At 46.6% G+C, this 274393-nt stretch overlaps 1 protein-coding gene across 4 annotated transcripts; it reads right to left on the bottom strand.

Moving 5' to 3' along the window:
* Positions 1-38972: 38972 nt before the first annotated feature.
* On the bottom strand, positions 38973-228931 carry znf512b (zinc finger protein 512B). 4 transcript variants are annotated; one of them, XM_072514869.1, is made up of 17 exons: positions 228379-228931; positions 197670-197795; positions 120571-120650; positions 118190-118318; positions 109287-109459; positions 106611-106825; positions 92383-92454; positions 91339-91467; positions 83884-84008; positions 70808-70900; positions 70539-70637; positions 69989-70156; positions 67766-67960; positions 60187-60288; positions 56619-56681; positions 47649-47747; positions 38973-46540 (listed from the first exon to the last, which is right to left on the bottom strand). In XM_072514869.1, exons 2-17 carry the CDS (start codon positions 197791-197793, stop codon positions 46271-46273), a joined length of 2136 nt encoding a protein of 711 aa, XP_072370970.1. In that variant the 5' UTR covers positions 197794-197795; positions 228379-228931; the 3' UTR covers positions 38973-46270. The 4 variants fall into 4 exon arrangements, with proteins under 4 accessions (XP_072370970.1, XP_072370969.1, XP_072370972.1 ...); XM_072514868.1 differs by lacking the exon at positions 228379-228931 and adding an exon at positions 228001-228142; XM_072514871.1 differs by lacking the exon at positions 228379-228931 and adding an exon at positions 228001-228142 and having other exon boundaries at positions 38973-40149.
* Positions 228932-274393: the final 45462 nt, after the last annotated feature.

Here is a 274393-nt window from a genome sequence, read left to right as displayed (position 1 = left end):
ATGGGGTGTTCCAGGTTTTTTACAGGAGATTCTATGAATCAGAGCCCCCAACTGGGGAGGAGGAGATGCGGCAGTTCCAAGATGGGTTAGAGTTTCCCAAAGTAGAGGAGGGGCTGCTTCAGGGACTGGGGGCCCCAATTGGGCTGAGGGAGGTGATGGATGGGGACGATGCAGGCAGGGAAGGCCCCGGGGCCGGATGGGTTCCCGGTTGAGTTTTATAAAGGTTTGGGGCGGACCTGGAGCCACTGCTGGTGAGGGCGCATAATGAAACAAGAGAGAGGGGGAACTCGCCCCTACATTGTCGCAGGCTTCCATCTCCCTGATATTAAAGAGGGACAAGGACCGGAGTAGTGTGGGTCGTACCGCCAGATATCACTATTGAATGTGGATGGCAAGTTATTGGCGAAAGTGTTGGCATTGCGAATTGAGGACTGTGTGCCGGGGTGATAGGTGAGGATCTGATGGGTCTGAAGGGGAGGCATTTGTCGGTGAATATGAGAAGGCTACTGTGGTAGTACCAGGTATTGCGGTACCTGAGAGGTGGATGACCATTGGTTAGACCCAGGAGTCTACCATTGGCTGATGTACATAGCTCCGCCCTGAGAGGTAGAGTATAAGAACAGGTGCCGTCCCAGCAGCCTTCACTTTCTGTATCGAAGCTGCTGGGGAAGAGTTCTAGCAGATTAAAGCCTTCAGTTATGAATCACTTTGTCGTGAGAGTAATTGATTGCGCATCAATTTAATCTGCCACAACTTCAGTTGAAAGGATGGATCTCTGTATCAAACCGGAGTGCCTTCAGCTCAGCCCCCACGCGGACAATTCTGCTGCTATTTTCAAACATTGGTTGGCGTGCTTTAAGGGCTACCTCGACACGGCCGCCGACACCCCCACGAAAGGACAAAAGATGCATCCCCTACGCTCTTGGGTCAGCCCTGGGATCTACCCTCTTATCGAGGAGGCGGCGAATTATGCTGCCACGATCGAGCTGCTAGAAGGACATTATATCCACGCTGTGAACCAGGTCTACGCTCGTCACCTGTTGGCGACTAGGAGGCGAAGTCCCGAGGAAACGTTGAACGACTTCTACCGGGCGCTGCTGGTGCTGGCCGAAACTGTGGCTGCCCGCCAGTTTCGGGGAACGAGCACACGGAACTTTTGATCAGGGATGCTTTCTTGGCAGGTATGGCCTCCCCCGATATCCGCCGAAGGCTCCTAGAATTGGACACTCTGGGACTTGCAGAGGCACGGGCCCTGGCAGGGTCCATGGACGTTGCCTATATAAACACGCTGTCCTTTGCTCTCGATCGCGCGGCGGCCCCCTGGGCTGCGAGGCACCCCATAACAGCAGCCCCTGAGATCTTCCCCCTGACCGCGCAAGCCTGCGTGGCGAGACGGCCCGCTAACGCCGCCAGACACCGCTATTTCTTCTGCGGGCAGGCGAATCATCCCCGCCCGCGCTGCCCGGCCCGCACCACCACCTGCAAAGGGTGCGGCAAGAAGGGCCATTATGTGGGGGTCTGCCAGGCCCTCGCCGTGGCCGCGATCTCTTGCGACTATCGGCAACACCCCTTTCAGGCCCCGACCGCACAGCGCTCACCACCACCCCCCTACCCTAAGACCACGTGCGACCCACGGGCGCAGCCATTTTGCCCCCCGGACACCACGCTGGACGGGTGGGTGCCGCCATTTTGTCCCTCGCCGCCATTTTCTTCATCCCCGGACACCATGTGTGACCCATAGGTGACGCCATCTTGGGTGGGGCCCCAGGCCCCCAGCACAGCCGACTACATGCTGCCCGACCAGAACTCTCCATTACTTCAGCTGGCCTCGGTGACTCTGGACCAGAGTCGGCCCCGGACGCTTGCGAAAGCTACAGCGACAATCTCCATCAACGGCCACGAGACGTCGTGCCTGATTGACTCTGGGAGCACGGAAAGCTTTGTTCACCCTGACACAGTAAGGCGCTGTTCTCTTGTCACCCATCCCGTAAATCAAAGGATCTCCCTGGCCTCCGGGTCACACTCGGTGGCGATAAAGGGGTTCTGCCCAACAAACCTCACTGTCCAAGGCAGGGAATTCCACAATTTCCGCTTGTACGTCCTGCTGCACCTCTGCGCAGCCACCCTTCTTGGCCTGGATTTCAAGTGCCATCTGCAAAGCCTGACTTTTAAATTTGGCTGCCCTATACCCCCCTATACTGTCTGCGGCCTTGCGACCCTTAAGGTCGACCTGCCTTCCCTGTTTGCGAACCTCACCTCGGATTGCAAACCCGTCGCCACCAGGAGCAGAAGGTACAGTGCCCAGGACCGGATCTTTATCAGGTCGGAGGTCCAGAGGCTGCTGAGGGAAGGGGTCATCGAAGCGAGCAACAGTCCCTGGAGAGCTCAGGTAGTGGTGGTAAAGACCGGGGAGAAACATAGGATGGTCATTGACTACAGTCAGACCATCAACAGGTTTACGCAGCTGGATGCGTACCCTCTCCCCCGTATAGCCGACCTGGTGAACAGGGTCGCGCAATACAAGGTTTTCTCCACGGTGGATCTCAAGTCTGCCTACCACCAGCCACCCCTCCGTAATGGTGACCGCCAGTACACTGCCTTCGAAGCAGACGGGCGGCTCTATCACTTTTTAAGGGTTCCCTTCGGTGTCACGAACGGGGACTCGGTCTTCCAACGAGAGATGGACCGAATGGTTGACCGGTACAGCTTACGCGCAACATTCCCGTATCTGGATAACATCACCATCTGCGGCCATGACCAGCAGGACCACGACACCAACCTCCGCAAATTTCTCCAGACTGCGAAAATCCTTAATCTGACTTACAATAAGGATAAATGCGTGTTTAGCACCGACCGCCTAGCCATTCTAGGCTACGTAGTGCGAAGTGGAGTCATAGGCCCCGACCCTGAGTGCATGCGCCCCCTCATGGAGTTCCCCCTCCCTCACTGCCCCAAGGCCCTAAAGCGCTGCCTCGGGTTCTTCAGCTATTATGCACAGTGGGTCACAATTACGCAGACAAAGTCCGACCCCTGATCCAGTCGACAACCTTCCCCCTGTCGACGGAGGCCCGCCAGGCCTTCAGCCGCATCAAAGCAGACATTGCAAAAGCCACGATGCGCGCCATCGACGAGTCCCTCCCCTTCCAGGTCGAGAGCGATGCGTCCGACGTAGCTCTGGCGGCCACCCTCAATCAAGCGGGCAGGCCTGTGGCTTTCTTCTCCCGTACCCTCCATGCTTCCGAAATTCGCCATTCCTTGGTGGAAAAGGAGGCCCAGGCCACAGTGGAAGCTGTGCGACACTGGAGGCATTACCTGGCCGGCAGGAGATTCACTCTCCTCATGGACCAACGGTCGATTGCCTTCATGTTCGATAATGCACAGCGGGGCAAGATTAAGAACGACAAGATCTTGCGGTGGAGGATAGTACTCTCCACCTACAATTACGAGATCTTGTACCGTCCGGGGAAGCTGAACAAGACTCCTGATGCCCTGTCCAGCGGCACTTGTGCCACCGCACAAGTGGACCACCTCCATCCCTCCACAAGGACCTCTGCCACCCGTATCGAAGCTGCTGGGGAAGAGTTCTAGCAGATTAAAGCCTTCAGTAATGAATCACTTTGTCTTGAGAGTAATTGATTGCGCATCAGCTACTCAATATAATCATGATGCTTTCGGATGGGCAGGCGATGGAGGTAGCGGTGGTGATGGACGTGGAGAAGGCGTTTGATCAGGTGGAGTGGGCGTATTTGTTGGAGTGCTGGGGCGGTTTGGGTTCGGGCAAATGTTTGTGGACTGGGTCTCGCTGCTATATAAGGCACCGGTTACGAGCGTGCAGATGAACCAAATGAGTCTGGGGTACTTTGGGCTGCATCATGGGATAAGGCAGGAGTGTCCGCTCTCCCCGTTGCTCTTCGCCTTGGTGATGGAGCCGCTGGCAATGGCGCTGTGGGCATCGAGGGGCTGGAGAGGGATTGAGCAGGATGGGGAGGGCCAGGTGTTAAGCACAGGGTCTCATTGTATGCGGATGACCTGTTATTATATATTTTGGACTCGATGCACAGCATCGGAGACATTATGGAGATCCTGGGGGAATTTGGCCAGTGTTTGGGAAACAAATTGAATTTGGGAAAGAACAAGGCATTCCCGATTGCGACCAGAGGGCAGGAAAGGAGGTTAGGGGAGTTGCCGTTTAGGGTGGTGAGGGCGAGTTTCAGGTACTTGGGTATCCAGGTGGCGCGGAGTCGGGCGCAGTTGCATAAACTGAACTTGGCTCGGCTGGTGGAGCAGAGGAAGGGGGACTTTAAGAGGTGGAATGTGCTGCCGTTGTCGCTGGCGGGGCGGGTGCAGACAGTGAAAATGATGGTGCTGCCGAGGTTTCTATTCGTGTTCCAGAACCTCTCAATCTTTGTTCCGAAGTCATTTTTTAGGAAGGTCAATGATCGCCGGGTTTATGATGGCGGGGCAGACCCCGGTGGTATGGCACGCTTTCTTGAAGCACAGGTGAGGGCGGGGGGTGGATCTGGCGTTGCCAAACATGATGAACTATTATTGGGTGACGAACATTGCTATGGTAAGAAAAGGAGCATTGGGGGAGGGGTCGGTGTGGGGTGGGTGGAGGTGGCATAGTGCAGGGGTATGTGTTTAAGGGCTTTGTTGTTGGCACCTTTACCGTTCTCGCCAGCCAGGTACTCTGAGAACCCAGTGGTGGTGTTGGCTCGAAGGGTGTGGGGGCTGTGGAGGCAGCATTTAGGGCTGGAGGGTGCTTCAGTGCGGGGCTGGTGGGGAATATTCAGCTTAAATGGGAGGGAGCTGAGAGGGGAAGTGCGGGCCGAGACACGGGTGGAAGCCTTGCGGAGGGTGAACGCATCCTCGTCACGTGCGAGGTTAAGCCTCATTCAGTTTAAAGTGGTACATAGAGCTCATATGATGGTGGCGAGGATAAATAGGTTCTTTGCCGGGGTTCAGGATAGGCGTGGGCGGTGCGCGGGGGGCCCAGTGAATCATGTCCACATGTTCTGGGCATGTCCGAGGTTGAGGGGCTTCTGGCAGGGGGTCTCGGACACGATGGCCGAGGCGCAGGGTGTGGAGATGGTTCCGAGTCCACAGGTGGTGATATTTGGGGTGTCCAGGGGGTGAGAGAGGCCGATGTTTGACTTTTGCCTTCCTGATAGCCCAGAGATGGATTTTGCTGTGATAGCGGGACTCAGAGCCGCTCAAAGCGGGAATGTGGATGAGCGACCTGGAGGAATTCCTAAGGCTGGAAAAGGTTAAATTCACTTTGCAAGGTTCAGAGGGGTTCACCCAGAGGTGGAAGCCGTTTATCGGTTTCTTGAAGGAGGAGCGAGGGGTCAGCAAGGTGGGGAGGGTTGGGAGGGGTAAGGGAGTAAAATGGGGAAGGCGGGATATGAGGTGGGGTATGGTTGTTCCTTGAGTTGTTCTGTCATTCTTCAGATTTTTTTGTGTGTAAATGTGAAAATGCCTTGAATAACATGTTTTCTAAAAAAAAGCTAAAGAATACGGGGGAGGAATTAAATAACATCACCGTCACTAGAGAAGTAGTATTAGGCAAACTAATGGGGCTAAGGCCAATATGTCCTATGGTCCTAATGGCTTGCAGCCTAGGATCCTAAAGAAAGTGGTTGTAATGTTCCAGACACGGGGAGAACGTGCAGACAGTGACCCAAGCCAGGAATCGAACCTGGGACCCTTGGGCTGCGAAATGGCAGAACTCTTAGGAACATTAACATACAGAGGGATCTGGGCGTACAGGTCCACAGTTCCCTAAAAGTGGTAACACAGGTGGCCAAGGTGATTAAGAAGGCATATGGCATGCTTGCATTCACCAACTGGGGCATTGATTACAAGAGTTGGGATATCATGTTGCAGCTATCGTTAGGCCACATTTGGAGTACTGTGTGCAGTTCTGGGGCGGGTTTCTCCAACCCCCCGCCGGGTCGGAGAATTGCCGGGGGGCGGCGTGAATCTCGCCCCTGCCGGCCGCCGAATTTTCCAGCACCGAAAATTCGGTGAGGACGGGAATCGTGCCGCGCTGGTCGGCAGGCCCCCCCCCCCCCCCCCCCCCGGCGATTCTCTGGCCCGCGATGGGCCGAAGTCCCGCTGCTGTCATGCCAGTCCCGCCGGCGTGAATCAAACCACCTACCTTCGGGGCAGGACTGGCAGCGCGGGCGGGCTCTGGGGTCCTGGTGGTCTGGCCCGCGATCGTGGCCTCCCACTCTTTTCCTTCCGCCTCGGCCACAGCCTCCGCGATGGCCGATGCAGAAGTGACACCCCCCACCCCCTGCGCATATGCGGGGATGACGTCAGCAGCCGCTGACGCTTCTGAGCATGCGCGGACTTCCACCACCTGGTGCAGTCCCTTCGGCCCCGGCTGGCGTGGTACCAAAGGCCTTTCCCATCGGCCGGCGGCACGCCAACCACTCCGGCGTGGGCCTAGCCCCTCAAGGTGAAGGGTTAGCCCCTAAAGGTGCACCTTTGGGGCAGCCCGACGCCAGAGTGGTTCCCGCCACTCCATCCCGCCGGGTAGGGGAGAATGACGGCCCTGGATAGAGGGATATGGACCGTGTAACGGCAGAAGGTTTTTTTTTAGTGAGGGCATCATGATCAGCCTAGGCTTGGAGGGCTGAAGGGCCTGTTCCTGTGCTGTACTTTTCTTTGTGCTTTGTGCTTTGAAAGGGAAATTTTTATTAGAGTTTTTCGAAGAAGTCTCAACCAGAGTGGATAGAGGGGAACCAGTAGATATGTTGAGCGGGTTTCTCCGTCCCGCCACACCAGATTTCTGGTGCGGCACGCCGTTGGGATTCTCCGTTTCATCAGCTGGTCGATGGGATTTGCCATTGTGGGGCAACCCCACGCCACCGGGAAACCCCCGGGCTGCCGGCAAAACGGAGAATCCCGACGGTGGAGAATTCAGACAGTTGTATTTGGACTTCCAGAAGGGGTTTGACAAGGTACCTCAATGTTAAGTCATAAGGTAAGAACCCATGGTGTTGGAGGTGTTATATTGACATTGGATAGAGAATTGGCTAATGGGCAGGAAACAGCGAGTGGGGATAAGGGGTTCTTTTTCAGAGTGGCAACTTGTAACCTGTGGGGTTCCACAGGGGTCAGTGCTGGGACCACAACTGTTTACAATATATATGAATGATTTGGAGGAAGGAAGCAAATGTACTGTAGCCAAATTTGCCGACGACACAAAAATAGGTGAAGGGCAAGTTGCGAGAAGGATACAAACAGTTTGCAAAGAGAAATGAATAGGTCAAGTAAGTAGGTAAAAAGTTGGCAAATGGAGTATAATATAGGAAGGGAGAACAAAGGAAGAGTGTTATTTAAATGAAGAAAACCTGCAAAAACTGCAACTGAAAGGGACTTGGGACTACGTCCACATGAAACACAAAGCTAGCACACAGGTGCAGCAAGTAATCAGGAAGGCTAATGGAATGTTAGCCCTTATTTCAAGGGGGTTGGAATGTAAGAGTAGGGAAGTCTTGCTGCAACTGTACAAGGTATTGGTCAGACCACATCTGGAGTTTGTGAGCAGTTCTGGTCCCCTTATTTAAGGAAATATATTATTTTGGTTCAGAGAAGGTTCCTAGGATGATCCCCAGTATAGAGGAATTGTCTTATGAGCAAAGATTAAACAAGTTGGGACTCTACTCATTGGAATTTAGAAGAATGAGAGGTGATCTCATTGAAACATATAGGATTCTTAAGGGGCTTGACAGGGTAAACACTGAGAGGATATTGTCCCTCATGGGAGAGTCTAGGACCAGAGGGAATAGCTTCAGAATAAAGGGGTGCCAATTTAAGATTGAAATAAGGAGGAATTTCTTCCCTCAGAGGGTTTTGGGTCTTTGGAACTCCTTGCCGCAGAGAGCTGTGGGGGCAGAGTCCCTTGTATATTTAAAGCTGAAGTAGGTAGTTTCTTGATCTGTAAGGGAATCAAGAGTTTTTTTTTTAAAAATATGTTTATTCAAGTTTTCCAACAAAATTTTAGACAACCCCCCCCCCCACAATAACAGAAGATAACAGAAACGCAAACACAACAATTAACATTGTACATTGTACAAAACATTTACATTGGGTTTCCCCATGTACAATAGCCCCCCCCATATGACATTTAGCGGTACTCGTAGGGGAAGCTCCCCTCTCCTCACCTATCTCCTCCCCAAGCTCCTCCTCCCACCTGCCCTTTAGCTCCTCTACCGCGGCCTCCTCCTCTTCTTTCAGCTCCTGGTAGATCGCCGAGACCCTGCCCTCTCCAACCCATACACCCAAAATCACCCTGTCCTGGGTCCCCTGTGCCGGGAGCAGCGGGAATTCCTTCACCTGCCGTCTCACAAAACCCCTCACTTGCATATACCTAAAAGCATTCCCCGGGGGTAACACAAACTTCTCCTCCAGCGCCCCTAAGTTCGCAAACATCCCATCTATGAACAGGGCCCCTATTCTCCTAATCCCTGCCCGATGCCAGCTCCGAAATGGGAATCAAGAGTTATGGGTAAAGGGCAGGAAAGTGGAGTTGATGAATGTCAGATCGGCCGTGGTCTTATAGAATGGTGAAGCAGGCTCGAGGGGCTGAACAGCCTACTCCTGTTCTTATGGTCTTAAGAGGAAACATGCTCTCCACGTCCACCTTGTCAAATCCCCTCAGGATCTTCAATGTTTCCATCAAGTCGTCTCTTGCTCTTATTCTTAGTATTATGTTCAATTCTCAGCAACACACTTTAGGGAAAATGTGAAGGCATTAAGAGAGGGAGCAGAAAGGATTCAGGAGGCTGATTCCTGGAAGAACGACATCATTACATGGATAGACTGAAGAAACTGGGGTTATTCTCCTTCAGGCAAAGTTGAGAGAGATTTGATAGGGGTGTTCAAAATCATGAAAGATCTGGACAGAGCAGAGCGAGAGAAAACTGTTCCCATTGGCAGAAATGTCAAGAAACTAGAGAACACCAACTTCAGGTGAAAGGCAAAATAAACAAAAGGTGATGTGTGGGAAAAAGAATTTGTACAACATTGCCTTCGCCCGACCAAAAGCCGCTCGCCAACTCCGCCGTGAGATCCTGGTATACATGAATACCATCTCCATCCCACATCACGGGCAAAATTCTCCCGAAACGGCGCGATGTCCGCCGACTGGCGCCCAAAACGGCGCCAATCAGACGGGCATCGCGCCACCCCAAACGTGCGGAATGCTCCGCATCTTTGGGGGCCGAGCCCCAACATTGAGGAGCTAGGCCAACGCCGGAGGAATTTCCGCCCCGCCAGCTGGCGGAAACGGCCTTTGTTGCCTCGCCAGCTGGCGCGGAAATGACATGTCGGGGCAGCGCATGCGCGGGAGCGTCAGCGGCCGCTGACAGTTTCCCACGCATGCGCAGTGGAGGGAGTCTCTTCCGCCTCCGCCATGGTGGAGACCGTGGCGGAGGCGGAAGGGAAAGAGTGCCCCAACGGCACAGGCCCGCCCGCGGATCGGTGGGCCCCGATCGCGGGCTAGGCCACCGTGGGGGCACCCCCGGGGCCAGATCACCCAGGGACCCCCCAGGACCCTGGAGCCCGCCCACGCCGCCTTGTCCCGCCGTTCAAAAGGTGGTTTAATCCACGCCGGCGGGACAGGCAATTTATCGGCGGGACTTTGGCCCAACCGGGCCGGAGATTACAGCAGGGGGGCCCGCCAACCGGCGCGGCCCGATTCCCGCCCCCGCCGAATATCCGGTACCGGAGACTTCGGCAACCGGCGGGGGCGGGATTCACGGCAGCCCCCGGCGATTCTCCAACCCGGCGGGGGGTCGGAGAATGACACCCCACCTCTCCATTCAGCTTCACCCATTTCAGCACCTTTTCCTTCACAGTTCTGGGTGGCTCATTCGCTTTTAGTTTTAGGCGGAGCGACCGGTGAGCCCTGTTCAGCTCGTAGAGAGAGGGGTCCACCTCCTCCCCCATCAACCTGCCGAACATCTCCACATGGGCACTGCCAGAATGCCAAGTTGACACTGCCAAGATGCCAAAGTGGCAATTTCTGCGTGGTGGTGATCAGGCCAGCGTCTTTTGCGCGGATGTTGGGGGTGGTACTGGGGGGTCCCGGGGATCCTCGCATTGTGTGTTGGGACTTGGGGGGGGGGGATTGGGGGTTGCTTCGGGGGCTCCAGAGATCGATCTCTCACTACACTGAGGAGTTCCGGCGTATTCCCCGCTGAGGCTCTAGATGCCGTTTTATAGCGTTGTGTTTCAGGGAAACACGTAGCTAAACGGGCTAACTATGGGACTTTATACCCATTTAGTTAAATCCTGTCCATGATGTTGATTCTTATTCTCTTCTCATTCGCACATTTTGTGATGCACATTATCCTAAAGGAAACAATTGCCTATATAACATTCTATTGGTACAGTTTCTTTGCCATCTCCATGATGCAGAATTTCCCATGATATATTTGAGAAGAAAAATGCCATGCTAACTGCCTCGATATGCGTTTCAGCAGCCAGGGTGCTTTTTAACTATTCTCGTTATTTCCCAGGGGAGAGGAGCTGATCTGGGGGGAGGTACCTTTCTGCTTGGCAGGGATTAGTTTTCGGTCATCCAGGTGGAACGGGATTGGGTGCGGCTACGTAAGGCTGACCTGCAAAGGTGGGCCAGCCTCCCATTGTCCTTGGTGGGCCAGGTTCAATCCATCAAGATGAACATCTTACCAAAGTTCTTGTTCCTATTTCAGTGTCTTCCATGTTTTCCCCAAGTCATTTTTGGGGGGGATTGAGCGACTTATGTCGGGTTTTATATGGGTGGGGAAAACCCCGAGGATTCGGAAGGGGGTCCTACAGAGGGGTAGCCAGTCAGGGGGTGGGGGCTCGCGCTGCTAAATTTAATATTTTACTACTGGACTGTCAACACGGAGAAGGTGTTGGGGTGGGGTGGAAACCTGGGGTCTACCTGGGTGCGGACAGAGCCTGGGTCGTGCAGAGGGTCCAGTTAGGGGGGCGCTGGTGATGGTGTCTCTGCCTTTTATTCTGGCAAAGTACTCTCCAAACCCAGTGGTTGTCTTCACTTTAAAAATATGGAGGCAACTCTGTCAGCATTTCAAACTGGGGTCAGTGTCAAGGTGGGCCCCAATTTGTCTGTGCCACTTGTTCGAACCGGCAAAGTTGGATGCCATGTTTCGAGGGTGGAAGGGGAAGGGGCTGGAGGGAGTGAGTGATTTATTTTTGCAGAGGTGGTTTGCCAGCCTGGAGGAGCTGAAAGGAAAAGTTGGGTTTGTGAGCTCGGATGTGTTTAGGTTCCTCCAGTTCTAAATTTTGTTTGGCGGACGTTCCTGACATTCCCGGTGGCGCCGCCATCAACCTTATTGGATCGGATTCTTTCCTGCTCAGGGTTGGAAGAGGGTAGTTCATCTGACATATGTGGACAGATTTTGAGGGAAGAGTTGGTCTCGGTGGAGGATGTGAAGGCCAAATGGGAGCTGGGACCCATGTTGGAGGAGGATGTGTAGAGTGAATCCTTCAGCAGGGTGAACGCCACGTCATCCTGTGCGAGGCTGTGTCTGATCCAGTTCAAGGTAGTGTTTGGGGCGCATCTCACCAAGGCCTGAAAGAGTCGATCCTTTGTGGGGGTTGAGGATAGATCTGAGCACTATTCAAGAGGGCCTGCAAACCACAAGCACGTGTTCTGGTCCTGTCCCAAGCTTGTGGGTTTCTCGGTCTCTTTTTTCAGCATTATATCGACAATCCTGAATATTGAGCTGGAGCCATGTCCTTTAGTGGCTGTATTCGGGGCATTGAACCTGCCGGAGCTGCAGATGGTTGCGGGAGCTGATGCCCTGGCATTCGCCTCACTGGATGCTTGGAGGCGAATCCTTCTGAATTGAAGACTGGTAACACCACCTAGCGCCTCAGCATGGCTAGGTGACCTAATGGAATTTTTGCACCTCAAGAAGGTCAAATATACCGTGATGGGGTCAATTGAAAGGTTCTACCGTAGATGGCAACCATTCATACTGTATTTTAAGGAATTGGTCACTGTTAGCTGTTGGGTGGGGCTTACTTGGTATTATTCTTATTATTAAGTTTACTGTTGTTGTTTGTAATTCTTGTACTTTCAGTATTTTGGGGGGATGAAATAATAAAAGTTCAATAAAAATATTTTTTAAAAACTATTCTTCTTATTTTCTTGGCTTCCTAAGCCAAGGGCCAACATGTCCCACTTTCTCCCATAAGAAATATTATAAAAACTGCTGCGCCTGAAAACCCATCGCAAAGTGTTGCCAATCGGAGTACTATCCCACCAGAGTCGACCAATAATGTTGCTCTTTATGATAATGAGGCTCTATTTATAATATAATATTATGTCCCAACAGCATCGCCAATACTGTGGGTATTTCTATTTATCTCGGTGAACCACAAGTCTTTCCCTTATATCGATCAAATGACGACACAACCAGTTAGTCAGTTCAAAAGATGGTCTATTTACTCACACAAGGATTACTTCGACATGCAACCACAATATCTACTACAAGTTAAACTACACCTATCAACTACCATAACCTATACTTAACTTCAGGGCGACAGGCGTTGTGTAGATTGATAAGGCCTTTATCTTGATCTCACGTGGCTGGTTTGAAGAAGTGGCTCTGTCTCTGCTGGGCTCATCTGTCAGGTAGCAACCGTTGGTCTTGAACTTGGCTGTCTGGTCGTTATGCTGCCATTGGGCTGGCACAGGCCGGATCCAAAAGAGGCTGGCACAGGCCGGGTCCAAAAGAGACGGAACACATGGCTGTGTCTCTTTTTATCCTTCTAGGGTTTTGCGCTCTTTGGGGCAGTCCTTAATCTTGGACCCAGTAATTCGACAGGCTTCGATCACTGCCTTCGATTTTGGGCAATAAAGGGGCAGGTGCTTGGTGGCTGGGTGGGTGCTTAGCGGTCATTGATCTTGGCAGTTGGGCTCTCTGAGTAAAGGGGGGGTGGCGCCGATCAGTCTGTGTCTGTGTCGGTTTCTTGAGTGCAGTCCCATTGTTCTGGGGAAATGAGCCATTAGAATGCAAACGAGTGGGGGTTTCGATTAAATCTAGCTACCTGCCTTTCAAATACACAGAAGCTCTGTATCTATCTGAGTCCTGGATTGGCTATAATTCCCATGGTCCTTAGCAGGTGGCCATCTCAGATGGCTACAAAAGATTTGCATGAGTCATGGTGCATCACTAAAATCAATTTTATATCCCGAGGGTCACCAAAGATGGAAATTTCAGCACAAATTTCTCCATCATCTACCATGGGCAGCACGGTAGTACAGTGGGTAGCACTGTTGCTTCACAGCTCCAGGGACCCAGGTTCGATTCCCGGCTTGGGTCACTGTCTGTGTGGAGTCTGCAAGTTCTCCCTGTGACTCCGTGGGTTTCCTCCGGGTGCTCTGGTTTCCTCCCACAAGGCCTGAAAGAAGATCATACCTGGGCCCCACCCTAGAAAGGTCCGAAAGACGTGCTGTTAGGCGAATTGGATATTCTGAATTTTCTCTCTGTGTATAGGTGCCGGAATGTAGCGACTAGGGGCTTTTCACAGTAACTTCATTGCAGTGTTAATGTAAACCTACTTGTGACAATAAAGATTATTATTAAATATTTTGTTTGCCCGTAAAATGTCTTAGATCTCTAGATGTTTCATTACTTGCATCCGGCCTTGCCTATGCGCTGAGCCAATTCAATTGTCCAATTAGACTTTGCAGCTGCTCCTTGTCAGCTTTGGGAGCATCTGAATCTTTTGTGAAGACCTGGCATGATTTGACTGCCTTAGGGTTAACACTTTCCATTGTTGCTGTAAAGTAAATATCAGACCCACACTGCCTTATTTTCAACCGTGGTAACTTGACCACAAAATGGTAGTTGAAATACGTTATAAATTAATCTTCTTTAATATATAAAAATAACAAAGTTTAAAATATAGTATGGATTCAAAACAAGGAGCAGCTAGTTAAACATCGAAATAAAAGTGACAGAATAGAATTAGAACTAACGGCAGTTAAATCCGAATGTACACAGGTAACAACTAATGACATCACAGTACGTACTGATGACATCAGCAATGGATCTAATTAAGAAGATGCATAATAATAACACTCTGTATCACTTCATCCCCTTAAATTGTAATCCCCTTTAAAAACAGAAATACAATGAAACAAATGCCTTAATTATATGTCAGTCTTTCAGAAGCTTCGTGACTATGCTGTAATCTTCGCAGTACCACTAGTTACTCCATCAACTCTGGTGACGTTTGACTCAGTTCAACTAAACTTGTGGGCGCAGGAGTAGGTTGGGTATCTGTTCATGAGTGTTCCCCTCCTGCAGTCAAGTCCACTGGAAGTCCTGGTACAACAGGAACGACTTCTTATTGAATTTCTACAGCCGCATTTCCTTCTCTTGTATTATCTGGAACTTTTGCTGTCTTCGAGTCATGTCATAGACTAATATGATCTTGGTGCCTGCGAACAACTCTTCCATTGTTCAATTTCACTACCAAAGGTACTGGGCCACTTCGGTTAAGAATGACTCCAGATAGCCAACACTGGTTATTGCCAAAATTCCTGATCTTAACACAATGATTTGGGTTAAAACCTCTGCATGATAATTATGTCTCTCCTGCTTTTCTTGTCTCCTTCCCACTGTTGCTTTGATATCTGGTGTAACAGATACAGGTGAGGCTTCGGTCTTCCACCCAATGTTTGCACTTTGGGAAATTTGTTGTTTAATGATATTTGGAATCACAATGATAACATCTGTTAATTATTCCCTATGCATTTCCAGGGTTCATCCTAGACCCATTTTTTTTGTCTTGATTCTCAAATTGGCTAAAAGTGTGACCCGCTTCAGACTGCCTATCAGCAATCCTATCTTTGTACTGGTGTGGGTGCCTTGTATTCAGGTAATCTCAAAATGCAACAATTATGGAGTCCCCCATTCTTTGAATCACTGGAGAGTTGCTGGCATTTGATCTTAAAGTAGCTGAAGATGAATACTTCCCAAATATCTTTAAGGCAGCAGCCATTTAGTCTAAGTGAGAGTCTTCTCCATGAAATTGGATGTCCATTAGTATTAGAAGTCTATCCATGTACAAAATCTGTACACAAACATGAATGCAAGCACAGACTGTAGGCAATAATTTATCAATCGGGCCATATTTCATCAAAAAATCAATAATCACGTTTGTGCATTCCCTAGTTCCTGTCTTCCATGTGGCTTTGCCTGCTCCGGTAATCCCATGTAGTGCTACTTCTGCGGCTGCAACATAAATGGTGGAGGTCTGTTGACTTTCAACGAAGAAGGTGGCACAGTGGCGTAGTGGGTAACACTGCTGCTTCACAACGCCAGGGACCAGAGTTCAATTCCGGTCTTGGGTGACTGTGTGGAGTTTGCACGTTCTCTCTGTGTCTGCGTGGGTGTCCTCCGGGTGCTTCGGTTTCCTCCCATAGAGATGCAGGTTAGGTGGATTGGCCATGCTAAAATTGCCCATCAGTGTCTAAAGATGTGTAAGTTAAGTAGGAGTGGGGATAGGGCGGGGCATAGGTAGGGTCCTATTTCAGAGGGTCGGTGCAGACTTGATGAGCTATTTGGCCATCTTCTTCACTGTAGGGGTTCTATGGACACAAAGGAGCGGGATTCTCCGACCCCCCACCAGGTCGGAGAATCACCAGGGGCTGGCGTGAATCCCGCCCCGCCGGTTGCCGAATTCTCCGGCCCGGATGGGCCCAAGTCCCGATGCTGGAATGCCTGTCCCGCTGGCGTGGATTAAACTACCTCTCTTACTGGCGGGACAAGGTGGCGCGGGCGGGCTCCGGGGTCCTGGGGGGGGCGCGGGGTGATCTGGCCCCGGGGGGTGCCCCCACGGTGGCCTGGCCCGCGATCGGGGCCCACCGATCCACGGGCGGGCCTGTGCAGTGGGGGCACTCTTTTCCTTCCACCTTCGCCATGGTCTCCACCATGGCGGAGGCGGAAGAGACCCCCTCAACTGCGCATGCACGGGGATGCTGTGAGCGGCCGCTGACGCTCCCGCGCATGCGCCGCCCGGCAAAGTCAGTTTCCCGCCAGCCGGCGGGGCGGAAATCAGTCCGGCGCGGGCCTAGCCCCTCAAGGTTAGGGCTCGGCCGCTCAAGATGTGGAGGATTCCGCACCTTTGGGGCGGCGCGATGCCGGACTGATTCGCCCCGTTTTTGGCGCCGGTCGGCGGACATCGCGCCGATTGCGGAGAATTCCACCCGAGATGACCTCGAACAACTCTGGCTCTAGAAGGTCGATGGATTGCACCATCTCAGCATAGACTATGACTAGATGGATAAGAGTGGAACCAGCTGAGCGCAGTCCCACTCAGTTGATTGACAATGGAAAGGAGTTGGAAGATGATGATGTAAAGGAAGAACAGTTTACTTTTATCACAATCGCATAGGATGTAATTTCTCTCTTTGATAAGAGCAGATTGGCACTGTGGCAGGGGCAGAGACTCGATTAGAAAAATTCAAACTTGGGGTTCAGGGAAAGGTAGGCACAGCTTTAATTAGGTCCCACCTGCTAGTATATACCCTTTATTCAGCTCGGCAAAAGGGACAGTCAAGTCTTGGAAAACCGGCGTTTGGAGCACAGCGAGCTGCTACTGTTTACACATTCTAATTTCTTTGCTGTACTTATAAGTAATTCATGTGAAATGCTGAAGCAGCTCATCAGACATGTGAAAATGATCAGCATTCATTTTATATAGAGATTGAATTGTTCCTGTCAGACAAAATTACTGCACTCGTGATGTTGAATTGTTACTAAAGAAAATCAAATCCATTTGACGAGAAAATGCCATTCTACAAATTTGTGGTAATTGTATAGATAAAAGCCAGTATATACAAACAAATGTAATTGCAGCCACTCTATATTGTCACCTCGGCCTTCTGTAGTAGCTGTATTGGGATGCATCTCCAGCATAGCAGGACTTACGGCTGTCTCAAAGATTCACCACCGACCTTGGCCCCCGTCCCAAGCTATTTCCATATTGTAGCTGGACCTATTGTTATCCGTTGGTACCTCTATTGGAATTGTTCTCCCCTTGCTGCCTCTCATACAATGGATCCCTCAGTGAGTGTTCACACAGCATTTGGCAGCAAATAAAACTGACCAAGCCTCCCTTCCCTCCATAACAATGTTGAACACGAGGAATTAACACGGGACCTTCGCAGTGACCATTGCAAAGATGCAAGTGAAGTTCCCTTTGGAAAATGGATTTCCATCATTTCCATCTAACATTACAACCACCTCAATGTGAGTCAGCGTATTGTAACATCGTCAGTCTTGGGTGCTGTTTGTGACAAATTTATCTGCTATATCATTTGAGGTATAATGTACCAAAGAGAGTGGGAGTGGCATACCTACTGATAAGATGGTATATGCTTTCAAAATTGGATACAGAGAACTATGATGCTTTTTGAAGGGTGTGTTTTTCTTCCTGCTAAGTTTAGAGGCAGCTGCTGCATTGCAGAAGTGACTTTTGCAGTGTCAACTGGCAATATAAAGTTCATCAACAAGATGGATTATAATGTAAAAGTTGTTTTTATTCTACGGCAACACAAAAGCAAACTACTGTAGATGTTGGAAATCTGAAAAAAACAGAAAACGCTAGAAATACAGAGGCTAGATTCTCCAGTCACTGACGCGGAAATCGTGTTCGGCGAATGGCCTGAGAATCCAAATTCCCGACTGTTCCTTTTGCCAAGCTGAATAAATTGCCTGAGGCCCGCTCCCCCGATGCTCCGCCCCTGACTGTCCGAGTTCCCGACGGCGTGGGACACGTGTGGTCTCACCCGTCGGGAACTCGGCGTGGCGGCTGCGGACTCAGTCCAGTGCCGCCACATTTGGGGGAGGGCCTATCCGCAGGCAGGGGGGGACATTATTCGGGGCTGGGCGCATTGTGGGGGAGCGGTCCGGGGCGCGCGAGCCGACCGAAGGGGCAGACTATTTTGCGAGCTGGGTCCGTGAGCGGCCTCCGCCATGAAGCACGACGCAGCCGCTGCAGGCCGCCGCCCTGCGCATTCGCTGCCACGGACCCGGCAATTCTCCGGGGCGTATCAGCAGCTAAAACCGAGTGCTCTATGCTGTCGTCCTGCTAGACCCTAGCAAAATGGGGAATCGGTGGTCGTTTTGCGCCAGCTTTCCTGGCGTATAGCGCCACCATTCCCACACTGGCATGGGGACATAGTCCCAGAATCGGAGAATCCAGCCCAGCATCTGTAGAGAAAGAAACAAGAGTTAAAATTACATGTCAATGACTTTTCATCAATCCTTTTCCCTAAATCCTTTACAAAATAAAGGACCTTTTTAAAATATTTTATTTCATTAAAGTAAAGACCACTTCAATATCGCTGTATTGCCAATGCACCGGTATCAGACCATCAGTAATTGTTACTTCAACCTGAGGGCTGAAGCTTGATTCTTTTACATTTATTGTGAATACACAAAACCAGCAAACTTTATGCTGTTGCATCATATGAATATCTCAGTAATCTGACTCTGCTATGGGAATTATATACCAAGTTATTATAACAGTTGTATTTTATGACTCACTGCAGTAATATTTTCCTAAATAACTACATTTAAAATATATCAGAAAACGGTGACTGCTTTTATATTCAGATAATCACAATGGCATTTGTGGATAATAATGAAATCCATGGCTGCTATAATTAGCTATCACTTCAAAATACAACATTAATGCTCTAATTAACGGTTACTATGTAATCATGATGATGCTCCCAAAGTAAATTAATATAAATCATAAGCATACAAGTTTCTGATGATTTTACTGCAGCCTTGTACTACAGGTGTGTGCTGTAATGTGTGTGCTTTTTGACATCTTTTACCCCCTCTGGTTCTGCTTTCAACATGATCCCCCCAAAATTGGGTTAAATCTGTGTAGACATATATTCCAGTCATACTGGTTCCATATAGCAGTATTTGAAAAAATTGTGATGATTGATATGTAATTTCTGTTTTTAGCCTTCCACCTGCCACTAAATAAAACATATTTACACTGAATTACATCAGGGAATATAGTGACTCAGAAGTGGTTTAGTAGTTATACTGCTGGATAGAGCATTAAACAAGAAATTATTGAAGCTTGCACCAAATGCATTGTAATAATTGGAGGGGACTTTAACCTTCATATAGACTGGATCAATCAAATTGGGAAGGGTTGTCTAGAAGATGAGCTTGTACAATGTTTTTGTGACAGTTTCCTGGAGCAATAGATTGTCGAACCAATTAGGGATAAAGCTATTTTAAATCTTGTACAGTGCAATAAAGGAGTGCTTATTAATAATCTCATAGTAAAGAATGTGTTGGGAACTGCTGAGCATAATACAGTTGAATTTCATGTTAAGTTTGAAAGTGGCATACTGCAATCGCAAACAAGAATATTAAACGTAATGGAAGGGTCTTTCCCGATGATTCCCTTATTTACCCTTTCTTTAATTTTGCTGGATGCCTAATGGACATGGATCTTTAAGCCAAACAGCAGAGAATGAGGAATTCACGAAGTTGCAAGAGTATATGGAGCTGGATTCTCCAAAAATGGGGTTATGTCCCCACGCCAGCGTACAAACGCTGGTGTTTCACGCCAGACTTTCCTTAAAAAATGAAGACCTATTCACCTACCTGCAGGGGGCTTGCAGGGCCCCGGAGTGCTTCTCGCAGCTTTCGCTGCACGGACGGCCCCTGCACTTCCGGTTCTGAGTCCGCGCTCAGGGGACCAGAGAATCGGGGGAGCAGTGCTGGACCCGATTTGGGCGTAAAAGTGGATTCTCCGCCCCTGCGTCAAATGCGATTTCGGCACGGGGCTGCGGAGAATCCAGCCCGTGCTGGTTTTTCGAACAGGACAACTCATACTTTGTGGCACCCGAGAGATGAGGTGGGACTCTATTTGATTGATTGGCGGGTGGGCAATCAATTGGCCAAAAGGCCACGGGCTGGATTCGCCGCTCCCCGACGCCGGAATCGTGTTTGGCAACAGGGAGGAGAATCCATTTTGGGGCCGAAAACGGGAGCGGCGCCAGTTTATAAATTCTCCGCCCCCCGAAAATCGGCATACTCCGCGCCGAGTATCCACCACCTCAGGCCATTGCCTGAGGCCCGCCCCGCAGTGCTCCGTTGTTGACCAGCTAAATTCCCAACAGCGTGGGACACTCATGGTCCCATCGTCCGGGATCCTCGCGTGGTGGCTGCGGACTCAGTCCAGGCCCGCCACAGTCAGGGTAGGGCCGATCGGCGGGCAAGGGGGGCTTCATTCGGGGCTGGCGGCAATGTGGGCGGGCGGTCCGGGGCGCGTGAGCGGCCGATGCAGGGCACTATTTCGCCGGTCCAAGTCCACGGGCTGAGTCCGCCATGGAGCACGGCACGGCCACTGCCGTGCGCATGTGCAGCTCCTGACCCGGAAGTGTGGAAGGCCATATCGACAGCTAGAGCTGCGAGCTCTACGGCGGATGCCTGCTAGCCCCCAGCAAAACGGGAATCTGTGACCTTTTGACACCAGTTTTCCTGGCATAGAAGACCACAGTTTTCCCGACCGCATGGGGACTTGGTGCCAGAAACGGAGAATCCAGCCCCACATTCTGCCTGGTAACAGGTGGTGATTGTGTCCTACTCAAGTGGAATGATTTTCAGATACCCAAGGAGCTCAGTTGAGTCCTGAACTGTGAGAGACAAGGGGCTGAATTCTCCATTTTTGGGACTATGTCCCCACGCCCTCGTGAAAACTGGCATCAAAAGGCCACAGAATCACCATCTTGCAGGGGGCAAGCAGGCAGCTGTCGTAGAGCTCGCAGCTCTAGCTGCTGTTATGGCCCCCGCACTTCCGGGTCAGAGGCCGCGCATGCTAACGGCCGTGGCCGCTGGCGGACTCAATCCGTGGACCTGGACCGCCGAAAGGGTGCCCCGCATCGACCGCTCGCCCGCCCCGGACTGAGTCCGCAGCCGCTTCGCGAGGTTTCCGAATGGCAGGACCACGTTAGAACCACGCCGTTGGGAATTCGGCTGGTCGGGGACGGAGAATCGTGGGGCAGGCCTCAGGCAATGGCCTGAGGTGGTGGGTGATGCGCAATCAATTACACTCAAGACAAAGTGATTCCATAACTGAAGGCTTTAATCTGCTAGAACTCTTCCCCAGCAGCTTCGATACAGAAAGTGAAGGCTACTGGGACGGCACCATCTCTTATACCCCGCCTTCAGGGCGGAGCTACGTAATACAGCCAATGGTAGACTCCTGGGTCTAACCAATGTTCATCAGCCTCTCAGGTACCGCAATACCTGGTACTAGTACATTCACCCCGTTAAAAACGAGCCCGGCGGGGGTGGTGGCCAGCGTTAATAGTCGCCTTTTGCATGGTATGACCGGGTATGGAGGTACCGTGATGTCGAGGATATGTACAAAGTGTTCATAGTGCAGCAATCAGTCGATCGGGCGGCCTAGTCGTCCTTCTGGAGCGTCTGGGCTTCGGCGGTGATTCTGACGAGGGTCCCGGCGGTTGCGACTCCAGGAGTGTGGTGTCGTCCTCCCTGGCAGCTTCGTCACCCCTAGGCGGCGCTGTAGGGTCAAAAGGTTGACAGGGAGGGGGGGCACCTGTAGGGGGCATCGGTGGCTGGTCAGGCCTAGGCAGGAACGGCGGGAGTACTGACCCTCCAGTGAGGTGCTGTGGGGGAGGTGGAGGTGGGGGCAATGGTTCGGGTGCGCGTGGGGTTCCGGCGGGCGCCAGGTCCCGAAGGGAGACTGTGTCTTGCCGGCCGTCAGGGAACGCCACATAGGCATACTGGGGGTTAGCGGACAGCAGGTGGACCCTCTCGACCAACGGGTCCAACTTGTGCGCCCGCACGTGCTTCCGAAGCAGGATGGGTCCGGGTGTCGCTAGCCAGGTTGGGAGCGAGGTCCCGGAGGAGGACTTCCTGGGGAAAACAAGGAGAAGTTCATGAGGTGTCTGACTGATAGTTGTACAGAGCAGCGACCGAATGGCGTGGAGAGCCATCGGGAGGACCTCTTGCCAGCGGGAGACTGGGAGATTCCTGGATCGTAGGGCCAGTAGAACCGTTCCATTCTCCCTCTCTACCTGCCCGTTTCCCCGGGGGTTGTAACGGGTCGTCCTGCTCGAGGTGATGCCCTTGCTGAGCAGGAATTGACGCAGTTCGTCGCTCATAAAGGAGGACCCCCTATCACTGTGTATGTATGCGGGGAAACCGAACAGTGTAAAGATACCCTGGAGGGCCTTGATGACGGTGGTTGCGGTCATGTCTGGACAGGGGATGGCGAATGAGAACCGGGAGTACTCATCAATCACGTTCAGGAAGTGCGTGTTGCGGTCGGTGGATGGGAGGGGGCCTTTGAAGTCCATGCTGAGGCGTTCAAAGGGACGGGAAGCCTTTAATCAGGTGCGCCCTCTCTAGCCGGTAGAAGTGAGGTTTGCACTCCGCGCAGATTTGGCAGTCCCTGGTGATTGTCCTGACCTCCTCGATTGAGTAGGGCAGGTTGCGAGTCTTGACGAAATGGAAAAAACGAGTGACCCCCGGATGGCGGAGGTCCTCGTGGAGGGCTCGGAGGCGGTCCACTTATGCAGTGGCACATGTGCCGCGGGACAGGGCATCAGGAGGCTCGTTTAGCTTCCCGGGACGGTACAAGATCTCGTAGTTGAAGGTGGAGAGTTCTCTCCTCCACCGCAAGATCTTGTTGTTTTTAATCTTGCCCCGCTGTGCATTATCGAACATGAAGGCAACCGACCGTTGGTCCGTGAGGAGAGTGAATCTCCTGCCGGCCAGGTAATGCCTCCAATGTCTCACAGCTTCAACTGTGGCTTGTGCTTCTTTTTCGACCGAGGAGTGGCGAATTTCGGAAGCATGGAGGGTACGGGAGAAGAAAGCCACAGGCCTGCCCGCTTGGTTGAGGGTGGTGGCCAGAGCTACGTCGGACGCATCGCTCTCGATAAGGGGGCTCTCGATCAGCGCTCGGGGGAAACGCGAGATGAATTCGTAGGAAAACTAACTGTCATGATATTCAGGTAAACATCATAGCACATACATACATACATACTGATGGACAGATCAACGGACCAATCAACACACACAACACGACAGCCAATCACAGGCAAGAGCATACACAGTACAAAACAGGGAACACAACACTTCCTGGGGACTTGAGCAGGAGACGGCTCAGGGCACAGAGCTCAGGACAAGCCACTCAGACATCCACCATGTGCTGAGTGCCACTACAAGATAGAATTAGGAATAGGTCCACAGAATCAAGGGTCATGATCAAACCTCAGTAAACAGTTTACCAGTGTAAATAGATGTTTGAAATAAAACTGCATTGCACCCTTCGCAACCGTGTTGGTTCGTCTGTGTAGCAGAGTACCCAACACTTCATAGTACCAGGAGTGACTTTGGTACCTACCTACAAATCCTCTGGAATCTGCCATCCTGCGCCATGGACACTGTCAACACACCGCAGCCGCTACAAGTCGCTGGAAACCTCGGCGTTAATTGGAAGCTGTTCAAACAGCGCTTCCAGCTCTTCCTGGAAGCCAACGAAAAGGAGAGCGCTTCGGACACCAGAACGATCGCCAGCCTCCTCACCACGGCAGGTCAACACGCCATCCATGTCTACAACTCCCTGGTGTTTGCGGAAGGCGAGGACAAGACCAAATACAAGACGGTCCTTCTCAAGCTCGACCAACACTTCAACGTCGAGGTCAACGAGAGCTTCGAGAGGTATCTCTTCCAGCAGCACCTGAAAGGTAAGGATGAGCCCTTTCAGTCATTCCTTACGCATCTCCGTATCCTCACGCAGTCCTGCGGTTACACTATGAGGGAACACTATCCCATACCCAAATGGGAAGAGATCACGAGTGAAATGGCCCGGGCTAAATCTTCACAAAACTGGATGCCTCAAAGGGTTTTTGGCAGTTCCAACTAGATCCGTCCAGCCGAAAGCTATGTACCTTCAACACCCCTTTCGGCAAGTTCTGCTACAACCGAATGCCATTTGGCATCATCCCGGCATCCGAGGTCTTTCATAGGATCATGGAGCAGATGATGGAAGGCATCGAAGGGGTGCGCGTCTACGTGGACGACGTCAACATCTGGTCCACCACACCACAGGAGCACATCTATGGGGGAAGGCCCTAGCGGCCAGGTCTCTGGCACTGAGTCTGGCTCTGGGGCTCAGAAGGGAAGGGGGGAGAATAATAAAGCAATAGTTGTAGGAGATTCAATGTTTAGGGGAATAGATAGGAGATTCTGTGGTCGCGGACGAGACTCCCGGAAGGTATGTTGCCTCCTGGGTGCCAGGGCCAGGGATGTCTCGGATCGTGTCTTCAGGATCCTTAAGGGGGAGGGGGAGCAGCCAGAAGTCGTGGTGCACATTGGTACCAATGATGTAGGTCGGAAAAGGGGTGTGGAGGTAATAAACGAGTTTAGGGAGTTAGGCTGGAAGTTAAAAGCCAGGACAGACAGAGTTGTCATCTCTGGTTTGTTGCCGGTGCCACGTGATAGCGAGTCTAGGAATAGGGAGAGAGTGCAGCTGAACACGTGGCTGCAGGAATGGTGTAGGAGGGAGGGCTTCAGGTATTTGGATAATTGGAGCGCATTCTGGGGAAGGTGTGGCCTGTACAAGCAGGACGGGTTGCATCTGAACCAGAGGGGCACCAATATCCTGGGAGGGAGGTTTTCTAGTACTCTTCGGGAGGGTTTAAGCTAATTCGGCAGGGGAATGGGAACCGGATTTGTAGTCCAGCAACTAAGGTAGCCGATATTCAGGACGCCAAAGCGTGTAATGAGGCAGTGGGGAAGGGAACACTGACAAAGGAGAGTACTTGCAGGCACGGAGATGGGTTGGAGTGTGTATACTTCAACGAAAGAAGCATCAGGAATAAGGTGGGTGAACTTAAGGCATGGATCGGTACTTGGGACTACGATGTGGTGGCCATCACGGAAGCTTGGATAGAGGAGGGGCAGAAATGGTTGTTGGAGGTCCCTGGTTATAGATGTTTCAATAAGATTAGGGAGGGTGGTAAAAGAGGTGGGGGGTGGCATTGTTAATTAGAGATAGTATAACAGCTGCAGAAAGGCAGTTCGAGGAGTATCAGCCTACTGAGGTAGTGTGTGTTGAAGTCAGAAATAGGAAAGGAGCAGTCACCTTGTTCGGAGTTTTCTATAGGCCCCCCAATAGTAGCAGAGATGTGGAGGAACAGATTGGGAAACAGATTTTGGAAAGGTGCAGAAGTCACAGGGTAGTAGTCATGGGTGACTTTAACTTCCCTAACATTGAGTGGAAACTCTTTAGATCAAATAGTTTGGATGGGGTGGTGTTTGTGCAGTGTGTCCAGGAAGCTTTTCTAACACAGTGTGCAGATTGTCCGACCAGAGGAGGGGCAATATTGGATTTAGTACTTGGTAATGAACCAGGGCAAGTGATAGATTTGTTAGTGGGGGAGCATTTTGGAGATAGTGACCACAATTCTGTGACTTTCACTTTAGTAATGGAGAGGGATAGGTGCGTGCAACAGGGCAAGGTTTACAATTGGGGGAAGGGTAAATACGATGTTGTCAGACAAGAATTGAAGTACATAAGTTGGGAACACAGGCTGTCAGGGAAGGACACAAATGAAATGTGCAACTTGTTCAAGGAACAGGTACTACGTGTCCTTGATATGTATGTCCCTGTCAGGCAGGGAAGAGATGGTCGAGTGAGGGAACCATGGTTGACAAGAGAGGTTGAATGTCTTGTTAAGAGGAAAAAGGCTGAGGAAACAAGGTTCAGATAGGGCGTTGGAGGGATACAAGATAGCCAGGAGGGAACTGAAGAAAGGGATTAGGAGAGCTAAGAGAGGGCATGAACAATCTTTGGCGGGTAGGATCAAGGAAAACCCCAAGGCCTTTTACACATACGTGAGAAATATGAGAATGACTAGAGCGAGAGTAGATCCGATCAAGGACAGTAGCGGGAGATTGTGTATTAAGTCTGAAGAGATAGGAGAGGTCTTGAACGAGTACTTTTCTTCTGTATTTACAAATGAGAGGGGCCACATTGTTGGAGAGGACAGTGTGAAACAGACTGGTAAGCTCGAGGAAAAACTTGTTAGGAAGGAAGATGTGTTGGGCATTTTGAAAAACTTGAGGATAGACAAGTCCCCCGGGCCTGACGGGATATATCCAAGGATTCTATGTGAAGCAAGAGATAAAATTGCAGAGCCGTTGGCAATTATCTTTTCGTCCTCACTGTCAACAGGGGTGGTACCAGGGGATTGGAGAGTGGCGAATGTCGTGCCCCTGTTCAAAAAAGGGACTAGGGTTAACCCTGGGAATTACAGGCCAGTTAGTCTTACTTCGGTGGTAGACAAAGTCATCTGGAAAGACACTGCTTGATTTGGAATAGTCAGCACGGATTTGTGAGGGGTAGGTCTTGCCTTACAAGTCTTATTGAATTCTTTGAGGAGGTGGCCAAGCATGTGGATGAAGGTAAAGCAGTGGATGTAGTGTACATGGATTTTAGTAAGGCATTTGATAAGGTTTCCCATGGTAGGCTTCTGCAGAAAGTAAGGAGGCATGGGATGGTGGGAAATTTGGCCAGTTGGATAACGAACTGGCTAACCGATAGACGTCAGAGAGTGGTGGTGGATGGCAAATATTCAGCCTGGATCCCAGTTACCAGTGGCATACCGCAGGGATCAGTTCTGGGTCCTCTGCTGTTTGTGATTTTCATTAATGACTTGGATGAGGGAGTTGAAGTGTGGGTCAGTAAATTTGCAGACAATACGAAGATTGGTGGAGTTGTGGACAGTGAGGAGGGCTGTTGCCGGCTGCAAAGAGACATAGATAGGATGCAGAGCTGGGCTGAGAAGTGGCAGATGGAGTTTAACCCTGAGAAGTGTGAGGTTGTCCATTTTGGAAGGACAAATATGAATGCGGAATACAGGGTTAACGGTAGAGTTCTTGGCAATGTGGAGGAGCAGAGAGATCTTGGGGTCTACGTTCATACATCTTTGAAAGTTGCCACTCAAGTGGATAGAGCTGTGAAGAAGGCCTATGGTGTGCTAGCGTTTATTAACAGAGGGATTGAATTTAAGAGCCGTGAGGTGATGATGCAGCTGTACAAAACTTTGGTAAGGCCACATTTGGAGTACTGTGTACAGTTCTGGTCACCTCAATTTAGGAAGGATGTGGAAGCTTTGGAAAAGGTGCAAAGGAGATTTACCAGGATGTTGCCTGGAATGGAGAGTAGGTCTTACGAGGAAAGGTTGAGGGTGCTCGGCCTTTTCTCATTAGAACGGAGAAGGATGAGGGGCGACTTGATAGAGGTTTATAAGATGATCAGGGGAATAGATAGAGTAGACAGTCAGAGACTTTCCCCCGGGTGGAACAAACCATTACAAGGGGACATAAATTTAAGGTGAATGGTGGAAGATATAGGGGGGATGTCAGAGGTAGGTTCTTTACCCAGAGAGTAGTGGGGGCATGGAATGCACTGCCTGTGGAAGTAGTTGAGTCGGAAACATTAGGGACCTTCAAGCAGCTATTGGATAGGTACATGGATTACGGTAAAATGATAGAGTGTAGATTTATTTGTTCTTAAGGGCAGCACGGTAGCATTGTGGATAGCACAATTGCTTCACAGCTCCAGGGTCCCAGGTTCGGTTCCGACTTGGGTCGCTGTCTGTGCGGGCTCTGCGCATCCTCCCCGTGTCTGCGTGGGTTTCCTCCGGGTGCTCCGGTTTCCTCCCACGGTCTGGGGATGTGCAGGTTAGGTGGATTGGCCATGATAAATTGCCCTTAGTGTCCAAAATTGCCCTTAGTGTTGGGTGGAGGTGTTGACTTTGGGTAGGGTGCGCTTTCCAAGGGCCGGTGCAGACTCGATGGGCCGAATGGCCTCCTTCTGCACTGTAAATTCAATGATAATCTATGATTAATCTAGGACAAAAGTTCGGCACAACATCGTGGGCCGAAGGGCCTGTTCTGTACTGTATTTTTCTATGTTCTATGTTCTATCGTCTCCAGCGCGTCTTTGCGCGCATACGCGAAAATGGCCTGCGCCTCAACCGAGCCAAGTGTTCTTTCGGCCAAACCGAGCTGAAGTTCCTGGGTGACCACATTTCCCAGTCAGGGGTCCGTCCGGATGCAGACAAGGCGAGCGCCATTACAGCCATGCCGCAGCCAGCAGACATGAAAGCAGTGCTACGCTTCCTAGGCGTGGTCAACTTCCTGGGGAAGCTCATTCCCAACCTTGCCTCCCACACGTCAGCTCTGCGCCACCTCGTCAAGAAGTCCACGGAGTTCCAGTGGCTACACACACACCAGCAGGAATGGGAGGACCTCAACTTAAGCTCACCACAGCACCAGTATTGACGTTTTTCGACACATCTCGTGACACCAAAATCTCGACTGATGCCAGCCAGTCCGGCATTGGGGCGGTGCTCCTACAGCGGGATGACACTGCGTCATGGGCCCCGGTCGCCTATGCCTCGCCGTCCATGACCCCCACAAAACAGCGCTACGCGCAGATCGAAAAGGAGTGCCTGGGCTTGCTAACCGGGATAGACAAGTTCCATGACTATGTGTATGGTCTCCCCCGGTTTACCGTTGAGACTGACCACCGCCCCCTGGTCAGCATCATAAATAAGGACCTGAACGAGATGACCCCTCGCCTCCAGCGCATCCTACTTAAACTTAGGAGGTATGACTTCCACCTGGTCTACACCCCAGGGAAGGACCTTATCATTGCGGATGCCCTATCTAGAGCAGTGAGCACACCGCCAGATTCGGAGGGGTTCGTCTGTCAGGTCGAGGCGCAGGTGGCTTTCACATCAGCAAATCTGCCAACTGACGACTCCAGTCTGGCCCGTATTCGCTGAGAGACTGCGGCTGACCCCCTTCTACAACGTGTGATGCGCCACATGACGGGAGGGTGGCTCAAAGGGCAGTGCCCACCGTTCTACAATGTCCGAGACGACTAGGCCGTCACTGATGGTGTCCTTCTAAAGCTGGACCGGATTGTGATTCCGCACAGCATGCACAAGCTGGTCCTCGAACAACTACACAAAGGCCACCTGGGGGTCGAGAAGTGCAGACAGAGGGCCCGAGAGGCGGTATACTGGCCGGGCATCAGTGATGACATTGCCAATATGGTGCTCAACTGCCCCACCTGCCAAAGGTTTCAACCGGCGCAACCTCCTGAGACACTTCTGCCCCATGAGCTGGTGACGTCCCCCTGGGCGAAGGTGGGTGTGGACCTCTTTCACGCGCTCGGCAGGGTCTATGTCATCGTCATTGACTACTTTTCCAACGATCCAGAGGTCATACGCCTGCATAATTTGACATCGTCCGCTGTCATAAGGGCCTGCAAAGACACCTTCGCTCGCCACGGCATTCCGATGACTGTCATGTCGGACAATGGGCCCTGTTTTGCCAGCCAGGAATGGTCATCTTTTGCTGCCTCATATCCTCTGATCATCTTGTATGCCTCAATTAAGTCACCTCTTAACCTTCTTCTCTCTAACGAAAACAGCCTCAGGTCCCTCAGCCTTTCCTCATAAGATCGTCCCTCCATACCGGGCAACATTCTGGTAAATCGCCTCTGCACCCTTTCCAATGCTTCCACATCCTTCCTCTCATGCGGCGACCAGAATTGCATGCAATACTCCAAATGCGGCCACACCAGAGTTTTGTACAGCTGCAACATTACCTCATGGCTCCAAAACTCAATCCCACTACCAATAAAAGCTAACACATCGTACGCCTTCTTAACAACCCTCTCATCCTGAGTGGCAACTTTCAGGGATCTATGTGCATGGACACCGAGATCTCTCTGCTCATCCACACTGCCAAGAATCTTACCATTAGCCCAGTAAAGCCCTGTCTTCCTGTTATTCCTTCCAAAATGAATCACCTCACACTTTTCTGCATTAAACTCCATGTGCCACCTCTCAGCCCAGCGCTGCAGCTTATCTATGTCCCTCTGTAACTTGTAACATCCTTCCGCACTGTCCACAACTCCACTGACTTTAGTGTCATCTGCAAATTTACTCACCCATCCTTCTACGCCCTCCTCCAGGTCATTTATAAAAATGACAAACAGCAGTGGCCCCAAACAGATCCCTGTGGCACACCACTAGTAACTGGACTCCAGTCTGAACACTTCCCATCAACCACCACCCTTTGTCTTCTTCCAGCTAGCCAATTTCTGATCCAAACTGCTAAATCTCCCTGAATCCCATGCTTCCGTATTTTCTGCAGTAGCCTACCGTGGGGAACCTGATCAAACGCTTTACTGAAATCCATATACACCACATCAACTGCTTTACCCTCATCCACCTGTTTGGTCACCTTCGCAAAGAGCTCAATAAGGCTTGTGAGGCACGACCTACCCTTCATAAAACCGTGTTGACTATGTCTAATCAAATTATTCCTTTCCAGATGATTATACACCCTATCTCTTATAAACCTTTCCAAGATTTTGCCCACAACAGAAGTAAGGCTCACTGGTCTATAGTTATCGGGGTTGTCTCTACTCCCCTTCTTGAACAAGGGGACAACATTTGCTATCCTCCAGTCTTCTGGCACTATTCCTGTAGACAAAGATGACTTAAAGATCAAAGCCAAAGGCTCAGCAATCTCCTCCCTAGCTTCCCAGAGAATCCTAGGATAATTCCCATCCGGCCTAGGGGACTTATCTGTTTTCACACTTTCCAGAATTGTTAACACCTCCTCCTTATGAACCTCAAGCCCTTCTAGTCTAGTAGCCTGAATCTCAGTATTCTCCTCGACAACATTGTCTTTTTCCTGTGTGAATACTGACAAAAAATATTCATTTAGCACCTCTCCTATCTCCTTGGACTCCAAGCGCCACTTCTCACTACTGTCCTTGACTGGCCCTACTCTTACCCTAGTCATTCTTTTATTTCTGACATATCTATAGAAAGCTTTAGGGTTATCCTTGATCCTACCAGCCAAAGACTTCTCATGTCCCCTCCTGGCTCTTCTTAGCTCTCTCTTTAGGTCCTTCCTAGCTAACTTGTAACTCTCGAGAGCACGTAACTGAACCTTGATGTCTCATCTTTGCATAAGCCTCCTTCTTCCTCTTGACAAGTGTTTTGACTGCCTTAGTAAACCACGGTTCCCTTCCACTTCCTCCCTGCCTGACAGGTATATACTGTTCTTTGAACAAGCTCCACATTTCCATTGTGCCCATCCCCTGCAGTTTTCCTCTTCATCCGATGCATCCTAAGTCTTGCCTCATCGCATCATAATTGCCTTTCCCCCAGATATAGCTCTTGACCTGCGGTATATACCTATCCCTTTCCATCACTAAAGTAAACGTAATCGAATTGTGGTCACTATCACCAAAGTGCTCACCTACCTCCAAATCTAACACCTGTCCTGGTTCATTACCCAGTACCAAATCCAATACGGCCTCGCCTCTCGTTGGCCTATCTACATACTGTGTCAGGAAACCCTCCTGCACACATTGGACAAAAATGGACCCATCTAAAGTACTCGAACTATCGCGTTTCCTGTCAATATTTGGAAAGTTAAAGTCCCCCATAACAACTACCCTGTTGCTTTCGCTCCTATCCAGAATCATCTTTGCAATCCTTTCCTCTACATCTCTGGAACTTTTCGGAGGCCTATAGAAAACCCCTAACAGGGTGACCTCTCCTTTCCTGTTTCTAACCTCACCCCATACTACCTCAGTAGACGAGTCCTCATCAAACGTCCTTTCTGCCACCGTAATACTGTCCTTGACTAACAATGCCACCCCTCCCCCTCTTTTACCACCTTCCCTGAGCTTACTGAAATATCTATACCCCGGCACCTGCAACAACCATCCCTGTCCCTGCTCTATCCATGTCTCCGAAATGGCCACAACATCGAAGTCCCAGGTACCAACCCATGCCGCAAGTTCACCCACCTTATTCTGGATGCTCCTGGCATTGAAGAAGACACACTTTAAACCACCTTCCTGCCGGTACACTCCTGCAACTTTGAAACCTTACTCATGACCTCACTATTCTCAACCTCCTGTATACTGGAGCTACAATTCAGGTTCCCAAGCCCCTGCTGAACTAGTTTAAACCCTCCTGAAGAGCATTAGCAAATTTCCCCCCCCCCAGGATAATGGTACCCCTCTGGTCCAGGTGTAGACCATCCCGTTTGTAGAGGTCTCACCGACCCCAGAATGAGCCCCAATTATCCAGAAATCTGAAACCCTCCCTCCTGCACCATCCCTGTAGCCATGTGTACAACTCCTCTCTTTCCCTATTCCTCATCTCGCTATCACGTGGCACGGGTAACAACCCAGAGATAATAACTCTGTTTGTCCTAGATCTAAGTTTCCACCCTAGCTCCCTGAATTCCTGCCTTACATCCCTATCCCTTTTCCTACCTATGTCGTTGGTACCTATGTGGACCACGACTTGGGGCTGCTCCCCCTCCCCCTTAAGGATCCCGAAAACACGATCCGAGACATGACGCACCCTGGCACCTGGGAGGCAACACACCAACCGCGAGTCTCTCTCGTTCCCACAGAATCTCCTATCTATCCCCCTAACTATGGAGTCTCCAATGACTAATGCTCTACTCCTCTCCCCCCTTCCCTTCTGAGCAACAGGGCCAGACTCTGTGCCAGAGACCTGCACCCCATGGCTTACCCCTGGTAAGTCCCCTCCACCCCCCCCAACAGTATCCAAAGTGGCATACTTGTTACTAAGTGGAACGACAACAGGGGATCCCTATACTGACTGCTTCCTCCCAGCCCCTCTCACCGTCACCCATCTATCTTTATTCTTCGGAGTAACTACATCCCTGAAGCTTCTATCTATGACCACCTCTGCCTCCCGAATGATCCGAAGTTCATCCAGCTCCAGTTCCAGTTCCCTAACGCGGTTTCTGAGGAGCTGGAGATGGGTGCACTTCCCACAGATGAAATCAGCAAGGACACTGACGGCGTCCCTCTCCTCAAACATTCTGCAGGAGGAACATTGCACTACCTTCCCTGCCATCCCCTCTGGATAAAAAAAAGAAAAAGAAAGAAAAAGCTTACCTGTTATTCACTCCCCTTCTCAGCAAGCACTCACTCAGCAACCTCTGCGCCCTGCACGATAACACCTGAGGGAAAATAAAGTGTCACTTGACAACAGCTCCTCCACAAACCACCTTCAAGTTCGGGTGTACCACAATGGAGGTATGCAAATTTCCCTTGCAACAGCCAATCAGCAGCTCCGCTCTACTGCCCTCTGCTGGATAGGGAAACATATGACGATGACTTACAAATGTAAAATGTAAAAGCGATTTGTTACGTGTGAGGTAACTGATGTGTGGTAGTGCATGGTGAAGCTGCACTGGAGAATGTGTACCTGACATGCTCAGTTGCCTGACAGCTTGACATGAATTAGTTAAATGGCTTTAAAGATCAAGAAGACATTTTTAAGTGATCAAGGCACGAACACATACTCCATTGAGAAACTGATTTTTAACACAATTAAGATGGTAATGGTCAGAAGGAGTACTATCAAAATAAAAGGAATTTTGGGATGGGACAATTGAAGGCTCAGGGGAAATAATATTTGATGTGAATGATCCACAAGATGGGTATAGGCAAATGGAGATCTGGAGAATCTTCCCAGTCCATGCTTGGTCCATCGTTTTAATTTTTTGTACTTATATTGCTAACAGCCTAGGAATTAACAGCACTCCTGAAAAAGAGTAATAAGTTAGGAAAATTAGCCTGTGCTTTAGAAATAACGAAGGAATGTCATTAGGTAAAGGTGATCTGCAGGAGGGGCGATCCAATCCAAGTTAATAGCGATCAGATAATTCTAGTAGCTTTAGCATGTTACCTATAATAGATATTATAAGATATTAGGGAAACAGACAGCCTGTATTTTAGAAATAATCATGTTGGTTAAAATTAGTTGTGAGAAGTCTTTAAGCATATTTCCTTCTCAAAGGGCTAAAAGGGAGAAAAGGAGCCTTAAGAAATTGCATTATTTAGAATTATATCGAACTCGAATGGAATTAACAGGAGCAACATTAATTCTCTAAACAATTCTGAGGAGTCTGGGACCAAGACAAAGTAGTCACAAAGGTCACAAAGACTGCACTCTTCGCATTTAAGTTACAAACATTCCTGAACTGACAGCAGGAAACTTTCTGGCGCACTGCATAGCCATTTATCTAACAAATTACCCTTAGCATGAGTTAGACAAAGTGACCAAGAGCTAAATAATGGACATGGGGGGAGGTGATCATCTTGATATCATTGGTACCGGTCCTTTATTCATTGGTTCGAAAGGTTCAACAAAGTGATTACCATGGGGTAAATGCCCAGCTTCTAGACATATATTAATGAGTTCTTGGCAGGTAGCCGCCTTCTTCAGATGGAAGATGGACCAGGAAAGAAGGACAAAGTCAGGGAAGAATTCCCAACCACTCTGGCTAGAGAGCAGAATGCTGCCATTGCAAACTACTGAGATCAAACACTTTGTGTCAACCATACCAGTGTCCTCTGGTATCAGTGATCCACTCGCAACTATCATGGCTTGTATACTATTTTTGTCTACCGGTGAATGCATCATTGCTCAGCTTTTGCTTCTTCATAAAATACCTTAAAATTACTTACACATATTTGATTGCCTAATTGGGTATCTGTGGCTCCTGAACCAAAAACCTTGCAGTGAAGTTATTCAGTTTTGTCAGGAGAATAGTAAAATAGAATATTTTTAAAATGGTGTGGAACTTGTAAATCTTAATGTTCAGAGAGGCTTGGGTGTGCTCATACAAGCAACACAGAAAGGTAGCACATAGGTACAGTAAGCATTTAGGAAGGCAAATGGCATGTTGGCCTTTATTGAAAGGGGATTGGTGTACAGGAATAACGAAACCTTGCTACAATTGTACAGGGCTTTGGTGAGGCTTAGGATTAGGAAACAACCATTTAGGACAGAGATGAGGGGAAATTTCTTACTCAAATGGTTGTGAACCTTTGGAATGTTCTATTCCAGAGGGCTGTGGATGTTCCATTGTTACGAAGGCTGGGAGTGAAATCCAGATATGTTACTAAGAGATTGCTTTAGAGAAAGACTTTACAAACTCTACTCCATCCCTCCATCCTAGGTTCACGCCAGATAGTCTGAAAATTCACACTGTCCAACACAATTTTGTGACAGTTTCTAGGGAAGGGGAAACCAGTTCTTGAGTTAAGGTCGTACTGAATTTATATACCAAGTACCATGCTTCTCAGAGGTCTTGTGGCGCAGTGGGTAGCATCCCTACCTCTGAGCCAGAAACTCTGGGCTCGTGTCCAACCCCAGGATTTGATGACCAAGGAAGGTGTGTTCATATACCGGCCAAACAGGTTGAATGTGTCAAACCTGCAAGTCTGGTGGTAAGAGCAGGAGAGACTCCTGGTCTATCATGCTTTATTTGAATAATGTCCCTCAGGCTATAAGCCCCTGATGACAGACTAGTGACCTGGGTTCCGGGAATAACTAGCTATGGAAACAGTCGAAAGTCTGCCTTAGTTCACTACTAGAGGCGGGAAGATAATAGGAATTATTTTTCTCTGAAAAATTCATAACAAAAATTCAACCTATATTTTTTCCGATCTACTGATAGATGTCCTGGGAATAGTACCTTTTGCACAAAGGAGCAGATGGCATTGATGGTATCTTGTGGGTTGGTGCCAGAAAAGTCAGAAAAATCATTGAATTGTTTTGTAAATGTAATGATTTCTTTGTAACCACTTTCCTAACACCAGTTGGTTGTTCTGTGATTAATTATCCTTCGCAAATCAGCATTGGGCCTCCAATTTCGCCATTGCTAGTTACTTTTAATAAAATCAGGTACATTGAAAGAAAGACAAAACCTCCATTTATACAGCACCTTTCATGATGTATCAAATCACTTTACAATCAACTTGAGTTATGGGGCACGATCTAATGGAAAAGTTTCTAAGTGTCATTTGTGGCAGGCTTTGCTGGGAGTTTCTTCCTTGCTCTGTCGGCGCGCTCCCCACCTTTATCTAACATTAGTCACTTTTCTGGGCCCTGGGGAGTATTTCCCCAATCAAGCCCACACTTCAAATTATAATCAACACTGGGAAGCTGAACTTGCTGGCCAGACCGACTCCTCTGAGATCGGGCCACCATTTTGAAAGGTTCTGATCTCTAAGTAGATTTGTGGGTCACCCACAGCTCCCACCCATGGACATTGTCACTCTCCACACACATGGGCATTACCCGACAACCGCCCCAAGTGGTGACACCCCACTATGGGGTCACTGAGGGTCGCCCTTTTCAGGCCTTCCTACGCACTCTTTTGCTCCCCCCCCTTAACCACCCCAACCTTCCAGAGGCCCCTTCATACCCACCCTGCACCCTTCTTTCATGGGCATGTGTCCCCTTAGGCCCTGACCCGTGGCAGTGTCACACTGGCACCTGGGCTCCCTGGCACTGCCATCCTGCCAGCTTTGCAGTGCCACCAGGCACTTTAACAGTGCCAGGGTGGCAGTGCCAAGGTGGTTGCATTCCACCCTGCCCAGTCCCTGACCACCCAGGAGCCTCCAATAGCCTTGGAGACTCCCCAGGGTGCCATTCCATCTGGTCTATGTTGCATGGACCAGTACTGAACGGCACTCAGCTGGGGTCTTCCTGGAAAGGCAGGTAAATGCTGGGAACTCAATAGATCTCGGTTCAGCATGCCTAAGCGGGTTTTAAACCTACTTAGGTGTGTGAGGCTTGGTCCTGCCCATTGTGGGTAGGATCCTGATCTGGGTAGATCCATTCCAAGAAGTAGTGTCATTTGTGGCAGGTTTTGCTGGGAGTTTCTTCCTTGCTCTGTCGGCACGCTCCCACCTTTATCTAACATTAGTCACTTTTCTGGGCCCTGGGGAGTATTTCCCCAATCAAGTCCTGGACTTTAACCTGGTGTTGTAAAACTTCTTACTGTGTTCACCCCAGTCCAACGCCGGCATCTCCACATCATGGGTAGATCTCATGAGGCGTCCTGGCTTTTGGGAGGCTTCTCATGGCATCTACCAGCCATGTCATACTCCTGTTCAGGCACAACACGGTCAGCAGATCACAGCCATAGCATAGATATAATGTAAGCAATGTTATCGAATGGCGGAGCAGGCTTGGGGAGCTGAATGGCCTACTCCTACTCCTAATACATATGTTGTATGTCATTTGGATGGAGAAGATAGACTAGATGGCTTTTGCCCTCTACAATATCTGGTGAACAGACGGTGAAATCATGGCTGGAGTTCTGTTTATTTTGTTGTGAATGAAAGTTTACTGAGCAGGCTTTGTGAGGTGAAAGTGCCAGGACAGGAGTGCGTAATGGACTTATAGTGACTCAATAGTTACCTGTTTAACACTGCACATGATTCTCAAGTCTTTTCCATTGACTTCAATCTGTCATTTTGTGTAAGTACCTATTATCCCACTCTATCTTGGTGCCTTTATGGGATTTTTTGGGATGTATTTAAATATTGTGATGAAGTTGCATTGCATAGTTGACATTAGAAAACATATTGGAGCGAGAAGCAGAAATCAGCAGTCTTCCAACTTGCTAATTAAGAAAAAATAGTTGTGAACCATTCAGTTTTTGTTCTCTGGTATCTTGAAAGCTGTGACATCTTAGGGCTCCAAAGATTCTCACTGCCAATAAAGACCTATGTTGTCCAATCATTCCACTTTGTTGCTCAGGAGTCACCTGATCTTTCTACCTTGTGAAATTATTTAAATATCCAATATACACCCATTGTGAAATAAGGATTTTGAATAATACCAGGCAGTAGAAAGTTCTCTACTTCTTGGAATGGAAAAGATCTCGGGCAGTTTAATTGGATTGTAAGTATTGAAATTTTCCCTCAAATATAAATTTGTTGTCCCTGTTTCCAAATGGTGCAATTTGCAGAGCATGTTAACGAGGGCTGAGGTCACTGAATTCAGTCTTATTGTCTGCATACTGCTACAAATCACCAATGGGATGTTTTCCTGTGAAATTAACAATATTGCACAATGCTGTTAAAGTAATATTTGTACTCTCCGGTTTTATTACTAGTCACGGTGGGATCTCCAATGCAGCACGCACAAACTAACTCTGCATTATATCACTGAAGTTCTTAATATTAATGACTCGTGTTGTATATATGTTGGAAAATGGGCAAAATTTCTCTGGTCCCTCAGCCATGTGTTCCTTGGTGGCACACCATTCGCTGGCAGCAGGATTCTATCTTATCGCCACTTGTGAATGGAATTTCCCATTGTAGCCACCCGCCGCTGCTGCAAAACCCGCTGGCAGGGATGGGCTGCCAGCGGGGAAAGTGAATCGCAATGACCAAAGAATTCAGGACAATATTTGTAATCAGATGCCAACAGTTGGTGTTATCATTTTATTAGGTCCTTTCTCTGACGGCTTGGGGAATTAATTGGTGAATCATGAAAGGGGAAACAATATCATGCATGACTGAGGGGGGACTGTTGAAGGGAGAGAGGTGGGTAATGATAGGCCAGGAAATAGGAGAAGCACCAGGGCCCCATGATTTCTCCCCCTAGTCCTGCTTCCCACTGTCAATGATCACTTTCCATATCAACCGTCTACCTCAGGCTCAGATTCGTTAGCCTTCCAACCTCACACAGATCATTCTTCCAACCTGTCCAGGGTTTCTCCCCTCTTCACGATTGATTTTCCATCTGTAGGAAACTAGGGTGGCTGTGGTGAATAGCTCACTACATGGCGCTTCTTTTGGTATTCAGTTCTCCATGAAATTTATTGCAAAGTCAAGGTAGAATCACCCAAAGAAAACGTTGTACAATACTGAATGCAGGAAAGGTTTATAATATTTTCAAAACATGTTCAACAGTTGTGATAACTGACCATTGAGTGCAATATAAAAGTGAAGAAACATTCACAGTACTTAACATCACTTTATTATGGAGATTGTGTTTCATAATGTAACAGAAAACTATATGATTTTGAAATTATGATTTAAATGTATTTAAAAGAAAATTAACAGTATATTGGTCACAATTTGTATGCCACCCTGTAACCTAGCACTATCACAATTATCTTTTAATTTTCTAGCTACGCTTTAGAAACATACATGACACAGTAACATCAGTATAAATTGTTATGAAGTAAAATCTTTTGTGTGCACTTGTTTTGTTGCATATAAATAAACATACATTTTTTTTAAACAGGGTACAAAATTGTGGTTAAAAAGCAATGCAGACTATCAAAGCAAACTATGGGAACACAGAGCTCACTCAAATGAAATACTGTCTAATAGCGCTAACATAGCACAGACACTGTTAATGATTTTAGCCAGTGCTGTCAATATCCTTTGACATTCTCTGACGCTAAAGATAAACACCCATTTCATTTAACAGAAAAGAATCTTTAAACTCAAATCACTTTTTCTTCAAACATAAAGATTTTGATCTGTGTCCTCTTGATGAAACTCTGACTTCCCTATATATTTGGGTATTCCAATAGCATGTTTTGTTGTATTGTACACTACGTTACTTGCTCTTTTCGATTTAGATGTAAAAAAAAAGGTTTCCCATGTCTTATGAAATTTCATTCAAAAACAAAGTTGTATAGCATTATATATCATTAAGCAGTACTATAAACTAAATTATATGTGGGAGTGGATCCAGTACTCTTCACAGTTGGAATTATGCAGTTAGAAAATATCTATAACTCAGAAACCAGAGTTAGGTCATTTAAAAAAAATCCAAATACAAGTTCACAATAAAATACATACATCTCAGTTTGGCAGTAACTGGGTAAACACAATGAGACAAATTCATGGACAGTAAAACATAAGTTGATGACAGGTAACAAAACCTGACGCTCTAAGAGGTTGACTTAAGTTTGATGTGCGTTATGGATATAATGTGGATTTTATACCTTAAATATGCAGTAACTACCCGAGGAATGTTTGATGGTGTCAACTGAATCACAATGTCGAGAAATTGTGCCCATCCTATGGCCTGCCACCAGAATTTTATCAGTCATGTCAATGTGGACAGGACCAACGAGCAATTGTGTATTTGAGTGAAGCGAATATCATTCGTGAATGACTCACCTGTGTAAAAACCATAATCAGAAACAATTGGTCTGCTATTGAGAAATAAGATAATCAATCAGACAGACAGCATTGTAGCTTCTCCCAGCAAGAGGGCACCAGGCTGGCAGACCTTTCTGCTCCCTGCAGCATTCCTCTGCTCTTCCATTTGCGCTAGGAATCTATATTACTATATATCGCAACTGAAGGCGTATTGCAACAATGCTTGGAGTAAAAAGTGCATATTACAATAATGTGCAATAAAGATGTCCAAGGATATCGTAGTTTATAAAATAATCTGCAGCCGAATTTTTTGCTGCTCTCTAATTTGTACAATATAGTGTTCCTTACGTTTTGTTTCAACTAATTCATTCCTACCCCTTTTCACAAAGATTGTTAACTGTGGGAAAACAGATTCTGATGGCAGAGTGTTATGTGGATGAGAGTGTGCAATGGGCACAGGCATTAAGTGCACAACAGTATAGTGGAGTATGGAAAAGACAGCAGGAACTGATTCATGACAAAAACTCAGACACACTGATCTTTGTTAGGTGGTCAGGTTGGTTCCTTAACATTGCACAGAAAAATAATGTTTGGTGAAGACGTGCTGAGAGTTTCCCAACCAAGTAGGATAGCTGAGGATTTGCTTTTAAAGAGGCTCTAATGGACTATGCTGCTAGGTATCTCAATGGGAGCCCCAACAATCACCTCTTTCCTCCATCTACTCCAGAGGAGAAGGAGTTTTAGTAATCCATTATACTGCAGGTCCAAAGTGGAGGCGTAGGGTTCACTTTGCAGAAAGCAGTTCCTGGGCTTTTGTGGCCCACTGAGCAGGCAATGCTGCCTGCCTTATTGCCTTGTGGGCCCTTATGAAGCTGAGTGCTGTTCATCTATAGTGCTCACTCTTATACCTCTGTGGCACTTTGCTGGAAGCAAGAAGGAAAGTTCCCTGGGAAAGCAGCAAACTGAGAAAAACAGCCTTGGAAAAGGCTCACCTTAAGGTAATGACTTTACATTGTGGGCCACTTGGCCCACCCAGTCGATGCCCGTGTTACTGCTTTACTTGAACCACCTCCCAACTTTCCTCAGTTGAACCTATTGTCATAATCATCCATTCCCTTTGCCAACACATGTTCATCTAACTCCCCAATAAGTGCAATTATAAAAATCTCTTCTAGTCTGTTTGCTTTATTTGTTCCCCCATTCCATCAATGAATCCTTTCTTGAGCATAATTGTACCCTTAGACATCATGCACCCTCAAAGAAAGCCATCCACTCTCCCAGACGAGCAGCAGAACATGGCAGTGATGCTAACATCCTTTCACATCAAACCTGGCAAAAGATAGCCTCTAGCTTGCCCACACAAGTTGTTGATGTCACTACCTCAGCAATGCTGCTTCGCCCTACTCATAGCTGCAGAAACAAATGGAAGACAGATAAAACGGAAAATTAAGCAAGTGAAAATAAGCAGGGCAGAGAAGATGTAAAATAGTGGGGAAAGAGACAGAAAGTGAGCGAGAAATGGAGGAGAGACTGAAAAGATGGTTTTATGGTGGAAGCAGCTGATGATCCTATGTAGGAGTTAAAAGTATTTAAACGTTCTTAGTTTAAGCTATTTTGTTGCTGAAAATTGCTTGGCAGAATCCAGATACATCCTATTGGGAGGGTTCAAGAATGAGAGAGATCCATCATTATGGGCCTTCTCATCCTCTTCCTGGTGATAAAGCCAGAGCAGCAGTGGATAGCCTGCCACAATCAATGCAGAATGAACATGGCCTGAGAAGATCAGAGTGCAGGCATAGCAAAATGAGACAACAGTGTATCCTCAAACTAAAAGGGTTCTGGATCCGCTCAGTTAGACCTTTGAATGTAACAGAAACTTACAAATGTCAAGAGGATCAATAAGGGATCTCAATAGCACACCCATTACCAATGACTGATGGTAGATTGAAAGAGCTGGTAAACATAATTTGAATGAAAAGACGGTTTAAATTTTCTTTTAAATTTTCTATTCCTATCATGAAAACCTTTTTTCTGCATTTTAGGTGCTTCTTTTAAAATATTTTCATGTGAATGAGATAGTGTGACGAGGCTGCAAAAAAATGCCTATTTTTTTTGTTTGAGTAATGAATTTACAGTCACTTAGCAATAGCTAGGTCTCTGGGTTCTGAATGCTGTGTTCAAAAAAACAAAACTGATACAAACAATATTGTCTCGAGTACTCATGGTGTTTTTTACATTTTCAGCTTTTATGTGTAGGTTCTCAAAAAGAAATAATTTAGCTGTTAAGCATTGCCTTACACTTCAGTGATGTAGAATTTGTAAACCCTGAAAAAAGGCAATTCTGCAAAGAAGTAAATTGGAGGTGTCTTTCCATATGTTAATTGGCAGGTTATTTTTCTCAGCAAAATCAGATTTCAGAACCTGCTTAATTGACTCCAGTGATCCTTGGCTATTCACTGTCCTCTCTCTGCAAGGAAAGGCCTGAATTTCACTCAATCCTATGCTATGCCCTTGACACTGAAGAGTCACAGGAGCGAATCCAACTATTAATCTTTGGAGATGAAGGCACGACACCAATGCCTCACCTTATTTCAATCTCATCTTCAGAATCAAACATGTATTATACCTTATTTAATAGAAAGTGCAATAATTGAAACTTAAAAGTGAGATTTCAATTTTAGTTTACGCTAAAGCCTCTTAGACTACAATTAGGTAGGATAATATATTTAACAAACAAAAGCTTTATTTAAATTCTTGGCAATTTACTTAGAATATTAGTAAGTTTACAATAGACACAGATGGAAACCTATTGATTTGGCAGCAGTGTGTACTTCTACCCAGCAATAAATCTAATCAGAAGAATGTAGATTAAAGTGCTTATGCTATGTACCCATTTGGACTGGGATGTGCATAACCCCAAACTTAATATATACATTCGTATTCCAGCTTCACACCATATATAAAACTACATTTATCATTCTAATTTTACGCTTTCACTGACTAGCCCCAACTGTGGTTCTCAACACAACATTGTTACAAGTGCTGTAAGGTTGTACTCAAAGGTGCTGCTGTCTATGATTTTACTTGTAAAATAGTTTTTCTAAAATGCTTAATCAATCGCATAATAGTATGTACAATTCAATTATTGAATGATGGAGCTTTGAGGACTTCACAAAACACAAAGACATCTGTCCAAAGAAATACATGCTAATATGAGTTAAGATGCTGCGTTGTTTTGAAACTTTATTCGAGTGAAGCGGTATGGGGTGTCAAGTGTATTGGAAACCAAAGTGTTTTCTCATGCTATTTAACTGCATTAAATCTATTTGTCTATAACTGTTACAATGTTGGATAATTTCTTAAATTAATTCTTGGAATTTATTTATTAAAGCAGTAATTTAATAATACATATGCAAACGCACTGAGCACCTGCCTTATTCCTATTTTCAGTGCTTGTAGATGTTCTTCCATACGTTCCAACTCACTGTATGTCTTCCTCAGCTGCTGGCTGGTTTCAACAGTAATGACCAATACAGTGTCGACATCCAGGGTGCCTATGCCTTTAGTCTTTGTGACTTGCTTAGATGACGGCCATGAAATATAGGGGGCCACATAAGGCCTCAAGTTTCCAACTTGGGCACAATCAGGAAGTTACACCCCAAAATTACACCCATTGCATCCATTTTGATGAGAAGTTACAAAACTTCCCAATCTCATGAGAATACACTCAGGCTTAAAATGGATGCAAATTAGCATAAATCAGCATAAACAATCAGATCTCAAAGAAACATCAAATCCACAGCAGTATATTTGTTCATTACATCTTAAGATTTAACTTTGAACTTATTGGCTATCATTCATGCACATTAGGTACATCATTTTTGATAAGTTTGCAATTTTTAATGTGGCTTATGCCATAAAAATGCATTAAGAGAACCAAAATAACAGAGCAGATCTGAGGGAGGGGGCTGATTTTTTTTTTAAAAATAAAAAGTTCTAAGTAGAAAGACCAGAAAAATGTCTTTGTTTCCTGTTACAGCTGGCACTCTGGTCAGAACATTGACAAATGTACACCACCCCTCGCAGCCATCCCCATCACTCGCAAACTATTGCAACTGGAGAAAACTCACATCTTAGGGGTTGGGAACATTTTGGGGGTGGAGATTCATCAAAATAGAGAGCTCGATGGATGACTTAAAAGCCCAGCGGGTCCAGGACATACTACATGGTAAACTTGCTTAGGCCCAAGATTCTGCAATATTTTAAGCCCTATAATTTTATTGTGCTCAGGTCATGCAAATCAGCAAATCCAGAGGAAACTCCAGGCCATAAAGGTATAATCCACGTTCTTGTTATTTTGCTCATATCTCAAATTACTAATACCATCAGATCTCGGCTCTATGATTTAGAATTAAACAGCAATGAGCATTAGAAACAGCTTTTTGCAAACCTCCATGCCAACAGAATTCAAAGATGACAAACCAGTGAATAAGGAATGTGATTGCAAATGCGACTGTGTTTCCAGGGCTTTAAGGACCAGTTTGCATGGGGTCCCCATGTGCCCTACTGACCTTGGCCTACAATGATTCACACATTTGTCTCTGACAAAGCTTACCATTCTGATTCATTACATTAATATATAATTTCATTGTGGAATTGCAGCAAATTACTGATTGTTATTTTCTTGATGGAGGAATCTAGTCACCCACAAGAGTTTTACAACAGATATCAAGATTACACACGTGCAACACCCATTTCTCATGTCTAATTTTTGTTCCAAATGGAACTAAATCAAGCAGCACTAATAAAATTCAGTTCAAAGCCAATTAAACTTGGGATCACGGCCTAGATTTTCTGATCTGCAACCATTGCAACCATCCAATTTCCTGTGCTCTGGTCTTGGTGGATGTTCCAGGTCGTGGTTCAATTAAATGTTGGTGGTGGACTCCCAGCAGTGTGTTTGATTGGGATGAAGATGGCAGGAGAAAACTTACTGCAGGCAGGTGATGAGTGGCTAATAAAAAGCTTCCCTCCCACTTTTGTTTAACTCTCTTGCACTGTGTTGTTAACTTGACTGCTCTGCAATACGCCAGGTTAATGAAAGAGAATGTTCTACGGTGCATTTCTGGCATTAACCTCGCATTTGGAAGTGTCTGTCCAAATGCTAAGATGTTAGTGGAGACTTGGGTCTCAGACTGTCTCTCTGTCACATTTCCTGTTCCTGCCTGGCCAGAATTCCCTAAAAATGGGCAATAAATTCTTTGGAAAAAAATTAAGCTTATGAGTCAAAACGTTCTGCAAGTATTTCAATGCACTGAAGAAAGGAATATGGAGAAACCTATAGTTACCACATAAAGAGGTCATATCACAAGTCCATCAAGGAAATTTGGATGTGTGCTACCCCCAATTATTGGTACAAACATCGTGTCTCAGATGTGTCGACCTATAAAATTATTCCTACAGTCTTAAGCACCAAATCATTTCCTTTTTATATATATATAGATATAATATATGGATTGCAATAGTTATTTTGGAAATATATACATAGCCCAGACTATTATATATAAACATTAGTTTATATTGATAAATAATTATAAATATAAACTAATAGGTATGGATTGCAGTTTTGTTTATTAAATAACAAAGGAATTTGAACCATATAAATAAATAACCAATTTGATTAACCAAGGTGCAATCCAATACAACAAACATACTACCAACATTTTTAATCTAGTTAAAAAGCATAATAAATCTTTTCATTTGACACCTTGCACCCCATGTTAGTCTACTTTATAAAAAAACATAAACAGTAAAGTCAAATAGAGCAGTATATAGTAACAAAGCGGTATTAAATAGCCGTATAATCCCTTGTGCTAAATGATTGTGTCTTGCTTGTGTTCAATTTTACCCCGTTACAAGGATTGGCTTTTATCTGCACATACACAGCTTTATTCCCTGGGCCAGTTTTTAGACCCATATATATTAGGTAATATAACAAATTTAAGAGCAACTGGTAGGTAGTGGTATCTTACTTTAATCCACCATTCACCACTTACGATACACGAAGGCTGATGTAATACTCCTCCAGATAATTGAAGCTTCACTTCCACCTTGGCTTTCACTTTGCAACTCAAGGCATCTAGCCAGAACCTCCTTTTTTGCTCGTTGATAATATGTTCTTCCTCTTTATTTTGCTATTTCTCTTCAAATCTGCAGGACATGGTGTGGTTATTTGATCAGAAGTCTTTGTTCCTGCCTGCTCCTTGTCTTTTATAGAAAGCTCTGTAGTTCTTTCCTTGGGTTTTCTTCCTCTCTTCTTCCCAGCTGTGCTTGTCTTCCTTTCTGAGTTTGTAACCTTCAGTTCTCTTTTGTTTCTTGCAGGCTTTTCTGCAGAGGCCCTAAACCAGTTCTGTCAAAGGACATTTTAACCTTTTAAGTGTTGATTGTGTTTTGAAGTTTGGGAAAACTGCATAGCTTAATTGTCACTCCAACTATTTTCAGGATAAAACACGAAGGATCAGCGCAGTGTGTAGCATTTCTATTACATGCTTTTGTTCTTTTTTTAAGGCACAATTGTGAAGGTCCAAATTCCTCTAATTTTTTGCCAATATTTCCAGTCTCCCTGTGACTCACACTAACTACAGCTAGGTGCAGGTGGGAAGACAATCGTTTCTCAAGCATTCACCAAACTCCTTTGATCTTGGCAAAAGAAAACATCTGATACTTGCCTGGGCACATTTTCCCCAGCTTCCTTCCCTTTTGATAGGAAATGCTTAGCTTATCATTCGGGACCTCTCCATCGCTGTGATCACACAGACTGGTACATCTACACACAATTTAGCTTGCACTACAGGGTCTCGTATAACAATGGGCCATTTTCCAGTAAGAGCTGTGCAAATAGTAAAAAAACAAACAGCTCAGAGACTATGCCAAATTGAACTTCAACAAATGGGAAAGACTGAAGTAATATTTGTTCCTCTCAAAATATTTAAAAAGGAAATTAAACTGAAAGATCATTTTGGTGAATCCCATCAGCCAGAGGGTAACATTTCAAGTCTACAGTTGTGACAAATTAACCAGTCCTGCATGTCTGAATTTTAACTGGATGATAAAATTATATAGCAGCACATCTGTGAGTTTTGACATTCACCTTCCTGATATCATCTGTATAGTCAACTTCAGGCCCACATTGTCAGAATATTTGAAGGAAGCTGAATTAGGCTGGTCTAATTAACCTACACTATGAGGCAACACTTTCCCCTTTTCGCCCATGTACGGTGGCTGCACTTATTAGTACACCAAGAAAATGTTGTGTGTTGTGGTTTAACAGCAAATGTGCCGTTGTTTTTATTAGCAGTCATAAATGTAGTCCTTCAACTCAATTCCTGTGATGGTGACTTTGATATGTTGAAAAGGATACAACAAAAGTAGGGACAATTGTTACATTAATAGTGAAAGTGGCAATTCCTTTTGATGATTTTCTTGTTTTAAGACTTTGCAAAATGACGTTAGCTTACCTCAGAGTGAGAGTTGTTGATGTGGTACTTAACTCCACTTTCCGAGCTAAACTCCTTCTGACAAATCAAACATCTGTATTTTCCAACTAGATGCTCTCCCTGTCATAAAACATCATGTCATGAAATCTCAAAGGGCGCATAGTGAAAAGAAAACGGCAAGACTTAATTTCTCAGGAGAGGCTGCATTTAAGAGGCAATTTCCAAACTTTGCACTGTTGGAAGGGATTGTGCATTCAGGTTTCCAATATATTCTTTCTGTTGGCAAGATTCACCACTCGCAGCGTGAAGTCAGAAAATTACCTCTTTTGTGCAATACAGATACAAAATCGCAGTCATTTACAGTGCATTTTTGAGCAGTTCAGCTACAAACTGTATTTATATAATCGTATTTACATAGGACATGTTCCAAAGTGTTTCACAGAGGTGCAAACAGATCCATAACAAGGAGCGGGAGAACGTTCAGCACTACACACAAATTCAGTCTCGTAGCCATAGTAGGTGCAGAATTTTGTTATCCGGGCACAATAGAAGCTAGGTGAGTTCATAACCAGGCCACCATTGTCACGTGCCTCCAAGTGGGCTGGTGGGGGGGGGGGGGACACTTCTTAAACATTTCTTTGCACAGGATAATTCGAATGTGGAATTATCTGCCATAAACTATGCATTCTTTTAAAAGAGAATTATATCATTGGTTGGAAAAGAGGAGTGTTCAGAAATATGGGGCATGAATAGAAAGGTAGGATTAGACGGAGTGTGGCTCAGTGGTCCTGATCGTCCACGAAGCAGCAATCTTCATTAGATTGCCGCTCTGCTTGAACTTTTCCGTGCCTAGGAGCTGATCTGCATTTCTTGCCGGGTCTTCCAATCCCGGCTTCTCTAGAAATACAATGTGCAGCGTCCATCAGAGAACTCCACCACAGCACTGTATTGTCGGGGAACACCAGCTGCCATGCGGTAAGTTTGAATGTCCAGTGCGAATATTCGTGAACCAGATGAACATCAGTGAAAGGGTGGGGCAGGTAGCTGTGTGAGGGAAAGGGATAATTAGGGAGGCGGGCAGGTGGATGAGGTGGATCAGGAAGGTTGATGAGTTGGGTTGGGAGGGGTAGTCAGTTCAGGGGATAGTCAGGTCTGGTTAGGGGTAGTTAGGTGCACTTGAAATGAGTCAATGGGGGTAGTTGGTGGCTTGGGAGGATAGTCAGGGAGTTGAGAGGGGAGTGAGGGGGGGTGAGGATAGTGTGAGTGATTGGGAATTCAGTTCTGTAATTAGTCTAGGATTTTTTTGTCTAACATTTCCAGAGTAAGTCCCATGGAACTGTCTGAAGTCTCTGGGCACGATTTAATGCCCAAAAAACAGTCCTGTTTTGGGCACGTATAGCGGGTTCTTACCCGCGCCGCGAATGACCCCGCTATCAAAGAGGATTCTTGTTTTTATTGTCCACCACGGGGTCCGCACAGCTGAGGCCACACTCACCTCATTCCTTGCATTGACGAGCTGACCTCCTCAGTGTAGGAAGAGATTGCAGTGCCATTTTTAAATGCCGCCCCATCTCTGAAATCCCCTCGGCTTCCCCACCACAGCCTCCAGACATCCTGGCAGTGCCACCCGGGCACCCTAGCAGTGCCAGAGTTGCAGTGCCAAGGTGTCCGGATGGCAATGGGAGTGCCATGGTACCACCCGACCCAGAGCCCAACCACCGCCTGGTCTACATTTGTGTGGGCCAGTGCTAAGTGGCACCACGGCGAGCTTTCCCAGGCATGGGCATTCATTCCCAGGCCCCGGGAGAATCAGACGCCAACATATTTAAATGAGTCTAATGGCTCACTTAAAAATGTAAATCTAGATCTCGCCCAGTGAGGGTGTGGTCCAGATTGTTATGTCTCGTGAGATCTCAGTGACCCCACCCTCCTCACTCCCCTCTCAACTCCCTGAGTGTCTGAGCATAGTAAATGCAAGAGGCCTCTCGCGAGAATTAACAGCCTTGTCATGCCGCCGAGCCGGGCGCAACGAGGCCATTTGATCGCAGCCTCCAACTCTCGCTCAGAGTCTGAGGCATTAGTGGAGGGTCCTGTGGGGCATGGGAATTGCTCATCAGAAGTTCAAGCTTCCTGGGCAATTAGTAATCTTTATGAATGTCACAAGTAGGCTTACATTAACACTGCAATGTGAATACTGTGCAAATCCCCAAGTCGCCACACTCTGGTGCTTGTTCGGGTACACTGAGCGAGAATTCAGAATGTCCAATTCACCTAACAAGCACGTGGAACAGGGTTGATCTGGAAATCAGAAGATCCGGGCCAAATAACAGAAAATTACTGGGACAGATTTCTTGGACTAAATAGCCTGTTTATGTAGGGCGATGTCTAACAATTCTGTGGGATGTATGATACCTTAGGGGCACCAGTCGACCTTATACCTAAAAGGCCAACAACTATATGAACAGTGTCAGTGTGTTTGCCAATTGTACATACACCCGTTATCACAGGAGTGTTCCTCCATTTATAAATGTTAGGAACTATTTTTCATTCTTTCATGGGATGTGGGAGTCACTGGCTAGGTCCACGGCTACTGCCCACCCTTAACTTCCCAAAGGTACTTGGTAAATGCATACATAAAGTGCTGTGCTTCATTTCTAAGAGAATCCAAAGTTTGCCATTTTAAGTGATCCATTCACATCAAATGCAAAATTGGGGATTTCCTCAGGGTGTTTTGTGCTCCCCAGCTGTGACTCTCGCAGAATTGCCATTTCTCCCACTGCAACCGTATAGCAGTGGGGCAGCAGAATTCCACAGCAAACCCCCAGCAGAAGCGTGTCCAATAGTGAACTTATACCACAGTTTGAACCAATAGCTGCAGAATAAATTCCAGATGATTTATACTGTCTATTCCAATTGTACTTTCCCAACAGGGATCGAGTTCTACATAAACATCCTCATAGACATTCGCAGAGCTACCCTGGCAGTGGTCAAGAATCACTAATTTCAGTTTAAATATATCTTAAGATATTTATATTAATCGCTCAACAGGAAGACATTGCAATGAAGAATCGAGCAGAGCCCAAACCTCGCTCTCATGGGGGGAATGCAAAGTTTGCCAGTTGACATACATGCAGCTAAACAGCATCTCACCCACAAACTGCCAGTGTTTCTTAATGATGAATCAATTAACTCAAAAAATGCAAAGCAAGCTGGTCAGTAAGGCTAAGAGCTGAATAGAACAGAACGCTCACATTGAAGTTGAAGGCTCCACAAGGGTTGCACGTCAGTGCCACCTACTGGTTGTCTGCAGTACATGGGCAGATTCAACAGAAGTGTCAGTGGTCATCCACCTGCACAATCAGCTGCTGTCCACCATGTGAATTGAGGAAGTATATGATGGCGGGGAATAGGGAAAATAATGGGTTAAAGAGTTCTTGCTGAGCATTGTTAATTTGTTTTATATACATCATTTTTTTCAAGATTAGTCTTTTAACTCACGAAACACATTATCAGGCAGCACTGCAATGACAGAGGTGCCAACTTTCATTTAAACCGAGTCCCCATCTGTCCGCTTGGGTGGATGTAAAAGATAGCATGGCACTATTTCAAGGAAGAGCATGGGAGTTATCACAAGTCCCCTAGCCAATGTTTATTCCACAATCAATATCACAAAAGAACACAGGGCCGGAACTCTTAGTTTGGGAGACTATGGGCGATATTTTCCACTCCCGCGCCGGTTGGGAGAATCGCCTGGGGCGGCAAAATTTTCCGGGACGCTGTTCCGACGCCCTCCCGTGATTCTCCCAAGTGGCGGGAACGGTACTGTCGAGTTCCGCGGGCCGCAGGCCGGAGAATCGCCGGAGACACCCAAAATGGAGATTCTCCGGCACCCTCACTGTTCTCAGGCCCGGATGGGCCGAGTGGCCAGGCCAAAACGGCACCGTCCACACCTGGTCGCTGCCATTGGGAACAGCGTGGGAACGCTGGGGGGGGGGGGCGGCCTGCGCGGGGGGGGGGGGGGGGGAGATCCTGCACCGGGGGGTACCTCAAATGCGGCATGGCCCGCGATCGGTACCCACCGATCGTTGGGCCGTACTCTCTGAAGGAGGACCTCCTTCCTTCCACGGCCCCGCAAGATCCATCCGCCATCTTCTTGCGGGGCGGACTCAGAGAGGACGGCAACCACGCATGCGCGGGTGATGCCAGTTATGCGGTGCCAGCCGCGTCATCTATGCGGCGTCGCCTTTACGCGGCGACAAGGCCTGGCGCGTGTTGGTGACGCGGCCCCGATCCTAGCCCATTGTCGGGGCCTGAATCGGTCGGGATAGGGGCTGTTTCGCGCCGTCGTAAACCTCGACGGCGTTCACAACAGCGTCGGCACTTCGGCGCGGGAGTGGAGAATCCCGCCCCACGTTCTCCCTCCGGAGATGAATTGCCTCTGATATGCGCTCCCACTGGGAGTGGGAATCCAGAGGCGAATCACTATCACTTGACATGCAAAGTTATGCATGGTAGGGATTGCGAGGAGTTTTGTAGTGAATTCCGCTACCAAGTCATCATTTTGAGCGGGCGGCCCGATAGCGAGGTCTGGGGACTGATCCCACTCGCCCCGTCAACGGAATTCCCGCCACCCCACAACGGGATTTTCTGGGTCACCCCCCACAGAACGAGGATGATCACATCAAAGGGAGTTAAGTGTTTTCTGCAGAGAAAAAGAGGAAGTGAGAGCACTTAACTCTCTTTGATGTGGTCCAAGAGCTATCAATCATCGCTTATTTTTATAAACATTGTGGTTAGTTTCACAGCTGGCTACTTGAAGTCCGCTCAAGCGGGAAGGGAAATGGGATTAAACAATCCAGACAGCTTGTGTGCAAGTTGTCAATCATAGCCTAATAAAGTCAATTTCACATTGATATAAATGGAAGCCTTGCAGATCAACCCAGTTGATCTGGTTTTTCCTTTCTTGGAATTTACATGTGGTGCTTTCTCTGCCTGAGCCAGCAGATGTATTACACAGCTGGGTTTTAAAGCAGTTATTTCTTTCAGTCTCTCTGTCTGGACTGCTTTCCAGCTTCCAGGCAGAGGCTTCGCTGGTGGGAGGCTTCCAGGCAGGGGTCTCTATAATGGGAATATTTCAGGTAGGGGAACTCTCTTATGGGGGCTTTCTGCAGAGATCTCTGTAATGGGAGGTTTCCAGAACGGGTTGCTCCCAGCAGGGGTCTCTCTTATGGGGGGCTGTGGTGTGGGTCTCTCTTATGGGGGTTTCTGGTGGGGTCTCTCTTATAGGGGGTCTCTAGTGGGGGATCTCGTGGGGATGGAGTAGGCAGGAATAGCATTGCAAAGGGGAGGGTGACCCTCTGATGGACTTTGCGGGAAACTCCCTAAAAAAGTTACCCCCTTGGCCCATCGCGAGGTCCACCGTGCCAGGAATAAGTTGGGAATTACCTGCACCAGTCATTTCCCACATGAATCCTGGCCCAGATGGAATCCAGAGGCGAATCACTATCACTTGACATGCAAAGTTATGCATGGTAGGGATTGCGAGGGATTTTGTCGTGAATTCCGCTACCAAGTCACCATTTTGAGCGGGCGGCCCGATAGTGAGGTTAGATTAGTAGCCTGGAATCTTTTTTGATTAATTGGTGGGGTCATGCAGAAATTACATAGGATTCCCTTCACAATGTTAAGTGGATTATGTTAATTCAAATTGTACCCGAGTCTGCAAGGAGGAGTGGATAGATTGCAATTTGAAAATGGCCTTTCATGTTGTTTATTTATTTAAGTTTTAATTGGAATTTCCAACTGACTTCAGTCTCAGAAATCAAAAAGTAAACATTTAGAAATCAGCAGTAAAGTAAACATTTATAAATTTATAGATCTACTGGTCCCGCCATTGTCAACGTGATTTTACGTTGACTGCACCCCTCGTTGCCGGGAAACCTGTGCACCAGCGCGGGACCAGAATTTCCCGACAGCTGGTAAATCCCACCCAGAACACCATGTTCTGACAGAACTGCTGAGTATTTCCAGCATTTTCAGGTTTTTTTTTTAGGTTTTGAGCATCATCAGTACTTTATCTCACATCAGTCTGGGAGCACCCTCCGCGCCTGAGCATTCTCCACCACAAACTGACTCAGAAGATTGGCAAGTGGCTCTGAACTGGGATGCTGGTAGGTTGGGTTGGAAATGAGAAAGCAAGTAGTTTGGTTGGGCTGAATTTTCAAGTAGGTACAGAGACAGGTGTACTGACACATGCTACCAGCTGTGTGTTGATCTGTTGACATGTGTCCTCTCTGGTGTATTTTCATGGAGGCTACTTCAGGGGGACGATGGCTTCTACCCCGCTAGAGGCGGATAGTCAATCAACATGCCTACTGAGGGCACGCAACAATATCGTCTGGAAGTTTTTCTGAGGCCGAAGCTTGGTTGGTAGATGAAGGTGGCCTCCCAGCAGCAGGAGGCCAGAGCAGGATAGGAATCCAGTGATACCTCATCCTGCAGCCAATTGTCAGAGGGTCACAGAGGTTTACCCTCCACAAAACAGCCCCACCCACATATTTTGACATCATTTGTGTTTAACAGCATTCATTTACACTCATTTGACACCAATCGTCCTCAAAAAATATAGGGCGGGATTTACCGATCACCCCACCGCGTGTTATTTGGTGCTGGATGCAGCCCGCCAGCGGGGTCCACTGGTCCTGCCGTTGTCAACGGGATTTCCTGTTGACATCATCCCTGGTATCCAGGAAACCCGTGCGCCGGCTTGGGACCGGACTTCCCCGTCGGCGTGAACAGCCAGTAAATCCCGCCCATACTTTGCCACCAATTGCACTCAAAAGGAATTATTTAGCCATTCTTTGACAACAATTATGCTCAAAAGCAATCATTTAACAATGTAAATAATATAACTGACATCAATGTCATCAATTGCCCCAAACTGCAGCCTTCATAACATTTACAATTAGCAACATCACTTAAAAATTTGGAAAACAAAAATGATCAGAGTTTATTTTCCATATCTCTGGATTTCCATCGCTTCAAACATCCGAAAACTGAAGTAAGTTTAGAAAACGCAGAATCTGGGGTGAAATTCTCCCCCAACGGCGCGGTGTCCGCCGACTGGCGCCCAAAACGGCGCCAATCAGACGGGCATCGCGCCGCCCCAAAGGTGCGGAATGCTCTGCATCTTTGGGGGCCGAGCCCCAACATTGAGGGGCTAGGCCTACGCCGGAGTGATTTCCGCCCTGCCAGCTGGCGGAAATGGCGTTTGTTGCACCGCCAGCTGGCGTGGAAATGACATCTCGGGGCGGCGCATGCGCGTGAGCGTCAGCTGACAGTTTCCCGCGCATGCGCAGTGGGGAGAGTCTCTTCCGCCTCCGCCATGGTGGAGGCCGTTGCGGAGGCGGAAGGGAAAGAGTGCCCCCACGGCACAGGCCCGCCCGCGGATCGGTGGGCCCCGATCGCGGGCCAGGCCACCGTGGGGGCACCCCCCCGGGGTCAGATCGCCCCGCGCCCCCCCCAGGACCCCGGAGCCCGCCCACGCCGCCTTGTTCCGCCGGTAAATACCTACTTTAATTTACGACGGCGGGACAGGCAATTTCTTGGCGGGACTTCGGCCCATCCGGGCCGGAGAATTGATTAGGGGGGGCCCGCCAACCGGCGCGGCCCGATTCCCGCCCCCGCCGAATATCCGGTACCGGAGACTTCGACGGGGACGGGATTCACGGCGGCCAACGGCCATTCTCCGACCGCCGGGGGGTCGGAGAATGACGCCCCAGTTCTTTTTTAAAAATAAATTTAGAGTACCCAATATTTTTTTTCCAATTAAGGGGCAATTTAGCGTGGCCAAGCCACCTAACCTGCACATCTTTGGGTTGTGGGGATGAAACCCACGCAGACATGGCGAAATGTGCAAACTCCACACGGACAGTGACCCAGGGCCGGGATTCGAACCTGGTCCTCAGCGTCATAGTCCCAGTGCTAATCACTGCTCCATGTACCGCCCCTGCAGAATCAGTTCTAATATAAGTTTTAATAAGCTAGATTTGTGTTTTGCTTTGTAACTTATAGTGTAGCACAACACTGCCAGCAATCACCCCCCACAAAGATTGCAGCAGTTTTCTCTCCCATCGCTCTCCTGAGCAATGTTCATAAACCCTCAATCCTACTTAAATTGCAGCACTCATACTCTCTCCCACTCCCCTGCCCCCACCTCTCTTTCTCCCAACCTTGCTCTCCCACCCTCTCCCACCGCCGTTTCCACCTCTCTCTCCCCACCCTCTCGCTTCCTCTTCCCCCTCTCTCCTACCACAGCCTACCTCTCTCACCCCCCCACCCCATCCCATTCTCTGCCTCCCTCTCCCACACTCCTTTATCCTCAACCCTCTCTCTTAAACTGGGGTGAAAGGGAAAGTTGGCAGCATCTGGGAGGATCGGCAAGAGGGAAAGCGGATGAAAGGGGGATTCGGCAGTGACCGGAAGTGGTAGTGAGAGGGAAGGTCAGCATTGACCAGGAGGGCGATGAGTGAAAGATCAGGAGCAAACCACAAGTGTCGGTGAGGAGGAAGGTCAGTGAGAGAGAAGGTCGGCAGTGACGGGAAGGGTAAGGGAGCAAGGGAGGTTGCTCCAAAATGGAACTGATCAGGTCTTATGGTCCTGTATCAGATGCAACATGAAACAAACCCCTGACCCTACTGGTCCATTAACTGACTGACATTAAAGCAGCATGACTTAAAATGGATAACAGGGACTTAACAGTATACCTAAAATTCAAATTGCAAATTCCATGTTACTACTTAGTTTTACAAACCTTAGGTTTATAACAGGCTGTTCTTGAGCTGTCAGCTTTTTGGAGACTGTTCAATTATATTGGCCGCTGTTACTCAGGTTTTGTTCTTTTCTAGGTTGGAATGTATGCAGCTGAAGCAAGCGAACACTTTTAAACAACTCAATTGCACATTAGCCATTTGGTGTGTTTTTCCAACTGACCTTAGTACATGTTGCTAGATGAGCTTTTAGTCCAGAGAAGCTTGAGTAAATTGCTTCACACCGCTGTAAAACAGAATATGGAAGTGAAAGACCTCTCTCTTCGCAGCAACCACAATAAGTAGAAGAAAATCACAGCATGGCCTAGTGAAGCAGTAAGTAGATGAGGTGAGAGACACTTTCCTCTACTTTCTGACTCTAAAGCCATTCCCTATATCCAAGGGAGCAGCACAGCGATGGTACCAGATCATGGGCTCTAACGTGTCATTAAATCTGCTGCCCATAACTGACCAGATTATCAATTGTATTAGTTAGAGGTTAAAAATAACAAAATATTTTGAACAATTGTGCTTCCAAGATTTTGGAATGTGAGCTCGCCTTTCAAAAGTTGCCTTTATCTGTGTAAGAAAAGTAAAGTTGCAATAATAATATTGTAATATGACAGTTATCCTGGTGGCTGATCCGTCATACATATGTTTCATGTTACTAGTCATTTCCATTGCTTTAAAATAAAACAGTTTTCTCTGAAACGTAGTCTGAATATTTCAGCCGTCATTTTTCAGATAGGCAGACAATAATGGATTCTTTTTGCCAAAATTTTAATTTTGCTGTACATAACGCGGCAGGACAGATAATATTCACCTGCACTCACTCTGAGTTATCACAGTGAGATAATCAGGAATGGGAGGTTATTGTTAAAGGATGGCTTGAAAAATTGCAGGGGACAGGGAACCGAAAGGAACTAATATTTTCAGAATTCTGAAAGGTGTTTGGAGGGTAAGTACTAAAAGATTGTTTTTAGTGGTTAGTAAATCAGTAAACCAAGGGCATGGATCCACGGAAATGAAGCAGAATCCCGCTTTGGGCGCGTTTAGCCAGGTGTTTCCCGACGCTTGCGGCGCCGAGAACGACCCTGCTATTAAACGGGATCTGCTTCATTTCTGAGCCTCGGCTGAGGCCAGACTTACAATCATTTCCTGCATTAACGAGCTCAGCCATTTAAAAATAGCACCCTAATCTCTAGACCTCCCCACTGCAGCTGCCGGACCCCCCCCCCATGTTCCAATTCACCAATTAGGGGATCATCGAGCCCCCACCCCACAACCCACCTCATAAGGGTAGGGCACTCCTGGGGCACCCTGGCAGTGCCCCTGCCAGCCTTGCAGTACCACCTGGGCAACCTGGCATTACCATGGTGGCGCCTGGGTGGCACTGTCATGCTGCCCAGGTGGCACTATCAGGGTGCCAGGCTGACTGTGTCACAGTGCCTTGTTGGTATTAGGGGTGCCAGGGGATCACCCTGCCAAGAGTCCAACCCACATAGCAGCCCCCGATCACCTGGGAAACCCCTCCAAGTGCCGTTATGTCTGGCCCACATTTGTGAAAACCAGTGCTAAACGGCATCCGCTCGGGGTCTTACGAGGCGAGACTGTGAGATCCTGCGCCTTGGGAAACTCCGGGACAGACGCATTCAAGCAAGACTAGCCACTCACTTGAATATGCAAATCTGGATCCCTACTCAATGGGCGGGATCCAGATCGAGACACCTCGCAAGATCTCGTTAGATCTCACGAAGCGTGACAAGGCGGGTAAATCCCGTGAGGCCTCTTGCGCGATTTACTGGCCTTGCGCGCCCCGAGTTGGGTGCAACGAGGCCGATAGATAGCACCCCAAGAGAACAGGCTCAAGATTATCAGGGCAAGAATTAAAATTGAAGTTAGAAAGTATTTTTCACACAAAGGTTCATTAGAAAATATCGCATGTGTCTGACCGACGCTTTCGGGGGCATTTTTACCATCTCGTAGATTGATTGATATAGGACTGGTAGGGGTGAGGTTAACGTGGCAGGTGAGGAGTTTGCACCAAATACCCAAGGTCCCCAATCAGGCAGGGAAAGGCCACATGCCACAGAGAACAGGGGCTTAATGTAAATGGAAAAGTCTTGTCCCAATTGTGTAATCAAAATACACGAGCCATTTTAACTGCTGGTCAACTAAGAGTTGTTTTGCCTCAGACCCACCAGCAAAAGCTGGAAGCAGCCAGATTCCTGACCACATGAGGCAAGAGTGCTCCCGGCCTGGCCTCAGAAGAATACCTTTGCCTCCCTTGCATCCTAAACCATGTACTCGTCCAATTTTACCATTCCTTGTGGTATCAGCTCTTGTTTCAATGGCAATTTCTAATTTCTTATTTCATTGTGCATTTTGTCATGTGTACATACACCATGGTTGTGGATCCTCTGTTACAGAAATTGCAAAAAAAGTGGCCCTGATATTTACCCTGCTGTCTGTTCGGAGAGTGGGACAAGAATTATGGATGGAAAATCTGGAAATACATACAAGGACAGGGATGATGAGAAAGAAAGAGTTGGAGCAGGTTAGGATACAGAGAGCAGATGTTTGGGAGAGGGTGGAAAATGAATGGTCAGCCAGGAGAACAATCTATTAGTTAGAGGTGGCACAACCATGGGTGAGTGTTTAATGGCAGTTAGACTGAGGCAGGAGTGGGGACAAATGTTATGGATGTAGAAGAAAATGGCCCATAGAAATTTGTCTTGGGTAGTGGCACAGAGTGTTAAATGCAGCACCTGACATTCATTGCAGTCAATGGAATTAAACATCAGGCGTTGGTATGATGGGTGGCTAATCTGATACATCCATTTTTGTGCCATCATCTGAGACCAATTTCAATCCAATATTATTTGTAACCGAGAAGATTTGGAGTTAGTATCTCAGCTCAGTTTGAGTATGATGAGACTGCAGACAGTCTGTAAAAGCTTCAGACAGTATAGGGAGAGAGATTGAGTTAATGACAAGGTACGGAGTTTGTGGCAGCGGCCACAAAAAGTAACTTCAGTCTTCCCAATGTTTAACTGATGGTTATCCAAGAAATTGATGGTTATCCAAGGCAGCATGTTATATGACAAGGCACATCAGTAGTGGAGTCAAGAAAGATGATGGAGCGTTAATAGAATCCCTCCAGTGCTGAAGGAGGCGATTCAGTCCATCAAGACTGCACCGACCCTCAGAAAGAGCACTCCTTCTATGCCCACTCCCCCGCTCTATCCCTGTAACCCAGTGCTTTGATCATGGCCAATCCACCTAATCTGCACATTATGGGACTATGGGAGGAAACCGGAGAACCCAGAGGAGACCCACACAGACACGGAGAGAATGTGTAAACTCCACAGAGACAGTCACCCGAGGCCAGAATCGAACCAGGGTCCCTGGCGCTGTGAGACAGCAGTGCTAACCACTCATGCCCCCAGCTAATGTCATTGGTGTACATGGTGTGATTTGAACAGGCGGAGGCACATGTCAGCAGTATTGAAAGGGAAGAGGTCCGTGCTTGGGAAAAGGAAACTATTTACAATGCCAACTAGGAAAAGAAATTGGGTGGTCAGCAGTTTAGTGGCAAATAATCAAAGGAGCAGGATGTGGGGCCTAGGTACAAGATGAGCTTGGAAACAATATAAGACTTAGGAGAGACGTTTAAGCCTTTGCAAGATGTACCATACAAGGCTAGTGCTGTAGGAAAATATCTAACATCATTCATGGCTGTCTTAACTTACATTATTAGGACAGCAGATCTGACCATTTGCCTTGACCTCATTTTTCCAGATTTCCAGCTGTTTGGGGTTGAATGATGGTAGCTCAGGACGAGTATATTTAAGCTAAATCAAGACAGAAAGAGGTGGGTAAGCCTACATAACTAGATTCTCAAACAAACAATATCTAGCCAGTGAGTCATGCAGTAAATTGTAACATCATGTGATTAGGGCTGCACCAATTCAATTGAGGTTAATATCACACCAGCTGCTACAATCATTTCAGTTACATTTCTTGGAAAGCTTGGCAATAATTCTTTCTGTCGAAACTTTTGGTGTTCCTTCTTGGAAAATCAAACTTGTACAGAATACTCCAGATGTCATCTTACCAGAGCCAAATACGGCTTGACCGAATTCAGATGTTATGCTCCTTACTATATACATCTCAAAATTCTGTTTGTTTTTTGTTAGCAGCATGGACACATTACGCTGATGGTTTTTGTGACCAGTTCACTGAACTCCCAAGTTCCGATACCTCAAGTACACATTTTCAATTAATTCACGGCACTGAAATTTAGCAGGAAATAACTCCAGTAAGAGACTAGCAGAACCCAAGGAAACTGGCAGTTTCTGGAATCTTCTTCAATGCCTTGTAAGAGAAGAAACTTCCATCTATCCCTCACAAGGACATATGTCAAGGCCAATGAAGTGGACCCCAAAGCCTACCAAAACTCTCAGAAAACATACTGCGGTTGATTGTGAGCCCACGTTAGCTGTCGGTGAGAATAGCGACGCTGGCGGAGAATTTGGTGAGAATCGGAAAATGCGATTCTCTCCAGCGAGTGAAAATTCTTTTCACCAGTGCAGTAACATGAAAAATGCTGCGGGAACCTGGGAACCGCATTTTTATAAATTAGTGTGTTATTCGCGAGCATTCACTCCAGGCCTCTCCCCCCCTCACTGAATATTCAGCGGGCACTGACGTACAACAGGTTTATACAAATGTGAGCCCGGTGACCTCATCTCTGAGGGGGATTTCGGAGGTGACCTCTCAGTTAGCCAGCACCCTCCAGGGTGTTAAATGCTCAGGGTGCAATGGAGAGGACGCAGGGAACACAGATAAGTTCAAATCGGGGCCAGGGCTGGGGTCCAGTCTCTTAATCTCATAGGCTTTACTTTCCCTTCATGTCGGGGCACCCTGCGCTTTAAGGGGTCTGAAGGTTGGCATGCAGGCATTGCCTCCCGTGTGTTCCTTACTGGGCTTGTGCTCCCCTCAGTGGGAGCTGATAAGTTGGTGGGAGGAGGGACAGCACTGAGGGAGACTGTGAGGTACCTGACTGGGGTTCCATGAAAAATCAGGCTGTAAGAGCAGAGTTGGGCACTCAGAAATGGGTTTTATCCCTGCCTCGTGAGCCATGAAGACCCTCTCACTGGTGGGAAACGACTGCAGTGTCAGTTGAACCCCACACTCAGGCAGCACTATGAGGACAAAGGAGTTAAGCTGTACGGAGGTTCAAATCCACTTGCCATGGAAGTTTGATTGTCAGGGATTAGTGTTGGAGTGGATGGCGGTGGCTGAAGGAAGGTTTGTTGAGTCTGCATGCCTTGTGACCTGGGGAAATGAGGGGTGCCCTCTACGTATGTGCTTGTCATGCTACTTGCAGGCTTCACTCGACCAGTTGTGCCGCGAATGCCACTAATGCTTGAAGTGCGTCATGGAGAGCGCGGTAGCACAGTGGTTACCACAGTTGCTTCACAGCTCCAGGGTCCCAGGTTCGATTCCCAGCTTGGGTCACTGTCTGTGTGGAGTTTGCACTTTCTCCCCGTGTCTGAGTGGGTTTCCTCCGGGTGCTCCGGTTTCCTACTACAGTCCAAAGATGTGCAGGTTAGGTGGATTGGCCATGCTAAATTGCCTTTAGTGTCCAAAAAGCTTAGGTGGGGTTACTGGGTTACGGGGATAGGGTGGAGGTGTGAGCTTAGGTGGGTTGCTCTTTCCAAGGGCTGGTGCAGACTCGATGGGCTGAATGGCCTCCTCCTGCACTGTAAATTCTATGATTCCCCCATGAAATGGTATCTCACCCTTCCTGACTAGTCAATTGTGCCAATGAAATCCGCAGAGTTAAACATCAGTACCACTTACTGGAGCCAGTGAAACCTTTGAAAGCATTGGCCCTAAGCATTGAATTCGATGCTCATACAAGTGTTACCAATACAAAGATGACACTGATGTGCCCCCTCATGCAAGGGCTGACGGTGATGTCTATTATCTTCACCCCATTCAAGGTCACGATGGGGGAGTGGCATCTTTTGCGGTCCCCTGTGAGGATGCAGGCACGAGTCTCATGCATCCACTCAACTGACCTTTCACCTAATGCCAGGGTTGGGGGAGGGATAGGGGAATGGTCTGAGGTTAGGTGCCACTGAGACTCTCGAGTGTCCATGCACCTCATTCAGCTGGATTTGAGAGGGACAAGTGTGGGGAAGTTCCATAGTGTGAAAGGGGAGGGTGTGAGGCTTAGTCAAGAGGCACTCACTAAGTGGAAAGCGCATAGGTGGATATCCCAGAGGCTCGGAGGGCTGAGGGTCAGGGCTCTGTCAAGAATCCTCAATGTTCACTTAGGTGCTCTCTTCTTTTCAGTGCGTGATTCTGGAGATTCATGGAGCCAGCTGAGTTGGCTATTCTACTCCTAGTGGCAGCAATAGAGACATAGATGTGCCGCTGCACGTGACCAGTACCAGCGCCCTGCAGAGGCGGGGAGGGCCTGTTGCTGTTCCGGGAGCAGCACCACAGATGGTAGAGTCTCATAGGAGGCAATACCAGCAATGGGTCTTCTGGAGTCGGACATTCTACCTGCAGATGTCGGATCTGCAGTGCCACAGAAGACTGTGTCTGCCCCGGGGACGCTGGACCACCTTTGACAGTTCCTGCAAGAGCTGGCATCATATGGAATGGGAGGACACCCATTGTTCATGCCCTGCAGCCCTGGTGACATGTGTGGCATTTCCCGTCAGCCTCACCAAAATGCATAAGGTAGGTAACAGATGGTCTTTATGCGAGGGCCCACATATCGATAAAATTGGACCAGGACCAGGCTAGCCAGGATGCCAGGGCCATGGACTTCGCCAGTTTAGTAGGTATGCCCTAAGTACGGGCGTGATAGACTGCACCCATGTGGCCCTGCGGTCTCTCATGCGGAGCCATTTATGAACCGCAAGGGTTTCCACTCCCTCAATGTCCAACTTGTTTGTCACCACACGATGTGCATAATGGAGGTATGTGATCGGTTCCCGGGGTGCGTGCATGACAATCACAATTTCTGCTGCTCGTAGATCCTTGATGTTTTTGAAGGAGAGAGCGTCTGGAGGGATGGCTCCACGGGTTCAGAGATACCCACTCAGGAGATAGCTGATGATGCCAATGCGGAGGCCACAAACACCTACAGAGACTCATGCGTTAACCCGTGTGCTAGTCGAGAAGGCGATTGGACTGCTCAAGATGCAGTTTTGGTACCTGAACTGGTCGGGAGGAGCACTCCAACAAAGCCCCCAGAGGGTGTCCTGCATAATTCTGGTCTGCTGCGCTCTCCACAACTTGGCGCTGCAGAGGAGAGACCAGCTGGACCAGGAGGACATGGGGGAGCGACACATCTCCTCAGATGAGAAGGTCGAGGAGAGCGGCGAGGTGCAACGCGCGGAGGAAGTGGAGGACGGACCTCAGGGTATGGCCAAGGCCTGCATGGGTGCAGTGGTAGGGTCGCCCTCATAGCTTCTCAGTTTCATGATGAGAAGGACCAGGGAGTTAGAGGTCTCCCACTGTGGGATATGACATCTCATCAGTAATGTGGTGCCAAAGATATTTGGGCGTGATGGTGCCCACGTTCATGGGCAGAGCGCTAAAGCCATTGGTCAGACTCTGCAGGAAAATAATGAATGGGCTTATCATGGGGTTCAGAATCGCTGGATGACCTCTCATCTGCTGCAGCCCCCTCCGAGGTCAGGGATCCTGTTTTTTTCCTTCAACTAACATCTGAGGTGAGCAGCCCAGGGCCTCCTCATCACTGGAGAAGAGTGGCAGACATGAGATTCCACAGCGTTGATGCTGGGTGGTAGCCCATGTCAGCAGCAGCGCAGCTTTACTGAGCCATCAGTTTTGAAGGTGGGAGAGACATAGTGCTGCTTTTCTCACACTGTACAAGAATGAAACACTGAGTGCGCGGAGGTTTGCGGAGCATGGGGCCATGAAGTGACAGGGTGGAGGATCTGCTGGTGAACACAGTGATGTTTAATACAAGAGCTATGTTATAATGGTGACCTACCTCAACAAGTGCCTAGGTTCAGCCGTGCCCACTAGGTGCCTACAATTTCTCACTCTTCCTCACCCTCCCACTATGCCGAGATGTATCCCCAGGATCCGCAGCTGACGTTGAGGCGACCTGCTGACTTCCACGCCGTTTCCTAACATGACCTTGGTGGGTGTCCCTTGAGGGGCCTAGACCTTGAGTGTCTGGGCCAACTTTCGGCCCCTCCTTGGTGTGCTGAGGTGGAGGTGTGTCACGCACAGGGAGAGGGGTTTCAGATGGGCTGACACCCCCAGGGTCACCTGAGTGGAGGGCCTTGGGCTGCGCTCCTGCCGATCCTTTTCCATTTGGTTGCTTGGGAACCTTTGTACTCCACCATGGAGCAGAGAGATAGTTGGAGAGAGATTCAGAAGTCCTGCCATCCTCTGGCGCAGACTCTTGTGGATTCCCACCAATGCCTGTACCATGCAGTTGAAGCCCTGCACCATGGAGCTCATGCCCTCAGCCATGGAGCTGACCTATGGAGCGGACATCGCCCACCATGGAGTGCACCTCCTGCACCAAGGTCCGCATGTAGACGCTACCCTCACAGTGTTGGCCTCATTGCATCGGATTGATGGCACCATCTCCTTGGACAGAAGGTGATGAGACTCTTCCAGTCAGCCTTGCATCTGAGAAAAGTTGCTGTCATCCCTTCCTGATGCTCGTGGCATCTGCTTTTGCAGTTCCAGCAGTTCTGGGATGTCTGGACCCAGGGACATGGGCTCATCAGAGTCCTGGACTCTGGCATCGCTCCGCGTGCCGATTCCCTGGGGCGTTTTTGCCTCCGCTTGCTGTGGATCTACAATTGTGAGGTGCTCACCAATGAGTGACCCTGAAGCCTGCTTATTACTTAATCACACCGAGGTGTAAGTATCTGCACCGGTCGAGGGTGCGGGTGACAGATGTGACCCTTCTTCAGTGGTGGTGTCCAAGATGTCTCCCTTGGAGCTGCTTGTGTCCGTGGTCCTGAGAACGCAAGGATGATCCGGGCTTGTCACCTGATTGTCCTGCAGGGGAAGGGAGATGGCATCAAGGGGGAACAAATGATGGGACAATGTTTACTCACTTGAGGCTTGAAGAATGACTGTGTGTACCGAGGGTTCTCACTTTTATCTGCAGCCCTCACTTCACCCTCTTCACAGGCTGTGCCCGCTCACACCTGTTATGCTCGAGTTTGTCCTACAATGAGACAGATGGGAAGAGTGTAGCTGGGAATCCTGCAAGTTCAGATGGTGATGAGGTGTGGCATGCGTGGGACCTGAGTGGGAGAGGGAATGTGAGGAGCAGAATGGATACGGAGGGAGATCATGGGTATTGGATGTGTCTTGTGACTGGTGTTGGCAACCCGCGAGGTGGCTGGGTGATCGATCACCTTGGAGATGCGTGACGTGTGTGAGCGGGTGCAGTGAAAGACTGGAGGTGGTAGACTTACCTTGGTCACGTGAAGAAGGCCATTTATCTTTCTGCGGCACTGCTGCCCCGTGGTAGAGGGGGCAACCCTCACAACATTTAGGAAGCATTTAGATGAGCATTTGAAATGCCGTAGCATACAAGGCTACAGATACAATGTTGGAAAATGGGATTAGAATACATAGGTGCTTGATGGCCGGTGCAGCCACGATGGGCTGAAGGGCCTCCTTCTGTGCTGTAAAACTCTATGACTCTATGAACAATGGGAGGCAGAAGGAAAACCAAAGGCAAGGAACCTGGACCCCAGTGAGTTTGCATGAAAATCTCACAAACAGTGGGGAGGGGTCAAACGGACACCACATAATTTACTGGAAGTGGGTGGATGAAGACTCGAGAAGCAGTGGGAGAGAGTTGAATTGAAGAACAGATTTCTGCTTGAGGCTTTTTCTTCTGGATTGCTGAAATTATGCAGGGTCTGGTGAAGGCAGGTAGGCTGGAGAGAGTGACAAGCATGTCTGCTGTGTTGGTATTTAAATATGCCGCCGGGACCTCAGCTGAGTGGGGGGTGGCCGAATCAACTGCCGGCCCCCCAGGAGAGTCGGATACGAACTCACTTGTGCATAGTTAATAAACTTCCAAATGCTGAATCTGGTGTGGGATCCCGCTATTCTGGTCGGCGGGACGGGCATCACCAGAGCCGACCATCACCGCACTTAATCTCAAAATGGGAAAATCCCACCCTTGGTCTTTTCAAAGCTGATGCACAGACCAATCTTGGTGCCTCTACTCTCAAGAAGGGTAGTGGTGTCTTGGATGATTCTTCGGCCAGCAAGGCGATGTTGTCTGCAAAATTCAGGTTCGTCAACCGGTGGTTATGGCATGAGATGCCAAAATCTGCACCCACCAGTGATTCCGCATCATGAAATCAAGGAGCAAGAGGAAAAGGAATTGGGAGACTATGCAGCCTTGCCACCGTCCTGTGATGATGTTGAAAGAGTCCTTGGTGCCTGTGCTGGTCTTGACGCAGTAGTTAAAATTTCCAAATCAGACTTCAAAAGAGCCATCAAGAGCCTGAAGGAAAACAAGCCACTGAGATCAACGAGATACCAGAATTAAGGCAAGAATACTGTCACAACAGAGCTCACAGATCTGTTCAATACGAACTGGACGGCAGGGGATGTCCCAGGTGACTAGAGACGAGGAGTAACCATGAATCTGTCAAAGATAGGGAACCTCGCATCAGCGACGGCAACAACTGGAAGGACGTAACACTATTGTCCATGTCTGGGAAGGCCTTCAGCGCAGTACTACCCAATAGATTGAAAGAAGACATAGATGGCACTCTTTGTGAAGAACAGGCAAGTTTCCAGGGTGACACATCATGCTAAAAAACAGAACTTTGGGCTCAGGAGCATCATAGAGCAGAGCATAGAGTATCAGAGGCCACCTTCTTTTGTAAGTTTCATTGATTTTAAGTGGCCCTTTGATAGCAACCATCGGCTGTCACTCTGGTACATCTCAAGACACAACAGCATCCTATCAAGGTATATTAACATTTTCAAAGCCTAATATCGCAACTCCATCTGCTGCATCGAGATTTTGCATTAAACCAAATATAATCACATAGCCCTCTGTGTAAGAACTATCGTTTCTTTCAATGTTTTTATTGCATGGTAACTTTTGGACAGAATTAAAGACTTTTACAGGAAATAACGTGTGTAATGACTGAGAGATCCCACACTCTGTATCACACTGTAAATTTACAAAAATAAATGAAGATGTCAACTCAATTTCAGGAAAAGATCTTCAATTTTCCTCTAAAGTCACTTTCATTCAAATAAATTTTCCCTTACCCTCTTAATATCAGGGACTAAATCATCTTTATTTCTTCTTCTGGTCCAAAGTTTGGATAGTTCGTCCTCTGCAATTTCCTGGAGATGAAACACAGCTACTTGTGCAGATCTTCGGCGGATGCGCCCACTTGGTGTTTTCTCAAACAAATTCTCAAAGTCTTCCTCAACCGATTTCTGATCAGAATCTTCAGTTGCCTATACGATATTTTGTTGGAATTGTTATTATCAGCATAGTGGTTAAAAAGAAGCAACGCATCCTTCCCTCCCTTTTTACAATCAAATGAATTGATACATGATAACAGAGGTTAATGACTGCAAAGGAGAAGGAATGTAACTTATGCAGACATGAATCTTCCTTGAATTAGGCATTTGAGAATAAAGAAAGATGACAAGAATAATGAGTTTAGAAAACATCCTTTTCTTTTAAACAGGCACACGTAGTTGTGTCATCAGGGGCTAAGGTGGGAAAGAACTTATAAAGGAAATATATGAAAGAAGTGGAATTATCTGTGCAGATCTTGGTACAAATTGTAAAAATGCTGGAAATTCTCAGCAGGTCTGGCAGCATCTGTAGGGAGAGAAAAGAGCTAACTTTTCAAGTCCAGATGACCCTTTGTCAAAGCTTTGTCAGCTTTGACAAAGGGTCATCTGGACTCGAAATATTAGCTCTTTTCTCTCCCTACAGATACTGCCAGATCTGCTGAGATTTTTCAGCATTTTTTCTCTTTGGTTTCAGATTCCAGCATCCGCAGTAATTTGCTTTTATCCATGGTACAAATTGTACTTGATGAATTGATTTTTGCACATTTTATTAATCTGCATACATAGCTTGTTATAACTTAAAGGGATCCCATCCTTGCTTAAATTTTGGGAATGTATATTTGATAGAAATATTCATTGATTATTGAGAAAAATATACTAGTCAAGAAATTTTAGTCATAATTCAATGTAAAGTTAGATGTTCAAATTCATCGCCGCAGTCAACATTGGAGTGATAACCTAAATGATGCACTCTTGTCCTGGAGTATGGCTTAAACCAATACATTGCTGACTCAAAAAACTGTACTGCCAATTCAGTCAAGGTGACACTTATTTATGTTTCTGTTGTAAGGACTAAGCTTTGTTTAGTGACCACAGGCGAGTCCGAGATGAGTAGATAACAGAAACTAGTTTTATTACAAAGTTTACAATACTCTCCAGATCCCACCTGGGTCTGAGGCGTTGGTACCAAAACTGGCCGACCTTTATATTACAGACTATTAGAGTGTTCATGGGCTCCCCGCCCCTCATCTGGGCAGCTCGTATTTAATGAGGCTCACGGGGAGGCTAATTACTTCTATCCCGTAGGTCTCATGCGGGTTATAACACTTTAGCAATGTAAACTCAGTTCTGCCAAATGCAAAAGCTTCCTATACTGTCCACAGAGTCAGTATTTGTTCAGTGACAATCCCCATGTCCTAAAGGAAAAATGTTGCAGGTTCAAGCCACACTTAAGCACATCACCTAGGCTGACACTCTACTGCAGCAGAGTGCTGCACTGCTGGGAAAAGTAGAGATTTTAAGCTGACGCCTTGCCTTAAAGATCTCGAGGCATCATTCAAAGCGAAGCAGGGAAGTTCTCACAATTCCCTAACCGGCATTCACTACTCAATCGACATCAATAAAACAGATTAACCAGTCATTTATTTCATGACTTTTTGTGATACTGTACTGCGAGCAAATTGACGAATATAATTCTCGACAATACAATACTTCAAATGTATTTAATTAACTGTGAAGCCCATGAGGACATCCTGAATACTGTATAAATGCAAGTTCTTTCTTTAGGCGATTAACTCCTAATAGTAGCCTTAATCATCGACAAAGACATTCATAAAAAACACCAGATAAATGCTTAAGTGTACCGAAGACAAATTTAAAGAAATGTTTGCTTCATAATGTATGCACAGTGCCCATAAAAAGCATAAGAGAAATGAAAAGATTTTAAATTATATATTATTTGAGAATCATGAACTGGCTAAGATCAAATGTAGGATCAAGCAAGAGATCAGGTCTAATGCCTGTTCTTGACAGCTTGGATCTATTATGTCCCTTTTGAGGGAGCCATGAATTGGATTCAATTTGAATTTGGTTTTGGAGCAAGCATGGAGATGGATTAGCTGCTCATTGGATTTGTAACTCTGAGAAAGGGGTACATTTTGTTTTTAAATCATGAAATCTTACCATTGTATGCTCTGATTTTACATGATAGTCATGACCGGCCTTCGATTTATACTCCTTTCCACAATGCTCACAAATGAAAACAGCTTTTTCGATATCTGCTGGTTCTTTCCCACATCTTTTTAAATGGTACTGGTAGCCCATTAGGCTGGCAAATGTAGCCGTGCAGCCCTAGGTAAACATTAATTACAAATATTATGTACTAAATCAAGCAGCAGGGGCATATCCAACTTCTCAAATTACTCTGACGTACAGCTGTTACATATATTTCCATAATAGTACCCAATTAAGAATTACCAAATGCTGAAAGAGCATAAATCTCCAAAGGGTAAATTTGACCAATCTATGTGCTTAGCACAGAATTTCTCCCACTGCATGCACACGTTAAAAAAAATCACGTGTGAGTTTTTATAATTTTCCACTATGTGCTTCCAACAAAGAAGACTCTATACCAGGAAGGCATAGTTGTAAAGTTGATCCAAATAACCGCACAAAAAAAACTTTGGGAATAAAGCTTTAACCTTCCGATATTAATATTTAGAATGTATTTAACCTCATTAGGACACTTCAATTTTCCCATTTGTTTAAGTACTCTCCGGAGCCTTTCACGCTCCTGCTGTTCATCTAGCAGCTTCTCTGCATTCATCACAGGCTGTAAGATATGAGACAAGAAAATGCTGTTTTATTAGTTCAGAAATGTCACCAGGTCACTTATATCGCTGCATAGCATTGGGTTCCAATGTTTGTGAAATAAAACCTCGGCTGTTAAACTGGGATAACAGCTTTAATTAGTGCAATCAAGAATTGAGGTCGTTTACTCACCTTATTGTTGTGCTCTGCCATTGTGTGATACTTCAGCCCAGCTTTAGATTTGAACTGCTTCGCACAATGTTGACACTTCAAAGCATCCTGCAGCTGCAAACAGTAGAGAGGGGTCAATATTTCTCAATTGATAAAACACTGCTCGATACCATATAATCTTAGTAAGTCATCTCGGAAAATTAACTTTTATATGAAGAAAACTTCAGAAAAAAGGCACTGCCTAAAATAAATGATTTCTAAAACACCTGGTTAATGTGAAAATATATATATATTTTTATATATCACATTTTAAAATTTGTGAAAGTTTGATGCAACATGGGGCAGCACAGTAGCATAGTGGTTAGCACAGTTGCTTCACAGCTCCAGGGTCCCAGGTTCGATTCCCGGCTTGGGTCACTGCCTGTGTGGAGTCTGCACGTTCTCCCCGTGTGTGCGTGGGTTTCCTTCGGGTGCTCCGGCTTTCTCCCACAGTCCAAAGATGCGCAGGTTAGGTGGATTGGCCATTCTAAATTCCCCTTAGTGTCCAAAATGATTAGGTGGGGTTACTGGGTTACCGGGATAAAGGAGATAGTGTGGAGGCGTAGGGCTTAAGTCGGGTGCTCTTTCCAAGGGCCGGTGCAGACTCAATGGGCTGAATGGCCTCCTTCTGCACTGCAAATTCTATGATTCTATGAAAACACCATGTAAGTAAGATTCCCCGATGTCTTCACTGGATTACACCGGTGATTTTTATCACTATCCTGCTCAGCTTTCACAAAGGAGGTGGATATTCAGATCGTAGAATCACCCGAGATGTTCATCGTAATTGTTTCCTGTGGTCAGCAAGATAGAAAAAGGACTGCGCAAATTGAACATAATCTCAAAAGGAGCTGAGAAAAAAATTTCCTCATACAGAAAGCAGGTGGAATTTTCTGGACAGCCCTTTTATTAACTACACATCGGACAGCTGCTCAAAAAAGAGAAATGTTAAAGGAGACTGGATTGGATTGGGAAATGTATAAACACCTGCACAGACCAGATAGGTACAAGGCCACCTTCTATGAGTGAAAATTTATTTCAGCTGTTCCCCTTGATTTCCTCACTTGAAGTCCATTCTCACACATTTATAATCCAAGCATAACGTGCGCAAAAATGGACGACACGTGAGGAGATGAGAGGAAACAGCTGAAACAATTCCTTAGTCAAACAGGCAACACTGCTGAATGTCCAGACTGATGCAACTGGAATAGCACTTCAGCAAGGTTAATAGATCCTCTGGTGTTGAACAGCATACAGACATACATTGTCAAGGCTTACACATGTCCTTGAATATGGGACCAGAGGGTGACAAACACCTCTTTATGCGAAGAGTGAAAGCTTTTTGGGAACAAGGAGATAATAAATATTTGTTGAGTAACATGTTACGTGAGAGAAATATATAACGGCTGAAAAACATTCAAAAACGGTTTCAAAAACAGGTCAGATGATTGAAAATCTTCCCTTGAAGTCGATCACTTAGGTGTGTAAATTTAATAACTGCCAGGAAATCAAATCATGAATGTTAATGATGTATGATATTCAAAATGTCCTGTAAAATAATCAAACAAAAAATAAAGAATTAAACTTATATTAAATTATCTGTAAATGTTTGCTCTCTCTTTAAACTATGAGAGAATTATTATATTGTGGCACCAAAAATAGCTCACAATTGATCAGTAGATTGTACTCCGAGGGACTATTTGGCAATAATTCTGAACAGAAGTACTTCATATATTAGCTGAGTTAACAGATTGTGGGCGCGATTCAGCGGACTCAAGTTAAAGTCCACTGAACAGTGCGTTTAGCGGGGGTGTTGCTTAGTGGCTGCAGCACCAAGAAACATCCAACTATCCAATGGCAATTTGCTGTTTTTTTTGGCCTTGGGGAGTTTCTCCCTGCCGAGTTTCATCAGGTCACCATTTTGTCTGGCAATACCGATCTTCTCCCCACCCCCTTTCAGGCCCCATGCTTTTTTGACCACCCCCCCATCACCCGTTCCAACCTTTGGGAGGCCCCCGGGAACTCTCTGCCTGGCATGGTCCCCACCAAGGTGCCCGGGTGCCAGTTGGCATGCCAAGCTGCCACTCTGTCCTGACCCCGATTCCCCGGAGGTCTCCAATAGCCTGGTTGACCGCTCCAGCTGATGTTATGCCGGTTCCACATTTGTATGGACTAGTACTAAACGGCGCCTGCGAGGTCTCCCAAGCATGACTGTTGAGTCCCGGATGAGCCACAAGGCTCATTTAAGTATGTAGATCTGGATCTCGCACTAGTGCGGAGCGAGTAGGGTGATTCGCGATCGGCCCGGAGCAAAGTCCGATTTGGGGCACACGCGCGGCTCACCCATTATACCCGGATCTACGCCAGGCACAACAGAGTCGCTGAATCGCGCCCGGTGTCTCGTGGCATAGGTTTTGGGTTCAGGCCTTAATTCAGAATCTTAGTTGCTGTGATATGAAGAGTTCTGTTCCTTTTTCACAAACACACATTTATTTCATTCCAACAGCCTTTGCACACAACTCTAACTATACATCACCTGCCAGAGGCCACCTGGAGACCCTTTACATATCAGCGTCAATTAATGGATACTTAACATAAATGAGACAACTAATTGCAATGTCTCTTAACCCATTACTTAACAGTCTTCCCTTCCTTGGAGAAAAAAAAAAATTAGGTGAAAACAAAATTTCAAGAAACTCAAAAACACACACATGGTTTCCCCCCCCCCCTTTTTTTTGTTTGGACGAGAAAGAAAAAAAAACAGTCACAGAAACAAGCGCCCTTCATTAACAATATCCAAAAGTTTCTGTGAACTCGCCCCTCTTTTCGTAAAACAGTCTGACAGTTGATAGTTCCTGCCGACCCATTTAATTTTTGTTATTTCTCCTCTGTCAACATCTGCTTCAAACTTGCGATGTCTATCCGTAACCTCTTTGCATTGACACTCTTTGTAGAGTGCACATTTTCCCACAGGGATTTATTGCCAATGTGACAGTCAATAGGTATATTACCCAAATCCCCTAATCCCAAAATTTCTGTCAATATCAAACTGATATAAAAGGCCATATCCATCGCCTCTACAAGGCTTAACATCTCAGCAGCCAAAGTGCTTTTTACCACTCTCCTTATTTTCTTTGTTTCCCACACAAGCGGGCAACATTTACCATTGTTCCCCAAAAGGAAAATTATAAAACCTCCTGCACTTGAAACCCCGTCACATAAATTTGCGTAGGATGCATCACTATAAACTATGAGTTTCAAGTGCCTAAGGTCACCTAAAGCCGGGAACTTCAAAATACACTCCTGCATTTTTAGTTTGGCCAACACTTTATTTGCTCTTATTATGTCTTCCACTTTGGGATCATTCATTTTTGTACTCAACTCTAAGACATCAAAACTCACATCCGGTCTAGTCTGTCTACCTAACCAGTTCAGTTGCCCAATTAAACTTCGCAGTTGCTCTTTTTCTATCTTTGAAACCATTGCGTCTTTTTGTGAAACTCGGCCACGACTAATTGCTATTGGGCTGATGCTTTCCAAATACGATTGTTGATGTAAAGTTGCCCCTAACTTAGTCTGTCCAATTTCCAGTCCAATATATTTAAATGCACCGGAAGCCTGACTTCCAACCCTGAATTCTTTCCTCAAACCAGAAATTACAATAGCTTCAAAATCACTAGTCCCACCCCACAAAAAATCATCGACATGCATCATAAAAATGTCAGAAAGATTTCCTTTATAGTGCCAGTAAAACATTGCAGGATCTGCTTTCAACTGGCAACAGCCTAACTTTAACAAAACTGACCTTACTGAAAAATACCAGACTCTAGATGCATCATTTAATCCATATACACATTTGTTCAACTTCCAGAGTACCCCTTCTGTGTTAGCTGCTTCTTTAGGAGGACGGAGAAAAATGTCTCTCTGGAGCTGATGCCCCTGCAAAAAGGCAGCTTTTATATCTATAGATTTGCATTCCCATGCCTTTGTGGCTAATAGAGCCAAGAAGATCTTTAAAATAACCTTTTCTGCTGTAGGTGAATCTACCCTTAAATCCTGATCTTCTTTGTTTTCTTCAAATCCCCTTGCCACAAGCCTGGCCTTTGCCTTATAAGTTCCATCCGGAAGAACCTTTTCCGTGCAAATCCATCTGTGGGATAGAGCTCTTTGTCCCCTACCCGGTACTTCCGTGTATACCCCAAATTCACTCCAACTATGCAATTCTTGCTGTTTAGCTTCTTTGATAACTTTTCATCTAATTTATTTGAAGTCACCAAAATCTCACGTGCATGTGGGCTTCTACTTCTATTAGTATTCGTAGTCTTACTCATGTTCCGAGATCTTGATAAACTACGTCCCCTCTCCCGCCTGGTATCTCGTTCTGTACTGCTATTGCTTGATCTTTCCCTCCTGCTGTGGGATGTCCTTTCAATAGTTCTCGACCTTTTCCTGTGGACCTATTCACTATCCAATGTACTATCTGAACTGGCACTGCATTTCTGTGCCCTCCATTTTTGAACTTCGTTTTCCCAATCCATTGTCTTGACTCCTTCCCCTGAATGCTGTACATTCAACCAATGTTTATACTTTCCAGTGGCCTTCCCTGCTCTACTAATAACAGTTGCATCCTTCCATTGACTAGACCCTTCAGGCAAGTATGTCACTTTTGTACCAACTTTTGGCAGTTGCCCTTTCGGAAAAATGGTCTGTTCTAATTCATCAGAAGTGTTGTGTTCCTCCACAGAAACCCTGTCTATATCAGTTAATTGGTCCTCATAGTTCTGTAACACATGTGTACCAGATGACGCCTTTCTGCTCTGTCTAAATTTGAAAATTTGTAATCTGTACCCATTATCCTTGATGAATGCACCCTAACAGTTTGATTACCATGTTGTAAAATAATTGTTTTGCCATCTATGCCTATGATCTTCCCTGGGCCTTTCCATTCATTAGAATTGTTTCTCTTATAGTATACCATGCCTCCTTGCTGAAAAACGGCATCTGATGGCCATACGTTATGTCTTAAAGCTCTGCAAATTCTTTCAGAGACTTCTGCTTCCAAAAAAGTTTTTCTACTGCTATGTAATGCATTTAAATGTTCAGCAAAACTAGAGCTAATTGTAGTCCCCTCCCAAGCTGGAGGCTAGTCATCCAAAATGGATGGAATTTTAGGATTCTACCAAACACTAATTGATAAGGACTATAGCCCCCAACCATCTGCAATGAATTCTTTGCATGTACTGCCCATGCAAAAGCTGAATTTAGCCTGCAATTTGGTCGATCTGCCAACATTTTCCGAAGCATTTACTCGATGACAGCATGATTTCTTTCACATACACCATTACTAAATGGGCTTTCTGCAGCCATATTCATAACTCTGATATTCATGTTTTCACACATATCCCTAAACCCATCATTAGCAAATTCTCCCCCATTGTCCGTAAGGAATTTTGCCGGTGGACCCATTCCTGTCCTTATCCATTTTTCCACGATTTGATCCAGAATTACTCTCGTTTCTTTACTTCGTACAATCGTTGATTGACTAAATCTGGTTGCTAAATCTACAAAATGTGAAATCAATATATTATTTGCTTTATCCCAGATCTTAAGGTCCATGGCCACAATGTCGTTAAAATCCCAAAGGTAGGGTTACTATCGGTCGTGCTGGTGTCCTTCTGTACTTCCTACAAACTTCACAGCGGTCACTAACCTGTTCTATCAGTTTAGTATAGTCGTCATACCCCTGCATCCTTTAATAAATTCTTCAGCCTCCGAGGAGATGGATGTGCAAATTGCCTATGCAGTTTTAATACCACAAGCTTTTTATCAGCTAAAGTCCCATTTTCAACTGCCATTAACACATCCTTAACCACTCTACTTGAAATATTATTTGTCAGTAATGGAATACAATAGTGTCCCGACTGTGTAAATTGTAAGTCTACCATCTATCCAAAAACTGTTGCCTTATCCTGTTCATATCCAGTTTCATGTGTGCTTTCTTCATCGACGGTCTGCTCAGAATCAAAGGTATCTCACTTGATACAACATCCGTGCTAATAAAATGATTCACTCCGGCAATATTGCAAGGGATCACCACTCTTTTCAGCAACTTCAGAGTATTATCATCCCCAAACCTGAAACTTGTGGAACTTTCAAATTCCTTAACCTTGTTGCGATTTTCAGCATTCAAAGAGTCCAGGTAACATTTTAACCAGTCAATTCCACACACTTTGCAGCCACTGTCCAATACAGCACAGTTGAAAGATTCTGCAACCAACACCGTCATTACCGGCGTAAAACTGCTTGTCAACAGAACAATGCCTTCTTTCTGGTCACTATCTTTTTCCTCTTCTGACTCTTCCGTGTCATGTGTCGCTTCAAACACTATCATAACGAGTTTGACAGTTGAAAGCATAATGGCATTGAGAGTCACATCGAAAACATTGATTTATCATGCCCCGTGCATTTCTGGGGTTCATCTTCCTATTGTAAGTTCTAACTGGGTTTCTGTCTTCATAATTTCCTTGTCTCGGTCTCCGTCTATACTCTTGAGCCCTGTTCGTAGCCATACGATTTCGCCATCCTGTTAGTAGTGTATCTTCCATATTCTGCCTTATTGCAGGCTGACCTATTTGGGTCATCAGAGCCATCGGAATCGAATGTTTCCCCAGAAACGTTTGTAAAGCTTTTGTCATCTGTTCGAATAAGGTATCCTTATCAGTAAACTGAACTCCTGTCAAAACCAGGAGCCTATCCATGTTGCTCACTCTAGCACAGTCAAGTAATTTAAAGGCCAACACAGACTGTGGAAATTCCAGGTTGTGTTTCTGCAGTCTTTTATATAGTCTGCCAAATTCCATTATATAGTCTTCCATGGAGATATCCTCCATTTTCCGGAACTTATCAAAATCCGACCATGCTTCATACGCACTTAACAAGTCATCTTTCTTATAAATCTTATCCATATAAAGTAATAAAGTCTCCAGCGTTCTTCTGAGTCTAACTCTTCCAATTCCAGCTCAGAAAATACTTTGATTCGGATTTTACTGTCATAAGGTAGAGAAAGAGCCAATGCCATACCTTGTTTTCTCTTTCCCAAAGCAGTTACCTTAGTCCACATAACTACGGCACTTCTCCATTGGTCGTATGATTCCCTTTCAGAAAATAAGGGAGGATAGTCATATCCAGCCATCTTTATCCTCGGTTCAGCCATATATCCCTTTTTTTTTTCTCCCTCACTCCTTGGTTTGATCTGGAAAAGTTGTATCTTTCAACCCTTCACATTTACACAGCAACCACCCTCTGCTACCAATTGTCAGACATTTTATTTGCTCTGATATGAAGAGACTAAAGTTCTGCTCCTTTTTCACAAACACACATTTATTTCATTCCAACAGCCTTTGCACAAAACTCTAACTATACATCACCTGCCAGAGGCCACCTGGAGCCCCTTTACATATCAGTGTCAATTAATGGATACTTAACATAAATGAGACAACTAATTTCAGTTGTCTCTTAACCCATTACTTAACAACTAGCACTTCAGTGAAGAGCTGAGGGAGTGCTGCATTGTCAGAAATGCGGTCCTTCAGATGATATGTTAAACTGTAGCCCCAACTGACTATACTGGATAATGTATAAGATTCCACATAAGTATTCAAATGCCTGCATTTTTGCACAGGCGTAGAGGGTTCTTCGCATAGTCAATATGGTGGTGGAGGCCCAATTCTGGAAGTCCTGCCATGAACCTGGCCCTCAACCATGTTTGCCATGGAGAGAACGGGGGCAGCTTGTACTTCACATCTGTAGTTCATGGATGCAACTGCACATGTAAGAGTGCAACTGCCATTGTCAGATCTAATTTTCATTAGTGGGATGTCCATAACACATCTTGTGTAATTTAAACATATCAGGAGGAAATCTAAAGTTAGCACAGTTCCTTGGAGAGGTAAGGTACACCTTTGGAGATGCAGGGTACCCTTTTTGATACATCTTTGGAAGAGGTAAAATGCCCTCTAGTAAAGGTCAAGTGCTCTTTGGGATTGTTAAAGGTAGACATGAAGGTGTGTAAAAGGTAGATAAACTCATTGGAACTGTCAAGCTCACTGGAATTGACAAGGGAGCTGTCAAGCTATGAAGGATTTTAAATCTCCTGCCTTTTTAAATATTTGAAAAAAACTCTGCAGTGTTAACAAAAATTCATCTGTTGAAATAAGCCTGCAGGTTATCATTATAGGATTAATGCTCCCTTTCACAACCCACTCCTACTCAGTCTACTCATCATCATTAGCAAAGTGATTGAAGGGGTCATCAACAGTACTATCAAGTGGAACTTGTTTAACAATAAACTGCTCACTGGTGCTCAGTTTGGATACTGGCAGGGTCACTCAGCTCCTGACCTCATTGCAGCCTTGGTTCAAACATTGACAAAAGAGCTGGACTCCAGATGTGAGGGGAGAGTGACTGCCCTTAGCAATGAGGTGGGGAGGGGGAGACCAGCGTTATGTCTGTGGCTTGGGGAGGGGGGGGGGGTGTAGAGCCGATAATTGTTAGGTGGGGAAGAGAGAGAGTGAGCGATAGCTCAATGATTGTTGGGGGGTTGGGAGAGAGAGAGAACCCGATGATTGTGGAGTGGGAGGTGAGGAGAGAGAGCCCAATGAATGTGAGGGGGTGAAGAGAGCCCGAAGATTGTAGGAGGGGGAGAGAGGCCGCCAGACTGAAAGCAAAAACCCCGCCCACTCATTCTTTTTTTCTTCAGAGATGATTAAGATCTGTAGTGAAAAGTGGTCTGTGCAGCAGGAGAGCTACACAGGGTTTTCAGTTTGAGCCTGACACTTTGAAAAAATATGGTAAGATATGGCCCCATGGAACTGACCATGTTGTTTATTTCAAAGATAAAGGACCTGAACTTTCTTGGAGTCGCAATCAGCATTGTATTTCTGCCCTGCTCTCATTTTCTTTCCTTAATTTTCCCAGCTTGTCTCACCCAGCCTCCTGACTCAGGCCAGGGCAGTGCGTCCTCAGGGCCTAGAGTTGAAGTGCAGCTGAGTCGAAAGGAAGGAGGGCATGCCTCCTTTTTTTCCTGGCACTCGCCTGCTGGTAGCCAGGTACGTTTAACGGTCCATTGAAATTTAAGGGTCCTTGACAGGCCAGGGAGAAGTTATGTGTGTAAGGTAAGTGGATAGGAATTGGGGGATGGGGGAGATTGAAGGTGGGAGGGCTGGTTGCTCAGAGGTCAGGGGGTTGGAGGTCAGGAAATTGGAGTTGTGGCCTTGGAGTGGGGGGATGCCAGGCATCGGAAGTGGGGGAGGTGGGATGTACGGGCCTTGGGTCAGCTCACATTGGACCTCGGCGGGAGGGGACGGGCGGGGCTGAGAGTCAGGTTTGGTGGGGTTGGGTTGAAGTCAACAGGGGCTGTTTAGCACAGGGCTAAATCGCTGGCTTTGAAAGCAGACCAAGGCAGGCCAGCAGCATGGCTCAATTCCGGTAACAGCCTCCCCGAACAGGCGCCGGAATGTGGTGACTAGGGGCTTTTCACAGTAACTTCATTTGAAGTCTACTTGTGACAATAAGTGATTTTCATTTCATTTCATGGAGGTGGGGAGGAATCCCATGCGGAGGAAGTCAGGGGGTGGGAGGAGACCCCTGACGTGTCAGCAGGCTGGTGGAGTCTCGTGGGTGGCTTGAGTTGGGGGGGGGGGGTGGGGATTCCCTTGGGGGGGGGGGGTCGAGGTATTGGGAGCTCAGAATGGGTCTGTACAATAGTAACCCAGAAGTTAGAAGTGGTTTTAATCCTTCTAACTGTTTCTGGGTAACTACCGGTGTAACCCACTTGGAATTATCTGTGATTTGCAATTTAAGTCACATTTTCAGATGGTTCCTAGTGCAGGCCAATTGCCCAGGGGAAGTTTGCACTTCTGGCGCAATTACAGTGCAAACCCTTAGCTTTGAATGTCTGAAGGGGATTCCCCAGCACATCATTGGCTCCCCCCACCCCCCAATATGACACTGGGAGCTTGGAAGTTACGGCCCAAGGACAGTGGGGTAGCATGATAAATGTCTGGAGGAAAGACTCAGGGACTCGGTGCAGCACCAGGATATAAAAACAACTGCTGGTTAAAGGGGAAATGACAGAACTGGAGGAAGCAGATAGCCAATTTGTGACACACGCAGCAAGCCAGAGTCAGCAGACCTCCAAACCTTACTTGCAGCACATTTATATTTAATGTCATTCTTTCTTTCTTAATTTCACGGTGTCAGAGGTGAAAGTGGGATCAGGAAGTGCCAAGTTACTGCAGAAGTGAGAAATAAAACAGAACGGTAGCCTTGTAGGGGCAGCACGGTAGCCTTGTGGATAGCACAATTGCTTCACAGCTCCAGGGTCCCAGGTTCGATTCCGGCTTGGGTCACTGTCTGTGCGGAGTCTGCACGTCCTCCCCGTGTGTGCGTGGGTTTCCTCCGGGTGCTCCGGTTTCCTCCCACAGTCCAAAGATGTGCAGGTTAGGTGGATTGGCCATGATAAATTGCCCTTAGTGACCAAAAAGGTTAGGATGGGTTATTGGGTTACGGGGATAGGGTGGAAGTGAGGGCTTAAGTGGTTCGTGCAGACTCGATGGGCCGAATGGCCTCCTTCTGCACTGTATGTTCTATGTTCTATGTTCTAACTTGTCGGAAATAGTCAGCAAGTCTGGCAGCAGCTGTGGAGAAAGAAATGAGTCTCTCTCCATGAATGTTTCCAGACCGGATGAGTTTTTCCAGCCCTTTCTAATTTTATTTCAGATATCCAGCATCTGGAGTATTTTGCTTTTATTTTTTACAGAAGTGAGACCTGGCTCCTTAGCCGACACACCCACATCTCTGGCATCCTGTTCTAAGGAGGTGGGCATCACACCCACATGAGACATGCAGGATGATTTTTGGAGGGTTTGAGACAGATGGCACAGATCATGGCACAACTCAATGGCATCCGTGATACCTATGTTGAAGAATTCAATACTGCACAACTTGACTGGAATGAATGGTAGCACTATGAGTCATTTAACACACAGGTAAAGTGAGTTCCAGAACAGTTAGTGAATGCTTTAACCATTTGTCCTTAAGGCTTGGAAGAACACTTGGAGAGAACGATGGAAACTGGCTTTTATGAAATTTGGGCCCCATCACTCAAGGCCTGTGGGACCTAACCAATGCCTTAAATTTAAATTTTGGCCAGTGGTTACAGAGATCCAAGATCTAGCACAAGTGGTATAGCTAAATATGCCTTTATGATGCTATCCTCTTTCCTGATGATGGCTCATGTAATTTATTAATTTAGGTCAACATCTCATACTTTCATTGGTGCCATTGCCCACACATCTTCAAAGACATCGCACTTTGCTGGACGAGTCCTTCTGGAATTCAGAAGCCAAGACAAAGGCCAGACAAGGGCCACCTTAGTCCCAAGAGGTTCATGATGCCATAAGCATAGACAAGCAGGACAGACATTCTTAGCCTTCAGGTAACACCGCCGTAGCACCACAAAAGGTTTAAAAAAGCACAAAGAAGCACTGAGCACTGGAGTAGAGATGGTAGTAGAAAGAAGCACTTGTAACTATACGAAAGTCACTTTGTGAAATGAAGTCCACTGATCTGAGGTATGCCTGTTCTTTGCTTTTTTATATTTGAGAGGATGTTTGCAATGAGACAAATAGTTCCTTCTACTCAAAAGAACATTTGCCTCTTTGAGAAGATTTCACCAAGGGAGCTGCATGGTATATAGATTTAGCTCTTTTCTCTTGCAGCTTTGTGACTCTCTTATTTCTTCGCATGTCCGTGTATGTGAATTACCATAATGATAAGGGCTTCATGATAGCAGGATGGAAAGCAAAGATTTCCCTGATGTCACTACGGAATGCAGCTTATTGGTTCACTTCTTAGTTGTACAGCTGATTGAAGTTATTTTGCAATTACTCCAGTCAAAGCTGATGTTCCAGATAAAGTTTATCGACAGTCATAGCCTGTGAGCTCAACCACTTCCTGGTTTGACAAGGCATGTGGGTAACTTAGCTCTTAAATCAGGTGCAATTCCTCCATAAATGGGTGAATTTCCAAGCCAGTAGATATTGCCTTCATTATATTTTTTAAAAAATATTTTATTAGGGTATTTGCAATTTTTATAATAATAACAATAACAGCGACATAAACATGGTGCAATAAACATTTCCACCACCATCCCAATCTTCACACACCCCAACCATAAAATAACAGTCTGGCCGTCCCCCACCCCACTTTGGAATTCTGCTTCTGCTGACATTTTAATTCTCCCCGAGAAAGTCGACGAACGGCTGCCACCTCCGGGTGAACCCTAACATTGACCCTGTTAAGGCAAACTTTATTTTCTCGAGACTGAGAAACCCAGCCATGTCACTAACCCAGGTCTCTACACTTGGGGGCTTCGAGTCCCTCCACATTAATAAGATCTGTCTCCGGGCTACCAGGGAGGCAAAGGCCAAGTGTCGGCCTCTTTCGCCCCCCTGGACACTCCAAAGATCGCCATCTCTGGACTCGGCACCAGTGTTTTGAGTACCTTGGACATCGCCTTAGCGAAACCCTGCCAAAACCCTCTAAGCTTTCGGCATGCTCAAAACATGTGGACATGATTTGCTGGGCTTCCCACGCACCTCGCACACCTGTCCTATACCCAAAAAAACTTGCTCATCCGGGCCACCGTCATGTGTGCCCGGTGGACTACCTTGAACTATATCAGGCTAAGCCTGGCACATGATGAGGATGTATTAACCCTGCTTAGGCCATCCGCCCACAGACCCGCCTCTATCTCTCCCCCTAGCTCGGTGCCTTCATTATCCTGTAATTTGCAGACATGCACCATGGGGACAGGCTCATCCTCTGCTGACACAAAGTTCCACTGGAATGTTGTGTGCCTCTTAGAATTGATGTTAACTCTGCTGCATTTACATGTACCTCAAATGACAGAACTATTCGATTTCTGCCCTCGATCCTCTGCAACCCCATAAAAATAGCAGAATCATTGATCATATGCTTAATCAAATCTTCCATACCTCTTTGCAGATTTCCAAGTGTTTCTTCAAACCTGCTACAGTCTTTCTGTGAACAGTCATGCAGTTTGGACAGACAACCTCTCCTTTCTCTGTAATCTCCTGATGCCACTTATCTTCCTGGCTTCCTGTTATCAATAGTACCAGTATAAAATTAAATGCAAAAAATGAAAGATCTACCTGCAGAATATTTACTGTATATAACACATTTCATGTAATAATAATAATAATACTCTTTTATTATTGTCACAAGTAGGCTTACATTAACACTGCAAAGATGTTACTGTGAAAATCCCCTTGTCGCCACACTACGGCACCTGTTCGGGTACACTGAGGGAGAATTCAGAATGTCCAATTCACCTAACAAGCATGTCTTTTGGGACTTGTGGGAGGAAACCGGAGCACCCGGAGGAAACCCATGCAGATGCAGGGAGAACGTACAGTCTCCGCACAGACAGTGACCCAAGCTGGGAATCGAACCAGGGTCCCTGGTCCTGTGATGCAACAGTGATAACCACAGTGCTACCGTGCCGCCCTCATACTATTCATACAATGTAACATTGTTTGGAATCTCCGAACATTAGGAGTTTCATGTTAATGAAAACAGTGGACATTTTCAATTCCATTCTAGCATAAGAGAGCTTTTACTACAACCACAGTTTACAATCTCTATTACAACTGTTTAAAGCTACTAATTTTACTGGCCTCTATAGATATTCATACTGTAAGATGCCACGAAAATACAGCTCTTTGCAGCAGCCAGATTTAGCAATGCTTAATGCTGACACTGCGCTGGCTGCTAAAGATCAAAGCATTGGGAAGCAGTCGCATTCAGCCCAATGAAAACGCACCTTAGAAGCCCGAAAATTCTTTTTCCACACTGATAAATCCATTAAATCAAAGCAGCCCTTTTTTAATAGCTGTGGAGGATGATTTTACCTCTGTCAGCTCAATGGAATTCAGGAAAGCAGTTAAAATGGCTGACTGCCCATGGGTCACAATTTTATCCAGTTCTTTTGACGAGACAAATGGTGGGAAATGGAGCAAAAGGGAATTAAATCCTTCCTTAACTATGACTGCCTTGTTCCCTTGGCATGATCGGCCTTGACTGCAATTCTTTTTAAAAAGTTTTTTTTTTATTGAGGCATTTATATTATAAATTTTAACACAATGGACAACCACACCCCCCAAAACCAGCCAACATGGCTTACATAAACAATACCCCAACAGAAATTCCCCACTAACCCACCCCAACCTTGTCCGCCTACACCCCCCCCCCTCAGTTCCTTCCAAGTCGATAAACCCTTCAGGGTCGATAAACCCTTCCATCGAGCCCCTCAGGGCGAACTTAATTTTCTCAAGCCTGAGAAACCCGGCCATGTCACTCGCCCACAACCCGACTTTGGGGGTTCTGAGTCCCTCCATGTTAGCAAGATCTGTCTCCGGGCTACCAGGGAGGCAAAGGCCAAGACATCAGCCTCTTTCGCCTCCTGTACTCCCGGGTCTTCTGACACACCAAAGATCGGCACCTCTGGACTCGGGACCACCCTTACCTTCAGTAGCTCCGACATGACGTGGGCAAAGCCCTGCCAGAATTCCCCAAGCATCGGACAGGCCCAAAACATATGGACATGATTCGCGGGACTACCCGCACACCGCCCACACCAAAGAGCTAGGTCCGCCTTTAAACTCTTTAAATGTGCGAACACATGAGCGTTTCTTTTTAAAAGAGTACCCAATTATTATTATTTTTTCCAATTAAGGGGCAATTTAGCGTGGCCAATCCACCTGACCTGCACATCTTTGTGTTGTGGGGGTGAAACCTATGCTGACATGAGGAGAATGTGCAAACCCCACACGGACAGTAACCCAGGGCCGCGATTCAAACCCGGATCCTCAGCGCCATAGGCAGCAGTGCTAATCACTGTGCCATGTGCCGCCCCTTACACGAGCCTTCTTGGCCGGCCCATTCAACCTTCTCACATTCCATGTGAACAGCCTGGTCGGTGGCCTGGTCGGGAGACCACTCTCCCCCCCCCACCACCTGCCGATCAACCATAAGCCCTCTTGGGCCAGCCTCCAGCACGCATCCCCTTGGCCGGCTCCTCATCCAGGTCCTGATACACATGCAGCTCGCTGCCCTCCTGGGTACAACGCCTCATCTGCCTGGCCCACCTCAGGATCCGCTCCTTGACCAGGAACCGGTGCATGCGCACCGCCATTGCCCTCGTCGACTCGTTCCCCTGCGGCTTCCTCATCAGCGCCCTGTGCGTCTCGTCCCCTTCCAACAGTTGTTCACATGCCCTCTCGCCCACCAACTTCTCGAACATCTGAGCCACATACGAGCCAGCGTCTACTCCCTCACTGTCCTTCGGCAGTCCCACGATCCTCAAATTCTGCCTGCGGGACTGGTTCTCCAAGTCCTCCACCTTCTCCTGCAGCCGCCTCTGATTATCCCGCATTAATTTTTACTCGGCCGCCATTGAGGCAAACTGCTCCTCGTGCTACCCCACCATCTTCTCCACCTCCTGGATCGCCTGGCTCTGGGCCTCCAGCCTCGTTTCCAGGTGGTTGATCCACGCCTCTATCGGGTCCACCACCCTAGCCAGGTATTCCAGATTCGCCTTCCTCTGTTGGTGAACTCCTCTTTTATGACCCCCACCAGCTGCCCCATCGACCATTGAGAGGGTAGGGCCGATTCCTGACCCTCTGCCATCTTCTACTGTGATGTGGAGATGCCGGTGTTGGACTGGGGTGAGCACAGTACGAAGTCTTACAACCTGAGGAAGGAGCAGCGCTCCGAAAGCTAGTGACATCGAAACAAACCTGTTGGACTTTAATCTGGTGTTGTAAGACTTTGTACGATCTTCTACTGTGTTGCAGGTACAACTCCAACTTGCTTCAACTGCCCCTTTCTTTTTAGACCACTTCTGGTCCACAAATCCATCCACCGGTGGGACACTCTCTCCTTCCCCCCACTCCTGCACCTTTTTTGATCAATACATCCACCCGTTAGCTGGGGTAAAGGTCCAAAAATACTACCACAAGCGGGAACCACCAAATGTGCGACCATTCACACCATGGCCACCGCCGGAAGTCCGACTGCAATTCTGATGTCTCCGCAAGGTACTCATCATGGCCTCTGAGCCAGGTTATCCTGGTGGCAAGCTCGAGGAGCCTGTGAGCCGCAGGCACGGTTAGTTATTTTAAAAATTCTCTTTTGTTTCCTGCCACGAGCTGGGAAATAGAACTTTCCAGCTTTCCCTGAGCTCTTACAGCAGGGCCTCCAGACAGAACCTGGGGACTGCCTTTGATTAGGAGGTAGTGGAGGCAGGGACGATAGGGACATTTAAGGGGCATCTTGACAAATATATGAATAGGATGGGAATAGAAGGATACGGACCCAGGAAGTGTAGAAGATTGTAGTTTAGTCGGGCAGTATGGTCGGCACGGGCTTGGAGGGCCGAAGGGCCTGTTCCTGTGCTGTACATTTCTTTGTTCTTTGTTCTTTGTGATTCAGCTCAGGCTCTTGTTACAGCGGTCCTCAGGAGGGAATGCTTTAACTAGGCCTCTGGCTGATCCATTGGAAATTACACTCCAGAAGTGGGTGGGTTTCTGGTGCGCCAGTAAATAAGGTTAAAATGACCCAAACCTGCTTTTGGCGGCAGTCCTGAATTTAACTCCATGTTTGTAATTGTGATACTGATATATTAGTGTTTTCAGCTGTGAGCTGAAAATCTACAAAGTTATTCCTCTTGTCCTCCCTGTGGACAGAGGTACAATATTTACATAGCACAGCTCCAGCAAAACAACAAAAATACAGGCTGGTTCCTCTGTAGAAATCTATGGAATATTGGGCTGAATTTTATCAGTAGCTAAGAAGTCCAGCCAGTCCAGAACCAAAACCCAAACTTGACTCCTCTCCAGCAGGTGGCATTTTACCATTTGAGGTCTGACTACTGTCCCACTGCCGAAGGCAGCCTTCCTCCCAGAGTTGTCGGCCCAATCATAGCATCAGAAACTCGGCATAGCTAGCATTAGAGATGACCACTGCTGCAGCTGGAGTGTGTAGGAGAGTGCCTCAATACTGAGGCACGCTCAAAGACAAGAGAGGTTTTTCCTTTAATCTTGCCAGGACCAGGCAGCCAGGCCCTGGCGATTGAGGGCAATCATTGTTCCATTGGCAGTGGCGTGGCTGCCGCGGGACAAGTCATTGCCGCTGAGGGGCCAACCTTACCCCTAGCAACCCAGGAATCCACCAAGATTTACGTGGGAGTCTCCACCTAGCAATGGCCCCCTCTGCTGTTGGTAAAAAAAACTGATGGGGCATAAAGTGGCAGGATTCGGACCTCAATTTCTCGGCACTTTGGAAAGTAAAAATGCTGTGCCTGTGGTGCGAAGAGTTTGATTCGCCCACCCCAGGTTTAAATGGGCAGTTCTCTCAAGGGGCCGCTGCATTTAAGCAGCTCCACAGAATTTGCTCACAGTCAAGCCAGGAGGATGGCAGCGAAGAAGCTTCATGGAGGAAGCCTCCACCCATCTGCTTGCTGCTGAAGAGGAGTGAAAGGGAGAAATCGACCCTCAGGCTGGCAGGAACCCCACCAGCAAGATCAAGAACCCCACCAGGGAGATGGTGGCAGAACTGGTCAGTGCCAGCACCCTCCAAAAGCTGAGGAGGGTGCAATGCTGCAAGAAGATGAACTACCAACTTTGTTCTGCCATGGGTAAGTGCTCCATGTATCCTCTCTGCACTCAAATTTGCCGTCACTCCTTGGAATGTAACTTCGACCCCACGTGCTGACACCTAGCAGGGCCTAAGCACCCGATTTCTCACAAGCTTCTTTACACTCCCCGGACACCTCGCCTCACAACTTCTCCTTGCTCACTCGCTGTGCCGACACATGCCAGGTTTCATCGACATCTGACCTGCCAGACAGAGAGCTAACATCATCCCCATTGTGTTCCTGCAGGATAAGCTTGCTCACAACTGCCTCAAGTGAGAGAAGACAGGAGGTGGGGTGCCAGAGCTGAAGATTCTGTATCCTTTTGAGGAGAGAGCCTGGAACTGGCAGGGGAGGAGCAGGCGGGCCTGTGCTGAGAGCGAGGTGGGCCTGTGAGAGAAATGTGAGAAGTCACCTCATGTTCACCCAGATGACCAAACTCAAATGAGTTCTGTACATCCCAGATAATTGCTTTCACTATGTACGAATACCATTTCTTTCTTTGCAGAAACATCACCCCCCAATCAGTGTGGCTCATCCACCAGCAGGGTCCCACCGCCGCCGTCAACATGGCCTCGGAGGAGATGTCGAAGATGCGTCACAGCTACCACCCCACCAGTGCAGAGACACACACCTCAGCGGATGATCTTAGCAGACAGCTCACTATGTGGTGAGCACCACGTTGCTTCTGATGTACATCAGGTGGAGGCAGAAATGACCCTACGATTGGACAGTCGGAGGTCTGCTAGATTCCAGGACTCAGCTAAGCCCAGCCAGGTCTGTACCTCTGGACACGTTTGTCCCTCAGCTGCTTGAGATGCAAAAGCACAGCCAGGAATACCAGGAGGACATATGTGTCAGTAGGGTTCCTGCAACTGCAAGGCCAAATGGAGGAGTTCCAAAGTCTTCTGTCACAGGAGGTTTTTCCGGCAATGCATGGCACCCAGGCCAACACTGCAAGGGCAGTGTCTGCAGTGGAAAGCCTGGGGATCAAGGTCAAACCCATGGCAGGAGAACTCAGAAGCATGGCTTAGTCCCCGAGGGTCATAGCTGAGGGCTTCAACTGCATGGTTCAGACAATGGTGGGTCTCCTGGATTGGCAGTGCCAGATGACATTGAGGCTTCTGGAGTTCACTCCAGCTGCCCCTCCATCCCATGGAGTAACTCAGGGGCCCATGAGCACACATGAGGTGGAGGATCCACTGGAGCACATCCCGGGGAACTTCCACCAGGAGACTGTGGGAGTGCCCAGCCAATCTGCATCCGCCTTCCTGAGACCAGCGCGATCCAGGCACAGCGGGCTGGACAGGGCGGCATAACGCCAGTGCTACCTGAAAGTAGGCTGGGTCCCTCTCCGACTCGGCCCTCCAGAGTATACCCGCCACGGGCATCTCAGGTAACAGGGCTTGGAAGACAGCAGGCTGCCTCCACCTCTGATATGCATCCTGGAGACACACCTAGATGTGGTGCGATGGTACGCAAGATTAAGAAATTGTAGGGGCACAGCATGGTACAGGGGAAGTAAGGCATTAGTAATTGGGGGACATTGTCACTTGTAGAATCATAGAATTTACAGTGCAGAAGGAGGACATTCAACCCATTGCATTTGCAACGGCCCTTGGAACGAGCACCCTACCTAAGCCCACACCTCCACCCTATCCCTACACCTCTACCCTATCCCCGTAACCCCACCTTACGTTTTTTGGACACTAAGGGCAATTTAGCATAGTGTTATGGGTCAGTGTTTAGAGAATCCCAAAGTGTATCATGGAGTTCACCTGACCCACAACTTTTAATAGATTGTGGTATGGGGAGCACACGGCTCACTCTACAGGTGTGGCACAACAGAAATCGAAAAGTATTTTTAAAAACAAAACAATGTTTATTCTATGAACTCAAGTTAACCTTTTTAAAACAAACAGTGAATATCTTAGCAACCATTAATTCAAAGATAACCCCCAAAGAATACAACACTAAGGAATCCTTTAAGCTGTTCTTTTAACACCCAGAATATTTAACAAACCTTTAAACATAAGCACATCAGAGTTTACATTCACTACTGAAAACATTTATAATTCTTCTGAATTCATCAAATGATCAAGAGATAGTCCTTCATGGCAGAGAGAACAGCAATACAGCTGCTTTGGCTGACTTCAGCTGCAACACACTGAAAAACAAAACCAAAAAGACAGACACACCCAAGCTTTTCTCAAAGTGAAACTAAAAAGCAGAGCCAGAGCTCAGCTCCACCCACACTCTGACATCACTGCAGTAACATGAGCAGCCAAACATTTCTTAAAGCGACATTCTCATGACAATAGCCAATCCACCGAAAGTGCACATCTTTGGACTGTGGGAGGAAACCCGAGCACCCGGAGGAAACCAACACAGTTGTCATAATTTGCTCAGCACTTTAATGCCTCTGAATCTTTAAACCACCTCCCAACGGCGTGGCGCTTCTCCCCACCGGGACACACGCTGCTTCCAGTGAACCGCTACACCACCAGACAGTTAGGCTCTCTCAAAGTGAACATTTCATTCGCAGTATTAGGACTCAGGCATGATTCTGTCAACTCTTTGGCATTCTTGCATCGATCCTGACGTGGGCAAGATAAAAAGCTTCGGCAACATGACTCTCTTTACAGCAATATAAATAACTTTAATACTTTAGTTCCACAATGTGGCTGAATCATTTTGGAAGGGATTATAAACTAAACGTTTAAATATTTTGTTTTACCTGGTAAATACGTGACAACTTCTTTTTTAACGTGCACTCCCAAAGGTTTTCTTTGCAATTCTTCGGTGCTTGCGTTATTATTTTTCTTCTTGCCTCTGCCTCTTCCCTTGTCATCTGGTTTTGACAGGCCTTTAATTAACAAAGTAATTAATTCAGGGAGCATAATAGAACCACCACAGGAAAATCACTGTCCTTCATCCAACATAACGACAATGAATTAGTCCCTTTGCTATTTTTAGGGTTTTTTAAGTCTCCATGACCAGATATAATTTTTATCAGACCTATTTGTTAATCTTCTTAGGATTCATCGTGCTGCGTCATGTAATGGATATAACATTTAAGTTGTTCATTTCAGAGCTTTTTACCTACAGACTTCAGTTGAAAGTTGACTATTTAACCAACAACAAGTAGGGGACGAGGGGCCAAATGAAAACTATTAAATTCCCCTTGCCATGAGTCAATGAAAAATCCCACAGCAACACAGAAATCAAGGAGGCATAAATGAACGCAAACTTGGTGGTGAATGCCCCTTGAAAATGATGAAAAATATTTAAATACAAAACAACTTCCTGAGAAAGTTTACCCTATCCATTTAAGATTGGGGGGGGGGAGCTCGGGTAATAAATTCACCAACAAGGGGCTGGTTTTGCACACTGGGCTAAATCGCTGGCTTTTAAAACAGACCAAGGCATGCCAGCAGCACGGTTCAATTCCCGTACCAGCCTCCCTGAACAGGCGCCGGAATGTGGCGACTAGGGGCTTTTCACAGTAACTTCATTGAAGCCTACTTGTGACAATAAGCGATTTTCATTTCATTTTCATGTTCCAGCTCTGAAGAAAAGTCATGCAGACTCGAAACATTAACACTGTTTGTTCTCTCCACAGATGCTGCCAGACTTGCTGAGCGTTTACAGCTTTTTCTGTTTTTATTTCAGATTTCCAGCATCCGCAGCATTTTGCTTTGGTGTCATTACTGTATAATTTCATAATGTTTCTCAAATGTGACACAGTTCAAATAGATTATCCAAACTGGTTTTTAATTACCTTTTAATCCAAAGGTTCCAGATATAGATGGCTGCTCCCCTGTAAACTTCTTAGGTGTCTTCTGTTTCCTTCCTAGCTCAAAGAGATTATTGCAAAATATCAGACTCAATAACTTAATTTTTGGAAGCAATCTGCTTTTGACCTAAGGAGTACTCAGGTATGATTTGGGAATTAATGGTCAAAATATTTTAACATAAAAAATTAGAGCTTCTGGTATATGGTTAACAAAAACTTGTCAGCATGACATTCCTTTGTCTATCTTAATAGATGAGTCACGTTATTTAAAATAAACCATCTTGAAATAACAAAGAAAAATCAAATGAACGCATTGAAGATTTGTCCACCAATATCATCAATGTTGACTGTGATTTTTGGTTTCTTTGGGATTGATGTTGTGGAACAATATTTCTCACCTAACACTTTGGTTTCAGACAATTCAATTACATTCCCTGTGATTCAAGAAGAGCGGGATATCATTTCACGAGATTCCCAATCGGGGAAATAGTGGACAATTTAATTGGCTGCAGGGAATACGGGGAGTGGATCGCAGATTAAATTGTCGGCTACCCACCAACCTGGGAACAAAATGGCATGGGAAATATGGTCAAAGGCAATTGTGAGATCTGGCAAGGAACGCAGAGGGAATGAATAGATCACCGTTTAAGACAAACGGTGGAGTTTTCCGGTCCGAAGCGGGCACTGTCGTGAGCAGGACAGGAAAATCTGGGCGAGGGGTTAAAAGTCAACTCACTTTTGACCTCACTCCAAATTTTCATGTTCCCCTCCCACATAACGATGCCTGCTGCTGGTGGGACCAGAAAATTTAATGTCGATTGATCAGCTTTATGGGCCAGAAAAGTGATATTGAATGCAGGAACATTGTGGCATACTTATTATTTTCTTCATTACAAGGAGTCTGATCGAATTAAATAAAAGCACAGTGAAGATATCTATTAATCTTACAATGCTTGCTGACTTATCATTTGTGAAATAAACTTGTTTATTGCTTTTCATTGACCGACGTCTTTCTAAAATGTTAATAAGTCCACCATTTGGGAGACTAGAGAAGCACATGTAGGAGACTTGCGAGATTAGTGGCCAGTTCACACAGCAAGATGTTTTCATTGTCTGACCCAAGACACACGGGCGGGACTCTCCATTTTACGACGGCGTGAACGGGCCGCTGCCAGGAGTAATTCTGGCCCCTACAGGGGGCCAGCATGGCGCTGAAGCGGTTCACGCCGCTCCAGCTGCCGATCCCGGAGCGAACTGGGCACCGCGGGATCTGCGCATGCGCGGTGGCCTCCTTCAATGCGCCGGTCCCAGCGCAACAGGGCGCAGGGCTACAGGGACCAGCGCGTAGGAAAAGAGGCCAGGGGACAGAGAAGCCAGGCGGCATCGGAGCCCCCCCCCCCCCCCCACCCCCCACCGCCACCTGACCCTTGCACGCAGAGTTCCCGCCGGCTGCGAGCAGGTGTGGACGGCGCCGGTGGGGCTCAGCGTTTTAAAATGCGGCCGCCCGGCCCATCCCGGGCCGAGAATCAGCAGACCGGCCGCGTAGAGCTGCCCGCGACTGGCGCTGCGTCAAACATGCCGGCATGGCGCCGCCATCGGGGTGGCGTGGCCCGATCCCGGGCTGGAAGAATCCCGCCCACTGTCTTTGGACTAAGCATTGGGGCAATAACGATAACACATGATAATAAGGAACATATACTCAGCTCATAGGGAACACTGGTCAAATTGAGAGGTTATTTTTTTAACTATATTTTGTGTAGCCAATGTACAGTTTTGTCAAATTAATCATGTATTCATTTTTATGAAAGGGAATAGAAAATGTAAAAACTCTGGAATATTAATTCTGGTCTGCGCATGATTTAACAGCCACGTTGAGCCCACCACAGATCCGGGCATATCGGTTAAATCGCGAAAGTGGCCGAAATCGAGATCTGCGGCAGACGCGAATCGGTTCGCGATCTAACCGGAAAAAATGCGATGGAGGCGAAGGAGCTGAGAGAAAGGGATGGAGACCTTACAGGATGTACCTGAGAGATTGTGTGGAAGCTTGAATGTACATAGTAATCCAAGACAGAGAAATACTGAAAGGACAGATTGAAATCAAAGTGAAAGCATCTAAGAGAAAGCATTGTTTGGGAGAAGATTCCAAAGCATCTTTTTTCTGAGAGTGTAATTTAGAAACACTTGTGTGGAAGTCAGAGTTCCAGTGAGACCAGTTGACTCACAATGTGATAAGTATCTGGAGTAGATTTGATGAGAAATCAATAGAAGTTCTATTGGGTGGCACCTGTCTCTTGGTTTCAGAGTGTAATGTATCCGACCACAGTTGGCCTGTTGGTTTACATGGACTATGTACTTACTGAGATCATTATAGTACAAGATATATTTTGGAACTTGTGTTACCCTTGAAAATCTGTGCATATCCGTGAAGATGTTCATGAGGTGAAGGAGTATTGTATTGTAGTCAATCTTTTCCTGTTTAATAAATGTTTTATTCTTTTGTTAAAAGTTAATTGGCAGTCCTGTGACTCTATTCATGCACGTTTCGTAAGAAATCGATAAAGGTTACGGTCTATTGAGCCAGGGTTCCATTCTGGGACCTGACTGTCCTTTAGTAACATTAGCTGGGATCGTACCAGTGGCTCACATTATTGACAGCTCCCATTGGTTACAAACTCTTTGAAGTGGGGCTATGAATATAACTGCTTGATTTCATGATGGACTAAAGGAATATAAATGTTGTGAATTTGAGTGTTTCTTTCGAAATAATAAATTAATCAATACACACTTCAGAACTTTAGTTAATCTCAGCATCGGCATTGAGGTCTGGGTGAGTTAACATGAAGAGCAAAGCGGAGTAGTTGGGAGGGGGGTTTGGTTAGTAAAGGAGCAATAAAGGGCGGTGGTTGGAGGGACATGTTAGCATGCCAAGTATGATGGGGGCATGCAGTGGAATGGATAGTGCACTACGAGTGTTTGTGGGGGAGTGGTGTAGTGAAGGCTTGGGAGCTTTGTTTTATGGTTTGTTTTCATAGCCTCAACCAAATGCCAGTGCACCAAGACTGGCTTTTTGCTCGGCCTGCTTCCACACCCAGCAGCCTCCAACCTCTTTCCAGGGCCACCCGCAACAACTCTCATTTTCACCTGCACCCCTCCAAAAATCTGACCTTCCAGGGCACTATTTCCCCAAGTTAGATTTACGAAGCTGGGAAGTATTCCGACTCTTCACTCCTGACCTAGGGGTAAATATTCAGGCCTTGATGACTCAGAGCAGCACTATTTATGGTATATTTATACTGCAACTATTAATATCATTTGGCATAATTGATCTGGTCAGGTTACAAAAGCAATGTCTCTACCTAAGCAACAGCTTTTTAGGCATGAATTGTAAAAAGTCCATTTGTCATGGGTTAACATTTACATATTATGGTACCAGGGTGGATGCATCTATACACTTGGAACATTTAAATTAATCACCAGTAAGTTTTTAAAATGTATGAAACTTAAACAGCTTTTAAGTTAGGGTTGATACCGTATTGTATTAATGCTGTTCGGAACCATCAATGTTTAAAGAAGGCATCTGAAAAGTTAACAATTATCCGTCAGAACTACACCACAAAATTTTACATTTTAAAATAAAAACAAACGTTTTGGATATAAAGAGAAATAAAATAAAATAAGTACCACTCAGTTCTACCCCCACCTCCCGCGCCCCCACCAAGTGTTCCTTTATTTCACGAAAACCTGACGGCTCATTCACCTTTCCTGGGACCAACCCAAAGGTGTGCCGGAGCCCTCTGGAATTAACTTTAATTCTGCTTAGTTTTCCAGCTATTCTCCACAGTAAAATTCTATGGGGATCCTCAAATCAGCTTTTTCATGGTTAGGTGATCCTCCACCTTTTCTTCATAAACTTCCTCCATGATAGTCCTCAATACCAGGGCCCTGCAAGGCTATGTACTTAGCCCCCTACTATACTCCTTACACACATAACTATGTGGCAAAATTAGGCTCCAACTTCATCTACACGTTTGCTGATGATACAACCGTAGTGGGTCAGATCTCAATCAACGACATGTCAGAGTACAGGAGGGAGGTAAAGAACTTAGTGGCATGGTACAATGACAATAATCTCTCCCTCAATTTCAATGAAACTAAGGAGCTGGTCATCGACTTCAGAAAGCGATATGCCCCTGTCTGTATCAATGGTGCCGAGGTGGAGATGGTTGACAGCTTCAAATTCTTAGGTGTAAACATCACTAACAATCTGTCCTGGTCCTCCCACATCAATGCTACGACCAAGAAAGCACAACAGTGCTTATACTTCCTCAGGAATTTAAGTAAATTCGGCATGTATACATTGACGCTTACCAATTTTTTTAGTGTATTACAGAAAGCATCCTATCAGGCTGCATCACAGCTTGGTATGGCAACTGCTTGACCCAAAAACCGTAAGAAACTACAAAGAGTCATGAACACAGCCAAGTCCATCACAAGAGCCTGCCTCCCATCCACTGGCTCTGTCTACACCTCCTGCTGCCTTGGGAAAGTGGGCAGCAGAATGAAGGACCCTCCCAGCAGGAGTATTCTCTCTTCCAACCTCTTTCTTTGGGCAGAAGATCCAAAAGTTTCAGAATACACACCAATAGATTCAAAACAGTTTCTTTCCCACTGTTACCAGAATGGCCCTCTTATGGACTGAACTGATATTTCTACGCATCCTCTCTACTGTTGTAGCACTATATTCTTTATGCTTCATCTGATGTCTATGTTTATGTATTTACATCATGTATTTATCACAAGTTCTATGTTTTCATGCATGTAACGATCTGCCTGGACAGTACACAGAACAACACTTTTCACTGTACCTCGGTACACGTGACAGTAAATCTAAATCTAAAACTTAACTATGGTTGCCATGGCTCTTTCTTCGGGTTGCCAGCAGATACCCAATTTCCTATTCACAGCTCTTTAAGCTAACTCTGCTGGCTGCTTTTTGCCACAATGTTCTGCGTGGATCTCTGTAGATTTCTTCCATGAGCCGTTTTCCCCTCATAAAATCCAAACTGAGATTAAGCCCCATCCACATTGCATGCAATGAACAGCAACTAATAACTTAGTGTTACCTTGGCGGAGTTAATGGCACTCTTTCCTTTGAGTCAGAGTTTTTCGCGCACAAGACACAAAATAATTTAAGTATAGAATCGAGGCTGACACTTCATCATAATTCTGAACGAGCGCTGCTTTGTCAGCAGTACTGTCTGGCATTAAATCAAGGCCTTATATCTCCACTCAGGCGAATGCGAAAGGTCCCATACCATTATTCAAATATAAGCAAGTAGTTTTCTCAATGCCCCCGACCAGAATTTCTTCATCAACCAACTCCACCAAATGAAATAAGCCTATCGAATCATTCATTTGCTGTTAGTGGTCTCTTACTGTGCACAAACTGGTTGCAATGTTTGCCTGCATAATAATAGGATTGCACTTCAAAATTACGATCCATTGATTGTGAAGGACTTTGGGACATCTTGAGGCATTATGTAAATGCAAGTTTATTCTTTGGTGTTTCAAATGTTGCAGCAATGCCAACACTGCACTGTAAAGTTATGTTTTATTTTCAGAAGTGTAGCCAATGTGATTTAAAAAAAATGTCGACTTCCTTATGTTCAACCCTAAAAAAAACGAAGTACTGACTCAGTTAGCCAAATATCAATCAGAAGCCAGTAAAGTCAGTCTTAAATTTCACTGTAAAAGTAAAAACTAGCAACATTTACTATGCTTGATCGTAGTACACGGTCCAGTGGTGGTGCATTCTTGAGGTTTGTCAAATACAAGTTATAACTACTAAAATTCATTGAATTTAATTAATGTGATAGTATGTCACATAAATATTTACAAATAAGATTGTAACAGTCCTATGAATCCAAGCAACCATTAGAAATATCAGCACAGTTTAAAAAAAAGTTAGAGTACCCAATATTCTTTTCCAATTAAGGGGCAATTTAGCGTGGCCAATCCACCTACCCTGCACATCTGTTGGGTTGTGGGGGTGAGACCCACCCGGCAAGGGGAGAATGTACAAACTCCACACGGACAGTGACCCAAGTTCGAACCCGGATCCTAGGTGTGGTGAGGCAGCAGTGCTAACCACTGCGCCACCGTGCACCACACTGCCGCCCCAGCACAGATTTTAAGAAATTATTGATGTTCGCAAGGTCCACAGACAAATTTATCTACAATTTGAATAAAACCCCGTAAAAAGTTGAACTAAATCAAAAATGATTTAGTTCAAGAAAATCCTGCCCCAACTGAGACAGAAACAACAGAAACAATTGCATTTCTAAAACTCCATTAGGCTGCCTTCATGGAAATAGGTGCCACTGGATAACCTAAAATGTTGCAACTAGGGGTCACTGCTGCACAACCATATCTGACCTTGAAATCTCCTTAGAATGTGAGATGAATGTTTGAGGGGGAAAAACTATCAGGAAGATAATAAAGTTATAATCAGTTCCAAATGCATTGTCGAACAATAACTCCTTCAGATGGATTAACCCCATCTCATACCTCTTAGATTCCTGAAATTATAGGCAGTCTGCTAGGCTACAGAGATATCTAGAGCCTTCAGAAAGTGGCTTTTTCCTTTGAAATACCTTGCTGCAGAGCAAACGTGAAGGAATGCAAGACAGTCCAGGCAAAATTTCTAATCAAAACAAACTGAGCTGCACTGTACAGGATACCACCACCAATGTCACCTATCTCCACTGCTGCAACATAGCCCGACTGCGCCCCTGCAGCAGATGATCTACTGTTGAAGCCTCCAGCCATGCTTTGTAACATCTAGACTTGACTATTCCAACTCACGCCTGGATGGCCTCCCACGTTATAGCCACCATAAATTTGAGATAATAAAAAATACATTCATCTATCACTCTTGTGCTCACTGTATTACACTTCCTCTCGGTTAAGCAACACCTCAAATTTAAAATTCTTATCCCTGCTATCTCTGTAATCACCTCACAATGTTTTGAGATATCTGCGCTCCTCTAATTCTCGCAGCCATGGATTTTAGTTGTTCTACCATTATTGGCCTTCAGCTGACCAAGTCCGAGGCTGTGGAATTTTCTCTCTATATCTCTGTGTCTCCCAATCTCCCTTTCTTCCTTTAAGACACTCCTGAGAGTCGGTTTTTGACTGGGCTTTTGGTTATGTCCTCCAATTTCTCCTTATGCTGCTTGGTGTCAAATGTTGTTTGACAATGTTTCTGTGAAACAGCTTGGAATGTTTTGCTACAACCAAGATGCCATATAATACATGTTGCTGTTATTGTTGCAGTAAAGCATTGAATACAGGCAACTAATCTGGCCATGGTTTTTTTTTTTACAAGCAAATGATTGATCAGAATTCTCCATTGTTCAGTGCCCAGTCTGAAGTGCAACTTAAGGCTTTGCAGTTTTCTGATCTTAAAATATGATGTTCACATTTAACAAAGTACGCTAATCTTTCCTACTATTTGAAGTCCAGAATATCCAAGCAGCAAAACTTTAGAGTTTGGGTTGTACTTAGAAAGTTATATTTTGGCCTGGATTTCCACAATGACAGTGAGAGTCTCCATTGTTATGAAAATGGCAGAAAGAGGAGGCCTGTCATTGAAAGTCCCACCACTGGTCATGGCACTGACACCCACCATTTTCACTGGGTGGGAATGGGCTCAGGTCGGGATTTGCACATGCGCATTTTGTGGAGACAGCTTCCCATATAAAACGGCAGCTGCCTCCACTCATGCCTAACTTTGGTGAGTCAGGTATGTGAAACACAATGTGCAGTGGCCAGACCTGGTGGGAACAGGTCTAAACTTTGTGGAGTTTTTGGTGGAGTGCCCTTTTGGAGAGGTGGAGTATTCTTTTTGAGAGGTAGAGTATCCCTTTAGCTATGGGCCTGGCACACTTTTGAGAGATCATGGGCGGGATTCTCTGATCCCGCACCGGGTTGGAGAATCGCTGGGGGGGGGGGGGCTCGTATCCCGTGACGTTGCTCCGCGCTGGGCTGATGATTCTCCGGCGACCGGGGAATCGGTGCCAATGGCGGCTCTAGGGTCGCCGCTGTGCTGGTCGGGGGCTGCTGAACGATTCTCCGCCCTGACCCTGGCGATTCGCTTCCTTAAATTTAAAACACAAACAAATGCATCGTTCTTGACAGTTTGAAATACGGGCAGGGTTTTGTGCCTTCGCCTCCGTGTTGTCAACCACTTTCTCTCTCTGCCTGTTTTACGACGGCGTCATCTGGCCACTAGGAGCAGCAATCCCCCAACCCACAGGGGGCCAGCACGGCACTGGAGTGCTTCACGTAGCTCCAGCTGCCGATACGGGCCCCAGCACGGGTGGCGCGGGTCCGCGCATGAGCGTGGGTTGCCGTCTCCGCGCCGGCCTCCACGCAACATGGCAGAGCCCTACAGGGCAAGGTGGAACATAGACCCTCCCTTTATTAGCCCACCCGCCGGCGTCGTTCGTGTGTGGTCCTACCCGGTGGGACCTCGGCGTTCTGGGGGCCGTCCTGGTGAGGGGGAGGGTGATCTGACTCGGGGCGGGGCCCCACGGTTGCCAGGCCTGCGATCGGTGGCTACCAATCGGCGGGTGGGCTAATTCCGGGAGGGTCTATGTTCAACTGCGCCGGGCCACTGTAGGGCTCCGCCATGTTGCGTGGAGGCCGGCGCGGAGACGACAACCCATGCGCATGCGCGGACCCGCGCCGGCCGTGGCGCTCATGCGTGAACCCGCGCCGGTCATGGCGCTCATGCGCGGACCCACGCCAGCCGTGGTGCTCATGCCCGAACCCGCGCCGGCCATGGCGCTCATGCGTGGACCCGCGCCAGCCGTGGTGCGGATGCGCGGACCCGCGACACCCGTGCTGGGGCCCGTATCAGCAGCTGGAGCTACGTGAAGCACTCCAGTGCTGTGCTGGCCCTCTGTGGGTTTGGGGATCGCTGCTCCTAGCGGCCAGATGACGCCATTGTAAAACGCTCTAGCTTTTAGGACAGCGTCAACACTTAGCCCCATTATCGGAGAATCCCGCCCCGTGTGCTTTGGTGGAGGTCAGATGCCCTTTTGAGGCAGTCAGGTACCCCTTGGAATGGTTAAAGGTTGGCATTAGTATGTAGAAATAGTGCATAAACTCATTAACTTAAGTTTATTTGAACTATAAAAAGTGTCAAAGTGAAACGTCAAGAGTAACTGTCAAAAGTATCAAAAGTAACTTTCAAAAGTAACTGTCAAAAGTGTCCAAATAAACTGTAAAGGAATTTAAACCCCTTCCCTTTAAATCTTAAAAAAACTCTGAAGTGTTTTTTAAAAAATCACTGCTTGCTATTTCACTCTGACTATTGGCATAAGCCTGAGGGTTACCATTTCTGATTAGTGCTGCATGACTGATTTCACAACTTTCATTATCACAGTAGGGTACGTGCCATTTCACAGTTTGATTGACAGATCCAAATGGTTATATACTCTTTGAAGTGGGACTATGAATTGCAATGCTTTTTTAAAATAAGGAATTGGTCACTTGAATTAAATGTTTGTCCTTACTAAGGATCATTTAACTGAAGGAATGTAAGTGTAGTGAAGGGTTTTTATGAATGACTTTTTAAAAATTAAATAAGTCTGCAATAGAAACTTGGAACTTTATATTACTTAACTTCAGCATGGGTCCTGAGGTTTCCCCATGGTGGATAGTGTGTGAGTTTACATGGTAAGTGTAAGGAAAAAAGGTGGTGGATGGAGAAACATATTCTGGCATGTGTTGAAATTGGGGCTATAAAGGATTGGACAGAGGGCATAGATTGGGTTGGAGGGTATGAGGGACCATGGTACGGTGGTTTTGGACATTAAATGACATAGAGAATATGAACTGCCATGGGGGAAAGCAGAAGGGTATGGTTGGCATGGAAGATATGAGGACCGATTGGGCTATTTGAAGTCCCAGATGGATAAGGTCTCATGCCGAGAGCCCTTCTCCTCCCTCCTCCTCAACCACTTTGAAAAACTTGTCCTCTTCTGTGTCACTCATCTTTCCTGTCATGCTATAGGCCGCGAGGAATAGAAACTACACCACAAGTATTTGGGAGTAAGTGGTCTGAGCAGAAACAGTGAAGTTAGAACCAGGGTCTTCACCATGTACCACATCAATCTCTTTGGACTTTACCAATTGAAAAATGGAAATACAAACCACTAAACACTTCTAATTCAACAGCTGCTAATATAAATCATTCAGATGTTAATTGCATTCTGTTATATGCTGGTGGTGGGCATAAACTGGGGAATTACTTGTGTCTTGGTTTCTGTAACAGTGGGCCTGTTGTGCACCTTTCAAGTATAGCACTTAATTGGTAATGCTTTGCAAAAGAGGTGTAAATAAACACGGAATAAATTGATTGGTGAGTTAGGACGTGATCACCAACAGGCTTTCTATAAAACAAACATCAGCATCTAACCTGAAGTGATTGATGATCCCTTTAAATAGCCCTGGAGTTGGGATGATCCTTATTGCTGCTGAATGCATGCCTAACTATTCGATGCTAAGAGAGAGTAATAGCTTCTGCACTGCGCTTGTAAATGGAAAACTAGCATAAAATCAGCCTTACAATTTGCCTACTCTGCATATTTCAAGCACATGATCCTTAAGTTAGCACAACTGACCTACCCAAAATAGCAGTTGGCACCTCCCATTTGGCACAGTTGCCATTTTGGACATGAAACAGCTTAGCACTGAAAATGTAGGTAATATGGATCTGAATTCTGTGGCTCAAATTCATGGAATGCATACAAACCTTCCCACTGCGATGGATGCATCAATCATAGATATTGGGCGGGATTCTCCCCTAACCGGCGGGGCGGGCCGCAACAGCGCCGAGGAGTGGCGTGAACCACTCCGGCGTCGGGCCGCCCAGAAGCTGCGGAATCCTCCGCACCTTCAGGGGCTAGGCAGGCGGTGGAGTGTTTGGCGCCACGCCAACCGGAGTCGAAGGGCCTCCACCGTCCGGCGCGTGTCCTGGCGTGATCCCAGCGCATGCGTAGGGGGGTTCTTCTCCGCGCCAGCCATATCGGACCGTTACAGCGGCCAGCGTGGAGGGAAATAGTGCCCCCACGGCACAGGCTCGCCCGCGGATCGGTGGGCCCCAATCGCGGGCCAAGCCACCTTGGGGGCACCCCCCCAGGGCCAGATCCCCCCGCGCCCCCCGAGGATTCCGCAGGCTGCCCGCAGAGCCAAGTCCCACCAGTACGGACCTGGTTTGATTTACGCCGGCGGGACTGGCCGAAAACAGGCGGCCGCTCGACCCATCGTGGGGCGGAGAATCGCCGGGGGGGGGGGGGGGCGCTGCCAGAGGCCGCTGACTGGCGCAGCGCGATTCCCACCCCCGCCAAAACCCCAGCGGCGGAGAAGTCGGCAGCCGGCGTCGGGGCGGGATTCACGCCGCCCCCTGCCGATTCTCCGACCCGGCGGGGGGTTGGAGAATCCCGCCCATTATATTTAATTAAGCTTAATGAAAGATCTAGCCATCTCAGGGATAATGGGGAGCTATTTTGACCATTAAATTGTCAATTGTCAAAATACTGCACGGTTCTACAATAGTTAGCACTGCTGCCTCACAGCGCCAGGGACTCCGGCTCAATTCTGGCCTTGGGCGACTGTGTGCAGTTTGAACGTTTTACCAGTGTCTGGGTGGGTTTCCGGTTTCCACCCACAGTCCAAAGAACATGGAATCATAGAATTTACATTGCAGGAGGAGGCTATTCAGCTCATCGAGTCTGCACCAGCCCTTAGAAAGTGCACCCTACTTAGGCCCACGCCTTCACCCTATCCCCAGAACCCAGTAACCCTATCTAACCTTTTGGGCACTCAGGGCAATTTAGTATGGCCAATCCACCTGACCTGCATATCTTTGGACTGTGGGAGGAAACCGGAGCACCTGGAAGAAACCCACGCAGACACGGGGAGAAACTGCAAACTCCACACAGACAATCACCCAAGGCCAGAATTGAACTGGAACTGAAGCTGCGAGGCAGCAGTGCTAACCACTGCGCCACTGTCAAGATGTGCAGGTTAGGTGGATTGGCCATTCTAAATTGCCCCTTAGTGTCCAAATATGTGCAGGTTAGGTGGCGTTACGGGATAGGGTGTGGGAGTGGGCATAGGTAGTGTGCTCTTTCAGAGGATCAGTGCAGGCTCGATGGGTCGAATGGCTTTGTTCTGCACTGTAGGGATTCTATTCTATTCTATTCGAGAAGAATTGTTGCAACATCATGAACCAGAATAAATCAGTAATTTATATGAATTTTGGTCTGTTATTGCCATGAAAAATAACAAGTAATAATGTGTTGATAGACACTGGCAACTTCCTTGTTCATAGAAACAGTCAAAGGACTCATCCTGTGTTTTGAATATGGGCTGCTACAAAACCATTGGAATAGTTGCACAGAATCATTCTTAGCTGGCCATTCTATTGTCATAAAGCTTTCAGTAATGCTAACTTACACTGTGTACACTGAAACCACTGGACAAACCTAAAGTCGGCTACTTGTTCAGTTCAATGCATCTCAAACGTGCTTAAGAGATCATAAACATCATCTGTGTTGTGGCCAACTCTAAATGGCATTAAGAGAATCCAGAAAATTCACCATCGTTAGATAGGACATACTCCCAAAGTCAGCTGCAGTGTCAACTATAGTAATCCTGATAATAACCAATCACTGAATTGAATGCGATGGTACTGTGAATCCGCAAAAAGAATTGCTAAGAAACCGTTTTGTGTCAAATATTTCAAGTAAACAATACATAAATCTCCATGATAACAAATAGTGTGCACAAGTATGAGTAGTTAAGAACAGAGACAAGAACCAATTCACAAAAAACACACCAAATCAATATTATCAAATCCAAGGCTATCATTCCCACCAGTGATTTAAAACAAAAATCACGATTTCAAACTGCTTGAAAAACTGATTAATATTTTTGTAACCTCATTATTAAGTGAGTTTTAGATCATTTTAACACTTCAACATTTTTTTTCAGTAGGGGCTCTGGGTAATGTCAACATAGATATCAAGTAAGGGAGATTTTACCAGATAAGCAAAGCCATTTAATATTCCGGTCATCGTTATTTGGTTGTCCCAAACAAGAACATTGGATTACAAAGAATTGCTTCAAAGAGAAGCAATATTTTAGCCTATTTTGTACTGCAGGTTGCTTAGATTGGATCGAAGGTGGCAAGAGTTAATGTATCAACACAAATCTGACGAAATCTGACTCTATCATAGAAACGTAGAATCACTACAGTGCGGAAGGAGGCCATTCAGCCCATCGAATCTGCAACACCCCTCTGAAAGGTACCCTTCCTAGGGTCAGACCCCCACACTACCCCCTTAACCCAGTAACCCTGCCTACCTTAACCTCTAACCTTCTGGACACTAAGGGGCAATTGATCTTGGCCAATCCACCTAACCTGCACATCTTTGGACTGTGGGAGGAAGCCAGAGCACCCGGAGGAAATCCACGCAGACACGGGGAGAAAGTGCAAACTCCACACAGTCACCCGAGGCCGGAAATGAATCCAGATCCCTGGAGCTGTGAGGCAACAGTGCTAACTACTGCGCCGCCCAACTCTCTTAGCCTCGCACCAAAATTATATTCTACTTTTCATGACTCCACAGTTGTTTGTATAATACAAGTTTACTTCAGTTGCATTGTCAACAATAATAGTCCTGGAAATAATTTACCAATCACTGATCGACAAACAAATGAAAAACATTCAGCTTATTAAAGAATTCAGTGATAGCTTAGTCAACAGAAGGAAAGCTCATTGGGTAAAGGTGGGTGAAGGCAAGTGAAGGTTGGGAATGTTGTGTGTCACAGGAATAACAGGTGATGGTTCGCACTATGGGAAGGGGGTGTAAGGATTGAGGTACGTTCGAAGCTAGCACAATAACACCAGTCAAAGCATACAGAGTGGGTGAAGATAAGTAGGCAGCACCTGAGACCCAAAAGCAGACAACTAGAAATTATTTTTGATACATTAAATAATAACTTTTGTTACTTTCCTATTTTTGTTACATAACTGGGGCATTAAATAGATCCTAATTTAGAAAAAATTATATTATCCCAGACAACAGTAGTGAAATTAAATATCAGACTACAAATTTTAACTTTTGTAGGCTTACTGTGTTTTGTTCGCTCAGGATCTTCCTCAGGAAATGATATCTGTGCCTTGCCTTTGCTTCGGTCATTCGATGTCTGAGATTCTTGCGCTTCTGTAGTGTTTGTTAATTTGCTGTCTCTGTTCCGTGTTGCACATTCCCCATTCTCAGAGCGCTTGCTTAATTCTCTCTTCTGTTGCTTGGACTTTTTAGGTGAGGTTTCTGCATTTTCAGTAGCCCTGAAATGTAAATAAACTACTTATTAGGTCACTTGTGCAATTGGCGACCACTCAAAAACGGTGCTTCCCCCTGTGCTTATGAGATCAAAGTTTATTCCCAAAACCTTCACAAAAATAATCTTCCTTATTATTGCACAAAAGCCTAAGACCAAGTGAAGTATTCAGTTGGAGGCCAGAGGATAACTCGACCTAGGCAGGGAACAGAAGAAGGCAGGTAGGAGGAAAAGAGGATGGAAAACAAGATCTGATGGGAAGGAAATGGTGATAGGACAGTAGTGGAGAACTGCTGGAGAACCATCAACCAGTGAAAGACACACTTTGGTCTGCTCAAAGGCTGCTGGTTTTCCAGTGCAAAAAAGCTGTCGGCAACCGAGTGTTGCACACTGACGCATTCCAAGGTCCAGGACCAAGTGCTGAGGGATGCACTTAAGCTGCTGCTGAGGAGCAATGGGAAAGGTCCACTGTCTAAGGATCTCCTGTCACAGTCTACCGAAGGGCTAGGAACCATGTAAAACACCTCAGGCTGTTTAGACTACAGGCTGTCTGACATTAAATGCAGATGTGCATTGTGAAGTATAGCGAGGTACCTCATACACTATACTGAAAGGTGATCTGTACTGCATTCGACGTCATGTCAAATTTGAATATAGAATGTACTTTTACAACTCTTTATGAATACACTATATTTTTGGATGGGTGAGAGACAGAGGAGAGCATAGGGGAATGGGTTGGAGAAGGAGAAAAGGGAAGAGGAATGGGAGAGAAGGTGGTTGAGGAGAGTTGTCAGGTGAAAGGGAAGGGGAGGAGTAGGATGGAGTGGGGAGGTGGCACAAGAGGGAGGAGAGGGGGAAAGGCATGGAGGAGGGAAATTAGGTGCTGCAGCCAAAACATTGCCCACAGGGCAGGGGGATTGGCAAGGTCCAAAATGTTGGTGGGCGAAGGTAGTCTTAAGAGCTGAGAGGTCAATCAGTCGTGGCAAGCAAAGACTGGAATGCTGTAAATTACTGGATTGGCTGATATCTTTCTCAGTACTGGTTCACTGAGCGGTGGGAATGAACCAAATTGCTGATCTATGGTGGCAGGTTGAGGGTTTGGGGCCTAAATTTTGCTCAATTGAAGTGGGGGTGGGGGGGGAGGGGATTGATGTGCTGCAGTGTGGATTGTTTCAGGGCTCAAAAAGCTGCTTGGTGAGAGAGGGTAGGCGCCAGATCTTAGCACCACTAGCCAAGAGAACCTACAAGTGTCTGAAGGACATCTCATAAGGTTAACAGATTGCAATGCATGCACTAATCTGATTAAATAGCCAGCAGACGAGTGGGCTAGAAGGCCAGATCATAAAATGAGCTAATGGGATTTTTTTATTAGGTAAATGCAGTGGTGGACCTTGGGATCACAGGCCAATTGTTGCTCTGAGGAATTAGGCAGGCTTCATTAATTACTTAACCAATGTAGCTGCTGGTTAAGACAACCAAAGCTATATGTGGACTCACCATTTTTGGTCTTAACTCTTGATGCATGATCTTGGGATCCATGGGGTAAAGTTAACTTTTGGTGATGGTGTAAAACTGCCAATAGCAATAGGCCGCCCATTATACACCCTATGCACTGTCACTTTTCATTGACTTCAATGGAAATTCATCCAGGGTCGCCTGTTTTGCACCCTCACCATTGTTTTGCTGTTACAATTATGTGCATTGAGCATTGAAAAACTCTATAACCAGTATTGGTTATGGAACAGCATGGTAGCACAAGTGGATAGTACTGTGGCTTCACAGCGCCAGGGTCCCAGGTTCAATTCCCCACTGGGTCACTGTCTGTGTGGATTCTGCATGTTCTCCCCGTGTCTGCATGGGTTTTCTCCAGGTGCTCCGGTTTCCTCCCACAGTCCAAAGACGTGCAGGTTAGGTGGATTGGCCATGATAAATTGCCTTTAGTGAACAAAAAAAAGGTTAGGAGGGGTTACGGGGATAGGGTGGAAGTGAGGGCTTAAGTGGGTCGGTGCAGACTCGGCACTGTATGTTCTATGTTCTATTGCAATTAACTGTTTGCAGTTTTATTGCCAGATTTTTCAATGCATTTTGAAATGGAATGTGCATCCCACCTTAGCAACTTTAATGCAATAGACATACAATATCATCTGAATAAAATGTTAAGAATACTTTTGTGAAATGCATTATTTGAATATTAAATTAAAACAGAATTTCAGTTAAAAGGGGTTCAAGACAAAATTTTTAATTTTGAACACGCACACATTTTTACCCCTTTACGTTAAACGGTTTTGACAATATGAAAAGTCTCATAAATATATATATTAAGCATAATGGGCCATTAGGCTACTATTATGTTATGCCTCAAAAGTAGAAAAAAAGATAAATATTAAACCCAATAAACCCATTTCCAACCCACTATAAACTATATAGAGGATTAATCTGATACTAAATTCTCTCCAAAACGAACAAACCTTTTTCTACCTCTACCTCGACCAACTGCTTTTGTAACTTTCCCATCCACTTCTGTTTCCGGTGTTCTTTTATCTTCATGCTTCCATTGTTTATGCTTCTCCAGTTGGGATTTAGATACAAATGAAGCTTCACATAGAAGACACTGGTGATTATATTTCTTCGAATCAATGCCCTACAGTAAAACAGTCTGGTTATAACAAGTTCAGCCATTATTATAAATTGCTCAACAAACCGGTAACTGCACTTTAGTGGTGTCAATGGGGACAATTCTCAAATAGAGCAGTTGCACCGTTATAAATGAAAATGAGAGGGCAGCATGGTGATGCAGTGGTCAGAACTGTTGCCTCACTGCGTCGAGGTCCCAAGTTCGATCCCAGCTCTGGGTCACTGTCCGTGTGGAGTTTGCACATTCTCCCCGTGTTTGCGTGGGTTTTGCCCCCACAACCCAAAGGTGCGCAGGGTAGGTGGATTGGCCACGCTAAATTGTCCCTTAATTGGAAAAAATGAATTGGGTATTCTAAATTTTTTTTAAAAATGAAAATGAAACTGAATGTGAAAATAAAATGTTGAATGGTTGTGGAAATACCAGTGTCTGTAGGTTAACACTGTGCTTTTAAATTCCTCATACTATTTCAGCAATGTGAAAATCTGTTCCCTCTGAATTTAATTCCATGAAACAAAGTTAGGTTAAGTAACTGGAGAAGCACCATTCCTGATGCCTGCATCAATCTAAGATATGCCGCTGCTGGTGAAAATGATAGTGGCACTCAATTTACTTTCAACAGGATCATTTCAGCTTCCGCAGCCAAAACTGTTGCAACTTTACAGAATGACAGAATTCCACAGATGCAGAGAGTTATTGACAAGGTATATGTCTCCACACATGCACTCTTCTAGAATCCAATAAATCATCTGAACAGAAAATGTTTGACCCTTAAACTCCATTTTTCGGCAATGCTCTGTACAACATCATGCAGGAAAATGCTATCAACGAACGAAGCTGTTACGATTCATTCATTTTAAATAATCAAGAACCTTAACACTGCGCTAGGCTAGGCATCCAGTTGTCGGTCTGAAGAAAAAAGCTATTGCTTACAGTAGTAGCTCTCGACTCCACTGGAAAATCCAAGAACCCTTGAATAGGAACACGTTATGGGTCTGCCTAAATATTCTGATCATGCTCTTATATAGGCTGAGGATGTCCATACTGCCTAAACTAACAATGATACTATCGCCCAGGAATGTACTAACATAATGCGCTTCATTTGAATATAGGCCTGGACTTTCCTGTATTAGGTACAGCAATGGTGCTTGCTGTTATTACAGGGTAAATCTGATAGCAACTTCTATTGTCCATACATAAGCAAATAGACATAGAAATCCAGAGCTTTCTGTCAGAGATACTCTGCTCCTCCATAAGGTGTGCTGTTTGCCGATAGACTTGGCCCTGAAATCCCTATAGCAGTGTGATTTAGGATAATTCCACTAGTCTTGCATGAAATTCACAACTGAAATTGTAACACCAAAATAAGTGATAATTACTAACGAACAATATCACTGGCCCTGAAAATGTAATTTGACAAGTGTGAAGTCTCATTTCTTTGGTCGGAAATTAATGGTGCGAATTTTAAAAGAATGAAAATTACAGTTTTTCTTGTTTCTTGTTTTCTCTTTTTATTTCTCTCCTTTAATCCCATGCATATGTCCCAATCTTTACTTTTCTTTCACAATAATTTTGGAAACACAATTTATATATCTGCTTTTTTCACTTCCAGTTTGCAGTCTGCAAAGACAGCACAGATATTGTGTAGAGGGTGCCTCACTGAATCAGATATTGGACTGGTAGAGTATGGGCACAATCTATCGGCTGCATTGCGCCAGACCTGAATACAAGCGCGCCGGTTAGATAACGGAAAAGTCTGAAATCGGGAACCACGGCGGGTACCAATCGGTTTCCGATCTAACCAGCCACAACTGTTGACGAGATTTGGATACCGCCACAGTGTGGCAAGAAACCCATAATCACCAAATAAGACCGATCTCCATCCTATTAACGGGAAGGACCCCCTATCGAATGGCCTCCTGTGATCTAACCTCCTCCCCCGCGAGCAGTCACATGGGTGCCGTTTAGTACGGCTATATAAAACGTGAAGCTAGCACAATGGCTGCTGTGGGGATCCAAGTTGAGTAGCCATCTTTGAAATCAAGCAGTCAGGCCGCTGGCCAAGTGCTGGGGGACGGGGGTAGAGAGCCCCAGGGCTGGTGGGGCGAGGGGACTCAGTGCCCACAAGTCCACCATGCCACCCCCCCGGATTGTGTATACCCATAACGGGGCAGCTACAGCTACTGCCTGTCTGTCCGACCGAACGCCCCCATGACAGAGTCCCTTCTGTGGTAATATACTGATGGTCACTTTAATCCCTGCTGACCATGGTGGCTGCTGGTGCACAGTTGAAGGCTATTCGAATGGGGAATTTGCAATTCTAGTAATGTGAGCACCTCAAAGCTCCCAAGTTGATCCCCGTGGGTACATGTTCCATGATGCAGTTGTTACTGCCTGGCATCCCAATCAGGTTGTGACACTTGTCCTGAAATCCGGAGGCATCAACACCACAGAGGCAGCAGCCAACATTAGAATACCCAAGAGCTGGGCTCCTGGACTGGGGCCATCCTGGCGACCAGAGGATGGGTGTGTGGACCGGGGAGGGAACCAGCGCCTGGTCCAGGTCACGGTTCCAGCGGGTGACTGGAGTGAGGGAGGGGATGCATGGCGGGACAGGCAGGTGCACCTTTGCTGGGCATGGGTGGATGCCAGGTGCCAGTAAAGGTGCTGGGACACGTCGCAGTATTGTGCTGGGGTGGTGGTGGGGGGCTGTGCCAAGCACATAGTCATCGGGTGTGTGGCGGGGGGGGGTGGTGCGGGGGGAATTCTGGGGGTAGCAGGCAGGACTGGTTCAAGGGGCCATTGCCAACTCAGTCGTGCGGCCCGGGGAAAGTCATGGAGCTTCTTGCGGCACTGGGTGGCGGTCCTCCTCGTCACACTCCCCATGCTGGCTGCTGTTGCCATTGCCTCCCAGGCGGCACTGGCTGCACTGTGGCTGACTCTCTCAGCACTTCAGGCGAACAGAATATCCCATCTGGACTTGACCGCATCCATCAGTCTGGCCAGATCGGCATCACCGAATCGTCGAGCTGGACTGTGTGCTGTCTGGGGTGCACTGCAGGATCGGTTTAATTGCTGCTCCTCCTTGTTAGCGGGGGATTCTGGGATACAGAACACTGTCAGGGCTGCCACAATGAAACTGGCTTTTAACATCCAAAAACAGGTGAATTGGGATTGGGACAGAAATTCAAAGCTAAAAAAAACCTCAAATCCCACCCCAAACTGCCTCCAACCTACTCGCTTATGGGTTTAACAGAAGGAGGACAAAGAGCAGGTCGGCAAATCACTTCCAGAAGATATTTTAATTAGGATGCCAGTCTCTGATTTAACCCGTTTTACGGTTCTATGCCAAGTTCCTCAGCTTCATGAAACCCAGCTGCTGAAGCAAATTGAGGGCAACTTTGAGAAGAAGATAATTGTCATTGCAGCACTCCCTGCAACTCAGGAGGAGCAGATGTGATGTCCTTTCAGCCGTACAACCTTCGCTCCATCATCGTCTCACCCCAAACAAAGAACCATCCCCTCCCCCATACCGAGATCACACCCACTTCTGCGGGGAGCTGCCATGCACGGTGTCAGCGAATCAGCTGGTGGGACAGACATTTGCGGCATAAAGTCTGTGGCGCATCGCTAAGTGCCCGAATCATAGAATTTACAGCGCAGGAGGGGGGCATTTGGCCCATCAAGTCTGCACCGGCCCTTGCAAAGAGCACCCTACCTATCCCCATAACCCCACCCAAACTTTTTTGAACACTAAGGGCAATTTATCATAGCCAATCTACCTAACCTGCACATCTTTGGACTGTGGGAGGAAACCGGACCATCCGGAGGAAATCCGCGCAGACATGGGACGAAAGTGCAAACTCCGCACAGACAGTGACCCAAGCCGGGAATTGACGTTTGATACCAGTTGTGGGCTTGCCGGGTCAGCTGTCGGGAAACACCCGGCATCCTCCGCTCGCTACCACACAAAAACACATTTCTGTTACATCGGGCCCTGTTTCTCTAACAAGCTCACTAAAAGTCTCTGGGTAACTGTACATGAGGTGAATAGCGAAAGCTTTTTCTGTGTCTAACAGAGCAACATCTGGGTTATTGTGCCTTTTACACATGCCCTTAAGTGCATAGTGAGGGTAATGCATTATGACAACTTCCAACAATATTTGGTGCTGATACATTAAGTACAATTTTAGTTCTGCCAGGCTGATGAAGATGATCTGGACATAGGTATTACTATTTCAGGCTGCAATTTTAACTCTCAGTATGGAGGCCTTCCACTGCAGTTGGACAGTGCCTCATTAATATTACAGATGTCATTTGGGACGTGATATAATTAGAATCTGGAAAAGCACAAATTATGCAATAAAAACTGCCGGCAAGCCAGATCGGATCAGCAGAGGTCCACATTGTTTTTTTTAAAAATCCTGGTATGTTTCCTTGTGGCTCCAAAGGAGAATGATGGGTCGTCCCCGATCCTCCCATCTACCTCTACACAATTATTTGCTTTTCTGCAGACAGATTTCCCACTCCTACCAGCTGGCTTCTGTATCAGCCCCTGGGTTCGGCAGGAGTCTGTGACATTGGATTAAAATGAGGCTGTGAGCTAAAATTGTCTAGGTCTCATGCTCCAAGGGCCAGATGGGCTGTCTCCATCTTCTGTCCCACATCAGCAATTCATGACCAGGTTAAAATCGAGGCTGCTCTGTAGTATCTTCTATGCAATGCGTGAGTGAAGGTGAAGGGGAAGTTTTGTGGGAGAGCGCAAAGTAAAGTAGGTGCCGTCAGTCACACCCTGGACCTTGAGCTGGCCTGTAAACTAGATGGTCCTATCTTGCTGCAGTGCCGAAGGCGAATTCCCTAGCTTTTCTGTGAATGCACCAGTCACCTGATGAAAACATGTCTACACTGCAACATGGCTGATTGCTTACAGTAGGCTGAAATGAGTCCGACTCCTCTTTGCTTTATCCTGCACTGTTCATCCTCCTCATCCGTGACAATGCCATCGAAAGGTGTGCCCAAAGGAATCTCATTCCTGTTCCTGAGATAACCTGACTGTGAATGAGGGGTGAGGGCTGAAAATCTGCCAAGGGTCTGTCTCCTTAAAAAGCAAATCCAAGTCTGTGCAAGCAGAATGGGGTTTCGACGGGGGAAGGTGGTTAGATAGAATATAGAGTACCAAAACAGACCATTCAGCTCAAACAGTCCATGCTGCATATATGCTCCAATAAACTTCTTATAATTAACAGCGTTGCCTTACTTTCCCTTCTCCTTCATGTGTTTACTCACCTTCCCCTTAAATGCACCAACACTATTCACTTCAACCAGTCTCTGTGGTAGTGAATTCCATATTCTCACCTGTCTTTGGTTAAAGAGTTTCTTCTGATTTCTCTTTGATGTCTTAGTCAATCTTATCTTGCTAGTTTTGTCCTTCCCCACAACTGGGAACAATTGTGTTCTCTCCGTGTTCATTTTATCAACACCCTTCACAATTCTAAAGATCTCTATCATGTCACCCCTCAGCCTTCTCTTTCCGAGAGACAAGAGGCACACCCTGTTCATTCTCTCCAGATGGGTATACGTAAATGGGGACACACAGGGCTTGCTGGATGGATCGCCGGAAAGACCAAAATTCACAAATCAACTCAGGTGTGTGATTAGCACAGTGGTTAGCACTGTTGCTTCACAGCGCCAGTGTCTTGGGTTTGATTCCCGCTTGGGTCAGTGTCAGTGCGGAGTCTGAAAGTTCTCTCCGTGTTTGCACGGTTGCTCAGGTGCTCTGGTTTCCTCCCACAAGTCCCGAAAGATGTGCTTGTTAGGTGAATTGGACATTCTGAATTCTCCCTCAGTGTACCCAAACAGGCACCGGAGTGTGGCGACTAGGGGATTTTCGTGGTAACTTCATTGCGGTGTTAATGTAAGACGACTTGTGACAATAGTAATTATTTTATTTAAAACAAGCGGCAAAAGTTGCCACAGGAGATTTATTTGTCTCAACCAGCCCCTCCCCCATACCGAAATCACACCCACTTCTGCATCAGAGACCCGGCGCGGGATTCTCCGCAATCGGTGCGATGTCCGCCGACCGCCGCCAAAAACGGCGCGAATCAGTCCGGCATCGCGCCGCCCCAAAGGTGCGGAATTCTCCGCATCTTGAGGGGTCGAGCCCTCACCTTGAGGGGCTAGGCCCGCGCCGGAGTGATTTCCGCCCCGCCGGCTGGCGGGAAAGGCCTTTGGCGCTCCGCCAGCTGGCGTGGAAATGACTTTGTCGTGCGACGCATGCGCGGGAGCGTCAGCGGCCGCTCACGGCATCCCCGCGCATGCGCAATGGAGGGGGTCTCTTCCGCCTCCACCATAGTGAAGACCATGGCAAAGGCGGAAGGAAAAGAGTGCCCCCACGGCACAGGCCCACCCGTGGATCGGTGGGCCCCGATCGTGGGCAAGGCCACCGTGGGGCCACCCCCTGGAGCCAGATCGCCCCGCGCCCCCCCCCCCCCAGGACCCCGGAGCCCACCCGCGCCGCCTTGTCCCGCCGTTCGAAAGGTGGTTCAATCCACGCCGGCTGGCGTGGGTTGACAGCGGCGGGACTTCGGCCCATCGCGGACCAGAGAATCGCCGGGGGTGGGCCCGCCGACCGGCGCGATTTCCGCTGACCGGTGCGGCGCGATTCCCGCCCCCGCCGAATCTCTGGTGGCGGAGAATTCGGGACACGGCGGGGGCGGGATTCACGCCAGCCCACGGCAATTCTTCGACCCGGTGGGGGGTCGGAGAATCGCGCCCAGGATCAGAGCCTCCCCCAACTTGTTGGGGACCCAATACCACCCCCCCCCCCCCCCCCCTCTCTCTTGCCACATCCACGCACACTACCTGAATTGGTCACAAATCCCAGCCCAAGAATTAGACACCCCCCTCACCACTGTCCAGATACCACCCTCCCTCCCCGGGGATCAGACACTCCAATCCCCTATGAGTGTTGGGTAACAGGCCAAGCTCAGAGTTTGGACACAGGCCCAGTAATCGGACCTACCTGGTCCTGCAGCATGTACCAGAGACTTCTCTTCCTGACTCGAAGCCAAGTCCTTCATTCAGACTTCCAGATTTGGAACCCGTCAAGGTAAAAGTTGCACGCAATGTTCCTGTTGAAACTCCATCTCTCCCACTCCATCTACATAACCTGCTCTTGTTACTTTCCAGGTCAATGACACTGGTACATAAGAAAGGTAAGTATGACGCTGAGAACTCATAGAGATCTACATTCCTTCTCAATGTCAACTATAAACTGTTGCTAAAACATTAGCCTCCAGAGCAGATGTAACCATCTTTGGGCCAGTCGACGCTGACTAAACATACGTCGTGGGGCTGCCCTGAGGAAAATATGAGCAGCAGAATTCTCCGTCGGCGGGATCCTCCGGTCTGCCGTCTGCGCACCATGCCCGTGAGTTTCCAGATGGCATGGTGTGGCCATAATGGAAAACCCATTCACTGGCTGCAGGAACAGAGAATCCTGCTGCCGGAAGGGGCGTGCCACGCCAGAAAACGCAGCTGGCGGATTGTCTCTTCAGGTAGCACCAACACACTCTCCTGGATGCAGAAAAGGCATCTGAGTTGAGTTGAAATTCTTCCTGTCATTAGTCAAGAGACTAGGCTTTGGCGACTCATTAATGAGATAAATTACAATCGTATTTTCACACTTTGTATCCACAGTAGACACCAATTGCCTCAGCTCTCCAGCATTCCCACCAGACTGGGAAACCGAGTCGAAGATGCCCTTCTTTTTTGTCCTAGCCATAGACTCCCTAGAGTCCCATAGAGATATGCACCAGATATGCGCCAGGGTTTGCATCAATAGAGGACAGGCAGGAGGGAATAAGAAGAAAATATGCTGATGGGATACTGTAACCAATTCCCTGGGTGGGATTATCTGGGCCCTCCGAACCGCAGGATCTTCTGTCCCGCTGAAGTCAGCATGTCACGGCGGTTTCCCAGGTGGACAAGCCATGCAAAAGCCCTTGGACTGCGGCAAGACCAGAAGATCCTGCCGGCGGCCAATGACTCGCCGCATCTGAAAAACCCACGGGGTGCGGGGAAGCAGAAAGTCCCAGCCTCTGTCAAATATTAAGAGGACAGCACGGTAGCACAAGTAGATAGCATTGTGGCTTTACAGCGCCAGGGTCCCAGGTTCGATTCCCCGCTGGGTCACTGTCTGTGCGGAGTCTGCACGTTCTCCCCGTGTCTGCGTGGGTTTCCTCCGGGTGCTACGTTTTCCTCCCACAGTCGAAAGATGTGCAGGTTAGGTTGATTGGCTATGATAAATTGCCTTAGTGACCAAAAAAGGTTAGGAGGAGTTATTGGGTTATGGGAATAGGGTGGAAGTGAGGGCTTAAGTGGGTCGGTGCAGACTTGATGGGCCGAATGGCCTCCTTCTGCACTGTATGTTCTATGCTCTATGTTCTACTATATGGAAGTGCTAACCTATTTTAAATGAAATTGGCTAATGGCTGTCTCAAACTATAAATGAAAGGATTGTTAACATGAATGCATTAAGTATCTGATGGCTAATATCAGCAGCAGTAAAATCTACGCTCAAGAGTGAAGATTCAAAGGCCACCTCATCCTTAGCTTTTCAGCTTCTGTAATCCAGCCCATATGTAATTCAAGTTAGCACATCACCGATTCATTATTGTTTAAACACTGAGTAAATTTGTTTATACAAATTCTCTACCACAAGAAAGTAGTTCTTACGCTCTGACAACGCTGGTAATGGCACTTCAATCCGTAAATACTGGGAAACTCCAGCCAGCACCCAGAGCTAGGACATTTAACTCGAGAATGTATTTTGAACTCTTCCTTCCATTTCGCCATCACGCCTGCCTAGAAGCAGAAATGTTCTATTAGTAAATGTAAGCTTTGTGCAAAATAATCAGATGCACTAGAATCCCTCTGAATGGAAGTATTTGAAACTTGATGAAGATGAGCTGAGCAATGGCAAAACACTGGGTAGCTTCACTATTCTTTTTTTATGCAGTCTATGCCCATTGTGTAACTTTAATTGCATTAGTTCTGAATTTCAATAGCACATTTTGGCACATCTGCAATGCTGCAATGTTATCAGGGAAACTGTTTTTTATAGACAGCAAATTGTGAAAAAGCAATTTCTAACAGTTCTCCAAACCAAAATTAGTCCCCTCCTTCACGTCTCAGTACACTTTGGCTCTTGCCACAATCCGGTTGGCAAGTTGTATACTCCCCATACACCTAAGTATAACATATTATAATAAGGGCCAGTGACACTGTAACTTTACATTTCCCATTTTATGTTCACAATGCATCAGGGTGAATTAGAATGAACAATATTCAGATACTATTGCCAGGATCGGCTAAGAATGAAGGAAGCTAATAGTTTAAACCTGGGGACCGCTTAAGTGAGTGGGCAAAAACTTGGCAGATGGAATATCAGGTAGGATATTCAGTTTGGTAGGAAGAATAAAGAAGCTGTATGTTATCTCAATGGAGAAAGACTGCAGAAAGCTGCGGCAGAGAGGGATTTGAGGGTCCTGGTGCATAGACAGATTTTTAATCAGTAAGGAAATCAAGGGTTATGGGGATAAAGTAGGAAAGTGGAGTTGAGGATTATCAAATCAGGTCAGTCATGATCTGATTGAATGGCGGAGCAGATTTGATGGGCCGAATAGCTTACATCTGCTCCTATGTCTCACGGTCCTTAGGTTTGTGCTGTAATTTCTCCAGCTGGGAACAACTTTTTGGTATTTCTTCTTTTGGGGTTGGACTTGCTTCTGACTTCCTGCGGAGTGGTCGCAGATCAGGAGGTTTTGACCCCCTCCTTCACCATGCAGTGTGAGAGCTTGGCAGGAGCAGGCATTTCCCATGGGCATCTTTTATGTGCCATTACCATGGAGAAGGAGGAGCAAATGTTGGATAAAGAAAAGGAAAGTGAGGAAATATTAACGTGCATCAGATATATCCTCCTCCAAAAGAATTCTCACAGGTCCAATGAAAATTAATCAAGGTAATGTATATTAGAATAGTGCACTTCACCAAAAGTGCTCTATTGGCTACTGCAAGAAGATATGTAGATTTAGCCATCTGCCCACAATGCCTTTTCTGTGTCTATGAAGAAGAGCACTGTTCTCATTACACCAAGTTTATTTCAGGCAACAGAGGAGATCTCTATTACTGGTCAGAGTACAATGCAGGATTGAGATTGAGAGGTGTCATGTGACTGTCCCTTTAAGAAAGGTTTTCTCTCACCACATGACTTGTAGCACAGCTTCAGTGATGTCATTTGTGGGTGTAGCTGGGCTGTGGCTGTCGAGTGAGAGGGGGTTTAGGTTTTTGGATTTCAGTTTTGGTCTGTTGCTTTGGATGGCAGAAGAAAAAAGCAGTGTTACCCTTTTTTTAATTGTAAAGCTGTTCTGCTGAATTGCTATCGCATGGCACAACGGGGTCGCTGCTAGCGCCAGTGAGAACTACTCTGGTTTTCCCATTGGCGGGATCACTTAGTCGCGGGTGAGGAGGATTGCGCTCTTAATAAATTAAAGATGTAAAAATAGTTCCATCACGTTTAGGGACAAAATAAAAGTAGATGATATGTTGTAGCACAGTTCACAGCTAGACCGTGAATTCAGATGAATTGTCCCTTTAAAACTTAAGAACACATATTTGTGTTCTCGGTTTAAAAGATCAATCTGACCAAACTAAGGGGTAAAACATATGATAGACAAAAGCTATTTGCAAACATCTTGGTATGCCCTTATGATGTGCTTGCCAATTATATTTTTAGGCAGATATGAACCCATTTATTTTAAATGCCCACTTATTTTAACTACATTACTACCTGTGTTAAAATAATGCACACAAGGATGCAATGCAAGCATGTTCAATGTTCAAACATAATCTTGGTTGATTGAAAGTTATAACCACAAATTATTATTCAGCAAAAACATGTAAATTTAAGATAGATACAAACATACATCATACAAACATTATTATCATTAATAATACAATTTAATGTATATCAATATCTACAGTATAACAACCTCAAAGAGCAAAATATTTATGTGTCTCCTTCGGTTTACAATACAAATGTAGCTCAAACTACCTACTGGAATTTCCTTAAGTCCTTGGTCCTCTGCTTCGTGTTTTCCTTTCTGTCTGCTTTGTACTTTATTACTTTCAGCATGTCCTAGACAATTTAAAAAAAATCTTTAGACAACAGTTTTTCCATTAACCTCAAACATTGCACAAAAAACATTTATTGGCATCCCAGGAGACATTTACTGGCAGATTCAGTCTGCTGATTCAGTGATGAAGCCACTGATCATTTCAGATTATTGGACCTTGAGACTTTCGTTCATTTTCTGACTTAATTAGAATGAAAATATGACAAGATGATTCTACGTTTTCTGCAAAACTAAAATATACATTAATAGGGTCAGTTTGCTGATAATGAAAGAACTGTAAGCCACCCCAACAGGATAATTAAGAATCTTAAAACTTTTATATAATTGTTCCATATGACTAGCTCCTGGAATGTTCAATAACATTGTGACAATAATCCAATTGGTGAATGCACTTCCCTGTGTGGAACACACTGGCACAAAGCGAGAAGATTCCAGATTTGATTTTGGCCTGTGCTGTGTTCATTGATCTCAGCTGAGATGGGCAATTTGATGAATGGTCCAACTGACCCTAGTGCAACATTTAAGTGAATACGGGGAAAATAACCACAGCTGCTTGTGATTACTGTCTAGTGACTCATGTGGGAAAGTGCATATGTGTGTATATTGGATGGAAACAAAATCAGATTTGTGGCAGAGCAGTTTGCTGACACATGGCATCCGAGAGTGTTATAACAGAGGAAGAGACTATTTTACTCTAACCAAAATATTTTGCATAAGAAAGAGATTTTAAAAGTGGAAATATTTATACTCAGGATGCATCAGTTGCAACTTAAAACAAATTGGCAAACCGACTGGGATTTTTGAGACATATTGGGAGCAAATCCAAGTGCAAGGGATATAACTCTCAAATTTAAATAGTCTATTACCACCATACCAGTAATACGCAATCTTCGGTCAACAAATTGCAATTTTAAATGCCTGGCCGGGAGAGGTAGTCCATATGTAACTAACCATGTATTGCTGGGTGGAATCCCACTCAAGTTAGTGGGCGACATAACATTAAAGTTGCAGCTTTAATACACAATATATACATATTCAAACATTGTTCAAACTGAATTTCAGCTTCTTTATGGGTACTACAACAGCTCCCCATACTAATGGGTTCCATAAATCCTTTCAAATCATCCTCTCAATGCCATCAGCACTTGAGTTAATCAGCTTATCATGAAACTATTTCATTAAAAAAATATTGAAAGTAATGGTAATTCTCCATTCAATAAAGAGTTCTGTCTTATAATGTGATGGATATCAATATTGAGGCATTGGACAGTGTTCCACATTTGACACCCCTGGGGGGTAATTTTCACTTTGGAAGAAAACTGGAAGTTACAGATTATACCTTTTATATCCCTTGCTCCAATTTTTCCCAACTGACTGATCCATAACCACCAGTTTTCCACCCATGCTCAAATTGAAAATGAATCCCACTTGTGTTACTCCCCAATAACGCACAACACAGATGCTGAACTCGCAACCTCTCTGTCCCAAAAATGCATTCAACCCAAATCACAATAGGTCTTTTACTTTTATTTGGTGCAACAAAAATGTTGAGCTATATCAAGCCAATTATATCAAAGCACCTCAGGAGACTTGAGCCTCACACTGGAATTTTAATCCATGTCCAAAATTCAAATTGAGATTTTTCAGTGTAGTTTCCAATTTTATACATGGGTTCATTCAATATTTGTCTCATCCTATCACACTTCTTAAATTTAATAAAGGAAGTTGGCCATGAAAATTCATTATGATCCATGTTTAACAAATTGGATCTTATCTAAACTGAGCCAAGTAATGTTCCAGCCACTGTTATTCAGCACGCAGATCTACAATGCTGGAAGCTGATAAGAAATTCCCTATCCCTTTAATATATGAATTCAGAAAAAGGTTCGAAAATAGAAGAAATCACAAGAGCAAGAATACACTTAGTACTGAAAAGTGCAAAAAAATATTATTTGGAGATGAAGGAATGTATGTTTATTACCTATGCATCTTCCAAGAACATTTGAGGCAATAGTTATCCATAAACAAAATAACAACTTTTGGTGGAATAGCTACCCAGTGTGAAGCGTGAAAACAGGCCAATGAGTTTCTCAAGGTCATTAGAAAAAGTCAATTGTGTAATGATTTTTTAATTAAGTCTGACAATTAAACATGCTAAGCTTGCTCAGATTAAGTGAAGTGACAGGAGACAGTGACTTATAATATTGTACATTCTATATTACTGGTTGTTGGGAATGAATTCCCCTCGAGGGACAAGTATTTAAGAATATGATTAAATTACTGCTAAGTTCATTTCATGCAGAGCTATAATTAATCAGTTCTGACCAGTCGCAAGTAATATACCTATCTTATCCGCAAAGTAGGGAAATCTCAGGAGGGCAATTGCTATCTGTACAAACAGAGGGAGTATTGCTGACATCAAAGATTAGTCCTGGACTCCAATCTGTTCTCGTGCAGGACTATCATTTCCACATGAACATTGGGTCCAATTTCATGTTTTGCAGGGTGTGATCACTGCATCAATTGCACTCGATTGGAAAAATAGCAGCAAAGGCTTTGTTGCATTGAATTGTTATCAACAATTTTGCCTACACGCCGACCAAAGCCAACATTTTCATTGCAATTTGGGAAATAATACTTTTCGTGTTATAATTTCACTTATTTTCGTTAAAATTCTGCACGAATAAATATAACTTAATCCTTTATTAAATATTTATGTCTATTGGTACATTGTGAAACATTAGTTATAACCATAATTGAATAAAACTTCTCTTTCACAAAAGCATTTATTTTAACTACTTAGTTCCTTTGCTAAAATACTATATGATGCATTTCTTACACTTATCTATAAAGTAAAGGGTAAACATCAGGGGCGACATTCTCCGACCCCCCGCCGAGTCGGAGAATCGCTGGGGGCTGGCGTGAATCCCGCCCCCGCCGGTTGCCGAAGTCTCCGGCACCGGAGATTTGGCGGGGACGGGAATCGCGCCGCGCTGGTTGGCGGGCCCCCCCGCTCGATTCTCCGGCCCGGATGGGCCGAAGCCCCGCCGATAAATTGCCTGTCCCGCCGGCGTAAATTAAATCACCTACCTTACCGGCGGGACAAGGCGGCGTGGGCGAGCTCCGGGGTCCTGGGGGTGGCGCGGGGCGGTCTGACCCCGGGGGGTGCCCCCACGGTGGCCTGGCCCATGATCGGGGCCCACCGATCCGCGGGCGAGCCTGTGCCGTGGGGGCACTCTTTCCCTTCCGCCTCCGCCACGGTCTCCACCATGGCGGAGGCAGAAGAGACTCCCTCCACTGCGCATGCGCGGGAAACTGTCAGCGGCCGCTGATGCTCCCGCGCATGCGCCGCCCCGAGATGTCATTTCCGCGCCAGCTGGCGGGGCAACAAAGGCCGTTTCCGCCAGCTGGCGGGGCGGAAATTCCTCCGGCGTCGGCCTAGCCCCTCAATGTTGGGGCTCGGCCCCCAAAGATGTGGAGCATTCCGCACCTTTGGGGCGGTGCAATGCCCGTCTGATTGGCGCCGTTTTGGGCGCCAGTCGGCGGACATCGCGCCGTTTCCGGAGAATTTCGCCCCAGAAGCGTGCATGATGCTGATGTAATAATGATGTCCGATCGCATGACTGAGAAGTGAGAGTGATCTGGAAGGAGGAGAAGCTGCAAACTTGTGTCAAGGTCCAACGGTGTAAATAGTTGCTATAAATAAAGAGTCATAGCCTTGGGAAACTATTGACTCGAGCAGCATAATCTGGGAGAATAGACAATTTCCAAAACCTCTGTCTAGACCCCAATCACACAATTAAACATTATCACATAGGGTTATGTTAAAGTATTTCTTATACTCTAAATAAATCCGATCATGTAGTGTCAACATTGGATGAAGATGCAATTTTACTTTTGAAAGTAGACTGACATGGAATTGGTCATGGTAGTTGAAGGGATGCGGATAAAAAGTAATTTATGCTGCTGGGTAGCACAAAATGGGGGCACGGAATGATCCCTGCACCCAAATGGGCATGAGAAAGGCCTGAATAAAATTGGGCGTTATGCTTCGTTTGAATAATTGGGCCAAGCAGCCAGTTCTTCTTGTAACTTCAACTGAACAATTCCTCCTGCACCCTATATTGACAGCCAAGTCTGATATATCTCTAGTTCTTCCACCCTCAAATATACTGTACCTGTCCAAAGACTAACATTGATGTTCATTTCAACCAGGACTACAGGGTTACCAACTACTACATCTCCGCATACAACAAATAATGATTACAAAAAATCATTTTTCGTTTAGTGGCTTACAGAAGGCCACATATGAATGAGAGAACATACACACGAGCATACAAATTAAGAGCAGGGGTAGGCCATTCAGTTCCTCTAGCCTGTTCTCCCATTCAGTAAAATTACGACTAATCTGATTATGGTCTCAACTCCACTTTCAGTCTACCCCACATAATCTTTAACCCCCTTGTTAGTTATTTCTGCCTTTAAAAATTGAATGACTCTGCCCCCATCTACTTCAGGGGAATAGAATTCCAAACACTCGCGACCCTCAAGAGAAAATAAATTCTTTCCATGTCTGTCTTAAATGGGAGACCCCTTATTTTTAAACTGCGTAACCTCGCTCTCGTCTCTCCCACAAGGAAATATCCTTTCAGCATCCACCCTGTTAAATCCCCTCAGCAACCTATATATATTTCAATAAGATCACTTTTCATTCTTCTAAACGCCGATGCATACAAGCTCAGTCTGTTCAACCATTCCTCTTATGATAACTCACCACTTCCCATGTATCTCTTGAGTGAACCTTCGCTGAACTGCATCAATGCATTTCACACCTTCCGTAAATAAGATCAAAACTCTACACAGTATTCCAGATGTGGTCTCAACAGCAGCCTGTACAACTGTAGCAAAACTTCTCTACTTTTATATTCTATTCCCCTTGCGATAAACAACCACTTTACATTTGCCTTCCTAATCACTTGCTGTATCTTCACACTAACGTTTTGTGATTCATATACCACAACACCACCCACCCTATGAGATGCTCTTGGTTGCCCTATAAGAAACAACCAGAGAAGAATTCATAACAGCTTTAGAAGGAGGATGAAAATGCAGAGCAGTGTGGAGCTAAGTGGTCAGCTCCTTGAGAAAGCCATCACAGCAGTTGAACAAAAACACTGTCCTATATTCTGTAAAACTCAATGGCACAATTTTCATCTGCTCATTGCTTTATTCAACTCGATTTTCAAGTAGGCTTTGAAATGGATAGCCAGCGCAGCCAACCAAAGCAGGATTAAGACTTATTACAATATTTTACTCAAGGGTCCTAAGGATGAACAGAAATTTCCTCCAATTAAATATTGGGAAGATGAAAACCATTACCTTTGGTCTCCACCACAAATTCTGCTTCCCAGCTACTGACTCCGTCTCTCTTCCTGCCAGGAATGTGAGGCTGAACCAGAATGTGCACAACCTTAATGTCTTATTTTGACCATGAGATGAAATGCCAACCACATATCTGAAGCTTCACTCAGACTGCCTAGTGCCCTCCTTAACATTGCCTGAGTCCGCCACTCTTTCAGCACATCTGCGGCTGAAACCGTCATCCATGCCTTTGTTATATTTCGCCTTGGTTGTTCTTTTTTTGTAATACTTTTATTAAGGCATTTATTTAAACATTAAACACAACCTATCACAACAGTAAGAACATGCAGAAATCTCATACAAAAGAAATAACTACCCGAATATCCTAACCTCCCTGCCATCCCCCTCCTCCCGACCTACCTTCCCCATTTTAATACCATTAACCCTCCATCCATCCCCCCCACCCGACACCTCAATTTTCCTTCAAAAAGTTGATGAACGGCTTCCATCTCCAGGCAAAGCCTTCAATTGTCCCTCTTAAGGTGAAGTTGATTTTGTCCATCTTTAGGAACTCTGCCAGTTCACTCACCCATACCCCTGGCTTCGGTGGCCCCGAATCCCTCCACTCCAGCAAAATCTGTCTCCGAACTACCAGGGAAGAAAGGGCCAAAATATCGGCCTCTCTCACCCTCTGGATTCCCAGGTCTTCCGACACACCAAATATCGCCACGGATGGTCTCGGGGCCACCTTCACCTTCAGCACCTCGGACGTTACGTCCGCGAACCCCTGCTGGAACCCCTTCAGCTTCGGACAAGCCCAAAATATGTGGACAATGTTTGTGGACCTCCCCGCACACTGCCCACATCTGTCTTCCAACCCCTCAAAGAACCTACTCATCCTGACTACCGTCATATGCGCCCTATGAATTACCTTAAATTGGATAACTACCTTGCGCACGACGATGATGCATTCACCCTCCTCAGAGACTCTTCCCAGAACCTGTGGAGCCATCTTGGATGGCCACTTCCCGATTACAAAATGGACACTCTGCAAAGATTGCAGGGAAAATGGATAATACTATGAAAGCAAACAGGTGCAAGGTTTGTCTGTTGATTGGAGCCATAGCTCCCAGACAAGACCGATACTGCAAACCATTTCCATACTAATGAGCCATCCCCGGGAACAAAAAGACAACATTGAAGGAAACGATACCAAGACAGACACCCCGGCGCCAGAGGAGACCAGAACAAAGCAGGCCAACGGCCACCTAGGACACGCCCAGCAATCAGGGCACCCACCCCTCTATTGGAGGAAATCGATGAGAACGATTGGAAAACGGCCCAATTAATTGGGGCCAAGTTCAAGGCCCGCCCAAAAGCGCACAGAGCCCCTCTTGGGTATAAGATGAATCCCCCAAGAGAGAATCGCTCTCTTGCGGCCCCGGCTCTCACCAAGGAGAGACCTGCCCAACAGCACCATCAGAACAAGTAAGTCGAAGGTCAACGCACGCTACGAGACAGACGACCTTAGCTGTTATTCCGTACCAATTCGACCCCAGCAGCCTCAGAACCAAACAACGGCCATTGTTCCTCTGACTGAGTGGGCGCCCGAAGCTAAGTATAGGCTTTTAGCAGTAGTGATAGTTTAGTTTGTAGAGTTTTATGCATGAGTAGATTTGACTGTGTGCGTAAATAAATGAGCATTGAGTTTGAACTTACTAACTGGTGTATCGAGTCTTTGATCAGTATTCGGTTTTGAACCTTGTGGCGGTATCGAAAGATACCTGGCGACTCTAGAGCAAGCGTAATTAGAAATAAGGAAGGCGACCATATTGGCCGCCATCTTCAGAGCCTAATTAAGGGAAACACAATTAGCAACATTTACTGGTGACATCTGAGGGGACTCGACTTAGAAGTGGCCTAACCACTCCGAGAGAACCCAAATTTGAATTGGAATCCAATTAGAAACAGAAAAACCACAAGTGTGAGAACAATACTGATCAAACTTCCGAGATTCGGATGTGTGTTAATACATGCGTACTAACAGGGATATAAGGTAAACCTGAGAGATTTTGTTCCGTAAAACTGTAGGGAGTTTTGTAGGCCGGAAGTTAGCGAAAGCCGTACCCGTGTTTACATCACCACTTTATCACCCCCTGTTCCAAATTCAGTAGAGAACCCAGATAGAGAAAATGGCAATGAAGGCAATGGAACACCTTATGAACCCCCAGGAATTCGAGGTCGCAGCGACCAGTAGAGTAGGACAGTGTCCCATATGGGAAGAGGAAATCAGAAAGTAACTCAAAGGGAAAGGATGGCCCCTTTGGAGCGAATTCTGTGCAAATGACAAAACAGGTCCCGGGAGTAGAGGACATACTTGGTGGGAGAACCTGTCAGAGATCCACAAGAAGAGCTTAGGGAAAGCTTGCACGCCTATGGCAATCGTGTCCTGCTTGGCACAATTGCGAGACACAGAGGAGGTCGTTAGGACGCTCCGTAGAGAGATAGAGGAGAGGGACAGAAATAGTGAGGGAGATGTGAGCGAAGTAGAGAAAGAGAATAAAGATTTAAAAGAGCAGTTAGCAGCGAGGGACAGAGAGGTGGATGATGCCACAAGGGCACACCAGTCTTGTCTCGCCCATTTGAGTAGTTTCCAAACCCAATATGATAAGGGCTACCAGGACACGGAAAGTGCGGTCTTGGTTAGACAAGAAACCGAGCAACAGGTAGAGAAATTGCAGAAACAGTGCAATGATTTAAAAGCAGCCCTACGAGCGCTCCACACTTACACAACGGAACAAAGGCAGAGCTCTGTAGATCACGCAAAGTGCCGGAAGCAAATTGCAGAATTGCAATCTCTGCTTTCTGTTCAGAATGGGTTTCAAAATACGTTTGGACCCCAATTAGACCAGGAAAACGGGCCCGATTGGCAGGAGTTAAATGAGACTGCCCACAGATACGTACATGGAACATGTACGCAAGAAAAACTCCAAAAGAGGTAAGCACCCCAACCCCCGACTGAATAGGCAGAACACACCCCCATGAACCCTGTAACCACACACCGCAGGGCCGCAGCTGAAGGAAACGCAGATTTCCTGTATACAACCCCGTTAACCGTGACCCAATTATGGCACGCATGTGGAAAAATTACACCGTTCCTTCCCACATCAGACCCCCACCAGTTTTTCGCTAGAGTTAAACAGCAGGCTACCATGTAGTGCCTTGACGAAAATGAGCAAGTGAAGCTCACAGTTTTAAGCCTCGACCCTTCAGTCGTGGCAGCCCTTCCCGACCCACAGAATGTAGGAGGAGGCACACTCCAAGAGATGCACACAGAAATCCTAGATGCGATCCACTATAACAGAGGAGAAGGCCTAAATAAGTGTAGGCAAAAGAAGACAGAGCACCCCACAGAGTTTGCTGGACGCTCGTGGATACATTTCACAGCGGTTTTCGGAGAGTTAGCCCGATCCCATTTTTCCCCAGATAATATGGCCAAATGGACTCGCATCCTAGTCTCTCATGCGACAGACGCAGGGCAGAGAGCCTGCGCAAATTACGACCCTTCAAACGAGGCCCACAACGAGAAATGTGTTTTGAAGAGATTGCCCCGCGCTTGGGAACAATCCGTCCAAGGCAAAACCGCATTTGCAAAACCCGAGGAAGAGCAGGCAGGTATGAATCCAGTTAAAGCGCACCAGAACCCCGCATGGGTAAATGAGGGCAGGAACAGCCCACCACAGCCAAAACCCCAGGAATGTTACAATTGTGGACAATTAGGACACTTTGCACGAGAGTGCAACGCGCTCCAAAAGCAGCAGAGAAGCCAACAGACAGGCACCCTAAATAAGAATAGGGCAAAGCCAATCCATAGCGTTAGTGCCCATTCAGAGAACATAGACATGAACGGCACCGACTGACGGTGTTCGGGCTCCCCAACTTGGGTCTGCGACACCCTTTGGGACAAGTCCGGTAGACCGGTCGTAGCAGGCAAAGTCCGGGGACACCCCGTAGAATTTCTTTGGGACACAGGAGGGTCCCGCACCACACTCAATTCCTCCACGATGTTTCAGCGAGATACGTGGCCCACAACAGACACCATCACACTCAGCGGCTTTACAGATCATTTGCAACAAGGACACATCACAGCCCCTGTAGCGATACAAATAGGGAACATCACAACTAAGCACCCCGTAGTTTTGGTTCATCTGCCCCAGACAGCTGAATATATCCTAGGGATCGATTTTATGAGCTCCCACAACCTTTCTTTTGATCCGGTAAACAAGTGTGTTTGGAAAATGGCAAAGGCAGAACGAGCCCCTGCCACGTTCACAATTGGAGAGTATGAAAACAGGATTAGCTCAGTAGGAGACTTCTGCTTCGACCCTCGAGCCATTAGTACAGACAAACAGGTTAGGGCAGTCCTGCAGGAACACAAAGCAGCATTTCCACAGCACAAGCACGACTGTGGCAAATTAGCTGGCTTTGTGAACATTACAGGTCCCGACACCAGACCCCAGAAGCAGTACGGATTTCCCCAGGAAGCAGAGGGAGAAATCTCAAAGGTAATACAGAGTTTACTTGACCAAGGCGTACTCAGATCAGTAGCCTCCACAAACAGCGCACCAATTTGGCCCGTCAGGAAACCCGATGGATCATGGCGACTGACCATTGATTGCCGGGAACTGAACAAAGTAACCCCAGCAGCAGCCCCCACCGTAGCCACGAGTCCCGAGACCATGCTCAAACAGGGACTCCAGTCAAACAAAATTTCGGTTTTGGACATTAGCAATGGCTTTTGGTCCATTCCATTGGCTAAAGCGTGCCAGTACAAATTTGCCTCTACATTCCAAGGGCAACAGTATACGTGGACATGCCTGCTACAAGGCTTCCACAACTCCCCCTCCATTTTCCACCGACAGCTGGCAAATGGACTAGCAACATTTTCCCGACCCGATTGTCTGGTCCAGTATGTAGACGACCTACTACTACAGACAGACACAAAGGGAGAGCATATTACGCTTCTCGCCGAACTCCTAGCACTCCTAAACGAAATTGGTTGTAAAGTCAACCCCAAGAAGGCCCAGATTTTGCAAGAGAAAGTGATTTACTTGGGTAGAGTAATCACACATGGTAAACGCGAGATCGAGCAAAAGAGAATTGACTCGATCGTCAAATTGTCCCTTCCCCACAATGTCTCAGCCCTCCGGTCATTTTTAGGACTGCTTGCCTACTGCCGAAACCATATCGATGGTTTCGCCACAAAAGCAGCGCCCCTATCCGACCTTCTCAAGAAAAAGGCACCTTGGGAATGGCTTCCACAGCATACAGATGCCGTGGACGCTTTAAAAAGAGCCCTCAGCATAGCCCCCGCAGTACAGGTCCCAGATCTTCTTTTCCCATACGCAATTGAAGTTGCAAGCACCGACCGAACCCTTTCGGCCGTGCTCCTCCAGGAACGCCATGACCAATTACGCCCCGTAGCACACACCTCACGCGTTTTAGACCCTGTAGAGCAAGAATTTTCCGCCTGTGAAAGGCACCTGCTCGCAGTTTTTTGGGCAGTACAGTACTTCGCCTACATTACAGGACTCAACCCCATCACCATTCTCACTGAACACACCCCAACACAGCTATTGTTAGATGGTCGACTTAAAGATGGCACAGTCAGCCAAATCCGTGCAGCCCGTTGGACCCTTCTTTACAGGGACGGGACATTACAGTCAAAAGACCCACACCTTCCTTGCCGATAATTTGCAATATGCAGGAACCTCTCACGAGTGTGAGATCATCACCACAAAACACAACACAGGCCGATTTATACCTAAAACACCTCCCAGGAAAACAGGTAATACACCCCAGAGACCCCAGCCAACAGACACGTGTGCACCTCTGAAAATTTATGTGGATGACTCCTCCACAGTTTTGAATGGAAAAAGAATTACCGGTTGCGGTATTTATGTAGAGGACGCGCAGGGACGCGCCCTAGATGAGATTTCACTAAAGTTGCCAGGACACTTAGGCTCACAGGCAGCAGAACTGGCAGCAATCGCTTCTATTGTAGACCACCCCGACTCGTTCCCGACCCCAGCAGACATCTATTTGGGCAACTTGTATGTCTGTAATAGTTTGACGGAATTCCTACCCCTGTGGGAAACTAGAGGATTCCTTTCCGCAGACGGAAAACCCCTACCCTCAGCCCCATTACTCCGACATATCCTAGAGACAGCCAAAAATAGGAAATATGGCATAATTAAGGTTCACAGTCACCAGCGTTCTTCCCCTCTGTAATGTTAAAACAGATGCCCTAGCAAAGGCAGGTTCCAGGCATGGTTACTTTTGGAACCCCCCCCCCCCCCCCCCCCCGAGAGCACCCCAGTACACGCGGTTCAGGTCTCACAGACCAACACTCAGGATCTAGCAAAGGCACAGCAGGAAGATGAAAAACTCAGGGAAGTTTTAAAAGGAGCCTTCCCAGCCCCGTATGGCAAGTTTAAAAACGCAATCACCACACACGACGGCCTGATTTTAAAAGAAGGCATTTATGTAGTTCACAGCCAGGACAGGAACCAGATTATTTGTCAGTTACATGACAATCATGGACATCAAGGCATTGAACCCACCCTAGCCCACCTCAGACCGCTCTGCTGGAGTCTGATTTAAAAGCCAATGTTATTCACTACATAGAGAATTGCTTAATCTGTGCCCACAAGAATCCGGACAGATATGCACGAAAGGCTCAGCTTAGTCACACCTGCCTCGTTAATGGCCCCTGGACGAATTTGCAGATAGACTACATAGGACCCCTATCCCCCTGCAGAAATGGTTATAAGTATGTGTTGGTGGTCATCGACACCTTCACAAAATGGGTGAAAGCTTTTCCATTGAGAACGAATACGGCCAAAACAACAGCTAAAATACTGACACAGCACATCTTTACAAGATGGGGCCTCCCATGCAGTATAGAGTCCGATCAAGGCTCCCATTTTACAGGACGAGTAATGAAAAACGTCCTCACAATTTTCGGAATTAGGCAGAAGTTTCACATCGCATACCACCCCCAGTCAAGCGGCGTTGTAGAGAGGATGAACAGAACTCTAAAAGCCACTCTCAGGAAAATGGTGCAACAGAACAACAGCACCTGGGATTTAGTTCTCCCATTTGCTTTAATGTTCCTAAGAAACACGGTATCCACGTCCACAGGATACACCCCCCACACCCTCATGACCAGATTCCCCATGAAAGGGACAGAGTATTTATTAGGACTGGATTTGGCCAGCCCCGCAGTCACCGCCCTCACGCATGAAAATGCTGTACAGCAGCTTATTGAGAATATAAAGGCAGCCCAGCTCGCAGCAGCTGTGAGACTTGGGACCAGGAAGAAACAAAGCAAGGCTTGTTTCGACAAAAAGGTACATGCCACCGAGTTTGTAGTATGGCAGCAAATGATGCTTTCCCTATACAACCCCAGTTCATTCCTTTCCCCCAAATTTTCCGGACGGTACTCCATTTCGGACAAAGTCAGCCCCTCGGTATACAAAATTACATATCCCAATGGCAAGTCTGCGTGGTTTCACATAAACCAGCTTAAGACTTATGGCTTGCAGAACAACCATTCACACCACATCTTGCTCGCAGCAGCAGACGAGCACGCCCCGCCCACAGATGACGTATTCCTACCCTCCCCCAGCCAGTCCAGCCCGTCCTCAGACACAACTTCTTTTTTTTTAATTTTAAAGTACCCAATTCATTTTTTCCAATTAAGGGGCACTTTAGCATGGCCAATCCACCTAGCTTGCACATTTTTGGGTTGTGGGGGCGAAACCCACACAAACACGGGGAGAATGTGCAAACTCCACACGGACAGTGACCCAGAGCCGGGATCGAACCTGGGACCTCGGCGCCGTGAGGCCGCAGTGCTAACCTACTGCGCCACCGTGCTGCCCCCCTCAGACATAGCTTCAACTCCACCCCCAGAGGCACGACTCCGCCTCTCCCTTCCTTCAATCAGCAGCGACAGTGATAGTGATAGCGACAGCAATGACAACAGCCACAGCACACCACGTTACGATTATACCCCCGCACCAGGCCCCACTCCCAGCGAATCCGAGCATGATTCCAGTGACCCCTCCGAAATCACATACATTAAAGCCCCTGACCCAGACCCACCGCCCGACGATTACGGATTACAGCCTAGCAGCTCCAACCTCGACACACGATTTTTGCACCGCGACAATTCGTTCAGGCTCATCCGGAATGATGAGATGAACCCCAATTCACCCCAAGCAGCTTTAGCCAAACTACTCCAGTCAAGAGTATGGCAGCCGGAAGAAGATGATGACATAGAGTCTGACTCCCACCAAACGAATCCTTTTGCGACGCTGTTCGCTACTGAGTAATGAGGTGTCCAGATGATGGAGAAAAGGAACCGATGGAGAGATACGGTGTCCTTTTTGATGGAACTTGCACTATGTTTGTTGTAAGCTTATTCGTTTAATGTACATGTTTGTTGTGTGTAAATTTGGAAGTTTTTCATGGCCCCACGCCACCACCCTTTTGACGCCCAATGCCTGTTAATGTAACAGGTTTGTCGACACACAACCGTTCAGAGGAACTAGTTTGTCGACAGACACTACTCATAGCTACTCTCCTGATTCGATCACGAGAGGCAGCCCCCCACGACGACCACATTCTTACCCGTTCTTGCCGGTCGCTCAGGCAGTGGAGAAACGGCACTGGTCCCCACCCTGCCTGATGACCCCCCCTCTGGTCAGCTACGCTCGGGTAGAGCACATACGGCACTGATCACCGTCCTACCCGGGGATTCCACCTATTTGTTACCCGCCACAGCCCATGCGCACCCCATTTTGGCACTTTCAGTTCGAAATTCTTTTGTTTGTTTTTGGCGACCCTTAGGTTGCTTCCGTATGCTATTTACGTCCTCAAACACCAAGATGGTAGATCGAACAGGCTGCGAGACAGCTCGCACTATGTCAGTATTTTTCTAGGATGTCTTGTCCCAAATATTTGGTTTAAAAGAAAAAATGAGGGAGTCACAGATGGTGACCAATTATAATGGGTAATTGGCAACAAAAGACAGACAGACATACGAGATCTTAAGCAAGATAATAACAGATATTATGCTTGTGTCCATAGAACTCCGGAACCTCAGGAACCCCAGAGGAAGACAAAGAAGACAGAAAGACGGAAAGATGAACACGACCTCCATATTTTTCACCTGGATCTGAGTGGGATCCCTTCACTTGCGCGCGGATGCTACCTCCCTGACCCCTACCACACAGGCCATGAATGATTCGAACCCCTGCCATACACAGAACCCCGGGATAGTTAGTCCTAAGACAGTTAACGATACCCCGACCTGGTGTGATACGTTTATCTCCTGGTACTCACTATCGTACATAGTAGAAGCCCTCTTAGTACTGGCGATACTTTGCAGTGTCGTGCAGACATTTAGAATCAGAAAATGGCAAAAGAGAGCCTACTGCTCAAGAGCCCCGGTATACACGTTTAGGTCCCCTATTTTTGGACTTCACCAAACCCCCGAACCCCTTGACATGAATTAAAGTGCATCCGCTTCTCTTTATGTGTGTTTTGTTCAATAAAGAAATGTAAACCTCTGTGTCTGACTGCCAGGCCAGAGAAACTTGTGTTGCTGCTATTTTGTACATTTAAAGTGTTGTAGATTAATTTTGATAGTTTATTGAGGATAGTTAGAGGTTCCAGTTTTTTACTTTGTAATGCATGCCTGAATGTCATAGCGCCCCATAGAGTTTTATACTGATGTATGTAAGTAAAATGATTTTAGATAAAAATTTGCGTTTCATTGGATAGGGCAGTGTAGAGCCCATGAACTGCTTACGGATGTCCCGCTTGGTCAGAGAACGAAGATGACGCAGTAATGTGATCCTTCACACTTCGCGTTGAGGATCACAAGGAGAGTGTGTAGCCATCTGGGATGGCCACTTCCCGATTACAAAATGGACACTCTGCAAAGATTGCAGGGAAAATGGACAATACTAAGAAAGCAAGCAGGTGCAAGGTTTGTCTGTTGATTGGAGCCATAGATCCCAGACAAGACCGATACTGCAAACCATTTCCATACTAATGAGCCATCCCTGGGAACAAAAAGGTAACATTTAAGTAAACAATACCAAGACAGACACCCCGGCGCCAGAGGAGACCAGAACAAAGCAGGCCAACAGCCACCTAGGACACGCCCAGCAATCAGGGCACCCACCCCTCTATTGGAGGAAATCGATGAGAACGATTGGGAAACGGCCTAATTAATTGGGGCCAAGTTCAAGGCCCATCCAAAAGCGCACAAAGCCCCTTTTGGGTATAAGAAAAATCCCCCAAGAGAGAATCGCTCTCTTGCGGCCCCGGCTCTCACCAAGTAGAGACCTGCCCAACAGCAACATCAGAACAAGTAAGTCGAAGGTCAATGCACGCTACGAGACAGACGCTCCTCGCTGTTATTCCGTACCAATTCGACCCCCGCAGCTTCAGAACCGAACAAAGGCCATTGTTCCTCTGACTGAGTGGGCGCCCGAAGCTAAGTACAGACTTTTAGTAATAGTGATAGTTTAGTCTATAGAGTTTTATGCATGAGTATATTTGACTGTGTGTAAATAAATGAGCATTGAGTTTGAACTTACTAACTGGTGTATTGAGTCTTTGATCAGTATTCGGTTTTGAACCTTGTGGCGGTATTGAAAGATACCTGACGACTCTAGAGCAAGCGTAATTAGAAATAAGGAAGGCGACCATATTTGCCGCCACCTTCAGAGCCAAATTAAGAGAAACACAATTAGCAACACCTGATCTCCATTTCTTTCCCCAGCTCCTCCTCTCATTTCCTCTTCACTTCTCCTATCAGGGCTCCCTCCCAGTCCATTAACTCTTTGTAAACCTCAGACACCTTAACCTCCCCAACACCCTCCTTCGACACCACCTTGTCCTGTAGACCCGAGGGTGGCAGATCAGGAAAAGACATCACCTGCTTCCTCACATAGTCCCGTACCTGCAAATAACGGAACCCGTTCCAATTGGGCAGCTAGACTTGGTTCTTCTAATATACTCCTGGTCAACCTCCCACATTCTACACTCTACCACAGTCAAATGCAACGGCGAACTTACTAAAAAAACACATCCTCATAACAGGAAAGGACATCACAACAATCAACACGATGAAGAAGAGGAAGAAGTGTCATGGAGATGAGCACAACATTCGACCACCCCGCAAGAAAGGGGATAGAACAACAACCACCTATCACCACAACTCCGAATCTACAGAGAGTGGTTCAATACCAAGGAATGGAAAAACAGTATATAAATATATCCAGATGCCTGAACAACCTTCAAATTAACAGAACTTATCTGCAACGACAGCACCTACTATTCCTCCAACAGTAGTCGAAGAGTTACAGGATGTCCAAACCACCTGAACCTATGAACTCAGAGATTTGAAGGGAGAGATGGGGTAGTAATAATGATGTAAATACATAAGCTAAACTAGAATAACATGAAATGCATTGGATGAAGACTGGGTGGGGGGGTTAAGTTGTAGTATATGGGTGTGGTAAATATAGGGTTGATGTGGGACTCACTGCAGTACTGTTCACAGCGATGTAAGAGAATCATGTGACCTACACCTCGGAGTCAACGAAGTGCACAAGCAAGCATGGAGACAGCAACCAGCCTGAATGCTCTACTGCATGTATGTACATAGTTCTTGCAGTTAATAAATATAGTTAGCCTACTTAAGACTACAAAAACTTTATTAAGACTTACCGGGCAGTATCCAACACCCTACAACAGAGGACAAGTGCAAGATTACAATATCCAATTCACAGTGCAATTGTTACGATCTCCAGATCAGATGTTCGAATAACTGGATATTGCGCAATAAAATTAATCTCCTAATCATAGGGAATGTAAGATTCACTTACAGGAGATACCCAAGAAGCTAAACATGAAAGAGTATCTAGTTCAGACTTTAACTTTGCAATACTTGTATTCAATGACTCCAGTTGCTAACACAAAGTTACTGCACCAGCAGGATTGTCATGTCACATATATTCAAAGAATGAAATTAAATAATTCCTTGTTCTATACATTTGCATCAGTGTGACGGCTAAAATAATGAGATTTCAATCTGTGATCGATGTTGTACTGCCAAATAAATCTTCTTAATGCTAAGGCGGTGCGATTTTAGGTGGCATTTGTATTGGTATGGTGAAATGTTTTCACACCTGGCAGTGAAATAAGTGAGATTAAACAAAATACAAGAAATTAAAATATTCACAAAAATATAACTGGAAATCATGATAGTGGCAATTTTAATGACAAACAAATAACAAGGTGTTATTTATATGTTGTCAGTTTAATATTGTCCCTTCTCCTCTTCATATAGGGGTGCTGCAAATAATATGTGCGGTTAATAAAAAGGAGAAAGATATACATCTTTTGTATGATATTTAGCCTCTCTTGAACAAATGTGACGCTGCAGAAAAAGAAAACCCTTTGTACTGTAAAGGTATCACATGGTTTCTGTGAAGCGAATTCTTTCTGGATAAACAAGCTTTCTAACTTAATTTGCTATGTCACAAGCCTCACCAAATTGTTGCTAATTAAAGACATAATTACACATAATGCAAAATCTTTCAGGTTTTTTGAAGCCTGACCTAACAATGACCATAGAGAGAAAGGTAGCTGCACTGGAGCAAGGCTGAATGAAACTGACGATGATGCAATGTATTGGAAGTTACTACAAATCGGTCTGATTAAAATCAGCTCGTTAGCAGATGCAAGTATAAAGCAATGAACAAAAGCAGTGTGCTTCACTTGCACGTAGTTACTAAAACTATTTTTGTGAAACAAAAAATGCTTATTGTTATGGCCCAGGGTTTAAAAAACTCCAAAGTATATTATGGAGTTCACCTGACCAGTAACTTTGGTTGAATTTGGCTAGGATGAGTAGAGGAGCCTGCCTTTCAGGTGTTATTCAACAGACTTCTTAGGCGCTTTTAATCAAAAAAACAAGTTTTATTCTAAGAACTTAGTTAACATTTGTATAAAGACACACAGCATGAATTTTTTTCAATTACAAACATAAAACCCCCACACAGCTACAGTAATCTATGTCTAACCCTTCATGAATCCCCACTTAATTGTTCCAATTCAATAACAAAATCTGAGTAAAACCAGAAACCTCTTTTCAAAGACGTGGCCCAGCACATGGCACTCTCACTGGTATAAGGCTGTCGTTATTGATACTCTGTTCCCCTTTTCAAACAGCAGATTTGTATTCCTTCCAGAAAGCAATTATCTCTTTTAAGTTACCAAGTAGTCTGGAACAGCTTTTAAAATGAAGATAGAGAAACACTTCTTTCAACCTGTGCAGCTCAAACCAGTCCAAACTCAAAGTGAAAGTAAAACTCACAGAGCCACAGCCCAGCTCCACCCACACAATGACATTACTGAAGCCATGTGATAAGACAAAAACCTTTCTTAAAGGGACACTCCTCCCATGACATTATGCTTTAGAAGATTTTTTTTTTTAAATGTAGTTCATTTTTTTTGTTAAAACCACTTTCAACTTTGCTTGTGATGGCTTCCAGCATCTCTGACCTTACATGTTCCAAAATCAAAAACAGCTAATGAATTGTTATGGTTCCAGTGCAGTTTTGGATGAAAATAAGCAGAGTGTGTTGGGAAGAGACAGTGACAATAACTAAGATAATGGGCGTCATTCTCCGACCCCCCCGCCAGGTCGGAGAATGGCCGTTGGCCGCCGTGAATCCCGCCCCCGCCGGTTGCCGAAGTCTCCGGTACCGGATATTCGGCGGGGGCGGGAATCGGGCCGCGCCGGTTGGCGGGCCCCCCCGCTCGAGTCTCCGGCCCGGATGGGCCGAAGTCCCGCCGAGAAATTGCCTGTCCCGCCGGCGTAAATTAGAGTAGCTATTTACCGGCGGGGCAAGGCGGCGTGGGTGGGCTCCAGGGTCCTGGGGGGGGGGTGTGGGGCGATCTGGCCCCGGGGGGTGCCCCCATGGTGGCCTGGCCCGTGATCGGGGCCCACCGGTCCGCGGGCGGGCCTGTGCCGTGGGGGCACTCTTTCCCTTCCGCCTCCGCCACGGTCTCCACCATGGCGGAGGCGGAAGAGACTCTCCCCACTGCGCATGCGCGGGAAACTGTCAGCGGCCGCTGACGCTCCTGCGCATGCACCGCCCCGATATGTCATTTCCGCGCCAGCTGGCGGGGCAACAAACGCCGTTTCCGCCAGCTGGCGGGTCGGAAATCCCTCCGGCGCCGGCCTAGCCCCTCAATGTTGGGGCCGCACCTTTGGGGCGGCGCGATGCCCGTCTGATTGGTGCCGTTTTGGGCGCCAGTCGGCGGACATCGCGCCGTTTGGGGAGAACTTCACCCAATAGGTCCAGCCACTTAATTAAGTGATGGCGGTAGGGTGGCTCTGTGGTTAACACTGCTGCCTCACAATGACAGGGACCCGGGTTCAATTCCAGCCTTGGGTGATTCTCTGTCTGCAGTTTGCACGTTATCCCAGTGTCTGCGTGGATTTCATCCAGATGTCCTGGTTTCCTCCCATAGTCCAAAGGTGTGCAGGTTAGGTCGATTGGCCATGCTAAATTGTCCCTTATTCTCCAGCAATGTCTAGGTTAGTTTACGAGGGTGGGGTGGGGTGAACGACTGACTGGACCTGGGTAGAGTGCTGTTTTTGAGTGTCGGTGCAGACTCAATGGGCCAAATGGCCTCCTTCTGCACTGTAGGATGCGCTGATTCTAAGATACAATTGGCCACTTAATGGCCTCAAGCCACTATCGCCTAGTCCTGGATCCCCATTATTCCAGGAAGACCCTGGACAAGGGATATGCTCATAGGCAAGGATGGGTTGCCTGGATGAGACTAGATTTGTTTGACCAGATTCATTCCATAACTACTGCCTCCTTCAATGAAAGAAGGTGTTACTGTGCCTAACCACTGCAGCACACTGTGACTGTGAACTACAAACTCCCAGTCTATCTGCTCTTGGTATGTGATTTATTTATTGAGCAACCAATAAAACGTTGATGAAATTATGCCTGAATTAACTAAATCCTGGTGAAACATGTACGCACCATCTGCAAGTTTATTGTAAAGAAAATAGACCAAGGGTGGGATGGTCACTTTACACCACCCCCATCCCTTTCATAAAACTTCAGAAAATTGAGGGCAGGCAGGTAGATGAAGGCCACCCACTAGGCTTTATCTGGCCCTACCCACCTTCAAACCCGCTGATAGGACTACGTAAAATCCAGCCCATGGTGGCAAAGTGATCAAGTTTAGGAACTAAATGTTCCTGGATACTTAACTTTTAGAAGAGATAGGTAAAATGAAAAAAGAGGGGTAACCCTGGAAGGGATAATGACACTAAAGAGAAAGAGTCTTAAAAATGTAGAATCATTTTGGGTGGAGCTAAGAGCAGAAAGTGGCAAAAAACTTTGCTGGGAGTTTTCAGTCCTATGACAGTTGAAGTGTGTAAATTAGAGGTGTGTGTTGTAAGGAACTTGTTAAATCCTTGTCTGTTCCGTGTTTCTCTTTTTAAATTCCTGTCCTACGCAATATTACAGACTTTTGGCTTTCAACTGAACCCCACCCCCCGCTGCAAATTCTTACTTGGACTGATCCAGCAGACCCCCTTTGATTCAGTTTGCTCTGTGGCATAGCCTGTGATATCATTTCGATGGAGTTGGCTAGCAACCAATCAACCCCATTGCAATCCCAGGCTAAGCCGATCCTCGATGCAGATTGGTCTTTTTTTCTGGAATGCCCTGCTGGGTCATTCTCTGTGTGTTTGGTTTCAGTTTTGTTGGAGCTGCAGAACTATGCGGAATCCTTTTGAGTTTCTCTCCCAGAGGGGTGAAATTCTCTCTCAAAATTTAGCTGGAAGTTATCTTCAGGTAAACAGAGCAATTAGTGAGCATTCAAAGTCTGAAGATAGAGCTGGGGAGGGGAATTTTATGGATTCCTCTCCCATTAAAATTACCAGACCACTCGAAGGCCTCGCGAGAACTTCTGCTCTGATACTCTGTTTCACTGAGACAAACTGCTGGTGAGTCTGCTGAAGCTAATCACATATCAAAAACTGAGCAGACTTGAAGTGCATCTTCCAAGGGTAAGGTTAAACCCAGCACAAGTTAAAGTGTGTTCCTAGAGGGGATTTCACAGGCTGAGAATCTAGCCTGAATTGCCCTGCTTGAAGATCCGATGGTTCAATACCTTGCATTCTGAAGAGATCACCCCGTACAAAGACCTCAACCTCCGCAGCGAAGATCCTCAAATCTCTCATACCTTTTAATCCCTGGTTTTCTTTAGCCTTTCCTGCCCCCACCACCGTGTGTCTGTTTTGTGTGTCTGGGTGGAGGGTGGGATGGTGTTTAGGAATAGTTAGACCAGTAGACCATTGTTCAATTATTTCCATTATATGTTCATCTTTTACTCTTGTTATAAATAAACATTTTTTTCTAAAGTTTCACTTATAAGTCTGGTGCCCGTAACTCATTGGAGCAGTCAAGGGTAACCAGGCTCAGGAAAATACACAAATTATTGGTTAATTCACTTATGTTGGGATTCCAGGATCTTTGGGGCTGGAATTGACTGCACACTCATCCAGGGTGTCGTAACAGTGTCATAAGGTAACACTGTCATCATGGGAAATATAGACCTGGAAAACCAAGTTTGCAGTAATAGTTTGGAGAATGAATTCATGGAATGTATACAAGATAGATTCCTAGAACAGAATGTCAAGGAATTAACTCGGGAACAGGCTATTTTGGATCAAGTATACTACTTGAGAAAGTTGTCTTTATTGCTGGCTGTAAAATCAAGCTCATTATGTTTGTGTTTCACAAGTTACCTTAGAAAATAACCCACATTCCAATTACTTTAAATTGCTTTTTTGGAGGTTTCCATTTCAGTAATTTGCTGTTGAAGTAGCCAGGCTTATAACAGATAGTACTGTTATAACCTGTTTAGTAGTCACAGAGGAGTCCGGAAAGGAGAATTAAAGCGAATGGCTTATTACCAAAATAATGTATATACAAGTAGCAGTCCCAGTCCCAGCCAGGACTACTCTGCAGCTCCGCTCCTACCTGGGCCGGCTTTTAATGTCCAGAGTTTCCTATCGCACTGACGGGCGGAGGCTCCTCAGCGGGGGAGCTCATACTCCACGAGGCTGAGGGGGAGATTAATCGGATCATCCCCATGGGTCTCATGAGGGTTATAACACCCCGGATGGCCAGTTTTGCTCTTAATCATATGAATGAAAGTTGTAGGCATTGGTGCATATGAGAGGTTGAAGCCTGCTACTCTCTTGAGTCTCTTCAACTAAAATGAAAATATCTGCTAACCCAAGTGAATTTGAGGCGCAGGGTCCTCACAACAGACAAATGTTTCCAGTGGAAATGTTTTTTTTACAAGGCAACTTACAAGGCAAGGCGATATTGTAGTATTGATGTGAGCATACTTGTGATGCGAATAAAGATTATTATTATTAAAACAAGATTACAGACAGTGATATTTCACATCCGAGTTTAAACATTTTCTTGTACATATATTTTGTCAGTTAAACTCTTATTTCCAGGTCTAATTGTTCTGCTAAATAAAGTTAACAAGATGGTAACTAAAACATTATCAGTTAAGATTTGGAATAATTTATTTTGCTTTCTTTCTTATTTATTCTACTGATCACATATGTTGGATGTGGTATTTTAACGTTACCAGCTTCTCATTAGAAATTGATCTCTCCATTTCCTTCATGTCAAACTCATGCATTTCCTCCACCTTCTGTAATGGTTTGATGCTGTTTTATGAACATTTAATTTCATTTATCAGATACAAGCGTAATGCATTGTTTTCATATGAAGTATGACATAGGAAATGTGACAGCTGAAGCATGACTGACCAAACAATCCAATGTATACAAACTGATGGATCTCCCACGGAATTGCACAAAGCAACTGCTTTGTGAGGACTGGAGTACTGTTTAGCACAAAATGCATTACTCTGCTTAGTTCCCTGGGTTATGCCACAGGGAAAGGACTACACGAGGGTGATTTTGATCTCGCGTTGGTCACCAGTGAGAATAGTGGCGCAGGCAGAAAATTCAACGAGAATTGAAAAACGTGATTCTCTCCAAGGCGATATCACAATTTCTGATTTTCAACCCCACTCGCCAACGGATTAATGTGAAAAATGTTGTGGGAGCCCAGGAACTTCTTTTTAATACATTAGCATGTCATTAACAAGCACTCACCCTGAGACTCCCAGTCAACCCCCCTCCCTCACTGAATATTCAGCGGGCACGATTTGATGTCACGGGGGGTGATTGGGGGTTAGGTATCACTGAGACTCTCTAATAATAATAATAATCTTTTATTGTCACAAGTAGGCATAGATTGCACTGCAATGAAGTTACTGTGAAAAGCCCCTCGTCGCCACATTCCGGTGCCTGTTCAGGTGCACAGAGGGAGAATTCAGAATGTCCAAATTACCTAACAGCACGTCTTTTGGGACTTGTGGGAGGAAACCGGAGCACCTGGAAGAAACCCATGCAGACACAGGGAGAAGGTGCTGACTCTGCACAAACAGTGACACAAGCTGGGAATCGAATCTGGGACCCTTGAGCTGTGAAGTAACAGTGCTACCCACTGTGCGGCCTTGTTGTGCTATGTGGATATGCTCAATCCAGATGGAGTTGAGACGGACAAGTGTGGGGATGTGGTTATTGTGTGAAAGGGAAGGGAGAGAGGCTTAGTGGGGAGATGCTTGTTGATGGGGAAGAGAGCTGAGGGTCAGGGCGCTGTCAAACCCCCATCACCTTGCTTTCATGATTCTGATTCTGGAGAATCGTGGAGCCAGTCAAGTTTGCAATTTGATTGATTGTAATCGACCAGCAGCAGCGACATCGATGTACTGCTGCAAGCAGTCAATGAACAGTGCCCGACAGAGGAGGGGGAGGCTGGAACTGTTGCTCTTCTGGGAGCAGGGCCACAGGCGGCGGGGCCTCGGAGGAGACCAAACCAACCAAGGGTATTCCAACATTGAAGATCCCACCTCCAGAATACAGAGCTACAGTGCCAGAAAAAACTGTGTCTGTCCCGGGGGATAGGAGACCACTTTGCCAGGTTATGCAAGATGCCTACAACCCTGTAGGGCAGCACCGCTCTGAAACTCCAGCAGTCCGTTTCAGAGCAGCACGGCTGACCTGTGCACCATTTCCCAATCAGCCACACACAAGCACATAAGGGAGGTCACAGATGCACTATTCGTTAGGGCCAACATGTAGATCAACTTGGACCGGGACCAGGTGAGCTAGGATGCGAGGGCCATGGCATTCACCCACTTAGCAGGAATGCCCCAAGTGCAGGGTGTCTTCGATTGCACCCAGGTGGCTCTGTGGTCTCCATGTTGGCATGTAGCGCCTTTCATGATACACAAAGAATATCACTCCCTTAATGTCCAAATGGTCTGTGACCATACAATGCAGATCATGCTTCCCAGGAGTGTCCATGACAGCTACATCTTGGGATGCGCGTAGATTCCCAGTCATCTTTGAGGGAGGGCAGCGGCTGGAGGGATGGCCTCTCGAGGACAGGGAGTGCCCCTAAGGAGGTGGCTGATAACACCAGTGCGGAGGCCCAAACACCCGCTGAGTCTCATGGGTATAATGAAGCTCATGCAACAACATGCATGCTGGTTGAGCAGGCGGTTGGACTGTTGAAGATGCAGTTCCAGTGCCTGGACTGGTTGGGGGATGCCCTCCAATACAGCCCACAGACGGTGTGTCACATCATTCTGGTCTGCTGTACTCTGCACTGCATGCGGAGACCAGCTGTACCAGGTGTGGGAGCACCACATCACCAATGATGAAGAGGTGGTTGAGGTGGGTGGCGAGGATCAACATGCGGAGGAAGAGTAAGAACCTCGGACGATTGCCAGGGCCCTCATGGGCCAAGGAGCTAGGGATAAACACAAAGCTTCTCGTTTTGGGGACAACCAGGACTAGGGAGTGAAGAGCTCTCCCACCATGGGACCTAACATCAAGTCATTAATGTAGCGCTAGCAGAAGATACCCATGATGGTGCCTACATTCATGGGCAGAGCGCTAAAGCCATTGGGCAATCTCTGCAGGAGAATGATGATGACTTGCATTGGGGACAGAGCGATGCTTCTCTCATCCTCAGCCACTTGCCTGACAGAGAGCTGAATGCGTCCTGCCAATGAACGGGCTTATCATGGGGTTCAGAGGTGCTGAATGACTTATCTCAGCTACTGAAGCCCCCTCTGAGGTCAGGGGTCTTGGTGTTTTCCTCCAACTTACATCCAAGGTGGGAAGCCTCTCAACACTTTGACAGCCCAGGGCCTCCTCATAACTGGAAAAGAGTGGCAGACATGAGAGGCCAGAGCGTTGATGCTGAAGATCTTCCATGGATGGGGCATTCCTGGGGGGGGTGGGGGAACGCCAGCAGTAGTGCATTTTTATTGAGTCATCAGTGTGGGAGATGGGAGAGACATAGCGCTGTGATTCTCACACTCCACAAGGATAAAGTACCGAGTGTGCGTGGGGTTTGAAGAACTTGGCACCATGAAATGGCAGAGTGGGGATCTGTAGGTGAACAAAGTGATGTTTAATGCAACAGCTATAACAGCTCTATCACAATGGTGACACAGCTTTAGGTGTATCCCCAGGATCCACAGCTGATGTTGAGGCGGCTTTCTGCCTTCCACACTCTGTTGCCTAACATGACCTTGGCTGGCGACCCCTGGGGGGATCAGGATCTTGAGGTTTCAGATCAGCTTTCAGGCTGCAAGGGTGTTTCAGTGCTGCCCTCCTTGGTGTGTGGGGCTGGAGGTGTTTCGCTCACAGGGCAGGAGTTGTCAGATGGGCTGGACAGCCCAAGGGTCTCCTGGGTGGAAGGCGCCGAGTTGTGTCCCTGACGATCCTCTTCCCTTGGGGTGCCAGGGGACCCTGTGCTCCTCATGGGACTTGGGACAACTGGAGTGAGACTCAGAAGCCCCATCATCCTCTGCGGCTGACACTCATGGATTCCCACCATGTGCAAACATCATGCAGTTGAAACTCTGCACCATGGAACTCCTGCCGTCAGCCAAGGAGGGACGCTAACATCCCTTCCTGATGCTTAGGACTCTACCTTTGCAGTTCCTGCTGCTCTTGGATGATCAGATCCAGGGACACATCATCGGCCAGAGACTCAGCAAAGCCCTAGCCTCCAACATCCCTCCAAGTATCAGATCCCTGGGTTATTCCTTCCTCCACCTGCTGTGGATCTTCTGTTGTGAGCTGGTCACCAGTGAGTGATTCAGAAGCCCGCCTACTAGTTAATCCCACCAAGGTGTGAGTATTTGTACTGGTGGAGGGTGGGGCAGAGGGGGGGGGGGGCGTGTAACATATGTGATGCCTCTTCTATGTTGGTCTCCAAGAGGTCTCCCTTGGAGCTTCTCGGGGGGGGTGGTGTTCATAGGGCTCGAGGATGGTGCTGGTTGGTCGACTGATTGCCCTGCAAGGGAAGGAAGATGGCATTTGTGCATCATGGGAGATAAATGATGTGAGGCTTGAAACATAATAACCTGTCTTGAGGTTTCTCGTTTATGTCTGCTCCCCCCACTTTGCCCTCTGCACCCATGCAATCCTGGCTCACAGCAGTTATGCTCGCATTTATCTTGCAAAGAATCAGATGGGCAGAGTGTAGGTGGGAGTCCTGCCATTTCAGATGGTGATGACGTCTGGCCTGCGTGGGACTTGAGTGGGAGCTGGGATGTGAAGAGCAAATTAGCTACTGAGGTGAGCATGAGGAGTGTGGGGGTGCGGGGAAAGGGCTGGATGATAGATGTTAGGCACCCATGAGGTGGCTGGGTGAGAGATCACCATGCCGGTGTGAAGGGGTGTATTGGGAGACAGACTTAGCCTGGCTTCGCAAATGTGGTCATTCACCTCCCTGTGGCACTGTTGCCCTGTCCCCTTCTGCAGCAAGCTGGCACTCACTAAGGCTGCCACTGCCTCCCAGGTGGGTGTGGTGACCTCGGTGGATGGACATCTGCGGGAATGTGGGTATAGGACTTCCCACTTCTGTCCCACATCATAGAATTTACAGTGCAGAAGGAGGCCATTCAGCCCATCGAGTCTGCACCGGCTCTTGGAAAGAGCACCCTACCCAAGGTCAACACCGCCACCCTATCCCCATAACCCAGTAACCCCACCCAACACTAAGGGCAATTTTGGACACTAAGGGCAATTTATCATGGCCAATCCACCTAACCCGCACATCATCAAGGAGTTTGGTAATGGCTCTCTCGGAGAATCTTGGTGCTGGCTTCTGGCAGCCGTTCCCCCGAATGGATCTGAAACAAGAGCCGGGGAGGCGTTTATAAGGAGCGTCCCACTGATTGCAGAGGTGAAATTGTCCCGGGGCGAGTGAATCATCAGCAGGCCACCACGAGAATGATTCACGTGTTGAAAAAAATGTTGGTAAAGCGGCTCAGCATTCTGTGAGATTCCCCGTTACCAGTTTTCTCACCGGAACTGACACTTTGAAAAAATATGGTAAGATTCAGCCCCACATCTTTAGGGAAGGAATCTAGAAGGGATTTTTTACATGTTTCCTCACATATGTTGAAGCAAGTCTTTTCATGGTTTCTGGAAAATAGCACTTTCCTTACACAAAGCAGCAGCAGCAAAAGCTGCAACAAATACAACATGTATTATTGTAGCATTGTTAATGCAAAACTAAAAAAGCAAGAGTTACTTCAGTTACACAGAGCACTGGTCACACCTCATTCTGGATAATCTTTTATAGTTCAAGACATTCCCCAAGGGAGAATGTATAAGCTTTGGAAGTAGTGTCGCATTAATGCAACAGGATGATGCCTGAGAGGATACAATATAATGATGATCAAAGGATACAATTAGGTTTGATATTTCTACAGATTAAGATGTTAATGGGTGATTTGTTCAAGTTGTTTAGAATATTGCTGTAAAAAGATATTTTGTCAAAGTTTTTAATCTTGTACTCATCAGGACATTCGCAAGAATACCATTATATTGTATGAGAAGGGACTACTGATAACATGCATTGCCATGGAGAATGCATCAGTTAATAGTGACTGACAGTTAACTGCCAAGCATTGTTTGAAAATTTAAACCAGGCAACTTGACTCTGACTGGTCAAGGCATTGCCCTGAGTTTCTAGAGAACGTCTTTCCTCCAAAAAGCTGTGGATGCTGAATCAACATAAATTTTCAAGACTTTGTACGGTTAGGGTATCAAAGAATATGGAGGAAAGATAAGAAAATGGTGCTGAGGTACAGAGTGACCATGATTTAATCGAATGGCGCGATCATTTTAGATAGCTTAAAGTTCACGCAGGATAAAATATATGGGGCTGGATTCTCCGCCCCGTCGCGCCACATTTCTGCCCCGATCCGCCGGTGGAATTCTCCGTTACACCGGCCGGTCAATGGGGTTTCCCATTGTGGGGCAGCCCCAGGCCGTGGGAAACCCCCGGGCGCCGGCAAAACGGAGAATCCCGCCGGCGGAGAATCCCGCCCAGGAACTATTAAGGAACAGCAACTTTAAATTATAGACAAAAATATGGCTAAGATTGTCAGTGGTAGAGAGATGTAGCTGGAATAGAAAACAATGTTGCAGAAATAAAAATGATTGATCTTGATGATGGCTATGATGTGTGGTTTAAAGCCCAGAACAAAAGGACATACATGCTTCATTAATATTGTTAAAAACAAATGCAGGAGAAATGTATTCACACAAGGAGTTGCGTTGTGAACATAAACATTCTACCACTGTCACTGATAACAGAAAATTGTGGGATCAAAGTTTTAATACATGAACTCAATAGTTAAAATGCAAGGAGAAATTGCAAACAAGTGCCTAAATTGGAGTACTTTAAACCATCCAGGCTCAACAAGACTGCCACAATGAAGAAGCAAGGTGATATTCAGAAAAGAACACAAATACTGACGACATTATACATATTCTGAGTTCACAAGTCAAAAATATGTCAGGAATAGAGCACATAAAGTTGAGGAAGCAAATGTGATCAAATAAAAGCTCTGAAGAAGGGTCACATGGACTTGAAACGTTAACTCTGTTTCTCCCTCCGCAGATGATGCCAGACTTGTTCAGTCTTTCCAGCATTTCCTGGTGTTATGAAGGAAATGAATGCATTGGTAATCAGATAACCAACATGGTTCAGAAATGGTAAGAACTGGGGAAAATTCACTTAACTGTTACAAATAGATCATGAAATCACTTCTAAAATGTACAAGCACCGAGGTGACGAATACAAGAATTTTTGGACATGTTAAGGAAAATAATCTCCAAACTTTACGCAGAAAGTATTAAAACAAATGTTGGATCTGCTCACGACAGTCCAGTACCAAAGGAGAAGCACAGGATTAATCAAATTTAACGTACACAGAACTGGTAAATAGTTTGACAAAATATCCAGGTGAAGCAGGACTCAAGTACATTCACCAAGGCAAAGGTAAAGTCGCCATAGTCCCAGATGACCATAAGCTGCTTTTCCCTTTGAGGGGGAAAGCTGACTGGTGGTGGTTTAACCTGAGGATCAACGCACCTCAAGCCAGGGGCAAGGTTAAGAAGGTGGGGCCTTCATGAATAATCTCATTCACCAAACAAGATCATTTGTACAAAATGACATAGAATTATAAAGAATATAAATTACAGAAATAGGCCATTCAGCTTAACTGCTCTGTGTCAGTGCTTATGCTCCACATGAGCCTCTTCCCACTATACTACATCTAACCCTATCTGCATATTCTCTATTCCTTTCTCCCTCAAATACTTAGCGTGCTTCTCCTTAGAGGCATTTTCTATACTATATTAGTTTAGTAATGACTGTAGCCACTTAGCATAATCAGAGGCAAGTGAGTGTAATGTAGATTGGGCGGCAACAAAAAGATCGGATACAAAACCAGTCTCAGCTGTGAAGAGAGCGATGATGTGCCATTCAAGGAACAATGGAAGAAGAGTAAAATTGTACTAGGGCTGTTACAAAGACAATGATGTGACAGTGAAAAAGGTGATATGATGGTTATAACATTATTACAGTTCTCAGATGAAGCACTTAATTAAATATTCATTAACATTACTCAAAAGATAGATCTATTGAGATTAATACCAACTAAAACAAAAAGAGAAATGAAATGAACAGAAGAACCAATGTCCAATGTATAATAGTTAGGGCAGAAGATGAATCCTCTGACAAAACCAATGTATGGAAGAATTCTTGTCATGCTTGCAAATTGTAGTGTTTTAGCTTTCCCTAAAGAGCCAGACACTCATTAGAAATTAAATGATCATAAAAAAACATGGTTAATAATAGACTGGTGAATTTAGCTACTCTGATTAAAGGGCCAACTCTCAGCAAGAGAAAGAGTCTGCCTTGGCACAGGAAAATTATGAGAGGAATAAATGATCTTCATGAACCGAGTGAATATTCAGGCTAGGAACTTAAAATTTAAAGAAGTTTAAAATGTAGGATAGGAATTTAAATAGAACTTAATTTAGTAATCCTTATTGTCACAAGTAGGCTTACATTAACACTGCAATGAAGTTACTGTGAAAAGCCCCTAGTCGCCACACTCCGGCGCCTGTTCGGGTACAGGGAGGGAGAATTCAGAAAGTCCAGATTACCCCACATATTACCTAACAGCACGTCTTTTGGGACTTGCGTGAGGAAACCAAAGCACTGAGAGGAAACCCACGCAGACACAGGGAGAACGTGCAGACTCCGCACAGTGACCCAAAACCGGGAATCGAACCTGGGACCCTGGTGCTGCGAAGCAACTGTCCTAACCATGCCACCCATAATAAAATAGAAATTAATAAATTAAACAGAACTTAATAAAATGAGCGATCCTCTTTATTTAAAAATTGCATTTAACAAAAGTAAGTTGGCTTTTAGATTGTTCTTGTACGAGATCAAGAGAAAGCACCCTATCTGGCTGCATCACAGCCTGGTATGGCAACTGCTCGGCCCAGGACCGCAAGAAACTTCAGAGAGTCGTGAACACAGCCCAGTTTTTCACACGAACCTGCCTCCCATCCATTGACTCCATCTCCACCTCCCGCTGCGTGGGGAAAGCCGGCAGCATAATCAAAGACCCCTCCCACCCGGCTTACTTCTAATTTCTTCCATCGGGCAGGAGATACTTATGGAAGATAAGTCTGAAAACACGCACAAACGGACTCAAAAACATCTTCTTCCCCGCTGTTACCAGACTCCTAAATGACTCTCTTATGGACTGACCTCATTAACACTGCACCCCTGTATGCTTCATCCGATGCCGGTGCTTATGTAGTTACATTGTATACCTTGTGTTGCCCTATTATGTATTTTCTTTTATTCCCTTTTCTTTCCATGTACTTAATGATCTGTTAAGCTGCTCGCAGAAAAATACTTTTCACTGTACTTCGGTACACGTGACAATAAAGAAATCCTATCCAGGTGCCGAGCAGGCAAGCAAAAGAAAAAATAATTTGAAACAAAAATTGAAAATGCTGGAAAAACTCAGCAGGTCTGGTAGCATCTGTGGAGAGAGAAACAGTTAACATTTTGAACTCATATGATTCATTTTCAGAGCTGAAGAGAGATAAAAATGTGATACATTTTATACTGTTGAAGTGGGGGTGGAGCAGGTGGAGCAAAATGGAAGGTCAGGAACAGGTGGGAGCTCAGAATAGACTACACAAAGTTATCAGTGACACATGACAAAGGGAGCGTTAATGGTCGAGTTAAAGACTAAAGATGGAGCATAAAGGTAAGATAGCAGAATATATTAATAGCAGAACAAGGATCAGCATTCTGTGAAAGCAAAACATAAGAGCAAGTTTCAGATGGCCCTGTGGAGGGAGGGTATTGGGGGGAAAAACAATTTTTATAAAATTGAAATGGAGGAGAGAGTTCGTGGTTGAAGTTGTTGAATTCAATGCTAAGTCCAGAAGACTGTAAAGTGCCCGATGGGAAGGTAAAGTGCTGTTCCTCCAGTTTCTGTTGGGCTTCACTGGAACATTATCGCAGCCCAAGGATGGAAATGTGGACTTGGGAGGAAGATGCTGAATTGAAATGGCAAGTGATAGGAAGGTCGGGGCATGCTTGTGGATTGACGAAAGGCTTTCCGCAAAGCAATCACCCAGTCTGCGTTTAGTCTTCCCTACGGAGAGGAGATCGCATTGGCAGCAGCGAATACAGTAGACCAAATTGAAGGAAGTGCAAGTAAAATGCTGCTTAACCTTAAAAGCGTTTGGGGTCTTGGACAGTGAGGAGGAAGGAGGTAAATGGACAGGGTTCCACTTTCTGGGAGGGTGCCACGGGAAGAGGCCGTGGAGTTGGGGATGATGGAAGAGTGGACCACGATGTCATGGAGGGAATGGTCCCCATGGGATGATGACAAGTGAGTGAGGGGAAGACGCGTTTGGTGGTGGCATCATTGGCAGAAATGGCAAGGGAAGATCCTTTGAATGCAGAGGCTGGTGGGGTGAAAAGTGAGGACAAGGGGGACCCTGTCATGGTTCTGGAAAGGAGGGGAAGTGGGAGAACAGAGGTGTGGAAGATGGGCCAGACAGGGTTGAGGGCCCTGCCAATCATAATGGGAGGGAAATCTCAGCCCAGGAAGAAGGAAGATATGTCAGAAGCACTATTTTGTAAGGTAGCACCATTGGAACATATGCGATAAAGGAGAAGAAACTGGGAGAGTGGAATGGAGTCTTCACAGGAAGCAAGGCGTGAGGAGCTGTGGTCAAGGTAGCTGTGGGAGCCGGTGGGTTTGTAATGAATATTGGCAAGGAAAAGAGGTGACGTGTCAGAGATGGACCATGTGAAGGTGAGAGAGGTCTGGAAATTGGAAGCAAAATCAATAAATCTGTCCAGGTCAGACGGGAGCATGAAGCGGCATCAGTACAGCCATTGATGTAATGGAAAAAGAATTGTGGGAGGGAACTTGAGTAGGACTGGAACAAGGAATCTTCCCAATACCCCACAAAAAGACAGGCTTAACTCTGGAAGTGAGACAAATTAAAGGAGAAATTCAGTGAGAAAATAAGCTCCGCCAAGTGGAGGAGGGTAGTAGTGGATGGGGGATTGTTTGAGCCGAAGAAGCAGAGCATTCTCAGACACTCCTGGTGTGGGATGGAGATGTAGAGGGATTGGACATCCACAGTGAAAAGGAGTCGGTTTGCCCACAAATAGCCTATGGGGTGGGAACAATTAACTTCCCATGGCTCTTGCAGAATACGAGTTCCACTGTTAAGGGGGTGGGCAATCTCTTAACAATATATAGTTGTCCATATATAAAGCCGGTCAGTTTAGGAACTGGCTGGAAAGAAGACTCAGACAGAAACTACTGGAGCGGTACATAATAGTTAAGTGTAAAATAAAGTAGTTTTTGTTTCTCGACCAACTTGGCGTGGGCTTTTCATTGTCCTTACAAAAGCCAGGAAACTGGAAATTGTTCATATGACGTAGGGCAGGGTTCTTCAAAGTGTAGGTCCCGACCAGTGGATGGGTCGCAGAGCGTTCGGTCGCGCTGTTCCTACATTGGTCCCAATCGCGGGAGAAGCACCCAACAGCCACTACCAGCTTTTAAATTGGAATGGCAGCCACTGCCACCTCTTAAATGAAAATAAATTAGGCTGTGCGGAATCTTCCAGCCAGAAGCAGCAGCAATGAGCAGGCCGCACGGTCTGCACGTACACCTGACGTCAAGCACCCCTCCATATATGTGCTTTTGGCGTCAAATTACTCAGCAGAGTTGCTTCCATTTTCCAGTTACTGGCAAGAGGACTGTGAAGTTGGATTGTTTTCTTACAAGTGAGAGAGGGCCAGAGACTCATGTAGGCAGTGTACCTACAGTGATCTTACAACTGAATCTTTTGGAGCGAGCTGCCCAGAAGAGTCCATGGTTGGACAGAGCAGTGCTAGTGTTACCTCTGTCCAGAGCTCCAGGGCCTCTGGTAAACAGCCTACAGAGAAGGACGACACGGTGGCGTAGTTATTAGCCCTGCTGCCTCACGGCGCCGAGGACCTGGGTTGGATCCCGGCCCCGGGTCACAGTCCTTGTGGAGTTTGCGCATTCTCCCCGTGTCTGCATGGGCCTCACCCCCACAACCCAAAGATGTGCAGGGTAGGTGGATTGGATTTGCTACATTTCCCCTTAATTGGAATATTTTTTTTAAAAACAGTCTAGAGAGAAGAAACTTAACTCAGGAACAAAACAGTATAAAGATAATTTCTTGAGATATGGCTTTGTCAATAGTGCCAATGCAAATAAGGATCCAAAGCCCATGTGTGTTAGATGCAGGGAAGTACTGACAAACAAGTGGAGAAGTGTTAGATTTTAAAAGAGAAGAGGTGGGTGAAAAATTACTTTTGCGGTTGAGACTCCAGAGTTAGTTATTAACTTACAGCTCACTCCAAATTAAAAGACTACACTGCTGTAGCTGACCTATGATACCACATTAAAAACACACCAAAAACCATGCAGCTGTCAGCATTCTGGAGTAGCATCTCCCAGGAGTATCCAGTGCTGAGTAAAACATGCATTTTGTTGCTATTGCCCTTCACAACAATCTACATGTGTCAAGGTTGAATTTTCCATTTTCGTAAAGATGAAGATGGCAGAAAGGAACTGACTGAAGTCTGCACCTGATATGCACACTGCCCTTTCCTCATTTGGACCTGATTCAAGTGAGGTTGTGAAAAGGCTCCCCTTTCGCATTAAAGGTAAGCGAGCGTGGTGTCGTGAAGGTCAGCCACCGAAGGTTACAAAGTCAGCCAGCACGGATCCCAAAGGTCAACTGGTTGGCAAAAGTGCTCCCGGGGAAAACATTTGAAAAAAAAACTGGCGGAGGGCATCAGAGGAATTGCAAATGTAGGTGGCAAGAGGCTGGAGAATTTAATCAAGATAGGAACAAATTAGTTCAATCGGGCAGGAACAGGCTAAAAGGATGGGTCTACCAAAGTCCTGTTTGTAGATCTTGGGAAGGACGTAGCCCGTGTGTGTTTAGGGGACTATGTAGTTGGAAACTGTGAAGGGAAGAAAGATTTTGAATATATAGAGCATTTTTTATGTCCTGAGATGATCTTAAAGTATTTCACAGCTAAGAAAAACTGTAGACATAGTTGTAATGTAGCTAAATATGCAATAAAATTGTACACAGCAGAGTCCCACAAACACAATGACAGATATATCAATAACCTGTTATAGTATGTTGCTTGACGGATAGATTCTGACTAGAACTAGCCAACGCTTCTTCAAATAATGCCATGGGATTTTATACATAAACCTGAAGGGGTAGATGGGTCCCACTTTAATGTCTTCTGAAAGACAGCACTTCTAACATTGCAGCACTCCCTCAGTGCTGCACTTACAGCAAAGGATTATTCACCTATGATGGGTGAACAATTGTGAAATTGCAGGTAGCCAATGTCTGCTGGGGCGTGATGAATAATAATTATATTTGAGCCTGGTTCTCTGAGGCTTTAACATTTTTAAAAAATCAGTGACAATACATGAACTGAGAAAGCAATCCTGGCATATACATCTCAGTATTCAACAAAATTCAAATGAATTGTGAAAGCCACACACTATCCTGGCTTGGAACAATATTGGGCTGGATCCCAACCCGTCCCCAACCGTCCCCCCCCCCCCGTCCCCCCACCTACACACACATCAGCAATCAGGCATCCAGTCGAAATCGAGGTTTACAAACATTAACCACACCAAAGAGAGTTAAGCGCATTCCAAACACGCCTCTTCATGCTTGAGTGATTTTGAAGTGCCGAGGTAGAAATTAACAGCACTTAACTCTCCTTGATGAGGTTGATGTTTGTAAACATTGTGGTGACAGCATTTGTTATTTATCCACGAAAAATATGAATGAATCAAGGCTCACCACTGCTTTGTGGAAGCTGTCAATCACCGTCCACTACGAGAAATGAATGAATGGCTTGCAGCTAAAGGGTCCGAGGGATTTAAACACAGGTCACAGCTGTTGTCTTTCCAGGAATGGACATGTGGTGCTTCCAGGTGAGTGTTACAACTCAAAGTTTTTTCATTGCTCTCCAGCTTCCAGACAGGGTTTTTTTCCGGGGGGAGGGGGGAATCTGTGGAGGGGGGTCCCTTTAGTTAGGGGGTCCCTGTGGGGGGTCCCCTTAGTTAGGGGGTCTCTGGAGGGGTCCCTTTGGTTAGGGGGTTCCAGTGGGGACCCTTTAGTTAAGGTGTCCCTGTGTGTGTGTGTGTGTGTGTGGGGGGGGGGCTTTAGTTAAGAGATAGCTGTGGGGGGTCTCCCTAGTTAGGGGGTCTCGGTGCGGGTTCCTTTACTTAGGAGGTCCCTGGGATTCTTCCTATTTAGGGGTCTCTGTGAGAGGTTCCTTTAGTTAGGGGGTCCCTTGTTTTTTTCCCCTGTTTAGAGGGTCCCGGTGGGTGGTCTCCATATCTAGGGGATCCCTGGAGGATCTCTCCCTAATTAGGGGCTCCCTGGGGGTCACCCTACTTAGGGAGTCCTTGGGGAGGGGGCAGGGTCAGGTCACCCCCATACTTGGGCACCCAGAAGGAGGGCACCCAGAAAAGCCAGGGGTGGGGGCTCATTTGGGGTGTAAGGGGGGGGGGGGGGCAGGTGGCCGCTGGACTTCACTATTGGGCCGCCCATTGCGGCCAGAGAGCGGGATTCCTTTAGGAATCCCTCGTATTCCTCGGCATGCATAGATTTGCAGAGCGGGCGATATAGATTTGCTTCGCGATTTGCACTCTCAGTGGGAGCACAAATCAGTGGCAAGTCTCCTCCGGCAGGAGAACATGGGCTGAATTCTCCGCCATCGGGATTCTCCGTTTTGCCGGCAACCCGGAGGTTTCCCGACGGCGTGGGGCTGCCCCACAATGGGAAACCCCATTGACCAGCCGGCGAAACGGAGAATCTCGACGGCGTGCTGAACCAGAAATCTGGTGCTGCAGGACGGAGAAACCCACCCGCAGTCTCCCAAACAGAGAATCCCAGTTATTGTTGTTCCTCCACTGTTGCTGAGTCAAAATTCTTCTCCTTCCCTAACATTACTGGCAGTGTACCTACGCACATGATTTTAGTGTTTCGAAAAAGCAGCTCACCACCACCACCTTCTCAAGGGCAATTAGAAATGGGCAATAAATGCTGGCCTAGTCAGCGATATCCACATCCCATGAACGAATATGAAAAAAATTATAAATATTCAATCCGTTGATGGAGTTGCTTAGTAATCAAGTCCTACAGCTGTCCAATTTGCCCTTGCAGAGTACGCTGGGCAAGGAGTGAAGAAGTTGGAACTGATTAATTATGCTATTGTCAATAATATTTCAGCAGAGCACATTAACCTGAACACTGCTAATCGGTGTAGATCAACAATCCAGGAGAAGTGTGCTTGGTCCTCAGCAGTTCACAGTTGCGGCCTTTTACTGAACTGTAAAATGCATTCCCCTCTGTGAGATCAATGAATCAGTTGCTGAACATGAAAAAGTGGAATGCATTACAGTAATAATGTAAATTAATGCCAATTGATCTTGCACTGCAGTCCTCGTGGCCATTTAAAAAAATAATCAAAGCAGAGTAGCCTTCAACAACTGACACATCTAACAAAGGTTGCTGATAGATTACCAGGTTCGACCTGGCTTGACTGGGCCCAGCCATTCAGCTTAATTGACATTTCAGTTATTTCAACTTGTTCATCTGTGCCTACAGTTAGTTTGGAAGTGAATTATTACTTTTTAAAAAATATATATTTTGAACTTGGTTTTAATATTAATATTTATAGTGAAATAAGGACAAGAACCATAATGCTAAACTGAAGGAAGGCAGTATGGTTGGTGGCAACACATGTCTGTTCTTGGGTGTGATTTAGCAGATATTATATTCTTTTCTACTCCAATGTAAAGAAGGTAACACTAAGCCCCAACTATACCAGAGACCAAGACCCGGATTATTGTCTGCGAGTCAGTTGTGTAGAATCAGAAGAATTGCCAGTTCCATGAACCAAACCTTAAATGGTGGCTCCCCTAACTTCCAATTTTCAGTACTGCGGATGGGCAAGATCAGAAGTCAGGGCAGGTGACCCTGGAAGCAGTGAGGGGTCAGAGGTGGGCCAGTTGTGCCCAGTTGTGCTCACAGTGACTGGCTTCCACAGATTTTGTGTGCGAGAGTGCCATGCCTATCCTCTATCTCCTTTCTCACAAAACGCAATGCAGCCTTCTCACACACAAAATTCTTCCTGGTATCTGGGTGCTCGAGTCAGTGGGAGAAAAAAATAATTGCTCTGTAAGACAGCCCCACCTTTCCCTTTCCTTGGGTTAAGGGGAGACAGTTGGAATTGATTTTATGCCATTTCTGTGGCTGCAAATAAAGGTTTAAAGCAAATTCCACAGGGGTACCAGTTGCACCTCTCCCCAGGCCATGCAAAAAAATACACCAAGTTCAGACCTGCTATTCAGGTCCACTCTGCACACCAGGTTCCACACTGCGAGGCTACCAAAATCCAACTTGAGTGGAGACAGCTGATGATATAATTTGCCAGTTGCATCTGTAAGGTGGGCATGCCCCAAATCCGCCCTACCTCCATTCTCGCCTACGAAAATGGGAAGCATGGTGTTCGGGGCCGGGGTTTAAGAATTTCAGGATCCGTTGCAGCAAAAATCTGGGTCCAATTTTTGCTCAGCTGTAGCCAGCTAAATGTGGAGATGGTTATACTCAGCTGTGAGCTGATGTCATGACTCAAGCATGAGTTTATCCAGAACCTGTTTAATCTTAATTCCCTCACACTGACATTGTTCGGGGAGGCTGGTACGGGAATTGAACCGTGCTGCTGGCCTGCCTTGATCTGCTTTCAAAGCCAGCGATTTAGCCCTCCGTTTAACCAGCCCCTTGCATTGCTTTTATGAGGCTACACAAAATTAAACTGAGTTATCAATGTGAAGAATTATGCACAAGGCAGCTTAATCCATTTGACTGTGCTGAAGCCAGTTTATTTCTCAGATACAGGGCATTTTTTAATTGCTGGGTGATATTTGCCGCGCACATCATGATGACAAGTCTCGGAGCTATGCTGAAAACTTTACCAACAGACATTCAAAAAAAACAGCAATAAATTATTACATAAACCAATAACAGCATGGAGATTGTGCACCTTTATTTAAGAACCATCTCTCAGAATATGAAGATATAAGGTAAACGCGCCTTAAAATAGAATCTTCAATGGCCATTTTAAAAGATGTCAATCGAAATAAGTACATATACTTTAAATTGTTTTTAATTAACAAAGACAAATTATTAAAGATAGTGGAGATAAATTTTATGTACTTTTTATAGTCCTGGTAGCCAGTTTGTGAGGGAAGAAATCAGAGCCAGTCTTTACTTGGAAAAGATTTATTCACAGACTGAACCATTATAGATATATATCTCCTAACACCATTTCACTCTTATGTCAGTAAGTGTCTCTTTATATGTGCTCAAGTAACCATCTAATCAATGTCTCCTTCTGTATGTACTTAACCTTAATTGACACAATTAACATGATTGATTCCTATTTCTCATCTGAAAAACAAACAGCAAGCCTATTAAAATGTAGAGGGTGGAGGGGCACTGATTATTGCACAATGTTCAGTACCATTTGCAACTCATCAGATGATAAAGCAGTCCGTGCCAATGTGCAACAAGGCCTGGACAACATTCTGGCTTGGGCTGTTAAGTGGCAAGTAACATTCAGATCACACAGGATTAAGGTAATGACCAAATGTGACAAGAAAGAATCTAACCATCTCCACTTATCATCCAATGATATTACCTTTGCTGAATGTCCCACTGTCAACATTCTAAGGGATACCATTGACCAGAGACTGAACTGAAACATCCATCTAAATACCGTAGCTATAAAATCAGGTCACAGGCTGTCAATTCTGAGGTGAATAATTCATCTATTGACTCCCCAAGACCAGCCCATCATCTAGGCACAGGTTAGGAGAGTAATGGAATACTCTCTAATTGCCTGGATAAGTCTGGTTCCAACAACACTCAAGAAGCTCAATGCCACCCAGGACAAAACAGTCCACTTGATTGGCAGCCTATCCATCAATTTAAACATTCATTCTTTCCACCAGCAAGGCACCAAGACTCCTTCAACAGCACCATCCAAACCCGTAATCTTTACCATCTAGAAGGACAAGGGCAGCAGGCGCATTGAAACACCATCACCTGGAAGTTCTCCTCCAAGCCACACACCATCTGGAATTGGAATTATATCACTGTTCCTTCACTGTTGTGGGGTCAAAATTATGGAACTCCCTCCTATCAAGAGTGCAAATATCTAGTTCATAATTCATATGGCTCAGAATATAATTTCTAGTTTTACGAATTAAAGTTTTAACAATAGAAAATAGGAGTATTTGGTTGAGAAGCTGGTTAAAAACAACTCTGATGTAAATACAATTCAAACAAACTGGGAGCTAATTGCAGTTAAACACCAACTTATGTTCACCTTCTAGGTTAGTGTTAGAAATATAAACACCAAACAATAGATTACCCATTTCTGGACCTTTGGGTAGAGCCAGCGTGTATTTAGTTATCTCCATATAAGAAGCTAAAAGCTATCAATTCTGAGAAAGAGGGCCATAAAACTCCGTTCGGGATAGAAATTATTCATAACATTTCCCAGAATCAAGGAAAACTTTTGAATTGAAAGGTAGTTCATTTGCATTTCTATTTGGGAACAGGCCAAGTGTGTGTCACATTGCCATAGTGATGGGTGCAGCCTAGTGAGATAATTTGTTTTTTTAGTTTGTCTCTGTGAATTCAGTTAGGGCATGGCCAGCAGGCAACACTGGCTAATGTTTAGAAAAGCATCGAAGAGACTATGTCAGCTTTGGGTCTTATGTAGTTTGTAGCTCCATAGAAGTCAAGAGATAAAGCCAGACCTACACCTGAAGTACAGTAAATGCTAGATCTATTATCCATGGCACAGATGTAGAAAAATAGAAAATAGGAGCAGGGGTAGGCCATCTTGCCCATCAAACCTGCTCTGCCATTCAAAATTATCATGGCTGATCCTCTATCTCAATGACATTCTCCCTATATCCCTTGCTGCCTTTCGTGTCCACAAATCTATCCTGCGAACTGGCTTTCAATATAAGACAAAATTGGTAAGCTAAAGGAAGAAATCTAGAGTAACCCCCACAGTGAAATACAGTTACCCCTGTTGCCGATGGAGTTCTGCAGGTAATCCACTTGCTTGCAGTTTTGAACAATAGCAGCAGACTATTGGAAACCCAGGGTGTTTTCCTATGTTTTAAGCCACTGCACTGGGGTCACAGGGAGGCCTGTGCTTGAGCTGTGGAATCCAGAATTGAGTGGTTGGTAAAGCGAGATGGAGGGTGTGATGAATGTAAGAAGTTGGTATGTATATTGTTTTTATATCTGTTGTAATTAAGGTTTTTAAAAGCCTGGGTTAAGGTATACATTTGTGATGTTAAAGAACCAAGATTAAGGAATCCAGATTGTGTGTCTGCTAGTGCTGTAATTGGGAAGCCGTTAAAAGTTAGGTAACCATGATTTCTAATCATTTACTTGTGTACATATAGAGGACTCATGGCATTGTGCTTTGGTTGCTAGAGATTCCCTGGAGTGTAGATAATTTGTGAGGGGTTATATTTAGTCCTAGCTAAGCAGGTCATGAAACATCTTAGTGAGATCCAGATCATTTAATAAATAAGAGGAGCAAGGTCTGCCTGTAGTTTTGCAGTTTGCCATCGGATTTGAGTCTGACAAGACAGAAGAATTTTAAGTTGAACAGCAGTTTTGTCAAATGCTGCTAGGTTGAGCAAAAGTGTAATGGTTCTGCTCTTGAAAGGGTGTCTCTCTCTCTCTCCAAAAGACTGTACACAGCTAAGCAAGTAATCTGTTTGTCAACTTTATTTATAAGCGGCATTTGAACTGTATTGGGATGCTTAATTGGAGTTAGCAGCAGGTATAGATAGCAAGTTCAAGTTTTTCCTTTTGTTTAAGAACTGTTTAACTGATAATTGTAAAGCTATTCATTTGATGCCAATGTGATTAATTATTTGTTTAAATTAAAGTTTGTTTGACCATAAAAGATACCTATTGGTCAGAGTCATCACTTCTGGGGTGAAGTACCCTTTCCTCACTGTTTTATGCATTGAAAAAAAATTGTTTTGAGGTTCTCGTCCAGTAAGTGTCACTTCGCCAAAAGCTAATGGGTAGATCCCCATGAAATCTTGTATCTGAGAGAATGGAACACTGAAGAGAAATCAGAGTGAATCCTGGAGAGTTGCAATATATCTTTTGGGTTGGTCCCGGAAAAGTGAATTAACCTAAAGATTTTGAAAGGTAAGGGAACTCTTGGGAGGAAATAGAAAGAGGAACAGAGTTTATTATGCAATCTTTATAAACTATAACAGGCTTGTCCAACCCGCGCTCCACAGACCGCTATCTGGCCCTTCATGACTCTAGCTGGCCTGCAGAGCCAGTGTTCAAAATACAGGTAAGTGAAGTGGAAGATTCAGCAAGGAGCTGCTCCTCAAATCACTAGTGAGCCAATCAGTAGCAAATGCAGGAAAGAAATCGTCTGTGATTGGGAGAGCAGTGAACAGTGTGCTTCATTCAGCCTGAGGCCTAAACGCAGGGGGCAATGGTGAATCTGTTGGGCAGGGGAAGAGCATTTTGAAGTGGGAGGGACACTGTTGCAGGACATGCACTCCATAGTGCAGACACTTTCTGGGATCAATTAGTGCCAACTCCAGAGGAAGGCTGTACTTTTTGAGCTTACTCCAACTGCCCATCTATCCGATGGAAGAGGCCATGGACACTCGGGAACCTGTAATAAGGAGGATCAGCTGATGCTCACTCAGGGCCATCCACCCCAGGTGCTTGAGAAGTGTTGTGCCTATCCAAATCCACTCTTCCTGTGACTGCTTCTGCTCCAACCCCATGGGTCGAAAAGAGTGCACTGCCACACAGCAGGACCCTGAAAACAGGCCGGGTGTCACCCGCCAAGATCATCACAAACAACAGGGTGTGACAGACAGCGGTCTGCCTCCACCTCCGCTCTGAATGTTGGGAATACACCAAGGCGTTAGAAAGGTTAAGAAGCTCTCGTTGCACAGCGTGGGCATCGGTGCTAAGCACTTGTATATAACGTTTACCTCTGTAAATAATCTGCCACTAATTGCACACTTTCTATGGCTCTTTGTTCTGATGAACTGTGTTCCTGTTGTCCCAACTTGATTCCTACACAAGATAAAGACAGAGTGCTCAGTCCAGGGCTCCCGCCATGTGCTCAATGCAAAGTTCCCAGCACATTGGTGGTGCCCCTTCAGTGACTGAGACATGTCTGTATATTGTAGGGAATGAGGATGTCTCCCACAATGTACAGGGCTAGCATTACTCATTCTAGTCATTGTCAATGTGTGCTCTCTGCCTTTGAGGTGGACTGGCCCTCATCCCATCTGCTTCAGCCTCCGGGGACATTGAACCTCAAGGGTATAGCTCAAGGAGGATGCTAAAACATTCCAATGCAGTCATTGAGAGCAAGCGAGATGCCACCAGCCAGACAGGAGTCAGACATTCACAGAAGCTCTGTGAGGATATATGCACTGTCCCCACTGGAAGTCGTCATCATCATATTTCTGGAATGTAGGGACAATGGGCAAGTGCTCCCTCCCTAAGACAGGAGTCTTATCACAGAGAGTGCGCGCTGCCATCAGTCAGACAGGAGATCAATGTTAACAGAAGCCATGTGAAGATAATGGGATGTCCTCATAGATCGCCTTATTACCCAGCATGAATCTGGTGGCAATGAACGCATTCCAAGCTCGTCTGCCTCGTCTGGACATCACCATTGCCTCTTGGCTGACATCTTCTTCCTCGAGGAAACATGCCCCAGTTGTAGCACCAGGCTATTCTAGGACGCAGCAAGCGGCCACAATGTGTGACACCCTCTGTGGATTTTATTGCAGGGCTCCACCAGACCAGTCCAGCCACCCCAACTCATCTTCAGCAACCCTATGGTCTGCTCCACCAAAATGCGAGTTACAGCATGGGCCTCATTGTACTTTGTGTCAGCTGCACTCCATGGTCTCTGCACAGGCATCATCTGCCATCTCCTCAGTGGGTAGCCCTTGCCATGCACACTCCCTGGGAATCATGTACACTTGCAGGATGTGTTTGTGTGGTCACAGACCAGCTGAACATTCAATAAGTTGAAGCCCTCGTGATTCACATAGTTCATTGCTTGATGTCCTGGGATCGGAGTGCCACGTGAGTGCAGCAATGGCACCCTGTGGAAAGTCAGAGATTTGCGCAAAGCCCATTGCGCTGTCAGGTTGGCTTGCCTGATCTTGGTTGAAATGGACAAAGTTGTGTGCCCTCTCGTCCATCACCTCTTGGATCCACTTCTGTATGGAGACCCGTGAAATTTTGCAGAGGTCACCCGTGCAGCCCTGCAAGGGGCCAGTGGCATTAAAATTGAGCGTCGCTGTAACTTTCTGTAAAATTGGCAGTAGTTGCCCATCAAATCCTGTAGATGTGACCAACCAGTTCTCTAGACATGCATAGTCACCAGCATCACTGGGTCTCGGACATCTGCATGTGTGTTAGGTGTCATTTGTAGTGCCTGGGTCTGGCGACATGCCTCCGAGCGATGGATTCCTGAGGTTAATCCTCTGCGTGAGGTGCAAGACCTGCTTCTTGGCGGTTCTGCTCCTGTCTCCATTGACGTCTTCTTCTGCTCTCCTGCCGATGAGTGAGAAGAATGTCATTGTGATCACCAGGCTCCATGTTTTGTATGATTTCCTCACTGCAGTATCAAAGGGAGAGACTTGCCGGTTAGATTTTGATTCCTTAGGACCAGTCTTTGCCCCTTCATTGTCCAAAGTTGCCTTTCAAAGCTCACTGACTCATGCCCTGGCCACCACATAGATACCCAGTCCTTACTTCTCATCCTACTTAGGCAACACTCCATACCACCCTTGTCCCATACCACATGACCAAATGGCCACAGCTTTGGCCACTCTAGTACACCCTAGGCTCTCATCTCATGCATCGTCCAAAGCTTCACGCGAAGGCCTTGCACTCAGCCTGGCCCATGGAGGGCAGTGGTCAATACGCACTTCAGCACACAGCCAAGGGTTAGGAGTGCTGTCCTTGGGCAATGTGCCATCTCTAAGGGAATATAGTTGCTTGCCCAGTTGGCCAATGATAGAGGCACAGGATGGCAGTCAGTGATTTTGGATGTCAGTGCACCAAGGGTTAAATGCTGAGCAGCAATCAATGACACTCACACACATAATTGCTGCTTGAGCAGGCATAATTGCGTGACTAGTTTGACTCCAGGCATGTCAATTCAATTACAGCTGAACGGTTTCAGCTGCAATGGGGTACTGATCACTGACATGCCTTTTCATTAGTCTTCCACTTGTCAACATCCTCCATCTAGAAGCACTCCCTCCATCAAAATTGAGTAGATCAGTATGTCTCTCTTGCGGGGACCATGAATTGGATTCAATTTGAATTGGTATTTTGAGCAGACAAGGAGCTGGATTAGGGGTTTGCCCCTGTCCACTCTGAGCTCTGGCTTTGTAACCCTGATAAAGTAATTTAAAAAAAATTGAGTGGAGCAGTTAGTCTGTGATAACTCCCCACCCATCCACCAAACTTATCCAGGCTTTCCTTCCCACTGTGAGGCCCTTGTCCCACAGCAGAAGACATCCTCAGGAACAGTGCTTTTTACGCTTGACAATCTTCCCCTGGTACCCCCCACAGTTTCCCCCCCAGGTAGCTCCCAAGTCAGCCCTTGGTATCCCCCGAGTCAACCTCTCGCTCCTGGTCTCTGTCAAGTTTACCCCCGGTCTCCTCGACTAGGCCTTTGGTACCCAGAATATTCCCTCTGGTCTCACCAAACTAGACCTCTGGTACCCTGGCGTCTTCCCCAGGTCTATCCGAATAGGCCCCCAGTATCCTCGAATTTTCCAACTCCCCGGGACCCTGGAGTCTTCCCCCTGTGTTACTTACACTGGTCAACCTCGAATGTTAACGTTGTCTCCCTCGGCTGAGGCCCCAGTTGCCCCCGGGTGAGATCCCAGTTGCCTCTGGGCGAGATGCTAATTGCCCCCGGCTGAGACCCCAGTTGCCCACGGGTGAGAACTCAGTTGCCCTTGAGTGAGACCCCAGCCACCCCCGGGTGAGACCCCAGCATCCCCGAGTGAGACCCCAGTTGCCCCTGGGTGAGACTGGGTTCCTCCTGAGTGGGACCCTGGTGATATCTTGGTCAAATCCTGGTGATCCCCCGAGCCAAAGCCAGTACTCCTGCGTCAACACTCTTAATACGTGGAGCCGCTCCACCAGCACTGCGCTCACCTGCAAGGTCACTTCGGATGTGTGCATGCCTTTTGAAGCCAGTCACACCATCAAGGACGGATTTTTTGACATGGGTGCATGATTCCGGCATATGGGGCCAACAATGAGATGCAGATGCATTAGAATGATGTTACTAATATTGAATGGCAGAAATGCAGCCCGCATACCGAAGATAATATACCCATTGAATGTTATGTTGATAATTGTTTATTGTACGTTTATGTACTCCCTAGAAAATGAGTGAATGAGAAAAGGTTACAAATTGACCTTGCTGGCTTGAAGCAAGTGTTGGGGAGAAAGAAAATCTCTAAAATTAAATGGGCGGATGCAAGTCATCAGTTGTCAGAATGTTTTGCAAAATGAAATGTACACATGAATAAATTGTTAGGAGTCCTACAGGATGTGTGTCTTGCAATGTATGCTTTGTACAGAATATAGAAGACTGAGTTAATATGTTTTGACATACCAGTTGTACATATAAAGTCTAATTTTTAGTTAGAGAGAGAAGAAAATCTTAATTGTATAGTAATTGTGCTTAATTATATGCAGGTGGTGGGCATTAACTGGGGATTCATTTGAGCTCCTATAAATAGAAACTGACTGACACTGTGATTGTTAGGCCAGGAGTGTATGTTTGTAATGTACATCTTGGTTTAAAAAAAAAAAAAGCTTATGAGTGCATGTTAAGATTGGCTCCAGTTCTATCCTTCAGTCTAGCTTTCTAAATTAGAACAACTCGTACGCTATAATCCTGGTATCAGGACCTCAACATAAAAATGTTGATCTTTGGTTCTTGTGCTGTGAATATTTGGTATACGTTTCTTTGTACTGAACATTTCTGGCATTTGACATTTATTACTATTTAGCAATAATGAATACTTTATTTAAAGGGAGAGAATATATTAAGCAAACCTTACATGTGGATATAGAAAACTGAATGAAGATCAGTACGATAAGTCATCAGTCCCCACTTGGGAGTCATATCTCGCAGAAAGGATGATGATTATGTTTGCTGGAAGCCAATCATCTCAGCTCTATTGCTGCAGAAGATCTTCAGGATAGTGTTCTAGACCCAACCATCTTCAGTTGCTGAATCAGTGACCTTCTCTCCATCAAAAGGTCAGAAGTAGGGATGTTCACTGATGATTGCACAGTGTTCATTTCCATTCACAAATCCTCAGGTGATGAAGCAATCTATGACTGAAGGCAGGAGGTTCTGGCCAACATTTTCCAAGCACAGGCTGATAAATGGCAAATAACATTCACTCCACAAAAGTGCCAGGCAACAACCATGTCCAACAACAGACAACTTAACTACCTCACTTTGGCAGTAACATCTTTAATTCTCTCATCATCAACATTCTGGAGGTTTTCACTGATCATAAACCTAACGGCACCAGGCTATAAATGCGGAGTACGGGTATCCTGCAGCAACTGCTCAAAGCTTTTTCACCATCTGCTAGGCACAAGTCAGAAGGGTGATGAAGTGCTCTCCACTTTCCTGGATGAGTACAGTTCCAACAGCATTCAAGAAGCACAGCACCATCCAAAGCAACCTGCTTGGTCGGCACCCCTACCACTAGCTTAAACATTCACTATCTCCACCACCAATGCAATGTGGCTACAATGTGTACAAGGTGCACTACAGCAACTCACAAAGGCTTCTTCATCAGGATCTCCCAATCCTATGACCTCTATCACCTAGAAGGACAAGAGTAGTGTAGCCATGTAAAATGGCTGCGTTCTGATTAATCTGGCCAAAATCCAGTTTAAAACGGCTAACCCGAAAGACTGCTGGGAAAAGCAGCCAAGAAGACACAAGCAGGCAGCTGCAGACAGGTTTGCATATTCAGCTCTGGGAACGTAGCCCCGATCGATACTCAGGGCTATCAACAGCCCATCAACCCAGGTATCCGCAGTTGCATTCAGGACTATTTACACCTAATCTACTCAGGCATCCACAGTTAAATCGGCTATCCCTGGGAACAATTGCAACATATTAGCAATTGAATACCGGGCCAGACCTGTCGGCGCCTGCAGTGGCCGAAACAAAGACAGGTGAGCGACCACCCCCCGATCGAGGAATCGCCTCACCATTGGACACATCGACCCCAGAGATTGGGGACAGAATCCAATCACTTGGGACTCAGGGTCAAGGGCCGCCCCGGAAGGCGGGAAGCCCCTGGGCCCTATAAAAGTGAGGGTCCAAGTTCAGATCTCTCTCTCTCTCATCTTCGCCTGCTCGAGGCCTTCGTAAAACCAGCCACCGGCAAGTGTAAGTTTGAATCCAACGATCGCTATCCGGTAGAGACACCTAGCCACCGACCTGTAGCAGCCTTTTGAATCCCGCGGGCCAGATTTGATTGGACAAGCCATTCGTTTCCCTGACCTGGTGGGCTCTTCCTAAGTTAAGTATTGGCCAGTAGTGATAGGTTTATTATATAGAAAGTAGTATTAGGGTATTAATATTGCTTGTTGTATATAATAAATGACCGTTGTTTTAATCCTTACTAAGCGGTGTGCTGTGTTATTAATCATAACCTAAACTTGAACCACGTGGCGGTATCATAAAGATACCTGGCGACTCATGAGCAAAGGTGACCTAAACAGACCAAATAGACTAAAGCTAAAAGGAGCAGCAGTAGTAGGGGCATGGGGCATGCATGATGTAAAGTTTCCTTCGAATACATGCACAGTTCTGCCTTGTTCCTTCATCATCGCTGAGTCAAAATCCTGGAACTCCCTCGCTAATGACAATATAGGAGAACCTTTCACACACAAACTGCAGTGGTTGAAGGAGGCAGCTTAGCAACACCCACGTCTTGCAGGTGAGTAAATAAAAAAGGAAGCCAAAATTGCTCCTACAAATGTTTTAGATCAGCAGTCAGAGCAGGAAGATCTGCTCTGGGACTGGTTTAGCACAGTGGGCTAAATAGCTGATTTGTAAAGCTGAACAAGACCAGCAGCGCAGGTTCAATTCCCGCACTGGTCTCCCCGAACAGGCACCGGAATGTGGCGACTAGGGGATTTTCACAGTAACTTCATTGAAGCCTACTTGTGACAATAAGCGATTATTATTATTAAGATGTAGGATAACAGACACCAATGCATAGATTGACCTACGCCACAAACACCATGCAGGTGCCTCGGACATGTACTACAATTGTTAAGCCCATCAGTTAAACTGGTATTATATAATTCATTAACATGTTAACAGCATTGTAAATGATTTTATAGATGCACCATTTTACTAACTGCCCTGCCAACACTTACTAAGCAGGTTGACCTGCTTTTATCACGCCATGATCGTACAGAAGAAAGACACGGAAATTCAAGACCAAAAACAGCCCTGTGCAATTGAAGGGTGAAATGATTATGACTGAAGGAAACACAGGAGATGGTTGCTGTTTAGTGCTTTGAATTTGCAATTGTGCCAGTACATAGTTGTTCAGTATTGTAGTGTGCTATAAATGTATGCACTGAAAGTTGAGCTTCTTTTGGAGTTTTGTAGACTCCGATGTCAACCTTCATGATATTGTTGTAATTCACAACTTGTGTCCATTGTCATGTGAGAGTACCTTTAAGAAATGGGTGTTTATAAATGAGTTTGTATATAAATGTTTGTAGTGAGAGTACCTTTAAGAAATGGGTGTTTACTACTGCAGTGATGTCATTGAGTGGGTGGAGCTGGGCTGTCTGTCAGCTTTTTACTTTTGTTTTAGGCTGTTTGCTGCAGGGTGTGTTTTAGTTTTGTTTTCAGTGTTGGAGCTGAAGCCAGACAGAGCAGGTGTACTGTTGATCTCTCTGCCATGAAAAGACTATCTCTTGATCATTTGATGAATTCAGAATTATAAATGTTCTCAGTAGCGAATGTAAACCTAATGTGCTTCTGTTAAAAGGTGTTTCTTGGGTCTTCTGGATGTTGTTTGGGAAGTTATTAAGGATTACTTAGTGTTGTATTCTTTGGGGGTTGTATGTGAATTGATAATTGCTAAGATGTTCACTGTATGTTTTAAAAAGGTTAACTTGAGTTCATAGAATAAACATTGTTTTGTTTAAAAAAAATACTTTTCCATTTCTGCTGTACCACACCTGTAGAGTGGGTCGTGTGCTCCCCATACCACAATCTATTAAAAGTTGTGGGTCAGGTGAACTCCATGATACACTTTAGGGTTCTCTAAACCCTGGCCCATAACAAATTGGGGTCTCGTCCGGGATGAAAGTCTATTTATTGGATTGGCTTAGTGAACTTAAAGACAGTGAGGGGTGAGCATATTGTGGTTGCTTTTCAGGTGTGGTATTTTAGTTTAACTGGGGAGTGTGTTGTGGACAATGGCTCTTTCAGAGGCTCAGAAGTTTTTGGGTGTGGAGACGGTCACACGCAGTAACTTACGGACAGAGACTAAAAGCAGGCTGTTAGATTTGGCAAAAACATTGCAGTTAACGTTACCTGACAAAATGCGAAAAGATGAGGTAATTATGGTGGTGGTTAAGCATTTAAAGTTGCCTGAGATACAAACTGACTCATTAGAAATGGCAAAGATCGAGTTGCAGATTAAGCAACTTGAACATGAAAAAGAATGAAAGCAGCTTGAATATGCAATGAGAGAAAAAGAAAGAGAAAGGGAGGTACAGATCGGGGAAAAAGAAAAGGAGAGAGAAGAAAGAAACAAAGAAAGAATAGCCCTAGCAGAACAAAAAGAAAGAGATAGAGAGGAAAGGGAAAAAGAGAGAGTTTGAACTTCAGAAAATGGCTATGTAACATAACAGTCAGTTAAAATCGGCAGACGTAAAGGGAAACGTACAGTTGGATGATAGTGATGAGGATAGTGAGAAAGAGCGCCATAGTCGAAGGCTTGGTGGGGATCTATTTAAATATGTCCAAGCATTGCCAAGGTTTAACGAGAAGGAGGTAGAAGCCTTTTTCATTTCATTTGAGAGAAGAGCTAAACAAATGAAATGGCCACAGGACATGTGGGTATTACTGATTCAAACAAAGTTGGTAGGTAGGGCTAGTGAAGTGTTTGCATCACTACCGGAAGAGGTATCTGGGATGTATGAGGAGGTGAGAAAATCCATCTTAGGTGCATATGAACTAGTGCCTGAAGTCTACAGACAATAGGTTTAGAAATTTAAGGAAAGAATTTGGTCAACATACTTGGAGTTTGAAAGGCTCAAAGAGAGTAATTTTGATAGGTGGATAAGGGTTTTGAAAATAGACCAAACGTATGAAGCTCTCAGAGAAATTATACTTTTGGAAGAATTAAAAATGCAATTCCTGATGTAGTGAGAACTCATGTGGAAGACTAGAGCATTAAAACTGCGAGACTAGCAGCAGAAATGGCAGATGATTATGAATTAGTTCATAAATCGAAGCTTGGTTTCCAACATCAGTTTCAGCCTGTGAGGAATAGAAACTGGGGACATGAGAAATACTCAAGTGGTAAAGGTAAAGGTGATCTGATGGGAGATATTAAGGAGAGTGTACCTCAGATTAAAAAAGAAATCCAGGAGGGTGGAAAAGAAATGAAAAGTTTCAAATGTTTTCACTGTAATAAACTAAGCCATGTAAAGTCACAGTGTTGGTGGTTGAAGAAAAGCACTGGGAAGGCTGATGTGGTAAAACAGGATAAGAGAGTGGGGTTTGTTAGAGTGGTAAAGGAAAGCCCAAGTGAAGCGAAGGAGGTGCAAAAGATTGTACAGCCTGATCATGAGGTGATTGATAAGAAGGCGCCAGATCTCTTTGTGTGGGTACAGTTTACTCATGTGTATCAGGAGGAGCAGGTAAAGAAGTCACATTTTTAAGAGATACGGGAGCTAGTCAATCTTTAATGGTAAGAGATGAGGAGTTATGTAGTTTAGGAAGAATGTTGCCAGAAAAGGTGGTAATATGTGGAATTCAGGGTGGAAGGAGTAGTGTTCAACTATATAAGGTAAGGTTGGAAAGTCCAGTAAAGAGTGGTGAAGTGGTAGTAGGAGTAATAGAGAAACTATCTTGTCCAGGAATACAGTTTATCTTGGGTAATGATATAGCTGGATCGCAGTTGGGAATGATGCCTACTGTGGTTGATGAGCTAGTGGAAAATAAGACAACTGAAGTGTTGAAGGATGAATATCCTGGGATTTTTCCGGATTGTGTAGTAACAAGGTCGTAAAGTCACAGGTTAAGACAAGAGGAGAAATCAGAGAGTGAAGATGAAGTTGAAGTGCAATTATCAGCAACAATTTTTGATCAGATGGTTGAAAAAGAACAAGAACAGGTGGAGGATGAGGCAGATATTTTTAGTTCAGGGAAATTGGTGGAGTTACAACAGAAAGATGTAGAAATAAAAGTGATGTATCAGACAGCATACACGGAAGAGGAATCTGAGTGTATACCAGAGTGTTATTACCCTAAAAATGATGTCTTGACAAGAAAATGGAGACCTTTACATATGCAGGCAGATGAAAAGTGGGCAGAAGTTCATCAAGTAGTATTGCCGGTAGGGTATAGAAAGGAGGTGTTGCGAGTTGCACATGAGGTACCAGTGGGAGGTCATTTGGGAATAAGGAAAACTCAAGCTAAAATACAAAAACATTTTTATTGGCCTGGACTACATAAAAGTGTAGTTAAATTTTGTCAATCATTCACACATGTCAAGTGATAGGGAAACCTCAAGCAATGATAAAACCAGAGCCCTTAATACCCATTCCAGCATTTGCGGAACATTTTACAAGGGTCCTAATTAATTGCGTAGGACCGCTTCCTAAAACGAAAAGTGGGAATCAATATCTTTTGACGATAATAGATATGTCTACTAGGTTTCCAGAGGCCATTCCAGTACGTAATATTACAGCTAAAACGATTGTGGAGGAGTTACTTAAATTCTTTGCTAGATATGGACTACCCACAGAAATACAATCGGATCAAGGATCAAATTTTACCTCAAGGTTATTCAAAAAAGTTATGGCTAGCTTAGGAATAAAACAATTGAAATCAACTGCGTACCATCCAGAATCGATGGGAGCGTTAGAAAGGTGGCATCAGACATTAAAGACAAAGTTGAGGGCTTATTGTCATGATTATCCAGAGGATTGGGATAAAGGAATTCCATTCATACTGTTTGCAATTAGGGATGCACCTAATGAGTCAACCAAATTTAGACCTTTTGAACTAATTTTTGGTCATGAGGTAAGAGGACCACTTAAATTGATTAAGGAAGAATTGGTGAGTGAGAAATCCGAAATTACTATATAGGATTACATGTCGAATTTTAGGGAACGATGAAATAGAGCAGGTGAATTGGCTAGACAACATTTAAAAGTTGCACAAAAAGTGATGAAACGGGTAGTGGACAAGATATCCAAAGTGCGTAGTTTTGTCAGTGGAGATAAAGTTTTAGGCGACGATTCTCCGAGCCCCGCGCCAGGCCGAAGAATCGCCGTAACCGCGCCATGACGCCGGCGCACGATTCTCCGAGGTGCGAAGAATCGGTGCCATTTGCGCCGGTGCGTTAGGCGCGGTGCCGGCAGCGGGCCGCTGGAATCGGCCGAGCGGCTGCTCCAATACAACAGAGTCCCGCCGGCGCCATTCACCCCTGGTCACTGCCAGCAGGAGCACTGCGCGAACAGTCGGGGGGGGGGGGCCTGTGGGGGGGGGGGGGGAGGGGGGCTCCATCACCAGGTGGGGCCTCCGATGGGGTCTGGCCCGCGATCGGGGCCCACCGATTGGCGGGCCGGCCTCTTTCCACCCCCCGTGCCTACTTTCTGGCGCGCCGGCCTCTGCATAGCGACGCTATCTTGAGTCGGGGCCGGCATGCTAAAGAAGTCCCCCACGCATGCGCAGGTTGGCGCGGCCCAACTGCGCAAATGCGGGTTGGCGCGGCGCCCATTTGGTGCCGGGAAAGGAGGCTGAAGTGGCGTGAACCGCTCCAGCGCCGTGCTGGCCCCCTGGGCACGGTTCGCGCCGTCGTGTGCTCCATATTGGAGAATCGCCCCCTTAATATTGTTACCAGTGGTAGGTGAACCTTTAAAAACTAGGTTTCGTGGACCTTATCAGATTGAAAGGAAATTAAGTGAGATGAATTATATAGTAAAAACGCCGGATAGAAGGAAAACTCACTGGTGTGTTATGTGAATGTACTTATAAGGTACTTTGAAAGGGAAGGAGAGAAAAAGCAGGAGGCTTTAATGATCCTAACTCAAAGTGACGAACCAAAACCAGATGACTTGGAATTTGACATACCTCAAATTAAATTGGAAAACGAGGATGTTCTTAAAAATTGGGATAAATTGTTGAGTTGTCTCCCAGAGGAAAAACAATCTGACCTGAAAGAGTTATTGATATCACGTGGGCAAGTTTGTAGAGATAAAGTGGGAAGTACTAAAATGGCTATACATAAGAACATAAGACCTGGGAGCAGGAGTAGGCCATCTGGCCCCTCGAGCCTGCTCCACCATTCAATGAGATCATGGCTGATCTTTTGTGGACTCAGCTCCACTTTCCCTCCCAAACACCATAACCCTTAATCCCTTTATTCTTCAAAAAACTATCTATCTTCAACTTTAAAACATTTAATGAAGGAGCCTCTACTGCTTCACTGGGCAAGGAATTCCAGAGATTCACAACCCTTTGGGTGAAGAAGTTCCTCCTAAACTCAGTCCTAAATCTACTTCCCCTTATTTTGAAACAACCTGCCCGCATCTATCCTATCTATTCCCTTCATAATTTTATATGTTTCTATAAGATCCCTCCTCATCCTTCTAAATTCCAACGAGTACAGTCCCAATCTACTCAACCTCTCCTCGTAATCCAACCCCTTCAGCTCTGGGATTAACCTAGTGAATCTCCTCTGCACACCCTCCAGTGCCAGTACGTCCTTTCTCAAGTAAGGAGACCAAAACTGAACACAATACTCCAGGTGTGGCCTCATTAACACCTTATACAATTGCAGCATAACCTCCCTAGTCTTAAACTCCATCCCTCTAGCAATGAAGGACAAAATTCCATTTGCCTTCTCAATCACCTATTGCACCTGTAAACCAACTTTTTGCAACTCATGCACTAGCACACCCAGGTCTCTCTTCACAGCAGCATGTTTTAATATTTTAACATTTAAATAATAATCCCTTTTGCTGTTATTCCTACCAAAATGGATAACCTCACATTTGTCAACATTGTATTCCATCTGCCAGACCCTAGCCCATTCACTTAGCCTATCCAAATCCCTCTGCAGACTTCCAGTATCCTCTGCACTTTTTGCTTTACCACTCATCTTAGTGTTGTCTGCAAACTTGGACACATTGCCCTTGGTCCCTAGCTCCAAATCATCTATGTAAATTGTGAACAATTGTGGGCCCAACACTGATCCCCGAGGGACACCACTAGCTACTGATTACCAACCAGAGAAACACCCATTAATCCCCACTCTTTGCTTTCTATTAATTAACCAATCCTCTATCCATGCTACTACTTTACCCTTAATGCCATGCATCTTTATCTTATGCAGGAACCTTTTGTGTGACACCTTGTCAAAGACTTTCTGGAAATCCAGATATACCACATCCATTGCTTCCCCGTTATCAACCGCACTGGTAATGTCCTCAAAAATTCCACTAAACTAGTTCGGCACGGCCTGCCTTTTATGAACCCATGCTGCGTCGGCCCAATGGGACAATTTCCATCCAGGTGCTTCGCTATTGCTTCCTTGATGATAGATTCCAGTATCTTCCCTACTACCGAAGTTAAGCTCACTGGCCTATAATTACCCGCTTTCTGCCTACCTCCTTTTTTAAACAGTGGTGTCACGTTTGCTAATTTCCAATCCGCCGGCACCACCCCAGAGTCTAGTGAATTTTGGTAAATTATCACTAGTGCATTTGCAATTTCCCTAGCCATCTCTTTTAGCACTCTGGGATGCATTCCATCAGGGCCAGGAGACTTGTCTACCTTTAGCCCCATTAGCTTGCCCATCACTACCTCCTTAGTGATAACAATCCTCTCAAGGTCCTCACCTGACATAGCCTCATTTCCATCAGTCACTGGCATGTTATTTGTGTCTTCCACTGTGAAGACCGACCCAAAAAACCTGTTCAGTTCCTCAGCCATTTCCTCATCTCCCATTATTAAATCTCCCTTCTCATCCTCTAAAGGACCAATATTTATCTTAGCCACTCTTTTTTGTTTTATATATTTGTAGAAACTTTTACTATCTGTTTTTATATTCTGAGCAAGTTTACTCTCATAATCTATCTTACTCTTCTTTATAGCTTTTTTAGTAGCGTTCTGGTGCCCCCTTAAGATTTCCCAGTCCTCTAGTCTCCCACTAATGTTTGCTACTTTGTATGCTTTTTCCTTCAATTTGATACTCTCCTTAATACCTTAGATATCCATGGTCGATTTTCCCTCCTTCTACCGCCCTTCCATTTTGTTGGTATAAACCTTTGCTGAGCACTGTGAAAAATCGCTTGGAAGGTTCTCCACTGTTCCTCAACTGTTTCACCATAAAGTCTTTGCTCCCAGTCTACCTTAGCTAGTTCTTCTCTCATCCCATTGTAACCTTTGTTTAAGCACAAAACACTAGTGTTTGATGTTACCTTCTCACCCCCCATCTGTATTTTAACTTCCACCATATTGTGATCTCTCCTTCCGAGAGGATCTTTAACTATGAGATCATGAATCAATCCTGTCTCATTACACAGGACCAGATCTAGGACCGCTTGTTCCCTCGTAGGTTCCATTACATACTGTTCTAGGAAACTATCGCGGATACATTCTATAAACTCCTCCTCAAGGCTGCCTTGACCGACCTGGTTAAACCAATCGACATGTAGATTAAAATCCCACATGATAACTGCTGTACCATTTCTACATGCATCCGTTATTTCTTTGTTTATTGCCTGCCCCACCATAATGTTACTATTTGGTGGCCTATAGACTACTCCTATCAATGACTTTTTCACCTTACTATTCCTGATTTCCACCCAAATGGATTCAACCTTATCCTCCATAGCACCAATGTCATCCCTTACTATTGCCCGGATGTCATCCTTAAATAACAGAGCTACACCACCTCCCTTACCATCCACTTTGTCCTTCCGAATAGTTTGATACCCTCGGATATTTAACTCCCAGTCATGACCATCCTTTAACCATGTTTCAGTAATGGCCACTAAATCATAGTCATTCACGATGATTTGCGCCATCAACTCATTTACCTTATTCCGAATACTATGAGCATTCAGGTAAAGTACACTTATGTTGGCTTTTTTACCTCTGTTCTGAATCTTAACACCTCGATCAGTAACCTCTCCTAAGTTATATTTCCTCTTAACATTTCTCCTAATTTTCCTTGTCGTTGAACCCATATCTTCATGTAACAACCTGCCGCGTCGCTTACCATTAATGTTTTCACTTCCCATTTTATTCCTTTTAGTATTCCTGGTCCTATTCACTGAGTTCCCCTCAGTCACTGTACCTTGTACAGTCGCCCTTTTTGATTTTAGACTATGGCTTCTCTGCCTTACACTTTTCCCCTTACTGCCTTTTGTTTCTGTTCCTGTTTTACTACCTTCCAACTTCCTGCATCGGTTCCCATCCCCCTGCCACATTCGTTTAAACACTCCCCAACAGCTCTAGCAAACACCCCCCCTAGGACATCGATTCCAGTCCTGCCCAGGTGCAGACCGTCCGGTTTGTACTGGTCCCACCTCCCCAGAACCGGTTCCAATGCCCCAGGAAATTATAATCCCTCCCTCTTGCACTATCTCTCGAGCCACGCATTCATCCTATCTATCCTGACATTCCTACTCTGACTAGCTCGTGGCACATGATGTAGGTGTGGTAAATGCTGTTCCAATCAAACAACATCCATCTAGACTTAACCCTTTAAAATTGGCACAGGTTAACAAAGAGATTGAGAGTATGCTTAAAAATGGCATAATTGAAGTGGGTTGCAGCCAATGGAGCTCACCCATAGTGATGGTGCCTAAATCAGATGGTGCCCAACGGTTATGTGTGGACTATAGAAAGGTTAATGCAGTTACAACAACGGACTTGTATCCTATCCCACGTTTGGAGGGTTGCATTCAGAAAGTGGGACAATCAGATTTGATTTCCAAACTGGATTTACTTAAAAGGTTACTAGCAGGTATCTTTATCGAAAGGGCAAAGGAGATTTCAGCTTTTGTGACTCCAGATGGTATATACCAATTTAATGTTATGCCATTTGGCATGAAAAACACACCAGCCACATTTCAACGGTTAACTAACAAAGTTGTTTCAGGATTACCCAATTGTCCGGTATACATCGACGATCTGGTAATTTTCAGCCAGACACAGAACATTTGAAACATCTGATGGAGTTATTCGATCGACTTCAGGAGGCAGGTTTGGTGATAAATCTAGCCAAAAGTGAATTTGGAAAAGCCCAAGTCACTTTCCTTGAGGAGTTTCCGATACCCTCAAGATGAAGGGAATTAATGCGATTTCTTGGCATGAGTGGATTTGATCGAACGTTTGTGCAAAAGTTTTGTAGCATGATTGCTCCACTGAGAACGTCCGGGTGCGGCAATGACCAGCTAAGTCACACGTTTCGGCAGCTCCCGGTGGAACGGACTTTTGGGCCCTTAATAGGAGCCCCAACGGCAATTTTAACAGCAAAAAACAATGTGCGGTAATCCAGAAGGGAATCCCCCCTGGACACGGATGGAAAAAAGAGAGGAAAGTAGCCGGATTGCGGTGGCTCCTCTAGAGCAGCGGCCAGGAAGGCAGGCACAAAGCAAGATGGCGTCGGAAGGAGGCAGTTTAATATGGGGCCCTGACCAACAAGAGTTCCTGCGGCGTTGCGTAGATGAACTCAAAAAGGAGATGAAGAAGGAGCTGTTGGCCCCGATATTACAAGCGATTGAGGGGCTAAAGGAGGAGCAAAAGATCCAGGAACAGGAGCTTCGGGTCGTGAAGGCAAAGGCTGCTGAGAATGAGGACGACATACAGGGCCTGGTGGTGAAAACGGAGATCCACGAGGCACAACACAAAAGATGTGTGGAAAGGCTGGAGGTGCTGGAGAATAATGCGAGGAGGAAGAACCTAAGGATTCTTGGTCTTCCCGAAGGTGCAGAAGGGGCGGACGTCGGGGCATATGTGAGCATGATGCTGCACTCGTTAATGGGATCGGAGGCCCCGACGGGTCCACTGGAGGTGGAGGGAGCCTATCGGGTTATGGCGCGAAGACCGAGGGCTGGAGAAATTCCTCGAGCAATAGTGGTGAGATTTCTCCGATATAAGGACAGAGAGATGGTCCTCAGATGGGCAAAGAAAACTCGGAGCAGTAGGTGGGAGAACGTGGTGATCCGCGTATATCAAGATTGGAGTGGGGAGGTGGCGAGAAGGAGGGCAAGCTTTAATCGGGCCAAGGCGGTGTTGCATAAAAGGAAGGTCAAATTCGGAATGCTGCAACCGGCAAGACTGTGGGTCACACATCTAGGGAAACACCACTACTTCAAAACGGCAGATGAGGCGTGGACATTTATTGTCGAGGAGAAGCTGGAGGGAGCGGGCCAGAAAAAGAACGTTTGGGACAAAGTGGGGGGGGTGAATATGTGGGATGAAGGGGGGAAAAGGGGGAAGAGATGACTTCCCAAGTTGCTAATCCTGCGACCCTGTAACTTTTCTCTCTTCCCCATGTCGTGGGGGAGGGGGTGAGGGAGGATGAGGAGCTGAGGGCGCCGGCCGTTGGGGGCGGGGTCAAAAGGGAAGCGCGGGCTTTGTTCCCGCGCTATGGTAATCACGGCGGGAACAGGGAAGCAGGAAGGAGGGGGCCTCGCACAGTGTGAGCCGAGGTCACGGGGGGAAGCCGAGGTCGGCCAGAGTTTGCTGACTTCTGGGAGCAACATGGGGGGTGCAATTACGCTAGTCTGGGATCTAGCGGGGGGGGGGTTAACTGGGTTGCTGCTGCTGGGGAGAAGGGGGAGCTGGTATGGGAGGGGGGGGGGTCGGGGAGCGGGGGGGCGCCGCCTGGGGGAGATACGGCTATGTGGGAACCGGGTGAGGAGCTGGATTGAAAAAGGAAATGGCTAGTCGTCAAGGGGGGGGGGGGGTAAAGAGCCCCCCAACCCGGTTGATCACGTGGAATGTGAGAGGGCTGAACGGGCTGATTAAGAGGGCACGGGTACTCGCACACCTAAAGAAACTTAAGGCAGATGTGGTTATGCTTCAGGAGACGCATCTGAAGCTGACAGACCAGGTCAGACTACGCAAAGGATGGGTGGGGCAGGTGTTTCATTTGGGGCTAGACGCATAAAACAGGGGGGTGGCCATACTAGTGGGGAAGCGGGTAATGTTTGAGGCAAAGACTATAGTGGCGGATAGTGGGGGCAGATACGTGATGGTGAGTGGCAAACTGCAAGGGGAGGCGGTGGTATTAGTGAACGTGTATGCCCCGAACTGGGATGATGCCAATTTTATGAGGCGTATGTTAGGACGAATCCCGGACCTAGAAGTGGGGAAGTTGGTAATGGGTGGAGACTTTAATACGGTGCTGGACCCAGGGCTGGACAGATGGAGGTCCAGGACCAGAAGGAGGCCGGCTGCAGCTAGGGTGCTTAAGGATTTTATGGAGCAGATGGGAGGAGTAGATCCCTGGAGATTTAGTAGACCTAGGAGTAAGGAGTTTTCGTTTTTCTCCTATGTACACAAAGTATTTTCACGAATAGATTTTTTTGTTTTGGGAAGGGCACTGATCCCAAAGGTGACGGGGACGGAGTACACGGCTATAGCCATTTCGGATCATGCTCCACACTGGGTGGACCTGGAGATAGGGGAAGAAAAACAACAGCGTCCACCCTGGAGAATGGACATGGGATTATTGGCAGATGAGGGGGTGTGTTTAAGGGTGAGGGGATGTATTGAAAGGTACTTGGAACTTAATGATAATGGGGAGGTACAGGTGGGAGTGGTCTGGGACGCGCTGAAGGCAGTGGTCAGAGGGGAGCTGATATCTATTAGGGCACATAAAGGAAAGCAGGAGGGTAGGGAAAGGGAGCGGTTGTTGAAAGAACTTCTGAGGGTGGACAGACAATATGCGGAGGCACCGGAGGAAGGACTGTACAGGGAAAGGCAAAGGCTACATGTAGAATTTGACTTGTTGACTACGGGTAATGCAGAGGCACAATGGAGGAAGGCACAGGGTGTACAGTACGAATATGGGGAGAAGGCGAGTAGGTTGCTGGCCCACCAACTGAGGAAAAGGGGAGCAGCGAGTGAGATAGGGGGGGTGAGAGATGAGGAGGGAGAGATGGAGCGGGGAGCGGAGAGAGTGAATGGAGTGTTCAAGGCATTTTACGAAAGATTATATGAAGCTCAGCCCCCGGATGGGAAGGAGAGAATGATGTGCTTTCTGGATCAGCTGGAATTTCCTAAGGTGGAGGAGCAGGAGAGAGTGGGGCTGGGAGCACAGATTGAGACGGAGGAAGTAGTGAAAGGGATTGGGAGCATGCAGGCGGGGAAGGCCCCGGGACCAGACGGATTCCCAGTTGAATTCTATAAGAAATATTTGGACTTGCTGGCCCCGCTACTGATGAGAACCTTTAATGAGGCGAGGGAAAGGGGGCAGCTGCCCCCGACTATGTCAGAGGCAACGATATCGCTCCTCCTCAAGAAGGAAAAAGACCAGCTGCAATGCGGGTCATACAGGCCCATTTCCCTCCTGAATGTGGATGCTAAGATTTTGGCCAAGGTAATGGCAATGAGGATAGAGGATTGTGTCCCGGGGGTGGATCATGAGGACCAAACTGGGTTTGTGAAGGGGAGACAGCTAAATACAAATATGCGTAGGCTGCTAGGGGTAATGATGATGCCCCCACCAGAGGGGGAAGCGGAGATAGTGGTGGCGCTGGATGCCGAGAAAGCATTTGATAGAGTGGAGTGGGATTATTTGTGGGAGGTGTTGAGGAGATTTGGCTTTGGGGACGGGTATATCAGGTGGGTACAGTTGCTGTATAGGGCCCCGATGGCGAGCGTGGTCACGAATGGACGGGGGTCTGACTATTTTCGGCTCCATAGAGGGACGAGGCAGGGATGTCCTCTGTCCCCGTTATTGTTTGCACTGGCGATTGAACCCCTGGCCATAACACTGAGGGGTTCCAGGAAGTGGAGGGGAGTACTCAGGGGGGGAGAAGAACACCGGGTATCTCTGTATGCGGATGATTTGTTGCTATATGTGGCGGACCCGGCGGAGGGGATGCCAGAGATAATGCGGATACTTGGGGAGTTTGGGGATTTTTCAGGGAATAAACTGAACATGGGGAAAAGTGAGTTATTTGTGGTGCATCCAGGGGAGCAGAGCAGAGAGATAGAGGATTTACCGTTGAGGAAGGTAACAAGGGACTTCCGGTACCTGGGGATCCAGCTAGCCAAGAATTGGGGTACATTACATAGGCTTAATTTAACACGGTTGGTGGAACAGATGGAGGAGGATTTCAAGAGATGGGACATGGTGTCCCTGTCATTGGCAGGTAGGGTGCAGGCGGTTAAAATGGTGGTCCTCCCGAGATTCCTTTTTGTGTTCCAGTGCCTCCCGGTGGTGATCACGAAGGCTTTTTTCAAAAGAATTGAGAAGAGCATTATGAGTTTTGTGTGGGCTGGGAAGACCCCGAGAGTGAGGCGGGGATTCTTGCAGCGTAGTAGGGACAGGGGGGGGCTGGCACTACCGAGCCCAAGTGAGTACTACTGGGCCGCCAATGTTTCAATGGTGTGTAAGTGGATGGGAGAAGGGGAGGGAGCGGCGTGGAAGAGATTGGAGAGGGCATCCTGCAGGGGGACTAGCCTACAAGCAATGGTGACGGCGCCGTTGCCGTTCTCACCAAAGAAATACACCACAAGCCCGGTGGTGGTGGCTACATTGAAAATTTGGGGGCAGTGGAGATGGCATAGGGGAAGGACGGGAGCTTCGGTGCGGTCCCCGATAAGAAACAATCATAGGTTCGTTCCGGGGAGAATGGATGGGGGATTTGGAGCATGGCAAAGAGCTGGGGTAGTACAACTAAGAGATCTATTTGTAGATGGGACGTTTGCGAGTCTGGGAGCGCTGACGGAGAAATATGGGTTGCCCCAAGGGAATGCATTTCGGTATATGCAATTGAGGGCTTTTGCGAGGCAACAGGTGAGGGAATTCCCGCAGCTCCCGGCGCAGGAGAGAGTGATCTCAGAGACATGGGTGGGGGACGGTAAGGTGGCGGACATATACAGGGAGGTGAGGGACGAGGGGGAGATCATGGTAGATGAGCTGAAAGGGAAATGGGAAGAAGAGCTGGGGGAGGAGATTGAGGAGGGGCTGTGGGCTGATGCCCTACGTTGGGTAAACTCATCGTCCTCGTGGGCCAGGCTAAGCCTGATACAATTTAAGGTGCTACACAGGGCGCATATGACTGGAGCATGGCTTAGTAAATTTTTTTGGGTAGAGGATAGGTGTGCGAGATGCTCGAGAGGCCCAGCGAATCACACCCACATGTTCTGGTCATGCCCGGCACTACGGGGGTTCTGGGTGGGGGTGGCAAAGGTGCTTTTGAAGGTGGTGGGGGTCGGGGTCGAACCAAGCTGGGGGTTGGCTATATTTGGGGTTGCAGAAGAGCCTGGAGTGCAGGAGGCGAGAGAGGCTGACGTGTTGGCCTTTGCATCCCTTGTAGCCCGACGTAGGATATTGTTAATGTGGAAGGAAGCCAAACCCCGGGGGTGGAGACCTGAATAAACGACATGGCAGGGTTTATAAAGTTAGAACGGATTAAATTCGTGTTAAGGGGTTCGGCTCAGGGGTTCACCAGGCGGTGGCAACCGTTTGTCGATTACCTCACAGAAAGATAGAGGGAATGGAAAAGAAGTAGACAACAGCAGCAACCCAGGGGGGAGGGGGGGGAGGGCGGGGGGGGGGGGGGGGGGAGGAATCGGACGGACTCTCAGGGATGTTATTGTATATGTATAGGTATTTGTTATATGTAATTGTATATTGGATTGTTGGATTGTATTTTTGGACAAGGCAGTTGCCATTTAGTTTTGTTGTTGTTTTTGTTTTTGTTTATATATTACTTATTTATTTGTTTAAAACTGGCCATTGTTATTTATATTGCTTTATTGTTGTGTAAAAAGAAACACTACGTATTGTTATGTTTGGCCAAAAGTCTTGAATAAAATATATATTTTTAAAAAAATGATTGCTCCACTGAAGGACTTGCTGAAGAAACGTCGAAGGTTTCAGTGGACAGCGAACTTTGAACAGGCATTTGACTGCCTGAAAGCTGTGATAACCAATGCTCATGTGTTGGCGAATTACAAGGACTCTGTGATCAGATTGAACTAAAGTATCTGACTTTAAAGAGAAATGCCGAGGCGTAGAGAAATGGATGGATCGTGCAGAGACCTTCTTGTTCAAAGAGATTGTCAATCGAGAAGGATTTCAGATGGAGGAAGAAGAACAAAAATGGACTATATTATTGTACCTGTTTGCATGTGTTGTTTTTTTTTAAACAAAAAAGTATATTTACTGTGTGCATTTCTTAAAGGATAGTGAAAAGGTGAAAAATGAAACCATCTCGAAGTTGATGGTTTATTTTTTTCTAGGGGGGAGGTGTCATGTGAGAATACCTTTAAGAAATGGGTGCTTATAAATGAGTGTGTATATAAATATTTGTAGTGAGAGTACCTTTAAGAAATGGGAGTTTACTACTGCAGTGATGTCATTGAGTGGGTGGAGCTGGGCTGTCTGTCAGCTTTTTACTTTCGTTTTAGGCTGTTTGCTGCAGGGTGTGTTTTAGTTTCGTTTTCAGTGTTGGAGCTGAAGCCAGACAGAGCAGGTGTACTGTTGATCTCTCTGCCATGAAAAGACTATCTCTTGATCATTTGGTGAATTCAGAATTATATATGTTCTCAGTAATGAATGTAAACCTAATGTGCTTCTGTTAAATGGTGTTTCTTGGGTCTTCTGGATGTTGTTTGGGAAGTTATTAAGGATTACTTAGTGTTGTATTCTTTGGGGGTTGTATCTGAATTGATGGTTGCTAAGATGTTCACTGTATGTTTTAAGAAGGTTGACTTGAGTTCATAGAATAAACATTGTTTTGTTTAAAAAAATACTTTTCCATTTCTGCTGTACCACACCTGTAGAGTGGGCCGTGTGCTCCCCATACCACAATCTATTAAAAGTTGTGGGTCAGGTGAACTCCATGATACACTTTAGGGTTCTCTAAACCCTGGCTCATAACACCATGAAAATGTAAAGTTAATGGTAGAATCATAGAATCATAGAAGTTTACAGCATGGAAACAGGCCCTTCGGCCCAACCAGTCCATGCCGCCCAGTTTTTACCATTAAGCTAGTCCCAGTTGCCCACACTTGGCCCATAACCCTCTATACCCATCTTACCCATGTAACTATCTAAATGCTTTTTAAAAGACACAATTGTACCCGCCTCTACTACTACCTCTGGCAGCACATTCCAGACACTCACTACCCTCTGAGTGAAGAAATTGCCCCTCTGGGCCCTTCTGATTCTCTCCCCTCTCACCTTAAACCTATGCCCTCTAGTTTTAGACTCTCCTACCTTTGGGAAAAGATGTTGACTATCTACCTTATCTCTGCCCCTCATTATTTTATAGACCTCTATAAGATCATAGGTGAAATCATAGGTCATAGGTGAAAAGAAATAACTACTTTCCTTTTGCAAGCTAATTATTGATACGGCAACATAGATTTGTGAAATGCATTACAGACAATCTCAGAATTTATAATATCAGGTTACAAATAAACAAGAATAATGCCTTGGATTTTGATGTCATAATAACAGCGAGGCTATCCACTCTCCCCGCTATGACAAGGTAAATCTGACAGCAATCTCTGGAGTCCAATGCATGTACAGTTAAAGGCGGAAGGCAAGCAGTTACTGTCAGTAATAGTCTCCTCCTCTATAGGGTTCACTGCTGCACCTCAATCTATGTATGGCATGAGCTTAGGGTGCCTACCCACTAGTTCCAGAATAACAATGGCTAGAAAAGTTAAGGCTATTGTGTTGAGGAATAAGAGAGTTTTAAGATGTTGTAATATGTGATCATTACTGTTGACCAACGTCTCTGGTCTGAAAAATTAAATTTGTACACGTGGCGAATCTTTCCTCTCAAGGAAATTAATGTTGCAAATTTTTTTTTTAAGTAATGGGTTGGATTTTACACTTCCCCCATCGATGGGTTGGAAGGCAGGGAGGCATGTGAAATCTAATGGGTGGTCTTCCTGCGACCTGTCACCCAAAATATTACGTTCTTCGGCCTATTGATGACCTTATGTGACCTATTAATGGCCGCATAGGGGCCTCATCCCACCTCAACCACTATATTAGGGGCTGGTTTAGCACACTGGGCTAAATGGCTGGCTTTTAAAGCAGACCGAGGCAGGCCAGCAGCACGGTTCAATTCCCGTGCCAGCCTCCCGATCAGGCGCCGGAATGTGGCGACTAGGGGCTTTTCAAGGTAACTTCATTTGAAGCCTACTTGTGACAATAAGCGATTTTCATTTCATTTTCATTTCATATTACCTAGCAGTGGGGAAACGCCCACACTAAGTGGGAAGTCTGGCAGGTTGAGCTACCGAGCAATGGTGGGGCGGGGTGTTGGTCAGGCTGCTTTGCAGGCCATCTGAGACCTTTGGAGGCAACTCAGTTATCCCCCAGGCCTCGTGTACCAGACCCCCATATTCCTCACCCACCTCATTGTGACCTCCAGCTGCAGGACTTACCAGCACATGGTGCGACCGCTCATAGTATCATCAGTAACTACCACTCCTGGCTGGTGCTGCTGGGACTACAGAGCTGCTGGCCAATCTGACTGAGTTCTCTGAGGTGGGACTTCCTCCCAAGAAAGAGGCAGAAGTCTCATCTCAAAGCAATGAAAACTGCTCCCAGCATAAAATTGCTGCAGGGCAACCATCGGGATTGTGTTGGTAAATCTCAGCAGGTCTGGCAGCATCTGTAGGGAGAGAAAAGAGCTAACATTTCGAATCCAGGTGACCCTTTGTCAAAGCTTTGATTGAGAAGTCTTTAAAAGTGAGCAGAACACAACTAGAAAAGCAATAAGGGGGGAGATGATAAAATATGAGTTCATGAGTAATATTAAAGAAGATTGCAGGTTTTTTTTTTAATAGATGTAAACAGTGAGAGAGAGGCAAGAATGGACACTGAACCACTGGAAAATGAGGCTGGAGAAGTAGTAATAGGGAACAAAGAAATGGCCGAGGAACTGAATAGATACTTTGCATCAGTCTTCAGAGTGGAAGACACCAGTGGGACACCAGAACATCAAGAGAATCAGGGTGCAGGGCAGCATGGTAGTGCAGTGGGTTAACCCTGCAGCCTCACGGCACCGAGGTCCCAGGTTTGATCCCGGCTCTGGGTCACTGTCCGTGTGGAGTTTGCACATTCTCCCCATGTTTGCATAGGTTTCGCCCCCACATCCCAAAAATGTGCAGGCTAGGTGGATTGGCCACGCTAAATTGCCCCTTAATTGGAAAAAATGAATTGGGTATACTAAATTTATTTTTAGAAAACAGAAGCAGGGTGCAGAGGTAAGTGTAGTGGCCATCACTAAGAAGAAGGTGCTGGGGAAACTGAAAGGTCTGAAGGTGGATAAATCACCCGGACCGGATGGACTAACCCCCAGGGTCCTGAAGGAGAAAGCTGAGGAGACTGTGGAGGCATTGGTGGTGAACATTCAGGAATCAAAGGAGGCAGGGAGGGACCCACAGGATTGGAAAATGGATAATGTAATACCTCTATTTAAGAAGGGAGGGAGGTAGAAGACGGGAAATTATAGGTCGGTTATCCTGACTTTGGTCATTGGTAAGATTTTAGAGTCTATTATTAAAAATGAGATTGCGGAGTACTTAGAACATAGAACATAGAACAATACAGCGCAGTACAGGCCCTTCGGCCCACGATGTTGCACCAAAACAAAAGCCATCTAACCTACACTATGCCATTATCATCCATATGTTTATCCAATAAACTTTTAAATGCCCTCAATGTTGGCGAGTTCACTACTGTAGCAGGTAGGGCATTCCACGGCCTCACTACTCTTTGCGTAAAGAACCTACCTCTGACCTCTGTCCTATATCTATTACCCCTCAGTTTAAAGTTATGTCCCCTCGTGCCAGCCATTTCCATCCGCGGGAGAAGGCTCTCACTGTCCACCCTATCCAACCCCCTGATCATTTTGTATGCCTCTATTAAGTCTCCTCTTAACCTTCTTCTCTCCATCGAAAACAACCTCAAGTCCATCAGCCTTTCCTCATAAGATTTTCCCTCCATACCAGGCAACATCCTGGTAAATCTCCTCTGCACCCGCTCCAAAGCCTCCGCATTCCTATAATGCGGTGACCAGAACTGTACGCAATACTCCAAATGCGGCCGTACCAGAGTTCTGTACAGCTGCAACATGACCTCATGACTCCGGACTCAATCCCTCTACCAATAAAGGCCAACACACCATAGGCCTTCTTCACAACCCTATCAACCTGGGTGGCAACTTTCAGGGATCTATGTACATGGACACCTAGATCCCTCTGCTCATCCACACTTTCAAGAACTTTACCATTAGCCAAATATTCCGCATTCCTGTTATTCCTTCCAAAGTGAATCACCTCACACTTCTCTACATTAAACTCCATTTGCCACCTCTCAGCCCAGCTCTGCAGCTTATCTATATCCCTCTGTAACCTGCTGCATCCTTCCACACTATCGACAACACCACCGACTTTAGTATCCTCTGCAAATTTACTCACCCACCCTTCTGCGCCTTCCTCTAGGTCATTGATAACAATGACAAACAGCAACGGCCCCAGGACAGATCCTTGTGGTACTCCACTTGTGACTGTACTCCATTCTGAACATTTCCCATCAACCACCACCCTCTGTCTTCTTTCAGCTAGCCAATTTCTGATCCACATCTCTAAATCACCCTCAATCCCCAACCTCCGTATTTTCTGCAATAGCCTACCATGGGGAACCTTATCAAACGCTTTGCTGAAATCCATATACACCACATCAACTGCTCTACCCTCATCTACCTGTTCAGTCACCTTCTCAAAGAACTCAATAAGGTTTGTGAGGCATGACCTACCCTTCACAAAGCCATGCTGACTATCCCTGATCATATTATTCCTATCTAGATGATTATAAATCTTGTCTCTTATAATCCCCTCCAAGACTTTACCCACTACAGACGTGAGGCTCACCGGTCTATAGTTGCCGGGGTTGTCTCTGCTCCCCTTTTTGAACAAAGGGATCACATTTGCTGTCCTCCAGTCCTCTGGCACTATTCTTGTTGCCAATGATGACATAAAAATCAAAGCCAAAGGTCCAGCAATCTCTTCCCTGGCCTCCCAGAGAATCCTAGGATAAATCCCATCAGGTCCCGGGGACTTATCTATTTTCAGCCTGTCCAGAATTGCCAACACCTCTTCCCTACGTACTTGGCAATGCATGGTAAAATAGAGCGTCGTAAACGGAGGTCATGCCTGACAAATATGTTAGAATTCTTTGAGGAGATGACAAGGAAGGTAGACAAAGGAGAACCAGTGGACGTAATCTTTTTGAATTTTCAGAAGGCGCTTTGACAAGGTGCCGTACAGGAGGCTGCTAAAAATGTAAAAGTCCATGGTGTTAGGGGCAATGTACTGGCATGGATAGAAGATTGGCTGACTGGCAGAAGGCAGAGAATGGGGATAAAGGGGTCCTTTTCAGGATGACAGCATGTGACTAGTGGTGTGCCACAGGGGTCAGTGTTCATGATATATTCATGATATACTATTCATGATATACACTAACGATCTGGAAGAAGGAACTGAGGGCACTGTTGCTAAGTTTGCAAATGATACAAAGATATTTAGAGGTGCAGGTAGTATTGAGAAAGCAGGGAGGCTGCTGAAAGACTTGGACAGGCTAGGAGAGTGGGCACAGAAGTGGCAGATGTAACATAATGTGGAAAAGTGGGAGGTTATGCATTTTGGTGGGAAGAATAGAGACACAGACTATTTTCTAAATGGGAAATGGCTTCGGAAATCAGAAGCATAAGGGGACTTAGGAGTCCTAGTTCAGGATCCTCTAAAGGTTAACATGTCGGTTCAGTTGGCAGTGAGGAAAGCAAATACACTCTTAGCATTCATGTTGAGAGGGCGAGAATACAATTTCTTCAGCCAGAGGGAGGTGAATCTGTGGAACTCGTTGCTACAGAAGGCTGTGGAGGCCAAGTCACTATGTATCATTAAGACAGAGATGGGTAGGTTCTTCATTAATCAGGAGATCAGGGGTTATGGGGAGAAAGCAGGAGAGTGGGGATGAGCCATGATTGAATGGCAGAGCAGATTCAATGGGCCAAATGACCTAATTCTGCTCCTATATCTTATGGTTAGCACTGATGCCTCATAGCCCCAGGGACCCAGGTTCATTTCGAACCTTATATAGAACATAGAACATACAGTACAGAAGGAGGCTATTTGGCCCATCGAGTCTGCACCGACCCACTTAAGCCCTCACTTCCACCCTATCCCCATAACCCAATAACCCCTCCTAACCTTTTTTGGACACTAAGGGCAATTTAACATGGCCAATCCACCTAACCTGCATGTCTTTGGACTGTGTGAGGATACCGGAGCTCTCGGAAGAAACCCACACGGACACGGGGGGAAAGTGCAGATTCCGCACAGACTGTGACCCAGCGGGGATCGAACCTGGGACCCTAGCGCTGTGAAGCCAAAGTGCTAGCCACTTGTGCTACCGTGCTGCCACCTTGGGTGACTGTGTGAAGTTTGCACCCCGTGTCTGCGTGGATTTCTTCCAGGTGTTCCGGTTTCCTCTCACACTCCAATGGCGAGCAGGTTAGGTGGGGTTACGGGGATAGGGCAGGGGAGTAGGCCTCGCTTGGGTGCTCTTTCAGAGGGTTGGTGCAGACTCGGTGGGCAAAATGGCCTCCTTCTTCACTGCAGGAATTCTGTGGATTCTCTGAAGAAAGGAGGAGGGATGGTGGTATTGGTTAAGGAGAGCATTGCAGTGTTGAAGAAAGAGGATGTCCAGACGGTTATGCACTTTTGAAGGAGGAATTTAGGCATAGACAATTTTCTAAATGGGGAAATGCTTCAGAAATCAGAAGCACAAAGGGACTTGGGAGTCCTTGTTCATGATTCTCTTAAGGTTAATGTGCAGGTTCAGTCGGCAGTTAAGAAGGCAAATGCAATGTTAGCATTCATGTCAAGAGGGCTCGAATACAAAACCAGGGATGTACTTCTGAGGCTATATAAGGCTCTGGTCAGTCCCCATTTGGAGTATTGTGAGCAGTTTTGGGCCCTGTATCTAAGGAAAGATGTGCTGGCCTTAGAAAGAGTCCAGAGGAGGTTCACAAGAATGATCCCTGGAATGAACGACTTGTCGTATGAGAAACGTTTGAGGGCTTGGGTCCGTACTCGGAGTTTAGAAGGATGAGAGGGGATCTTATTGAAACTTACAAGATACTGTGAGGCCTGGATACCGTGGACATGGAGAGGATGTTTCCACTTGTAGGAAAAACTAGAACCAGAGGACACCATCTCAGACTAAAGGGATGATCCTTTAAAACAGAGATGAGGAGGAATTTCTTCAACCAGAGGGTGGTGAATTTGTGGATCTCTTTGCCGCAGAAGGCTGTGGAGGCCAATTCACTGAGTGTCTTTAAGACAGAGATAGATAGGTTCATGATTAATAAGGGGATCAGGGGTTATGGGGAGAAGGCAGGAGAATGGAGATGAGAAAATATCAGCCATGATTGAATGGCGGAGCCAGACTTGATGGGCCGAGTGGCCTAATTCTGCTCCTATGTCTTATGGTCTTATGGGTTTAAGGACAGAAGCAATTTGCTTGAGCTAAGGAACAAAAAGAGTGCAATCACATTTCCAGGTGTAGTCTATAGACCACCAACTAGTGGGAAGGATGTAACAGAACAAATCTTCAAGGAATTACAGAGAGGTGCAAACATTATTGAGTGGTTATAATAGGGGACTTTAAGTACCCAAATATTGACTGGTATAGATGTAATGTGAAGTGCAGAGAAGGGCAAGTGTTCCTAGATTGTGCTCAGGAGAATTTTCTACAGCAGTATGTGTCCAGTCCAACAAGAAAGGAGGCACTGCTAGGCCTCGGTCTTGGAAATGAGATGGGCCAAGTCGCTCAGGTGTCAGCGGGGGAACATTTTGGAGACAATGATGATTGTACGGTGACGGTAGGAAAGGACAATGGGCAATCCAGATAAGAATAATTAACTGGAGGAAGGCAACTTCAAGGGGCAAGAACGGAGCTGGGCCAGAAAGAGTTGAACCAAAGATTGTCAGGAGAAATTGTGGCTGTACTGTAACAATGGGCTACCTTCAAAAAATAAATGGTTTGAGAACAGTCAAGGTATATTCCCTCGAAAGGAAAAGGTAGAGCAAACAAATCCTGCATTCCTGAGATGAAAAAGGAGATAGAAATGAAGATAAAGAAAAAATGTGGTGGTGTCAGGTAGAAATACATTGAGAATGATGGGGTGTAGATTAATTTGTTCTTAATCGTGGACAAAAGTTCGGCACAACATCGTGGGCCGAAGGGCCTGTTCTGTGCTGTACTTTTCTATGTTCTAAACCAGGCTGAATACAGAAGGTTCAGAAGGGAGGTGAAAAAGCAAATAAGAGAAGCAAAGAGGGATTATATGAAAAAACTAGCAGCCAACATAAAGTCTTTTATCGGCACGTAAATAGTAAAGGGGTAGTAAAAAGAGTAGTAGGGCGATTAGGGACCAAAAAGAGGACTTACACATGGAGGTGAAGGCGTAGCTGAGATGTTAAATGAATACTTTGCATCTGTTCTTACCAAGGAAACAGATGCTACCCAGGCCATGGTGACAGAGAAGGGAACTGGAAGTGTTCAAAAGTGATAAGGTGATAAGGATGAATTATTGATATTTAAAAGTTGACAAGACACCAGGACCAGATGAGATGCATCCAAGGATATTGATGGAAGTTTGAGTGAACATTGCAGGGGAGTCTTCCCTAGACTCAGGGAGGTAACAGAGGACTGGAGAAATACCGAAATGTATCAGTAGGCTGCAATCTGGCAACGCCCCCTGTCCTGATGGCTTCCCACACAGATTTTATAAGAGGTGCTCAGCGCTACTTTATACCTTTAATTTTGGATATGCTCAATGATTCACTGTCTAGGAGATCATTACCCCGTCCTTGGCCCAAGCCACAATCTCAGTTCTCCTGAAAGAGCATAAGGACCCAGTGAAGTGTGGGTCATACCAACCCATTTTACTCTTTAACACGGGTATTAAGATACTGGCGAGGGTCCTGGCAACCCGGAAGGAATCACAACCTACTGATTTAATTTTGGAGGATCAGACAGGCTTTATCGAAGATAGATAGTTATCGGCCGAAGTCCGACGTCCCTTGAACATTGTCTTTCCCCTCATCTGCTCAGGAACCTGAAGTTATTGTATCTTTGGATGCAGAAAAGGCATTTGATAAGGTGGAGATCTTGGATAGATTCGGTTTTGGCCCCAAATTCTCCTCCTGGGTTCACTTGATGTACAATTCTCCCAGAGCCAACATCCATACAAGTATGACCTCCTCCCAATACTTTCCTTTCGGTAGGGGCACCAGAGAGGGCTGTCCCCTTTCTCCATTGCTCTATGCATTGGCCATTGAACCTCTGACAATAACGTTTAAGTTGTCGGAGGGATGGAGGGGAATGCACCGAGGTGAGGGAGAGGAGCACCGGATCTCACTATACGCAGAGGACCTACTTTTATATATTATGGATCCGGTCTCCACAATAGAAAACATCATGAAGCTACTCACGAGATTTGGCACATTCTCAAGCTATAAATTAAACATCAGTAAAAGTGAGTGTTTCCCATGAACTCAATGGCCAGAGGGGCTCAGCTTGGTTTAGATATAGTTATAGAATACACAGTGCAGAAGGAGGCCATTCGGCCCATCAAGTCTACACCGGCTCTTGGAAAGAGCAACCCACCCAAGCCCACACCTCCAACCTATCCCCATAACCCAGTAACCTCACCCACCACTAAGGGCAATTTTGGACACTAAGGGCAATTTAGCGTGGCCAATCCACCTAACCTGCACATCTTTGGAGGAAACCGGAGCACCCGGAGGAAACCCACGCACACGGGGAGAATGAGCAGACTCCGCACAGGCAGATACCCAAGCCGGGAATCGAACCTGGGACCCTGGAGCTGTGAAACAATTGTGCTAACCACAATGCTACTGTGCTGCCCTCCTGTCATTTGCCGTTATTTCACCGCTCGCCCACTAATTTTCAATATCTGGGGATCCGCGTGACCCATAATTGGGACTTACTCCACAAACTGAACTTTTCAAGCCTCATCAGCAAGATCAAGTTGAGCTTATAGAGGTGGAATACCCTCCCCCTGACTGACTCCGGTGGGCAGGATCCAAACTGTTAAGATGAATGTGCTACCTAGGTTTTTGTTCTTATTTCAAAGCATCACCATTTTTTTACCCAAAGCATTTTTTATTACAGTCAACAAATTAATATCGGCAATCTGGGCAGGTAAGAGTCCCAGAGTCCGCAGCGCTCTGCTTCAGACAGACAGAGGATCTGGAGGCTTGGCACTCCCAAATCTCCTGTTTTATTACTGGGCTGTCAACATGCAGAAAATGCTACAATGGCTGTCTGATCTGAAATCAAACTGGAGTAGATTAGAGGCACGGTCTTGTGCCACAGCCTCCTCCCTACACGCCATAATTACCGCCCCACTGCCCTTCTCCCCGGTAGGTCTTCCCTCGAACACTGCGGTGACTTCATCACTCAGGATTTGGATGCACTTCAATCTCCTCTCACTGCCCTCACTTGCCCCGATATGTGACAACCACCTCTTCATGCCTTTGAGCTTGGATCCATCATTCAGGTCTTGGTGAATGGGAGGTCTGGTGCACGTTGGCGATTTATTCATAGATGGAAGCTTTGCCAGTCTTGAACAACTCTCAGACAGGTACATTCTGTCTGGTTCCAACCTTTTCCATTTTTTTCAAATTCTGGATTTCTCACTTACGTTTTTCCATCCTTCCCCCCACTTCTTGCCTGCTGGAAAAGGTATTGGCCTTGGCACATCAGGGGATAGAGTCTGTACAGTCTCATTCTATCTTCGGATCCAGCCCCTTTGAATGGAGTATATGGTGAATGGGTGGAGGAACTAAGCTCTGTCTTACTGAAGAGGTTTGGGGAGTAGCCCTCTACAGGGTGAATTTCACTTCATATTGTGTGTATATTTTTCTCTGTATGTATATTATTGTTTATATTTGATAACTCAATAAAATGTTTATTAAAAAAGAGAACATCTATTAGGGTGGCACGGTGGCTCTGTAGTGAGCACTGCTGCCTCACGGCGCCAAGGACCCGGGTTCGATTCCGGCCCCAGGTCATTATCCGTGTGGAGTTTGCACATTCACCCCGTGTCAGAATGGGTCTCACCCCCACAACTCAAAAATGTGCAGAGTAGGTGAATTGGCCACACTAAATTGCTCCTTAATTGAAAATAAACAGCACAATAAAATATTCTGCATACCTGTAGTTTTAGTGCATGAATTACTTTTCATTCTTTTCAGCTTTAGTAAACACAATGATATGCAAAGTGGTAAGAGAGGGGGTTGTGGAGGGAGGTGGGGTGAGGGGAGGGGCGCTAGAGATATAAGAGATCCAGAATCATATAATCAGAGAATTTACAGCGCAGAAGGAAGCCATTCAGCCCGTCGAGTCTACACCGGCCTTTGAAAGAGCGCCCTACTTATGTCCATGCCTCCAACCTACCCCCATAATCCAGTAACTCCACATAACCTTTTTGGACACTAAGGGGCAATTTTAGCATGGCCAATCCACCTAACCTGCATATCTTTGGACTGTGGGAGGAAACCGGAGCACCCAGAGGAAACCCACGCAGACACGGGGCGAAGTGCAAACCTCTCACAGTCACTCGAGGCCGGAATTGAACCCGGGTCCCTGGAGCTGTGAGGCAACAGTGATAACCACTCTGCCACTGCGCCGCCCAGAAAGTGAATACAAAAAGAAAAAAAGGACACAGTTCATACCAAATGTAACGGTGTCTGCGGATGCTTTAACCTTCCTCCCTCTTGCTTTACTCCGATTACCAATTTCCCTTTCATTGCGTCCTTTACTTCCACGAACCTTCCTGGCAGCACTAGAATCTGCCATTTCTGTAAGACAACAATACTCTGTCAGGTTACACCACTCATTGAAGTTGTGCTGGAGCTCTGATAACAGTGTGAGCACTGAATTTTTATTACATGTTCACCTTACAAACATAGAAATGTACAGGAAAAAAACCTGCAGACCATCTAGGCAGTCATCGTATCGTCGAAATAGCATACACCTCGATACCTCTTATAGACCTACATCGGTTTCTTTATCAAGTACTTTACAAACTACTTTGTGAATTTACACTTAATTCCAATAATTCAATGTGTCAATTTGACTCTGTTAGTCGCACACTTACTCCTAAATCAGAAGTTGCTGGTTCAAGCTGCACGACAGTATATAAACTGGATTAGCATTTCAATGCAACACACAGAAAGCGCTTCAATTTTGAATGAGACATTAAACCCAGATCTCATTGTATGCCTGTTCCAATGTTACAGTGGGACATCAAAAATCTCAAGGCACCAGTTGAAGGGCAAGAGATTTCCTCAAGGCCTTGCGCATTATTTCTTCAACTGGGGCAGCACGGTAGCATTGTGGATAGCACAAATGCTTCACAGCTCCAGGGTCCCAGGTTCGATTCCGGCTTGGGTCACTGTCTGTGCGGAGTCTGCACACCCTCCCCGTGTGTGCGTGGGTTTCCTCCGGGTGCTCCGGTTTCCTCCCACAGTCCAAAGATGTGCAGGTTAGGTGGATTGGCCATGCTAAAATTGCCCATAGTGTCCAAAATTGCCCTTAGTGTTGGGTGGGGTTACTGGGTTATGGGGATAGGGTGGAGGTGTGTACCTTGGGTGGGGTGCTCTTTCCAAGAGCCGGTGCAGACTCGATGGGCCGAATAGCCTCCTTCTGCCTGTAAATTCTGTAAACTCTATCAAAAACAGATTAGCCGGTTGTTTATGTAATTACTATTGTTATTTAAGAGGTCTTGTCAACAATCACTGCACAATATTTCACTGTGTTGACTGATTTTTAGATATTTCTGAGAGGACTGGAAAAGTCCCACATAAAACAAGTCCGCTTTTCAGTATTTTCTTCCTCTGCCTTTTTTTTCAAGAACTTGGTTTGCTCTATATGTAATTCCTTGGATCCAGCATTGGCAAAAAGATTCCATGATTGCCTGTGATGCTAGTTACATTAAGTAATTGGACTGGATTTTTGCTTTGGGGTTGGGACCCCAACGTCAGGCGGATTTTCGGGTGGCCAATTAATGGACAGAGAGCACACTCACCATATCATTAAGGATGGTGATGGAATTTGAATTCAATAAAAACATTTTGAAATAAAAGTCTAATGAAGACCATGAAACCATTGTCGATTGTTGTAAAAATTACCATCTGGTTCACGAATGTTCTTGAGCAAAGAATATCTTCCGTCCTTACTTGGCCTGGTCTACACGTGACTCCAGGCCCACAGAAATGTGGTTGACTCTTAGATGCCCTCTGAAATGGCTTAGCAAGCCACTCAGTTGTATGAAACTGAACATTCCACCCGGCATTGACCTCGGCACCAGAAACAGCAACAGCGAATTCACACCTGTCGACCCTGCAAAATCCTCCTTACTAAAATCTGGGGGCTAATGCCAAAATTAGGAGAGCTGCCCCACAGACTAGTCAAGCAACAGCCTGACATTGGAATAGGAATCTCTTGCTGATTACCACCAATCGCCTCTGCACTTCCTCCCCCTCCCCATCTCCACCCCTACATTCTGCTGCTGTATCAGTACTCCTCCATGTTGAGCACCACTTGGACGAAGCACTGAGGGCTTCAAGGACACAAAATGTACTCTTTAGTGGGGAGTAGCACCACTGGTGACCAAGCTGGTTGAATTTAAAGGACAAAACTGCGATAGTGGATCCCCAGCAGGTGGCGACGAAACCAACAAGTGGGAAAAACATACTTGACCTCATTCTCACCAACCTACCTGCCGCAGATGCATCTGTCCATGACAGTATTGGTAGCAGTGGCCATTGCACAATCCTGTGGAGACAAAGTCCCGTCTTCACAGTGAGGATTCCCTCCATTGTGTTGTGTAGGATGGATTTCGATCAAATCCAGCAACTCATGACTGGAGAACCATGAGGTGCTGTGGGCCATCAGCAGCAGTAGAACTGTACTCAACCACAACCTGTAACCTCATGGCCCAGCACATCCCCCACACTACCATTACCACCAAGTCAGGAGAGCAACCTTGGTTCAATGAAGAGTGTAGGAGGGCATGCTAACAGCAGCACCAGGCATATGTAAAAATTAAGTGTCAACCTGGTAAAGCTACAGCACAGGACAACTTGCAAGCTAAACAGTATAAGCAGCAAGTCATAGGCAGAGCTCAACAATTTCACAACTAATGGATCAGATCTAAGCTCTGCAATGCTGCCACACCAGCCATGAATGGTGGCGGACAATTAAATAACTTACTGGAGAGAGGCTCCACAAATATCCCTATCCTCAATGATGGAGGAGCTCAGCAGATCAGTGCAAAAGGCAAGATTGAAGCACTTGGTACAATCTTCAGCCAGAGGTGCCAAGTTAAAGATCCATCTCTGCCTCCTCCGAACTGCCTACAATGTCACCACATCCTTCCTCAAATAAGGAGACCAAAACTGGACACAATACTCTAGATTTGGTCTCACCAACACCGTATACAATTGCAACAACACTTCTCTACTTTTATACTCCAGTCCATTTGCAATAAACGCTTACATTCCATTTGCCTTTTTTATTACATGCTGTATCTGCATACCGACTTTCTGTGTTTCATGAACAAAGACACCCAGATCCCTCTGCCCTGATGCATTTTGAATCTGCTTTCCATTTAAATAATAAATTGCCTTTCTATTTTTTCTGCCAAAATGGATAACCTCACACTTATCCACATTAAACTTCATCTGCCAAATTTTGGCCCAATCCACTAGCCTATCTATACCGTCTGCAAAACCTTTATCTCCTCTTCACTACCTGCTTTCTCACCTTTTTTAGTATCATCCACAAATTGTGCTATGTTACACACTGTCCCTACTTGCAGATCGTTTCTATAAATTGTAAACAGTTGAGGTCTGAGGACTGACCCCTGTGGCACCCTGCTAGTTATAGTTTGTCAGCCAGAGAAGGACCCATTTGTCCCAACCCTCTGCTTTCTGTCAGTCAGCCAATCCTCAATCCAATCTACTGCTCTACCCCCAGTCCCCTGTGATCTCACCTTCTAGATCAGTCTTTTATGCAGCACCTTATCAAATGCCTTCTGGATGTCTAGATATACCATATCCACAAATTCACTATTATCCACCTTGTTGGTTTTGTCCTCCAAGAACTCAAGCAAGTTTGTCAAGCATGACTTATCCCTCATAAAACCATGCTGACAATGGTGGATTGAGCTTTGTCTTTCCAAATGTTCAGTCATCTCCTCCTTAATGATTGATTCCAGCAACTTCCCCACCACAGAGGTCAAGCTAACCAGTCCATAGTTTCCTACGTTTTACCTCTCTCCCTTTTTGAATAGGTGCATCACATTAATGTGTTTCCAATCCACCGGGACCCTTCCAGAATCCAGGAATTCTTAAATATCATAATCAATGCATCCACTATCTCCACTGCCACTTCCCGAAATACCCTAGGGTGCAGGCCATCAGGTCCCGGAGACTTATCTGCCCTTAATCCCATCAGTTTATTCAATACCGTCTCCCTTGTGATGGTTATTGCACAAGCTTCCTCGGCATTAACTGTAGGTTTTGGAAAATTTTTATAGGGCGGGATTTCCCGTAGACAAATGCCGAAATTGGGAATGGCAATCAGGCGGAGAATAGCTCCCGACTCCGGAATTGGGGCAGACACCAGTTTGACGCCGGGTTGCGATGCTCCGTCAACTCCAAATCAGCGTCATCGGGATCATAGAATCCTAGAATTTACAGCGCAGAAGGGGGCCATTTGGCCCATCGAGTCTGCACCGGCTTTTGGAAAGAGCACCCTACCCAAGCCCGCACCTCCACCCTATCCCCATAACCCGGTAACCCCACCCAACACTAAGGGCAATTTTGGACACTAAGGGCAATTTAGCATGGCCAATCCACCTAACCTGCACATATTTGGACTGTGGGAGGAAACCGGAGCACCCGGAGGAAACCCACGCACACACGGGGAGAACGTGCAGACTCCGCACAGACAGTGACCCAAGCCGGGAATCGAACCTGGAACCCTGGAGCTGTGAAGCAATTGTGCTAACCACTATGCTACCGTGCTGCCTAACCACAATATCAATATTGTATTTCTGTGCCTGAAAAGGTACTCAAAGTAAGGTTGAAATGCTAATGAAATTAAATCTAAATGAAATTACTAAATTTCCTGGACTAATTTCACTTTGTGCCAATCACTGAGCTGTAAGATATTTATTAGAATACACTATCTGATGCACAGTCACAACCCCAACTGCATATAAATATCGGGCCAACCCGCGATGCTCCACCTCCAATGGGTCGAGTTCCCGATGGCGCGAGTCACGTGTGGTCTCAGCAGTCAGGAGCCTGGTGTGCCGGTTGTGGGTAGAGAAGAACGCGTGCAGACAGTGTCCAGCGCCGCCACACTCAGCCGGGATTCGTGCCGCTGGTCAGGGGGTTTCTGCTCAGGCTGAGGGAGTGGTTTGCGGTGGCCAGGAGCTAGGCTGTGGGTTCGGGAGGGCGGGTATGCAGTTCAGCACGGCTGGCGCCATTTTCTCCAGCGTGACCGGTGCATGTGTGGAGGGTGCAGGCGTGCGCGGCTGCAGCTCGTCAGCCCTAAGCATGTGCAGCACAGGACCCGGCAATTCTCTGACCATTTTCCGCGCGTTCCGTGGGTGTTTCACATGGCACAGGTGCTAGCCCCTCACCGGTACCGGAATCGGTGAGGGTTTCGTGGCGATCTTCCCATCGTGAAACACCACGGATCCTCCTTTGGCGTCGCTACTTAGCCTCAGGAACGGAGAATCCAGTCCATTATCTTTTACCATGAAGACACAGGTAAAATATTAGTTCAGTGCCTCTGCCATCTCTGTGTTCCGCATATTACCGTACTAATATCATCCTCTAAAGGGCCAACATTTACTTTAGCTTTTCTCTTCCTCTTTATATACTTATAGAAGCTTTTGGTATCAGTGTTTATGTTTTCTGCTAGTTTCCTTTCGTAGTTCATCTTAGCTCTTTTGATTTATTATTAGTTACCTTGGGCGAAAGTCTCCGTAATCGGCGCGATGTCCGCCGACCGGCGCCCAAAATGGCGCAAATCAGTCCGGCATCGCGCCGCCCCAAAGGTGCGGTATCCTCCGCATCTTGAGCGGCCGAGCCCTAACCTTGAGGGGCTAGGCCCGTGCCGGACTGATTTCCGCCCCGCCAGCTGGCGGGAAAGGCCTTTGGTGCCCCGCCAGCTGTCGCGGAAATGACATTGCCGGGCGGCGCATGCGTGGGAGCGTCAGCGGTCGCTCACGGCATCCCCGCGCATGCGCAGTGGAGGGGGTCTCTTCCGCCTCCGCCATGGTGGAGACCGTGGCGAAGGCGGAAGGAAAAGAGTGCCCCCACGACACAGGCCCGCCCGCGAATCGGTGGGCTCCGATCGCGGGCCAGGCCACCGTAGGGGTCCCCCCAGGGCCAGATCGCCCCGCGCCCCCCCCCCCAGGACCCCGGAGCCCGCCCACGCCGCCTTGTCCCGCCGGTAAGAGAGGTGGTTTCATCCACGCCAGCGGGACAGGCATTCTAGCAGCGGGACTTCGGCCCATTCGGGCCGGAGAATCGCCGGGGGGGGGGGGGCCCGCCAACCGGCGCGGCGCGATTCCCGCCCCCGCCGAATCTCCGGTGCCGGAGAATTCGGCAACCGGCGGGGGCGGGATTACGCCAGCCCCCGGCGATTCTCCGACCCGGGGGTCGGAGAATCTCGCCCCTTTTGCTGAACCTTAAAGTTCACCCAATCTTTGAGCTTACCACTAGCTTTTGCAGTATGGTACTAGTTTTTGATGTTATGTCTTCCTTGTTAGCCACAGAATGTTTTGGCTCCCTTTTACAATTCTGCTTCCTCTCAGGAATGCACTTTAATTGAGTAGCATTTAATATCTCCCTGGACATCCGCCATTGTTCCTCAACTGTCCTACCTTCAATTATCTGTCCCCAGTCTATTTGGTCAACTCTTTTCCCAGTCCCGTATAATTACCTTTGCCCAACGCTAAAACTCCAGTATGGCACTCCGTCTTCTCTCGCTCAATCTGAATTTGAAATTTTAGCATGCTGTGATCACTCCTTCCAAGAGGGTCCTTAACAACAAGACTATTTATCAAGCCTTCTTCGTTGCGTAATACTAAATCTAAAATAGCCTGCTACCTGATTGGCTCCACAAGCTATTGCTCTAAGAAACAATCCCTCATCACTCTATGAAATCACCCTCGAGGCTACTCTTGCCAATTTCATTAATCCAGTCAATAGGCACATTAAAATCACCCATGATTACTTTTGTGCCCTTCTCACAAACTCTCATTATTTCTTGGTTTATACTATGCCCCACTTTGGACGTATCAGTTGAGGGCATGTAAATACTCCGACAAAGGAATTTTTCCCTTGTTTTTTATTTCCACCAGATCGATTCAACATTTTGGCCCTTCGTGCCAATATCATCTCTTAATCCAACTTTTGATGCCATTTTTAATCAATAAAGTAACTCCATCTCCTGTTCCATCCTGTCTATCCTTTCAGAATACTGAGTATTCTTGGACATTCAACTCCCAGTCCCGGTCCTCCTACAACCATGATTCAATAATCCCCGCCAAATCTTACCCATTTGTCTCTATTTGTGCTCTCAGCTCATGGAACTTATTCTGATTACTGTGTGCATTTAGGTACAAAGTTTTTAAATATGTCCTACTGATTTGTCTTTCCCTTGCAGGATTTTCTTGTGCACTACGCATTTCAGACATTCTGACCTCCTTTATTAATCTCTGATAACACTCAGCCTCATCCCCAACTTACACTCTCACAGGCTCCTTACATTTTGATTTTTTTAAATGTTTCCTTTCCCCTCTGTAGCCATGAGGCTGGCCCTGTCTGTTAATCCTATTAACATAAAACATAGAACAGAGAACATAGAACGATACAGCGCAGTACAGGCCCTTCGGCCCACGATGTTGCACCGACATGGGAAGTCAAAAAACAAAAGCCATCTAACCTACACTATGCCATTATCATCCATATGCTTATCCAATAAACTTTTAAATGCCCTCAATGTTGGCATTGTCCTATATCTATTACCCCTCAGTTTACGGCTATGTCCCCTCGTGCTAGCCATTTCCATCCACGGGAGAAGGCTCTCACTGTCCACCCTATCTAACACCCTGATCATTTTGTATGCCTCTATTAAGTCTCCTCTTAACCTTCTTCTCTCTAACGAAAACAACCTCAAGTCCATCAGCCTTTCCTCATAAGATTTTCCCTCCATACCAGGCAACATCCTGGTAAATCTCCTCTGCACCCGCTCCAAAGCTTCCACGTCCTTCCTATAATGCGGTGACCAGAACTGTACGCAATACTCCAAATGCGGCCGTGCCAGAGTTTTGTACAGCTGCAACATGACCTCATGACTCCGGAACTCAATCCCTCTACCAATAAAGGCCAACACTCCATAGGCCTTCTTCACAACCCTATCAACCTGGGTGGCAACTTTCAGGGATCTATGTACATGGACACCTAGATCCCTCTGCTCATCCACACTTCCAAGAACTTTACCATTAGCCAAATATTCCGCTTTCCTGTTATTCCTTCCAAAGTGAATCACCTCACACTTCTCTACATTAAACTCCATTTGCCACCTCTCAGCCCAGCTCTGCAGCTTATCGATGTCCCTCTGTAACCTTCTACATCCTTCCGCACTGTCGACAACACCACCGACTTTAGTGTCGTCTGCAAATTTACTCACCCACCCTTCTGCTCCCTCCTCTAGGTCATTGATAAAAATTACAAACAGCAACAGCCCCAGAACAGGTCCTTGTGGTACGCCACTTGTAACTGAACTCCATTCTGAACATTCCCCATCAACCACCACCCTCTGTCTTCTTTCAGCTAGCCAATTTCTGATCCACATCTCTAAATCACCCTCAATCCCCAGCCTCCGTATTTTCTGCAATAGCCTACCGTGGGGAACCTTATCAAACGCTTTACTGAAATCCATATACACCACATCAACTGCTCTACCCTCGTCTACCTGTTCAGTCACCTTCTCAAAGAACTCAATAAGGTTTGTGAGGCATGACCTACCCTTCACAAAGCCATGCTGACTATCCCTAATCATATTATTCCTACCTAGAGAATTATAAATCTTGTCTCTTATAATCCCCTCCAAGACTTTACCCACAACAGACGTGAGGCTCACCGGTCTATAGTTGCCGGGGTTGTCTCTACTCCCCTTCTTGAACAAAGGGACCACATTTGCTATCCTCCAGTCCTCTGGCACTATTCCTGTAGCCAATGATGACATAAAAATCAAAGCCAAAGGCCCAGCAATCTCTTCCCTGGCTTCCCAGAGAATCTTAGGATAAATCCCATCAGGCCCCGGGGACTTAACTATTTTCAGCCTGTCCAGAATTGCCAACACCTCTTCCCTACGTACCTCAATGCCATCTATTCTAATAGCCTGGGTCTCAGCATTCTCCTCCACAACATTATCTTTTTCCTGAGTGAACACTGACGAAAAATATTCATTTAGTACCTCGCCTATCTCTTCAGACTCCACACACAACTTCCCATCCCTGTCCTTGACTGGCCCTACTCTTACCCTAGTCATTCTTTTATTCCTGACATACCTATAGAAAGCTTTTGGGTTTTCCTTGATCCTACCTGCCAAATACTTCTCATGTCCCCTCCTTGCTCGTCTTAGCTCTCTCTTTAGATCCTTCCTCGCTACCTTGTAACTATCAAGCGCCCCAACTGAAACTTCACACCTCATCTTCACATAGGCCTCCTTCTCCCTCTTAACAAGAGATTCCACTTCTTTGGTAAACCACGGTTCCCTCGCTCGACGCCTTCCTCCCTGCCTGACCGGTACGAACTTATCAAGAACACGCAGTAGCTGTTCCTTGAACAAGCTCCACATATCCAGTGTGCCCAACACTTGCAGCCTACTTCTCCAACCTATCCCCCCCAAGTCATGTCTAATGGCATCATAATTGCCCTTCCCCCAGCTATAACTCTTGCCCTGCGGGGTATACTTATCCCTTTCCATCACTAATGTAAATGTCACCGAATTGTGGTCACTGTGCCCAAAGTGCTCTCCTACCTCCAAATCTAACACCTGGCCTGGTTCATTACCCAAAACCAAATCCAATGTGGCCTCGCCTCTTGTTGGCCTGTCAACATATTGTGTCAGGAAACCCTCCTGCACACATTGTACAAAAAACGACCCATCTAATGTACTCGAACTATATCTTTTCCAGTCAATATTTGGAAAGTTAAAGTCTCCCATAATAACTACCCTGTTACTTTCGCTCTTATCCAGAATCATATTCGCCATCCTTTCCTCTGCATCCCTAGAACTATTTAGAGGTCTATAGAAAACTCCCAACAGGGTGACCTCTCCTTTCCTGTTTCTAACCTCAGCCCATACTACCTCGGAAGAAGAGTCCCCATCTAGCATCCTCTCCGCCACCGTAATACTGTTTTTGACTAGCAGCGCCACACCTCCCCCTCTTTTGCCTCCTTCTCTGAGCTTACTAAAACACCTAAACCCCGGAACCTGCAACAACCATTCCTGTCCCTGCTCTATCCATGTCTCCGAAATGGCCACAACATCGAAGTCCCAGGTACCAACCCATGCTGCCAGTTCCCCTACCTTATTTCGTATACTCCTGGCATTGAAGTAGACACACTTCAAACCACCTACCTGAACACTGGCCCCCTCCTGCGAAGTCAAATTTGTGCTCCTGACCTCTATACTCTCAATCTCTCGTACCCTAAAACTACAATCCAGGTTCCCATGCCCCTGCTGCATTAGTTTAAACCCCCCCCCCCAAAGAGCACTAACAAATGTCCCCCCCAGGATATTTGTGCCCCTCAGGTTCAGATGTAGACCATCCTGTCTGTAGAGGTCCCACCTTCCCCAGAAAGAGCCCCAGTTATCCAGAAATCTGAATCCCTCCCGCCTGCACCATCCCTGTAGCCACGTGTTTAATTGCTCTCTCTCCCTATTCCTCATCTCATTATCACGTGGCACGGGCAACAACCCAGAGATAACAACTCTGTTTGTTCTCGTTCTGAGCTTCCATCCTAGCTCCCTGAAAGCCTGCCTGACATCCTTGGCCCCTTTCCTACCTATGTAGTTAGTGCCAATGTGGACCACAACTTGGGGCTGCTCCCCCTCCCCCTTAAGGACCCGGAAAACACGATCCGAGACATCACGTACCCTTGCACCTGGGAGGCAACATACCAAACGTGAGTCTCTCTCGCTCCCACAAAATCTCCTATCTGTGCCCCTGACTATCGAGTCCCCAATTACTAACGCTCTGCTCCTCTCCCCCCTTCCCTTCTGAGCAACAGGGACAGCCTCCGTGCCAGAGGCCCGTACCCCATGGCTTAGCTGTCCCCCCCACAAGTATCCAAAGCGGTATACTTGTTACTCAGGGGAACGACCGCAGGGGATCCCTGCACTGACTGCTTCTTCCCAGTCCCTCTTACAGTTACCCATCTATCTCCAATCTTTGGTGTAACTAATTCCCTGAAGCTGCTATCTATGACCCCCTCTGCCTCCCGAATGATCCGAAGTTCATCCAACTCCAGCTCCAGTTCCCTAACTCGGTCTTGGAGGAGCTGGAGATGGCTGCATTTCCTGCAGGTAAAATCAGCAGGGACACTAACGGCATCCCTCACCTCAAACATCCTGCAGGAGGAACATTGCACTCCCTTCCCTGCCATCCCTCTAACTTCTAACCAAGATCTGGTTAATAAATTTTTAAAAAATTTAAAAATTTAAAAATATATAATAATAATATAATATGGCACTTACCTCACACCAATGGGTCTTATTATTAGGTTAGAGGAGGAGGGTGGGAGACACTACACGTGTAGTGTCTCGGGTTTCCTCTCCACCAGAATTTATTGGTTGGGGGGGGGGGCCTTCCCAGAAGTCCGCGGGTCGAACTTCCGGTCCCCGCCTTATATTAAAAGAAACAGAAACGAAGAACAGAAACGGGACCAGGTAAGTGTTTTTAAAGTAAATACTCAGCTTCCAGAAGGCCCTTGCGCACCGCTCCCGCCGAAATCCAAAGGGCTGCTCCTGCAAAGGTAAGGGTTTTTAAAGTAAATACTCACCTCCCAGAAGGCCCTTGCGCACCGCTCCCGCCGAAATCCAAAAGGCTGCTCCTGCAAAGGTAAGGGTTTTTAAAGTAAATACTCACCTCCCAGAAGGCCCTTGCGCACCGCTCCTGCCGAAATCCAAAGGGCTGCTCCTGCAAAGGTAAGGGTTTTTAAAGTAAATACTCACCTCCCTCTACTAACCTCTACTAACTCTACTAACCTCTACCTTCTCCTCACATGACCTATGAACCATTATACTTCTTGTAGTTTTAACCTTCCAGTCCCCCCAATTTTCTAGTTTAAAGTCCTTGTGACCACCCTATTTATACTTTCCACCAGACTGGTTCAGGTGGAAACCGTCACAACGGTACAGATCTCTCCTGTCCCAGTACTGATGCCAGTGCCCCATTAAATGGAACCCCTTCTTCCTGCACCATTCCTGTAGCCACGTGTTTACTTCCCTAATGTTCTCATCCCTACTGCAAAGGTTATGGCCCCTGACAATATTCCGACAACAACTGAAGACTTGTTCTCCTGAACTCGCCACGTCCCTGGCCAAACTATTCCGGTACTGCTACAACACTGGCATCTATTCAGCAATGTGAAAACTTTTCCAGGTATATCCTGTACACAAAGCAGGAGGGTTTAAACTAATATGCCAGTGGATTAGGAACCTATTTAAGGAGTCAGAGAAAGAGGGAGCAAGGACAAAAACAAAAGGTAGAAAAGGGAATAAGAAAAGTGATAAGCGGAGAAACCAAGGGCAAAATTCAACCAGGGCAAAAGAGACAAATATTGGGAGCAAGACAAACAATGTGAAAATGACAAACTTAAAGGCTCTGTGCCTTAATGCACAGAGCATTTGCAATAAAGTGTATTAACTAATCGCACAGATAGATATAAATGGGTACGATATAATTGGGATTATGGAGACATGGCTGCAGGGTGACCAGGGATGGGAACTGAATGTCCCAGGGTATTCAGTATTTAGGAAGGACAGGCATAAAAGAAAATGTGGTGGTGTGGCACTGCTGGTTAAAGAGGAAATTAACACAATGGTGAGAAAGAATATTAGCTCTGACAATGCAGAGTCTGTATGGGTAGAGTTGAGAAATACCAAGGCGCAAAAAACATTAGTGGATGCCATATATAGACCCGCAAACTGCAGTGGTGATGTTGGGAATGGCGTTAAACACAAAATTAGAGATGTATGTAATAAGGGATTATTGGTGATCATGGGTGATTTTAATCTGCACATAGATTGGGCAAATCAAATTAGCCACAATGCCGTAGAGGAGGAATTCCTGGAGTGCATATGGGATGGTTTTCTTGACCAATATGTGGAGGAACCAACTAGAGAACAGGCCATCTTAGACTTGGTATTATGTAATGAGAAGGGAGCCATTGCCAAACTGGCTGTGTGAGACCCCTTGGGGATGAGTGACCATAACATGATAGAATGTTTTATCAAGATGGAGAGTGAAATAGATGATTCGGAGACGATGGTGCTGAATCTTAATAAAGGAAACCATGAAGATATGCGCCATGAGTTGGCCATGATAGATTGGGGAGAGTTACTTAAAGGGATGACAGTGAATATGCAATGGCAAACATTCAAGGAACGCATGGGGGAACCACAGTAGCTGTTCATTCCTGTCTGGCAGAAAAGCAAAATGGGCAAGAGGGGAAATCCATGGTTTACAAAGGAAATTAGAAACAGTATCAGGTCCAAGCAAGAAGCATACAGATTGGCCAAAAAGTCTGAGGATTGGGAGCAGTTTAGAATTCAGCAAAGAAGGACCAAGGGATTGATTAAGAAAGGGAAAATACAGTACAAAAGTAAGCTTGCAGGAACATAAAGACTGACGCTAGGAGTTTCTGTAGATATGTGAAGAGAAAGAGATTGGTAAAGACAAATTAGGCCCCTACAGACAGAAACAGGGAATGTATAATAAGGGACAAAGACATGGCTGAGCAATTGAATACATACTTTGGTTCTGTCTTCACAAAAGTGGACATAAATCAGCTACCAGAAATGTTGGAGAATGAAAGGTTCAGTGCGTGGGAGGAACTGAGGGAGATTAATATTAGTAGAGAAATGGTGCTGGGAAAATTGATGGGATTGAAGGTGGATAAATCCTCAGGGCCTGATAATCTGCATCCCAGAGTGCTTAAGGAGGTGGCTCTGGAAATCGTGGATGCATGGGTGGTCATCTTCCGGGATTCTATAGACTCTGGAACAGTCCCTGCAGATTGGAGGGCAGCTAATGTCACTCCAATATTCAAAAAGGGAGGTAGAGAGAAAACATGGAATTATAGACCAGTAAGCCTAACATCGGTAGTAGGGAAAATTCTTGAATCCATTATCAAGGACTTTATAGCGGAAAATTTACAAAGCAGTGGCCGGATCAGTCAGAGTCAGCATGGATTTATGAAGGGTAAATCATGATTGACAAATCTGTTGGAATTCTTTGAAGATGTGACTAGTACAGTTGACAAGGGGGAGCCAGTCCATGTGGTATATTTGGTCTTTCTGAAGGCGTTTGACAAAGTCCCGCATAAGAGATTATTGTGCAAGATTAAAGAGCATGGGACTGGGGGAAGTGTATAGAGGTGGATAGAAAACTGGTTGGATGAGAGGAAACAAAGAGTAGGAATTAATGGATCCTTTTCAAATTGACAAGCAGTAACTAGTGGGGTGCCACAGGGATCGGTGCTGGGACCCCAGTTATTCACAATATATATTAATGATTTGAATGAGGGAATAAAATGTAACATCTCAAAGTTTGCAGATGATACTAAGTTGGGTGGGAGGGTGAACTGTGACAAGGATGCAGCAATCCTACAGCAACATCTGGACAGGTTGGGCGAGTGGGTAAATCAATGGCAGATGTAGTATAATTTGGATAACTGTGAGATTATTCACTTTGGAGGCAAAAACAGGAAGGCAGATTACTACCTGAATGGTTGTAAATTGGGAGAGGGGAGTGTGCAGCAGAACCTGGGTGTCCTTGTGCACCAGTCGCTGAAGGTAAGCATGCAGGTGCAGCAGGCGGTAAAGACGGCTATGGATTTCTATCTTTCCTTGTCCTCCCAGAATTCTGTTACATCAGTGATCTCATCTTCCACAAATGCTTTTTACTCCACAGTGCATCACTATGGCACTGCTCACCCATGGTTACAACCCTTTCTGTTATATCATGGATGCTACATCACCTTCATTGTTTTTTCCTGCCTTGTACACACCTCTTCTGTACTTCAGGGTTCCACCCGCTTTATTATTCATATGCCAGCTCCTTGGCAGCATCATTTGTAAGCATTAGGAAAGCTTTTACATGTATATGCTTAGCCAGAGGGTTGTGGTTCAAACACCATTCCAAGATTTGATCACAAATTTAGCTGACACTATAGTACAGCAATGATAAAATTCTCTTTGGTTGGAAGTGCTGTCCTTCAGATGAAATGTTCATGTGCATATTAATAATTCGATAGCACTACTTGATGAAAAGCAATGTTCTTCTCTCAATCAACCTTACCAGTGGTCTCATTGCTGGCATGAGACCAGACTTTGGTTTATCAGTGATAGAGGGATTGGAGGTTTGTGGAAGGGGAGCAATCAGGTGGGCTGCTTTGTCCTGGATGGTGTTGAGCTTCTTGAGTGTTGTTGGAGCTGCACTCATCCAGGCAAGTGGAGTGTATTCTATTACACTCCTGACTTGTGCCTTGTAGATGGTGGATAGACGCTGGGCAGTCATGAGGTGAGATATTCGCCACAGGATGCCTAGCCTTTGACCTGCTCTGGTACCACAATATTTACATGGCTAGTCCAGCTCAGTTTCCTGTCAATGGTAACCCCCAGGATGTTGATAGTGGGGGACTCAGTGATGGTAATGCCATTCATTGAATGTCATGAGTGATGGTTAGATCCTCTATTGCTGGAGATGGTCATTGCCTGGCACTTGTGTGGTACAAATGTTACTTGCCAGCCGAAGCCTGGATGTTGTCCAAGTCTTGTTGAAATTGGACATGTACTACTTCAGTATCTGAGGAGTCCCGAATGGTGCTGAATATTGCACAGTCATCTGCGAACATCCGTACTTCTGACCTGATGGTGGAAGGAAGTTCATTGATGAAGCAGCTGAAGATGGCTGGGCCTAGGACACTGAACCCTCCTGCCTAGTGGCCCTCCTGGAACCCCTGCAATGATGTCCTGGAGTGGAGCTGAAATTATTGACCTTCAATCACCACAACCATCTCCTTTGTGCCAGGTATGACTCCAACCAGCAGAGAGTTTTCCCCTTGATTTCCATTAACTCCAGTTTTGCTCGGGCTCCTTGATGCTGATACTTCGTCAAATGCTGCCTTGATGTCAAGAGTAGTCACTCTCACCTCATCTCTGGCATTCAAGGGCCAGCACGGTGGTGCAGTGGATTAGCCCTGCTGCCTCATGGCGCCGAGGTCCCAGATTCAATTCCGGCTCTGGGTCACTGTCCGTGTGGAGTTTGCACATTCTCCCCGTGTTTGGTGGGTCTCGCCCCCACAACCCAAAAGATGTGCAGGCTAGGAAGATTGGGCACGCTAAATTGCCCCTTAATTGGAAGAAATTAATTGGGTACTCTAAATTTATTAAAAACAAATCTCTGGCATTCAGCTTTTATCCAAATGGCCGTTATAGCACTGTTATAAAATGCTGGTTAGGCCTCAGCTGTCACACATCGAATGATAGATAAGTGGGGAGGCTCTGAAATATAGAAAACAGAAGCAGGAGGAGGCCATTCGGTCCTTTGAGCCTGTTCCACCATTCATTATGATCATGGCCGATCATCAAGTTCAATACCTTGATCACGCCTTTCCCCCATATACCTTGATCCCTTTAGCACTAAGAGCTATATCGAATTGAGGGGCTGGTTTAGCACAGTTGGCTAAATAGCTGGCTTGTAATGCAAAATAAGGCAGCAGCGCGAGTTCAATTCTCGTACTGGCCTACCCGAACAGGCGCCGGAATGTGGGGACTAGGGGCTTTTCACAGTAACTTCACTGAAGCCTACTTGTGACAATAAATGATTATTATTATTATTATTATTATTAATTCCTTCTTGAAATTATATAACGTTTGGCCACAACTCCTTTCTATGGTAGCGAATTCCACAGATTTATCAGTCTCTCTGCGTGAAGAAAATTCTCCCCCCCCCCAGATTAAAAGGTTTACCCTTTATCCTCAAACTGTGACCCCGAGTTCTGGACTCCCCCATCATCAGGAACATTCTTTCTGAATCTACCCTGTCTAATTATGTCAGAATTTTATAAGTTTCTATGAGATCCCCTCTCACTCTTCAAAACTCCAATGAATATAATCCTAACCAATTGATTCTCTCCTCATCTGCCGTCGCAGGAATCAGCCTGGTAAATCTTCGCTGCACTCCCTCCATAGCAAGAACATCAGTCCTCAGAAAAGGACACCAGAATTGCAGGTGAGGCCTCACCAATGTCCTATACAATTGTAGTAAGCATCTCTATTCCTTTCTCAAATCCTTTTGCTATGAAGGCCAACATACCATTTACCTTCTTTACTGCCTGCTGTACCTGCATGCTTACTTTCAGCGACTAATGTACGAAGACGCCAAGGTGTCACTGATTATCAACCTCTTTCAATTTACATCCAATCAAATAATAATCGGCCTTCCTATTTTTGCTACCGAACTGGATAACTTCACATTTATCCACATTGTACTGCATCTGCCATGCATGTGCCCACTCACTCAGCCTGTCCAAATCCCGCTGAAGCATCTCTGCATGCTCTTCACAGCTCATCCTCCCACCCAACCTTGTATCATCTGCAAATTTGGAGATAATACATTTAGTTCCCACGACAAAATCATTAATATATAATGTGAACAGTTGGGGTCCCCTCACAGATCCCGGTGATACCCCAGTAGTCACTGCCTGCCAATCAGAAAAAGACCCATTTATTCCAACTTTATGCTTCTGTCTGCTTATCAGCTTTTGATCCATCTCAAGCCACTACTCGTAATCCCAGGCTTTAACTTTACATATTAATCTGCTATGTAAGACCTTGTTGAAAACCTTTGAAAGTCTAAATAAACCACATCCACCGGTTCTCCCTGGTCAACTCTACTAGTTACATCTTCAAAGAATTCTAGTAGATTTGTCGAGTATGATTTTCCTTTCATAAATCCATGCTGACTTTGTCTGATTACATCACTGCTTTGCAAATGCTGTGCTATGAAGTCCTTGATAAGAGACTCCAGCAACTTCCCTACTACCAACATTAGGCTCACTGGTCTATAATTCCCTGTTTTCTCTCTACCTCCCTTTTTAAATAGCAGGGTTATATTAGCTACCCTCCAATCTGTCGGAACCATTCCAGAGTCCAAAGAATTTTGGAAAATGACCACCAATGGATCTACTATTTCTAGGCCATTTCCTTACTTTGGGTTGCAGATTATCAGATTCTGAAGATGTGTCTGCCTTCAATACCATTAATTTCCCCAAAACCATTTCTTTACTAATACTAATTTCCTTCAGCTCTTCACTAAAACTTGTGCTTCTCAGAACATCTGGTACATTATTCATGTCTTCCTTTGTGAAAACAGAAGCAAAGTATGAATTTAGTGCAATTTCTTTGTTCCGTTATGAATTCCCCCTTTTCTGACTGTAAGGGGCCTACATTAGTTTTTATCAATCTTTTTCTCTTTACATACCGATAGAAACTTTTACAGTCAGTTTTTATGATCCCCGCTAATTTACTTTCAAATTGTATTTTCACCTTCTTTGTCGATGCCTTGGTCTGCCTTTGATGAATTTTAAACTGTTCCCAATTCTTAGGTCTATTGCTTTTTCTTGCTAATTTGGGGGATCTGCCTCTTCTTTGAATTTAATACCATCAATAATTTCCCTTGTAAGCCATGGTTTGGCCACAGTTCCCTTTCTACCCTTGCACCAAATGGGAATAAATAACTTTTGGAGTTCACCTATTTGTTCCTTGAATTCCTGCCATTGCCTGTCCACTGTCCTTCCTTTCAGTAATGCTTCCCAGTCCATCATTGCCAGCTCATGCCTCATACAATTATTGTTACCTTTATTGAGGTTCAGGACTTTGGTCTCAGAATCAACTACCTCACTCTTCACCTTGACAAAGAATTCTACCATATTATGGTCACTCAGCCCCAAGGGTTCTCTCACAACTAGATTGCCATGTTAGCCTCTGGCTGCTGTTGAGTAAAGAGTCAAGAGTTCTGCTCCTTTTCCCAAACACCTTTATTTTTCTTTGAACACACTCAGCACCAAACTCTATCATCACATCACATGCCTCCAAGGCCACCTGTAGCCTCTTTACATGTCAGTGCCAATTATTGAATCAATGAGACATCTAATTGGAATGTTTCTTAACCCATTCCTTAACAGTCTCCCCATTGTTGGAGAAAATAAATAATTTGGTGAAAACAAAATTACAAGAAGCTCAAAAACACAGGCAATTTCCCTCCTTTTTTTTTGGAAGGAAAACAAAACAAACAGTCACAGAAACAGGCACTTCATTTAAAAAAAAAATTTTGAGCACCCAATTCATTATTTTCCAATTAAGGGGCAATTTAGCGTGGCCAATCCACCTAACCTGCACATCTGTTGGGTTGTGGGGGCGAGACCCACGCAGACACGGAGAGAATGTGCAAACTCCACACGGGCAGTGACTCAGAGCCAGGATCGAACCTGGGACCTCGGCGCCGTGAGGCATCTGGGCTAACCCACTGTGCCACCGTGCTGCACCTCCCTTCATTAACAATATCCAAAAGGTTCTGTGAACTAGCCCCTCTTTTCATTAAATAGTCAGATAATTGATAGCTACTGTCGACCCATTTAATTGTTATCTCCCCTCTGTCCAACATCTACTTCAAAGTTGCAATGTCTATCCTTAGCCTTTTCTCATTGACACTTTTTGTAGAGTGCACATTTTCCCACAGGGATTTATTGTCAATGTGACACTCCAAATCCCAAAATGTCTGTCAATATCTGAGATATGTAAAAGGCCATATCAACTGCCTCTACAAGGCTGAAAGTCTCAGCAGCCAAAGTGCTTTTGACCACTCTCCTTATTTTCTTTGTTTCCCACACAAGAGGGCAACATTTACCACTGTTCCCCATAAGGAAAATTATAAAACCTCCTGCGCTTGAAACGCCATCACATAAATTTGCATAGGACGCATCACTGTAAACTATGAGTCACCTAAAACCGGGAACCTCAAAACACACTCCTGCATTTTTAGTTTATTTGCCCTCATTATGTCTTCCACTTTAGGATCATTCATTTTTGTACTCAACTCTAAGACATCAAAACTAGCGTCCGGTCTAGTCTGTCTACCTAACCAATTCAGTTGCCCAATTAAACTTTGCAGTTGCTCTTTTTCCATCTTTGAAACCACTGAGTCTTTTTGTGAAACCCGACTACAACTCACTGCTATTGGGCTGATGCTCTCCAAATAAGAATGTTGACGTAAAGTTGCCCCTAAATTAATCTGTCCGATTTCCAGTCCAATATATTTAAATGCATCGAAGCCTGACTTCCAACCCTGAATTCTTTCCTCAACCCAGAGATTACAATAGCTTCGAAATCGCTAGTCCCACCCCACAAAAAATCATCGACATGCATCATAAAGGTGCCAGAAAGATTTCCCTTATGGTGCCAGTAAAACATTGCTGGATCTGCTTTCCGAGACCTTGACAAACTACGTTCCCTGTCCCGCCTGGTATCTCGTTCTGTACTGCTACTGCTTGACCTTTCCCTTCTGTTGTGGGATGTCCTTTCAATAGTTCTTGACCTTTTCCCGCAAATCTGTTCACTATCCGATGTACTATTTGAACTGGCACTGCGATACCGTGCCCTCCATGTTTGAACTTTGTGTTCCCAATCCATTGCCTTAACACCCTCCCCTGAATGCTAAACATTCAACAAGTGTTTATACTTCCCTGCTCTACTAACAACAGTTGCATCCTTCCATTGACTAGACCCTTCAGGCAAGTATGTCACTTTTGTACCAACTTTTGGCAGTTGTCCTTTGGGAAAAATGGCCTGTTCTAATTCATCAGAAGTATTGTGTTCCTCTACAGAAACCCTGTCTATATCAGTTAACTGGTCCTCATAGTTCTGTAACACACGCTTACTAGGTGACCCTGGTTCCTCATCATGTCTGTCTGCTCTGTGTAAACATGAAAATTTGTAATCTGTCCCCATTACCCTTGATAAATGTACCCGAACAGTCTGATTGCCATGTTGCAAAATAATTGTTTTGCCATCTGTGGCTATGATCTTCCCTGGGCCTTTCCATTCATTAAAATTGTCTCTCTTGGAGTATCCTATGTCTTCTTGCTGAAAAACGGTATTTGATGGCCGTACACTATGCCTTAAAGCTCTGCGAATTCTTTCAGAGACTTCTGCCTCCAAAAAAGCTTTTCTACTGCTATGTAATACATTTAAATGCTCAGCAAAGGCAGAGCTAATTGTAGTCCCTTTGTAGTAATGGAATACAATAGTGTCCCGACTGTGTAAATTGTAAGTCCACCGTCTTTCCAAAAACTGTTGCCTTATCCTGTTCCAAATCCAGCTTCATGTGTGCTTTCTTCGTCAACGGTCTGCTCCGAAGCAAAGGTATCTCGCTAGATACAACATTCGTGCTAATGAAATGATTTTCTCCGGCAATATTGCAAGAGATCACCACTCTTTTCAGCACCAAACCTGAAATGTGTGGAACTTTCAAATTCCTTAACCTTGTTCATATTTTCAGCATTCAAAGAGTCCGGGTAACATTTTAACCAGTCAATTCCACACACAGCAGAGTTGCACAGCGGAGGCGTGCTGGGCCCATAACCCAGAGGTCAATGGATCGTAACCATTCTCTGCTACCAATGTTAGCCTCTGGCTGCTGTTGAGTAAAGAGTCAAGAGTTCTGCTCCTTTTCCCAAACACCTTTATTTTTCTTTGAACACACTCAGCACCAAACTCTATCATCACATCACATGCCTCCAAGGCCACCTGTAGCCTCATTACATGTCAGTGCCAATTATTGAATCAATGAGACATAGAACATAGAACATAGAACGATACAGCGCAGTACAGGCCCTTCAGACATCTAATTGGAATGTTTCTTAACCCATTCCTTAACATGCCAACTAATCCTTTCTCATTGCACAACACCCAGTCCAAGATGGCCTTTTCCCTTGTTGGTTCCTCAACAGACTGGTCCAGAAAACCACCCCGTATACACTCCAGAAATTGCTCCTCTATTGTACTGTGTCTAATTTGACTCACCCAATCTACATGCAGATTAAAGTCACCCTTAATCACAGATGTTCCTTTATCACATGCATCTCCGATTTCCTGTTTAATGCTATTCCCAACATTACCAATGCAGTTTGGTCTGTATACCCTCCCTACAAACATTTTTTGCCCCTTGATGTTTCTTAACTCTACCCAGATTCCACATCATCTGTACCAATATCGTTCCTCAATATTGTGTCAATATCTTCTTTAATCAACAATGCAACTCCACCACCTATTCCTTTTTGTCTGTCCTTCCTAAAAACTGAATAGCCCTCAATGTTTAGTTCCCATCCTTGGTCACCTTGGAGCCATGTCTCCGTAATCCCATCTATATCATATCCCTTGCCATCTATCTGTGCAGCTAATTCATCCATTTTATTTTGAATGCTCCACACGTTCATGTACAATGCCTTAGTCCTTTTAATGTACCCTGTTCTTTCCCTACTATCTTTTACAGTGAAGATGGCAGGCAGAAATGATAGTTGGCTGGGAATATCATTTGGGTTGTGGCAGAGTTGAGAAAGTTAGCTGAAGGAGAGGAGGACTGAGAATCTGTAATGGGGTAGAGTGAAGCATTGGATATTAGATGGGGTGGCGAAGATTTGAAGAATGTAAATGCATAAAGAGAAACTGGAATACACAGAGAATCCAAACAATGCTTCTGTCTGTTCAAATAAATAATAACTTTATTCAATTACGGATGTGGGCATCACTGGCTAGGTTAGCATTTCTTGTCCATCACTAATTGCCCTTGAGAAGGTGATGGTAAGCTGCTTTCTTGAACTCCTGCAGTCCCTGTGGTGTAGACACATCAACAGTGCTGTTAGGATTTTAACCCAGCGACAGTGAAGGAAAGGCAATATATTTCAAACTCAGTATGAGTGACTTGGAGGGGAACCTCCAGGTGGTGGTGTTTCCATGTGTCTGCTTCACTTGTCCTTCTCCATGGTAGCAGTTGTGGATTTGGAAAGTGCGCAGAAGGAACCTTGTTGAATTCCTCAGACCCACAGCAATGTGGTTGACTCTTAAATGCCCTCTGAATAGGCCGAGCAAGCCACCCAGTTGTATTCAATCGTTACAAAGACACAAAAAAGGAATGAAACCAGGCAGAACACCCGGCACTGGAAACGCCAACAGCAAACCCAACTCTGTCGGCCCTGCAAAGTCTTCCTTACTAACATCTGGGGGATTGTGCCAAAGTTGGGAGAGGATAAACCGACGAGTTAAGCAACAGCCTCACAGTCATGCTCACAGAATAATACCTTATATACAACGTCCCAGACACCACTATCACCATTCCTGAGTATATCCTGTGTCACCAGCAGGGCAGACCCAGCAGAGGTGGCAGCACAGTGGTATACAGTCGGGAGGGAGTTGCCCTGGGAGTCCTCAACATTAACTCAAGACCCCATGAAGTCTCATTGCTTCAAGTTTTCTTTTATAAATTTAGAGTATCCAATTATTTCTTTTGCAATTAAGGGGTAATTTAGTGTGGCCAATCCACCTACCCTGCACATCTTTTCGTTTGTGAGGAGAATGTGCAACTCCACATGGACAGTGACCCAAGGCTGGGATCGAACCTGGGTCATCAGCGCCATAAGGCAGCAGTGCTAACCACTGCGCCACCGTGCTGCCCTTGGTTTCGGTTAAACAGGGGTAAGGAACCTCCTGCTGGTTACCACGTACCGGCCACCATCAGTTCATGAATTAGTACTCCTCCATGTTGAACACCACTTAGAAGAAACACGGAGGGAGGCAAAGGTGCAGAATAGGCTCTGGGTGGAGGACTTCAATGTCCATCACCAAGACTGGCTCAGTAGTACCACCACAGACCGAGCTGGCAGGGTCCTAAAGGACATAGCTGCTCGACTGGGACTGCAACAGGTGGTGAGGGAACCAACAAGAGAGAAAACCATACCTGACCTCATCCTCACCAATCTGCCTGCTGCAAATGCATCTGTCCATGACAGTATCGGCAGAAGTGACCACCGCACAATCCTTGTGGAGATGAATTCTCCTCTTTATATTGAGAATACCCTCCATCGTGTTGTGTGGCACTACCACCGTGCTAAATGGGATCGACTTCAAACAGATCTAGTATCTTAAAACTGGGCAGCCACGAGGCATTGTGGGCCATCAGCAGCAGCAGAATTATATTCAACCACAATCTGCAACCTCAGGGCCCGGCATATTCCCCCACTCTACCATTACCCCCAAGCCAGGGGATCAACCCTAGTTCAATTAAGAGTACAGGAGAACATGCCAGGTGCAGCATCAGACATACCGAAAAATGAGGTGTCAACCTGGTGAAGCTACAGCACAGGACCTCTCGTGTGCCAAACAGCAAAAGCAGCAAGTATTAGACAGAGCTAAGCAATCCCGCAAAGCACGCATCAGACCTTAGCTCTGCAGTCCTACCACATCCAGCTGTGAATGCTGGTGGACAATTAAACAACTCACTGGAGGAGGAGGCTCCACAAATATCCCTAACCTCAATGCTGCAGGAGCCCAGCACATATGGGTAGCACAGTGGTTAGCACAGTTGCTTCACAGCGCCAGGGTCCCAGGTTCGATTCCCAGCTGGGTCACTATCTGTATGGAGTCTGCACGTTCTCCCCGTGTCTGCGTGGGTTTCCTCCAGGTGCTCCGGTTTCCTCCCACAATCCAAAGATGTGCGGGTTAGGTGGATTAGCCATGCTAAATTGCCCAGAGTGTCCAAAAATGTTAAGTGGAGGTTATGGGGATAGGGTAGATATGTGGGCTTGAGTAGGGTGCTCTTTGTAAGGGCCGGTGCAGACTCGATGGGCCAAATGGCCTCCTTCAGCACTGTAAATTCTATGATCTATGATCTATATGTGCAAAAGACCAGGCTGAGGCATTCGCAACGATCTTCAGCCAAAAAGGCCGAGTGGATGTTGCATCTCGGTCTCCTTTGGAGGTCCCAACATCACAGATGTCAGTCTTCAGCCAATATGATTCACTCCACGTGATGTCAAGAAATGGCTGAAGCCACTGGATACTGCAATGAAATGAAATGAAAAATGAAATGAAAATCGCTTATTGTCACAAGTAGGCTTCAAATGAAGTTACTGTGAAAAGCCCCTAGTCGCCACATTCCGGCGCCTGTTCGGGGAGGCTGTTACGGGAATGGCTATGTGCCCTGACAATCGTCCGGCAATAGTACTGAAGACTTGTGCTCCAGAATTGCCGACCACCAGCCAAGCTGTTCCAGTACAGCTACAACACTGGCATCCACCCGGCAATGTGGAAAATTGCCTAGGTGTGGCCTGTACACAAGAAACAGGGCAAATTCAAACCAGTCAATTATCACCCCATCAGCCCACTCTCCATCATCAGCAAAGTGATGGAAGGAGTCATCAATAGTGCTTTTACTCAGCAATAACCTGCTCACGGATGCTCAGTTTGGGTTCTGCCAGGGTCACTCAGCTCCTGACCTCATTCAAACATGGGCAAAGGGGCAGCACGGTGACGCAGTGGGTTAGCTCTGTTGCCTCACGGCGCCGAGGTCCCAGGTTTGATCCCAGCTCTGGGTCACTGGCCATGTGGAGTTTTCATATTCTCCCTGTGTTTGCGTGGGTTTCATCCCCACAACCCAAAGATGTGCATTGTAGGTGGATTGGCCATGCTAAATTGCCCCTTAATTCGAAAAAAAAATTAATGAATACACTAAAATTTTTTTAAAACATGGGCAAAAAAGTTGAATGCCAGAGGTGAGGTGAGCGTGTCATTGAAGTCAATGGGAATCAGGGGGCAATCTCTCCGCTGGTTGGAGTCATACCTGGCACAAAGGAAAATGGTTGTGGTGGTTGGAGGTCAATCATCTCAGCTCCAGGATATCCCTGCAGGAGTTTCTCGGGGTAGTGTCTTAGGCCCAACTATCTTTTTTAAAAATAAGTTTAGAGTACCCAATTCATTTTTCCCAGTTAAGGGGCAATTTAGCGTGGCCAATCCACCTACAGTGCACATCTTTGGATTGTGGGGGCAAAACCCACGCAAACACAGGGAGAATGTGCAAACACCACATGGACAGTGACCCAGAGCCGGGATCGAACCTGGGACCTCGGTGCCGTGAGGCAGCAATGCTAACCACTGTGCCACTGTGCTGCCCTGGCCCAACTATCTTTAGCTGCTTGAACAATGACCTCCCTTCCATCATAAGGTCAGAAGTGGGGATCTTGTGGATGAATGCACAATGTTCAGCGCCATGTGCGATTCCTCAGATAACGAAGCAGTCCATGTCCAAATGCAGCAAGACCTGGACAATATCCAGGCTTGGGCTGACAAGTGGCAAGTTATATTTGCGCCACACAAGTGCCAGGTAACGACCATCTCCTACAAGAGAAGATCTACCCATCGCCTCTTGACATTCAATGGCATTGCCATTGCTGAATCCCCCACAATCAACATCCTGGGGGTTAACACTGATCAGAAACTGAACCTGGCTAGCCATATTAATAACGTGGCTACCTGGGCAGGTCACAGGCTGGGAATCCTCTGGCGAGTAACTTACATGCAGACCCCTCAAAGCCTGTCCACCATCTACAAGGCATAAGTCAGGAGTGTAATGGAATAGTTTCCACTTGCCTGGATGAGTGCGGCTCCAACAACACTCAAGAAGCTTGGCACCATCCAAAACAAAACAGCCCCGCTTGATTGCTCCCCCTCCACAAACCTCCACTGACGAACAGTGGCAACCGTGTATACCATCTACAAGATGCACTGCAGTAACTCACTAAGGTTCCTTGACAGCACCTTCCAAACCCACTACCATCTAGAATGACAAGAGCAGCAGATACCTGGGAACTCCACCACCTAGAGGTACCCTTCCAAGTCACTCACCATCCTAACTTGCAAATATATCACCATTCCTTCACTGTTGCTGGGGCAAAATCCTGGAAATCTCACCCTAACAGCAGTGCGGGTACCTATACCTCAAGGACTGCAGCGGTTCAAGAAAGCAACTCACCGCCACCTTCTGAAGGGCAACTAGGGTTGGGCATTAAATACTGGCCTACCAGCGAAGCCCACAGCCCGTAAATGAATAAAAAATAATTTTTTTAAACCACACTACTGCCACGGTGGTGGAGAGAGTGAATGTTTGCGGAAGGGGTGCTTATCCCGTGGGCTGCTTTAGACAGTCGGTCAAATGCTGCTTTGATTTCAGCGCAGTCACTTTCACCTCACCTTTGGACTTCAGCTTTTTTGTCCATGTTGGAAGCAAGGTTGCAATGAGGTCGGGAACAGAGTGACCTTTGCAGATTCCAAATGGAGCATCAGTGAACAGGTTATTGTTAAGCAAATGTCACTTGACTGCACAGTTGGTGGCCCTTCAATCACCTTACTGATGATTTAGAGTAGACTAATGGGGCAGTGATTGGCCAGGTTGAATTTGGCCTGCTGTTTATGTACAGGACACCTGGGCAATTTTCCACATAGCCGGGTAGATGCCAGTATTGTAGCTGTACTGGAACAGCTTAGCTAGGGGCGCAGCAAGTTCTGGAACAAAAGTCTTCAGGACTACTGCTGGAATGTTGTCAGGGCCCACAGCTTTTTGCAGTATCCAGTGCCATTTGCTGTTTTTTGATATCACACGTAGTGAATCGAATTAGCTGAAGACTGTGAATGCTTCAGCCTCATCCCTTACACCAATGTGCTGGGCTCCTCCATCATTGAGAATGGAGGTATCTGTGCAGCCTCGTCCTCCAGTGTGTTGATTGAATTCTCCACCACCTTTCATGGCAGGATGTGGCAGGACTACAGAGCTTAGATCTAATCCAGTGGAATTACTTAGATCTGTCTATTACTTGCTGATTATGCTGTTTGGCATGCAAGTAGTCCTGTATTCTAACTTCACCAGGTTGACATCTCCTTTTTATGTATGCCTGGTTTTGCTCCTGACATGCCTCCTGCGCTCTTCAGTGAACCAGGGTTGATTCCTTGGTTTGGTGGTAATGGCAGGATTGAGGATATGCCAGACCACAAGGTTACAGATTGTGGTTGAGTACATTTCTGCTTCTGTCGATGGCCCACGGCACCTCAACTTGAGTTGTTAGAAATATTAAAAGTCGATTCCACTTAGTACAGTGGTAATCCCACACAACACAATGAAAGGCATCCTCAAAGTGAAGTTGGGACTTCATCTCCACAAGGACTGTGTGGTTGTCATTCCTACCAATACTGTCTGGACAAATACACTGTGGCAGACAGGGTGGTGAGGATGAGGTCAAGTATGTTTTTCCCTCTTGTTGATTGCTGCAGCTCCAGTCTAACAGCTATGTCCTTTAGGGCTCGGCCAGCTCGGTCTGTGGTGATGCTACCAAACCACTCTTGGTGAGGAACATTGAAGACCCCCAACCAGAGTATATTTTGCGCTCGTCACCAGCAGCGCTTCCTCCAAGTGGTGTACAATACGGAGGAGCACTGATTTATCAGCTGAGTGTGGAGTTGGGTGGAAGCTGGCAGTATGTGGTAATCAGCTGGTCTCCTTCACCATGTTGGATCTCATGCCATAAACTTTGTGCGGTCCCAGGTCACCCCCCTCCTGACTGTATGGCCCCTGTGCAGCCACCTCTGCTGGGTCTGTGCTGCCGGTGCGACACACCCCGAGAATGTGATGGCTGGGACATTATCTGCAAGGTATGCTTCCGTGAGTATGACTATTGCAGGCTGGTGCTTGATTTGTCTGTGAGACAATTTTGGCACAAGCCCCCCCAGATTTTAGTAAGGAGGACTTTGTAGGGTCACAGGGCTGCATTTGCCGTTGTTTCTGGTGCCTAGGTTGATGCCGGGTGGTCTGTCCGGTTTAATTCTTTTATTGAATTTGTAGCAGTTTGATACAACGTTTCAGTGGGCAGTTAAGAGTCAACCACATTGCCATGGCTAGATCAGGTGAGGACACCAGATTTCCTTCCCTTCTTTATTTAGTGAACCAGACGAGTTTCCACAACAATCGACAATGTTTCATAATATCATTAAAGTCATTCTAATTCCAGATTTTTTATTGAATTCAAATGTAATCATCTGCCACAGTGGGATGTGAACCCTGGCCTCCAGGGCATTATTCTGGATGTCTGGATTACTAGACAGTGACAATACCCCTATGCCTCCCCCTGTACTGCTGTGAAAGGCACTAAATTAATGCAAGTTCTGCTTTTCATTCTTACTCCAACAAACTAATTGTTTCCAAGCTTCACTCAACAACTCAAAGCTGTTGCCACTTTCTTCAACCTCATGTGTGATGCTGAGCCACAGCCTCTTTAACAAAACTGACGTAATCCACTTATGTTCTCACAATCACCCAAGTACCTCTAGCTCCTTGATCCAATATGCTCAGCTTTGTAGAACTCCCATCTCAACACCTTTAGCCTTGTCATTTACCGACCTTCTTTGAGACCTTCACTTCAATGTACCTTTGCAGCCCACCCTCCGTTATTTTTTAAAACTTCCCACCAGCTCTACACTTTATCCACTCTAATATGCTCCTGCCTTTTAAAATAATGTATCCTGTAATTTACTGCCATGGCAAATCCACATTTCACCTTACATCATAGGTCATTGATTCTGTAATGCCTGTGCCAGCTTTTTGAAAGAGTTGTCCAATTTAATTCCACGTCCCAGCTTTTTTTCCATAACGCTGCAAATTAGTCCTCTTCAAGGACATGTCTAATTGCCTCTGAACATTTCTACTGACTGTGCTTCCACCACCCTTTCAGTCGTGCATTCCAGATCTTAATGATCCTCTGTGTGAAAAAGTCTCCTAACCTTCCCTTTAGTTCTTTTGTGGAGTATTTTGTATACATACGGACCCACTTGCCAGAGGAAACAGTGGCCGGAATTCTCCAGTCGTTGCGATTCACTTTACCCGCCGGCCGCACACCCTTGCCCGCGGGTTTCCCGGCGACGGGAGGTGGTCACAATGAGAAATCCCATTGACAAGCGGCGGGAAGATAGAATCCCGCCGCCAGCAAACGGCGCGGCGCCGAGAACCACAGGGGGGGGGGGGGGTGCAGAGAATCCGGCCCATCTCCTCGTGCGCTCCATCAAAACCATCCACAGCTTTTGAACACCTCAATGAAATCCCCCTTTAGCCTGAGTGACCAGAATCCCATCTTTTCAAAAATAAACAGTCACGCTTGGCCCCGACCATATAAGTGACCCACTCCCAAGTCCACAGCTGTGCCGTGTGTGACCAGGCCAATAAAACAAAACCACAAAGTCAACACCCAACCAAGGGAAAAGTGGTGGGCTCCTTCCCCCCTCCAGCCCGACACCACGCAGCCCGTCAAAAGAAAAGAAAACACTTCAGGCACCGCGGAGACGCGAGGAGGGAAACCCTGGGGGTGGCCCGTCACTGGGAACTGAAGCGAGCTCGATGCCCATTGCCCTCACCCACTGGGCGGTGCGTGGGAAGATGGAAAGACATGGCACGCGCGCCCAACTCGCAGGCGCGCGCACGGGCCCCTCAACATGGAATCCGCGCGCCCGGCCAGCAAAAGCGCGCGCTCCCGGCAAAAGAGAAAAAGCCCAAGAAGTTCCGACATTCTCCCCCGGGCTCGAACCTCTCACCTTCCTTCATTAACATACAAAGCGCCAACTTCCTCCCCCGGCTGGCAGGCAGGCACAATGTAACAATCCCACTGCGGATACATTGTTTCTCCAGCTTCCCCCACCCCCGGGGCAGCAGGATGAGCTTGCAACAGCGCTCAGGCAAAATGGCGACATTTTAAAGAATCAGGCGAACTAAAAGCTCGCAAGCGGCTGGAGAGGGGGGGGGGAAGAGGCAGGGGGGCACTTTGCGCCGCCTCAAGTTGCCCCTGCCGATCGACAATCGCAAGAGTAAAAGCCAAGAAAATGAGGGGAAAGGCGAGGCGGCGCCCGGGAGGAGAGGGAAAGGGAGTGGGGGGAAGCTGCCCGGCCCCGCCGCCGCCGAGACGGGCGTCTTACCTTAAATTTCTGTTTAGATTATTATCTTCAGGGCCTTTACAGTAGACTCTATTCCTGGGTCATGCGCGATTCCACTTGTCCTTTGACAGTTGTACAGTGAGGAGGTAAGTTTCAACTCTCGCGTTACTATTTAATGCTGCACGAATTTCAAGTTCCAGCACAAGCAGCAAAATCTGCATTTGCAACGCCGCCGATGTCTGTGCTTCTTGTCGCCTCGCCGAAATAGACAACAGATCACAGAGTTTCACCTCGGCATTATTGCGGGAACGCTCAAGTAAAACTCCACACTTCAAAAATATGCATCTTCACGTTTATGCGAGGCTTACCCGCAGCTGTTTTTATTTTAAATATTTCACTCACTCGGCTGAAACTTATTTTCTTTCCAAAATTGCTTGGAGATCACGGCCCCAAGTATCTCTACATATTTCACATTTCCCAGTAAAACATATGCCAAGATTTGTCAACGCCTATTTTATTAGCTAGGACGGCCCAATTTGTGTACACACGTAAAATATGGGATGGGGGGAATCTGTTCAGGCAATAAAAAGTTCTGTGTGGCTTCGTGTTTGCTTGCTTGATGCAGCAGGTCTGAGAGGCGACTTGAAAATCCTTGTTTTCTGAAAGAGAAAATAATGACAAAATACTTGTCAGTAACTTGAAATTTAAAGTGGCATCAACTTTTTATAAAATATGATAATTGTATTACACTCCAGATGATGTAAGCCACAAATTGTAACCCCTTCTAGTCAAATATTATAATTATATTTAGACTTTGGGACCTGTGTACTGGAAGAGATGACTGTCCTTTAACTAACTTGTGGTTTATTTTTGTGGCCTGTCGAAAACAGTGTTGCTGCCGACTTGGAATGACTGAGAACTCGTCCGCAAAGGTGGACACGGCGCATCACCAACAACCCAGTCAGTGGAAAACAACAACTTGCAATAATAAGACCTTCAACATTGCAAAACAGCTCAGTTGAGGCCGAATTCACGTGGAAAATAATATACGCAAAGTAATTTTCAAGTATAAGCTGCATAGAAAAGGAAACAAGCAATAGGTGGATAAACTGAATAGAGATTTCTGAAGTGGCAGAAAGGCAATCGGGACGATAATAGAAGGAACAGTTGGTATAAAACAAAAACACGGGGAAGAAAAGAGCAAAATCTGAAGGCATTAAGTTCAGAAGCATCACTTGAGCTCAGGCTGGTGAGGTGAAAGTGACAGTGATTTCAGTCGCTGAAAAAATTGTCTGCTCACTGTACTTTCAAAGCACACAGTTGGACACTTGTAGCGCATGTGTTGGACAAGTGCAAATTACTTCTCTTGGCCATCTTTCCAAGATAACGGGTGTTGGCAAACTCATCACTCGCTGAGACTTGTACGAGCTGTCTGGGAATGTAATAGATGTGGTGACTTTGTTCCCTGCAATATGATTATTTTTTAAATGTGTAAAACGGGTGTTTAAAATGACCAAGGACAGAAAGTGGGCAGATAAACAAGTCATTGTTAAACACTAATGCAAAAAAAAAAGAGTAATATAGATACTGGAAATCTGAAATAAAAACTAGAACATGCTGGGAAGATTCAACAGGTCTGCCAGCATCTGTGAAGAGGGGGGAAAGAGTTAACGTTTCAGAAGACTGATGGTCTTTGGTCCCAACTGAGAACGAGTACAATTTGTTCATCACCTTTATTGCAACCAACACAAAGTGAAATAATAAAAATAAGAGAATGAAGGAAAATCATGGGTGTTAGCATCTCCGTACAAGTTCCTGTGGCATTGTACACGTGGAATCAAAGACAAGTGTAGCATTCAGATGATGTGAGCTTAGAGCCATGGGGGTATTTAAGCAAGAGTGCACCAATCTATCCAATCTCTCATTCTAAAGTCACACATAACGTCCTTATATTTTGTTCTTCCTATAATACATTCTTGGGTCCAATTTATGATTGAAACTAAACCTTCATGATATAAATATACCATTTTCCAGTTAGTGGTGCTGTAGCCTGACCACTGGAAGAAGGATGCATATGCAATACAAATGTATAGGTTGTATTATAAGTGTGATCATAGAACTTTATGAAGAGTGAGATTAATATGAAATGCAAATAAACTCAATATTTTCACACCATATATAAAATACAGATGGGAATGAATTTCCACATGGGTGCCATCTTGCAAAATTGGTCGAGCATGACTGATTCACAGTATACATACACCATCAAAGCCTGACTCCCCCAATGGTCCAATAATGATTATTATTCCATTTTCCCTATGAGTAACACACATAAGTGTCAATGTCCTCTACAAAACAGGATTATCTATTCTCACCTAGCGGGAAAACTGCTGATCTCAAATTGGCTCCTTTATTGAGTCACCTTTCAGCTCACCTGAGGTTAACTTTACTTTCATAGTGAAACCCATTCCTCCCATCAAGCAGATTTTTTTTCTTTTTTGTTACCAAATGTGAGATACACCTGACATTGGCAGTGAGAGACCCAGTAGTACAAGGAGCTCAAAGCCAAGGAACATAGCCAGCTGCTCTGCAACTTGGCTTATCTCCTTCCCACTTGTGTGGCCTGTCAATCAGTCCAGTTAGCTTGGACCGCTACAGCTACCAAATGCTGACCAAACCTGCCTTATGGAGTAGTAATGTCAAAACAACCAATTAAAATTCAATCAACTCTCCCAAGCACATCAGGAGTCTGAAGCCAAACTACTGCAGGCAGCTGGCTGCAAGCCAAATGCAAAGATCAGGTGACTGGTCTGAAAAATGATCATGATAAATCTCAGAATAATCTAGTTCATATTAGCAATGGCCCACAACTTGGCGCCAAATTAATAATCTTGTGATGGCTGCTTGTGTGGGTCATATAAAAATATAATATTATTACTCTGCTGGATGCTCAGTCCAGGTTGGGAGTGTGGCACGTCATTGCAACAGAATATTGGGAAATTTGTTCTACATCTAACTTTACTGTATGTGTTTGACTGTAAAGACATGCAAAATTTAAAAATTTCCATTGCCTATCATAATATCCATCAGCATGATGAGCAAAAACATTTTTTACAATCCCATTAAACAATGATTTATTAACATTTTTTAGTTTTCTGAGGGATATGTATTTTGATGACACTGTGAATCATGTTCACGCTGCAGAACAAAACCAGAAAATACTGGACAATTTCAGCAGATCTGACAGCATCTGTGGAGAGAGAAGTGGGCTAACGTTTTGAGTCTGGATGACCCTTTGTCTAAGCCGCAGGTGCAAATGCCGTTATGGCCACTAAATTTCATGAGAGGGCCATTACGGGATTTGTGCCGGTGAGATCTTGCTTTGAGATCCTCCCCGTACCCCACCGGTGGCATGATCAGGTTCACACCCAGAAAGGGCATGAACCTGACTTCCAGAAATTTTAATGAATATAAATATATTTAAACGGCTTCAAGTGTCTGCCCACGCTGGATTCTAACCCCCCAGCAGCATGGTGTCACGCTGGCCCGAATCACTACTAGCTTTCATAAGTAAAAATCAGTCGTGATGACCACACCGGGAGTGTGGAGGTAAGTATAGCCTCAGGTTGGTGAGGGACATGGCCAGGCAGTGCCCTGGCACTGTTAGGTTAGGTGTCATGGTGCTAGGGGGTAGGTCCCCTGGGAAGGGGGAGGTGATGGTTGTTGGGGGGAGGGGTATTATGCATGCATTGAGGTGGGGCATGGGGGCTGCAGGGGGTGCTGCCAATGAAAGTAGCATCAGATGCACTTTGGGGGTCGGGTCACCCTGATGCTTGCATGGTGTGTGGGGGGGCTGCCTCGATCTTTGCGTGTTGGCGGGTGGTTGCTCTTCTGTGTGGAGGGTTGGGGAATGTTCCCTTTCTCATCCAGACTCAAACCATTAGCTCCCTTCTCCACAGATGCAGTCGGACCTGCTGAGATTGGCCAGCATTTTCTGTTTTTGTTTCAGATTCCAGCATTCGCAGTAATTTGTTTTTATCACATTGGGGAGGTTTGACTTGGAGAAGATACTGTACTGACCATTATGAGAGGTAAGTTCACACCAGTAAAAATGTAAACTGGAAAATTCAGCTCCATAATTCCTGTATTTTATGTTTACAAAACACCTTATGAATAAAATTTGCAAAAGAACATTATATAATGCCACATTTAAATTGTTTTGTATCATACAATGTGGTTCAATTTCTTTCAGTACAGCACCTGGCACTCTGAGGTGCCTTGTTACACTTATAATTACAGGTCATAAACAATTTATAACTCATTACAAACATTCGCTGGTGCAGACAGTTCCACGTGTTTTGCAATTTCCAGTCCCTCGGAGTACTATGGTGGGAGGGCCTAGATTGAGGCCTTTCCTTACTGAGCCTTTGCTGAAGCCCAAGCTTTCATGTGTCCTTCAGCACATAGTCCTGAAACATGGAATGTGTCAGTCTGCAACACTCGGTCTTGGACAGCTCTTTGCACCGAAAGACCAACAATATCCAGGCAGACCGAAGTTGATAACCCTCCATCAATAGTTAATGTTTATCTTGATGTGCATCCCTGTGAACAGCCCATAGAGCACAGGGTTCTGCAATACAGAGCTGCTTGCGGTGAACATTGTCAAAATACACCTCACCTCTTTCCAAATATTCTTTGTCAAGGCATATTCCAAAAAAAAGTCGGGCTCTCTTCTCCATTCTCTCTGCTCAGATGGATGTCAAAGATTCCTTGACACAGATTTGAAGGACAGCAGGGGAGATATCACCTGCAGCCAATATTTATCCCTCTAAATCAACATCACAAAAACAGATTCTCTGGTCATTATCATTGCTGTTTGCAGAAGTTTGCTGTGCGCACAATGACTTACATTTCTGACATTACAACAGTAAATAAATATGCTTCAAAACTACTGTAAAGTGCTTTGAAACATCTGGTTGTTTTGCAAAGTGTTATAAAATGTAAGATTCAAGATGGCTTTTTCTTTGTCCTCATTTTCTCTCCCACCTTGTAGAAAACACCTATCTGAACCTCTGTCTTTACTGCAAAGCTCTGTGCTGCTATGTGCAAAGTATCTTTATTTTTTGTTTCGAATCCTCAGTATTGTCAGCTGTACAAATAATTTTGAGACAACACTGCATTTTAAAGCAGCTTTTGGCAGCCTTTCAATTCTTCACTGAATTACAGTATTATGCCAGCCATAATATTTTCTAGTAATTAACTGCCACTTGATAAATTTACCAATGGTTGTAACGCAGTGATAATCATTCAGTGCGAACACTGGCATGTGTTGGCAACATGGACAGTATTACCTTTTGTAAAACAAAGCCATTATTAGTAGTTCCCTCTTCTACCCAAAAGATATCAGGTGGAATTTTCCCAAAATTGCACAGAGTGCTGGATCAGGCGAGAATAGCTGTGTGAAACCCATTGGCTTCACAGATGCCTTTTCTCGCCTGATTTAACAGCACTCTGTGCAATTTCAACGTACTGGCAAGGATCACACAGCCAGTTTGTGGGGGGCCTAAACACGCTGGCAATGCCGGGATTCTGAGATTGGGGTGCCTGGCATTGGCACCCACATCCCCCCCCCCCCCACAAGAGATTGGGACTACCCCCTCCCTAAGGAGATCAGAAACCCCAGCAGACAAAAGGAACATCCCCCAACCCCACACACAGAAGGGCAACCACCTCACCCCCCATCACGCAAAGATCGGGGCAGCCCCCCTCCCCCGCACATCATGCAAGCATCAGCGTGACCCAACCCCCCCACCCCACACACCGCTGGCAGCAGGGCACCTCCACACACCCCAATGTATGCATAACCCCATTCCCCCAAAGAACCATCAACTCCCTGACCCCAGAGGGCCTGCCCCCTGGCATCCTGACACTGTTAACCTGGCAGTTTCAGAGTGCTGTTCCAGGGCACTATCCAGCCATGCCTCTCATCACCCAGAGACTATAGTTCCCTCTGTGCCCACAGTGTGGGCATCACGGCTGGTTTTCACTTCTGAAAGCCAATAGTGATTCGCACCAGTATGACGCCATGACGCCATGTGGGAGGATCCAAATGCTGCGGCATAAAGCCGTTAAGTATATTTAAATTTATTAAAATTTTTGGAAATCAAGTTCACACCTTTTCTGGTTGTGAACCTGATCATATCGCTGGCGGAAGATCTCAAACCAAGATCTCGTCAGCGCAAATCGCATTATGGCCCTCTCACGAGATTTAGTGGCCATAACGGGATTTGCACCCACGGCGAACAGGCCCTCTAAACCCGGTCCATTAAATCTAACCTTTTAGCCAGATGGAAAAACTGCAGTTACAGACATTTTCTCTATTACCCTTTCTAAATACAAATTTTGAGACACTCATTCAACAAATTGGTCAAAATGTCAGAACAAGAACATATTATATTAAACATGAAGGTAACTTTTGATCTGCAAGTAGCAAAAGAATAGCAAACATGAAAGTCAAAAACTCTGAATGAGTAATGGGCAATTGAAGCTGAACCAATCATGTTGTAAATTATTTGAGTATATGAAGGGGTACTCCATTCCTAACAACACTGTATGTGTTTGGACTACAGTGGTTTAAGAAGACAGGTAACCACCACCTACTCAATTGCAATTAGGGATGGGCAATAGATGTTGGCCTAGCCAGTGACGCCAACATCATGTTAATGAATAAAAATAAAGTATCCTATATGGGTACCTTACTTGATATCTGTTGCTTGCCACATTTTATAGGACACAGGGTAAGCAATAATAGTGCCATCAATGTGTAGTGACTTGGTAAAAAACACGACTATGTACTTTCAGATAGAAAAACAGCAGTAAGAAAAAGATAAAGGACGGAATTCTCCGGTTGTTCATTGTGACAGGTGTCTCTGGTCCTGCCGGCAGCACATCCCCTCTCATGGGTTTCCTGGTGGTGTAGGGTGACTTCAGTGGTCTGGCAGAGAATCCCGCGGCCAGCGAACGGTGGACCATACCTCGCCGCCTATGAACTGGGAGGCTGGAGAATCCCTCCCAGTTGTTATTTGGCCCAAATAGTTTGTCATGGTGTTTATACTCCACATAAATCACCTCCCATTTCATCTACTTCATCTCTGCCTCTCAGCAATGAGTGGCTTACTGATGCTTGAGTTTGGGTTCCACTAGGGCCACTCAGCTCTAGATCTCATTGCAGGCTTGGTCCTAAACATGGCAAAAGGGTTCAACTCAAGAAGTGAGGTGAAAGTGACTGCCCTTCACATCAAAGCAAAATTGACCAAATGTGGCATTAAGGGTGCCTCGGGAAATTACCACCGTCTAGCAATATAAATGTAAGCATTGAACATAGACTCTCCAAACTGAAGTTCAGATTTTGAAATACAATCTGTTAAAGTTCCATTCCTTAATAGAATGACTATCTATCTTTTGAAATCTATTGGTCTGACCTCCTCGGCATTCTATAGAGCATCTCTCAGGTAAGTTTCATCCATGAAGCCTTCCTCAATATCCAACTGATAGGCAATCAACTCATGTTATACTTTGTTTCTGATTTTACTTTTTTGGAGGGAGCAACGATGCTAAGGCCATAACTCGTTTCCTCTTTCTTAGGGATGTGACCCACATCTGGATATCCACTTCATTCTTCCACTGGTCAGTGTGGATCAGACTCTGAGAACATTGGTAGGTAATCATACCCTGACAATTTACACTTGCTTTCCGTCAGTTTTGACAAAGGATTCTCAGATTGTAATCTTCAGTTTAATTTTTTCTTAATGTAAGTTTCCAACCTTTACTTTTAAGCAACCATTCTCTGTTATCATGTTAAACAGCCAGATTTTGAAGGAGGAGACCAGAAGTCAACCTTTACTCAATTTAGTTTTATTCACAATGTGAAACGGCAAGTGTATCGATCCTAACCCTACTCAATGTCAATAAACGTCCCTTTTCTGTGCTCAAATAATGAAAGTCCTTGCACTTAATTTTGCAGTTAACACTCAAAGCCTTTACACCATTCACAAGGCACACACCAGGAGTGTGATGGAATACTCTCCACTTGTCTGGATAATTGCAGCTATAGTAACACTCAGGAGGCTCAACAGCCTTCAACAGAAAAGCAGCCGAATTGATCAGCACCTTAAACACTCAGTCCCTCTGTCACACAGTGGCAGATGCACTGCAGCAACTCACCAAGGCTCCTTCAACAGCACCTTCCAAACCTGCAACCTTTACCCCCTGGAAGAACAAGGATGGATTTTGCGCTTGTCGTGCAAGTGTGATCGGCAGACCTCGAAGCAGCCGTGGTGTCCGCTTCTGGCTCGTGAACGAAGGAACCGCCCAATTTCATCCTGATTGGTCAAGTCAGATCTGGCCAGTGTGAAATATAGCAGAACGGTGCTGCCAGTGGGACTGGGAGCATGGCAGCACCTGGTGCAATGGTTACCCAGAAGAGGGTTTAAAAGAGCCCAGGCAGCTACCTGAATGCTATCTTGTGTTGTGGAGGATCAAAACTAAACACTGGAGAAGAAATATCACAATTCCTATTTATTGACTACAGCTCCGCCTTCAGTACCACAATCCCAGCCAAGCTCATACCAAAGCTCCAAAACCTAGGACTTGCCTCCTCACTCTGCAACTGGATCCTCGACTTTCTGACCCACAGACACAATCAGTAAGAATAAACAACAACACTTCCTCGACAATAGTCCTCAATACCGGAGTCCACAAGACTGCATACTTAGCCCCCTACAATACTTCCTGTACACACACGACTGCGTGGCAAAATTTGGTTCCAACTCCATCTACAAGTTTACTGATGACATGACCATAGTGGGCCGGATCTCAAATCATGACGAGTCAGAATACAGGAGGGTGATAGAGAACCTAATGGAGTGGTGCAATGACAACAATCTATCCCTCAATGCCAGCAAAACTAAAGAGCTGGTCATTGACTACAGGAAGCAAACTACTGTACACACCCCTGTCAGCGGGGCTGAGGTGGAGATGGTTAACAGCTTCAAAATTCCTCGGGGTGCATATTGCCAAAAATCTGTCCTGGTCCACCCACGTCGACACCACCACCAAGAAAGCACAACAGCGCCTATACTTCCTCAGAAAACTAATGAAATTCAGCATGTTCACATTAACTCTCAGCAACTTTTACAGATGCACCATAGAAAGCATCCTATCTGGCTGCATCACAGCCTGGTATGGCAACTGCTCGGCCCAAGACCGCAAGAAACTTCAGATAGTCATGAACACAGCCCAGTGCATCACACAAACCTGCCTCCCGTCCATTGACTCCATCTACGCCCTCCGCTGCCTTGGGTAAGCAGGCAACATAATCAAAGACCCCTCCCACCCGGCTTACTCACTCTTCCAAATTGAGAAGGTAGGCATAAAAATGTACCGTCCCTCAAATGGTCAATCTGTTTGCTTTTTGACCCCAACAAACTGAGGCTGGTATGTAACAAAAAAGTCATCACTTACATATAAGGAAACACTTTACAAGAATGCAACTAAGCAGGTTACTTATTCAACAAGTTGAAAAATAAATCCCAGTTTTAGATTTCCATCACCAACTTCTGAGCACCAGCCATGGTAAATCAAGAAAAAAAACGGAACACAAGTCGAAATTAGCAATGGGAGGTAAAACAGGAACATGGAGATTTAGGGGTTAACTTTGGCAGAGTTTCCTGACTCCACGGACCTTTAAAAATGGTGCCTGGTACCTGATTCAAAGATTTCTGGCACCTTCGATTTTAACCAATACAGGATAAGGATAAGGGTGCCGGCACCTGTGGGTCATGAGCCCACATCCTGCACTCCTGACCTGGCTGGCTCCATTGTGGAAATAGTCATCTCCCAGTGCTCTATAACTTTGACCAGCCTTTCCAAGGCTCGTGGTCCATAGCCCTTCAAAGGTGGCATGAACCATAGTCTGGATGAGGGCACTTTTGAAAGGCAAGTTCAAAATATCTTAACCATGCTCCCTTGCCAAACTATGCCCCACACACTCCCCCTGGTATATCTTACCCTCCCTGCCAATAGATGTCCCTCCATTCATCCCCATGGATCATTATAGCCTCCATGCCACTCTATGGCACCACCATGCCAATCAACCAATATACACTCTGTACAGAACAACTGAACCCTACAGCTGAACAATAGCAAGTGTGAAAAATGCCTTTACTACAGCCTTATAAATGTGTCAATCATCCAGACCTTTAAAGTGTCATTAGCAGAAACTGCACGCATTTGAAACCTCTGTACCTTGTGTCAATAAACATTGTGCAATTGGCAAAATAGACCCGAGAAAAGGAGCTGTTATTCAAGCAATGTTTTCCCTGGACGCAGCTGTTTCAAGAGAGTAATAGATGTCTGGGCTCTCAACTAAATCTCAATATACATTCTTGGCTGTGTGGACATGGATGCGGCAAGTGGAATGTTGGGGGGTGGGGGGGAGCTAGGAAGGTTAGAGAGCATTTTTTTATTTTATTGTAACTGGGCATGTTTCAGAGCACTGAGGCAGGCCATTTAAGTAGCTCCCCTTGGCACCCGACAACCCCAGTGGTTGTCTGCAAACTCTTCTTAGGGGAGGCATGTACAACTCCAATTATCTCATGACCCTCGGAATGAAATCGCATATAGAACATAGAACATTACAGCGCAGTACAGGCCCTTCAGCCCTCGATGTTGTGCCGACCTGTGAAACCACTCTAAAGCCCATCTACACTATTCCCTTATCTTCCATATGTCTATCCAATGATCATTTGAATGCCCTTAGTGTTGGCGAGTCCACTACTGTTGCAGGCAGGGCATTCCATGCCCTTACTACTCTCTGAGTAAAGAACCTACCTCTGACATCTGTCTTATATCTGTCTCCCCTCAATTTAAAGCTATGTCCCCTTGTAGCCACTTCCCCCAGAGGCAGGCATACCAAGCAGAAAATTTCCCAACTGCTACTATTTGACTTGAAGTTGATAATCGTGGTTGTCTTTTCTGTTATGCTATATTTGGTCATTAATTCTATGGACCACTTTAACAGGCAGTGCGCTCCCAAATTCAAAGCATGGTTTAGCAATAATATCCACCTTCGGCTATCACTTGGAAAGCATTATTCAAAATATAAATCAGTTAAAATATTGAGTGTAAATGCAAGATGTCTAACTCATTGATCTGTAAGTACTTATCCACATGAATTTAAAGCCAGTAGGATTTTCCTAAATCCTACAGTTAGCCAGCAGTAACTAACTATTTAATGGTAAACCACAAGGTGTACCGGCATAAAAAGAGATAATACTGGAAGTATTCAGCAGGTCTGGCAGCATCTGTGGAGAAAGAAGCAGAGTCAATGGTCTTAACTTTCCATCCCTTCTCCCCCCACAGAGGGATCTATTGGTCCTTCCAACGGTGAACCCCGACCAGTCCCTTCCCACGGCATGTTCCCTGGTGGCAGAGTGCAGAGCATGCAAAACCCCACAAACATCGACGGGACTGGAGATCCTGCCACCAGTCCGGGGGGGGGGGGGGGGGGCAGGGGGGCAATGTTTCAGGTTTGTGACCTCGCATCAGAACTAATATTATGCTAATTTACTTTTAGAACCAAAATTAACCTTCTCCTTGACAATAGTTTCAATCTATTTACTGTACATTTGACTAGAAATCATGTTTTTAGCGACAACTGAAAGGTTTACATATCAGTTATCATAATAGCATTAAAACTACTGATGCACAATTGTACACCAAACATAAATAACTCATAATTTGAAGAATTCACCCAGAGTTTGAGAATCGCAACAACCACTGTCAGATTAATTGCCCGCTCTCTGGATTACAAGCACGCTCTGCCAGCCTCGGGTGCTGCCATTCTTGTGTCATGGCACAAAATAGCTTAATGATTCATTTACTCAGGTGTACTGAACCATCTCCAATTTCCAGCCTACCAACACCCATTTCTAGACATTTTTAATATGATCCATGTTCTCTGTCACAAGTTATTACTCAAGCAGAGTTGATAAATTATGAATAATTTTAATAGAGAAATATGTAGTTATTTGAAAAAGTCAAACTAAGAGAGTGTGGGAAGGGACTGAAATATTGGGTGAGGTTGATGGGCGATTTGGAAAAAAATTGCCACAGACTTGGTGGAGCTGCAGGTGGATTTTAACCCCGAAAAACCGATGAGCTAGAAGTGGGTGAGGGTAAACAATTCAGAATTTGTTTTTTGAGCAGTAGCATAACTTGGATTCACTTCTGGGGAGTTGATGGCATAGTGGTATTGTCACTGGACTAGTAATAAGGGACCCAGGGTGATGCTCTGCGAACCTGGGTTCGAAACCCACCCCATGGCAGATCGTGAAATCTGGAACTAAAAGTCCAATGCTGACCATTAAGTAATTGTCGCATAAAACCCATCTGGTTCACTAATGCCCTTTAGGGAAGGAAATCTGCTCTTCTTACTCAATGTGGCGTACATGTGACTCCAGGTCCAGAGCAATGTGATTTACTCTTTATTGCCCTCTGAAATGGCTGAGCAAGTCACTCAGTTCAAGGGCAATTAGGGACGGGCAATAAATACTGGCCCAGCCAGCGACATCCACATCCTGTGAATGAATTTTTAAAAATTAGCTGTTAGCATAAGGATGTCAGCAAGAATCCTACTTGCCAAAGTCAGGGATTTCCAAATTGGATGGTGGAGAGTAATTTTGGCTGTAATTAAAGTTCTGAGGAGACATTAATGAGGTCTTTTTCAATTGTTTTTAACTTGGCTCCAAATTTGGCTTGAGGAACATAGGGTTTCACCGGGCTCAGGAAAATGGCCAGGGAAACAGGTGTATTTGAACATCAACTTGGACTTTAAATTTGTCATAGTCTCCGCTGAATAAAACCCACATTACGGATGTTGTCTCAGTTCCTTCCGACAGAGAGTACTTGTCTGGATGGAGCTTTTTCCAACCTTTGAGGATTTCAATTTGACAGGTTCAGGATGAGAGGTCCCTTGGATGCATTTGACAGCACATCAGAAAATGAAGACATCACCATTCGTGGCAGAGACAACATGCTGTAATGGAATCAGTGTGTGAGGTTTGTAACGGGAGGAGGTTGAAAGGGCTCACCCTCGGATGACTGTTCTCCTTGGAGATTCGAAGGTAGCGAGGAGATTTGATCGAGATGTTCAAAACCATGAGGGGGCCGGACAGAGTAGGGAGAGAGAATCTGTTGCCCCCCCACCCCCCTCCTCCAGTAAAAGATTGAGAGTGAGAGGGTACAGATTTAAAGTGATTTTCGAAAAAGCATGCGTGATGTGAGAAAAATCTTTTTCACATAATGAATGGTTCGGATCTGGAATACACTGCCTGTAAGTGTGTTGGAGGCTGGTTCAGTCGAGACATTCAAGAGGGCATTAGATGATTATTTGAATAGAAACAATATGCAGGGGTACGGGGGGAAAGGTAGTAGAATGGCATTAAGTCATAATGCTCATTTGCAGAGGTGGTGCAGAAACAATGGGCTAAATAACCTCCATCTGCACTGTAACAATTATGTGATGAGGAAAACATAGAAGTGGAGGAGGAGGATAAAGATGGTGATCCATCACCAGACCAACCGCCCTAATGTAGTGTAAAACAGAACAAATGAAATCCCATCATAGATTCGATCACAAGTACTAACCCTGCTAGAGCCCCACCACCACCTTATCCCATGTCACATCCTTAGCACTAAATAGTTGTTCATCCATCCATTACACGTCCATCTGAGTCCCATCATGTATTGACATTCATCATGAAACAAGTGCAAGCTGGCCCTTGGGATGCAACAATTGTGAAGATGAAAAAGTGGTGCTGATCAATAAATTTTATATGGCATCACAAAACAAAATGATTTAACAGCATAATGTTTTGTCAAACAAGTGAATGAACACCAAAATAAAAGCAAAGTACTCAGTGGCATAGTGCTTCACTTGGTTGCCTCACAGCGTCAGGGACCCGGGTTCAATTCTGGCCTTTAAAAATATATATTTATATTCAAAAATGATTTTCATTATAGCAAAATAACAACAATACAGCAAACCCCAATACAGTACAAACTGCAAACTACATGCACCTAAACCCCAGTTCATTCGACCCACCTCCCGCCAGCCACCTATACAGAGAGCAGAACCTTAACAAAAAGGCACACCCCACCGCCCCCCCCCCCCCCCCCAACAGCTGACGGTAACCAGCTCTATGAAATAGAAGATAAAAGGTTGCCACCTCGAGTAGAACTCTTCCACCACCCCCCTTGTGGTATACTTGATCTTTTCAAGGTACAAAACTTCCATCAGGTCTCCCAACCAGGCTGAGGCCCTAGGCGGCACCGGGGACCTCCACCCAAGCAGAACTCGCGTCCAGGCTATTAGCAAGGCGAAGGCTAGGACACCTATCTTCGTCCTCATCTGCAGCACCGGCGAGTCTTAAACTCCCAAAATGGCCACCAAAGGGCGCGGCTAAACTTGCAGAATCCCCGACGAAGTGTCAAAAAAGGAGACCCAGAAGCTAACAAGCTTGGGGCATGGACAAAACATGTGCGTATGATTTGCCAGCCCCATAGAGCACCGTTCACACCTATCCTCCACCCCGGAGAAAACCGACTCATACGCACCCTGGCCAAATGCGTCCTATGCAGCGCCTTGAACTGAATCAGGCTTAACCTAGCGAAGAGCCTCACTCCACACCCCCTCCTCAAAATCCAAACTCAGAGATGGACTGAATGGTCGACCGGTACGGTTTGCAGGCCACCTTTCCGTACCTAGACAACGTCACCATCTGCGGCCATGATTAGCAGGACCACGACGCCAACCTTGCCAAATTTCTCCGCACCGCCACTCTCCTAAACCTCACCTACAAGAAGGAGAAGTGCATGTTTAGCATGACCCGCTTAGCCATCCTCGGCTATGTGGTCCAGAACAGAGTTCTGGGGCCCGATCCTGACCGCATGCGCCCCTTCATGGAGCTCCCCCTCCCCACTGCCCCAAGGCCCTCAAACACTGCCTGGGGTTCTTTTCGTAATACGCACAGTGGGTCCCAAACTATGCGGACAAGGCCCGCCCACTCATACAGTCAACCCATTTTCCCCTGACGGCCGAGGCACAACAGGCCTTCGCCCGTATCAGAGCCAATATCGCCAAGGCCGGGATGCACACAGTAGACGAGACACTGCCCTTTCAAGTAGAGAGCGACGCATCAGACTTCGCCCTAGCCGCCACCCTCAATCAGGCAGGCAGACCCCTGGCATTCTTTTCCCTCCATGCCTCAGAAATTCAGCCCTCGTCCGTCGTAAAAGAGGCCCAATCTATCGTTGAAGCTGTGCGGCATTGGAGGCATTACCTGGCCAGCAGGAGATTCACTCTCCTCACCGACCAACGGTCGGTAGCCTTCATGTTCAATAACACACAGTGGGGCAAGATCAAAAATGATAAAATCTTGTGGTGGAGGATCGAGCTCGCCACCTACAATTACGAGATTTTGTATCGCCCCAGTAAGCTCAACGAGCCCCCAGACGCCCTACCCCGTGGTACATGTGCCAGCGCACAGGTAGGCCTACTCCAGACCCTCCATGACAGTCTTTGTCACCCGGGAGTCACACGGTTGTACCATTTCATAAAGGCCCGCAAACTGCCCTACTTCATCGAGGAAGTATGGACAATCACCAGGGACTGCCAAGTCTGTGTGGAGTGCAAGCCGCACTTCTACCGGCCGGACCGTGCGCGCCTGGTGAAGGCCTCCCGCCCCTTTGAGCGCCTCAGTGGATTTCAAAGGGCCCCTCCCCTCCACCGACCGTAACACGTATTTTCTCAGTGCGGTCGGTGAGTACTCCAGATTCCCCTTCGCCATCCCGTGCCTCGATATGACGTCTGCCACCGTCATCAAAGCCGTCAACACAATCTTCGCTCTGTTCGGTTTCCCCGCCTATATCCACAGTGACAGGGGATCCTCCTTCATGAGTGATGAGCTGCGTTAGTTCCTGCTCAGCAGGGGTATCGCCTCCATCAGAACGACAAGCTACAACCCCCGGGGAAACGGAAAGGTAGAGAGGGAGAATGGGACGGTATGGAGGGCCGTCCAACTGGCCCTACGGTCCGGGAACCTCCCGGCCTCCCGCTGGCAGGAGGTCGTCCCTGATGCACTACACTCCATTCGGTCACTACTGTGCACCGCCACTAACAACATACCGCATGAACGCCTTTTTGCCTTCCCCAGGAAGCCCACATCCGGGGTGTCGCTCCAGACTTGGCTCGCAATTCCAGGACCCGTCCTGCTCTGTAGGCACATCCGACTCCACAAGGCGGACCCGATGGTGGAAAGGGTGCAATTGCTCCATACAAACCCCCAGTATGCCTACGTGGCGTACCCCGACAGCTGCCAGGATACTGTCTCCCTCAGGGACCTGGCACCTGCAGGTCACACACACACACATCCCCCCGGCCCGGCATCACCCTCCCCTACCATGGTGCTCCCAGCAGTAACCCCCCGGGACCATCCGTCCTCCCCCTGCCCAAGCCCGAGGATGAAGAGGATTTCGGCACGCTGCTGGAGGCTCCGGACATCAGACCTGTATCGGCATCACCGCCACCACTACGTCGCTCCCAGCGGCACATCAAGGCCCCGGACCGGTTAAACCTCTAACTGGTCACTGGACTTCAAAAGACATTTTTTTCCCTCTCTATCAAAAATTGTAAATGTAAATGTAAAAAGAAAACCATTTGTTGTATATAGTTCTCCACCACCCCCGCCGGACTCAATTTTAACAGGGGGGTGAATGTGGTAAACCACTGTTGCACCTCTATTAGGTGATGTATGGTAGGACCTGTACTACAGGTACGCTGGTAGTCCCTGCCTGCTGGCTCCGCCCAGTAGGCGGAGTATAAATATGTGTGTCCTTCATGCGGCAGCCATTTCGCCAGCTGCTGTGGGAGGCCACACATCTTAGAGCAATAAAGCCTCAGTTGTACCCAAAAAAAAAAACAGCTCACCCTCCCATTTACCCTTTACTTTATACAACAAAGCCTTCGCCGACGAGAACATCTGCTCATAAATATCCCAAATCTTACCGTTTGCTAACTTGGCCAAGGACAAGACCCCGTTCAAGAGCAAGGGCGACGGTACCGGGGAAATGAAAGTCACTAAAGAACATTAGTGAACCAGATAGCTTTAACGACAATCAACACCCTCTTATTAATCAACTCAGCGGTCCCCCGCGCCCTACAATCAAAACCAGACTGATAAACCTGCCCCACCCAACCCTTCCACAACCTTGTTTGATCCTTGATTCTCAAATGGGTTTCCTGTAGAAAAACCACATCAGTCTTCAAACTTCAAGGTGCTCAGAAGGTACGTAGAAAGTCACAAACCTGAATATACCTGAATATGTTCACTCTTGGGAGCAGGAGTGTCTCTAAAAACGCATCTAAACTGGCGAATCCTACCTCAAGAAACAAATCGCTAAGCCTTTCCTCCCCCTCCCCCCCCCAAGCCAGATGGCACACACCTATGGTTCCTGCAAATCGGACCCAATAGTACATGGAGCCCAATTTAAAATGCTGCCTAAACTGATTCCAAATCCTCAAAGTGGCTATAACGACCAGGCTCTAAATGAATCTTGCAGGGGAAAACGGAAGTGGGGCAGTAACCATGCCCCTCAGACTCGGCCCTATACACGAACCCTCCTCCATCCACCCCCATATAGAATCTGGATTCCTGAGCCACCTCCACACCTTATCAATATTTGCCAGCCAATAGTAACGTAACAAATTAGGTAGTGCCAACCCTTCCGACTGCCTATCCCTCTGCAGAAACATCCTACACACCCTTGGGGTCTTACTAGCCCAAACAAATGTAGATATCAATTTATTGATGCTGTGAAGCCTTGTGAAGAAAGACTGGGAGACACAGGAACAAAAGCAGAAATCACCGGGAGAATATTCATCTTCAATGTCTGTACCCTTCCAACCAAGGTCAGAGGGAGTGGGTCCTGCGTTTTCAAGTCGGCCTTTGCCCTATCCACCAGGCTAGCAAAGTTAAGTTAAGTTTATGGAGTGAGGGACAGCACGGTGGCATAGTGGTTAGCACTGCTGCTTTATAGCGCCGAGGACCCGGGTACGATCCCGGCCCCCGGTCACTTTTTAAAACATTTGTTCATGGGACGTGGGCATGTGGAATTTGTGCATTCTCCCTGTACCTGCATGGGACTCACCCCCACAAGCCGAAGATATGCAGGGTAGGTGGATTGGCCATGCTAAATTGCCCCTTAATTGGAGAAATTTAAATAAAATAATAAAGTTTATGGGTGAGGCCCAATTATGGGCCACCCGGATTCCCAGATAATGGAAGATAGTCCCAACCGGGTGAAATGACAACCTCCCCAAATCAACTCCCCTCCCTGAGACATTCAATGGAAAATATTCACTTTTTCCCAGATTCCACTTGCACCCCGAAAAGGAGGCAAAACTCCTGAGCAGCTTCATTATCTCCTCCACTTTGGAAAGTGGGTCCATGATATATAGTAGCAAATTATCCGCTTATAAGGACATTCTATGCTCCCCCCCTCACGCTTTATCCCCCTCCACCTGGTGAACGACCTCATCGCAATGGCCAGTGGCTCAATTGCTAAAAGCGGGGACAATGGATACCCCTGCCTTTACCCCTATTCAGTTGAAAATAGCCGAGCTCAGGGCATTAGTACGCAAACGCGGGGTGGGGGCCCTGTAAAAAGAAAGCCAAATCCACGATATAAATTTTAAAAAATATTTGTTCATGTGATGTGGGCATTGCAGGCTGCACCAGCATTTATTGCCCATCCCTAATTGCCCTTGAGGGGTAGTTAAGAGTCAACCTCATTGCTGTAGGTCTGGAGTCACATGTAGGCCAGACCAGGTAAGGACGGCAGATTTCCTTCCCTAAAGGACATTAGTGAACCAGATGGGATTTACGACAATCAACATCCTCTTATTAATCAACTCAGCCGTCCCCCGCGTCCAACAATCAAAACCAGAATGATAAACCTGCTCCACTCAACCCTTCCACAACCTTGTTTGATCCTTGATTCTCAAATGGGTCTCCTGTAGAAAAAAACACATCAGTCTTTAAACTTCTCGGTGCGGAAACATCCAGAACCATTTGACTAGGCTGTTTAACCCCCTACATTCCAAGTCATCAACTGGACAGAGAGCCTCTGACGCGCTCGCCAACCCATAGAGCCAGCACAAAGACAAAGAAACTCACTGTCAGCAATCTTCTCCTGGCCCGCTCATTCCCTCTCCCCACCTCCCAGCCCAACCCACCCCGATTACCAAACTAACAGCCAACAAAGGAACAAAAAAAAAAACTCCCCCTTCCCTGTCCCTAATCTCAAACAAAACAAAAAAACAGAAGCTCATTACCTGAAAAAAAAAACTACCCCAACGGTAACAAGCTGCAGATATCCCCCCCTTCTCCGCTCCCGTTAAATAGCTTTGCAGCTAGCAGGGTGACCCTGGCACAGGGTAAAATTCAAAGACAACTAAACAATATACCAGCAATCAGTCCCTCACCCATACCAAACTTTAATACAGAACAGTAGAGAGAAATAATCACCAAACCCGCAACCCTCAAACGACTCCAAAAGTACAACATACACACCCTGACTTCAGCCAGAAAAAATGCCCAACAACAAAGCTTCATAACAGCCCCATGCCCTCCGTGCCCCCCCCCCCCCCCGCCACCGCGCCCCCCCCCCCCCCCCCCGCCCCCACCACCACCACAATAAATACAAATACAGATGAATCTAAAAGTAAACAAACATCAAACTGCTTAGTCCTTGAGCACTTTGGTTCTTGACGAACTCATTCGCATTCTCTGGTGCATCAAGGCAATAATCTCTCTCCTTGAACGTCACCCGCAGACACGCCGGGTACACCACACCAAATCTCACATTGCTCTTGGAAGCATTGGCTTGGCCTTATTGAACTCAGCACATCTTCTCGTCAGCTCTGCCCCAACGTCTTGATATATTCTGATGGAGTGGCCCTCTCATCTACAGTCTCAATGGTCCTTTGGCCACCTCAGGACCCTTTCCTTGTCCTGGTAACTATGGAACCTGACAATGATCGCCCATGGTGGCGTCATGTCAATCACCCTGGGGTAACACGGACTGCAACTGGATGCAGTTGTACTTGAAAGTAGACTCCAAGCTTTGATGTTAGTTCAATACACTTTATTGAACTTGTTAAGCAGTGCACACAGTTCGCTGTGGGGTTGACACTCTACTAATCTAAGCGTGCTTACTATAACTAACTAGACCAGACTAGCTCTGAGCCATGTGTAGAAGGTGCTAACTGATATATACACACTGACTGTCACTACAGTTGTCACCAGTGGAAAGAGGCCGAGTGTTGATGCCTCGTGTGTTTTATAGTGCGAGACCACCTTCTAGTGTTCTGCCTGGTGATTGGTTGTGTTCTGTCCTGCGTGTTGATTGGCTGTACTGGGTGTCTGTCACTGCCTGCCTGTATCTCATTATGTGCATGAGTTCATATCATGACATCTCCTCTTTTTAAAAAAAAATGTTGGTTGCTTGGAGCATATGCGACTGTATTTACATGTAGAACTATTTACATTAAATGGCAAGTGGATGAAAGCGAGTGGATGAATATATACGTAAGGGATGTCTAGCGTGCAGATACAGAACAAAATTTACAAGATAAATGTCTATAAGTCCAATCTTTGGGGCTTGCGTCTGATCCTCGTCGACCACCTGAGAGGTGGAGGTGGGGTCGGCGGCACCTTGACAGGCGGGATTGCTGCCAGATTGGTGGCCTCGTGGTGCGAGGTGTCCGGAGGAGGCACGACAACATATGGAAAAGTAGGATCTGGTGGTGGGCAGGCAACTTTGCGCAGTGCCCTTCTGTTGTGCCTGACAATGGAGCCATCAGCCATACGAACTACAAACGATCTGGGAGCTGCCTGTCGAACAACAACAGCTGGAGCTGACCAGCCTCCATCAGGTAGCTTGATCCGAACAGCATCCTCCAGAGATAGCACAGGCAAATCGGTAGCATGAGCATCGTACGTCAGCTTTTGCCGGTTCCTGAGTTGCTGCATCTTTTTGCAGCACTGGGAGGTGATCCAGGTCTGGTAAGTGTATATCTGGAACAGTCGTCCGCAGGTCTCTATTCATGAGGAGTTGAGCAGGAGACATACTGGTGGACAGAGGGGTTGCCCTGTACGCCAACAGCGCAAGGTTGAAGTCAGAAGCAGAGTCTGCAGCCTTGCAGAGCAGTTGCTTCACTATATGGACCCCTATCTCAACCTTCCCGTTGGACTGCGGGTAGTGTGGACTTGAGGTGATGTGGTTGAATTGGTACGACTTGGCAAAATTGGACCTCTCTTGGCTGTGGAAGCAGGGACCATTGTAACTCATGACAGTGAGTGGAATGCCATGCCTGGAAAATGTCTCCTTGCAGGCCTTGATGACTGTCCTTGATGTGAGGTCTGACAGCTTCACAACTTCCGGGTAATTTGAGAAGTAGTCTATGATGAGCACATAGTCACACCCATTGGAGTGAAAAAGGTCGATTCCCACCTTGGACCACGGAGAGGTCACGATCTCGTGTTGCTGGAGTGTTTCTTTTGTTTGAGCAGGCTGGAAACACTGGTAGATCGCACAATTGAGGACCATGTTGGATATGTCCTGGCTGATTCCAGGCCAATAGACAGCCTGCCAGGCCCTGCGCCTACACTTTTCGACACCTAGGTGTCCCTCGTGGATTTGTTTGAGCACTAAGCTCTGCAGACTGTGAGGAATAACGATACGATCTAGCTTGAGGAGGATCCCCTCGACGACTGTCAGGTCTCCCTTCACATTAAAGAACTGAGGGCATTACCCTTTTTGCCACCCATTTGCAAGGTGGTGCATTATACGCTGCAGAAGAGGGTCTTTGGCAGTCTCTTCACGAATGCTGATCACTCTTTCATCTGAGGCCGGGAGGTTGCTGGCACACAGCTGCACCTGTGCCTCAGTCTGGCGGATGAAGTCAACCTGTTCACAGGGCGAGGTGATGGAGCGGGACAGGGCATCCGCAATTATCAGCTCCTTGCCTGGTGTGTATACTAACTCAAAATCGTACCTTTGGAGTCGAAGGAGAATGCGTTGAAGCCTGGGCGTCATGTCATTCAAGTCCCTATGAATGATATGGACCAAGAGTCTGTGGTCAGTCTCCACTGTGAATGTTGGTAGACCGTAGATGTAGTCATGGAACTTTACAATGCCGGTTCGGAGGCCCAGGCACTCTTTTTCTATTTGGGCGTAGCTCTGTTCAGTAGGAGTCATGGCCCTTGACTCATAAGCAACTGGAGCCCAGGACGAGGAGTCATCCCTCTGGAGGAGCACCGCACCAATGCCGTCCTGGCTTGCGTCCATGGAGAATTTTGTTTCCCTGTCCGAGTCAAAAAAACCTAGTACCGGAGCAGTGGTGAGCTTTGCCTTGAGCTCGAGCCACTCTGCTTGATGTGTGGGTAGCCACTGGAATGCAGTGGACTTCTTCACCAGATGCCTGAGAGCCGTGGTGTGTGAGGCCATGTTGGGAATGAATTTTCCCAAGAGGTTCACCATTCCAAGGAATTGTAGTGCCGCCTTCTTATCTTCCGGGGTCTTCATGGCGTTAATGGCCTTGACCTTGTCCGAATCTGGTCGCACACCCTGCTGGGATATCTGGTCGCCCAAGAACTTGATGGTTGACATGCCAAAGGCTCACTTGGCGTTGTTCAGCTTGAGGCCGTTTGCATGGACACGTCGAAAGACTTGTTTGAGCCGAGATCTGTGTTCCTCAGGGGTCGTGGACCATATGATTACATCATCTACGTAGACACGCATACCCTCAATGCTCTCCATCATCTACTCCATGATCCTGTGGAAGATTTCAGAGGCTGAGACAATGCTGATCGGCATACGGTTATAACAGTACCTGCCAAATGGTGTGTTGAATGTGCAGAGCTTCCTGCTGGACTCATCCCGTTGTATCTGCCAGAAACCATGTGATGCATCTAGCTTCATGAAGAATTTGGCATGTGCCATCTCACTGGTTAGTTTCTCCCGCTTCGGGATCGGGTAGTGTTCCCGCATTATGTTCTGATTAAGATCTTTGGGATCTATGCTTATCCGCAACTCTCCTGAGGGCTTATTCACACAGACCATCGAGCTGACCCAGTCAGTCGGTTCCGTCACTTTGGAGATGATGCCCTGGTCTTGGAGCTCCTGTAGTTGTGCTTTTAAACGTTCCTTCAGAGGAGCCGGCACCCGGTGTGGTGCATGGATTACAGGCGTGGCATCAGGCCTGAGTAGGATCTTGTAGCAGTATGGCAGAGTGCCCATTCCATCAAACACATCCGGATATTGAGCAAGGATGTCATCACTGTCAGCCTGAAAATCCACATTGGAAGAAGACATGGCATGGACTCGCTGTACGCGGTTGAGTAGCTTGCATGCATGGGCATTGAGCAGGGTTGCCTTATCAGGCTTGGCGATTTCGAATCGCAGTGTGACATTGATGGTCTTGTTGGAGACGAATAGATGACAAGATCCTCGTGCAGTTATGGCATTGCCATTATAATCGAGGAGCTGGCATGCTGGCGGAAGAATTTTGGGTTGCTTTTTAATGCGGTCAAAATCAGCTTGAGAGATGAGATTGGCAGAAGCACCAGTGTCCAGCTTGAACTGGATGCTGCATTGATTTACTTGTATGACAATGTGCCATTCGTCCGCGGAATCCACATTGAGGATAGATAGGCATCTTGCTGAATTTGAGGAGGCATACTCATATGTAGTGATGATGCCCACACGATAGGGGGACTCCAGGCAGTCGTCCTCTGGATCCGTAGTGCTACCAGGATCAGAATCCAGTAAACCTTGCTGTACACATCGAACGTGCTTGCGTTGGAATTGGGATTGCTGGTCCTTGACTGGTGGTGCAGACCTGCACAAGGCTGCATAATGTCCAGGCTTCCCGCAATTTAAACATCGCCTGCCTTTTGCAGGGCATTGCCGCTTTAAGTAGGCGGTGCTGCAGTTTGGGCACGTCATAACGTCGTTACGCTCCGTGCGTCGTCGCACATGCGCAGTGCGGTCAGCCGACGTTCGCACCTGCACAGTTTGGTTTTCGGCCGCTTCGTTCACCTGTTCGTGTTGCGCATGTGTGGGACCCCAGGAAAAGCGCGCGAAATGGCCGCTTTCATCGATACTGAGACACTGCATCCGGGCGATGGCCTGTACACTCTCTGCCTCGTGGGAGGCAAGTTTTTCGTATTCTGCCGATTTGAAACGGGAGTATTGATTTCTCGCATGCTCATGCACTATACACGTCTCGATTGCGACTGGCAGGGTCATGTGCTTAATTTTGAGGAGTTGCTCCCGCAAGGAATCGGAGTGCACCCCAAACACGATCTGATCCCTGATCATGGAATCAGCGGTTGCACCAGAATTGCAGGACTGCGCTAATATACGGAGATGAGTTAGAAAGGATTGGAAAGGTTCATCCTTACCCTGAAGGCGTTGCTGGAAGATATAGCGCTCAAAGCTCTCGTTTGTTTCGACTTCACAGTGACGGTCGAACTTCTCCAAAACGGTCTTGAATTTGGTCTTGTCCGTCCTCTTCAGGCAAAGGGAATATATCCAGACATTGCACCTTCTTTGATGAGCATGGGAGATAATCCGTGAGATGTTCTGGCTGTTCATGCCAGCGTGATCTACCGGTCCTGCTGATGGCACACTCCTGGAGGCATGGGGTAGATTCAGTGGGAAATCCCATTGATAATGGCGGGACCAGAAGATCCTGCCACTGTCCAATGGCGGGCCACCTCATGCTGCCAAGAAAGATGCCACGGAGAGGCTAGAGAATCTCACCCAGCAGCTCCCTAGTGCATTTGCCATGGCATTGTCTCAAACAATCAGACTTGCCAACAAATCAGCACTCTTTTGCTCAAATAATATAAATTGTTGTTCCCTTTGGAATTTGGCATTCTGAAGAGTGCAAGACAAAAATCTGAAATGAGTTATTCTGTGTCAGTCACACTCTTAAGTACATAGAACATAGAACATAGAAAATACAGCACAGAACAGGCCCTTCGGCCCACGATGTTGTGCCGAACCTTTGTCCTAGATTAATCATAGATTATCATTGAATTTACAGTGCAGAAGGAGGCCATTCGGCCCTTTGAGTCTGCACCATCTCTTGGAAAGAGCACCCTACCCAAACTCAACACCTCCACCCAACACCAAGGGCAATTTGGACATTAAGGGCAATTTATCATTGGCCAATTCACCTAACCCGCACATCTTTGGACTGTGGGAGGAAACCGGAGCACCCGGAGGAAACCCACGCAGACACGGGGAGGACGTGTAGACTCCGCACAGACAATGACCCAAGCCGGAATCGAACCTGGGACCATGGAGCTGTGAAGCAATTGTGCTATCCACAATGCTACCGTGCTGCCCTTAAGAACAAATAAATCTACACTATATCATTTTCCCGTAATCCATGTACCTATCCAATAGCTGCTTGAAGGTCCCTAATGTTTCCGACTCAACTACTTCCACAGGCAGTGCATTCCATGCCCCCACTACTCTCTGGGTAAAGAACCTACCTCTGATATCCCTCCTATATCTTCCACCTTTCACCTTAAATTTATGTCCCCTTGTAATGGTGTATTCCACCCGGGGAAAAAGTCTCTGACTGTCTACTGTATCTATTCCCCTGATCATCTTATAAACCTCTATCAAGTCGCCCCTCATCCTTCTCCGCTCTAATGAGAAAAGGCCTAGCACCCTCAACCTTTCCTCGTAAGACCTACGGAAGTATATTACCCAAGCTAACTGGCTTTGGAAAACCTACTGACAACTTTGGGTGCAAAACGTGTCTCTTTTTTCAGCAATACTCAAGTCCTATACTTCCAATGACAATGTGGATGGCAGAGATCAACAGCAGTGCAAGTCCTATACTCCCAATGTGTTTTATTAGTGATATACAAATTTTCTAGTGTTTTGTTTAATATACCCTCCGATGACTTTGGATACATTTGATTGCTTAGTTTTTAAAGCAATGTCAACAAGTTAATGTGCAAATCTAGTACTCTGTGCAACAAAACATACAGGGCGGGATTCACCGCAATCAGCGAATTGGCCCGACGCCGGCGCCAAGAACGGCACATGCGCAGAACGGCCGGCGTATTCTGGCGCATGCGCAGGGGGGGTGTCTTCTCCGCACTGGCCATGGCGGAGCCCTACTGCGGCCGGCGCGGAAGGAAGGAGTGCCCCCAAGGCACAGGCCCACCCGCAGATCGGTGGGTCCCGATCGTGGGCCAGGCCACCGTGGGGACCCCTTCGGGGCCGATCCCCCGCGCCCCCCCGAGGACCGCACCAGCCGGCCTACCAGCCTACAATCCATGCCGGCGGGACTGGCCAGAAACCGATGGCCGCTCGGCCCATTGGGGCCTGGAGAATTGCCGGGGGGGCCGCTGCCAACGGCCCCCGACCGGTGTGGCATGATCCTCACCCCCACCCGAAAACCGCCGCCGGAGAATACAGCAGCCGGCGTCAGAGCGGCGGGGTGGGATTTGTGCCGCCGACCCGGAATTCCCCGACCCGGCGGGGGGGGCTGGAGAATCCCGCCTGTAATGTTACTGAGTTAGAAAACAGCTAGAAAAACATATTGAAACTAATGCATGCACGAAAAGGGTTCAGTGAAGGAATAATTTCTCAAGGAAACATACCAAAAATTTAGAGAACATCATTCTCCTGTGTATGATAAAAGACCAAAGGTGACTTTAGGCAGTTCTAAATAAGCAAATATAAATTAAAGCAGCACTTCAAGAATTGTCACTAGAAATATCTTTAACATCACAGAAATTAATTGCCCATGAGAGGAAAATTGAAGCAGCCAATTAAGTGAATGCAATGGAAACACAAGGCCTGAAACTACCATCGAAATGTCAAGCGGAAGTGGAGCAGTGTTTTCCATTTAAAACTCTAGAGAAATTTATTTTATCTGGAAAATCCCTCACTCAACCTTACATGAAGCATAAAATAATCCTTTCTGAAATCCCAGGCAAAGGTGTTGCATGGAAAGATCACATGGTAGCCACAATAGGCTATTGAGCCCATTTTAAGCAATTTTCTCCAGAACAATATTTAGATCAATAACCCAAATGGCATTCAGAAACATGAAGAATTGATGGTACATTTGGGAAAAAGGATGTTACCATATTTATTATTAGTGCTGGTGTTTGCACAGTGTTGACAGGAATTTGGTATGGTATCATACTTTAAACAAGACTGCAATTAATTAAGTTAATGGAAATGGTATTTATCATGATTCAGGTTTGTTTACTGCTGGGAAATGGCACACATTTTGAACCCAAAGTTGTCAGTAGGCTTTCCAAGCTCAGTTAGCTTGGGTAATATACAACTGTACTTAAGAGTGTGACTGACACAGAATAACCCATCAGCCGTTCCCACAGTTGGTGAACATGTGGCATTGTGGGTTCACAATTTCAGTGAACTCCATTCAGGGAACAGACCCTCATGTTTTCACTCTTACAGCAAACAGATCTTGACAGTGCACAGAAGAGTCAGCATGACCATCATTCAGGCAAAGATAAATAAGGGGCAGCGAGAATCTAAGAAGGTCCAACAATCTTCCTCACGCCGCGCACCCCCCCCCCTCCTCCTGCAACCTCAGGGTGAGATTCCACAGAACTTGCTGACCATTTTAATTTTGTGCTTATGACCTTACTGAAGGAAACTACCACTGGTGGCTAATCCTTGGCAGTTATAGATTTACTGCCTTTCGATTGTTGAACCTCATTTCACTAATTGCCCTTGCAACCATCAGAGACTGATGCAGTTGAATTCAAATCTAAGTACCAGAGATGAACAGACAGTCGTCCAATCCAATGCATTTGCCATTCCTCCATCTGTTCTGCAAATTATAAAATAATTTGCTAATCTCCACAGGGTGTGTTGCGTTATGTAAATTTGAAGAATATTGGAGATATTTGGAGTTGCACAGGACTGGAAAGATTTTGTCTGCTGCACATTGTCATGATATCCACATCAGCATATCATGGTGCAATCACACACACACACTGATGGACAGGCAGTTGGACCAACCAGCACACACATAACATCGCAGCCAATCACCAGTGAGAGCACACGCACTATAAACCACAGTTCCCGCTCATTCTACCAGGCGATAGCTCAGAGCACAGAGCTCACAGAACGCCACTCAGACATAGACCATGTGCTGAGTGCCTCACTAAGATAATGATAGGGCTGGGTCCGCAGGTTAGCTGGTGAGCACGTACCCAAGCCAGCAGTTAGTTGTTACCGTTGTTTAGACAATAAAACAGAGTTGAACCATCTACAGCCGTGTTGGATCATTTGTGCATCAGAACAGCCAACACGACACACATTAGCAACAAAAGGATGCAGTGAATATAATGTCTGTGCTTGAATAGACTTCAGGATCCTAATGATTGCATGTGTTGGAACCCTCACGAGAGTCACAGGGGCTGGAATGTCAGGTTTCCCGTGACCTGGGAACAATACGTGTTTCCCCTTTCAGGATGCGGGGCTTTTCCTTAACAAGGGAAGCCAACCGTTCCTTCACTATCATTTGAGTCAAAATCCTGCAACTCCATCCCTAATAGCACAGTGGGTGTACCTACACCACATGGATTGCAGTAGTTCAAGAATGCAGCTCAGCACGATCTTCTCAAGGCCAATTAGGGCTGGGCAACAAATGCAAAGCGCATATCAAATAAAAATCAATTTAAAAGAAAAGCTGGAATTTTCCAGCCCTTCACTGGCAGCAGGATTATCTGGTGGCATGGTGTGGAAGTGGTGACAGTGCAGGAACCGCAAGCAAGGCAACAAATCCTCCATCCACACACCGACCAGAGTGAATAACCTCATTGGACACAACTATTCCCTTATCACTGCATACTCTCACCGTCTCCCAGGCTCGAAAAGAAGCAGTCACTCCAGGAAGCGTGGAAAACGTGCAGGCCTGCAGGTGAGAGTGAAACAACGCGGCCCCAAAGCCCCTCTGTCTAGCTTACTCCTAATCTCTAGAAAACAAGCTAGACGAACTTAAAGCCAGACTCACTTTTCAAAGAGAACTAAGGGACTGCTGTGTGCTCTGTTTCACAGAGATATGGCTCACTCCTGCTTCACCGGACTGTGCCCTACAACCAGAGGGCTTCTCAATCCACCGAATGGACCGTACGGTGGCCTCAGGCAAGGCAAGGGGAGGTGGGTCTGCCTCCAAATCAACACCTCCTGGTGCCTAGATGTAGCATCACTAGCGAGTTTCTGCTCCCTAGACCTAGAATACCCGATGCTCAAATGCCGCCCCTGCCCCTATTACCTTCCGCGGGAGTTCAGCTCCGTTATCCTGATGGCAGTTTACATCCCACCCCATGCAAACGTGAAAATCGCACTGGACTAAATATTCACCACCACAAATAGCCTTGAAACGAAACATCCTGAGGCCTTGTTCATTGTAGCTGGGAACTTCAATCAGGCCTAGCTCAAGAGCGTACTACCAAGTTACTACCAACACGTCACCTGTTCCACCAGAGACCCAAACAGCCTGGACCACTGCTACACAAATATCAAACATGCCTACCGCTCTATCGCCTGCCCACACCTTGGCAAATCTGACCACAAGGCTGTGCTCCTGCTCCCGGCCTATAAGCAAAAATTGAAGCGGGAGAATCTGTCAAAGAAAGTCGTGCATTGTTGGTCTGAGGAATCGGATGATCTCCTACGGGACTGCTTAGAGTCAGTGGACTGGTCAGTATTTTAAAACTCTGCGACCAGCCTGAACGAGTACGGCACTACAGTAACTGACTTAATTAGTAAGTGTGTAGCAGACTGTGTGCCAAGGAGCGAATCCACGTGTTTCCCAACCAGAAACCCTGGATGAACAGGGATATCCACTGCTTGCTGAAGTCTAGGTCCGAGGCGTTCAAGTCAGGCGACCCTGACCTCTACAGAAAAGCCAGATATGATCTAAAGAAATCCATCAAAGATGCCAAAAGACAGTACCGGACCAAGCTCGAGTCCCAGGCTAGCCACACGGATCCCCGCCGTCTATGGCAAGGTCTGCAAGACATAATGGGCTACAAGATGAAGGCATGTAAAATCGTCGGCTCCAACGCACCCCTCCCTGATGAGCTCAATGCATTCTATGCCCGCTTTGAGCAAGAGGTCAGCGAGAGCGAGCCCTCCACCCCAGAAGCCACGGATGAACTTGTATCCGAGATCACCACTGCAGACGTCAGAGCAATCTACTCAAAGGTCAACCCACGGAAAGCCACTGGCCTGGATGGGGTACACGGACGAGCACTCAGGTCTTGCGTGGATCAGCTGGCGGGGGTATTCGCAGACATCTTCAACCTCTCTTTACAACAATCTGAGGTCCCTATCTGCTTCAAGAAGACAACCATCATCCCTGTACCAAAAAAAGTCAAGCAGCGTGCCTTAATGACTATCGTCCAGTGGTTCTGACGTTCATCATCATGAAGTGCTTCGAAAGGTTAGTCATGGCACGAATCAACTCCAGCCTCCCGGATTGCCTTGATCCACTACAGTTCGCCTACCGCTGCAACAGGTCCACAGCAGACACCATCTCCATGGCCCTGCACTCTACCCTGAAACACCTAGATAATAAAGACACCTATGTCAGACTCCTATTTATCGACTACAGCTCAGCCTTCAACACCATCATTCCTACGAAACTCATCTCCAAACTCCGTGGCCTTGGCCTCGGCTCCTCCCTCTGCGACTGGATCCTGAATTTTCTAACCTACAGACCACAATCAGTAAAGATAGGCAACAACATCTCCTCCATGATCATCCTCAACACCGGTGCCCCACAAGGCTGTGTCCTCAGCCCCCTACTATACTCCTTATACGCCTATGACTGTGTGGCCAAATTCCCCTCCAACTCGATTTTCAAAATTGCTGATGACACCGCCGTAGTGGGTCGGATTTCAAACAATAATGAGATAGAGTACAGGAATGAGAGAGGGAATCTGGTGAACTGGTGCGACGACAATAATCCCTCCCTCAATGTCAACAAAGCAAAGGCGGGACTTCCGGTGACGGCGGGCGGGAGGCGGCCGCACAATGGAGGGCTCCCGTTCGGCAACGGCATTTTCGGGGCTTTAAGCCCGGTCCCAGGGTCCGTGGAGGCGGCAGAAGCAGGGAGAAGGCACGGAGGAGGCACAGTGAAGACACAGGAGGAAAAAAAGAACAAAGAAAAATGTCGAGGGTGAGCAAGAAAACGGCTGGAAAAAAAACACCTGGAGGTCCGTCGGGGAGTGGAAAGGTCACCAGGATGGAGCACCATGGAAGGCCACAGTGCTTATGGCTGAAGAAATAACTAAGGTGATGGCTGCGGAATTTGAAAAGCAGTTGGCGCAGATTGCGAAATGCATGGAGACGGTGAGGAAGGAGATGAGGGAGGCTTTGAGTGTGCTGGTGGAGGAGGCGGTTTCCCCGGTGAGGACGGAAGTGGCGAGCGCAGTGGCGGAGGTGCGAGAGCAAGGGGAGGCGCTGAAGGAAGTGGAGGAGACATTATTGCAGCACGGTGATCAACTTGCCTCGATGGGGAAAGGGATGCGGAAGGTGATGGATACTAACAAGGATCTGTGAGGAAAAATGGAAGACCTGGAAAACAGATCCAGGCGACAGAATTTGAGGATTGTGGGGCTGCCCGAAGGAGTTGAAGGACAGAAGCCGACTGAGTATTTTGCCACGATGCTGGCAAAACTATTGGGGGAGGGGGAGGATCCCTCCCGATATGAACTGGATTGGGCTCATCGGCCATGGAGGCCTGTACCAAAGGCGAGTGAGCCGCCAAGGGCAGTGACTCTGTGCTTCCATAGGTACAGGGTGAAGGAGAAGGTCCTGAGCTGGGCCAAGCAGAAGTGGGTGGTGCAGTGGGCTGGAGCTGGTATACGTGTATACCAGGACTTTACAGTGGAGCTGGAAAGGAGGCGGGCTGCCTTCATCCGGGTGAAGAGGGCACTGTACATTAGCAAGGTGCGGTGCGGCATTGTATATCCAGTGAAGCTGAGGGTGACTTACAAGCTCAGGGACTTTTATTTTGGAACGGCGGAAGCAGCGGAGGAGTTTGCGAAAGCAGAAGGACTGTGGCAGAACTGACAAATTGGGGAATGGCCATGTGCCGTTGTAACCTCATGACTGTATTGTAGCGCACAATGACTTACGAGAGAGACGAGAAGTGATGAAGTCGATTCAGGCTTTATTAAGCGAGACTTGGCTCCAGCAGCTCAGCAACAGAATGAAGCGGCGGGGAGAAGCTCGGGTTCTTATACTCCGCCTTCAGGGCGGAGCCAGGAGTCGGCAGCCAACCAGGACCCGGGATCTGTCAGCCAATAGCATCACGGCTTCACAGTCCCACATGACCCCTAATACATACCACCACATTGACCCCTTGTTAAAAAGAAACCCGGCGGGGTGGTGGTTCGCATGGTGGTAGGGGTTTACAAGGCTGGCCCTGGAAGGAAACTTTCGGACATTTTACTACAGTTTTAGCCCTACACTGGGCTATGTACAAGTTTGTGAAAAACTATTTACAATATTAGCAAAAAAGTTCTTTTTTTTTGTTACAACAACATTCTTGGTGTCACGTGGATTCCACGAGTCGAGCGGGTGGTCTGGTCTTCCTCGTCGATCGCCTCAGCCCCGGTGGTGGTGCAGGTGCTTGTTCGGGCGTTATCGTCTCCGGGAGCGTTTCGGTGTTTGTTCCTGTTTTACTCCTGGGCGGGCGCGGGAGGAGGACCGATCCCCTCGGGAAGGGGGCGGTCGCGGGGTGCGGTGGTGGCAGGGAGGGGATGATCGGTATGGGGGGGGGGGTGTGTGTTGCCGGTGGGCGCCAGGTCCCGCAGGGAGACCGTGTCCTGTCGGCCGTCGGGGTACGCCACGTAGGCGTACTGCGGGTTCGCGTGGAGAAGGTGAACCCTCTCGACCAACGGGTCCGATTTGTGCGCCCGCACATGTTTTCGGAGCAAGATGGGTCCTGGGGCCGCCAGCCAGGTCGGCAGCGACGTTCCGGAGGAGGACTTCCTGGGGAAAACAAGGAGGCGCTCATCGTTTGGTTAGTGGTGGTACACAGCAGCGACCGGATGGAGTGGAGAGCATCTGGGAGGACCTCCTGCCACCGGGAAACTGGGAGATCCCTGGACCGTAGGGCCAGTAGGACGGTCATCCAGACCGTGCCGTTCTCCCTCTCTACTTGCCCGTTCCCCTGGGGGTTGTAGCTGGTCGTCCTGCTCGAGGCTATGCCCTTGCTGAGCAGGAACTGGCGCAGCTCGTCACTCATGAAGGAGGACCCCCTGTCGCTATGGATATACGCGGGGCAACCGAACAGTGTGAATATGGTGCCAAGGGCTTTAATGACTGTGGCCGCTGTCATGTCGGGGCAGGGGATGGCGAAGGGGAAACGAGAGTACTCGTCCACCACGTTCAGGAAGTATGCGTTGCGGTCAGTGGAGGGGAGGGGCCCTTTGAAATACAAACTGAGGCGTTCAAAGGGACGGGAAGCCTTGATCAGGTGCGCTCTATCCGGCCTGAAAAAGTGCGGTTTGCACTCTGCGCAGATGTGGCAGTTCCTGGTGACTGTACGGACCTCCTCCACAGAGTAGGGGAGGTTGCGGGACTTTACGAAATGGTAGAATCGAGTGACCCCCGGGTGGCAGAGGTCCTCGTGGAGGGCTTGGAGGCGGTCTATTTGTGCGTTGGCACATGTGCCGCGGGATAGGGCATCGGACGGCTCGTTCAGCTTTCCGGGACGGTACAAGATCTCATAGTTGAAGGTGGAGAGCTCGATCCTCCACCTTAAGATCTTGTCATTTTTAATTTTGCCCCGCTGTGCATTATCGAACATGAAGGCTACCGACCGTTGGTCGGTGAGGAGAGTGAATCTCCTGCCGGCCAGGTAATGCCTCCAATGTCACACAGCTTCCACTATGGCTTGGGCTTCCTTTTCCACTGAGGAGTGGCGGATTTCTGAGGCGTGGAGGGTCCGGGAGAAAAAGGCCACGGGTCTCCCTGCTTGGTTAAGGGTGGCCGCCAGAGCTATGTCGGATGTGTCGCTCTCGACCTGGAAGGGGAGGGACACGTCGATGGCGCGCATCGTGGCCTTTGCGATATCCGCTTTGATGCGGCTGAAGGCCTGGCGAGCCTCTGTCAACAGAGGGAAGGTAGTGGACTGTATTAGCGGGCGGGCCTTGTCTGCATACTGGGGGACCCACTGGGCGTAATATGAAATGAAACCCAGGCAACGTTTCAGGGCTTTGGAGCAGTGGGGGAGGGGAAATTCCATAAGGGGGCGCATGCGTTCGGGGTCGGGGCCTATTATCCCATTGCGCACTACGTATCCCAGGATGGCCAACTGGTTTGTGCTAAAAACGCACTTTTCCTCGTTGTATGTGAGGTTCAGGGCGTTAGCGGTCTGGAGGAACTTTTGGAGGTTGGCGTCGTGGTCCTGCTGATCGTGGCCGCAGATGGTTACGTTGTCGAGATACGGGAACGTGGCCTGCAACCCGTGCTGGTCAACCATTCGGTCCATCTCCCGTTGGAAGACCGAGACCCCGTTTGTGACACCAAATGGGACCCTTAGGAAGTGGTATAGCCGCCCGTCTGCCTCGAAGGCTGTGTACTTGCGGTCACCTGGGCGGATGGGAAGCTGGTGGTAGGCGGACTTGAGGTCCACGGTGGAGAAAACCTTATACTGGGCAATCCGATTTACCATGTCGGATATGCGGGGGAGAGGGTACGCATCTAGCTGTGTGTACCTGTTGATGGTCTGACTGTAGTCTACGACCATCCTTTGCTTCTCCTCGGTCTTTACTACTACCACATGGGCTCTCCAGAGACTATTGCTGGCCTGGATTATGCCTTCCTTCAGCAACCGCTGGACTTCAGACCGAATAACTATCCGGTCCTGGGCGCTGTACCGTCTGCTCCTAGTGGCGACGGGTTTGCAATCCGGGGTGAGGTTTGCAAACAAGGACGGCGGTTCAACCTTGAGAGTTGCGAGGCCGCAGATAGTGAGTGGGGGTATTGGGCCGCCAAATTGAAATGTTAGGCTCTGCAGGTTACACTGGAAATCTAATCCCAGTAATGTGGGCGCGCAGAGCTGGGGAAGGACGTAGAGCCTGTAGTTCTTAAACTCCCTCCCTTGCACCGTTAGGTTCGCAATGCAGAACCCTTTGATCTCTACGGAGTGGGATCCTGCAGCTAGGGAAATCTTTTGCGTGCTTGGATGGATGGTCAGAAAACAGCGTCTCACCGTGTCTGGGTGAATAAAACTTTCAGTGCTCCCGGAGTCGATCAGGCATGGTGTCTCGTATCCGTTGATCAGCACCGTTGTTGTCGTCGTCTGGAGCGTCCGGGGCCGCGATTGATCCAGTGTCACCGAAGCCAGTCGTGGTAGTAGTGTCGCGGCGTCTTCTTCGGACCCCGTGGAGCCGTCGATGCTGGGGTCCTTTGTTGTCAACCAAGATGGTGGCGTCCATGAATCGCACGCGGCCGGGGGTGGACAAAATGGCCCCCCCCATGGATTGCACGTGTTCGGGGGTGGACAAAATGGCCACCCCCATGAATCACACGTGGCTGGGGGGTCACAAGATGGCGGCGCCCATCCTCCCCTCGTGGTGCCCGGGACCCAAAATGGCAGCACCCACGGGTCGCACATGGGGCGCTGGGGGGGGTTGGGGAGCGTTTGGGATGTGCTGGGCTCGTTCTTCTCCGGGGATTGCGGCGACCCCCCGGGACCGGCACACTGCCGCGTAATGGCCCTTCTTGCCACAGCTTTTACAAATAGCTGCGCGGGCCGGGCAGCGTTGCCGGGGGTGTTTCGCTTGCCCACAGAAATAGCAGCGTGCCCCCCCGGGAGGGTCTGGCACTTTAACCGCGCAAGCCTGCGAGGGGGGGGGGGGGGGTTGTCGTGACGGGGGTCCACGGAGCCCAAGGGGCTGCCGTGCGGTCGGGGCCGTAGGCGCGGGCGTTTTGCGAGGCCACATCTAGGGAAGCTGCAAGGGCCCATGCCTCTGAGAGTCCTAGCGACTCTCTTTCTAAAAGTCTTTGGCGGATTTGGGGAGAGTTCATACCTGCCACAAATGCATCGCGAATTAGCATGTCCGTGTGTTCGATCGCGTTCACCGGCGGGCAGCTGCAGCCCCGTCCCAAAATTAGCAGCGCGGCGTAGAATTCTTCTAGCGATTCTCCGGGACTTTGCCGTCTCGTCGCGAGTTGGTGGCGCGCGTAGACCTGGTTAACGGGCCGAACGTAGATGCCCTTCAGTAATGCGAGTGCCGTCGGGAAATCCTCTGCGTCTTCTATGAGAGGGTAAATTTCCGGGCTTACCCTCGAATGCAGGACCTGCATTTTCTGGTCTTCTGTAATCCGGCCGAGGGCCGTTTGGAGGTAGCCTTCAAAACATGCTTGCCAGTGTTTAAATACTGCTGCCGAGTTCGCTGCGTGGGGGCTGATCCGCAGGCATTCCGGGGCGATCCGGAGCTCCATAGTCTTTTAAGCTCGCTTAATAAATTGTAGCGCATAATGACTTACAAGAGAGACGAGAAGTGATGAAGTCGATTCAGGCTTTATTAAGCGAGACTTGTCCCCAGCAGCTCAGCAACAGAATGAAGCGGCGGGGAGAAGCTCGGGTTCTTATACTCCGCCTTCAGGGCAGAGCCAGGAGTCAGCAGCCAACCAGGACCCGGGATCTGTCAGCCAATAGCATCACGGCTTCACAGTCCCACATGACCCCTAATACATACCACCACATTCACCCCTTGTTAAAAAGGAACCCGGCGGGGTGGTGGTTCGCATGGTGGTAGGGGTTTACAAGGCTGGCCCTGGAAGGAAAATTTCGGACATTTTACTACAGTAAAATGGGGGTGGGGGGGGGGGGGGGGAGCTGTGTAAGATTAAGGGTGACCCCTGATTCCTTTTTGTCATTTGTTTATGTAAACATGCGGGTTGAGGTTTGGGGGTTGGTGGGTAGATGGGATCGTTGTTATTATGGGGACTGACATATCTTGCTGATTATTGTTTATTGTTGATGGATGTAAATGTGGGAGAAAATGTGAAAAAGGAGGAGAATTAAAAAAAAATTTTAAAAACAAAAACAAAGCGAAGGCGATTGTCATCGACTTAAGGAAGCATAGTGGAGAACATGCCCTGTCTACATCAATGGGAACGAAGTAGAAAGGGTTGAGAGCTTCAAGGTTTTAGGTGTACAGATCACCAACAGCCTGTCCTGGTCCCCCCACGCCGACATTATAGTTAAGAAAGCCCACCAACGCCTCTACTTTCTCAGAAGACTAAGGAAATTTGGCATGTCAGCTACGACCCTCACCAACCTCTGCAGATGCAGCCTGCTCTTCCCAAGACCGCAGGAAACTACAAAAGGTTGTGAATGTAGCCCAGTCCATCACGCAAACCAGCCTCCCATCCATTGACTCTATCTATAATTCCCGCTGCCTCAGAAAGACAGCCAGCATAATTAAGGACCCCACGCACCCCGGACATACTCTCTTCCACCTTCTTCCGTCAGGAAAATGATACCAAAGGTTGAGGTCACGTACCAAGCAACTCAAGAACAGCTTTTTCCCTACTGCCATCAGACTTTTGAATGGACCTACCTCGTATTAAGTTGATCTTTTCTCTACACCTTGTTAGAACTGTAACATTAGATTCTGCAGTCTCTCCTTCCTTCCCTATGTACGATATGCATTGTTTATACAGCATGCAAGAAACAATACTTTTCACTGTATACTAATGCATGTGACAAAAAAATCAAATCAAATCAAATAGCGTCCTGCCACCAGTGAATAGTTGGTCATCCCCCATCGCCGAGAAACAGATAGCTGTCAGGCTAGAGAATCCTGTCCAAAGTTTCTACAAATTCAATAGGCCAGATTGAAAGAGGTGGACATGAAGCACTCCCTCACTTGAAAAGAGCATTTAGGCTCTTGGATGGTGAGCAAGGAGGAGGTTAAGGAGCAGGTATTACACCTTCAGCAGTTGCATGGGAAGATGCCGTGGGAAGAGGGTGACATTCTGGGGGTGATGGAGGAGTGGATCAGGGTATCCCGGAGGGAACGGTCCCTGTGAAATGCTGACGGGGGTTGGGGGGAAGAAGTGTTTGGTGGTGGCATCATGTTAGTTGGCGGAACTGGTGGAGGATGACTCTTTGAAGGCTGGTGGGGTGAAAAATGAGGACAAGTGGGGCCCTATCTGGTTCTGGGACAGAGAGGGGAAGGGGTGAGAGCAGAGGTGTGAGAGGTGGGTCAGACACGGTTGAGAGCCCTGTCGACCACAGTGGGTGGGAAATGACGGTTAAGGAAGAACAAAGGCATGTCAGTTTCTTTGACCTCACAATCTCTATTTTTGGGCATAGACTATCCACTAGTATCCATTACAAACCCACCAACTCCCACAGCTACCTAAACTACAGCTCTTCACACCCTACATCCTGTAAGGACTCCATCTCTTTCTCCCAGTTCCTTTGCCTCCATCGTATCCGTTCCAATGCCACTTTGTAAAACGGTGCTGCTGACATGTCTTCATTCTTCCTTAATTTGTGGTTTCCCATCCTGTGGTCAACAGGGGTCTCATCCCTGTCCGATCCATCTCCTGCAACTCTGCTTTCACCCTTTCCCCTCCCGCCCAGAACCAGGATAGTGTCCCCCTTGAGCTCAAGCCTCCGCATTCAAAGAATCATTCTCTGCCAGTTTCACCAACCCCAGCATGATGCCACCACCAAATCTATCTTCTCCTCACACATTTTTCAGGGACCATTCCCCTAGGGATACTGTGGTCCACTCCTCAATCCCCCCAACATCTCACCGTATTCCCACGGCATCTTCACATGCAATTACTACCCGGCTCGCAACGTGATCTCACAAGATGTTGCGATGCGTATTCCGCCCCTTTTTATCAAATCTGCATATTAGAGAGAGACAGTTAGTCTCAGTCCAATGTGCAGATTCCTGAGTACCTAAGGCTTAGGGATTCAACCCCTTCGCCTCATAGACCTCGGGCGAGTGCCGTTCAACACTGGAGCTCCCCACTGTACAAAATGGGGCTATGTGCGGCCTCGGCTTCACATTCCCCATTCAGGCCTCTCATTCAATGCGGGTCGCGTTGAATAGCCAAGTACTTCTCTGTGTGCGAGTGCCAGGGAACGCATGGCTAAACACGCTCGCGTGTGAGAATCACGCCCTTAGTCTCATTTCCTGCACTGAGGAGCTCCGCTCACCAGAACTCCTCAGTGCAGGAAGAGATTGGGACCCCATTTGTAAATGCGACCTCTGGACCCCCCAAAGCCCCAACCTATAAGGGAGTCGTCAGGCCCTCTGCACTGCACCTCACATGGGAAGGGCACCCCCAGGCCCGATCTTCGGCATTAGCACAATGCCAGGCTGGCCCCGTGGAACTGCCAACCTGATACGCCTATCAGAGATAGGGTGCCTATCTCTGAAATCCAATAACCCTGCCTAACCTTTTGGATAATGAAGGGCAATTTAGCATGGCCAATCCACCTAACCTGCACATCTTTGGACTGTGGGAGAAGAAGTTCTTCCTCATCTCAGTCCTGAATGGCTTACCCCTTATTCTTTGGCTGTGACCCCTAGTCCTGGATGTCCCCAACATCGGGAATATTGTTTCTGCATCTAGCCTGTCCAGCCAGTCCCATCAGAATTTCATGTTTCTATGAGATCCCCTCTCATTCTTCTAAACTCCACTGAGTACAAGCCCAGTCGATCCAGTCTTTCTTCATATGTCCGTCCTACCATCCCAGGAATTAGTCTGGTGAACGCTCGTTGGACACCCTCAATAGCAAGAATGTCCTTCTCAAACTAGGAGACCAAAACTGCACACAATACTCAAGATGTGGCCTCACCAAGGCCCAGTATAACTGCAGCAAGACATCCCTACTCCTCCTATACTCAAATCCGTAGGCCCCGACCACTGGCAGTGCCAAACTGGAACCCTGGTACATTGACATTAGCACCAGGCATTTCCCTGACACACTGGCAGTGCCAACCTGGCATTAGGACTGCCAGGGTGTTGGATTGGCCTTGCCAGGGTACCCGGGTGCCAGAAGTAGTGCCAGGGAACTGCATCTGGATTTTTATATTGTGATTAATAAAGAAATGATTTGATTCAAAGTTATATCAATCGATTAGAGCAAGGGTCCCGGTCAACAAGACCTATTGAATATAATAATAATAATCTTTCTTTTCACAATTACATTAACAATGCAATGAAGTTGCTGTGAAAAGCCCCTAGTCGCCACATCTGTTCGGGTACACTGAGGGAAAATTCAGAATGTCCAAATTATCTAACAACACGTCTTTCGGGACTTGTGGGAGGAACCGGAGTACCCGGAGGAAACCCATGCAGACACGGGGAGAACGTGCAGACTCCACACAGGCAGTGACATGAGCTAGGAATCGAACCTGGGAACCTGGCACTGTGAAGTAACAATGCTACCCACTGTGTTACCGTGCCGCCCATATTTCCAGCACCTCTCTTCATTTCACACCCTAGCAAGTTCTGCTCTGTCAAATTTGTCTAAATTCATTACCTGAGCATGAATGAATTTAAATCTGAATGATTTTTGTGCCTATTCCAGTAGCAAATTGTGGAGCTTAATTTGATAAACCACTTTCTAATTTGCATCATTGGATGATATTCGCATCTTCTAATGAACGCTTCTTGCAATCAGTTTGCCATTTATAATGCAGCATTCTTGCACTGTATTTTTCTCAATCCTATCTCCTTACTACATCTCAGTCCATTTCATTACTATTATTAATATTTTAATATTTCAATGTATTGTTTTATTACGTCCGCTGTCAACCTGTGCATGATGTATTTCTCCACTGGATATACCTCCTTTCTTCCCAAAACATTTCAACCATTTGCAACTCGGGCAAGCAGTTTCCCAAATTTATTTTTCCTTTATTCCTTCCCTGAAAGGACATCGATCATGAATGCCAAACTTCTTTCATGAACAACACAAATTTGTGGTGTCTATTATGATTTATTGTTATAATAATTACAAATATTCACAGATAGGAATCAATAGTATAACAGACAAGGTCCTTGGTTCAAGGGTCAGCGATTGATGGTTTGAAATCTCGTATTACTGGAAAATTAAATGCATCAGATGCACGATTAATTAAATGTACATTTTGTGCAAGCTGAATATCTTGCACATTTGTCAAAGAATCATAGAATCATTACAGTACACAAGGAGGCCATTCAGCCCATCGAGTCTGCACCAACTCTCCGAAAGAGCACCATGCCCGCACCTATACCCAAAATCCAATAACCCCATCTAACATTTTGGTCAATGAGGGGCAATTTAGCATGGCCAATCCACCTAACCTGCACATCTTTGGACTATGGGAGGAAACCGGAGCACCCGGAAGAAACCCACGCAGACACAGGGAAAACATACTAACTCCACACAGACAGTCACCTAAGGTCGGAATCGAACCCAAGTCCCTGGCGCTGGCAGGCAGCAGCGCTAACCACCGTGCCACTGTGCTGCCAAAAGCTGGAATCGATCATTAAGAGGTTACAGCTGGACATTTAGAAAAAACTCAAGGTAATTGGGAAGTGTCGGCATGGTTTTGTGAAAGGGAAATCATGTTTTGTAAATTTAAAATACCCAATTCAATTTTTCCAATAAGGAGCAATTTAGCGTGGCCAATCCACTACCCTGCACATCTTTAGGGTTGTGGGGGCAAAACCCACGCAAACACGGGGAGAATGTGCAAACTCCACATGGACAGTAACCCAGAGCCGGGATCGAACCTGGGACCTCAGCACAATGAGACAGCAGTGCTAACCACTGTGCCGGCATGCTGCCCCGGGAAACCATGTTTAACCAATTTATTGGAGTTCTTTGATGAAGTAATATGCACTGTGGATAAAGGGGAGTCTGTAGAGGTACTGCACTTGGACTTCCAGAATTCATTTGATAAGGTACCACATTAAACGTTATTGTGGAAAATAAAAGGTCATGGTGTAGAGGGTACCATATTAGCATGGATAAAAGATTGGCAGGAAACAGAGAGTATGCATAAACTGATCTTTTTCTGATCGGTAGAATGGACTCCCGCAGGGGTCTGAGCAGGACCTCAACGTTTTCAATTTATATTGATGACTTGCCCTTAGTGTCCAAAAATTGCCCTTAGTGTTGGGTGGGGTTACTGGGTTATGGGGATAGGGTGGTGTGGGCTTGGGTAGGGTGCTCTTTCCAAGAGCCGGTGCAGACTCGATGGGCCGAATGGCCTCCTTCTGCACTGTAAATTCTATGAAATCTATCTATGAAATAAATGAAGTGAGAGAAGACATGGTAGCCAAAGTTCCAGATGACACAAAGATAGTTAGGAAAGTATGGTGTGAAGAGAGCAAAAGGAGGTTGCAGATGGATATAGATAGGCTGAGTGAATGGGCAAAAATCTTGCAGATGGAGTATAATGTGTGAAGTTGTTCACTTTATAAGAAAGAATAAAAAGGTGGGATATAACTTAAACAAACAATGGCTGCAACATTTTGAGGTGCAGAGGGATCTAGGTGCTCGAGTCACAAAAATGTTATATGCAGGTAACTAAGAAGGCTACTGGAATGCTATCCTTTATTATAAGAGGAATTGAACATAAAAGTAAGGATGTTATGCTTCGTTATGCATTGTATTGTTTTACCCAAGTAGGATAGAGATAATGAGACATTTTTTCTCCCAAAGGGTTGTGAAACTTTGAAACTCTCTGGGCGGGATTCTCCACTCCCACGCTGAAGTGGCCGCGCCGTTGTGAACGGCGTCGAGGTTCACGACGGCGCGGAACGGCCCCGGTCCCGACCGATTCAGGCCCTGACAATGGGCCAGGATTGGGGCCGTGTCATCTACCCGCGCATGCGTGGTTGCCGTCCTCTCTAAGTCCACCCCGCAAGAAGATGGGGGACGGATCTTGCTGGGCCGCGGATGGAAGGAGGTCCTCCTTCAGAGAGGACGGCCCGACGATCGGTGGGCACCGATCGCGGGCCACACCACATTCCAGGTGAAGCCCGGTGCAGGATCCCCGCCCCCCCCCCCCCACAGCCCGCCCCCCCAGCGTTCACGCACCGCCCACGACTGCAGCGACCAGGTGTGGACGGCGCCGGGGGGATCCCGCCATTTTGGCCTGGCCGCTCGGCCCATCCAGGCCTCAGAATAGCGGGGGTGCCGGAGAATCGCCATTTTGGGTGTAACCGGCGATTTTCCGGCCTGCGGCCCGCAAAACTCGACCGGGCCGTTCCCGCCGCTTGGGAGAATCGCAGGAGGGCGTCGGACCGGCGTCCCCGGAAATTTTGGCGGCCCAGGCGATTCTCCCAACTGGCGTGGGAGTGGAGAATCGAGCCCTCTGTCTCAGAAGGTGGCGAAGCAGGGTCATTGAATATTTTTAAAGGGAAGGTAAATAGATTCTTGCTGGCAAGGGGTAGATAAGGATGTGGAATGTGAAATATAAACAGATCAGTCATGATCTTATTAAATGGAGGGGCAGGCACGAGGAGCCGAATGGCCTATTTCTGCTCCTATTTTGTATGTTTGTCGTAACATTGTGCCTTACCTCAAGTTTTTTTCCAGCTGAATCAATGAAACAGGATTGGTATGACATATTGTGGGTGCCGGCCACTCCCATCTGAACCAGGTCACGATGCGGCAGGTAGATGCCAGGAGAGGCCTCTTCTGGGATTAACCCAGATCGCCACTACCCACAAGATCTAATGGGATCCCACGAGATGTCACAATCTGGATCCTGCCCATTGTGGGTGCCAGCCTGGAACTGCCAGAGGGCCAAGTGGCACTTAATAATAATAATAATAATAATAATAACCTTTATTAGTGTCACAAGTAGGCTTACATTAACACTGCAACAAAGTTACTGTGAAAATCCCATTGCCGCCACATTCCAGCGCCTGTTCGGGTACACTGAGCGAGAATTCAGAATGTCCAATTCATCTAGCAGGACATCTTTCAGGACTTGTGGGAGGAAACCAGAGCACCCAGAGGAAACCCACGCAGACACGGGGAGAACATGCACGCCATCCGGGGCCGAAGGGACTCCGCCGGCCGGCGGAAGTCCGCGCATGTGCGGGAGCGTCAGCGGCTGCTGACGTCATCCCCGTGCATGCGCAGGGGGGGTCAATTCCGCATCGGCCATCGGCGGAAGGAAAAGAGTGCCCCCACGGCACAGACCCGCCCGTGGATTGGTGGGCCCCGATCGTGGGCCAGGCCACCATGGGGGGCACCCCCCGGGGCCAGATCGCCCCACGCCCCCCCCCCAGGCCCCGGAGCCCGCCCGCGCCGCCAGTCACGCCAGTAAGGTAGATGTTTTGATTCACGCCGGCGGGACTGGCATGACAGCAGCGGGGCTTTGGCCCATCGCGGGCTGGAGAATCGCCGGGGGGGCCCCGCCGACCGGCGCGGCGCGATTCCCGCCCCCGCCGAATTTTCGGTGCCGGAGAATTCGGCGGCCGGCGGGGGCAGGATTCACGCCGCCCCCCCGGCGATTCTCCAACCCGGCGGGGGGTCGGAGAATCCCGCCCCTTATGTTTCCATTGCAGATACACATTTAGAAATGTTATGAATTTGCAACCATTCACAGTGAAGTCATTATTATTAATGATCCAGGTCAAGAAATCATGCCATGGGATAATCGCATATGAATACTTAAATGCATTCATCTGAAATTATCCAGTCAAGTATTTTCATGGCGATGTTAACCTATTTATTTTAAACAGATTCATGCGTCCACTAAAAAGCACAGTGTGAAATTTCACACATAGCTATCATAATTGATAGGAGCATAGGTAAAGGATGCACCTTGCATGATTCCAACCTCTCTCTCTCTCAAGATGTCGGTGGCAAGGCTCTGGAACTTAGGGCAAAAAACCTGGCTATGTTAGTATTATGCTGGCCAAATCAGAATTTTGCCTGGTTTGTCTCTGCGCTTAGTCTTTGCGCTCAGACTTCACCATGCACTGGCTTTCCTTCCTGATCACAAGGCCCTGCCAGACAGCCTGGACAGCCAACCCTCAGGTTTCAGGAGACAGCCACTGCTCCGTGTAAGTTTCCACAAGGGATTTAAATGTGCCTCTCATTTATGGAGCTGTATTGTCAGTTTCTAATTCATAGCTCAAGTTTTTCAATTAAACAATGTTGGTTAAACAATGAACAGTAACTGACAAGAGCAGAGCTTTTTTCCTGGCAATCAATATTTGCCCTTCAACCAAAATGAGCAAAGGTTGATTATTCAGTCTTGAGATTGGGGTGCAAGTGTCACCTTAAAACATTTCACACTGCTCCCAGCATCCACCTTAAAACATTTCACACTGCTCCCAGCATTCACCTTAAAACATTTCACACTGCTCCCAGCATCCACCTTAAAACACTTCACAGTGCTCCCAGCATCCACCTTAAAACATTTCACACTGCTCCCAGCATTCACCTTAATACATTTCACACTGCTCCCAGCATCCACCTTAAAACATTTCACACTGCTCCCAGCATCCACCTTAAACATTTCACACTGCTCCCAGCATCCACCTTAAAACACTTCACACTGCTCCCAGCATCCACCTTAAAACATTTCACACTGCTCCCAGCATCCACCTTAAAACATTTCACACTGCTCCCAGCATTCACCTTAATACATTTCACACTGCTCCCAGCATCCACCTTAAAACACTTCACACTGCTCCCAGCATTCACCTTAAACATTTCACACTGCTCCCAGCATTCACCTTAAAACATTTCACACTGCTCCTAGCATCCACCTTAAAACATTTCACACTGCTCCCAGCATCCACCTTAAAACATTTCACACTGCTCCCAGCATTCAACTTAAAACAT

The sequence above is a fragment of the Scyliorhinus torazame genome, chromosome 8 (assembly GCF_047496885.1).
Source record: "Scyliorhinus torazame isolate Kashiwa2021f chromosome 8, sScyTor2.1, whole genome shotgun sequence".
Lineage (NCBI taxonomy): Eukaryota > Metazoa > Chordata > Chondrichthyes > Carcharhiniformes > Scyliorhinidae > Scyliorhinus > Scyliorhinus torazame.
The sequence above is the reverse complement of the archived record's forward strand: the minus strand, read 5'-3'. Positions and strand labels throughout refer to the sequence as shown.

Coding starts and splice junctions, on each gene's coding strand:
- znf512b (XM_072514868.1), bottom strand. Junction 56,682..60,186: donor AGATCTGCTGTCCTAATAAT/GTAAGTTAAGAC, acceptor TCTGTTTTACAG/CGGTGTGAAGCAATTTACTC. Junction 47,748..56,618: donor ATCTAGCAACATGTACTAAG/GTCAGTTGGAAA, acceptor GTTTTATGACAG/GGAGAGCATCTAGTTGGAAA.